This window comes from Sorex araneus, chromosome 1 (assembly GCF_027595985.1).
Source record: "Sorex araneus isolate mSorAra2 chromosome 1, mSorAra2.pri, whole genome shotgun sequence".
NCBI classification, from domain to species: domain Eukaryota; kingdom Metazoa; phylum Chordata; class Mammalia; order Eulipotyphla; family Soricidae; genus Sorex; species Sorex araneus.
The window spans coordinates 156,570,959-156,859,316 of NC_073302.1; the positions used below are offsets into that span (position 1 = coordinate 156,570,959).

Genomic DNA, 288,358 nt, shown 5'->3' on the forward strand with positions numbered 1-288,358 from the left:
AGTACTCCTACATTTTTTTAAAAAAAGAAAAGCATTTATTTTTCCTTTATTTCTCTCATTGTTATTCTGATTGTTGCATTATCTGAGGAGGGTAGTCACACACTTTGGTTGTGGTGCATGATACTGGGGATTACAAGAGCAGTGCCATCAGGATTATGCTTCATACGTACAACAGTGATAGGAATTGAACTACAACCTACCACCTACGAAACAAGCACTTTCCCACTGAGCCAAAACAGGTCTCCAACCAAGAACAAAACCATGACTGATATGCATGAAGGAAAATGTTTATTCGCTTAAGATAAAATGAAGGGAACACTTAAGATACCGTCTGATCTAAAGAAAAGGTGCTGAAGATTAGGTGGTAATTAGAGTACATGCCTAGCATGCATGTGACTTGGCTTTGAGTCCCGGTACCACAGGGTGCCTGAAGCATTGTCTGGCACAGGCCTAGACACTCCCCAGCCCTACCAGAATAACTCCAGTACTCTCAGCACCTAATGGCCCCAGCAGTATCACATCCCCAGGCCTCTGTATTGAACCAGTTGGTGGAAAATTGCAGATAGGGCCCCAGGATTCCTCAGTCCCCATTAGAAGTCCCCTATCCCTACAAAAAATATAGATCATAGATCTTTATTGTGATAAAAGTGATTTTATATGTGCATATGTGCGCCATGATCTTGTAAGATCAATGATAGAAGTTATTAAAAGGCAGGTTTCATCTCAATATGAGAAAGAGTGCAAAAGCGTTAGATCTATATCAATAGATATTGTTTGCTCTGAGAATAATTGGACTTGTTCTTTCTCACTGTCACTGGTGACATATGTGAAGTGGGAGAAGAGAGATGGCAGCCTTGACAAGGGAGTCTGCTGCTCCCCTCTGCCCACCTTGGTCACGGAGGCAAGTGTCAGGGGAAATCTAGGACCAATGAGAGTCTGTGTGAGTCCCTGCATGGTACAGGCCTCACATCACACCAGCCCTGAGAGGTTGGTCATCAAACCACACCTGCGTCCTACTTCTTTTGCCTTGCATAAGAAATGATCCCTGCCACTCGATTTCTTAGGAACCTTGAAACACAGGCTGGAGGGAGGCCTAGGTCTTTGCAAGAAAGGTAAGTCAGTCCAAAATCTCACCCAGGCTCTCCAGGGAGGCAGTGAGGGAAGCGGTGGACTTCATTCTCACTGCCACCTCTCTGGAAGACAATGCAACAGGAAGGCCACGATACTCCTGCTGCTGAATTGACTATTATCTGAAGTAAAAGTAGTCTTGTGATGGGGTCTGAGTCCTTTAGCGATGGAATTCAACCTAACTCTGGACAATCAGCCTCTTAATTTCATGGTAGTGGGGAGGCAGAAAACTTCATAGGTTTTTAAAGCTCAGGAAACCATATTATCTGTCTCCTGGTAGGTAGGAAGATAGGCAGGAAACAATAACCTTGAAGTAGTTTCTCACAGGTGTCATGTTCCCAGTGGCTCACAGGACTTTCTTCGGGTTTATGTTATCAGTTTCAGTTAAGCTTTGCACCAGAAAGGATCCAGAAATATGCTCACAAAATTGATGGTAGTTGTCATCACTGCATCATGGAATCAGAGGACTGCTAGACTTCTTCTTGATGTGTTTCTTTTTATACTTGATCGAAGCAGTGTATGGAGTAGTTGCCTGGAGACTCAAGGGGAACCTGCCTGGTTTGAATTTCAACTCTCTGATTTAGTCCTGGAATGTCCTTGGTAGTGCTCTCAGTCCAAAGGCTCAGTCAGCTTCCACACTCCTGTGAATTTATATATCCCCACTCCCCTTGTCTTCATTTCATCATCTACAAGAACATCATGTGGTACTAGGAAACAGAGAAGTCCCTTGCATGTAACTGACTCCAGTTTGATCCCCAGCACTATATATAGTCCTCTGAGCACCACCTGGAGTAACCCCTAAGCACTACCAGGTGTGACTCAACCCTACCTCAAAACCCCCTACACACACACACACACACACACACACACACACACACACACACACACAATGTGGAGCAAGAAAAAAGAGTATGTTCATGGTGGCAAGGTCCTACTTAATTGTCTTTGGTCTTCCATGTAAGAAAAAAGTTTAACAAATTAAGATCATGATATCTAGGCATGACTGTACTATTAGGTAAACTAAGATCTCTAGCTAATTATTTTTTGACCTCTTGACACCTAAATTTCCTCTTATGTAAAATGAAAAGAACAAATTAGAGTCCCTGCTTCATAGAGTTCTTGTGAGGATAAATGAAGTTTAGCACATAGAAAACACTTGACAAATATTGGCTATTTTCAATATTTTCATATATTATTTGATTTGTACATAATGTTATCATATTATTCTTGTGAACATACAAAAATAAAATGACATTAAATATTTTAATCTCATTTATATGTGTAAGTATATTTAGTTGCTTTTTTGTTTGTTTTTGTTTGGGGCCATACCCGGCGTTGCTCAGGGCTTGCTCCTGGCTCTGAACTCAGAAATACTCCTGGCAGCCTCATTGAACCATATGGGATACTGGGGATTGAACCTGGGCTGGCCATATGCAAGGCACTTACCAGTGTACTATCTCTACAGCCCCCATAAATAGTTGATGTGTTGTGTGATGCTGAGAATCTTATCCAAGTTCCCTCATGTGTGAGGCATGCACTTTATTCCTGAGCTGTAACCCCAGCCTCTCTGGTAGACCTATTTTATTTTGGAGTTGGGGAGAGTTTGGGCCAAGTGCAGCTGTGATCAAGGCTGATATCTAGTTTTGTACTCAAGAATCACTCTTGACTGGAGCTAGGAGGACCATATGCATTGCTGGGAATTGATCCTGGGTCAGCTGCATGTAAAGCAAGCTTATTATCTCTTTAGCCCTCACGTACATTTAAAGAAAGTAAGTTTAATATATTGTACTCAGCCTGTCTGGTTCGACCCCAGCACTACATATAGTCCCCTGTGTAATACCAAGAGTCACTTCCGCCTAAGCACAGAGCTAGGAATAGTCCCCGACCATTACAGGATGCAGTCAAACTCCCCCACCCCATCCAAACAAATAAAGTACATTAAAATGTTCATCATATTTTATCTTTGGATAATGAAATTTTGTACACGATTTTCCCCTTATATATATTCCCAATTCTTTCAAGTGATCATGAATTACTTTCTGTAATTACCAAAAATGTCATATTTAAAGATAAAATTATTTTTCATCAGATTCTCTTTGCACTATACAAAGTTGAAAAGAAAACATTTGAGATTCCAGTGACATGAGGGATTGCTTTTGAAACATTTTGAAATTATATTTTTATTGGTTTTAACAAGATTTACAACCTATTCAAAAATGCAATAGAGTGGGCATCAGAAAAGAATTTGAAAGTACTGGAAACAGAACAGCACATGAATAGTTATGAAATTTAGCAACATATAACTGTTGAAAACCAATTTTTAGAATCTATAACGGCAGCTGTTCTACTAATAGGTATGTGGTATATAGAATAAAATGAAAAGATTTGGTGGGGGGCACACTGGGAAGAGTTTAGGGGACCACACAGTCCCAGGCACCTCGGTCACAGTTTCCATATGCAAAGCATTTATTTAATTCCTTTGAACTGTCTCCTTAGTCTTAAAAAGAAAAAAAAAGGAAAAGAAAATAAAGAAAGTAGAGGTTAAATGTGAATAAAGATTAAATATAATATTTTGGTAAAACATGTACTGTGTGACCCAGAGAGATTGTACAGAGAAAAAAGAGCTTGTCTTGCATGCTGTCAACTCTGGTTTGAATCTCCAGCACTATATACGGTTTCCCCAAATACCACCAAGAGAGGTCCTGGAGCACAAAGTCAGGAGTAAGCCCTAAGTAACACTGGGCATAGTCCCAAACTACCCTTCCTCAAAACTTGTCTTATTAAAAGTGCAATAAGGGAGTGTATGCTTCCCTGAGCCCTGCCAGCAGTGATCCTTGAGAATAGAACCAGGAGGAAGCTGAGCACCACCAGGTGTGGCCCCCAAACAAAAAACATTAACAAAAACAAAAGAATCTCATCTGTGATGACGGAACATCCCACACTTTGGACTCAGGGAGAAAGTCGGCCTTGTCTCTTTTGCCAGAATCTGGATGAACACTGAAGCTCCAACTACATGGAGTTTTTCCTTTTTCGTGTGTTCCTAACTAATGGCTTCCCACTGTGACCCCGAATCCCACTGTGACCCTGAATTCCACAGTGACTCCAATCCCATTGTGACCCCTCATCTTAAAAAGGCGTCAACACTCCTTCACTTTAAGTGACTAAGAATAAGAGCTGCTGTTCCCTTTCCGCCTACTTATGAACCCTCCGATTTTCTTGTCATTTCCTCCACTGATGTCACTGGCATTTTCTACTTAAAAGAAGTTAGTGTCATGAAGGAACCTGATGTTTGTTCTCTTAGATTGCTTGAACAAATTTTAAATGTCTTTATCCCACCATAGAAAGATCTCTGAAATCCGGCTGCTTATGCATCTCCAAATTGAGATGTTTATTGATTGATATTCTCTATTCATTTTAAGTCAGCTCTGCAAACAGCTCTTTAAAAAAATTGGTATTGGGAGGGCCTGAATGCAGCACAGCTGTAGGGCACTTCGCTCATATGTGGCCCACCCAGATTTGATCCCCTGTTCCCCCATGTATCCCCCACTTCCAGGAGTGATTCCTGAGCACAGAGCCAGGAGTGAACCTTGAGCACTGCCAGGTGTGGCCCCAAAACCAAAACAAAACAAACTAGAAGTAGTATAAGGGACTAGATAGTTCAGGTTAGAGTATTTATGCTCCCTGCAGTGGACCTTGCACCATTTGTTCCCCGAACACCACTAGGTGGGACCCAGTGAGGTCCCATACTAAATAAATAAATCAGTTTAGTGAGGATCCAACCTTTAAAATTTATTTTTACTTTTATTTTTAAATGAATCACCTTGAGGTACAGTTACAGACTTACAAACTTTCATGCTTACGTTTAAGTCATACAATGATCGAGTACCCATCCCTCCACCAGTGCCTATTCTCCACCACCAATGATCCCAATATCCCTTCTACCACCCCCACCCCATCCCCTCCACCCCACCACATCTGTGGCAAGGCATTCCCTTTTGCTATCTTGCTCTCCTTTTGGGTGTTGTGGTTTGCATTATAGGTATTAAGTCCAACCTTTAAAATTTGTTAGTCAGAAATGTCTTTATATATAATGCTTTGGGAAACTTATGTTTATAAATTTCCTACACTAGTGTTTTCTCTGACACAATAGTCATTATTTCTGTGAAAACTTTATAAAAGTTTATGGATTTCCCTTAGAAGTCTTCAGTGAGATGAAAGGTAGCTATCTTTCTCCAGCAGATAGTTTTTAGTTTTCTGTAAAAACTGTAAAAGGTACTAATGTTTAATCACAAATTTAACTACTTGGTTCGGTTTGGTCTAAGAGCCATAGTTGTTAAGTTTCCACAGCTATGCCTGTCATTTGTTTTAGAAAAAAAAAATCTTTTCTTTTCTTTTGGATTTTGGGTCATACTCTGCTCTGCTCAGGCTCCCTCCTGACTCTGCTCAGGGATCACTCTTGGCAGAGCTCTGTGATGCTGGTGATTCAACTACAGTTGTCCATGTGCATGGCAAATGCCCTCTCTACTGTACTATTGCTCTGGCCCTACGTTAGAAAAAATTCTTAAAGAAATACATAAGCTCCTGGAAAAAACTCTCAGTCAATCCATGGCAACCCAAATGAGCTGTTAATTGTTTATTCATTTCTGGTCAGTAGGGCAAAAGCCCAGCAGGGTTTTGATTTTGCTTAGGATCCAGCTGAGTTTGAACCCAGAAGTGCTTAATTCAAAACCTTTACTGTAACTTCTATGCTCTTTTGCCCCTTTCTCAATGGTAAATAAAACATTCTTAGAACTACAGGTCAGGCTGCATATCTTAGGAGGTTGCCTATTTACATGCAAGTCTGGCATTGCAATAATCAGAGGCATCATGGAGGCCACGTGACTTAACTTGTGGATCCTGTTTCTTTATCTACTAAATGAGATGGTAGATTCCATGATCTTTAATGTCTTCTACTGCTGATTCTCTTTATGTCAATATTCATTAACCCCTATTTGGTCACAAAGAGGCACGACACCAACATAAGAAATGTGCAAATATGCCTCTCTTTTAAATGTAAGGAAACTGGTGTGAAGCATCTATCTGCTTCTCAATTGCTTGCATCGAAATCTGTGTTAAATATTTTCTCTCTCACTTACCTTACATTTTTCTAAATAAAACTATTTTACTTCACAAAAAATAGTTTAATAGTATTCATGACAATTCCTCCACATAGGAGTAAGTTGTTGTTTTATCGTTTTACTTTATAGCCAAAAAACCCATGAAAAACCCATACCAAACCAAATAAAAAAGATTCAGAGTGTACTCATTAATCAGTACAACTCACCCTTTTGAATATGATGGCAGTTATGCCAGTAAATGAATTTTATTCCTTGCCATGAGTAGTAAATATGTTATATAAAACATATTATGGTATCTATTAAGTTCTTGTCTTAAAGCTTAAATTTGAAAGTACCCAGCATTTATTCTTTTTATTCAGACTGTACTCAGGGTGAGCTAGTAAAGGGTCTAAATTTAGCTCTCAGACTGACTTTTTCAATGGTATTTTGGGGTTTTTAGGAGTCTCTTATTCTGTACCTGAAAATCAGCTTTTTTCATGTTCCCATTATAAGAGAAACCTATGCTGGTTATTTTGCTTTCCCTTTTCCTCCAACTCTCTACTTCAGTCCTGCCCAAGTTTCTTCACCCCCATCTTTTCACACCCTTCTCTGCGTGCCTTGGCCTCAGGAGAGTGAAATTTGCTGACCACAGGTCCATGACTCGCTGTGCTGGAACACACAGGCTATCTGAGGCAGTGTGTCTCTCTTCCCCTTTCTCCTGCTGTGGCACCTGAGGTCCAACAGTCACTGCTTCAGCCCTCCCCAACCACATACTCTTCTCTGGTCCTAGCACTCACATCTAGGACTCTGCTAATTCTAAGTTTTTGTTTGTTTGTCTCTTCAGCTCCTGAGAAAATGGGCTCTCCTGTAGCTGGTCACTGAATACTGCTCCATGCTTCTTTCGTTTGTTTTTTAGACAATGCAGGTGATGCTCAGGGGTTACTCCTGACTCTGCACTCAGGAATTACTCCTGGTGGTGCTTATGGGATGCTGGAGATCAAACTCAAGTCTGTTGCCGCTGAGTAAGGCAAGCACTTTGCCTGCTGTACTATCCCTCCCGCCCAACTTCAGGCAATTCTTAGTCTGTGTACCGTATTTTCCAACCTTCGTCATATGTTTGTTTCTTTCCTTAACCTCTTCCAGAAAGCATTATTGAATAGTCTTTTAAGTAGGATCTTCATTTGAAGAGAATGAATCTAGGGTAAACTTTGTTTCTTCCTCAGGGCCCTGAATAATTCACCATCTCTCATCTACAATCTTTTGTTTTTGTTTTATTGTTTGGGGGCCATAACGGTGGTAGTGCTTGGGACTTACTCCTGGCTCTATGCTCAAGGATCACTCCTACTGGGGATTAGGGTATATGTGGTGCTGGGGATTTGAACTGGGTTGGCTATGTGCAAGACAAACTCTTACCCTCCTGTACTCTTTGATTTATACTCTATTACGTTGTCATTTCAGCACCTAATTTGGATGATTTGCTTCAGTTAATAAATACATGTTGAGCATTTGGCATGCTCAAGCCTATACAAAGTGTCACAGAGTCAGTTATAATGATTATTGTCCTTGGGGAAGTTTATGGTCTGATTAGAAAGTCTTTGATCTATGTATGAAACTATTATCATGTAACACAAAACTTTCAGTCTGAAATTAGGTAGTTCATAGGACTGGTGAAATGAAATGAAATAAAATTATATAAGAAAGGCTCACCTTCCAGGTATGCTACACTTCTTGTATATATATATTTTTTATATCCTAAATTGGAAACATTTTAAAATATTAGACTTAAAAAACACATTATGCCACACTAGTAGGTATCAGTGAAATTTTAACCAGCTGTGGAATATTCATGCTTAAAATATCTTGAATCAGTAAAATGTGTCCAAAGGTATCTGCTGTATAAACAAACAGCACAGTGGCCCAGTGGCCAACAGGTCATTCTTGGATGTGAAAGGGAATTTGCTAATCAAACAAGAAGCAGGACAGAGCTTTTGCCATCAGTCGGGAACTACACACCATTCCCACACACAACTTGTATAAGAAAGGGATCAGTTGTTGCTGACTTTGGCTTTAATGGTGTCTTCTGAGAGGCCCAGAGATAAGCACTAAAATTCAGCCCTGCTCATTTGCAAATCCCTTACTTGGTTCAGAGAGTAACCCCCAGGGAAAAGAAAACAGAAAAGACAAATAGGACACAAAGGTACCAACGGTGATTATTTGAAAGCATTAAATGGGTTACTTTATCACAAAGGCAGTAGTCCAAAATAACAGTTTGATATTTCAACCCTAGGTAGGGGAGGGAAAGACCTCAGGGCCGTCAGAAAGACAGTGAGCATGCCTTTGCCTGTGTACAGACGGCAGTGGAGCTCTCGGACATAGCAGGAGTCTTCATAAAGAATGTGGAGAAATTGCTCTCAAAATTTGATTAGAATTCTGATGGGCAGGAGAACAGAAGGACCGGCAGGAAAGAGAACAATGCAAGGGAAGGCAGAGAGGTGGAAATGAGCTAGATATTAAACACAGGACAACAAAGAAACCAGCTTGCCTTTAACGCTCAAGTCCCCCGGGGAGCAGTACAAAGTAATATTGGACAGAAAGGATAGGGCAGATTAGCTGCCTGTAATTGCTGATGGAGGAGAACAACAGAGCACCAGACTTTGAGAGTAAAATCAGCAATGTGATTTCTCTTTATGAATGTAATTGCTTTATAAGTTTTGCTATAGCCATTCTGTGGAATCATGTTTGGTTAGCAATCGTTCTATTCACCAAACAGTACTTGATTTGAGAAAGACCTCAAAAGACTGCTGATCTGGAGACTGATTTTTGAAGTTGTGTGCATGTTACAACAGCTATAAGAAGAGAGGAAGTTCAGAAGTGCATTCTCAGCTAAATTGAGGGCAGGGACAGTTCTACTAACAAGGCAACATAAATTTGCCGCTATGGCAACAGTGGTGTTATTTAAGATTGCTTTCTTTCCCATAGCAGTAGGTAACAGAACAATGATAGCCTCTGCTTCACACACGTCAACTTCCTACCGTGAGTGTGGGAAATGAGAGAGGTTTCCTTATTAATTGTCAGGTCCATCACTATAGGCATTAGTTAAAGAGAGGCTCATAGGAGTACAAAAAATAACAGGTGAGGACAGAGATTTCCAAGGTTTTATCAAACACCATCCTTTTGGTGATAATCCTGTGGAATTTTCTCTTCTTTTACCTCTGCTCTCCCAGTTCTAAATGAGGAAAAGTGGCACTGAAACTCATCCACCATTAACGGCTGCATAAATGTCTTTTATACACTTGTTTCTGGAGTAGCAATTATTGGAGCACTTAGCTAATAAATGCCTGGTGAGTTTAATCTTTGTCTATCAGAGAATTAAATAAAAATGCTTGAAAACTGGATAGTAAATTAGCCACACCAGTTACTGAAGAGACACATAAGTGGTTCCCCCCCCCCACTTAGGTAAGAGTCCAGAATGATCTAAGTCTCTGATCATGACAATGACTTTGATTCCTTCTGTTAGCAGAACCAAAGACTTAAACTTTATATAACTGTTTCAGGCAGGAAACATTTCCAAGTAAGCATCATTTTTTCTTATAAACCTGTCCTGCGTATATCACAATGATGTGAAGTCAGACGAGATAATGATGTGGCAATACTTTGTAAACTGAAGAGCTGTATAATGGTCAGGGAATCACTATTGCTATCGTTCAATGACTCATAAAAGAACATGTTGGAAGGTCACTTGTAGGTTAGTATTTTTAAAGCCTAGGAAAATGTTCTTCTTTTTAAGATCTAAAAGTATTACATTTTTTTATTACATTTTAAAAATGCTGCTTATTACTAGTTTGGTATGCTGGTGACAACAATCTGGGGTGCTGACAAGAATAAAGTACATTAAAGCAGTGTTTATTCCATTAGTTTTTAATGATTTGGGGTATAGTGTTCCAAGAATATATAGAATGTTTACAAAGACATTCACTGCAGCATTGATTTGGTAAAACAACATGAAAGAAAACTAACCAACAAATAAAAAGCCAACCTGGAGCAACTCCTGTGTCCAACATTTTGGATCTGTTTAAGTAAGCACATTTAATTTTCTTTGTGTTGTTTTGGGGCCATTCCCAGCATGCTTATGCTTGGTGCTCCGGAGTGTTGGGGAACTAAGTGTGTTGCTCGGATTCAAACAGGGGTTGGGGTGGGGGCTATAAATCAAACACTTCACTCCTATATTATCCTTAGATATATTTAATTTAAGTGCATTTATATCCTGAAATGCTGTATCGCCAAATAAAATTGAAGTATAGATATTAATGCAGACAAGGAAGCGGCAGCAGCAGGCAGGTCTCTGTTCATATGTGATTCCCAGTGGGTTGGGTTCCCAGCATCCCAATAAAGACACTCAGATGCAGAGTTGGAAAGTAGAAAAGTTTATTGGAAAGTAGAAGAGAAAAGAAAAGAGGCTCCCTTAAGTGAGGAGGAACTTAGTATAAGACTGAGTTAAGGTAAGGGAGGTTGATCATGTATGGAGGAGTTCAGAGTTTACTCCTGGCTCTCTGCTCAGAGATCAGAGTCCCCTGCTGGTGGACTTGGGACCATACAGGGTGCTGGGATCAAAGCCAGGTCAGCAGCATACAAGGCAAGTATCATAACTGCTGTATTATCTCTCCAGTCCCTGACTTGATTTTGAGCCTATACTACTTTTATAAACAAGAAAAGTCAAGGCTTTAAAATAATAAAATTCATGTATTTTACACAAAATACAAGTATATTACTAAGCAAATATGATTGACTTTCAATCATTTTTGAAAGAAGTATTGAAGACAGGAGTTGCTAAAGCCAAATAATGTTTGATTCATCCTACTGCGGCTGATGGGACACTGCGCTGGAAAAAAAATCTTCAAAATATTGATCCCTCTGCTCTAAGGAACCAGGCAATAAGTTCAAAATAAAGTTCAGCATCTCTGTGGGACTAAAACAACTCTTCCTGTTAACACAAGCTGAAGCAAAGATGAGTTTTATCCTCCTCTAACATTTTTAGCTTTTGTGTGTGACCAATAAATCAAAGGTCCACATGTTTGTTGAATGTGGTCTAAGCCTTAGAGAGAAATCAACTAAAATGACAAGAGCTTAGGTTGAACGAGGTCAACTTGGACTTGCACAAAAGAGTGCATTACTTGCACTCTTGTAATGACTGAAGCTAGCTTTGCCATTTGCTGCCCAAAGCAAAGCACAGTGTGGGTCGTGAAAAGGGATAATTTGGGAAGATTCAGCCATTTTGGAGAATGACCACTTTTCCTTTACTCAATTCCCTTCATGTGTCTATTGCCATGCCTGTTTGTTTTTTTTAAAGAAAAATACACAACCTAGTTGATGAATAAATATAAAGAGAACTATGATATTAAAATTATAATGCTTCAAAGTATCTAACAATATGTAAAGAGAATTGTTATGCAAAAACCATAAAATAATATACTTTTATTTTGTGAGGATGGTAAGGTGGTAGGTGGCTTTATGTAGGGTAGGGGGACTAGGAGTATCTCTAGAGATACTCAGAGGGTCTTGGGGTCATTCCCAACAATAATTGGCCATCAAGGCACATTTCTTCAATGCTAGGGCCCAAGTCTCAGAGCTACTCTGAGCTGCTTAGACACATGTGGGCCACCAGAACCACATCAGCAGTGTAACCCTCCAGTGTAACACCATAGAGTGTTCTGGGAACCATGTGGTGCCAGGATTCTAACTCAGGTCTTATTGCATACAGAGCATGGGCCCTGACCTCTGCATTATTTCCCCAACCCCACTAAGTGATTCTTTAAATTTTCCATTAATACTATATTAAACTTTAGACAGATTACACATTAAAAGTAATAGAATTTTTTTTTAAAGGATGACCCCAGAAAACCCATAGCTCCATTTTACATCTCAAGGATGTACCTGAAGCAAAAAATAATTTGATACTATATTAACAAAAATAGTTTGGTTCTAGATTAGAAATCTTCAGGCGAGGGCTGAGGATGAAATTTAGCAGTAGTGCACTTGCCCTGCCTGGGTGAGGTCCTGGGTTAAATCCTAGCACCACAAAAAGAAAAAAAAAAGAATAAATAAAAGAAACAAAACCACTGAGGAAATCTTCAAACTAGTTGCAAATGTAGCATAAGGAAATTATTTGTTTAGTTTTCTGGAACTGTATTAATTGTTTCAACTTATTCAAAAGACTCCTGTAATAGGCAAATAATGTGGATAAAATTTTTCTATATTGGAATTTAGGAGTTGGATTCGTAAGTTCTTTCTGCCCCCTGTGGCAATGTCCTATGAGAATATAAAGTAAATAAAGATGAATCAAATAACATCCTCTTTTGGTAAAATCAAGATTAAAATAAAAATAGAACTCATATTCTCTATTAACCTTATACCACAAGTTCTGAAAAGCACCTAAAAATCTCTTGGTGACTCTGAGGTGTTAAAATATTATAAGGCTCTTAATGTTATGAGTCTTATGAATCCTTTGAAAATTCTGAGGTGTTATAATGTTATAAGATTCATAATGTTATAATAAAAATATTGTAAGCACTAATAGATTTCTAATTTAGACTTATGAAATCATATTTCATCATCTTATAATGGCATAAGTTGCCTCAATCTCAATCTAAAAACATTTTAAGTGAAAATACTCTTATGTTCCTTATATAAACAAAAAAGGTCAGAAGTTTTCTTTACATAGGGACTGGAGTGATAACACAGCGAGTAGGGCGTTTGCCTTGCACGCAGCCGACCTGGGTTTGATTCCCAGCATCCCATATAGGGGTCAAACCCCAAGCACCTCCAGGAATAAGTTCTGAATGCAGAGCCAGGAATAACCGCTGTGGATCACAGGGTGTGACCCAAAAAGCAAAAGAAAAAAAAAGTTTTCTTAGCAGAAACCACACAAAGCTGGCAGTTTAAAAAGTTAGCACTACATCTAGAGAACTGTATAGGGGTGAAGGCACTTGCTATCTAGACAGCCCACCCTGATTCAATCCCTAGCATGACATGATTCCTCCTGGCCTCCCAGGGTGCATCCTTGGAGTCCCTTGAGCACTACTGGGCTGGGTGTGACTCCAGTGGTCCCCCAGGTACAGCTAGGTGGCTTTGACAGACCTCAGCAGCACAGGGCCTGAGCAGCACCATATCCTCGGGCCCTGACGTTGAACCTTTGACCGGTTGGCCAAGAATCCACAGGGGGGTTTTGGGCCTCCTGGGGCGACACGTGGAAGTGCCTCACACCCCCAAACCCAAACCAACAAAACACAGCCTGGGAAAACTGACGGCTAGTTGAGTTATAGTATGATATATCAAACTAATTTAGTTTTCAATCAACAGTAATCAAAGATTATGCAAGGTAATTACTTTGTTTTTCCTCTCCTAAGGAATGTAGTTGCTTCTATATGTGTAATTGAACTACAGCACTGTACTCTCTGCTGAAGTATTTTAGGAGAGCGAGAGATGTCCTGGTCACAAACTTGCAATGAATAATGGCAAATGCAGAAATTAAACTTAAAGATCAGGATACATTTTATAATTATGACAATTTATTTTAAGATTTAAAAGGTTTTTTCTTTTCTTCCCTCTTTTGATGCTGTTGTGATGACTCTGGGAATCTAAACGAGGTCAGTTGCAGGCAAAGCAAACATCCTACCTGCTGTACTACCTCTGGCCCCAAACATAAATCAACTTAAAAAAAATCTTTTCATTCAAATCATAATTAAGGTAATCACAATTTAGTTTACTATACTCACCCAGAATTTTGGCACTATGGATCTATATCATTTAAAAAAAAATGTTGTGTAGTACTTTATTTATTTGTTTGTTTTGGGCCTCCCAAGAGGTACTCACGGGGCCCCAGGGCTGCTCCTGGTGATGCTCAACCAATTGGGTAGTTCAATGTAATGCCTGAGGATGTGATGCTGTCGAGGACCTGAGTTTCCAGGGATTATACAGGCCACACTGTTGGTGCTGGAGACCTCCAGGACCATGCCAAACAGTGACTGGGGGACCTCCAGGGCTGTTTCTAGCGGTGCCTGAGGGACCATGTGGTACTGGGATCTAACCAGTTTGTTTCATTAGCAGGCAAGTGCCTTAACCTGGTGCTATCTTCTGGTGACATGAGTACTATTGCTGTGCATGTTTTACAGAGAAGGAAACAAAGGCACATATAAAAAACATTTCCAATGTTCCCTAAAGAAGAAGCTTTGCCCAGACCATCTAACTTTCACACCAACATCTAACTCTAAAGTCATACTTTTTTTTAACTTTGTATTTGACTGTTGTTTCTCATGCCACACCTTCCAGTGCTCAGGGCTCACTTCTGGCTCTGTGCTCAGGGATCACTCCTAGTAGGCTGGGAGGACCATATGTGGTAGCATGGGTCAAACCCCAGTCAATGTGTGCAAAGCAACCGGCTGTACTATTGCTCTGGCCCCACCTAAAGTCAGACTTGTGCCTCAGTACTACAGGCTTTCCAGACTCTGGAAGGCAAAAATAGTTTGTTTTTGTTTTTGTTGTGAAAGAAGGGCATATTGTGAATGAATCTGAAAGTGGACACAACTGATTCTAGTTAAACATCATCAAAAATACTTCTATGGGGTTTGTTTTTTGGATTTTGGACCCGCTCCTATCACTGCTCCTATCCTGGCTCTGTGCTCAAGGATTACTCCTGGCAGCACTCGGGGGACCATATATGGTACTGGGGATTGAACTGGGGGGTTGGTTGCCTGCAAGGCAAAAGTGTAATTGTACTATCGTTCCAACCCCTGCTTCTGTCTTTAATGGCCTGCCTTCCTATGTTTCTGTACATTTCTCCAACATTATAATTATGTTCCTTCGAGAACTTGGAGTACAAATTGAATAAAGCTATTGTTTGTATTGCAACATAAAATCTGATCATCTAAGCCGAGCCATAATTTCTTGTCACCCTATAAGTATTATGCCAGCCCTATTTACTCCCACCATCATATTTTCCTATTGCTTATTACAACTCTTGGTGCATGTAGCCAAAAAAGTAACCCAGTTTTTATACTGGATGTACAAGGAGAGCCAGGCACATAAACACTAAAGCTGGCATAATACATTGTGAAGAGCACTGAAATCAAGGGGACGAAAGGAATGATAGTTGAAGTAGGTACCTAAATCACTAAGATATAAAAAATGAGTAAGGATTTTTCTTTTTAAAAATTTTTTAAATTTTATTGAATCACCATGAGATAGTTTCAAGCTTTTATGTTTGGGTTACAATCTCACAATGATCAAACACCCATCCCTCCACCAGTGCACATTCCCCACCACCAATATCCCGGGTATGATCCCCTTTCCCTTTCCCACCCTCCCCCTGCTTCTATGGCAGACCATATTGCCCATACTCTCTCTCTACTTTTGGGCATTATGGCTTGCAACACAGACACTGAGAGGTCATCATTCTTGATCCATCATCTACTTTCAGCATGCATCTCCCATCCCGACTAGTTCCTCCAGCCATCATTTTCTTAGTGATACCTTCTCTATTCCATCTGCCTTCTCCGCTTCACTCATGAAGCTGTCTTCCAGCTATGGGGCAATTCCCCTGGCCCTTGTATCTACTGTCCTTGGGTATAAACCTCATATGATGTTATTTTATACTCCACAAAATGATTGCCATCCCTCTATGTCTGTCCCTCTCTTTTTGGCTCATTTCACTCAGCATAATACTCTCCATGTGTATCCACTTATAAGCAAATTTTATGACTTCATCTTTCCTAACAGCTGCATAGTATTCCATGGTGTAGATGTACCAAAGTTTCTTTAACCAGTCATCTGTTTTAGGGCACTCGGGTTGTTTCCATATTTTGGCTATTGTGAGCAGTGCTGCAATGAATATATAGGTACAGATGTCATTTTCTGCTGTGCTCTTTTGCATCCTGGGGATATATTCCCAGAAGTGGTATGATCCTAGAGATCCTCAGTGGCAAAGAGTGAGCTCTAGAGTTCAATCCCTGTCACTAGCCAATGTGTCAAACTCAATCTTGCTGGTGCTGCTGCCATTTGTAATGTCCCCCCATCCCCTATCCCCAGGCCACAACAAACTGTGCAATCTCTGGCATATGGCAACAAAGTGTGCAAGCACCACAACCAAATACCTATGTCCTCAAATCATTGCAATAAACACACACAAACACACACACACAGAGTGGGGCAAGGGGTAGGTGAGAGAGAAGAAAAATAAATAAAATTCATTGAAAATTGTATCACTTGTATCACTTCTTATCCCGTTGCTCATTGATTTGCTTGAGCGGACACCAGTAATGCCCCCATTCATCCCTGCCATGTGCTAGTGTAGCCCAATGACGTCTTTTTGCTCCAGGAACAGGAGGAGACTCAAACCATTCGTTCAGGGTCTTGATGAAGAAGTCTGACCATCTCGCAGGTGGGCAGCCAGGTGTTCTTTTGATGTCCCATGGAATCCAGTCGTTAACAGCTCCAGTCCAGCGGTCATCTCCAAATCGCATTACTTGTCAGGCCCATCTGATTTTTGATGCCTTGGCAAACAAGACAGCATTGTGTGTGTGTGTTTTTTAAATTGTATTATACATATATTTTACTTGTTATAAAAGTAAAATATGTAACAAGTATATCTAGGGAAATATGGTAATATTAAGGGTGTGGATGTGTATGAGGGACGTGTTTATACCTGGGGAGACTGTGTAGTGGTAAGGGAAATAATATTTTAAAGAGCAAAGGCCCGGGGCCAGAAAGATAGTATATAGACTAAGGTGCTTGCATCAAATGTCGCTAATACAGCTTCAATTTCCAGTTCACATATGGTCCCCAAGCATGCCCAGAAATCACTCCTGAACACAGATCCAAGGGCAGCCCCTGTGCACCACCTAGTGTGGCCCCCAAACAAAAGCATAAACAAAGAGCTGAAGTCAGCAGATGAAATGTCTTATATGCCACATTACATGCTCACTCAAATGCCGAAAGAGAGCACATTCCTTAGCGGACTGAGGGCCCGAGCATGACAGCTTGGGGCTGGCATGAGTGTGGCACCAGCATGAAAGACAGCCAGACTGGCAGAGTGTGTGGAGGCCCCAGAGACGCGCAGAGAAGCAGCAGAAGTGATGAGTGGGCAATCTCCAGGTAACTGGAGCTGTGTGTTGTGTAGCAGAGGGTTGGAAACCTAGCCCAGCGCTGGTCCCCAATAAGATCCGACAACCTTTCCGGATATTGTTGGCAGATATCAGGCAGAAGCAGAGTAGAAGGGAAGAAAAATAATTGAAATAATGAGGGAGTGAGGTGAATGCAGAAGTCTCTGTAGAAAGAATAAATTGCTAGTGTCCTTAAAGGACCCTGCAAGTGGGGCAGGAAGTTGTTAGTTGAGAGGCGAAATCCAGAGGTTCCCGGCCCAGGTTATGCATGAAATCTCCTTTAATTGGAATTTCAGAAATATAGCTGGGTCCTAACCCCACATATTCTAATTTAATTGGAATCAGAGGATTCTAGTGCACAGCCTCGGTTTGCACAGCCAATCACCAGTTTGATTGGCTAAGCTGATGGTTTTGACCCCTGAGCACAGAGCCAGGAGTAAGCTCTGAGCTCCATCTGGTGTGCCCACGCCCCCAAACAAAACCAACTATAAATTAAGCAAAGTAATGCAGAAAATTTAAACCTAATGAAAATCACATGTTAGTTCACAAATACACAACTAGCACTGTCATTTGGTATATTTGAAATAGAGCAGCATGCATGCATGATTTTTCTGATTAGTCTGATATGACTGAAATCAGATTTGTTCCAAGAGGGCTTGGGACATTTCTAGAATATTTTCTTCTTGGGCCATCATCAACTCCTAGGGACATGTCTTCTAATGCCCAAGATTATCAGATACTTCAGAAAATTGAAATTTTAAAGGAATTAATTAAAGTCATCATAGGCAACCTGCAAACAATGAACTGACTTAAGATTTTTTTAAACTTTGCAGAATAGAACTACATAAAAATCCTAAAACCAGATGGGGGGCTTAATATATGTTCTAAAGCAATTAAATTAGTATTTTACCTCTTTACAGTGGGAGGATGACAAAGTAGTTTCTCTCTGCTTTTTAAAATCAAGAATTTAAAAAATGTGAAGCCGTTTCAAAAGACTTAACTTACCTGACCATCTTATTTAATACTGCAATTCCCATCCCCCATCTTCCTGCCTTTGATTTTTTCCCCCACAGCACTTCACTTTTTCCCATTCTGCATATTTGTCAGTTATTTGTTTGATTTTTCTATTTTTTTTTTCATTTTGGGTCACACCCAGTGATGCACAGGGATTACTCCTTGTTCTACACTCAGGAATTACTCCTGACGGTGCTCAGGGGACCATATGGGATGCTGGGATTCAAACCCGGGTCAGCTGCGTGCAAGGCAAACGCCCTACTCGCTGTGCTATAACTCCAGCCCCTGATTTTTCCATTCTTGCTGGAATATAAATTCGAAGAGGACAAGCACGCTTTCACTTAGCTATATTCCCAGTATTTAGTCCTCATTAGGGCTCAATAAGCAGAATGATTTTTTTTTAATCTCTCCTTATCTTAGCAAAGTGGGGAAGAGGGTGGCAGGGTGAGTCCTTGAATAGGAGAGGAAAATCAGGGGTGTTGGGCCATACCTGGCAGTGCTCAGGACTTATTCCTGATTCTGAGATCAGGGGTCACTCCTTAGGATACCAGATGTGGTGGCAAGGACTGAACCTGGGTCAGCTGTGTACAAGGCGAGCACCTTCCCTGCTGTACTATTTCTCTGGCGCTGAGCAAGTTTCTTGACTGTAGATGTCTTTTAGGTTTTCTTGACATGGTTATACATTGCAATCACTTTCTAATAAAAAAATACCTATCATCATTATGCATTTTGAAGAATGCCATGTGCATTTAGGTAATGTAGTTTTAAGTACAATGGCATCTCATGGTGGCAGTTATTCATTCCTGCAGGAAACCTTCCAGTCAGGGCCACATGGCAAACTCATTCATTACTTCTTCCCTGTTGACAGTTAACTGCATTTTAGGCCTGCTGCCATGTGGTCATCTGGTCCTGGGGTATTTCTCCCGATTTCAGCCAATTAAGTGGTGGAACCAGTCATAAAACGTTGACTTTAGTCCTATCCAAGTAATTCAGGGAAAACAAACTGCCTCCAAAGCTGGGAAAGGAGAAAGGAGAAATAAAGTTGAGAGGTAGAGAGGAGAGAGAAAAATGAACTATAGATAAATTAACATGAGCTATCAAGGGACAGGAAGAATAGTATATCATGCAGAATTTTTGTGCATACACAGCCATTGTGTACAGGCACACATGCTCCCAGACAGACAAGTAACCTCACCCGGAAAGATGATATTTTGTGGAGTTTATAGATCACAAATAAAGACTTCTAAAGTTATTCAGCAGTTTCATTTTTTTAAAGCTGGGTTAATATGGCTATAATTATGTAAACTTTTGAGATTTCTTTTTGTTTTCTTCTCATTATTTATTTATTTATTTATTGCTGCACCCGGCAGTGCTCAGAGATTACTACTGGATTTGCACTCTGGAATAACTCCTGATGGTGCTCAGGGTACCAAATGGGATGCTGGGGATCGAATTCTGGGTGGGTTATGTGCAAGGCAAATGTCCTGTCCGCTGTACTATCACTCAGACCCCAGTAGTGTAAATTTTTGGTATGGAAAGATACCGTACCTTACCACCTCCAGAACAGCAACATATATCCCCAGTAGAGCTGACCATTTTTCTGCTTGCTTTCTTGTCTCCTGTATTCTGTCTTATCCATAGAACTTATTTTTCCTTGTCAATGCAAATTATACATTTATAAATGAAAATGTTAATACAAGAAATGATTGCTAACCTGAAAAAATGTCGTTCCCTTCCCCCACTTCTAGGGAATAGCAACATCTAGGATTTGCAAAGTGAGCCAATACACTTAAATCACAAGGGAAAGCTTAGCCAGCTTGCCTTGGAACATTCTCCAGGCACGACAATAAAACATTACAAAGCCTAGGCTTCCTTTGAGGAAAAATCATTCCTAATTACCTTCAAGATACTGAGGCAGAGAAGTGCACTCAAATGACATAGAGCCTTGGGTAGATCAAAGAAGCTTAAAAGAATGTTTTTAAAGCCCTGTATGATATATACAGGCAGGAAAGCAGATCCAAAGATGAGTGACAAGAGGAGAACACATTGAAGAGCATTAGAGTTCTTGGCCATACCTTCGTGTCTTCCCAGGCCACCTTTCAAAGGTTTTGTCCTGTTCACCTTTGTTGTATAGGAGGCCACACAACAGTGCCTCTCTCCCCCTGACCACAGAGACTGCTGCTGAAAAGTGGCATCTGATCTGGGGATTGCAACCACTGTGTCTTGTCTGTGGCCAACAGAATGTAAGCTTCATGACAGCAGCTGATTTTCAGCTTTCTCTTCCACTGCATTTAGAATGACAGGCATATCCTAATAGTTTCATAAATATTTAATGCATGAATTAATGAATGTAGCTTGACCAGGTAGATGAGCAGTGTCCACTAGAGTCCTCTGATGTGGATTTGAAATTTGAGAAAAGAGAGAAAGCAGTGGGCACAAAAGGGGCCAGGAAGTAGGGGACTTGAATTGTAGGCAAAATTCACGGTCAAGTGATCAGGAAATTGCAAACAGATGGAGCTGAGAGGAAAAGAACAGCGCACATGTATAGAAAGATATGATGATGTGATGAGAGCTGCCCTGCACTGGCCTCATTTCCCAGGAGGCTTCCTGGGCGTGGATCCCACAATCGTCTGCAGTGTCTTAAAGACAACCCCCATTTCCATCTCTTTCCTTGAGTTAGTTTGAGTAACTCTGTGCTTCTTCTAATTACAAAGGAACCTAACTTAAGCATTACTGTTCTATGGGACACAGTAATGTGTGCCAAGCTAAGGTCATCATGACTACCTGCACCATAAAAAGAGGATGTTTAATGAACTGTGTTACAGAAATGATGAAAAGTTGTGATCACTGAAAAGCAAGATTTATAAAATAAACACAGTTCAGGGATTAAGAATACTAGAAAACATTTGTGCAACAAAAATGGTTAAGTGTTTACTAGGTACAGGCATTTGAGCTAGCCACTGGAGGTAGACACCTGAAAGGAGAGATTGACTCTCTTTAGGAACTGACACTTTGAAAGTGGCACAGCAGGTATAATGAAAATGCACAAGGAAATCTGAACCAAATAGAAAGGGAGGATGTGAAAGGGAGAGATTTTGAACTGAGCTGTAAAAAAACAAGCCGACTTTTCCCAGCAGAAGATTCTGCAGGGGTAAAAAAAAATGTACTCAGAGATGCTGAGTGGGAGGAGGATATGTTAGGCAGGAGGAATGAATGTGCAAATGCATGGTGGCAGGAAAAAAACGCAGCCATGGAATAATGAATCTGTGACATGGAAGAAAAAAAAAACAGGAAGTAAAGGCGAGAAGGTAGGCAGGGCGAGAGGGCGATGACACTGAGGTCTTATTCTATACTGATTTGAAGCCATAAAGACTAGAAAGACAGGGGCCTGAGAGTTAGGACAACAGGTAGGGCGTTTGCCTTGCACATAGCTGACCCGGGTTCCATCTCTGACATTCCATGTGCTCTCCCGAAAATCACCAGGAGTGATTCCTGAATACAGAGTCAGGAGTAAAACCCTTAAGTATCACCAGGTGTGGCCCCAACACAGAACAAAAAAGAACAAGAGACATGATTACATTTACATAGGGGAAATTTCACCTTAGCAATGGATAATCAACTCCGTTTGATGGGAGTTGGATAATAGTCAAGAGTGGGGAGTGGGGTGGGGGAAAAAGGGGTGATGGGGTGGTGAAGGAAATGGTTCTGTGTAATCTAGGAGAGATGGGAATAGAGAGGAGTCAATGTATATGAAAGTTTTGAAGTGAAGTCATCAAGATTTGGTCATTAATAAAGACAAGACTGATAGGTTTGTATAGACAGAAAATAAAGATGTATATAAAAAACACTCATTAACATTTAAGAATAGCTTTGCATTCTCCAAAGAAATTTTACATACTCTTAGTCATCAGAACATCTCTGTAGGAGAGCTGCTGCTTTTTATCAAAACCCCATTTTGTAAGAAAGAATAAGTTTCAGAGAATTCAAGTGGCTTGCTGGCAGGGTCCCTTACGCTTTCAGAGATTGAGCCAGAGGTAGGATTTAGATTTTCTGACTAAGAAGATCAGGAAAAAAGAGTATAGAAAAAAAGAATTAACAGGGTATCTTTACCCATGAAAAGGCAATGACAATATGACAATATAAAGTTGTAAATTTTTGTGAAAGGTTTTTAAAAGCATAATTACACATATTTTTTGTGAATTCATTAAAAAGCTTCAAGAGGGGAAACATTCAGGACACGAGCTGAATTCTTTCTTTTATATATTGATTTTGTGTTTAAATTCAAAGGTAGGAGTTTTCATTTTTCTTATTTTCTTTTCCTTGAAAAAAACGACATTCTGCAGTTTAGTGAGCAGGGTTATTTTTCTGAGTATGGTCTATACTGTTTTCAAAAATGGGCATGTGATGCATTTCATATTACCCTAGTATCCAGTTTCTGATACTAAACCGCGTTCATAACATGCTCTGCTAAGGGATGTGATATTCTTTATCAGCACTGAATCCATTAGTCGTTAGGGTGTCTGTGTCATTTCATGAGGCAATTGGAATTTTAATTTGCTCTTGCAAGTAGAAAAACTCAGTCTTAAAGTGTTTAAATTTACTCCTCAGACTTCACTGTCAAGTAGACCAATGCCATTCTTTTTTAGTTTTTATCCACAACACATACCAGTTGAAAAAAAAAAAACATTGTTTTTTTCCTAATGTACATGCATTGAATCTCCATAGGATGGTAATAGTATAGACAGGATACTATTCGGGTATTTTGCTTAATCCTTAGGAATTCTCCAGTCTTTTAGTTCCTTAAAAAATAATTAATGGTATTTATTTAGTATGGATATATGAATTAATTTTTTTCCACCATGAGGTAAAAAGAGGAACAATTTTTGTTTAAAATGAGTTGCAGGGGCTGGAGTGATAGTGATAGAGCTTTTGCCTTGCACTCGGCCAACCCAGGTTCGATTCCCAGCATCCCATATGGTCCCCTGAGCACTGCCAGGAGTGATTCCTGAGTGCAAAACCAGGAGTGACCCCTGAGAATCATAAGGAGTGACCAAAAAAATTTTTAAAAATGAGTTGCAGTTATAAGAAAGTTAATGCAAAACATGTAAGAGTATACCACAAAGAGAGGGTTGCTAAAACCAAATTTTGTTAGTTTAGTTCTTGTTTGTGAGAATATAACTTCATTCAAATATATTTTGAATGTCACAAAAATATTTCTCGAATGTCCATACCTTTTCATCATCATACTTAAATATATTGCACAAGGGACATTTTTGAGAGAGTAACCATTTTTAGCAGATTTTTAATTGCAAGGTCAGAGGAAACCACTAGGGGGCATACAAAGCTGTCGTTTCCAAAAGTATTTTGAAATAAAATCAAACTTTTGGAGTGGGAAATGACCCAAAGGTCATCAAATTCAAACTTCATATTTTATGAACATGGAAACTTGGGTCCAGTAAGATGACGTGATTCTCCCAAGATTATGCAGAAGTCTATAAACAGAAGCATTTTAGAAGCTAAGCTTTCCATTCCTATTCAGCTCATATTCGTCTTTATGTAATCCTTCTTTGTTTATCACTTGGTGAACCATCGCTTGGTAAACCATTTCATTGAGTTTTTCCTATGCTCTAAGCTCTTGTTTCCAATGTGGGAAGTGCTGGAATTTTCTTTAGATTTCCTGGAATTTCTTCACATGAGGCTTGAAATATGCAATATTTTGAAGCTTGAACTAGTGAGAAAAGTGTGAGTTCTCCCTAGTATATCATCATACAGCAATAAAATCATCATTGTCACTATAAAATGTATGTTCTGTGAAGACTGTGATACTAAGATTGCTTTCATATCTTAATCTACTTTGATGAACACTGAAAGTCTCCCCTCCTGTGGTTTTTACTTGAAAACCGCATACTCATGTCTCCAAGTGATGTGAATAGAAATAATTACAGAAGCATTGCTGGTAAAGAGAAAAAGAGAGAGAAATAGCTCAAGTATCCACCAATATAAAGGATAATTAAATGGTGGTTTATTCATACAATGGACTGCCAACAGAGCAGTGAAATTAAGTTTCTGTATCAGTGGTTCATGAATTTGCAAAACATGTTGAATAAAAAAAGCAGATAAGTCCAGCACAATAGTACAGTAAGTAGGGCATTTGCCTAGCATGTCGTTCAATCCCCAGCATCCTTACTACCCTGAGTACCACCAGGAGTGATCCCTAAGTGCACAGCCAGAACTAACCTCTAGGCACAACTGGGTGTGGCCCCAAAACCAAAGCAGGCAAAATTGCAGAATATATTGATTAGGAACACACATGTGACAATTCAATAAAAGCAAATAATGACCATCAAGGTGCATAGTTCCTTATGGCATGGACAGGGAGGAGGAGGATAACAGATGCAAAGAAAATGTCTAAGGCACTGGTAAAATTCTTTTTTTTTTTAGGTACTTATTGAACTATTTTCTTTTTTTGAGTTGTAACTTTTTTTTTCTTTTGGGTCACACCTGTTGATGCACAGGGGTTACTCCTGGCTCTGCACTCAGGAATCACCCATGGTGGTGCTCAGGGGACCATATGGGATGCTGGGAATCGAATCCGGGTCTGCTGCATGCAAGGCAAACGTCCTATCCGCTGTGCTATGGCTCCAGCCATTTGAGTTGTAACTCTTTAAAAAACTTATTTATTAAATCACTATAAGATAGGCTATTACAAAGCTGTTCATGATTGGATTTCAGTCATACAGTATTTCAACACCCATCCTTCCACCAGTGTACATTTCCCCACCCCCTACCCCCTGTCTGCCTCTATGGCAGGTGCTTTTCTTTTCTCTTCTCTCTTTCTCTCTCATCCTCTCTTTCTCTCTTTCTCTCTCTCTCTCCCTCTCTCTCCCCTTTTGGGCATCGTGGTTTGCAATATTGATACTGAAAGATTATCAGGAATATCCCTTACCTACTTTTAACCCTCAGATTTTGTCTAGCACGGTCATTTCCAGCCATTATTGTTATAGCTGTCTCTTCTCTATCTTACCTACCCTCAGTCCCATACAACACTTGTGGTTAAAACTCTATTTTTTTCCCTAATTGTCATGGGGATCACATGCAGCAGTAGTGGGTGGTGTGGGGGAGGGGCATGCAGTCACAGGAATTGAAGCCCCTGTCTCACAGTACAAGCTGTGTGCTCTGCCACTTGAGTCACATTCATTCTATTTCTTAAGATAGATAGTAGGATGTAGCCATTCTTTTGCTTTCATTCTGACTTAATTTGGACATTCAACATGTCAGTCACAAAGACATATCTTAAAATCTATTTTCCTTTTCATTTAGAATTAAAGCTTGTTTTGGGGTGTGTGTATGTGTGTGTGTGTGGGAGGGGCTATACCTGGAGGTTCTGGGGGTTATTCCCAACTTGTGCTCAGAGGTTATTCATGAGTTATGCCATTCTGAAGATGCATCCCGGGATTCCCACATGTAAAAAGCATGCACTCAGACATTTGAGCTACATCTCTGTCCTTTACAACTTGATTTTTAACTTATATCTTAGTACTGCTTTAACTTGTACTTATAAAGTATTTCATTCTTAGGGTGTATTGAATATACTGAAATATAAAATATTACAATAAGTATCTTGCTTTATTTTTTTTTTTTTTTTGCTTTTTGGGTCACTCCTTGCTCTACTCTCAGGAATTACCCCGGTGGAGCTCAGGTGACCATATGAAATGCTGGGAATTGAACCCAGGTCAGTAGCATGCAAGGCAAATGCCCTACCCGCTGTGCTATCGCTCCAGCCCCCAGTAAGTATCTTGCTTTAAGAAATACACAGAAATGCATTGGCTAAATATTACTAGGTCTGATGTTGCTGATATAGTATATTTATTTTGAATCAACTCACCTGAAAAAAATTTTTTTATTAATATTTAAAGAAATAGAACATCATACTTGTTGATTCTTACATTAAAAGCCATATCAACTTGGAAGCTTTTCCTACTGTTGTAAGTATACTCTTCTCTAAGCTCAAGTTGTTAAAGAATAAATAAAAAAATATACTCTAGTTTCCAATTTAACATACTCTGCCTTGTAGTCACTGAAATTTGCTATTGATGAAAATAATATGGTTTTAAAATATACTTTATTTTAAACTTTAAACTTTATTTTAAATTAACTTTATTTTTGAGTATATTTTAGAAACTTTGTAAGAGAGTGATTCCTGTTGTCATTAGTGAATACATCCTTTGTTGTATCAGTGAATATCTAGCTAGACAGTTAGACTTTGCAAAAGTAAAATCAAGACCCTTGACTAAAGAACTGAGGAATCTTGGGGTTGCAAAACTTCACCAGGACCTAAGGATGCAGGGAAGAGGAAAGGGGCTTGAAGAGAAACTACAAATCAAGTGAAAGCATGATGCATTGATCAAGGTTGTTGCTGCTATTTTAATCTACAGTCTAGATATATGTTGGCAACAGTGTTAAGTTTATGGCACTGTTGTAAAATTAGTTAATGGGATCCCCCTGTCGCCACCTCCAAACTGCCCAAGTCCCTCCAGAACTGTTCCTAGGATACTGAAATTTTTAATACCCAAATATGCCTATAAAAACTAGGACCTCTACCTAAGATTTTATGTGAGAAGGTAGAATAATAATTAGATAGGGGAGTTTAAAGGAACAGTAGAAAAATAGGGTAAAGTTGATTTCGTTTACCCTAATCGTAACTCTTTTGATTAATCAAGTAGTTGTACCCCCAAAGAAATGTTTAACATGCCAAATTGTAAAACTATCACTCGCTATTTTATTCCTTAAACTATAGTAGAAAACAAGCATTCCTTTGAGATCTAAGTCTCTTGCACACACCACCCATCCCCCCACATGTGTCTCATGTCTCTCTCTTCCAGTTTCTGTCTCTCTCCCTCCAAAGACTGTGAACTCATTTCCTGAATCAATTGAATGATTCAAACTTTCTCATCTCCAAAGTATAGCCTTCAGATCCATTATGCAGAGATTGCCTATTGTAGCTTTGTATGCATCGTTGTAATAATATAGGCATCCAAATGACACAGAGACTTAATGAGCCAGCAAGGTACGTGATTAATTCACTGTGGTAGGAACTTTTGAGGAGGAGGGGGTGGTTTCTGGCAGGAATTGAAATGCTTTGTATCTAGGTAAAGATGCCTTCTCAGGAGATGCAGATCAAGGAAGTTGGAAGGCTGGAACTTTCCAACGCTGCTGCCTGTGTTTCCAGGAAACAAAACCTTTGCACCAAAGTATCCACAACCTCTTCTTAGTGTTTAGCAACTCCCTGCTTTTGCCAGTTAGCAAAGTGCCCTGATAAAGTGTTGTCAGATGATCAACCCACAAGCTATAAACCACCTACCCACTCTCTCTCTGTTCTTCAACACTAATTTTCTTTTAATGCCTGTTAGCTTGTCCGGGAGGTGGGGGAACAGAGAGCTATTTTGATGATTTATAGCATCTGCTTGATCTCGGAGATTTGGATTGTTTAAATATTGAGTCTGATGTTAAGAAAGCACTTGAAAACTTTAGCAAATAAATGAAAAAATCCTTTCTTGAAATTAAACCCAAGAAATAATTTTTCTCCTTGATTTCTTTATTCTTTTCTCTTTAAAATTTGTTTTAATTAAGGTTCTGTGATTTACAACACTGCTAATGATGACTTCTCATGCCCACAATTCCGATACCTCTCTCCCCTTGATTTCTTCTTGTTTGTCTTAAAGTAGAGAATCAGATATTATTTAAAAAATGGACAGCACTTGTCCAAGCCTTGCTCAAGAGTCAAACTGAGAGTAAAATAATCTGCATTAGTAGTTCAGCTTTGGTTTCCCAAAGCAGCCTCTCCTTCCTAGGACCTAATGAAATGGACAGCAGTTTGGGATACTAGTTTTATATTTTTATATTAAATTTTCCACATGCTGGTACTTTCAGATGTCCATATTATAAGTCTCTTTTCTTAAAAGAAAAGATGGGACACACATCCAAAAGAATAGAAACCACCAGAATTTGGCATAGATGTGGAGGAAAGAAGCCCTTCTCCACTTTTGATGGGAAATGCCATTTGGTTTAGCCACTGTGAAATATGCTGTGGACACTTCAAATAAATTTGAAGATTGAATTTTATATAATCCAGCAATCCCATTTCTTGGCACCTATCCCAAGGGTCCCCAAATACAATTTTGAAAAGACATTTGTGCCTCTTATTCACTATAGCACTATTAACAATGGAAAAGGTCTGGAAACAACCTGAGTATTCAAGAACAGATGTGTGGATAAAGAAATGTGATACACACACACACACACACACACACACACACACATATATATATATATACACACACACATATATATGTACAATTGAATGTTACTTGGCAACAAAAAAACATGCAATTCACCACTACATAAATGGGATTAGACAGTGACATATTGAGTGAAGTCAGGGGCAGATGTAAAATGATGTCTCTCATATATGGAATATAAAGAAATAGTGAATGAAGAACAAAATGGTCTATGGTTGAGAGAGCAATATAGAACTGAGTTTAATAACAGTAAGGTAGGGGGTGGGTGGGGAGGTTGAAACATTTATGGCAGGACACTGATACTCTGGTGGTGAGGGTGGTGTTGGAATATTGTATGTCTGAACATTTATTATTGATAGAATTGTAAATCATTATGCTTACATAAAAATTAGGGGGGGAGTAAAGAAAAAGTTTTATTCTGCTGCTTCCATTCTTGCTTTCCAAGTTTCAGAAAAATATTCCTTTACAACTACAACTTTTTCCCAAGATAATAAAATGCAAATGTCTTCTGGTTGCCTTTTGTCCCCCTCCTCCCTCTCAAAATGGTAACATAATAAAATCAGTTTTATCAGTAATGACTCAGAACCTGACTTCAGTGGAACTTTCTTTTGAGTATCAGAAGCTGAAAGCCTGACTAACAGAAATAATTTTATTTTGGGGAGGTAACATTTTGCACTGTAACATCATCAAATCTTGCTACAATTGCTATATCAAAAACAGCAGTTGTAAAAGATTTTCTTCTGTTTGCTTTCACTTCAGTTTAATCAGGAGGTCACTGAACTTTTTGGTTTAAAAATCAACAGTGTAGCTGCAGATGGGCTTAAGGGAGTAGGCAGAAAGGGGGAATAAAAACACCCAATAGCCAACAAGAAAGCAAAGAACTTAAAAAAAGCAAGGGAAAGAAGGTAAGGAAAGAGGAAGGGGGAAAAATTTAAAGAGGAAGTGAGCGAGAAAGAAAAGGAGAAAAAAACAGAGTCAGAAGATGAATTTAAATGGAGATTGGCAAAATAAGAGTATCACATATGCTAGCGATCACTTGTGACCTAACTTTAACTAGTAAAAATCATGCCTATTATAAAGGTCTTTTGCATTTTTGTGTGATGTGAAAATTAGCTGAATACTTCATTTTATTGATTTGACTTTTTTGGCTATAGTTGTTTTACTTTTGAAACGTGTGTGAGTGTGTGTGTGTGTGTGTGTGTGTGTGTGTGTGTGTGTGTGTGTAAAATGACCAATACATTGTCAGATTCTCTTCTTTTAAGAGGTACAAGTTTTCTCATGAAAGAAAAAGCAAGAGGAAGCAACAAATAGCACAGAAATGAAATAGAGTCTCAGTGCCTCCAACTGAAAGCAAGTCTGGTCAGTGAGGCGACTACCAGTTCCTGAGCGATTCGGACCCAGGAGCACCCAGAGAAGACACATTCAAACTCGGAGCCTAGGGATGCTGTGCTATTACAAACATTTATTGTAAGTCGCTACATCTCAGGAGTAATTTATTAGATTTCATAGTAAGTGTATAAATCAATACAACTTTAAAATAAAGCAAATGGATAAGGACTATTAGAGAAGAGCTTCCTTTGATAGAAAATGAACAGAAAATGAGAAACCCATGTGTTTGAGAATATCAGAAAGTTGGTGAGCCAATGTAGGCACAAAGCACCATATCTGTGCCTTACTAGCCTCTCTGTTCCTAAATTTTCTCTTCTGTAAAATGGGTATGTAAACTCTCACAGATTTGCTATAAAGATTGTGAAAGAAACCAGTAAAGGATAGTTAGAATAGCATCTGACACACAAATAGCTCTTTACATCTAACTTGTAATATTTACTATTGAGTGAAAGAGATCCTAAAGGTGATCTAGTTAAGGAAAAGTTAAAAAAAAAAAAAGAGGTTCTAGGTGCAAAGATTTCGAGCCTCTTCTTTGAAATGTTATTTTTGCTAGAATTTTTTCCCTGTTATGTCAATTACATCTACCTAGTGACACTTTAATATCTTTGCTATGATTCTTCACATATAGTATTTATCTCAGATAAACTTCAAAATACTGTAGGTATTTTTGTTATATCTATGTTTCCAACAAACAACAATGGGACAATACATAAAGCATTGTGTATCAATACTGAGAGTTTATCACTTGCTCATGGACCAATTAGTTGTTAACCCAGAGTTCAAGCAAGATTAACAGCATAGGAAACATAATTAAAAATTGGTTGTTTTGACAAGCTTTTGTAGATTTTTATGCCTGTGACCTTATCAGACTATAAGAAGATGTTTTTCTTTTCATGGTTATTATGGGTCTTATCCGTGTTTTTATAAGGATAATCAAGCTTGCTTTGCATGCATCCACCCAGGGTTCAGTGTCCAGCATTGCACATGGCAGCCCACCAGGGGTGCAGCACAGAGCCAGGAGCAAGTCCTGAGCACAGTTGGGTGTGGCTCCCTCCAAAAAAGAAATGATGTTGTTGATTTAACCATTCAGGGTTCCCCAAGCACAGTCTGTGCATAGAGCCAGGAGTAGTCCCAGAATATGGCTTGGTGTGGTCCCCAAAAGGGCCACATGATGATCTTACTCAACTTTTTTTTAAGTGATATAAAATATGTGATGATTTTGTGATAAAACGATACCCCAAAATATATGAGGGTTCCTTATCTTCCACACTCACAACATTTGTTTCTGCTTTTTTTTTTTTAATATAAACTGTCCTCACTGGTGTAAGATGATATCTCATTGTAGCTGATTTTTTTGGGGGAGGCACATGGGGGCACACTCATCAGTCCTCAGGGGTTACTTCTGGCTCTGCACTCAGGAATTAATCCTTGTGGGCTCAGGGGACCATATGCCATGCCAGAATTGAAACAGATTGGCTGCCAGGTTTGGCCAAATGCATGGTAAGTCCAGAGTGATCAGTTTCTTTATCTGTTCATCTGTTTTGGGGCACTTAGGTTGTTTCCTATATGATCTTTCCAGCCCCATTTGGCAGGGGTGTGTGATACAGTTGTTAAATTGACGTATAATATTAACCAAGCACATTTTCATTTTTGTCAACTGATTATCGCTACAACTTTCTGCAACATTCTGATTATTTCCCTTTCTCTTACAGTTAAAATAGATTTTGAGAAAGCTTAGTGACATATTCAAAGTAACACAAATTATAAATGGCAGAGTCAAACCTAGCTTTCATGCCTTCCTTAACTATGTGTTCTTTTTTTAAAGAAATGAAACAAAACAAAATATTATATGGGGCCAGTGCAATAGTACAGCAGTCAGGTACTTGCCTTGCAAGAAGCTAACCTGAGCCTGATCCTTGGTGTACCATTTATTCCTCCAAACCCACTGGGAGTGATTCTTGAGCATAGAGCTAGTAGTAAGCTCTTAGCATAGCCAAGTGTCCACCCCCCAACAAACAAACAAACAAACATATCTAAAACAAAAATATCAATATCACTGTCACCAGTAATTCCACATCTGGGTTAATGTAAAAATAAAAGCAAAAAACAAACAAAAAACCCAACAACTACCAAAGTGTCTAAGAATACAGGTATGGGGTACTCATTGTAGCATAACCCAAATGCCAAAACACACAGGTTATTTTAAGAAATTGTGACATATCTATTCAAGTGAAAGAAACATTGAGCAGTCATCTAAAACATCTAACTCATACTAACAAAAAGTTTGCTCAAAATAGTTTAATTAAGGAAAGTGAATTAGGGCTGGTGAATAGTACAGTGGGTAAAGCACTTGCTTTGCACAAGGCTGACCCAGATTCTATCCCCAGAATTCTGTATGCTCCCCTGAGCACCTCTAGTAGTCATCCCTGAATGCAGAGCTAGGAATAAGCCCAAGCAGCGCTGCACGTGGCCCAAAAACAAACGAACAACAACAAAAAAAACCAAAAAAAAGAAAAAAATTTTAAAAGGATATCAAGAACAATATGTGATTCCATCTTTATATAAGGAAAAACATATAAGGAAAAACATTAAAAAAAACATATAAAAATTACTATGCGAACATGAAAAGAGCCTGGAAAAGCTATAAGTTGTTAATGACAATAACCTTTGTAGAGATCATTAAGAATAGAAAAAGAGTCTGAAGTCCAATACATATTTCTCATGTTCTATAAAGATTATATGGTAATTTATATTAAAATATTTTAGGTTACACAAGGGCACAGGTGATTTTGAGGGATTTTGAGTACTTTGGTGGTGAGTAACTATGTACTAGTTAACTTAGTGTAACTATATACACTTATTGGATATGCCAAAAACAGTAACAACAAGTCTCACAATGGAGACATTACTAGTGCCCAATCAAGCAAATCGATGAACAACAGGAGGACAGTGCTACAGGACAGGACAGACAGAACTATGTACACTAAGGCCATAAATGTCAACACCATTGTAAACACATTATCATAGCTGTAATAAGTGTAGAAAATAATAAAAATACTTTAGGTTGAATTCTTGTTTTGGGCTTTTTTTGTGGGGCAGGGATGGCATATTGGCAGTGCTCAGACCTTACTCCTGGCTCTGTACTCAGGGATCATTCTTGGAGGTGCTCAGGGGACCATATGGGGTTTCAGAGGACTAAATCCAAGTTGGCTGTATGCAAGGCAAATGTCTTACCCCTAAGTTGAATTCTTAAACATTTTAAAAGTTATTCAAGCTCACAATTATTTGCTGGATTCTTAGTACTTGTGAACTCTGCCCTGACCCAGGGGTTAAAGAATTTATTAGGAAGTTATCTTGGGGAACTTAACATCTATTTGGAGGAAAAAACAGAACTTAGAAAGTGACACAGGGCAGTTTATACATGGAGAAAATGACCAATTAGTATACCAGTAAGGAACCATAAAAATCATGTTAAGGAGCTAGGGAGACAGTACAGTGGGCAAGGTGCTTGCCTCACACACATCACCTAGGTTTGACTCCTGGCACCCCATACGGATCACTCCTGAGCACTGAACCAGGAGAAAGCCCTGAGAATCACTGGGTGCAATCCCAAAACAAACAAAAAAACCCAACTTTTAAACTTATTTTTTAAATTTCATAGTCATAAAACACTTTGCAATTCAGCTAGACTTGATGGCGGGGGAAGTCAGGATGGTGGTGGTGGGGGTCGGGGGATGCAGGAAACAGTGGAACCGAGAGCACCGAAGGGAGAGCACTGGGAACAGAGAGCATTCCAAGCACGTGGGGCACGGGGCGCTTTTCTGAGCTGCAGAAGTAAGGAATCATTTGGTGGTCGAGACATTCAGAGCTTTCAGGCTTGACCGCAGGTGAAAATAGTTATTTTCTAGCTGGTTTTGCCTTTCCCGGACCCAAAGAGCTCCATGGCATCCATGATATTCACACCGTCCTTTACCTGGCCGAATACCACATGCTTGCGGTCCAACCGCTGAACCACTCAGTCTTGGCGGTGTAGATGATAACCTGGGAACCGTTGGTGTTGGTTCCAGCAGCGCATGGGCACGACGCCAGGCCCCATGTGCTTCAGGATGAAATTCTCATCATCAAACTTCTCTCCACAGATGGACTTGCACCGGTGCAGTGGTGGCGAGTGAAGTCACAACCCTGGCACATAAATCCAGGGGTGATTCTGTGGAATCAGGAAGCTTTGTAACCAAATCCTTTCTTGCCAGTGCTCAGAGCATGAAAATTCTCTGCCCGTCTTTGGAACTTTGCAAACAGCTAGAAGGACACACACGGCCCAGAGGCTCGTAATCGCACACAAAGTTGAAGGAAATGGTGGGATTGACCATGGGGAAGGACATGAGAGCTGTGGGGAGGCGGCATCTGCAAGGCCCAACTTTTGAATCTCACATAAACGGAAAAATCTTGCTGTGTATAATTTCTGATTTAAGATTCAAATATTTTTTTATTACCCATAACATAGCTCTATAGCACTGTCATTGATTTGCTTGAGCGGGCACCAGTAACATGCCAGGGTAGCTTGGCAGGCTCTTCCATGCGGGCAGGATACTCTTGGTAGCTTGCTGGGCTCTCTGAGAAGAATGGAGGACTCGAACCCGGGTCGGCCACGTGCAAGGCAAATGCCCTACCCAGCTGTGCTATTGCCCCAGTCCACCCATAACATACATATATATATATATATATATATATATATAATATTGATAGTAGTGATAAGTAAATATCCACACAGCCACTACCCAGCTTAAGAGATAGAACATGAGCTCTAGACAGAGAGCTCAAAGGGCTGAGCACTGGGAGGCTCAATAGGGTGTAATTCCTACTAACCTGGACAGAAATGGGAATAGCCTTAAAGGACCAACAGGTGTGACCCACCCACTTCGCTCTAAAAAAAAGAAACGGCCGGGGAGGGGGGAGAAGAAGAAACAGCATTTCCCATTCTATGTCCCATTTCCAGTTTCTCCATTAGGATGTGTAGTGAATCAAAGAATGTTTCTTACTCAGTGATCCCAGGCACATTCCCAATTTCACCTAATAATGAAGATCCTGGTAACTTTAGAGATAGAGGCTGATAGGAGGGAAGGAGTCCTGGCTGTTAGTAATGGTTAAGGCTAAGCATAACAATAAGTAAAAGATGAAGTATACAGATACCTGAAGTTTAACCTAACAACATCTAATCTAATTAGCTACTAATCTAATCTCATGAAGTGGTAGAGGCTGATAAATCTCGAAAGAGATCAACAAGTTGGAGAGATGCCTTAAGCACCCACGCCATGCTGAGTCTCAAATCCGGGACACCTCAGAGAGGAGAGTGTGAGCCCACTATTCACCCAAACAGAGCCCTGGCAGCCGAAAACCTCCATAACCCAATCGCCACTATGCTCATAGCTGGACTCCACAGGCATCCAGGAATGAATCTGTTAAAAAACTCAGGTATGTGGGTTTTATGACAAAATCTCCAGGCACTCATGAAGTTAGGGATATGAGCTACCTCCCCCATGCCCTGTTCTTCCAGGAGCCCGGCAGTAACACCCATGAACTGCCTCTGGCGCCATATAAACTCATTAACCAGCCATAATCCAGAGACACATAATCCAGATCAACAAGCTACAGAGATACTTCCAGACTCCAAAGTCACCATCCAGTTAAAATTTTATTTATTTATTTAATGGATTAAAAAATTATTTATTGAATCGCTGTGAGAGCAGTTACAAAGCTTTCGGGTTTAAGACTTGGTCATACAATGATGAACACCTGTCCCTTCACCAGTGCACATTTCCCACCACCAAAATCCCCAGTATACCACCCATCCCACGCCCTCCTCCCACCTTTGTGGCAGATGATGTCCACAGTAGTTATATTCAATGTTTCGACACCGGCCCCACCATTATTATTTGAGATTTTCCCCCAACACTTAGATCTACTGAAAAGGCCACATTAGACACTTTGTCTCCTATTGCTGATTATGAATAGCATATGGTGTCACGTGGCTGCTATTGCACAATTTTGGAATTCTTGTATTTTAATAATTAAATCTGGAGGGATTTCTGCCAAAAGCCTCTGGGTTCTGAGATTTATTTCTGAGTCTCTGGGATCATGGCTGTTCAGCAACTCCATCAGCAGCCAGAGAGGGCATCCTTGGGCGGCGACTCAGGTCTCCTTCAGAGGGGGGAGGAAAGGGCCGGCTCCACCCCCATTCATAGAGGCCTTGCACGCCTCCTCACTGCAGGGTCAAACCTGTCTGTCCATTGGCCTCTGAAAGATGGCAGCCCCCAAGCCGCCAGGGGGAAAAGGCAGTGGATCGGCACCTTTTCCCACCTGGGGTGGCCTGGGGCCGAAAGCCTAATTCGGAATCTGGATGCATTTCTGCCAAAAGCCTCTGGGTTCCAAGATTTGTTTCTCAGTCTCTGGGATCATAGACATTCAGCAACTCAATCAAGAGCCAGAGAGCCAGTTAAAAATTTAGATGCAGCTGTATCACCAATTCAAAATTTTACAATTTCTGGAGCGACATTTCATACTTTACACCACTGATATACCAGGAGTAGCACACCACATTGGGTGGGTGAGATGTAAAGTACAAGGAAACCAATCTCGATTAAGAAAATAATAACACACGAGGCTTAACCTGTAACAACACGTTAGTACAGTCTTATACAAGGGCTTAATTATTCAGGGTGAGATAAAAAAAAGTCTTCACACTGTCACTGTCATCCCATTGCTCATCTGTTGATTTGCTTGAGCGGGCACCAGTAACATCTCCACCGTGAGATTTGTTGTTACTGTTTTTTGGCATATCGAATACGCCACGGGTAGCTTGCCAGGCTCTGCCGTGGGGGCGAGATACTCTCGGTAGCTTGCCAGACTCTCTGAGAAGGGTGGAGGAATCGAACCCGGGTCTGTTGCGTTCAAGGCAAATGCTCTACCTGCTGCACTATCGCTTTAACGCAATCTTCACACACTTTATTTTATTTTATTTTTTAAATTTTTTTCCAGTAAGATGTACTATAAGTCTGTTCTAGAATTGCTCATTGACTAGTAAAATAGAATGATTTTGTTGCAAAGAAAAATACATAATACATAGTACAGCAGATAGGGCGTTTGCCTTGCATGTGGCTGACCGGGGTTCGATTCCTCCATCCTTCTCTGAGAGCCTGGCAAGCTACCAAGAGTATCTTGCCCGCATGGCAGAACCTGGCAAGCTACCCATGGCCAAAAACAGTATGCCAAAAACAGTAACAAGTCTCAGAAAAGAGATGTTACTGGTGCCTGCTTGAGCAAATTGATGAACAACGGGATGACAGTGCTACAGTGCTATTTTATAAGGTAGTTCACAATATTTGATTACAAATATTTAAACACCAATTCCACCACCATTACACCTTCCCACCACTATATTTCAGATGTTTCCATCCTAAACCCCAATCCCTGTCCCAAAGCAGAACCTAAATAATATATTTTGTATTGTTTGTTTTCGGCATATTGAATATGCCACAGGTAGCTTGCCAGGCTCTGCTGTGTGGGTGGGATACTCTTGGTAGCTTGCCAGACTCTCCAAGATGGATGGAGGAATTGAACCGGGTCGGCCAAAAGCAGTAACAATAAGTCTCACAACGGGGACGTTACTGGTACCCGCTCGAGCAAGTAAAAAAAAAAAAAGGACAACAGTGCTACAGTGCAGTATTGTTTGTTATGAAAAACCGCTGAAAATGCTACAAAAAAGTATCCTTAGAGGAAAGAGTGTGAGTTCTATATCAACAGGGTCCATTAAGACCTTTTATAAGAGTTCATAACATGTTATTAAAAGTTGAGTCTTGTGTGCTTTTATATATCTATCTGTAAAACAATATATGTATATATACATATATAAACAATATATATGTGTGTATATATCTCTATATATCCCTCTAAGATTGGTTCCCTCCTACTTTGAACCCCATCAAATGTGGGGCGGTACTCCTGGAGTATGGGAAGGATTTGTCCTATGAAGTGTCTCTACTGTTCATTCTAGGAATAGATTCACTGGTAGGTGAGGCTTGGCCAGAGCATGTGGAGAGCAGCCGTGAGCATGGCGGTGGTTGAGTTCTGGAGTTTTTTGGCTGCCGGGGCTAGGTCCCTTAGGGCAGGAAGGATTCTGACCCGCCCCCTCTGGGGTGCCCCAAGTGAAACAGTCTGTGGTGGGGTCCGCCAGCATGGTTATGGTGAGCGTTATATTATGCATCCTTCTGGGAGAGAAGGACATATGTATGATCTGGATGGTGGCTGATGATGAGATTATCTGGCGCCAGCCACAGTTTCTTATGGGCGTGACTGCTGAGTCGCCGGAGACAGGGGGATACTGGCAGAGAAACTCTGTTCCTGGTTCCGTTGAACCCAGAGTTCTCAGTCACAAAGTCTTTTCTGGTTCATTCATGGGTAAGGCTCACACTTTCTTCTAAGGAAATCTTTTTTTATCATTTTTATTGAATTATTCTTAACAAGAAATACAAAATAAATTACTTAGGGCCTCTATTGGGGCAAGCTTGGTGGTTGGGAAAACTGGAAATAATGGTGGTGGGAAGGTGCAATGGTGGTGGGACTGATGTTGGAATATTGAATGTAATAAATCATTGTGAACTACTGTATAAAGATAAAATAAAATAAACAAACCCAAAGTGGTAGGTGCTATTATGATAGCCTCATGTAGCTAAGTAAACTGAGATGCAGAGATGTTAAAGTAACTTGGCCCAAGATCTCTTATGATTGGAAAGATTTAGAGTCAAATTAGGCAAAGACATAGGCAAATTCATTTTGGGCTTTTAAAATATGCCAAGACTTTGAAGTAACTTTTCTTATTTTATTTTAATCACATTCTATTTTCTGTAAACCCTAAGTCCCACTCCAAATCCTTATTCTTAGATTTCTGGCAGCTTGGACATCTACCCAGATGACTGGAATTTCTCCTTTCAAAGTACTTACTTGTAGGTGGCAGTGTTACTTTCAAATTCTACTTTGCATTTTTCTGGGGAAGATTAGAAAAAGCCATCTGGTTAACATTACCCAGAAGAATTCTTCTCTGTATGGAGCTTCCTAAGAAGAAATTGTTAGTAAAGAGATTACGGTATAAAGCTAGGCAGACCACAGATAAAAAATTTAAGAAACATGACATTACATTATACTTCTGAGAGAAGAATTATTTTTTTCCCCTACACAACCAGTTGACTTTTCTAGTAATTTCTACACTTTTTCTCTGAGGAAAGATTTTTTTCTTTTGCTTTTGGGTCACTTTTCTGCAATGCTCACTCAGGGCTTATCACTCCTTCTGGGGTCCTGATGGGGCTCAAGGGGCATTCTGGGGTGCCAGGGATTGAATTAGGATCAGCACATGGAAGACAAGTGCCTTTCCTACTGTCCTCTTTCTCGGGTGTCTGAGGAAAGATTTTGAAAAATAAAAATTAAACCTCACTTCTGTATAATGCTTTTTTTGGCTCTTATTGAGACTTAACCTTATTCACATACTGCCTATTTAGAGTTCTTTTCTAATTAGCTTCTCTGTTCTGATTTTCATTACTAACAACTTTCATCTCCCTAATTGTACTGCTTTGATTATATTTGCCTAGAAAAGAAATCTGGAAAATAATGAGTGCTCAATAAATATTTATTGATTGAAAGACTGATTCAAGGGAATAAACAAGTGAATTAGTAAATGAAAACCTCTCAGGAACAAAAGAAACAAGAGCAAAAAAGAGTAAATCTTTACTAAACTTTACTAATAAACCAATCTTTACTCAAACCCTTTCCCATTTAAAAAAATGGCAGGGGGCCATACCTGGAAACACTCAGGGGTCACGTCTGGATATGCATTTAGGAATCACTGTTGATGGTGCTCTAGGCACCGTATGGCATTCCAGAAATCAAACTCAGTTCAGTTGCATGCAAGGCTAGCGCCTTGTATCCTGTGTTTTCTCTCCAGTCACACTAATGAACTTTATAAAGAAGTGTTGTTATAATAATTTTATTCTTTTATATTTCCTTTATGGACTGGAACAATAGCACAGCAGGTAGGGTGTTTTTGCCTTGCAAGCGGCCAATCCCGGTTCGATTCCTCCATCCCTCTTGGAGAGCCTGGCAAGCTACTGAGAGTATCCTGCCTGCATGGCAGAACCTGGCAAGCTACCCGTGGCATATTCAACATGCCAAAAACAGTAGCAAGTCTCCAATGGAGACATTACTGGTGCCTGCTCAAGCAAATCGATGAGCAACGGGACGACAGTGCTACAGTACATATTTCCTTTATATGACCTTAAAAAATCTTTATAGCCATATAATTTCAGAACGCAATTAGAAAAATAAGATATATTGTTTTTTTAAAATAATTTGCTTTACAAAAAAATTGAGGTAATATAGGATCATAAGATTGTATATTTTAGGAGTACAATTTTACACCTCTTCAAATTGTATGTTGCTACACTATGACCACAATCCAAATATCAATATCCCTTTGTCAATTCCTACTAGATTTATTAGACTCCAACCGAATCTAATGAGTTCTCCTCACTCCTTTGGTAACCTCAATCCTGCCATTATAATCTAAGCTTTTGTTTTCACTTGGCTTTTTCTGTTTTCTTTTGTCTGTTCTTCTTAGCCCATATATGAGTGAGATCATCCGGTATTTGTGTTTTTCCTCTGACCTATCAAGTGTGATTCTAAAAGTGACTTTTGGGCCAATGAAAAAAAATTATCATTATTATTTTTGTCTAATTGACTCATTTAATTGCAGTTTTTCTATCCAATTATTTGGAACCTACTATTAAGAAAGATATTTTAGATCTTAAATTGCATAGCAAATTACTCGTCCATTCACGGATTTTATCTTTTACTTTGAATCTCTTATCTTAGAGTATTAGCTTATATTTCATGGTTTTTTGTTTTCAAACTAATAAAAGCTAAAGCTATGATATTAATCTGGGTCAATTGAATATTATAAAAATTGAGATATTGATTGATACTTATTTTATTCCACATGAAATCAGCCTTTTAAAAGGCAAATTCTAGGTCTTAGACTTTATCCTTATCCTGTGAATTTATATTTATATTTCTTCATAATACACTTATGCATTTTCCAAAATGTCTCCAATAGGTATTCATTACATTTATAGTCACAGAGATCAATATATTCCACTAATCTCCCCCCTTCACTCCACCAAATTGACCATTGCTCTGAGTATTGTTAGTCAAATTAATTTTGTCACAGCAATTTCTGAAGGCATAAGAACCTATGGTAGCAATTTCAATTTGAAATTTCAATGGGTGTTATCCAGGACAGAGAACTACATCCAGTGTGTATTCATGAAAAATTTTCAAATATCTTCTTTGATTTTGGGTTAATTCTCAGACTATGTGTAAGTTGAAATTACGTGGTGATATACTTAAAATGATTACTGTTTTAATTTCACTTTTTGCTTTGGTTATTTGTTTCTTTGGGCCACACCTGGGGATGTTCAGGGGCTTCTTCTGGCTTGGTGTTTGACGGTTACTCCTGGCAGTGCTTGGGGGAACATGCAGTGGGAACAGCTTGGGAATCACCTGGGCCTTTACAATGTAAAGCAATGCACACTTACCCTTTGAAGTGTCTCTTGGTCCTCTGTATTTTAATTAATTAATTTCTTTAATTTCTTTTTAAATTTCCTTTCTATTTTTTTGCATCCATTGTTTTCTTACATAAAACAAGGAGTAATTGCCAAATTTTATGTTAATTCTAATATTCTATTAGTACTCCTGAGATTGTTCTATTATAAGTTATTAGAGAGAGTTTATGGAGAAGCATATTTTGAATGCCTGAGAACAATGTTCAACTAAGTAGCCAATAAACTCAGATTACATTCAGCAAAAGGCATTTTGAATATATGTCCATGACAAATATAAGATTATAATTCAGGAAGTGGGAAGATGATTATTTTGAAGAATTTAAACACAAATTTAACCCCCGTAATATGTAACTATTCATACAGAGTCTTTACCTTGGAAATATGGTTCTGGCTTCAGTCACTGCTTCCTACTTAGATCTGTATATACCCTGTGATATTATTGAAAGAAGAGCTTCCTAAGATTTTTTCAAATTTTGGTCTCTCCAATTGTAGAACTGTTTACCACTTGGACTCAATGGAATCATATCCCATTACATCATGACTTTCATATACATCACCAACATAATTCACTTTTGCCAGATTTTTAGAGGCAGTGGCTTTTAGATGGATGATAAATTTAAAAAATATATAACTTACAGACATTTTCTTTTCAAAGCCCATTTTCTATTCCTCTAAAGGGAGGAAGCAGTTAAAAATAACAGGCTTGGAAAACAAAACAAATCTAAATTTGTATCCTTGTATTTTTTAACTGCTGCCTGACCTTGGGTAAATTACTTTACAGCTCTGATTCTGGGCTTGTCATTTGTAAAAATAGGGGTAATAATAGAACTCCTTTTGTAAAATTGTTTATGACGAATAATCACATGCCACACATAAAGTACTTTGTATTCTGTTTAGTCAAGCATTATTTGTTGAGCACCAACTATGAGCCAGGCACGGAGCCAAGCTCCAATCTAACTCGACTATTCTGTTTCTTTCCTAAAATTATTCTCTAAATTCTACTCTTTTAGATCCCAGCCTAAATGGCACTTCTTAGGGAAACTGTCTGCATTAGTTCAGATCCTCCAACAAGTGAATTCCAGGATAGAATTAGACACTCAATAGATTTATTAGTAGAGGCTCTGAGAAGATAAAGGGAAGGAAGCTAAAGAAGAAGGATAACTATACCTCCGATTCTAATGGATGTCTGACATCTGTTGCGGGGGAGAAAGAAATGGATTTTAAAAAAGAGACTACAGTATTGTTCTAAGAAGGTTTAGATTGGACCAATGGGAAGTTCCCAAGTTATAATTTTCCATTAGATTCTTTGAATGAACTGGTGCTAGTATGCCTAGTAGGCGAGTGGCTGGTCACAGCTGAAAATTAATGGCCTAAGCAACTATTTCATCCTTTCCCTGGGTAGTGCTGGGGATCCAACCAAGACCCTAACCCACACAAGGCAGGTACTCTACCTCTGAGCTACATCCCTGACCCCCATGAAAGGCTTGGCCTGTATAAAAACTGATGGTAAATTCTGAGAGGCATCACTTGGGGCTACCAATTAACTATGAACCCTAAATAGGAGATCTAAATTGTACATATACATAGTTATTATGCCCTTCTTAATAGTTCAGGTCCTCTAGCTATTGTACCATGTATTTTCATTTTCTTAGTTATTACCATTAAAATTAACATAGTAGGGATTGGAACGATATGGTATAGCCTGTAGGGAATTAACCTTGCACATGGTCAATCTGGGTTTGATCCCCAGCACTCCATATCGTCCCCTGAGCCTACCAGGACTGATGCCAGAGCACAAAGGCAGGGTATTGCTACCACCCCCCACCCTTTGCCTCCTACCAATGAACACAGTAAGAACAACAGTCAAAGGCATCAGAACTAGATAACTGGTCTAAAGTACTGAGCTTACCTGAGAGATTGGGGTGGGGCACATGGTTGTGAGGGGTCCTTGGAATGGTGGAAGGAAGTAGGTATCTTAGTGGTGGGTTTGATGTTGGAACAATGTATGCATGAAACTAGTATTAACATTATTGTATATCATTGAAGCCCTCGCCAAACAGGGCGTTTGAACTCAGTACATCAAGATCCTCCATGAGTTGTATTATGGATTCACCACCAGGATCTCACCATTCTACAAGGAAGTGATCATTGACGTAAAGAGAGGGGTTCAGCAGGGTGATACCATTTCACCGAAACTCTTCAGTGCCACTCTTGAGAACATCATGCGACGACTGGAATGGGAAGGAATGGGAGTGAAGATAGACGGTCGGCAACTACACCACCTCCGCTTTGCTGATGACATCGTTCTCATAACACCAAACATTAGCCAAGTGGCACAAATGCTGGCTGACTTCGACTGTGAGTGTGGAAAGGTTGGACTACAGCTGAACCTCAACAAGACGATGCTCATGAAAAACAAACTAGTCCCTGATGCTCCATTTGTTCTCAATGGAACGAACATCTCCAAAGGCAGCAGCTATGTGTACCTGGGTCGAGAACTCAACATGAGGAATGACTTGGTGCCAGAACTGCGCAGGAGGAAGAGAGCATCATGGAACGCCTTCAAGAGTGTCGAAGAAGTGGTTAAGAGGACAAAGAACCTCCGGCTCCGGGCACATCTTTTCGACTCCACCGTTCTTCCTGCATTAAGGTACGCCTCAGAAACCTGGGCCCTATGCAAACAGGATGAGAGTGCTATTCAGGTATCCCAAAGAGGAATTGAAAGAGCTGTGCTTGGAGTATCATGTTTCACTCAAGTGAGAGAAGGAATCCGGAGATCTGACCTCCTTCAAAGGTCAAGAATCAGGGACGCTGTCTAGTTTGCCAAGGCGTCAAAAATCAGATGGGCCAGACATGTAATGCGATTCAGAGACGACCGCTGGACTAGAGGTATTACTGACTGGATTCCACAGGGCATCAAAAGATCACATGGCTGCCCACCAACGAGATGGTCAGACTTCGTCAAAACCCTGAATCAACAAATTGAGGCTCTTCCTGTTCCTGGAGCGAGCAGATATCATTGGGCTACACTGGCATGAGACAGGGACAAATGGAGACGTTACGTTACTGGTACCCGCTTGAGCAAATAGAAGATCAACGGGATGACAAGTGATACAAGTGATACAAGTATATCACAGTACCTCAACAAAATCAAGGCGGGGGAATTAAATTTTTGGAGTCCAGGAGATAGCTCAAGTGGTAGAACATGCCTATATTATGCATGAGGCTGAATTCCTGGCAGCTGATACCTGCCCCCCTCTCGAGCACTAGCAGATGGCCCCCACAACAACTGATTTTCTTTTCTTTTAAAGGAAGAATAAAAGTTTTGCAAAAACTGCACCATTACTATGTTGTTGAAAAGCTTCCAAGGATTCTTGTGATGAGACTGAAACTGATATTAAATAATGTGAGCCAGTGTAGGCCAATGTAGGATTTAATACACTTGAATGATTTGTCTAACTCAGATTACCATTAGTTCCAATGTTAAAACAATCATGGGTATTTTGTTAAAAGATTCACTGAAAGTTTGATATGGATAAAGAGATTTTTTTCTTCCCCCAAAATTTCTCATTTTTTGAGGTATAATTTGACATGTAAGCTGCACCTGTTTTGACAAATAATACATATGAAACAAGCAACAATCAAGATCCTGAATATAAGTATCAGTTCCACGTTTCCATATTTTTCCTCTGTGGGTGGAACATACCAAGGTGCTTAGGGCTTTATTCCTGGCTCTACTCAGGGATTGCTCCTGTTGGGGCTCAGGGGACCATGCAGGATGCTGGGGACTGAACCTGGATCAGCCAAGTGCAAAGAAAGTGTACTACATATTCTAGCCCCTCCCAGTTTCCTTTTCCTTTCCTCAGTAACTTTCCTTTTGCCATTTTCAGTAGTCTAGTCTCACTTCCCTATCTTCTAGGGTACCACCAATCTCTTTCCATATTAGAGATTGGTTTACATTTTCTAGAATAATATATTATATTATATATTATATATAAGTGGGATCATATCTATTTTTTAGGGATTACTTCATTATTACTTTAACACTCATTCTGGTTGCATTTATATTGGTAATTTGTTTAGTTGTGTAATGCCATTTCATGACTATATCATGAATTGCAATACTGTTTGTATTGAAGGAAATCTGTGTTGTTTTCATAGTTTTGCTATGAGCACAGTTGCTGTGACCATTTTTGATATACATATATTTTAGATGATTACTTTATTTATTGGGTTCCCTAGCTCTGTGTTCAGGGGTCACTTCTGGCACAGCTGGGGAGGCCACATATGGTACTTAGGATAGAACTGATGTTAGCCACAAGCAAGGCAAACACCTTCCCTTCTGCATTCTCTGGTCCTGTAGTACTCTTCTTAAATCATCTTTTATTTGCACATCAGAGTAATACTGGCATGACTAAGCAGTGAAATATTTCCCTTTAGTCAACTTTTTAAAAATTTTATTGAATTACCGTGAGCTAGTTATAAGCTTTTATGTTTGGGTTACAATCACACAATGATTAAACACCCATCCCTCCACCAGTGCACATTCCCCACCACCAATATTCCCATTATACCCACCCCCCTTTCCTACCCTCCCCCTGCCTCCATGGCAGATAATATTCCCCATACTCTCTACTTTTGGGCATTATGGCTTGCAGCACAGACACTGAGAGGTCATCATGTTTGGTCCATTATCTACTTTTGGCACACATTTCCCATCCCGGCCTTTAGTCAATTTTTAAAGCTTTGTGTAGATTTGAATCTACTTTTTTTTTACCTTTAAAAAAGGCCACAGAAGGGCTGGATCGATAGCACAGTGGGTAGGGCATTTGCCTTGCATGCGGCTGACCTGGGTTCGATCCCCAGCATCCCATATGGTCCCCTGAGCATCGCCAGGGGTAATTCCTGAGTGCAGAACTAGGAGTAACCCTGTGCATTGCCAGGTGTGACCCAAAAAGGAAAAAAAAAAAAGACCACAGAAATACTATATAAAAGAAATCTAGATGGCAGTATATGAATTAATTATTCTTACTGTAGTACTGTTAAATCATAACAATGTTTCAGGTGTGCACCAGTTGAAAGCAACTCAGGTAGAATTTATCTCATGTTATTTTATTGTTGTTGGGATACATTATACAGCTCTGGGGTTATACCCTTCTCTGTACTGGGAGTGACTCACCTAGGTGTTCAAAGGACCACATGATGTTAAAGAATAAAACCAGCATTCCTGCATGTAAAGCTTATGCTCAGCTCTTGAGCTATCTCCCTGGTCCCCCAGAGGAAAAACTACTACCAAGATAAATAAATAAAAACTTATTAGAAAGTGGCTAATTTCAGGATAAAACAATTTTCACAGTCAATTTTATAAAGGAAACTCGTTTAAATAACATAACAATTATAAACATAATTAGCTTCAAAGTATATGAAGCAAAGTGACAATAGAAAAAAACTAGAAAACCTACCATTGCAAGAACTCAGCATCCTTCTTAATAATTAACAGCACAAGTAGACAGAAAATCGCTATGTTCTAAACCACCTGGGATTTAGAAGATTTGAACATTAATAATCAACCTTGATGAGATCAGCATTTATAGACTCCTCAGTAGAACCACTGCAGAATATACATGCCTTTTATGTTAACACTAAACATTTACCCAAGCAGATCATATTCTGGCCAGGGGCATGGCTAAATTAAAAGAAAAATACATTCAAGTTTATAAAGCATATTTTTTATCATAACAAAATAAAATAGAAATTAGTGATGGAAAGTTATCTGGAAAAGTCCTCAATATTTGGAGACTAAAGGACACAAGAAACAAACAACCCATGGTCAAAGAAAAAAACACACTTGGGAAACTAAAAAGTATTTTAAACAACATAATGTGACATGCCAAAATGCGTACCATTCAGCTTAAAAGTCCTTTAAGGGGCTTGTACTACAAAACAAACACCATACCCCCTCCCCCCCACCAATGTTACCCACTTAATTACAAAGTTTTAAAAAGTGAAAAATGTTTTAAGGGCCTGAGCAATAGTATAGAGGGTAGGACATTCGCCTTGCCCGCGGCCGATGCGGGCTTCACGCCTGGCATCCAATGTGGTCCCAGCAGCCCACCAGGAATGATCTCTGGGCGCAGAACCAACAGCCAACTCCCAAGCATTGCTTCTGTGGCCGAAAACAAACAACAATTGAAAACATTTTTAAAAGGCATAGCAATGGCTAAAATTCATAAAAGAATTGACTTTGAGATTTGGGAATAAAGTTAATAAACTTTTCTCAAACTGAGCACGAAAAGGAAAATTCATTTACCAATTTCAGGAGGGGGTAACAGTCCACACGCAAAGGACAATAAAGGAATTCTTTTAACAGATCTATCTCCAAGAAATTAAATGATTTATATTAAAAAAAAAACGACTAGAAGAGTTCCCTTAATGTATCTGGGAATATTAAGTGCCACGGGCGGTGCGCAGCGTCTCCAAGGTTTGCTGGTCCCTGCGCCTCCGCAGGTCAGGTTCAAACCAACCCGAAGAAAAGGGATTGGGGGTGGGACTGGGTCAGAAGCTCCGTGGGGGAGTCGCCGGGTTGAGATACAAAAGAAGAACGTTTATCAGAAAAAGGGCTGCTGCACGAGCACTCGAGCAACATGTCCGAAGCAGCCCTCGGCCACGGGTCCGTGACTGGGCGCAGGGTAAAGAGCATCTTCCCGACCCGCGCCCGAACGCTCTAAGGTTCCCCCGTTGTCCAAACCCAGGCGCCGCTACACACTTTCGCGCCTGCGCATTCGCGCTACACGCGTGGGCGACGGCGGCAGCCGCTGTGGCGGCTCAAGCCGGAAGTGCAACCCTTGCGTTCCACTCGGGCTATTCCCATCCGGGGTCACATTGGTCTTCCGGGTGTTTCTGACAGGATTTTCTACGGCGCTTTGGGGGCGACTTTTTGGTCTTCCGCCTTTTGCCACCGCCCCCCAACCTCCCACACCCCTGCAGGCCCTGCCTCTTCTTGTGTCGCTCCTCCCCGGCCGCCGAGCCCAGGGCTTAGATCGCAATCTGGATCCGGATCCGGGCCTAGCCCTTCCGCGGGCTGCTACCTCCTCGGGCTCGGGTGGGAGCTGCAGCCGAGCGCGCGGGGCCTTCGCCGCTCCGGCCCGGAGCTTCTGGGCGGGCAGTGCCGGTAGGCCCTGCTGAGCCCTTCCCCGAGGACAACCTGTGAGTTGCGGGCTGCAGGAGAGGGGCGCAGCCGCGTAGGCCCGGGCCGGGGGCGGGGCGCGGGCAACTTTTTCTGAAACTGTTGTTTCCTTTTTCGGGCGGGGGTTGGACGCGGGGGTGAGGGTGGAAGGAAGTTCCCGTACCTTTTCTTCCATCTCCAGGACTCTGGGGCTGCCCGTACCTCCCCTGCACCCCAGACCGAGGTGATTTTGGGGAGGGGGCGGATCGTAAGTCGTCGGGCAGCTTTCTTTTACCGGGTCTTGCTCTTCTTCCTCGAGACCTCTTCTTTGGTCTAAAGGGTCCCGAGAGGATCATTGTTTTGGGATCCGTGCATGGGTGTTTCAAAGGGGGGGGGTGAAGAACTCAAGTAGAACTGTGGCTTCGTGAAACTGTGAGTTTAAAAAAGAAGGAAGGAAAGATAGAAAGAAAGGAAAAGAAAGAAAGAAAGGTGAAATCGCTGAAGTTTTGCGCGTTCCGACTCAGGACGTCGCATCGCTCAGCTTTGTAGACCGTCAGCGCTTCCTTCCTAGCGCAGAGCCTGGGCGTTTGGGCTCCTGGGTGATCTTCTGCCGCCCGTCCGGCTGGATTTCCCCTCTCTCCGCTCTTTGTTTAAAATAGCCATTTGCTTTCGTCGGGTAGGACGGAGGAAGAGCGAGCGAGCCCCTGCAGAGCTCAAGCGGAGCTGGGGTGGGGGGCGCGGACTTGGGAGTACTGGTTCCGAGGAAGCGAGCCTTGAAAGGAGCCCGCAGTGCCCTGGTGACCACCTTGGCTGGAGTGTGTGGCCAGCTACCCGCTTCTGTTTTTACTTTAGTTTGGTTTGGGGGGGGGGCGGGGGGGAAGGGTCAACACTCGCGAGTATTCATGGCTTACTGCTGGCTCTAGGCTCAGGGATCATCTGGCGGGGCTCTGGGGACCGATATGTGGTGCCGATATGTGGTGCCGTGGTGCCGGGGATCGAACCGGGGTCGGCTGTGTGTGCAAGGCAAGCGCTCCACCCGCTGTACTGTCCCTGCAGCTCTCAATTATCCGCTTGAAACATACACTCACTGATCAGTTGTGGGCGTTTAGCCCTCCGTGGTGGCTCCTAGGGGCTTGATCCTTGCACTCCTGGGGTGGAATCTCGTTCCCGGTAGGAAGGTACCAGCTCCTCGAAATTTGGCCGGTGACTGATGGAGCTCCAGCAGGGTGGAGGAAGCCGGGCTCTTTGCTCTGTAGGGACAGGAAGTGATTTGAGGGCCTTAAAGGCAGGTGGACACAATCTGTTTATGAATTTCGCCACTTTCAGTTCAAGTTTTCACTTGGGTATGGGTTTTACTTTATTGGAATCGCGCAGAGGGATTGTTAACTTAGAGGTTCCGACTTTCTGGGAGCGATCAAAAATTTACGGTGGAGATTTTGTGTTTTAAATCACCGGATAATATTTTTTTCTTAATGATTGGGGGACTTTATGGGGGACCAGGGATTGAACCCGGTTGGCCGCTTGCAAAGCAAAGCACTTTAATTCCCTCTGTTATCTCTTTGGCCTCAAGGAATTAGTTTTTTTAACTACTTTATGGGAGTATTGCTCTGTGTCGGTTATTTACAAATAAATCTGTAGTTTACCATTAGGCCAACCATAGTCAAGAAGCAATTCTTAGGATATGTAAGGCAGGAATCGTCTCAGCAGTTTCAAAAACATTCCGTTTTAACCTGGATTATTGTACTGTGTAGGCAAGTGCAGACTGATAATTTGGTCTTTTCCAAGTTAAAAAGAAGAGCCCATCCAGAGCTCAGGAATTATTTCTGGTGGTGCTGAGGAGGGAGGACCTTTAATCGTATCAGAAATCGAACCTGAGTTGGCTGCATGCAAGACAAGCAAGTTACTTGCTATACTCTCTCTGGCCCTGGGTCATATGGCATTTTCTCATCTGCTGCCGCAGTTAATGTGGAGTTTACTCTACATGGTTTATTTTCTGTTTAGTGAAGAAGTCTTTCAGAACATAAAAACGTTAAACATTTTGTGAGGTTCTTAAATTCTGGTATGGTTTTTGCTGGGGTTTAGTCTCTCCAACTGTTTGAAAACTGATCCCCCATATTTATGATGAATTAATGTTATTTTTTAATTTTCATCAACAGCAAGGTTGAAATGTCTTAGAAAAACAAAAAGAATTGAATTTCATGGGTTTCTGGTTTGCCTTCTTTACTTTCTCATGCCAGGATACATGTTTTGGGAGTGTTGATAGCGTTTTCTAAGAATTTTTTTTTTTTGAAGACTAGCCTAATTAATAGCCAGATTTGAAGGCCACAATTCATATTCAGAAGAATATGACAGATACTTTGTTTTGGAGGTATTCCAAAGTTTCAGTACTTTATCTGGGAATATGAGCTTGGCTGAACAAGAAGTCTGCCCTGAAGAAAAATGTGACTACTGAAATTAGTCTAAGCTTTTAAGCTGTAGGTAATTTGTTCATTAACTTTGTAGTGTATTTCTGGGCCATTAGACATGGATCTGATCATGTAAGGGGGTTGAAATATAGTAAAGTCTGAACTGTTGTATCATGTTGCTTTTTAAGTCTGAAGTGAAGTCAGTATTAAGGAAGGACCTTAGTTGGGTCCAGAAAAGCACAATCATAGGTGTAAAAGGTGTCTAGAATCTTAATGATGAACTGGTTTAAATAAGTTTGAAAATTGAAAACTCATTTAATTTATTCTGAATACCTGTTCCTTAATCAGATCCTGATGTCTGTATTCCTGTCAAACTATCAAGCAAAATTCATTATTATGAATCATGTCTTTAAAGTCTTTTTTATTTTTTCATAAATTCTGTGAAATAGAAATCATTTTTTATGGGGGCTTGGATTAGGGAGGCAAAGTAAAAGGACCAAGAAAGAATGTGAACTTGGGCAAAGGGTAGAACAAATGTGGCACTGGTTGCCAGTCTTCAGTATGGTGTCGTAGGATTATCAAGTGAACTGTTCATAAGGGATTCTTTTGAATATTGTTTGGTTGAAGATGTTTGTCTTTGATTGTCTTTTTCCTCTGACAAACACTAGGGAATACAATTTAGCAGATGTGATGAAATTGATTAATTTAAAAAGATTTTCCTGTAATGCTAGTCTCCATCATCTCTGGAAATAACACTTTGTGTCTGGTCTAAATTATACTTTGGCATTTGGTATGAGTTTGATGGTAGCTTAATACTTTTGTCCACAATTTATTATGAATGCCAGGCTGATGAATCTCACAATCTAGCCAGCCTAGGGATACTCTTACAGAATTGAAAAAATGAGGGATAAAATTTGTATCTATGATTTGTCTCTTCCCAGACCTTTCTTTCTGTCATATTATCTCTTGCTTCTTCTTCTTTTTTATTTTAGCCTTCTGGTCTCAGTTCTCAGAGACAACTATCATTTCTCTTTTTTGTGCCATACCCACCAGTATTCAGGGATTTCTCCTGGCAATGCTCAGGGAATATGGGGTGCTTGAGATAGAACTCCAGTCAGCTGTGTGCAAGGCAGATGTCAACTCCCTGTACTATCTCTGGCCCCCCAAAACTACCATGTTCTTAAAGCTTCTTCAGTATTACTTTTCTCTGTTGTTCTAAAAAACAAAACACAAAAATCTTATTTTGGATTGATATTTACCGATGAATTAATACTTTTAATTCATCACTTTCATGTGACTTCATAAATACTACATATAAATATGTAAATATAGCAGTGTGATAGGATGTGTAAGATAGCATATGAATAGTATATGATAGTATATGAATTTATAATTTATCTTCTCTGTTAGGGCCCGAGTGATAGCACAGCGGTAGGGCATTCACCTTTCACGCAGCCAACCTGTGTTCGAGTCCTCTGCCCCTCTCGGAGAGCCCAGCAAGCTACCGAGAGTTTCGCTCCCACATGGCAGTCTGGCAAGCAACCCGTGGAGTATTGGATATGCCAAAAACAGTAACAGTAAGTCTCACAGCGAGACTTACTGGTGCCCGCTTGAACAAATCGATGAGCAACGGGATGACAGTGACAGTGACAGTGACAGCAGAAACACAGAGACACTTGTCATTGTCAGTCTCTTCTTAGATTTCCGATTATATTTTCTTTTACTATAATCTTTCATTAAAGGTTTAAAATTTGATATTACAGCTGGGTATGGAATTCTGGTTTGAAGTCTGGAAGATAATACAGCACATAAACTGTTTGCCTTGCCCATGACTGACCTGGGTTGGATCTCTGGCACTTTATTATTGTTCCCCAAAACATTGCCAGGAGTATCCTGAACACAAACAGGAGTAAGCTCTGATCACTGCCAAGTATAGCCCAAAACAAAATATCAAAATAAAGGAGAAAGGAGAGGAAACGAAGGGGAATTATAGCTTGAGAGTTTATCTTATTGCCTTGAAGTCTTCATTTTCTATGGTTTCCATGGGTGCTGTTAAGTCAGAAGTCTTTTTTTTTCTTTTTTTTGGAGTCAGGGGCCACACCTGCCAATGCTCAGGGGTTACTTCTGGCTCTGCACTCAGGAATTATTTCTGGCAGTGCCCAGTGGACCATATTGGATGCCAGGGATTGAACCCAGACTGGCCATATACAAGGCAAGCGCCCTACGCGCTGCATTTTCTCTCTAGCCCAGAAAGTCATTTTGATTTGTAACTCTTTGTGTATAACATTTACTTCCTTTAATTTACGAGTGTTGCTTTTTTTTTGATATTCTGTATTTTCAGCTTAATATTCCTTGATATGTCTCTTTTTGGGGTGCAGAAAGGAGGTCTCCCAAGTAGTATTCAGTAGATCTTGGTTCCTCTTTGCTTAGTCTGGCCAACTAGGTCAGTGATTCAGTGCTGCTTTGGTGCTTGGGTCCTACAGGGCTGTATTAAGGAGTGTTATGGGATCATGAGGTTGTGCTTCTTGGTCCTTTTGTTGCTTGGGATTAATCAGGCCACTCTGGTGGTGCTCAGGGACAGCTCTGTTTTTAAAGAAAAAAAATATATATATATATTTGTGTATTTATATATATATATTGCGGTATACAGTATATATATATATTGTCTGTTCTGCGTTTTTTTTTCTCCCTTCCATTTTCATTGTTGTAGTGTCTTGGACTTGCACACTTGGTTCCTGTATTCACTAAGGGGTCTCACATTTGGATGTAGTGTACTGGTATCACACATGGCACTAGGAATCACAGTAGTGCTGCAGGAATTGAATTGGGCATGTGGTGTAATGCCAGGAATCAGATTTAGAACTGCATGCCTATAAGACAGGCACTTTACCTACTAAGCCATATTTCCAGACACTCTGCTTGCTTTTTCATAGTTTCTTAGAGTCCTTTCTGCCTTTTAAACACTATATTCTTGTTTTATGTATGCATTTTTTCCATTTAGTTACAGAGAATTTTTTTTTGAGTTTGAATTAGTTCTTGGAATTGTTTTTTTTTCTTTTCTCAATCCACGGGTATCTATTTTTAAGTGAGGTACTATATAATTGTTTTTTACCTAGTACTGATTTCAGCTTTCTTATAGTAGGTTGTTCAACTTATATAAAAATAGGAGTTTTCCTCTTTTTTGTCCTTGAAATAAGATACTGTCATTGTTGAATAAACAGTATTTCATCAAATAATTATACTGCTCTTTTATATCGGAATTGGTAATTGAAATATAGTAATAGTTTAAAAAAAAGTCTTGCCCCAAACAATAGCACAGCATGTAGGGTGCTTGCCTTACATGCAGCTGACCTAGTTCAGTCCTGGGTGATCTTTCAGACATTGCCAGGAGTGATCCCTGAGCACCACTGAGTGTGACCCCCAAACCACCAACCAACCAAATCTTTGCCTGCACCGTCCTTCCATCTTCCCTTCACCAGCCTGTGGTCCCTGGTTTTGTTACTCATTGTCATCTCTGTGCTCTGACATATTTTAGACCATTATGAATTAGACCATTATGAATTAGACTTAGAATCTGGACTGGAGTCATAGCACAGCGGGTAGGGCATTTGCCTTGCCACAGCTGACCCGGGTTCGATTCCTCAGTCCTTCTTGGAGAGCCCTGGCAAGCTACCAAGAGTATTCCGCCCACATGGCAGAGCCTGGCAAGCTATCGTGGCGTATTTAATATGCCAAAAACAGTAACAAGTCTCACAATGGCGATGTTACTGGTGCCCGCTCTAGGAACAAAGGGACAGTGCTACAGTGCTACAGTACTAGATTGCTAATTGGAACCTTTCTGTGCATAGGTGGGCAGTTTAATAGCAAGCTTCATTGTAAGTTGCTGTTTGCCTTAATTTTTCCTTGGTTAACTTCTTTTTAAGTTCTATAGTTGTAGTTGATTTTCCAGTTATTTTATAGATCAGTTTTCTTAATGCCTGAGTTCAGAAGATGAGCTTCTGGAGGTTTACTTTGCTAACTCTAGTTAATATTTATTTTCAGTTTGTTAGCTTATCCTGTTTGTAATTTTGTATCCCTCTGGGATCATTTGCAGTAAAGAGTAAATATCCAGTCTCCTACTGTATCAGGTAATGACTGTATTTGCTTTGTATATAGGTTTTTTCCATTCTCGGGGAATATGACTTTTATTGGAAGGCCTTTGTATATGTTTAGACTTTGAGGAGGATCAGACTTTTGTAATTATTTTTTGGGTGATGGAAGTTTCTTCCCTTGTTTGTTAAGATTTTTTAGATTGTCATATAATGTGTCAAATAAAATTATCTTTATAAATAAATTATGTTGAAAATAAATACAGATTTTGTAGGATTTTATTATTTTTTCTCAGATTTTTTAAAAAAATTACCCCTGTGGCAAAAATTTGGTTTATTAAAGATTTTTCTTTCTTTCAGTGTGACTTAAGAGCTCTGTTGATAATCAAGAAGTAACTTTGTTGGGCTGGAAAGATAATACAGGGGTTAGCCCTTGCCTTGCATGTGGCTAATCGCTATTCGATCCCTGGCACTTCATGGTCGCCTGGGCACTGCCAGGAGTGATCCCTGAGACAGAATCAAGATTAAACCCCTAGCACTGTCAGGTGTGTGTCCTACGTCTCCCCAAAGAAAGTACTTTGCAAATTATATAGTTTAGCAACTGATTGTTTCAAGTAGCAATAGAGTTTAATATCATTAAGTTATATTTATAGCTATATTTATTTTGTATTTGTCTTTTAAAACTCCTCTAGGTAGAAGAATACATGTCCACTTATAGTGAACAAGAGCATGTTCCCAAACTCAATTTTGGGTCGCCCGCCTTTCACTCCAAACCATCAACAACATAACTTTTTTGCCCTGTCACCAACTCTTTATTCACACCAGCAACTTTTAGATGCACAATTCAATTTTCAGAATGCAGAGTAAGTATGGTGATATTTTGGCTTATCATATATAAACTTCCTTTTCTGCTTGATAGAAACCTTTTTTGTATGAAACATTTGAACTCCACCAATTGGAGTTGGATTTTAATATGTCCTCTTTGTAAGAAACATTTGAATCCCACCAATTGAACTCTATCAGTGACTCAGGGTTCTTTTCCTTTCCCCATCTTGGCCTCCTTAGCAAACTCAATTAAAAAACCTTTTTTTGTTCTTTCATTATTTTAGTTTGCATTACATACTTATACTAATATTGATTCTCATGGTTGTGATGTTCATAGTTATCTCAGCTCCACATCACTGAAAAGATCTATATCCTGAACCAATGCCCTTTTATCACCAGTCTGCCTCCTTATTCCTTTCTCCTACTCCTTTTTTCCTTGGCCTTTGGCATTCTCATTTCTGCAGTCCAGGGCCAGAGGTTTGACATCATTTGGTATCTTTCATTCGTTTTATATATGCCATCTATAATTGAGACTATGTCTTTTTTTAATTGTATATTTTAGCTGTTTGTTTTTGAGGAAAAAATATATTACTATTGTTCTTTCTTTGTTTTTGATAGTTTGTCTAGAGCTGTGTCATTACAGCAGTTGACATATGGAAATGTCAGTCCAATACAGACCTCAGCTTCTCCATTATTTCGAGGAAGGAAGTAAGTACTTCTATTTTAAAAGATTTTTTATTTTCTGAGAAGTGTATAAGTGTTTTTTGTATTAAAATTATGACTACTATGCCCTAAATTTTGTTTTTGGGAACCTAGGTGATCTCCCCTGCCAGAGTATTTTAGTACTTCTCCGTATTTAAAAATTGTTTAAAGGAGGGAGCATAAAGAATTTTAGGGATTCTCTTGTTAATTTTGTTTGTATTTATTTGAGGGCATCATCTGGAAGTGCTTAAGGCATACTCCAGGCTGTTTGCGCAGGGAACCCTTCTGATGGTGCTCGAGGACCATATGTAGTGCTGGGGCTTGTGCTGGGTTTTGCCTCATCCAAGGGAAGTGCCTTAACCCGCTGTTATCTCTACAGTCCTCTTTGTTTGAATTATTCCTGATATTAAAAATTTAAGATGGAATGATTTTTTCTTCAGAAAATTACTAAATTTGATTTTTACCTAAGGAGATAACTCTTAATTTGTTAGGGGGCAGTAACAAAATACAGCAAACTGGGTCACTTAAAACGTAGAAATTTAGGGACCGGGTTGGTAACCCAATTTGTAAAGCACATGCTCTGAGTTTGATCTCTCGTTCTGACACATGGTCCTCTGAGCACTGTCACTTGGTATGGTCTTGGTGGCGTCTGAGCACCTCCAGTCCACCCTGGGCCAACCTGTGGCAGTCCCTATTAAAAAAAATAATAATTTTTCATATTCCAAGGTAGAAATACTCCAAGTTGTTGGCATTTTCATTTTCCTTCTGTAGTCTTCCTCTTTCCTTTGTAAATGGCTGCTCTCTTGTATTCTTACATAGTTGTCTTTTATGTTCTCTGAATCTGAATCTCTTGACTTGAATGTATTGACATAGGGTCCACCCAGATGACTTCCTTTCAATTTTGTTAAATAGTGAAATACATTCCAAATAGAACTCTGTTTTGAGGTGCTGAAGATTAGAGTTTAAATATGAATATTTTTGCAGGGGAGGGCACATCTAGTAGTAGTTATTTGTGGTGGTTTATACAAAACTGTGTGTTTTCAGGGTTGAACCTGGGCTTTCAGAATGCAAAACATATTATCACCCATTTGAGCTTTCTCTCTGACCCTAAACTTAAATTTTTAAGGTATACAATTTAGTTTATAGCACACCTCCTTTTTAGTAGTTTATTATTTGATCTGTCTAAATCTTAAATAGGAAAAGTTCTACTATAAATAGTAGAAATTTATACATGACAAAGCTTTCCATAGAGAAGTCAGGAATTATTTAATTTTATGCAGTTCAGTGAGAAGAAACTGGTATATCACAATGTTGCAGTAATAGAATCCTCAGAGGTGATTGCTAAAAGATTTGGCAATACTTGCAAGATACTGTTGTTCAAAGCTTACATAAGCATTCCATAGTTTTTTTGTCTAATTTTTAATGATAACAGCTGAGAATTACTGACAATCTGCTATGTAGTAAGCACTGTTTTGGGGGCTTTAATGAAAGTAATGATTTAACTGGAGCAGTAGAGATAATTCAACGGTCAGGATTGCATGCTCTGCATGCATAGGGACTCTACTTGGAGCCCTGGCATTGCATGGTCCCTAGCACTGCTGGGTATGATCCTGGTGGCCCCTGTGTACATTCAGTTGCCCTGGTCACCCTCAGCAGCACTGGACATTTGATCCCTTGGCACTGCCAGGAGGATCCCTGAGCACCACAGCTCTCTTTTTTTTTTCCTTTTTCTCCTTTCTTATAGTCAGAGCCATATGAAAGAATGCCATTGACATCATTTCACTTACTCCAAAATGCATTGGTGCAGGACTTTTTAAAACTTTTCCCATTCACAACTCCTTTTATGCCCAAGACATTTTTGTTTTGATTTATTTTTCATTTTTGGGCCACACCTAGTGCTGCTCAGGGTGACCTGTGTGTCTGTTGTGCTGAAAGTGAATATTGTAAGATTCTTATAGAACTAATAATAATGAACTTGTTTTATATTGTCTTGATTTTTATACTTTATATGGATTATGTCTTCTAATTTTTATCAACCTCTTTAATTGCTAAGGTATATTGTTTGTTTTCAGGAGATTAAGCGATGAAAAAAACCTTCCTCTTGATGGTAAACGGCAACGTTTCCATTCACCCCACCAAGAGCCAACTATAGTTAACCACTTAGTGCCTTTATCAGGTGACAGAAGATATTCAATGCCGCCATTGTTTCATACACACTATGTACCAGATATAGTCAGATGTATTCCACCTTTTCGAGAAACACCATTTTTAGAACCTAGAGAACTCACACTGCCTGAGGCCAAAGATAAGGTAATATTATTATATTGATAATAATGATATATTTTAGCTTTGCCTTTTGGTATAAATTATAAAAGTATCAGGAATGTCTGGTATTTTGGATAAGTAGATCGTGACTTTTTGTAATGTTTGCAATAATAGTCAACATAATATTTAATTTTTTTTTTTTTTGGCCAAACCTGGAGGTGCTCAGGGCTTACTCCTGACTTTATGCTCAGGATCACTTCTCGTGGGGCACAGCAGAACTGGGGGATCATATAGGGTGCCAGAGATTGTGCTAGGTCCTCCATGTGCAATGCAAACACCCTATACACTTTACTATTTCTCTGGCCCCATAATTTGTTTTCTTTTTGTCTGTACTTTAACTTTTGTTGGCTACTCTTTTACACACGTCCCACTTTTATCTCAAGTAATCAGATTTTTCTCTTACTCATAAAAATAATGGGATTAGAACCCAGAACATGTGGTATCATAATTTAAGAATACTTTTTTTTTTAACAAAAATTAAGTTCTCTTGTGAATAATGTTAAAAAGTTTTTTCTTTTATATTTGTTGGGAGGTTTTGGTTCAAATATAGAGAATCCAAAGTCATTGAGGAAATGCACACATAAAGTGATGTTACCAAGGAAGAGTTATGAAAATTTGTAAAAATTATCTCAAGCAAATAAACTATATAAAAAATCTTGCATGTCTCAGTACAAGTATGGGGGAATAGAAGATAGTTTGATACAAATATCAGGAGGGGCATTTCTTTCCTCTCCCCATATATAATGAAATCTTTAAAATTTAAGAATAATGGGATAGAAGATATAATACAGAGGTTAAGGTATTTTTCTTGTTTGGCTGACCCTGGTTTGTTTCTGGGCAGGTACTGCCAGCATTTATTCCTGAGCACAGCCAGGAGTGAGTCTTAGCATGTGCTGTGTGACCCCTGAACAATACCCAATCTGATTTATTCCTGGCTCTGCACTCAGGGATCACTCCTGGTGGGACCCAGCGACCATATGGGGTAATAGGAATTGAACCAGAATTGGCCACATGCAATGCAAACCCCCTACCTGCCATACACTGTTATTCTAGTCCTTTTGTTTTATTTTATAGCTGAATTATAGTCCATTTTATAACTATACCATAGTTTTTTACGTATTCATCAGTTGGTAAAGTTTTGGATGGTTTCTGCTTTTGGCTATAGGTGAATAATGATGCTATGAATATCTTTGTACAAATGTTTTGTATCAATGCAGTTTCATTTTTCTTGAGTTTGTATCTGGGAGTGAAATGGCTGGGTAGCCTTGCTGGGTTATGTATTATTGTAATTTTGAGGAACTACCAAAGGTTTTTTTATTCTAAAGTAGTTGTACCATTTTCCCATTCCCACTTGAAATTTATATAGGTGTAAAATTTGTCTTTTACTGTCTTTTTTGGAAAATATCTGTCTTAGTGGATGTGAAATGATAACTGTTATGATTGTTTTGTTTTTATTTTTGGAGGGCCATGCCTGGTGTTGCTCAGAGGCAACTCCCTTCTCTGTGCCTCCAGGGATGCTCTCAGTTTTGCTCAGAGGATCATAGGGTGCTGGAGATTGAACCTGGGCAGCTTGCAAAGCATGCAAAGCATGCCCTTAGCCCATTGAGTTAACCTTTCCAGCCTGTCATTGTGATTTTGGTCTGCATTTTTCTAATAAATAATGATGATGAATGTCTTTTCATTTATATATTGGCCATTGATGTGTCTTCTTTGGATAAATATGTCTTCTGTATTTTTGTCCAATTTTTTTGGCGGGGAGAAATGGGTAATGGTCATACCCAGCTGTACTCAGGGCTTACTCCTGTGACAGGCATCTTAGGGATCATTCCTGGTGGGACTTGGGGGACCACATTAAGTATTGAGGACCAAACCTGGGTTCTGTGTGTATGAGACAAGTGACCTGTCTGCTGTACTATTTTTCCAGTTCCTATCATTCTTTTTTTACTATGAAGCAGAAGGATGTTGAGCAAAACCAGTGGAGGAAGAAAATGAAAGTAAAATTGGAAAAGATGTTTTGGTACCATTTCTGGCTCTCTGTCTCTTTCTTTGCTTTCTCAATTTAACTTGAAATGCTGTAATGCCAATGTCTGTGGTAGGAATTTTATCAGATCAATTTCATGAATATAGAAGAACCACTCATAACATGTGGGTTTTATTTATTTTTTGTTTTTTGGGGAACCATATTTGTACTCAGGGCTTACTTCTGGCTCTATGCTTAGGGACCACTCCTGGTAGTACTCACAGAGCCATATGTGGTGCCAGAATTGAACCTGGATAAGTCTCTTGCAATTCAGGCATCTTACCTTCTGTATTATCTGTCCTGCCCAATTTTATTTGGCTTTTGGGCCATACCCATCAGTGCTTGGGCTTTACTCCTGGCTCTGTTCTCAGGGACCATTTCTGGTAGTGCTTGGGGGACCATCTGTGGTGCCTGGATGGGACCCAGTTCAGCTATATGCAAGGTGTGCATCCTAGCTGATATTGTATCCTTAAGCCTGGGTTTTTAATGTATATATGCAGATAGGCTCATTTTTAATAGAATGTTATGAATCATTGGAAATTCTACTTTGTGTTTATGTTTATAATAGTTAACTATTAAACTAACCTTCTGCATATAAAATAGGTATATGTTGACTCTCAATCATTCTAAAGATAGTTTCTATTAGTATTATAATCTAGTAGTTTTGTATCAGTAACTTAGAAAAATTGGGCATTGGCCCATGATGCAGTTCTCTGGTTGCCACTCACAGCAGTTTCAGTTTTGTTCTGGGTTATACCCAGCATTGCTTAGGGGTTCATGTGGCAATTGAGTTCAGGGCCTTTGAGCATATTCCTGACTTCTGATTTATCGTTCCAGCCTTCATCAGTAGCTTTTGCTTAGTAGCATAGAATCTTCCACTTGGAATTGATTATGTATTTTATTGAGATAAAGATACATTTTGTTATTAAACAACTTGAGTTCTACTTTCAACTTGCCTAGCTGTTGGGAGAAAGTAAGCAAGCAGTTTTAAGAAAACTTAACATTTATTAGTGCCTCTTGTAGGCATTCTATATATGTAGTGTCATTTAGTCTTCTGACAACATCAAGACATGAGTATTATTTTTATTGAGACTAAGAAAATGAAGTTACTCAGAATCATTGCTATTAAATGATACAACCACGATCTATAATAACACATCTATAATAATACAGAGGAAAGACATGCTTAATGACAGGTATAGGGAGATGATATTCTTTAAACTGATTATAATACCAGATCACCTCTCACAGAAATGTTTAATATATATTGTTTCATGGTGATTTGGAGTATGTAAGCTGACTGAGGGATTATTGAATAGATATTTGAAACTATGGCATAATCTGTTGCCACATTTGTTGGTGGTAGGATTATAGGGAATTAAAACAGGACTGTAGCAGTCTACTCAAAACCAAATAAAATTTGTAACCAGAATACTATCAGCAATAATTATTGACATACTAGGAAATAAGTTAAACAAATCAGATATACAGGTAAGCATGGCTTTTGTCCTTTCTGTCCCTCTCACATCTCACTGTCATGGTAAGCTCACTTCTGCCTAATATGTAAAATTAGAAAGTGAGAAGCTGAACTGATAGTATATATTTATTTCATAGGTGAGACGAGTACCTGAAATATGACTTGTGAAGTAGAAATAAGAGGAATAAAAGAAATAAAAGGGATAATATAAACTCTGGGGTTTGTGAGATAGAGAGATGTTATAGCAGGTAGGTCACTTGCCTTGCATGATGCTGACCTGGGTTCAATCCCTAGTACCTCATAGAGTACCTCAGGCCTCACTTAAATTAAACCCTGAATACGGAGCTAACAGTAAGCGTTGAGTATTGCTGAGTGTGGTCTCAAAACTACTCTGGGGTAGGTTAGATTTATGTTTATTTAATTTTTACAAATATTTATATTTAACAAATATTTATATTAGCTGTGTGGTACAGTGTTATGCTTAATTATACATGATCTATTTGCCATGTGCGTAAAGTATAGTGAGAGAGGAAGAGTATTAAAAAATTATGAACATCACCATTTAAAAATTGTTTATGTGCTTTGAAAGAAAATTGGAGAGTGCTGAGTAAATGTAGTTGAAGACTTAAGGATGAGTAGGAATTAAGTAGTGGAAGAGTGGAGGGAGTGGTTTAGAAAGAGCATCATGTTTGAAGGTTCTAATGTAAAAATAGTATGTAGTATGCAAAGAATTGAAAGGAAGCCGAGGTGACTATAGTTGGTGAGAGTGGAGAGGAATATGTCAGATATCTGATATTGAGAATAATGAAGTTTGAGAGCATGTACTAAGTAGAGGAAAGTGTATGATAAGCAGTGGAGGTTTGAAACAGGCTGGTAGTGGAAAGGAGTGATTTTAAATGCACAGGGATCGCAGTTGGTCTATAGGTTTATTAAAAAAAAAAGGTGGAAACCATCCATGTAGAGGGCTTCCTTACGGTTAGTAATAATGGATTTATTATTAATACATTGATTAATACATCTTCAGGGAAAGATTTGGTAGAAGTTTTAATCCTTTGAAAATTCATATTGTCTTTTGAAATATAAAGAATTGAATTTTTGAAAATGAATATCTTCTGGATTAAAGTGCTTTTCTGGAGAGGGACAGACATAGAAAGATTGCACTCATCTGTGGAATATAAAATAACAGAGTAGGGGACTAACACCCAAGAGTAGTAGTATATAATACAAGGTGGTTGGCTCCATGGCTTGGAAGCTGGCCTCACATGCTGGGGGAAAGGCAGCCCGGATAGAGAAGGGAACACCAAGTAAAATGTGGTTGGGGATCCCGAGAGAGAAGAGAGATGCATGCTGAAAGTAGAGACTGAACACGATGGCCACTCATGATAACCCTATCATCGCAAACCACAACACCCAAAAGGAGAGAGAACAAAATGGAATACCCTGCCACAGAGGCGGGGTGGGTGGTGGGGGGACGGGATTGGAGGGTGAGAGGGATACTGGGTTCATTGGTGGTGGAGAATGGACACTGGTGGAGGGATGGGTTCTCGAACATTGTATGAGGGAAACACAAGCACGAAGATGGGTAAATTTGTAATTGTACCCTCACGGTGACTCACTTATTGAAAAATAAAGGAAAGAAAGAAAGAAAGAAAGAAAGAAAGAAAGAAAGAAAGAGAGAGAGAGAGAAAGAAAGAAAGAAAAAGGAAGAAAGAAAGAAAGAAAGAAAGAAAGAAAGAAAGAAAGAAAGAAAGAAAGAAAGAAAGAAAGAAAGAAAGAAAGAAAATGCTTTTCTCCATTTCACAGTTTTTTTTGCCACATTGAGCTGTGCTCAGGACTTAACTTCTGGCTCTGTACTAAGGGATCACTCCAGGCAGACTTGAGCTGCCATTTAGTAATGGGGTGCCGGGGATCGATCCCGAGTCAGCTGTGTACAAAGCAAGTGTACTGTCTCTCTGGCTCCTATCTACAAATCTTTCTGTGTATTTTTCTACTTGCTATATTATCAAAGAATTCTTTAAAATATTCAAGTTACTATTCTGAATTTTAGCTTTTATTTCACTCAACTTTTGGGTGAAATTTGGTTCCCTGGACAAAACAGGCTGTTGAGAAATCAATTATCTGATTTAACAAATACTTATATTAGCTATGTGGTACAGTGTTATGCTTAATTATTCATAATCTGTTTACCATATATATAAAGTATAGTGAGAGAGGGAGGGTATTAAAAAATCTTGAACATCACCATTTAAAAATTGTTTTATGTGTTTTGAAAGAAAATTGCCAAGTGCTGAGTAAATGTAGTTCAAGTCTCAACTACATTATCCGAGCCCTGAATTCCATCTGTTATAACTATTCTTTGGAAATTCTGGTTAGTTTGTAGATACTACCTAATTTGATATAATTGGTCTTGAATTTTGAGTTGAGATAAGGTTAGCTGAGGTTTTCTTGGTATTGATTTTAAAGCAGAAAGATGATTGTAAATGAATAATTTGAAATTTCATTAGTCTTGGAAAGGAACAGGTTTTATGGAGTCTCTTGGCAACCTTGGTGGAGTTTGGGGACAGTTATCATATAGATTTCTCAGTCTTTATCTTAAAATCTTTTTAAATTTTAATTTTCACTTTATATAGAAACCATAAACAAATTAGAAAATAACGTACTGTTAAGTATTAGCTCAGTGCATATCAGATAGGTACATGCTTACATTTCTTACTATTCCTCCCCAGCTTTATTGAATGACAAACATTTGTATGTATTTAAGGTATTTAACATAATATTTTGATACATATATATTTTGTATCAAAATTTTGAAATATCACCATCAGGCTAATTAATATACAAATCTCTTCATGTAATTACCTTCTTTTCCTGTGGTGAGAACACTTGAAATCTACTCTCTTAAATTTCAAATACACAGTACATTATTATTACTCATAATCACCTTGTTCATTATGAGGTCTTTGGAACTTACAAACTTTATAATTGAAAAAGTATGTGACCTCTTTACATTTCACCCACTTCCTATCCCCTGGTAATCATTATTCCACTCTCTGCTTATGTTGTTTCTCTTGAACTTATACCATAATTTCGGACGTGCTGTTCATTTCTTTTCAGACATTTATTTGTTTATTTATTTATTTTTGGCCTTTCAGGTCACACCTGGTGATGCTCAGGGGTTACACCTGGCTCTGACTCTGCACTCAGGAATACTCCTGATGATGCTTGGGAAACCATATGGGATGCCGGGAATCAAACCTGGGTCGCCTGCAAGGCAAACGCCCTGTCCATCGTAGTACTGTTGCTCAGGCCCCACTCTGTTGTTTTTGAGAGATTTCCTGCATCTCATCTTTGTGCTTACTACTCTTTTTTTCAACTGCTGTTATTCTGCTGCTCAGACTTTCTACTGAGTTTTTTATATCTTCCATATTTGTGATTTCTGTCACTTCTTGTAGTGGCTGTCATACTACACCTGCCATGACTTATTTGGACGCATTAAACATCTTCAACATGATGTCTGTAAAGTCATTCCCTGAGAGTTTACAGAGCTGGTTGGTACTAGTAGAGCCTCTCATGCACTCATTGAGCTTGGTGGACTTCTGTGAAGCTGCCCTATTGTGTTTTCTATGTTCCTGCTGCACTGAGGGTGGATTTTTGTGGCTACACACTCCCCTTCCACAGCCCCCTCTGGATTGTTTTTTTTTTTCTCTCCTGATTGTCTTCACCCAGTGATAGGAGGTATAAGTGTGTTCAGTGTGAGGTGGGGCTGTGCCGTTCAGGATATATAGAGTTGGACATGTATCTTGTCAAAGGGATTACATTGAATCTGTAATGTGCTTTGATGAGTACTGTGGATGTTTTAGTAATTTCATTTCTTCCAATCTGTAGTATCTTTTTTCTTAATTATTATTTTTTATTTTGTTTGTTTTATTTTTGGGCTATACCCGGCTATGCTCCGGGCTTACTCCTGGCTCTGTGGATGCTGAGGGGTCACTCCTGGTGGATTTGGGGGACCATATGGGGGTACTGGGGATTAAGCTCAGGTTGGCTGCGTTTAAGATTGGCTGAGTGCAAGGTTGGCCGCGTGCAAGGTTGGCCGCGTGCACGGTTGGCCGTGTACTCAAGGTTTACTCCTGGTTCTGTTGCTGCTCTCCTTAATGTTTCTGATACTGTCCTATTGCTATTGCTATTTGAATCCAGCAGTTCTTGAGTGATTACTAGTAAATTTTGTACTTGTTGGCCATTATGTGGTTTTTATTTTATCTCTTTTACTCTTCTCAGTTCTCTGACTTCAGTGGAGATGCAAGAGTGGGACAAAGCTATTTAGGAATATAGAAAAGTTTCTCATTCCACATTGCCTAGTATGCCATTGCTACCTCAAAACAAGTATTCTCAGTATTGTAAAACAAATTGTTTTAAATGGTGAGACTTGTGCATAGTCAAGAATTTGGAGAAGGCCTAGAGAGGGAGAGAGATTAAAAATTCAAGAAAGTTATTTTAAAAAATGGGATGGGGGATGTTTGTGACCTATGTGTAGCTTGAGTCTTAGATGCATAAGTATGGTTGGAGGAACTAGTTTTGTATGGAGAAGAGGGCAAATGTTTCTGACGGAAAAAGTAAGATGAGTTTTTTTGTTGTTTTTTTTAAATTTTTTTTTATGTTTTAGGCCACACTTGGTGGTGCTAAGGGCTTCTTGTTCTGTGCTCAGGGATCACTCCTAGTGGGCTTGGGGGACCATATGGGGTACTAGAGATCGAACATGGGTCAGCTGCTTGTTAGGCAAGTCCCCTACCCACTGTACTATCTCTCTGCCCCGGTTTTATTTTATTTCATTATATTTTTTGTGTGGAAGCGAGGGGGGTCGGGGATTTGTCCCACCACCAGCTCTTTTCAGGGCTTATTTCTGGCTCTGTTCAGGGATCAATCCTGGCTGTGTTCACCACCATTGGTAGTGCTAGGGATTGAACCAGGGCTGGCTGAATGCAAGGCAGAGCACCTTTACACCTATACCATCTCTCCACCCCATAGCAGGTGAGATTTTGTTCAGATATTTTAACTTTTAAGTTTGTGGTTGGGAAGTTGAGGAATGTTACACCTGACATCCCCAGTTTTCTTTGTAATCTTTGAAGTTTACCAAACTATTAAAATGCGATCAATATAGGGGCCTTGAGGAAAATAGTGAAGATTTTGAAGTGATAATGGTGCAAAATAGGAGAATGTTTAACCAGAGATGTAGAAGTTACTGCTGAATGATTTTAAGGGCTCACAATCTATTCCAGTGTTTCCCAGCATTGAAATGGGCAGTACTATTCCCTAGGGAGAGTGCTGGACCATTGGGTATGGTTGCACGGTCAGATGCAATTGGGGGCACTTGCTGTTGGTTTATTCAAAGGTAGATTTCCAGGAGGTAACTGAGTAATTTTTTTTTCCTAAAAGGGAGTGGAAGGCAAAAAAGTTTATGGATCTGTTCTAGTCCTAAAACTATAAATGTCAGACACTCATTTTTAGTTCTTCTAAAATTTTTAAAAATGTCTTAGCAGTTCCAGTGTAAGAACAGATAATGTGGTTGTTTGTATTAACCTAACATAAAGATTGTACAGGACAGATGTTAAAGCATAACAAGGAATAATGAATTAGGGCATGATAAAAGAGAGTAGTTATAGGATGCATTTTATGGCATACATGGGGTAGGGAATGAAAACATGCCCTTCAGATCTGATGGGTTGGGAGTAAAGAGAATTTGAGGGAATTTGGATCTGGTTCCAGAGCAGGTATGAGGGATTAATAAAGGTGAATTACATTGGCTCTAGACCTGCTGACTGCAAGCACTGGTGGAGTGCCTCTGACCTCTGGGCACAGCTAACCAAAAAGTTTAGATGCAGTACCCTGTCTATAGAAAGAAATGATGCATAGGACATCTTTCTTCTTCCCCTCCCCTCCCCTCCCTTCCCTCTGCCTCCCCTTCCCTCCCCCATTTCCTTCTCTTCTCCCCCCTCCCTTCTTTTCCTTCACTGTGTGATACTTAGTTACAAAGCAATTCATGATCAGGTTCCAGTAATACAATATTCAGTATTCCATCACCAGTCTCTCCACCAGTGTGCCAGTATGGACACATTTTCCACCACCAGTGTCCCAAATATCCCTCGCTCCCCCCAACCCCTGCCAGCCTGCTTCAATGGCAGGTGCTTCCTCTTTCCCTCTTTTTGGGCATTATAGCTTATCATGTTTTATCCTTTACTTACTTCCAGGATGCAGTTCTTATCCAGAGTGATCATTTCTAACTCATTGCTGTAATGGTCCTTTCTCTATTCCAACTACCTTTTCCCCAGCACTTGAGGCGGCCTTCCAGCCGTGGACCAGTCCTCCTGGCCCTTGTTTCTACTGTCCTTGGGTATTAGTTTCATACTGTCTTTTTTTTAATATATATATCCCACAATTGAGTGCACTCATTCTGTATCTGCAGATTTCGTGACCTCATTTTTTTCTATGCAACTTCCTAATATTTCATTTTGTAGATGTACCATAGTTTCTTTAACCAGTCATCTGCACTTAGGTTGTTTCCAGGTTGATGTTTTTCTTTTTTAAAAATCACTTTTTAATGGATAAAAATATTTTTAGAGATACTTGAAAATTTTCACACCTCTTTTAGGGAAAAAAATAAGGTGAATTAGGGGATTGAAGATGAGATAGTATGTATATATGTATATACACATATGTATATGTATGTATGTATATTTGTAGGTATATATGTATGTAGTGCCAGAATCAATTCATCAGAATTCCATGCAGAAAAAATTAGCTTCTGAAATCTCTTGATGTCTATTCCACACACAGCAATTGAGCTGCCCTAGGTGTTTCACTCACAACAGGAGCCCTTTGTAAAATAATTCATTGGAATGAAAATAAACTTGTTAAATTTGGGGACCATACCAGGTAGTGTTCAGGAACTTCTCAGGCCCAATTCTCATTTCTCAGTAGTGCTTGGGGGACCATGCATGCCAAGGATTAAACTTGGGCCTTCCTGCACGTGAAGCATGAGTGTTCTCAGTTCTTTGATTATTTCTTTAGCCTGAAATTTAAATTTTTAAAACTTAAGAAATAATTCATTCTGAGACCACATATGGCTATGGGAATGTAATACTGATAGAAAGGGAATGAAAGAAATCTGGAGAAGATGTGAGTTTGTTTTATATGTGATCCTGTTGTAAATATGGAAATCACTTGTGTTAATGGTAATTGGCTGGAGGACAAAGTTTAAATGAAATTCATAAATAAAGATGGAGTCCTGTTTGTAGCGGGCATCAAAAAGATAGGAGTTGAGGCACATGTAAGCAAGAGGATGATTTGCATGAAAGGAACTTAAATAATGGAGACTTTATTTCTGTAGTGTTGTATTTGGCGTTTGTGGTGAGAATACCAGGAATTGTATAAACCTTTTAAAAAAGACTTTATAGTAAATATCTTAGGCTTTTTACTCCAACATGTGGATTCTGTTGCATACTTTAGTTTTAATAGCCCTTTTAAAAATGCAGAACCTATATACCATACAAAATCAGGCTGCAATTGAAGGTTTTCTGAACCATGGATATGAATTTTTACTGACTGTACTTTTCTGTGAAATGTCATTGATGCTTTGTAGAAGTTAGTGACTTTCAATTACTTAGATACCTAAGTTAAAGTAACAATAAGTGTCTTAATACAATAAGCATTAACATACTTAATACAATAAGTATTAATACAATTAATACTTAATACAATAAGCATTTAAAAACAGTTGTCCTTAGACTTGTCTTCAGTTTCTTAGTATGGTAATTTTTATTTTTCTTTTTGTGATGAATTCAAGCTGAGTCAACAGATATTGGAGTTATTTGAAGCATGTCAGCAGCAAGTAAGTGACTTAAAGAAGAAAGAATTATGTCGAACACAACTACAGAGAGAAATTCAGATGTTATTTCCACGTATGTTTTCCTGTTTAGCATGCTCTTTATTTTTATTTTGGAATGTCTTTGTATTCCTTTTTAACAATTTAAATAATGCCTAGTAATTTTCTTTTTCTAGAAAGCAGACTCTTTTTGGTTGGGTCCTCTTTAAATGGATTTGGTACCAGGAGTAGTGATGGTGATTTATGCTTGGTTGTTAAAGAAGAACCGGTAAGTAATGAAATATTTAGTCCAAGTATATTTCTCATGTTAAGTTGTTTAAGAGATTTAATATATAAGTCATTGAGGAATAATTTATTTTGATTAATTACTTCTTCGTGCTCTCTCTATGGTACTTCAGGGAAAGCCAGGAAATACATTTAAGATATATGCATAGTAAGCATAACAAGAATTCTAGCATTAATTTATTTTAAAATTATTAAAGTGAGATGGCTTTACTTTGTGTTTTTTAAGACTCTACCTCTATTCTAAAATGTCATTGGATTGGATATGTTATTAGGATACAGCAAAGAAGAACATGTCTTAGTATTACCTTCTTGATATATTTCCTTTCTATTTGAATTCTCATTGGTTTTATTTATAATCTTTTTTTCACTATGAGGTGTTTTTTGTTTTATTTGTTTTTGGTTTTGGGGCCACTCTGGCAGTGCTCAAGTCTTACTCCTGGCTCTGTGCTCAGGGATAATTCCTGGTGGGCGAGGCTCTGAGAATCATTTGTAGTACTGGGGAATAGAATGTGAGTCTGCCACGTGCTAGGAAAGCTCCTGCCCTGAGTTTGGGGTTACTATTTTGAAATTATATAGAGAGAGATTATACTAAATTTTAAAATGAGATTAATATGATTTAATTTATTCTTTTTCTCTGATGTTTTGGCTTTATTTTTACTTAGTAGCCAATTTTTGTGTTTTTGTGTTATTTAAATCTAATGTTGACCAGTATACCTTAATACCACAGCAGTTGGTATTCCTTAATACTACAGCAATTGTTAGTCACTAGTCTCGCACAAAGCAGTTTATTTAATATGCTGGGTTTTTTATGAATTATCAAAAATACAATCTGTTTCAGTCTAGTTTCAATCTATATTTTTTTAAAGTTAAGAAAAAATTTTGGTGGTTTTACAAATACGTGTGTGTATGCTGTTTTCATTATTCCACTAAGAAAATTAAGTTATTGCAAATGAAAGTTTTATTCCAGGAATGAAACTGATACTTTTTAGGAGTTGAAATAATATAAAGAAAAATTGAAAAATAACCTTTAGAAGTAATAAATATAGTGGAGAATGCTAGTTTTAATTAAACTTTGTCTCATACGATTAGACTACATAGATCCATGAATCCTGCCAGTCTTACCCACATGTATGAATCTTGTCACAGCTTAAACAGAGATTCCATAGATTTGAACCTTAAGGAACTCAGTTTAAGGAAAAAGTACAGAAAGTTAAAATTCTGTTCATTTCCCTTAGAGAAGATTTCCTTTTGTGCATTTATATTAAATAAGAAATGACATGTGAATCTTTCAGTATTTCTTCTAGAATTCCATCTGAAATTTAAAACCAGGAATTGATTTAGTTACGGTATGAAAGACAACATAAAACTTGGCTTTTTCTATAATATGATTTACTGATATTTTTAAAAATAACTGCAAAGAAAAGTATATTTTGTTTTCATTTTGTTTAGCTGTGTAAAAAACTAAGCTAAAATAAAACTTTCTAAACGCTAAGTTTAGAAAGATAATAAAAACTTTATTTTTAACTTTTCAGTGTTTTTTTCAGGTAAATCAGAAGACTGAAGCACGGCATATACTCACCTTAGTCCATAAACACTTCTGTACTAGACTTTGTAAGTCTGACATGCTTCAAGTACCTATGTCATCTGACATAACTTTATTTAAAATGTCTCTTATTTTCTGGTAAAAAAAATTGTATAGTTTATGTTCAGGATGCGTATAGTGTGGCTCCCTTTCCCAAATAAATTTTTAAAAAACTTTTGTTTTTGTTTTTGTTTTGTTTTTTTGTTTTTGCTTTTTGGGTCACACCCAGTGATGCACAGGGGTTACTTCTGGTTCTGTGCTCAGGAACTACCCCTGGCGGTGCTCAGGGGACCATATAGGATGCTGGGAATCTAACACGGGTTGGCCTCGTGCAAGGCAAATGCCCTACCCACTGTGCTATTGCTCCAGCCCCAATTTCTTTTAAAAACTTGATGAAAAAGGGAGTACAGTACTTTTTGGAGGGGTTGGGACGGCACACACAAGTGGTGCTCAGGAGCTTGGGGCCTTCCTGGCAATTTTGAGCCAACTGGCGTGGGTATTCACTGTTAGCAAGGACTGTGGTGCTGGGGATTAACAAGGTTACCCTGGCAATCCTCAGAGACCTATAGGGCTACACATTGGACAGGGGTTGAAGCCTCTCCACTGTACCTGATCATTCTTGGGGAACCATATAATGCCAGCAATCCAAAGAGAGTGGGTTGCAATCTTTCTGCAATCGCTCTGGTTTGTTCCTAGTGACATTTATTCTTTTTTCAAATTAATTAAATTTTGGGGGAATTTTCCAAGTGGTGACCAAAAGACGTGGTCCCCATTTTGATTATACTAGGCCAGCTAGGTGGCTCTTCAGTGACCTGAGGATGTGCTGCTGCTTGGCCCCTGTGGTGCTGGGCATTACCTGGTTCACTCCAGGTACTTGCAGGTCTCCAGTGGGGCACATGGTGTGGTACTGGGCACCACCGGGGGCTGTACTTTGTGATGCTTGGGGGACCATGTGGTGTTGGAAATTGAACTGGGGCCACATGCAAGACATGATCGTTAACACTTATACTACCTCTCCAGCCCCTAGTAATAATCTTATTGAAATTACTTGTAAGATATAACACTGAATTCATAGAGGAAATCAAAGATTTTTATCTTGAGGTTCTATGGTTTTTTTTCTTTTTTGGGTCACACCTGGCTATGCACAGGGGTCACTCTTGGCTCTGCACTCAGGAACAACCCCTGGCGGGGCTCAGGAAACCATATGGGATACTACGAATTGAACCTGGGTGGGCTGTGTGTAAAGCAAATGCCCTACCCGCTGTGCTATCGCTTCAGCCCCCTTGAGATATTTTTCTTAGAAGAATTTGACATTGGAAGCTTTCAATGATTATAAATAAGTAGATACAAAATATCTGTGAAAAGCTCAAATAGTAACTCATTTAAGTTTCAGGTATTTATGTGATAAAAATTATCATGTTTTACTGTGCCATGAAATATAGTACATCAGATATTAAAAATCTGATCATTGAATATGAAGTTGAAGTATATTCACTTATTTTAAAATTCCACAAAGTGCTGTAGACAGTTAAAGTCATTTTCAAAGCATGTGTTTGTTCATCCAATTAATACATCTTCTATAACAGAATTTGCAATAGGAAAAATAAAGCTAAGGGGAAAAGTTACTGCCTGAAAACTAGTTGGAAAGAAATAAAATGTTTTATTCCAATAATTTCTTCATATGTGTAATAGTATTTCAGACCTTTTATGGGTTTTAGTTAGCGATTATTGGAATTAAAAATTATTAAAAATAGACACCATCTTGGAGATCCCCTAATTAATCTCCCCCTTCCCCCGTGTGTGTGTGTGTGTGTGTGTGTGTGTGTGTGTGTGTGTGTGTGTGTGTGTGTGGGTGTGGGTGTACTAATGGTTAAGGATGAATGACAGTCGGTTAGTAATTTGTCTAAAAAGTATACTTTGTTGGTGTTAAAATCTGTATTTGTAAGACTTTTCATTTTAAATTTATTTTTTATTAAACCTCATTTAATTTCTGTGACATAATTTTATGTGAAGATAAATACACTTACATGATTTTTTTTGGGTAAATTTAAACAAACCTTTCAGTTTCTAAGACTAGTATTGGTTTTTACTTCATTAGATTTTTAAAAGCCTTGTATTTGGCAAAAGTTTACAGGGTTTTCTTTGTTTCTTTGTTTTTTGGGCCATACCCATCAGTGCTTAGGGATAACCCCGGCAGTGCTCAGGGGACCTATGTGGTACCAGGGATCAAACCCAGGTTGGCTGCATGCAAGACAAGTGCCTTACCTGCTCTATACCTCTAACCCTACAATTTTTTTTAATGCTTTTTTGTATTTTCCTGATTTTCTGCAGTGACTGATTATTTAAGCCCAAAGAATTTAAGTTTGATAGACAGAAAATATGTTTATTTTTGTTCTTAGAGATTGTGTATTTTTGAATGTATCAGTTCCTCATGTTATGTTGCAAGCATTTCCACATATAAGACAATAAATATAGTTTCTGTGGCTGCCATAATGCATTCTTATGTGCTGTAGCTTTCTTTCACATTTAACACTGTTAAGATTTTTAATTTTATTTTATTCATTTAATTTTTGGGGGATCAGGTGCGTTCAGGGTGGTATGGGACTGGAGCAATAGCACAGCGGGTAGGGTGTTTGCCGTGCATGCGGGCGATCCTGGGTTGGATTCCTCTGTCCCTCTCAGAGAGCCCGACAAGCTACCAAGAGTATCCTGCCTGCACAGCACAGCCTGGCAAGCTACCCGTGGCGTATTTGATATGTCAGAAACAGTAACAAGGCTCACAATGGAGATGTTACTGGTGCCCATTCGAGCAAATCAATGAATTTTGGGGGGATTTGGGCAAAAGTGGTATTCAGGGCTTTCTTCGGCTTCTGACTCAGGGATTACTCCTGGAGGGGCCCTGGACCATGTTGGGTACTGGGAATCGGACGCAGACCAGCCACGAGATACAAGGCAAATGCCCTACATGCTGTACTAATGATCCAGCCCCATGTTATGACTTCTTTTAACATTGTTATGAGAGAGATAGTATAATGGGTAGGGCACTTGCCTTGCATGTGGCAGCCCAGGTTTGATCCCTGGACGTTATACGGTCCCCTTGGCACTTCTAGGAGTGATTTCTGAATGCATAGCGAGGAGTAACTCCTAAGCATTACCAATTATACCTCCTCCCCTCCAAAATAAAGGTTATTATGAAGAGATAGTACAGTGGATAAGGTGCTTGCTTTGCATGCGGCTGACCCAGGTATAATACATAAGCCCTGAGCACCACCAGGAATTCTAGGAGTAAACTTAATATATGCAAATACATATATAGTCCTTTAAATGTTTCTGAAAGTTAATCTTAGAAAAACTAAGTATTGTCAGTTTTTTCTTGTTTCCTTTTCCAAAATTATATTGTATTAAATTGTTATTATTTATAAAATAGTATTTTAAAATGTTCATTGGAACAGTATAAATTTGAGAAACAGTTATAGTTGTTCACATTATCCTTTACATTTCAGCTGGCTACATTGAGAGACCTCAGCTAATAAGAGCAAAAGTGCCAATTGTCAAGTTCAGGGATAAAGTCAGGTGAGCAGTTTTTGAAATTTCCTTTTTTAAGTTGCTTCAGATCATTTTTAGGTATTTTCATGTTACATAGCGTAATAACTTATCAACTTTTTAGAAATCACTTGATTTGACATTTGAAATATTTTTAAAATAGTCCAATGAATAGTTCTTTATATTTAATTGTACCATTATACTGTTCAGCAGTTTGACTATTTGAAGTGATCCAATTTAAAGAATATATAATTAAAAAGAAAAAGAATGTGCACATATTTATAATTTAGATTTTGAGTTAATTTTTGACTTTTGAAAATGTTATATATTCTTAATTGATGAAATTTAACATATATTCATACCAAGGAATCTGTTAGAGTTATCTCTGTGTAATCTGCCTGTGTAGGCTCTGAATTTTCTGTGTGTATTTGGAATTAGAGGCTTTCATATACTGTCTGAACATAAAATATGAGTAGTTTCTCATTTCATTTATTAATAGATTTGTTGTGATTAAAAATTATATAGGATCATGATACATTGTTTCTTAATTTTATGGTGCAATTAATCATGTGAAGTACAAGTATATGCATAATTGATTATCATTCATAGATTTTAAATTTATAAATTCATCTGCTAGACAAATTAATTTTGTAGTTTCTCAAATTCAGTCTTGCAGGATTTTCATGGTTATTTGTAGGCATGTGCTGAATGGGGAAAGTGTAAAGTTACCTAATGTTTTTGTTCCCAGCCTTCTGCTTCTTGTTTTAGTTCTCAAATGTTTGTTTTACAGTCTACTGAAACACTTTTCACAGTTTTTAGCTTTTGAACTCACATATATAGGGAGTTAAAACTTCAAATAGGGGCTGGAGGATAATATAGTAGTTTAGGTACATGCCTAGCATGTGCCTGACCTAGGTTCGATTTCCAGTACCATGTGGTCCCCTGAATATCACCAGGTACAGCCGTGGAGGCCCCTCAGCACTGCCAGGTGGCCTGTGTATCCCAGCACTGTAGAATCTGAGCAGCATCACATTCATTGTGCTGGACTGCTGTCTCAGTTAGCTAGGAATTTCTTAGTGGGACCCTGGGGAGACTCCCCCCTCCAAAATAAATACATGGTTGTAGTTACAATTTTATAAGTACTTTTACTCTTTTTTCTCTTTGAGTTTATTATGAAAGCTTTCATTATTCTTTATAAGCACTATTTTCTACTTTCAGTTTGAGTTTAGCCATTGTCATAGATCTCATAATTATCTCCCTATTTTCTGAATTTTGAAGTTTTTAGTATCTGCTTTAAAAAAATAATTTCAAGACAGAGAAATAGTACATGGGTTTAAGGCACATGTTTTTGAATGCGGCTAATCCCTGGGTTCCATCCCCAGCCACTTGGTTCTCTTAAACACCATCGATATGGCCCTGATTATGGCCCTGCAGGGACTAGGTAACAAAGATCCTTGGAACATGTCAGCCAGGAATTTGGGGGGTGGGGGATCAGCCGTGGTTTCAGGCCTTCACCACTTCACCACTTCACCTCCCCTCCCTTCTCCCCCATCCCTCCAGTCCAAGAATAATCCTTTCTATTCATTTGTAAACAGTTTTACCCTGACTGATAGCAAAAGCTAAATATAGTACATGATATTACTTACTAACCTGATTTGATTTGATTTGATTTAGTTTTGGGGGCATACCTAGTTGTGCTTGGGGCTTACTCCTGACTCTATACTCAGATCAATTCTGGTGGTACTTTAGGGACTGCATATGGTGTTAGGGATTGAACTATGTCTACTGCATGCAAAGCCAATGTCTTAACCCCTGTATTATCTCTTTGGTCCTCACTGTCTTTTTGGAGAGTATGTTGTATTATATTAAATTTTTGCTTGACTATTTATCCCTTTTGTTTTGAAAGCAAATGATGTGTTCTATATTAATTGAGAATGTAACTTAGTGGCATAACTTGCCCAGAAATACTGTTAGTCACGCAATTTTATCTATTTGGAAAAGACAGCAAAATAAAAAATTTCCTTTGTAAAATAATTGGTATCTTTACAATGATATCTTTGTAAAGGTAACTAGATAATGTTTGTAAAAGATAATCTGTTATTAAAGATAGTAATAATTCTTATTAGTACATTAAAGATCATTCAGCAGGCATTATATATATATATTTAATATTTACTCAATCATGTTAAGGATTTTTATATATATATTTAATATTTACTCAATCATATTAAAATAACATACCAAGTTTAATTTGCTTCTGATATTTTCTTCTGATTTCTTTAGTGCCTCATTTTAAGGTCTTTGACTGTTGGGCCCATGTTATTTTGCATTAATGGGTAGTTGTGTTTATTAATTACTATAAATTAATACCTATAGTAATAAATTAATAAAGTGAGATACTTTAAATTGTACTTGAGGTAAATCTTTTCTTTTTTTCTCTTTTGCTGTTCTGGGGATTAAACCCAGTGCCTTACATACTAAAATCTTTTCTTTATTTTAATAGTTGTGTGGAGTTCGACTTGAATGTAAACAATATTGTTGGAATAAGAAATACATTCCTTCTAAGAGCTTATGCATATCGTAAGTTTTCTATTTCCAAATATCAATAACTCTGGTTTATCCTTTATTCTTCGTTCTTTTTAAGTATGTTTTTGGTTGTGCCAGAGAGATGATAGTACAGTGTACACACCCGGCCTGGGTTCAGGTACCCTTATGACATATGGTCTCCTGAGCACCGTCAAGCGTGAGTTCTGAGCACAGAGCCAGGAGTAATACCTGAGTACTGCCAGGTTTGATCCAAAAACAAAAAAGTTTTTGGTAAATATCGACATCTCTTTTATATTGCTTATGTATATGTATAGTATATCTTTATTTTATGCACAGTGTTGTTCCACTAAACCATGACTACCAGAGTTACAAGTTAATGAGGTGAATTTTAATAATTAGTAATTTTTTAAATATAAGGTATAGTTTTGAGAGTCAAATATCTTTATAACGAATAAAGCATTTAATGCACAGGGAGGTAATGTTTTTTTGATATGGGAATGGGAAATGATAAAAACTTGTAATGGTCTTTCCATTTTTAAGTTTCAATTTTACTTTCAGTTGAAAATCGAGTGCGTCCATTAGTTCTGGTGATTAAGAAGTGGGCAAATCACCATGAGATAAATGATGCCAGTCGTGGTACTTTAAGCAGCTATAGTCTTGTGTTGATGGTTTTGCACTATTTACAAAGTAAGTATTATGGATTTTCCCAATTTCTAAAAACTGAAATGCAGTTAAACTTCATTATGGTGTCTTCCCTGTTGACTCTTCAAATAGCATTGCTTTAAAATATTCTTTCTAAGACCAGTGAGACTATATTTTTAATTTTTATTTTCAACTAGTGTTAGAATTGTTATTCCATGGAAAACATTATAAAGAAGTTTCACTATATTTTTAAAATTTTTATAGTTTTCTATTTTACTTTTGTGTTTTGACATCTTTAATTGTGGGCATATTTCAGAAAGTATAAAAATAAGTTAAGTATTGTTCCTCTTTATTAATTTTCATATTAGCCAGAAATTACACGATTTCATAATGGTCAGGATACTTTTATTTTCTATATATTGGCATGGGCGTTGGGTAAAAAAATTGATGTTAATGGGCAGAAAACCTTTTGCCAGTATGCCTGGTTCTGATTTGTCTGGATTTAAGATATTTCTACAATTTAAAATCAGTGTTGTAATATTCAAATTTAGTAGGAAATTTATATAGCCACTAAAAGTCAAATTTATAAGATTTAAGAAAATATTCATGATAATAGTAGTTTGTATTCAAGTTAGTTTTATTTTAAAAATTGTAATAACTTCTAAGATATATTAATTTAAAATATACATTAAAATGAAAATACAGTAATAACCATATTTGAATTTTCTTATATATTCATGTACATACAAATATTGTAAAAGGTATATGCTGACATTTATTAGGACTTATTTAGATATAGTAGAACTTATTTATTTGAACTGTGTGATCAGATGAATTTTTTTTCTGAGAATTTTAAAATAGTTTAAATGGGCCATAGTTTTATGAGTAGTCTTCTGCAAAGCTGGATAATTTTTCTCTTCGTTAAAAATGCTACTAATCATATTTTTATTGCCACTCAGTGTTGAATATACACTAGCTTGATGTTTGACTTACCTCAAAGGAGTTGAAACATGATGTTGACAGTTTTAAATAGAACTCTGTCCTCTTGTGATTTGTAATGTGTTTTTATTAACAGTTGAATGGAATTGTGCACCAGTGGAATAGGTTGAGTGGTCAGGGCTGCATGCCATGTGTGTGCAGGGATTCTGAGTTCTCTCTCTGGCACCCTTGTCCCACTCCTCCAGCACTTCAGGGTGGCCCCTGTGTATTGCTGGACCTGAGCAGCACTGCATCACTGGGCCTGAGCATTAAACTGTCATGCCCAGCTGGTTGAGTGTCACTGGGAGTGGATCCCAGACCATCTGATCATTATTTGGGGAGAGGACTCAAAAACAAACGAGCAAGCCAAAAAAAAAAAAAAAAAGAAAGAGAATGGATTAGAAATATTCTTTAAAATGAAGGGGTTGAGAGATAGTACACTGGTTAGGGTGACTGCCCAGCACATAGCCAACCAGGTTTTATTGCCAGCACCACATAAGTGATCACTAAGAAGTGATCCCTTTGCTGGGGCCAGGTGTGCCTTTCCCCCCAAAAAAAAGAAAGTAGTTTTGTGATTTATAATTTTATAAATTTGACTGAAGCTTTTAATATGCAGTTTATTATCTGTGCCTTATCCTTATTCCCTTATTACAGATTGCATTAGAAATTTTTTTTGGCATGGATGGCCGGGGGGTGGTTGGGGACACATTCTGTGGTGCTCAGGCCTTATCCCTGGATGTGTACTCAGGGATTATTCCTGGCAAGCTCGGGAACCATATGGGGTGTCAAGGATTAAACCCCAGTCAACCCGTGCAAGATTAGTGCCCTGCCTGCTGTACTGTCATTCTGGCTTCAAACATGTTTTTATTTTTAACAGAGTGATTCTGTTTGTTGAAGCAGTTTCAAATTAGTGGTACTATCAGCAACAATTTCTAGGACTTTCTTAAAGGATTTCTACCCAGAGCTAATATATAATTCTATACTTTGGCAAGTTGAAGCCTTTTCTTCCTAGAAGAAAGTGGAAATGCTGAAGAAAAAAATTGCTTTTCTGGTCAAGTAGTCTAGACTTTGGACACTACGGGAGTCTTGAGTTATTCTTTCTCTTAAAGTAAGCTAGTTTTTTATGATTTTTGGCCAAATTGTTCTCCCTCTCTGGTCTTCATATTCTTATTTGTAATGTGAACATTGAACTAGTTAATCTTTAAGTTTCATTTAACTTCTTAAATGCTTTAATATCTTTTTTGTCATGATCAGAGAAAGGTTCTCTATGCTCAAAGGTTGAAAAGATTAAAACATTTCTTAGAATGAATTATAACAGTAAATAATTGTATACAAATGCTTTAAAAGGTGACTGATAAAAATAAGAATCCTTTCTGAGAAGATTTTAGTGGCAAGCTATGATTAAGAAATAATAAATATGAAAATATCCATTGGTTAGAAATAATAATATAAATTATTTTTGTGAAATGTTTACCATATTTCCAGATATAGATATAGTTGTCTTTGGGGCATTTAAAATTATTTTTGTGTTTTCAAAATTAATGCTGTTTAGTATTGTTGAGGACTGGAGCGATAGCACAGCAGGTAGGGCATTTGCCTTGCATGTGGCTGACCCTTGTTCGATTCCTCTGTCCCTCTCGGAGAGACTGGTAAGCTACCGAGAGTATCCCGCCTGCACAGCAGAGCCTGGCAGGCTACATGTGGCGTATTCGATATGCCAAAAACAGTAACAAGAAGTCTCACAATGGAGACAATACTGGTGCCTGCTGGAGCAAATTGATGAACAACGGGACGACAGTGCTACAGTGCTAGTATTGTTGAAGGTTTATTATTGTTGAGGCCTGTTTTCTTTGTTGTTAAGTTGGATTTGAGATAGCTCAAAGGATAAGAGTTCATGCTCTTTAAGTAGAAGACCCAAATCAGTCCTCAGCACTGTAGGGTGCCCTGAGTAATGCTGGAGTAGCTCTGGTGGCTCCAGAGCATGCTTGTCACATCACCTGGCCTAGCAACTCTACGTCATCATACCTGAGCATTGAAACTTCAGCCTGCATAGCTGGGTTGAGTATCACTACAAATTGCTTGAGTTTATGTCTAGGGAATTGGAGAGTTTTGAGCATTTGCATGCCTTGGGGGGAAATGTTTGTATGTGTCCTGTACTGGGATTGATTGGTAAGTAATGAAGGAGTTTTTTCAGCCCTGATAAGAATTCTTACATTGTCAGCATTCCAGACTGTCATGAAATTTTAATTCATCTAAATTTTTAACTAGGAAATGAAACATGATACAAAATGGAAAATTAACAAGAGAATTCTTCTCCATACTATGTGTTAGAAATTTATACATTTATAACCATAGTTGGAGACAGTAGAAGCTGGTCATAATCATCAATTACATGTATATATATGTATATGTATATGTATATGTATATGTACATGTATATATATATATTTGTCATTTAAAATAAAAATAAACTAAATATACTTTTATTATGGACAGTTAATCAACATACCATTATGTTTTAGGTATACAACGTGAATTAAAGATCTTTTGTTCCTAAGTTTTGTTTCTAAGTATTTCTTGTATCATGATATTTAGTCTTTGTTTTTCATTTTATTCCAATATTTCATGTAATTAATTATTAATTCACTTAATAAGATTGAATTTGGGTAAATTTTTGAAGGATGAATAGAGATACTTTAAATGCAGCACATAAGGATAATCATTTCTTTGTAGAAAATTTTATTTTATAGCAGACTGAGTACAAATTTCCAAAAGTTCATTTCTAAACTTTACTGAGGCTTTTATAAAAACTTAATTTATGAAGTTGAAGATTTTTTTCATATTTCTACTAGAACAATTTTAAACTATCCGTTTTAGTTTTATTTTTTTGTGGAAGAGATTAAATAATAAAGTGAAATTTAGGATAGAAATGTTATTCTGTAGTATCATTAAACTGTACTTTAAAATTATTTTTGTAGCTATTTACATCTTAGCAATGTTCATTCAATATCTGTAGAGCAATCCTTGTCGTGCTTATTTTGTGTGTGTGTCTGATGTGGGATCAGATGATGTTTGTCCATTTATTGAAGGCTTATTACTCTAAAACTTTGTAAGGAATAATGGTTTATGTAGACATATACATAGTTTATTTACAAATTTTAAATTGTCAATTTAGGTAATACTTTGAATTTAAATTTTAGGAATCATAATTAATTTCATAAAATATATGAAAATGTTGTATCTTGACATTAACCCTTATAATGTCATACCTTACGGGTATAACTGAGAAATTAATTGCTTTGTAAAGTGAATTATGTGAATCACGGAAGCTTTAAACTTTTTCTTTTTATAGCCCTACCTGAACCCATCCTTCCATCCATCCAAAAAATTTACCCAGTAAGTGTTTCTTATAAATTATTTCAATACATATTATGACAAGTTAACGTGGAAGAACTCTTAAGTATAAATGTGATTATAAAATAATAATATAATAATAGTTACCTTTTAAGTATAGGGTAACTTTTTTTTTTTATAAAGGCTAAGGCATTGGCCCTAGAATAGTAAAAATGTTTCATATACTTTTTTAGATATTTGGTTATTGACAATTTGATCTTTTATATTAATGAAGTTTTTTGCATGATGCTCATGATTATCACTAATAGAAATAAATATAGGTTTATCAAAGCCCATTCCAGCTTTCTTGATGGTTTTTAAAATACAATTTTGCAGCTTTAGTTAGTAATTGAGAAATTTCATAGGCCAGTATAGGTATACTTTGAAAGTAGAAGAAAAATTAGGGAGCTGAGCGCTGTATTATTTTTAAATTTTTACTGTGTTGACAAATAAAACACCAAAGAAGTAACTTTAGTACAACATACTTTTGTGTGCAGTATTAAGGAACCTATTGAATCTAAGTATATCAGCTTGGGAAAGTTTAGTATGTAATCTATATGGGTTAGGAAATTTATATAATGTATATACTCATACTTTATAGGAATGCTTTTGTTTCTTTCCTGTTTTCTTTTGTGTGAGTGTGTATGTGTTTGTGTTTTCTTTTTTCCAGAACTTTCTGTTTGTTTGATAGTCCTACCATTTCTGTTTATGTTCATAGTCATCCTTGTTCCTGGTTTTACTTGGAAATAATATTTAAATACTTATTTAGAATATGTAGCCAACCTTCTCAAACTGCATATGTTTTACCTGGTAATTTACAATATAAGAGGAATTGTTTTGTAAACATAATAAATGGTCATACTACAGAGGAAAATAATAATTTGAGTCATGAGTATTTTAATATAAAAAATGAAATAATCAGAAAGTATAGAACAAAAATAACAAGCTTTGAGTCTTAGAAAGTTTCTATGTCTTCATAAAGTATTGATTTTTTTCCCCCTTTTATTTCTTCATGGAGAATTGTAGACAGTGGAACTTCAGGGTCACCTTCTTGTCTGCAGCAGCACTTGGGTTTGAAATGCCAACCTTTAGCTTGCTTACTAGGCAGTCACTTGAAGCCATTGAGCATTTTCTAGGTTCCAAGATTGATTCTGTAGTTCATAGTGAAAGATCAAAGATAATGACTGAGTGTTTAATTTCATTTTATTACCCCTACTTTATTTTTCTTTAAGACCTATATTTCAATGTCGAGAAAGCCTCATATTATAAGTATATTTGTCATAACAAGGATGTAGAAGCTAGGGAGATTAAAGAGTGGTTAAGGCATATACATTGAACATAGCTGACCGGAGTCATAGCTGAACCTGCAGCACCAAGTATTATCCTTTGAGCATAAGGAGTGTTGCCTCCTACCCACAAAGGATGTAATAGTTAAATTTATTCCTTAATGTATCTAGTACTGTGTATTGAAAAAGATACCTCTATAGATACCTCTCTTAAAACTCTGTGTTACAGGAACCTCTTTTTACTAATATCAAAAAATAATGAAATCTCAGTAATGCACTATATTGGGCCTAGAGTTTCCTACTCCTAGTTTGAAAAGCTTTGTTTTCTGTTTCTCATTTTTCTAATTATCTACTCTGCCTTCATGATAAATTCTGACTTTCTTAACATTTACCACCTCTGAATCTGTCCCTGTTTTACTAATGATTCTATATCTGTATCTTTAGTGGGGATATAGATTTAGTACTAACTGCCCCAAGGACTTAAAATCTAAAATCTGTTAGATTTCTCCCCTTTTCTAACCTTCAAAAAAAATTAGTGTTATAGTTGAGCAGAAGCTTCAAAAAACTTTAGACATTATTAAAATATCACCATTTCCCACTAAATTTTTTCTGTCCGAGGCAAAACTTGTAAAAGAATATTGTGGCTTTTTGAGTGTATTTTGATTAATATTTACACGACAGTATTTTTATGCATTTTTATTATTGCTTACATGGATAAGAATCTCCTCTTAAAGGGGTTTTATATTTCATATGAAAACTGTAAACTTATCTTCAGAACACTCCTTTTGGTGATTCTGTTGAAACAAGCAAATTAGATTCATTCTTATGATTAAGAAGATTCATTTGTTTAATACTGATTTTTGTCAGCACACTGTAACTTTTATATACAATAATACCTTTACTTCTAAGCAAATAAGCTGGTAAGGGTCATCTTTGTTTCATAAATAAAGAAATTATCATCTGAAGGCTTAGATGATAACATGATTGATCTATGCTATATAGCCACAAGTTTATGGATCCAGAAACTAATATTTCTTATTATACTATACTACTTGGGGAAACAAAATGAGAAAAGGGGGAAAAATGATTTGCTGACATTTCATCTAATTTGTTACATTTTATTTGTGTATATCTGATAGTTCTTTTACAGATATACCTTTTTGTAAGAGAATTAGAAATGACAAAATTTCAGTTTATATAAGTCTGAAAATTTTAAAATTTTCAAAAATTCTAAAATTTAAAAAAGTTTAAAACCTTAAAATAACAAAAGCTTTGTATTTCACACAAGAACATTTAGATTTTCACTTTTTCTAATATATATATTACATAGTATATAGTTTATAGCATATATAGTATAGATTATATATAGAATATCATAAAATTAAGTTTTTAATGGTTATGAGAGTTTGGAGTGAATAAATATTATCCAGTGTTTATTAGGGTTATTTTAGCCATGTTTATATTTTATCAAAATTTATGATAAAATATTTTTAAAAAAATTGATAGTATTTCAGGGGCCAGAGAGAGAAAGTACAGCAAATAAGACCTTGCATGCCTGTCTGTCCAGATTAAATCCCCTCACTCACTCTGTTCCTGAGTATTGAGCCAGGAGTTAGCCCTGAGCACAGATGAGTGTGGCCCCAAAACAAAACAAAATTAATAGTGTTTTAATTTATGGTGATATTTTTGAAAAAAATGATCAACTGAAAATATGCCTAGCTTCAGAAAGTATATAGTATTATTGATAATCGCTACTTACTGCCTCAAATAGTCTGTATGTTAGAAGAATATTGACTATTGAGTTTAAGAAATTGTATTCTGTCATTCCCGTTGCTCATTGATTTGTTCGAGCGGGCACCAGTAACGTCTCTCATTGAGAGACTTACTGCTACTGTTTTTGGCATATCCAATACACATGGGTAGCTTGCCAGGCTCTGCCTCTCGGGCTCGATACTCTTGGTAGCTTGCCGGGCTCTCCGAGAGGGGCAGAGGAATCGAACTTGGGTCGACCGCATGAAAGGCAAATGCCCAACCGCTGTGCTATCGCTCTAGCCCAAGAAATTGTATATAAATTCAAAATAAGCTCAAGAAGAGATTTTTTATTTTTTAAATTTTTTAGTGAAGCAAGATAGTTTGTATTGAAATTTATTTGGAAAGTGAGGGGCGAGAAAGAGGAATTCATGTTCAGGAGATATTATGGGCTTGAATGAGCAAGCTTAGATTTTAATTTTTATGCAGGTTTATCATTGGATTTAATCTAGATAAAATTATTGACGACTTGTATTTGTTTCTTTCCCTAATCATACCATTATCTAGGAAACCATTTATGCTAGCAGAATAGATCTGTAAGAAATTAGCTGTTTTAATTAGGAAATGAGTCCTGAGAATATAGTAACTTTATGCAATTTTGGAAATGCATTAGGTTTTATTACATTTACTTAGAAACATCAATTTTATTTATTTATTTTCCATGGGGTTTTGTTGGGGTCACACCCTGTGGTTCTCAGAGCTTACTTTGGCCTCTGCACACGGGGATGACTGCAAGAGGGACTTGGGGGTTCATATTGGGTGCCTGGATTGAATGTGGTCAGCTGCGCTTGCAAGACTGGATTCTCTCTGGCCTCAAACATTTCAGCTCTAACTGCATATATTATGGTAAAGAATATTTAATTTATTACATAAAACAGGCTATAAATTACTGTCTTTGAAAAGGCAAAAATTTGGGTAACTTATTTTTCAGATGACAAAAAAAATCATTTAAAGTTCACTTACATTGCAAAAGTCACAAGGAAGTGAATTTTGGAGTAACACTTAAATTTGTTATAGTAAAGTGTGTAGTTATAAAAATAATGATGCTGGTGTATACTAAGTAAATTATAGTAATACTGTTGCTACTGTGTTTTACATATATCATTGAATCTTCATAGCAACCCTGTGAGTACTATTGTTTTTCTTATAGATGAAGAAGCTGAGCCTATGGAAAAGCTAGGTAACTTTGTTTCATACAGCTAATAGAAGAGCAAGACTTCAGATCTTGATCTGACTCCAAAAATTCATGCTCCATTCTGTTAAATACTTATATTTAGTTCAATAATTTTAAGAATTGCTACCAAAATTAGGTAAAATTTAAAGGAAATGTAATGTTTGTTACAGACTAGCCAGTTTTTAATATACATCACCAGGGTTAGTGATCTCCAGACATGAAAGCATGGTGGAACTTCATTTTATTATTTAGTTCTTTGCTATTCAGGAAGAGGCCTAATAGCCTGTATGAGTTATTCTTTTCTTTGAGATCTTTCTCATTATTAGTTTCTAGATTCTGATGTTTCATATTATTAGAATATATATAACATTTCCCCAAATGTTAGAAACCAGTTTTTCATTCAGAACATGCTTTGATTTACAGAACAGTTTTACCAAGTAAAATTTAGTCAGTCTAGTTTATACCAGAAAGTACTTATTTTTCCAAATTTCCTACATTGAAGATAAAACCAGCTATGATAAAATCTGTCAAAATTTTTCCCCCCTCTACTTTGGTCAGCAAAACGGAATTTTTTCAGGGTAAAAATGTAAAAATTTGAGACACTTTTCAAGGGATTTAAATTTCTTGATAATAATGACAGAAGAATGAAAGATAATGTATCTTTAAACATACCAAGATATAAAAACATCAGAAGACCTTTGTAGAAGTTAAGTGATTATACATTTGGTTACTAGAAGTCTTCCCCTAGATACAAGTTTAAAAAGCAAATTGGAGGACTAGAGAGATAGTATAGGAAGTCAGGCCATTTGCCTTGAAAGCAGGTGACCCTGATTCAAATTCTTGTCACCACATATGGTCTCATGAGCACTTCACTACTGAAGGGTTCACTCCTAAGCACAGAGTTAGGAATTATTAGTTATGGTTTCTAATTTGATCCTAAATGTAAAAAGAAAATTTTATTGCTGATTCAGTTCTCCTCCTGTATATATGACATGTCCTCTTTTGTACATGATCATGATAGAACAGTGGAGGTAAAATTAGACAAACTATCCAGGTTCATTAAGCAATATTAGGTATTATAACTTAAACAGTTTTAATTTCACAGTTACCAATATTTTTCATTTATAGCATAAAATAAAAACATTAAAGGGTGTTCAAAGAGTTTTAAACTTCAAGTAAGAAAATTGCTGCCTAGTTTCAGTGCTAGTTCATAAATTCACTGCTTATTGTGTTGGATGCTAGAAGCAAAAAAAAAAAATCAGTGGCCAAGCTTCTAAGTAATGATCTACTTTCCTTTGTCATTTGAATGTTGGTTATACCTTTCTGTTTAATTTACCAGAAAATACTTTAAAATTTCAATTTTGAATAATGTTATCTTAATTCAAATTTTAAAGTTAACAAGGAGAGAAATGGTGATATAAGCAGTATATCTGCTCTTCTGACTTTACCCTTGATTATAAATTGAGGCTTTTTTTTTCTACTTTCTCTCTTTAGAGACAATCAAGATTCCGATTTGGGTCTTACATGTAATCCAAAAATCCATTAAAAAGTGTAAGAATTTCCAAGTGTAAGAATTTCCAAGTTTTAGGGGTCGCAGCTTTATGAATTCTGGTTGGAGCATATTTTTTTGCCTGAGAGAAAGATAATAATTTCTTAGAAGTTAAATTTTATTCTAGATTCATATAGAATATGATGAATGTTTTTCTTTTTTTTTCTCTGTTTTATTATTATTTTTGATAATGTTAGGTTTCCAACCCAAAGCTTCACATGTGTGAGTCACATGTTCTACCATTGAGCCACATCCCCATCCCTTTTGCTTTTTCGTTTTTGCTGAAGACTTTGAGGATTGCTGTTATATAGGTCTCCTATCTTGTTTCTAAACATTACCACTAAGGTTATTTGAGGTGCCTCTTTTTTTTTAAGGTTGAAGTTAGTTCTTACTAATTGAATTAATATGTGTAAACTCAGACTTGATCTGATAAGTAACTGGGGCCATAGTTTTAAATGTTATTGTTTCTCTTAACTTCTTTAATTGCTTAAAATAAAGTTTTCTGCTTTTTTGGCCAAAGAATAACAGGGGGAAAAAATGGAAAACTCCTGTAAAAGGCATTGTGAAAATTACCTTAGAAATATTATTTTCTAATGTGGATATATAATATTTGATAATTTGTAGTTCATTTGGCAAATTAATTTTAGAGTTAGAAACTGTTTCTAAGAGATAATTTATCAAAATGAATGACATACCAGAGACAAAAAAAGAAGAATAGGTTTTCATTGGTATCCCAAGTGTTTTCTTAATTCTGGGTAATCTGGATTGCATGCAACTACTGTTTTCCCCTGTAAATATCGTGGTAAAAGTTTGACAAATACTGCATGCTGGTATGTTTCCTTAGCTTTTCTCACCTCTGTCTTCTCAAGGCCAACTCACATTGAATGTCTATATACTCTTGCCTCTAAGATGGTATTAATGCAAAAACAAAATAAAACAAAAATTTAAAGATCATAAGATTAGTACAAGTACTCTTCACATATTATTGTTACTCTTATGTCCTTTGAGAATAATGTTAAGTTATAAAAAAGTTCTTAATCTTATGCTTTATTATCTCCATAAATTATAATTTCTCCTGATAGAAATAACAAAGGAGATACATTTATAAAGAAATCTTATATAATACTGGATGGAATCTTGGTTTGTTCAATAAAGTTTATTTATGAATGAAAAATAATTTACTGCTATAGAAATCTAGCTGAATGGTACCCTGTAGCTAAGGTTTAGTATATTTTAGTTTTTCAGGTACTTTCAGATCCACTCCAAACACTGTTGAAATCTTTGATGGGAGGAAATCTTTAAATTTACAAATTATCAGCGTAGAGAAAATTGCTTCTCTCTTAAGAAGATTGCCAGGTTAGGATTTATACAGATATTTCATGTTTTATGAATTGTATTATATTTCTCTATTTTTCTTTTTAACAGGAATCTTTTAGTCCTGCTATACAGCTGCACCTTGTACATCAAGCTCCATGTAATGTTCCTCCTTACCTCTCAAAAAATGAATCAAATCTTGGGGACCTCTTACTGGGCTTTCTTAAATACTATGCTACAGAATTTGAGTAAGTGAAGCTTCATAATTTTTTCATTTATATGGAAATGAATGTAACAGATTTGGTCAGAAGCTATACTTTGAATTTCAGTACTATAAACTTGTTCAAAAATGTGTAACTTTAAAAGTGTGATATCTATTGATTATTGAAAATATATTTCACATTCCTAGCTAATAAAAATTTTAGATTAATATGCCAAAATTAACTTCAGTAGTGATAGTGTTTTATGTTTACCTACCTTTTTCCATATGAGGAGCTGAATGTTTGTCCTATGTAAGGTTCTATATAGTTTGGAAATTTTCTTTTCCTTTTTTTTTTTCTTTTTGGGTCACACCCCATGGTGCACAGGGATTACTGCTGGCTTTGTACTCAGGAATTACTCCTTGCGGTGCTCTGGGGACCATGTGGGATGCTGGGAATTGAACCTGGGTTGGCTGTGTGAAAGGCAAACGTCCTACATGCTATTGCTCCAGCCCTGGAAATTTTATTTTCTAAGAAGTTGAAACCTATAGTTGAAAACGAAAGTAAAACCAGCTTGGGCTAAAAATCTACTTAATGCTTGGTATTTGGATAAATAGTTGTGTTAATATGATATATAATCCAAGGTGCCTTCCCCCTTGCCCATGAAGGGATGGCATGTAAACATGAAAAATAAAGTGTATAAATGGGACTGGAGGGATCGGTGGCATTTTTGGCTATTCTTTCACCATCTAGTGCATTTTTAAAGGTCATTGTTGTTTCCTGCCGGATATTTTCAGAAATTTGACAGTAGAGAGTACAGTCAAAAATGTAGTTAATCTTGGTAATGAAATAGATGCTGTGCAAAAAATTCTAGAAGCACTTGGAATGTTTGTATTTTATCTCAATCTTGAGATACTCAATTTTAAAATTCTATTTACTTGGAGATAAAAAAATAAATGTCTTATGGGATGAACATTGCAGAAGTTTTACTTGATCATTGAAATATTACTATTTTTTTAACCTTGCTTTTATTCACAGTTTTGTCCTAGACCTTGCTAGTCAAATTCTTAAAATGAAGCCTAAGTTCTATCTAGAACTATACTGATAACCCCTACCCACCAAAGAAAGTTTTTAAAAAGGAAAGTAAACAAAGGATCAGACGACTTGGAGTTGAGAAAAATATATAGTCATAAAGTAGTCATTTTTTATTCCATCAAAACAAAAATAAATTTTAAGTTCTAAGTAGGCTCATGGATTATTGGAAATTCTAGGAACCTTATAAGGTATTATTTTATAATCCTCTTATTCTGTGGATAATCCAATCACCTTGCCATTACTGCTCATCTATCAGTTGAATTAAGTATACAGTCTTCCATTTTAGATGTATGCAGTTTTTTAAAAAGTAAAAGAGTCCTGAGTTTTTATCTCCTTCCTTGTTCTGAGTCTCTCCTTTTATTTAATCATCGCCAAGTACCTGCTTTATACTAAGCTATTTTTCTATGTACTGGGGATATAGCACTTAACAAAACAAAATTGTTTTCCTGAAGCTAACAGTGTTGTACTTGAGGTAAATCATAAGTACTGTATGATTTGTTAGATTGTGGTTATGTAGAGAAGAAACAAAAACATAAAACAGAAGAAAACCCTGGTTCTGGTGAGAAAAGGTGAATAAAGATTGTTAGAGAGGATGGGGCAAGTTATTTCTATCTGGATGAAGATAGAAATATAGAAGGAATATAGAAGGAAAAGAGAGCTTGCTTTTCTGTTAATACTAAACTAATGATCACAACAGCACATCAATTTTGTTTTTGTCCAACAAAATATGCAGTTTTCATGCTTTGTATCTAGATGCTCTAATTCTATACATGTCAAAACTAAGGTGAGGGTTTGCCAAACAAGTTCAAGGAACATCAAAGGGACCAGAATAACTAGAAGACAGTAGGAGGAAATGCTGGAGAGTTAAGGAGAGTCACATCATGTAGGGTCTTGTAGTTCATTTTGCTGATTTAGACTTTTTCTCTGAGAGATATGGGAACCACTGGAGAGGTGATTTTTTTTTTTCTTTTTGAGACACACCTGGCGATGCACAGGGGTTACTCCTGGCATCAGGAGTTACTCCTGGTGGTGCTCAGGGGACCATATGGGATGTTGGGATTTGAACCCGGGTCGGCCGCGTGCAAGGCAAACGCCCTACCCGCTGTGCTATCGCTCCAGTCCCGTGATTTTTTTTTAAATCTTTTATTAGTGAATCACCGTGAGGTGACAGACTTCAAACTTTCATGTTTGCATTTCAGTCATACAGTGATCGAATACCCATCCTTAGACAGGTGCCCATCAGTGATCCCAGTATCCTTCCTACCCCACCTCACCTCCCCCTACCCCACTCCGCTTCTGTGGCAAGGCATTCCTTTTTGCTCTCTCTCTCGTTTTGGGTTTGCAATAGAGGTATTGAGTGGCCATCATGTTCAGTCTATAGTCTACTTTGGGTTCGCATCTCCCATCCCAGATGGGTCCTCCAAACACCCTTTACTTGGTGTTCCTTTCTCTATCTGAGCTGCCTTTTCCACTAGCATATGAGGTCAGCTTTCAAGCCGTGGAGCAACCCTCCACTGGAGAGTTTTCAGTGAGATATATAATGTGATTTAGATTATGACAAGTTCATCTTGGTGGCTGGGTAAGAAAAGAGTTAAGGGAACCAATGATAGAATCAAGGAGAGATAAAGCAGTAATCTAAGAGAAATTATATGGCTTAGGTAAAGATGGTTTCTGAGGAAGTAGAGGAGAAGTGATTAGATTTCTTTGTATTTTGATTTTCAATAGGTTAGATACTGGTACAAGAAGAGTATAGGATGCTCTTTTATGTGATGGGGAAGGCAAGGGAAGATACTGAATTGAGAGTTGGGTATGCATACAAATATAGAGTTCAGGAGAATGATTGTGATTAAAACTGTATTTGGGGGTTCTTAGTAGGTGTGGGATATTTAAAATTACAAATTTCAAATATCCCTTTTGAGTATTTGAGTAAAATAAGGGAAATTAAATAATAAAGAGAAAAGCCTGAATGATTAAAAATGCTTGTATTCTGTAGTGTTGGGATTTATAGGAAATATAGAAAATACAGAAATGTATCAAGAGATTCAATAAAAAAGACATTGAAGTGTGTGTATTTTGTGAGGCAGTAGGCCTACTTTCTTTCCTTCTTTACTAGTGTCATTATTTTTTAAGGGAAAGGACTTTTGTTTTTCTTTTACTTTTCACTTGGACATTGTGGTTTGCATTATTGCTAATAGTTTCAGGCATATAGTATTCCTCCACCCACAACCAGTGTCAATGTCTCTCCAACGGTGGGTCGAGGTCTTCTCTCATCTCATCATAACATCTTGGCAGACTCAGGGGTGATTCTCAAAGGATGTAATCATTGGCCATATTCCCTTATTATGTTTCTTTTTATCCACATTTAAGAAGAGATCATTCTGTGTTTTTCCCTCTCTGACTTTACTCTACCTAATTCCCTCTAGCTCCCTTCATATGGTTGTAAATTGCATGATCTTTTCTTATAACCTGAGTAGTATTCCATTGTGTATATGTTTCTTCAGTTTCTCTATACACTTATCTTCTCCTGGGCACTTGAGTTCTTTCTAAATCTTGGTTACTGTGAATAGTGATTTAGTAAATATAGCAATGAAAATGTCTTCTTCAAATATTTTGGAGCTTTGGGGATAGATGCCAAAAACTTGAATTGCTGGGTTATATGGAAACTCAGTCCTTAATTTTTTGGGGGGAGATGGAGAGTGGTCTTTCAGTTCTGTGCTTATTTCACATAGTATAATCATCTCCAGGTCTATCCATTTTGTTCCAGAAGCTACTATTTCATTTTTTTTTAAATGGCAGAACTGTGTTCCTTGGAATATGTGTACAGTATTTTTATCCAGCCATCAGTGAGGTGATATTTTATTGTAATTTTATTTTACATTTTCCTAAGAATAAGTGATAGCATTTTTTTTTCCATGTGTAAGTCATCTGTATGTGTTTGGAGAAGTGTCTTTTGCCCAGTTTTAATTAGGTTTCTTGCTTTTTTTGGTTGAGTTGTGTGAGTTTATATATTTTGAGTCGCAACCCTTCGTTAACATCTTTTTTGAAGTAGAAATTGGAGCCTTGCACAGTGGTATTTACCCAGTTGGGCCTGCTGTTCAGTACAAGGCTGAGTACATGGTGTAGCATGGTGCTGTAATGCCGGAGATTAGCCAGACCTGCGATGCTGGGGTCTCGAGGGCCACACCAAGTGGGGTACAAGGTGCCACATGAATTGGGTTCAAATCTTGGTTGACAGCATATTCAAGGCATGTGTGTGTGTTAGCTCTCTGACCCCATATAAAAGCTTTTAAGTTTGGTGTCATCTCATTAGTTTATTCCATTGTTTTCTTTGCCATTGGGTCAATTGTATTTGTCATGTTGAGGTTCTAGAGTATATCATGTGTGTTTTCTTCTATATATTTTAAGGTTTTGAGTGTAATATCCAAGTCTAATCTATTTTGAGTTCATTTTTTTTAATTTGATTAAGTGGTTATCTTTTTACATATGGCTGTCTTATTTTCTTAGTATGTATTTTTTTTTTCTATTCCATTGGTCTGTGTGCCTGTTTTTATTTTTTTCTAACTTTTTTTTTTTCTTTTTGGGTCACACCTGGCGATGCTCAGGGGTTACTCCTGGCTCTGCACTCAGGAATCACTCCTGGCGGTGCTCAGGGTACCATATGGGATGCTGGGAATCGAACCCGGGTCAGCCGCGTGTAAGGCAAACACCCTACCCGCTGTGCTATCGCTCCAGCCTCAAGTGTGTGCCTATTTTTATCTACTATTTTTATACAAACAAAACCCAACTTTTAACTCTTTTGCTTAAAATAAAGTTTGAAGTCAAAAGAGTGGGATGTTTCCAATTTTCTTCTTTTCTCCCAGAATTGCTTTAGCTGTTTTGGGTCTTTTTTGTTTCCCTACAAATTTCAGAGCTGTTTTGTTTCCTTGGAAAACACCACTGGCATTCTTTTACATTTTTCAAATATAAGAGCACCCCAAACATGCTTATGAGGCTCTGGGAGGGCCACTTCTGGTGATAATCTGCCTGGCCTTTTGAGGGCCTGAAAGTACAGTGCTTAGACCCAGATTAGTGCGGTGGGCATGCCTAATGCTGCTCAGGATCTGCCAGGGCACTACCTGGCATTGCTTGGGGAAGCCATCTGGTATTAGCAGTTGAACTCAGGATTTTGCACGCATTGTGTGCTCTATTACTTGGGTTATGTCCATGGCCCAACCTTTGTTGGTTTGACAGGTATTGCATTCCATCTGTATACTACTTTGGAAAAGATGGCTATCTTAAAGTTTTCCTAATCCATGAATTAATGATGTCTTTTCACTTTTTTGTATCTTCTGTTTCTTTTAGAATTTTCAGTATATCAGTTTTTTAACCTACTTTTTTAGGTTTACTACTGGGTATTTTATCTTTTTTGCTGTTAGATGGGGGGGGCCTCAGCTTATACCTGGAGGTTCTCATGCTTGCTCCTGGTGGACCATATGTGGTGCCTGAAATGCAGTCAGCAGTTTACAGACAAGTGCTTTGAACTATTTCTCTTGCCCCTCCGGAACCCAGCCACAGCCATGCTCAAGGCCCCTCTCCACACGTTCAGACGAGCCTCATGCATGAAGGAACTGGTAGAGGAATAGGGGTGTGTGGGATCCACGGCTGAGATCTCCAAGCCTGCTTGGATAGGGACTGGGCCTCTTCCGCCCAGCTCCCCCATTTTCTAGTATCTGGGCGGTCACACCCAGAAACTGCCCCTGGTGCCATGTAATCCTATCAACGGCCAGAATCCAGAGACTATAAAACCAACCTCCCTTATAGCGTAGTTCTCCCTCTCGGAGAACCTGGCAAGCTACTGAGTTTCCTGCCTGCATGGGAGAGCCTGGCAAGCTCCCCGTGGCGTATTCATATGCCAAAAGCAGTAACAATGATGGTTCTCATTCCCCTGACTCTGAAAGAGTCCCAACAGTGTGACACTGTTAGGAAGGATGAGTAAAGCAAGGCTTCTAAAATCTCAGGGCTAGGACGATTGGAGACATTACTGAGACCACTCAAGAAAATTGATGATCAATGGGATGATGATGATGATGATAATGATGTGTATGTATATACATATATATACATACACACGCATTTGGAAGTAGAATTGCTTTTTTAATCTTCCCTTTATTTAACTCATTGTTTTCATAGAGAAATGCAATAAAATTTTGTTAGTTTTACATCCTCCTACTCTACTCATTTTTCTAGTGATGTTTTTGCTGGAATCTAGACTTTTTTAAAAAATATATTATGTTATCTGCAAATAGCAACACTTGTTTTCCAGTTTGGGTTCCTTTTATATCTCTTTCTTGCCTCATTGCTTGGGCTAAACTGGCAGAATTTTTTTTTTTTTTTTTTTTTTTTGCTTTTTGTGTCACACCCTGCGATGCACAGGGGTTACTCCTGGCTCTGCATTCAGGAGTTACCCCTGGCAGTGCTCAGGGGATTATATGGGATTCTGGGAATCGAACCCGGGTCAGCCATGTGCAAAGCAAACAGCCTACCTGCTGAGCTGTTGCTCCAGTCCGCTTGTTACAATTCTTTCTTTTTTTTTTTTTTTTGCTTTTTTGTGGGGGGGTTACACCCGGCAATGCACTGGGGTTACTCCTGGCTCATACACTCAGAAATTACTCCTGACGGTGCTTGGGGGACCATGTGGAATGCTGGGAATTGAACTTGGGTCGGCTGCATGCAGGGCAAACGACCTACCCCCTGTGCTATTGCTCCAGCCCCCCTTGTTACAATTCTTAAGGGAAAAGCTATTCATTTATATCATTTAGTTTGCTATGGTTTTGTTACATATTTATGTTGAGGTATATTTCTTCTGCTCTCAATTATTATTGTTATAAATAACTGTTGAATCTTGCTAATGATATAAATTTGACTTTTTTTTATTGATGTGGTGTATTACATTAGTTGATTTATGTATGTTCAAACAACCTTGCATCACTAGGATGAATCCCACATGGTCATGATGCATGATTCTTTCATTGTAGGATTTGATTGAGAAATTTTTTTTTTTTGTCTATATTTGTCAGAGCTACTGCTCTTTAGTTTTTCGTTTTGTTTTGTTTTGTTTTTGCGTCACATCTGGTGATGCACAGGGGTTACTCCTGGCTCTGCACTCGAGAATTACCCCTGGCGGTGCCCGGGGGACCATATGGGATGCTGGGAATCGAACTCGGGTTGGCTTCATGCAAGGCAAACGCCCTATCCAATGTGCTGTTGCTCCAGCCCCTCTACAGTTAAATTTTAATGCACTATCCTTTTCTGGTTTGAAAATGTATTGTGTGTATATGTGTGTGTGTGTGTGTGTGTGTGTGTGTAATCTAGTTGATTTCTGGTTTTACTTATAGCTAACAGATCTCAGCTTGCATATCTGTTACACCATTTCTATGGATAATTCACTTAAAATTTCATGATTTGTTTTTAAAATAGATTAATAAGTAGTTCATTTTAAAACAGACACACATAAGTATAGTAAAATGTTAGCAACCGTTGAATAGTTTGTTTTATGCTTTTTACTTTTTTTCTTTGGAAAATATTTTAATACAGAGATGAAATAAAAATGGTTATGAGAAATAACTGAAATGTAGTCTAAAATGGAAGAATCATTATGATAGAAGGAAAGCCATTAAAACATGACATCTTGCAATCCAAGGGGGATAATGTTTCTAGGATGGGAAAGTGATTATGTGTCACACAGATAAGAAATAAAAGCTGACCACTAAAGCATCGGTTCATTTGTAGGCCACTGAAGTCTTGCCAAGAGCAGTTTTGATGGAATACTGGGGATAAGGAATGTCATTGGCACATTCTTTATCTTTATTCTTTTTATCTTTTTTAAATCTTATTTTTCTCTTTCTCTTTATTCATCTTCTGAGAACATCAGAACAAGAATTAGATTATGTAGCCAGTTCTCAAGAGTAGTTTGCATACTTATTAAGACAAGGAAAAAACTTAAGTAGAAATTCAAGGATTAAGTAGGGTTGAGTTTCTGTCTCTGCTTTTAGGAAGGAGAAATAATCAATGTTGATGTTTTAATTTATGATAACAAAGGAAGATACATGAAGTTGTCGGACAGTATGTTTGAGTTGGGAGCTGTTGGAATCTAACCAGAAATGAAATTATGAACAGACAATTCATTAATAATAATGAGAAAAAACTAATACATAGATATAAACCTAATTTAGGTCATTTGTGTCATAGAAGTTTTGACAATTATCTTTCTGATGAGTTCATTTTTTTAATGAAGAATGGATATCAGCAGTAAATGGTTGTGAGAGAGGAAATTTGAGAAATAATGAGTTACGAATTATGTAGAAAAGTAAATGAGTAAATTATCTAAGTATATCTAAGATAGTGGGTGGGTAGTAGCATTTACTGTTCTTTTGTGCTAACTGATGCTGACATTAAGGTTGATGTTAAGTGATCATGATTGTATAGGTCTGCATTCTTGGATTTGTGTCTCCAGCCCTGTCTGACTGCATAGGAAAGGATTGGAATGAATTTAATTGAGTTTTGAAAATGTGGGCAAAGGAATGCTTGTTGGATGTGAATGTACCAGTTTATGATAGTTGTAAATATTGGCTTTCAGTTTAAAAAGGAAGGACAAAAGTAGAGAAAAGGATTTTGGGAAAGAATTGTGAAAATACTGAATAGAGTGGGTGCTCTGGCATTTGGAGAGAAAGGATTAAGACCCTGGGGGGATATCTTTGAGCAGAAGATGATCAGATCAAAACAAAGCAGAACTCTAGGAGTACGGTAAGATTTTCTCTCTGAAAAGTTTGGAATTCCAAGCAGAGTTTTCCATTTGTTTCCCAGCCCTTAATAATCGTAAGTGAAACTGAAAGTTGTGTATTTGTTTGCTTAATTGTATTAGTTGTAATGTATGTGCGACCATATGGTATCAGACTCATACGTTGATTTACTAGATTTTAATTTTAATTTTAATTTGCTGCTGAAGACTGTTTCCATTTTAATTGATTATATCAAAATACTGCCACGAAGAGTAGTTGGTAGAGTGTTAATGTCTAGATGCCATGCAAGTCTATTACCAATATTTAAGAAATGACGTACCTTGCTAATATAGTCAGTAATTTCAGTTAAAATTGCTGTGTAATTAGCAATATTAAAAATGCCATATTATCAAGTTTAGATTAAATTAAGTCCTGTTCTTTTGTTCTTTTCTGAACATCATTCCTCTGTAGACTGTCATAGTTGATGTAATGATAACACTTCTGACAAAATTACATAAAATACATGATAAGAGTTTTAGCTTAGTGGCTTCATGGTAAATTATGAAATATTTAAGGAGATATTTATATTACTGCATGAATTCTGCATTTTAGTTAAAATGAAAGTATAGAAGAAATAATTTTAATCATTGGAATTGTTCATTTAAAAATATTTACAAGTTTTCTTAAAAATGCAGTAGATTGAATTAGATAAAATGGTCATAATTCAAAATGATCTTTCCCCCCTCTATATGAATTACTTCAAATGATGTAATTTTTACTTACTATGATATAGTTTTTACTTACTGCCTTGTTTGAGTTGATTATAGATTAGAGCTTAATACCTGATTAGGGATGATAAAGTAAATATGGTATGTTACTATGACCTACTTTAAAATCCAATACTGACATACAGTATTAATTCAAAATTGGATTTTGTAAGAATACAGCGGTAAGGGAAATTCCTTTGATTTAAGGGAGTGAAAGTTGTAATTTAACAGTAGGATTTATTGTTTTAATATTCTAAACTCAAAAGGAAGTAATTCACCTACATTTCTTTACATAATATTTAAAAAAAATTTTATTAGTGAATCACTGTGAGGTACAGTTGCAAACTTATGAACTTTCATGTTTGCATTTGGTTTACATCCTTCCTTCAGTGCACATTCTCCTCCACCAATGTTCCCAGTATCCCACCCACTATCCCCACCCCAACCCCCACCACCCTACCCTGCCTCTGCGGCAGGGCAATCCCTTTTGTTCTCTCTCCTGTTGGATGTTGTAGTTTGCAATAGAGGTATTGAGTGGCCATCATATTCAGTCTATAGTCTACTTTTGGTACGCAACTTTCAACCTGAGTGGGTCCTCCCAACATTCTCTACTAAATGTTCCCTTCTCTGTCTCTGCTGCCTTTCAGTTTTAATTCAACTTCAGATTCACCTGCCCCAGTTGAATCTGACTATATTGAAGTTGTCTATATTGAAGTTGACTTATATTAGAAATAAGTAATCTAAGGGAAAAAGTTTGACTTGTGGTCTAAAGTAAACTAGCACAAGGTATAAATCTGTGTTCCTCATTTAGGTTATATGCTTTATCTTTACATCATTATCATTAAGAAAATTTGGGAACCACATTGGAGCATAGAGCATCTTCTTTTTTTTTCTGAGTCTATACTAATGAGCTATTGTATATGAAGGATCTAAAACATCTTACTATAACTAGTACTAAGTATTTCTGAAAATACTGTTTTGAGATCTACACTCTCAATGTTCACTTATAGTTTAAAATCATACATTTAGGAATATGCATATTTTTATATTTTATTAATTTATCATGCACACCCCCCCAGCCTTTGTGGGTGTAACTGCCAAGCTACTGAGAAACTAGGGATCTGGGTGGAGGAGGCCCAGTCCTGATCTGAGCAGGCTTGGAGATCTCAGCCACGGGTCCCACATACCTGGGTTCCTCTGTCGGTTCCTTCATGCATGAGGCTTATCTGAGTGTGTGGAGAGTGGCCTTGAGCATGGCTGTGGCTGGGTTCTGGAGGTTTTTGGCTGCTGGGGCTGTGTTTGGGGTGGGGAGGAAAACTCAACTTGCCTCCCCTCCAAGGGAGCCCCTGGTGAAGACAGCCTGGTGCCAGGCCAGGAGGCCCTGCGTTGCTCTCCTCCAGGAGCTTTGTTTTATAAAAGTCTCTGGATCTTGGCCATTGATGAGATTACATGGCACCAGGGGCAGTTTGTGGGTGTGACTGCCACTCTACTGGAAAATGGGGGATCTGGGTGGAGGAGGCCCAATTCCTATCAAGCCAGCTTGGAGACCTCAGGTACAGGTCCCGCATACCTGAATGGTATATGATTTAGAAATTGGTTCCTTGAAAAAAAAATTGCAATGATTATAATTGTAAAGAAATTTTATAAAACTTATTACAAGCTAAATTTATATTTAAAAATAACTATTAGTAAATTTAGTGAATTCTTCACATTTACTACATACTAAAGACTAGAGAATTTATCTTTAGGCATCTTGTTTTACTTGACTAAACTAGTACATCAGATATACAAGAGCTTTATAGGCAGGGTGAATTTGTTTCTGTATAGTATTTCTGCCCCCAAATATTTACTTGTTACTACTGGAAAAATCAGTTTCTCAGTGCATCTCCTACCCTTTGCAAACAGACAAATCTTGGGGCTGGAGTGACAGGTTAGAGCTTCAGCATCTCATAAGGGCTGAGCATACACAGTCAGGAGTAAGCCCCTGAGCACCTCTGGTTGTGCCATTGATTAGATTACATCAATGTGCCACCCGTCACTCCCCCCAAAAAAGAAAGTAAGAAATACATATGATGTGTGCTGAAAGTAGACTATAGACCGAACATGATGGCCACTTAATACCTGTATTGCAAACCACAACACCCAAAAGGAGTGAGAGCGCAAAAGGGGATGTGCTTGCCACAGAGGCGGAGGGGGCAGGAGGGAGGAATACTGGGAACATTGATGGTGGAGATTGGGCACTGGTGAAGGGATGGGTACTCAATCATTGTATGACCGAAACATAAGCAGAAAAGTTGGTAAAGCTGTATACTTCACGGTGATACATTAAAAAGTAAAGAAATGCATCTGAAGAGAAATTAACAATAATAAAAAACAACTTAAGACAATTATTTGTCTCTTGACAAATAATTCTTACCCAAGTGTTACTGAAAATAGCTCTTACAATTTTTGTGTAGTACTTTACTATTATTTCAGTTACTCAATAAGCATGTGTTGAACACCTTGAGGGGGTCACATTACATAGTATGTAAGCAAATTTTTAGGACGTAAGTGCTATGGAGTAGGGAGGAGAAATGGGGTTTGAAGTGTTGAGAGTTGACTTACATTTCAGTGTTCTATAAGAAAATCAGAGAGACCATATTGTTTTTACAATTATAAGTAGTAAAATAAATTATGTGAATAATTAACACAATGTTTTTCTCGTAGCTGGAATAGTCAAATGATTTCAGTTCGTGAAGCCAAAGCCATTCCCAGGCCTGATGGTATTGAATGGAGAAATAAATACATCTGTGTAGAAGGTAGTTTTCTATAATTCTCTGTATCGTAGTTATTATGTAATGAGGGGGTTACTTGAATAATTTCAGCCTATATTTCAATTTAGAAGTAAAACTATTCTGAAATGATATGTAAGTTTTATAAATTTTTAATATAATATTAGCTTTACTGGGAGGGGGTGGGACGGAGATTGAGAATCTGATTTTTCCAACAGTGACAAGTTCTATAGTTGCAAGAAATCATTCATGCTGAGTGAAATGAGATAGAGGGAGAGGAAAAAAACAGAATAATTGCACTCATCTTCGGGATATTTTAAAAAAAGAAAAACCTACATAGTGTGATTAGTACCCAAAGACAGTAGAAACAAGGGCCAGGAGGACTGATCCATAGTGGGAAGAGTGCCACAAAGGGGGAGCGGGAGTGCAATTAGGACAGAGAGGGGACCACTGTGGTAATGAGAGTTGGAAATGATCACTCACTCAGACAAAAACTGAGTGCTGAAAAGAAGTAAAATGATATGCATGATATCCTTTAAGTAACAATATTGTAAGCCACAGTGCCTAAAAGAAAAATTGAGAGAGAGAGAGAGAGAGAGAGGTAGAGAGTGAGAGAGGAGAAAGAGAGAGTGCTAATGTTAATAATTTTTTTGTGTGTTATTTAACATTGTAGAACCTTTTGATGGAACAAATACAGCCAGAGCTGTGCATGAAAAGCAGAAGTTTGACATGATCAAGGATCAGTTTTTAAAGGTAAACAATGTATCAGATTAACTGTAGAAATATTAGTGAACTAATTGGTTTTAAAGATGAAAAATTGGGGGGTGGGGTACTAGTACAGTGGGTAGGGCATTTGCCTTGCATGCAGCTGACCCAGTTTTGATTCCTGGCACCCCATATGGTCCCCCAAGCCCACCAGGAGTAGTTGCTGAGTGGAGAGCCAGGAGTAACCCCAGAGCACTGCCAGGTGTGCTCCCACCACAAAATAAATAAATGTGAAATAATTTACTAGGACAGAATACCCTGGTTCCTGTGTTGTAAAGCCATTAATGTGACAGAAGAAGGAATTTATTTATGTTTTTTTTTTTTTTTTTTTTTTTTTGCTTTTTGCGTCACAGCCAGCAATGCTCAGGGGTTACTCCTGGCTCTGCACTTAGGAATTGCTCCTGGTGGTGCTGGGGGACCATATGGGATGCTGGGAATTAAATGTGGGTCTGCCGCATGCAAGGCAAATGCCCTACCCACTGTGCTATCGCTCCAGTCCTGGAATTTATTATTTGATATTAAGATAAACCTTTCCCACAGAGAGTTCTTGCTCTGTTTTCATTAATATGGCATCTTACCCTAATTAATAAATATTTTCATACTGAATATATTAAGCATAAAACAGATGAATAAAGTCTAATGGATTCTTTCACCTCCTTAAAATACCAAATTTAGGGACCAGGATGATAGGTGGGTTGGGCGTTTGCCTTACGTGCAATTGACTGGGTTGACTGGGATTTGATCCCCGTCAATGGTCCCTAAAGTAAAGCACCGCCAGGAGTAATCCCTGAGTGCAGATCCAATAAATCCAAAATTTATTGTAGCCTTAGAAAAGCTGTTGTCTGTTCCATGATTCCCCCCCGCCCTGCAGCATTTGTTGCTAAACAACTCTAGAGCACAACTTTATCTTTGTTTATATTTTTAAAGGTTGAAAATAAGTTGTTTTTTTTTTTTTTTTTTGTGTGTGTGTGTGTGTGTGTGAACTGTAACATCCCTTATATCTTCTCTGGAATAAATTCTCTAGCATACGTTTATTCACTCGTGATTTTGCTAGTGGTAGTTTAATGTAAAGAATTTCTTGCTACAATGTAGAAATATATTTCTAGAAATATGTATTATGAGGTATGTAGGAGATAGTGCTTCATAGAAGGAAAAGATGGGAAAATGGCAAAGACCATTTTGAAGACAAATGTTTCTATTATCTAGCCATACAATTATATTTCATTTTAATGATAATTAAAAATGTAAGTGTAGGGCTAGAGAGGTAGTATAGTGGGTGGACAGGGCTTGTACATGGCTGACCTGGGTTTGATCCGTGACACCTTATACGGTTCCTTGAGCACAGAGACAGTAGGAAGCCCTGAGCACTGTTGTGTGTGGACCAACATTCGTTATCCTAGAAAAAAATAAGTGCATCATATTACAAGTTGTCCTTCAAATTCTGCCCTTTCAATTTACCAGCCAAAATAGAAAATTGAAATGAAAGGAAAACATTGAATAAATGAAACTATTATTCAAAAGAAAATAATTGTTTTCTGTTCAATTGAGAACTCAAAAATAGCATTGTTGTATTGTTACGAATATGTGAGCTTTTCTGAAAATTATTTAATCATAAAACCAATACTTGTAAGTCAGTTGAACATTGAAGAGAAAACAAACTACAGAGACCTATAACCATCAAATAGTGAGACTCATTTTTTAGCATGTGGACAAGAATGTTAGTTTGTTTTCCTTAATGTTTTCTAGAGGAATACATAAAATGATTTAATATATATCTTTTTTTTTTTTTTGCTTTTTTGGGTCACACCTGGTGATGCACAGGGGTTCCTCCTGGCTCTGCACTCAGGAATCACCCCTGGCGGTGCTCAGGGGACCATATGGGATGCTGGGAATCGAACCAGGGTCGGCCGTGTGCAAGGCAAACGTCCTACCCGCTGTGCTATTGCTCCAGCCCCTTTAATATATATCTTGTTCTTCTTTGTAAATGTTATTTTTAGTTGGAAAATCCAGTAATGATGCAAAATATCAAATAAACTTACCTTTCCATACTCTCTTAAATCCAAAGGTTTTGTTTTAATTATGTCTTGTTATTCTAGATAAAATTATTTAAAACTATGCATAAGCATTAATATTTTCATTTGTAACTTTTTGTATCCCCAGTGTGCTCATTTCTTTACTAATGGTTGCAATATATGTAAAGGATTTTTAGTAGTAAGTTTCTCTGGTGACAGAAATAAATACTTAAACTTTTTTTAAGAGTTAGGAGATAACAGAATAGTATCATCTGTAAAAAATATCACTATTAATATTCTAGTAATTCTGCTTTTGTTTGCATATATTATAGATTTTAAGAATGACTTTTTTTTCTCTCCCAGTCATGGCACAGATTGAAGAACAAAAGAGATTTGAACAGTATACTACCATTAAGAACTGCTATCCTGAAAAGATAATTGACCTCTCTTTTTAATAAATTCTTCTGAGAAATAAAGAACAAAAGTAACATCATAATACATTTTATTTACCTCCATCATGATTTCTTTTTGATTGTTCTTGCTTTCATGTTTTATTTTTTAAAGGACATACTATATAAAGATTGCATATTTTATTATGACATTTCCTAATAAAACCCTTTGATTTAAAGGTGTATTTTTGAAAAATTTGCATTGATGATTAGTAATATTATGGCATGAATTTTCAGAAGATCAGATAAAATATTTTTGGGAGAATTATCTGAACAATAAAAGGTTTTGATATAACTTCAATTAATTATTCCACATGCTAATACTGAGGGTTGTAGAATTTTGGAAAGGGTCTGATTCATACATTGTTAAAAGTATAATCTCTAATAGATAATGTGTCGCCTAAGTCTATTCTAGTAAAGTGAAGATTCAAGCCAGTTATCCAGTAACTTGAAGCAAAATGAGATTTTGTTTCAGTGAATTCACCCTGCAGAGGAATGAAATACTGGACAATTGCCTTAATCTTGATTCACTAGAATACACGAAGGCTTTGGCAGTCTCTGTATTAGCATTTCACTAGTGCTTCAGCTGAAGGACTCTTGAGATTGCTTTAAAATTTGTGTTGAAACAACAGTACATTTTGCACTGTAATAGAGTACGGACCATATTGTACAGCAGTTACTGAATTAAAAAATCAGTTTGGTGTAGACAGATGAAAAAGATTATGTCTCTATGTTTTTGATATTTTAGTGCCTTGTGCACCTGTTCTCTACTTTCAGATGTCCTGATTTTATTTTCCCTGTCACATGAAGCAGCAGAAACAGAAAGATCAAAGTTAAGATTATATCCTATTGATGCATCAAATTTTTTTCAGTGTACAATTTATAGGATTTAATCTAAACTGGAAGTTTTAGGCAGTAAGCCACTATAAAATGTTTTAGATGAGGCAGAACAAAATTATTACACATAAAAGCTTTATGTTTGTAAAGGTCTTTTTTTAGTATTTCTTTTCCACTTAAAGTAGTAGTGACTGCTCACAAGCTACAGTGTTTATTAAGGTTATTTTTTGATTTATGTAAATATTTGTAAATTGGTCAATGCTTGTAAATTTAAATGTTAAAAGTAACCTTGAAGACAGTTTAATTTTTTCAAAAGGACTGTGTACAAATTCTTTTAAACCTGCTGTAGCACAGTTTGTACCTCTAATGTATATGGTTCTTTTGCAGACCAATTCAAATGGCTAAGACTTTCGCTTTTCTTTGACTTGTAAAAGGTGCATATTTTCATTTTCTTCTTTAAGTTTTAATTTTTGTATGATGTTAAATGGAATAAAGTTTATATATGGAAATTGTTGGTGTATTTTTTTTTTCTTTTTTGGTTAAAGTCTCTACCTTTGAAGTCAGATTTAGGTCATAGTAATCATCTAGAACTGAACTATCCAATTATTGTGCTTGATTTATTTTGATTATATAGAGGATCTTAGGATCAGGCTCATTAATAAAGTTGTACACAGTCAAATAGTCTGAAGTTTAAGATTATATACTTATGATATCCAAATATTTCAGATAAGTAGGCTGTTTACATATGAGAGAATTTTGTAGACAAATTTTGATTTACAATATGAATTATATGTGGTGAATTCTGACTTTTTTCTATTTGTGTTGACTAGAACATCCTATACATTTACATGTATTGTTCAAAAAAGTATCAAAGAGTTAAAAATGTGTATTATAGTTCTAAATTTTAGATTGGACTAGGATATTTTGAACCATTTTGCAAAGGCAAATAAATTTTGTTCACTTTTGTGTTCCTAAGAATTGGGACACCTCAGAGGACTGGACAGCTTACCTTGCATGCACAATCATTGAGCTGATTCCTGGTACCATATGGCCTCCAAGAGCACCGATTAGGTATAACCCTGGTTGGTAATTTCTCTGCTGGGCCTGCCTCATCACAATTCCCAAACTTCAGTTTCGGGTCTGCACAGCTGGGATGGGACCTCAGACACAGCTGGGAAGGCCCTTCCCCAACATAGAATTTTTTTAAAAGGAAAGAATATAGAATACACTTCTGTAGTTGGATTAATATTTTAGATTCTTGCAGCTATGAGTTGTTTATCCTAGGATGGCAATCATTTAGAAAGGCCTTTTGTTAAGAGCATGGTAAATTGAGGAAAGACAGACACTCTTGTCTTCCATTCTCATACCCATTTGTTGATGTTTCTGTACTGTAGCTGAACCATATTCAGTTTTATACCCAAATACATATACAGCTGGTGAATTCTACCTTAGATTGATATTTAATAACAATAGATTTTGTTATAACCACAAGTAAACATTACTTTTAGCCATAAACTTATTTTAAGATTTTTTAAAAAATGGGGGCTGAAGCAATAGCACAGCAGGTGGGGCATTTGCCTTACATGTGGCTGACCCAGGTTCAATCCCCAGCATCCCATTTGGTCCCCCGAACACTGCCAGGAGTAATTCCTGAGTGCAGAGCCAGGAGTGATCCCTGAGCACCGTCAGGTGTGATGCAAAAACAACAACAACAAAACAAAAAGATTAAAAAAAATAATAGAGATAGCTTTTGTTGGGGTAGGGAGAGCCTGGGAGTCCTTTTGAGGAATTCTTGGCCTACTGACGATTGACTCAATGCTAGGGCCCAAGGATGCAATATTGCTTCAGCCCAGTGGTGCTGGGCCATCCCCAGTGTTCAGGGGGGTCTCCAGGACCCACGCTCAGAGATGCTGAGGGATCAGATGGTGCTAGGAAATCAAAAAAAGATTGGCCACATGAAGAGCAAGCACTTTAACCCCATGCTATTTCTCTGGCCCCATGTGGTAAAGATACCTTTAACCTCTTATACATACCCAGCCAGTTATGGTCCTATTCACTTCAGGGAAAATTCATTAAACATCTACTATGTGACACTAAACTCAGTTCTGAATTTAGAAGAGATAGGGAATGGTGAGACAAATGTTAAATTTACAGTCTTCTTGAGCAAAGAGAAAACCATTGGGAACCTAGAAGAGGGATGCTGAGCTGGACATAAACTGGGAGTTTTAGATCAACTGAGCTGGGCATAAACTGGGAGTTTTAGATCAAGAGGGTGGTAAATCAGGTAAATAAATGTGTGAAGAACTTTTCAGTCAGAAGGAACTTTGAGAATAAAAGCCTGACTGTGTGACTTGCTTCTGTGTCAGGAATTCCTGTCTCCTAAGGAGACCGGAGAACAGTAAGGTGTGGCCTGTTAGGCAGTTTATCTTCAAGAGCTTGGGCTTTAGTCCTGAGCAGTGGGGAGAGCTTTGAGGGTGACAAAAGGCAGAGGCATTAGAACTGAGTGGGCAGTGTGCGGAAAGTCTAAAAGGTTTTATTAGAAGCTTTATGGCAGAAAAATGTAGGCCTACAGAGGAAGGGGAAGGAGCGATAGCACAGTGGGTAGGAAGTTTGCCTTCAACGCGGCAGACCCCGTTTTGATTCCTCCATCCCTCTAGGAGAGGCCCATAAGCTACCGAAAGTATCCGGCCCGCTTAGCAGAGCCTGGCAAGCGACTCCTGGAGTATTTGATATGCCAAAAATAGTAACAACAAGTCTCACGGTGGAGATGTTACTGGTGCCCGCTTGAGCAAATCAATGAACAATGGGATGTCAGTGCTACAGTGCTATGAGGAAGAGTGTCCTGGACTTGCAAAAGCAAAGGAAACATTTAAAGGAGCTTTTGTAGTGGCACGCTTTGTTTCTTACTGAGTCACTTTATTTTTTATTTTTAAATTTTTTATTGAGTCACCATGTGGAAAGTTACAAAGTTTTCAGGTTTAAATCTTACTGAGTCACTTTAGTAGCTCTGAGTACTTCAACTAGATCCCCAACTAGACCCCCAAGCCCTCTGAGCCCCGTTCTCCTCCTTCCTAGGTTAAACAGCAGAGTTGTGAGGGTAGTAGGAGTGAGCCCGTTGGCCTGAACTTTCCGCTCTGCTCGGAAACTAGCTCCTGAAAACCTGCGGCCCCGCTCTGGAGAGAAGCCGAGTTGGGTGCCCCGGGGTGGGGATGGAGAGCGGCGATTTGGGGGCGCCCCCCGGAGCCACGCGCTCCCCAGTTGTCCAGCCGGGCCGGTGGGGACCCGCCTCGACGGGGCGGGTGGAGGGGACTTGGCAGACGCACGGGGTAGGGGAGAGGCCGGCCCGGGCCGGGCAGCGCGGTGGCGAAACTTTTCTGACGCCTTCTATTTAAAGTCGCGGGAACCCGAGCCGCGGGCCGCCGGGCAGGGCAGGGGCGCGCGGGGGCCGGGCCCGTCAGTCGGAGGGAGACCAGCAGGCGCGGCGCGGGCGGCTCCTCCCCAGCTCCGGCCCGGGACAGGCGCGATGGCGAGCAGCGACAGCAACCACGCCGTGGAGACCTTCCTCGGCTCCGAGGAGGACGAGGAGGCGCCCCCGGGCCTGGAGACCGAGGAGGAGTCGGAGGGCGAGGAGGACGAGTCGGTCGCGGAGTCCGAGGAGGAGCCGGACGCCAGGTAGCGGGGCCTGGGCTGGCGGGGCCGGGCAGCTGCTTCGCGCGTTTCCCTCCAGCCGAGCACTTTGGAGAAGCTGCTGTCCTGCTCCAGAAGCTGAAGTCGTGTGCGGGAGTGACAGGCCCGCCTGCAGCAGCAGTGTTTGTTCTCTCTGCCCCCCATCGGCCCCCCACGTCCGTCATCCCTTCTCCCTCCCTCGCCACCAGCCTGGCTCCTTGTGACTTGCTCTTGTTTATTCCTGGGGATTTACCTAAGGGCCAGTGTAACTGCGCAAATGCGCCGAAGCTTGTGTTTGGGCCAAGTCAAAAGAACCCTCTGGAAAATCCGAGCTGAGAAGTGGGTTAAGAGTTGGGGCGGACGGGGGAGGGGGGGTGTCAAAGAGATTGTGCAGTGGTTCGGTGCTCGCCTTGCATGTGGCTGACTCGGGTTCAATCCCCAGTATCACATATGATTCCGTACCCCAGCATCGCCAGGAGTGATTCCTGACGCAGAGCCAGGGGTAAGCCCTGAGCATTGCTGTTTCTGACCCCAAACTACAAACAAAATGTTGGGATCGAAGCTGAGAAGAAAGGTCTGGAACCATCAAATGAATGGCCGTCTCCTGCCTGCCTAGCGCAGGCTCATTTGCTGAGGAGACATCATTTTGGATCAAAGGTTTGTAAATTATTCAGAAAAAAAAATGATGTAGGGACTTAACAAACTCCTATTTTTAAATCCTCTTTCTTATAAATATCAATGACTCCGTGAGTGTGAATACAGTTAGGTAATACTGGATAAAATATACGGCTTTCCATTCCCTCCCTCCCTTCATGGGGGCTTTAAGTTGAAAATAGGAAGCATCATTCCTATCTGTGTGGATTTGTTTCTGCTTCCACTTGTTCTCTTTAAATATGTGTGTGAATATGATGTCCTTTCTATTAATAAAAGTGTTGCCCAACTAAAGCCAGCAGAGCTGATGTTGAAATACTCCACAGAGTCGCATGGACCAGGGGCGATGGCAGTCCAATATGAAGTCTGAAACAAGTGTCACTTAGTTATTGAGTAGAAATAAGCTCCCTCCTCAATTTGGGGGGGAAATGTGAGCCATTTGGGAGCCACATGGAGTCTGAAACTGTGTCAAATAAATGGGAAGAGCCAAGAGAATGGACCCTGGTTACTACAGGTCAGAGGAGAGTTTGTAGAATTTGCTTTGAGATGATGTGAACATGATTCAGGCCTTAGAGAAGGAAAAAGCAGCAGCAAAGAGATCCTGGGGTAATGAAACAGTCTTGGGCAACACTGAGAAGAAAAAAACTGTCACTCCTCGACTTCTGAACCTTTTCCTCTTAATGATATCTGGAATGCTCATATTCTTGCCCAACCAAATTTCACCCTCTGATCTATGTAATTCTAAGCACTACATGGGCATTGCGCTGCCCTTTAATAAAAGTCACGATATGATAAGATTTGGGTTAATAATAATAAGTGTCTGAAATTTGGGATGTGACTAAGTGGTAGAGCATATACTTCATGGATTCACTTCCTAAAAAAAAATGGTCTGCAGAAAATTTAATCTGTCTACAGCATCATTTTTTATTTTGTATTTGATATAACAAGAAGTCAGTAAACTATTGAACAGGATGTAGAAGAACAATCTGGGGTTATTGAAAAATTAGTCTAATGGCTCAATGAGAAGGTTGAATTTGGAGGGAGGAATATGTAGCGGGGAGGAGGTGTTTCTCGGGGAACTTGGAGTCCCAAATACCCAGTTTTCAAAGTGGTATTGTCAGAAGTCAAACTTCTTGGTTGTCTGTGAGTTTATAAACATGACCTAAAGTTCTTTAGAGTTCAGAGACTGAAAGTGAGAACTTGGGATATTCTCTAGTGGGTAGGAGGGAACAATGTCCCTACATTCTTCTAGACTCCCTTTGGGACTCTTTCACTGAAATGTTATAACCAGAAGAGAGTCTGTGTCCATACCAGTGTGTTGGATGTTTTCTAATTTTAAACCCTGCCAGCACCACTGTGAAGTGACTGCCCTATTCAATGAGGAAACTTCGGCTTTAACTAATTTACTGAGGGTGGAGAGCAGGTTAATGTAAAATCCAAGATATGAGCCTGGGCACTTTTACTTCAAATCCTCATTAGATTTTTGTCACTTCTCTGTTGAAGAGAAGCCCTTCTTGACACACAGCTAGCTGAAACTGTCTCCAGTGAGCCTCTAGCTAGGGGAAAGGAAAGATGTTTCATTGAATAATAGCAGGTTTCTCCCTTCTTGAATGAAAAAACTATGCATTGTTTTCAAGGTCAACCATTCTGAGAAGCTAAATTACAAATTGATTTTTGTTTTACTTTATTCAATTTGGTTTTTGGGTCACACGCTGATGCTCAGAGCTTATTCCTGGCTCTGTACTCAAGGATCTCTCCTGGCAGTGCTCAGGGAACTATATGCAGTGTCAGGGATGTGCGTGTGGGGGGTATCTGCATGCAATGTGCTAACCCCTGTACTACCTCTCTAGCCCTACAGATGGATTTTATAAAAAAATAAGAGTCAACTTAGAGGGAAAAAAATGGAGGTAGCCAAAGTAATATAATAGGATGCTGATTACTGCTATTTAGTGAAATGTTATGAAGTCATTATTTAAATGCTAGTTATGAAGATTTCTAACTATGTAAAGTACATTGTGTTAAAATTGAGAAAAAAATTTAACTGTATAATACAGATATTCTCACCATGAAGTAAAATATGTATTGCAAAAGGATTTTTCAGGTGAATATAGGATAACAATAAACATTAAATGGTTATATTAACCTTTATTCACTTAAAAGGTAAAAAGATTAATAGTGCTTACTTATGAGTGATGGGATAATGGTTGACTAAACCTTTTCCTTTATACTATTTGGCTTTTCTGAAATTAATGTGTATTTTATTAGCAAAAAAAAAAGCCACTTTGCTTTTTTAAATTCAAAAGACAGTGTTACCTGCTTGAAAATCTTTTCTTTATCCTTTCAGGAATAATACATAGAATTATCTTCTAAGTCAAGGAGAGCCCTCTAACTCTAAAACTGTTTCTTCAGTGCAGGAAAGCTCCCCACTACCCATGCTAGTGGGATCAGAGTCCATTTCTTCAGCTGGATCTGTCATTGAGGGCTAGGGGTAGGATATAAGGCTTGAAGAGACAGAATGTCAGTCTTGTTAGCCATGGGCGCATCCCCTATATTCTCTGAGTCCCAACTATCATATCTGTATGATGATGGTATGATGGTGGTAATAATCAGGCTCGTGAGATAGTACAGAGGTTGTTAAGACCTTGCATGAGGTGAACCGTGGTTCAATCCTTGAAGCTAATATGGTACCTTAAGCACTGCCAGGAAGGCCCCAGACCACATAGTCATGAAAGCCCCTGAGCATCACTGGGTTTGACACAAACACCCACTCCCCTACTCCCCGACTTCCTCAAAAAGCCTCATTCATAAGGTTGTCCGAGGAATAAGTTAACTGGATGGATATGTATAAAGTGCTTGGCCTTTACCAGGTTCACCAAGGAAGTTCTAATTTCTTGCATTCCTTGAGATAAATCATTATGGCTCTTATTCCACTTTATTTGCTGTCTTTTAATTCTTCACTTACACATTCAGGGAATGCTTTTCAGTCACTGTCGATCATGCAAAATACTGAAGATACAAAAAGGATCAACCATTACTGCCCTCCAGATGTTCATATTCCAGGTGAAAAACTGAAAAAAACACAATTATGTCATAAACTGTTATAGGAGATTAAAGAAAGAAAAGGTCTTTAGGAAGGAAGTACCTAAAAGCAAGGAGGAGAGTCCAGGTTCTTCCTGGGAGGATTAGGGAAGGCCTTATTGAGGGGCAGTCTCCAGTAGGATAAAGGACTCGAGGGTCCTTAGATTGTGGTATCAAAAGAAGATTTTGATGTAGTTAAAGGTCATATAGAGGGTGATACACAGAGTGATATGAAGCTAACCATTATTCAATCCCCAACACCTCTGTGATGCCTGAACACCACCAGGATTGATTCCTGAGCACTGAGCTAGGAGGAAGCCCTGAGCACAGCTGGGTGTGGCCCTAAAACAACACAACCAAAATAAGAAACTAATTCAAATCAAGAAGTTATACAGAAATATATGTAAAACATCATCCTTATAGGGACCTGCAGATTGTACAGTGGGCCTCATGCCTCATGTGCACTGATCTGGGGTTTAATTCCAGGCACATGGTCCCTAAGCGTAGCGGGATATGGTCCTGGAGTCTCCCAGCACCACCAAAATGCCCCAGACATCCCTAGCACCATGGTTTGTGCGGCATTGCATCCTCAGGCTCTTGCATTGAATTGCTAGCTCAGTTAGCTGAGAATTACCAGTGGGGTCCCAGGCCTGAGCATTGCTGGGAACCCTGCTCCCCTCTGCCCCAATCCTTATAAAGCCCATAGTGTTTTAGAACTTCGAGAGATGTTAGACACTTTTTGTTTGTTTGTTTTTTGCTTTTTGGATCACACCCGGTGATGCACAGGGGTTATTCCTGGCTATGCACTCAAGAATTACCCCAGGTACTGCTCAGGGGACCATATGGAATGCTGGGAATCAAACCTGGGTTGGCCGCGTGCAAGGCAAATGCCCTACCTGCTGTGCTATTCCTCCAGCCCCTAGACATGTTTTAATCAACCAGTCCTCTTCAGGTTCAGATCCTGAGTGCTGTGGGGAGAGATTTGTTCAAAGTCACAGCTGGTTTGTGTGTGGGGAGGGGGGGCGGAGGGGAGGGAGGAGAATGTTTACACGTAGCTGTGCTCTGTGCTCAGGAACCATTCCTGGGAGAGTTAGGGAAGGGGGTCATATGTGGTGCCAGGGATTGAACTCAGGTCGGCTGTGTGCAGGCAAGGCTGGTGCCCTACCCACTGTACTATCACTTGGGCCCCTCAAAGTCACACAGCTTCTTGGTGTACATTTAGAACTCAGTGTCAGGACCCTAATCTCATGTATTGATCTCTAATGCCTGAGCATCCATAAGGACCCAAACTAATAAAGGCCCTGCCCTCCTGGAAGTGACCTTCCAATTCAGGGTAACAAATAACTAAACAAATATGTAATATGCAGGAAACAATAAGTGATATAGGGACAAATACAGTAGGATAGGATTATGCCAGTTAGGAAGAAGTAGCAACAAAGCTTCTCTGATAAAGTGACATTTGAGCAAAGTCTTTGTTCTAGGCACAGGCAAAGTAGGGTTAAGGGCACTGAGGCAAGTATGAATTGTAGCTTATTTGAGAAAAACAAGGGTCAGTTTATAAGAGCAAAGTAAAAAGAAGGGAGGGGCTGGCGTGATAGCACAACGGCAGGGCATTTGCCTTGCACACGGCTGACCCGTCCCCCAAGCACTGCCAGGAGTAATTCCTGAGTGCATGAGCAGGAGTAACCCCTGTGCATCGCTGGGTGTGACCCCCCCCCCAAATAAATTAATTTAAAAAAAATAAAAAGAAGGGACAGTGGTTAGAAAATGAGAAGTTGTTGAACACAAGTCATGTAAACCACAGGCCACAGTAATAACTTGGAATTTCATTCTAAGGAAAATAGGAATCCAGGCTCTGTGCTGTGGTGGCTTGGTAATATCACTTGGGGTTTAAATATAGACAAACACAAATACGTATGGTCAAGTAAGCAAATAGCTGCAGCAGTAACTGAAACTTAAAAATCACCCCCAGCCTTCTACACTGCTGGTGGGAATGCCGGCTAGTTCAGCCCTTTTGGAAAACAATATGGACGATTCTCAAAAAACTAGAGGTTGAGCTTCCATTTGATCCAGCAATACCACTGCTGGGAATATATCCCAGAAAAGCCAAAAAGTATAGTCGAAGTGACATCTGCACTTATATGTTCATCGCAGCACTGTTTACAATAGCCAGAATGTGGAAAAAACCTGAGTGCCCTAGAACAGATGACTGGCTGAAGAAACTCTGGCACATCTATACAATGGAATACTATGCAGCTGTTAGAAAGAATGAGGTCATGAAGTTTGCATATAAGTGGATCAGCATGGAAACTATCATGCTAAGTGAAATGAGTCAGAAAGAGAGAGACAGACATAGAAAGATTGCACTCATCTGTGGAATATAGAATAATAGACTATAAGACTAACACCCAAGAATAGTAGAAATAAGTACCAGGAGGTTGTCTCCATGGCTCGGAGGCTGGTCTCTCATTCTGAGCAACTCAGAGAAGGGAACACCAAGTAAATGTGGTTGGAGGTCATGTGGGGGAAAGATGATGCGGGCCGAATATAGACTAGAGACTGAACACAATGGCCACTCAACACCTTTATTGCAAACCACAACACCTAATCAGAGAGAGAGAACAAAAGGGAATACCCTGCCATAGTGGCAGTGTGGGGTGGGGGTAGATGGGACTGGGGAGGGGGGGAGGGATGTTGGGTTTACTGGTGGTGGAGAATGGGCACTGGTGAAGGGATGGGTTATCGAACATTGTAAGGGAGAAACATGAGCACAAAAATGTATAAATCTGTAACTGTACCCTCAAAAAAAAAATAAAGTAATACTAATAAAAAAAAATCACCCCCAGTACAGCTTGCTCTTCAAAGAACTCATGTTCTCTCTCAAACACTTAACCTGCTTGCAATATCTCTGGGCTTGTTTGTTTGTTTGTTTGTTTGTTTTGCTTGCCTCTCTCCACTCCGGAGAAGCCAGTGTTCTCTCTTGAACACACACTTCTCCCTTTTCTCTCCCCAGAGGAAAGTGCTTCCATCATGAAAATGATTCACAAAACAAACAACCCCCCCTCAAAACAATAACAACAACAACAACAACAACAACAACAACAACAACAACAGACCCACCCTCAGTGCTTGTGCCTATAAAAAATAGATGCTAGTCTGGGCTAGGCTGGGTGGCACAGCTTGGTGTGTGAGGCCTGGGGTTCCATCCCGGGAACCATGAGAAACGTTTGTCTAAGTGGAAAACATGAAAATGATTAGTAATACTGACGTTTAACTGCTGTTGTAGGAAACCAACCTTTGAAAAGGGAAAAAACAGATTGTGAATGTCTGTGTTATTAGACAAGCACTCTTTCCAGATCTATTTATAGGATGCCTCCAGGGCGCTGCTCCCCTCGGGCTGTGGGGGGAGAGCATGTCATTTGAGCCAGGTCCTCTTTAGAGGTCAGCTGGAAGAGCAGGGGACTGGAGGGGCGACTGCCAGGGATGGCATTGGCTGGATCACACAGGCACTTGGAGCCATGTTGGAAGAGCTATTTAAGTGTTTGGCTGTGCTGGCAGGACATGTCCTTGGAAGGACTTTCTCTCATGGAGGAGTACTGCAAGGGTTGATTTTTTTTTTCTCCCTCTTTAAAGCAGCCAATCAGTTAGAGTGTAGACCCTACTGATGGAATTTGGGGGGTGAGGGGAAGACACAGAACACATGTCTTCTATTCCCTGAATGTTCTAATCTGTGTCTATAGCCTCTTGAATGAAAATTTGATTCAATTGTAATAGTAGGCAAGGTCTCTTTTCTACCTACTAAGAAAACACACACACATACACAAAAATCAGGTACAAGACACTAGTTTGTACCCGGAATAATAATCTTTGGGTTAGTGTAGCTGTTTCCATAGAAATAATAAAAATTCACATGTGTCTTATTAAATTTTTTCTAATTACATTTAAAAAGTGAAAAGAAATTGGTATGATTAATGTTTATACTAGATTTTTATCAACCCAGTATTCAAGGTATTATCTCTTCAGCCTGTAATCTGTTTAAAATAATTAATGGGGGGCTGGAGCAATAGCACAGCGGGTAGGGCATTTGCCTTGCATGTGGCCTACTCGGGTTTGATTCCCAGCATCCCATATGGTCCCCTGAGCATCACCAGGAGTAATTCCTGAGTGCATGAGCCAGTAATAACTCTTGTGCATTGCCGGGTGTGACCCCAAAAGCAAAAAAAAAATAGATAAAAAATAAAATAAAATAATTAATGGAATATCTTAGTGTTTGCTGTGCTTTAAATTTACAACAAATCTTAATTTACCTAGCTTTATTCCAAGTTTTCAATAGCCACATATGGCTAGCGGCAGCCATCTAGACAGTGAAGGTCTGATAATACCTAGAAATCCATTAGTTTCTTTGGAAGTCACGAACTTGCTCCACTGATAATGAGTTCTATTTGCACCACCTTCTGATAGACACCAGCAACAGGGATGTAAAAGGATTGGATGGCTTAGTCTGGCGCGCGGAAGCAGTGAACACACTGAATGCTGTAAGACTAAACTAAGGAATGAACAGAGGAATAGAGAAAAGACATATAATTCTTCAAGCAAGATTTAGAAAGATTGCTCAGATGATACTGTAGCTGGAAAGAAATATTCCAGACACAGTATTTGGCTGATTTTTCCTTAGTTTCAGGTTTCAGGAACTGTGCTGCTCATGTTTGTTAGGTCTAAGCTTGCTTTTTCTCCTCCACTATCACCAGGATATCTAGGACTACTTATGGAATTAATAAGTGAATGAATGAATGCATGAATGAATGGACAGATAACTGTCACATAATCCAGACTCTTGTGAGAAGCAAATTTAATTGGTATGCTGAATCAGATTAGGCAGAATTTCTGTGGTGTAGATTTTTCATTTGCCGAAGACTGACAATACCCAGTGATTCTAGAATCACAGTTGCTGGCAGAGGACAGCAATAAGTACTGAGGGATTGTTCAATATCTGTGGTCATTATTCCCACCTTCCTGACTTGTTGGGAAGTCTTTCCTCAACTGACTCTCAAGCCAGATGGTAGCTGGAAGGATAAGAATAGGCTTTGCTTTTTGCCCAGAGAAAAGTCCTCTATTTAGGCAACCCTCATGGCTCATTCAGTTCAAAAATTCCACACCCTAATCTGTTTAATCCAAAATATGTGGTAAGATTAATCAATGCTACTTTTCAGTTTATCAAACTCTGAAACCCGAGAGCCCTCTCATGGAGCCATTGGAATGTTTTCTTAGTTCGGGTATGCTTCTAAGAAAAGATCCACATGCTAAATGTGCAGCACAATCTTTCTTTTTAAAATAATTTTTAGGGGCTTGTGTGGGTTTGGACCACACCTGGTGCTTGGTTGGTAATTCCCAGAATAGTGCAGTTTTGGGGGGACCATGTGGCGCCAGAGATTAAACCTAGGCTTCAAAAAAAATAAATAAATAAAACCCTAGCCTTCCAGAATGCAAAACATGAATTTCAAGCCATTGAGCTATCTCCCTGGCCCACAGCTTTATTCTTAATGTCAGGTTTTACTAGAGCACTTAAATTACACTTAAATTAAAGTATTTTTAAATTACTTTTCATTTAAAAATAAAAGTTATTTCACCCTATTGTGACTGAGTTAAACCTAACATTGAAGTGGACCATTCATGCAATGTTGGATGGTGATTTGTGACTTGATAAGAGGCCACAGCCACTGTCACTGTCACTGTCATCCCGTTGCTCATCGATTTGTTCCATCGGGCACTAGTAATGTCTCTCATTGAGAGACTCACTGAGAGACTTATTGTTACTGTTTTTATTGTTACCCATCCAATACACATGGGTAGCTTGCCAGGCTCTGCCGCTCGGGCTCAATACTCTCAGTAGCTTGCCGGGCTCTCCGAGAGGGGCGGAGGAGTCAAACTCGGGTCGGCCTCGTGAAAGGCGAACGCCCAACCGCTGTGCTATCATTCCCACAGCCAGAAGAGAAATTGAAGTAGAGAAGGTTATTTCTCAGGTTTGGGAGGAAGGACTCCACATACATGCAGGGGGCCATCCAGGGAGTACAAGGAAGAGTACAGGCACAGAGGAATGAGACCTGGGACACATGTCTTTATTAGAGTTTGTGGGTGAGTGATTTGGGTTCCAGGCTAAGTCTAGATTGATCAATTCAAACCCAAACGAGCAGAGCTGGAAAGATGGTGCAGCAGGTAAGGGATTTGCTTTGCATGTGGCTGACCCAGATTTGATCCCTGGCACCATATATGGTCCCTTGAGCCTGCTAAGAGTGATCCCTGAATGCAGAACAAGGACTAAAGGCTAACACTCTGAACATTGCTGGGTGTGGCCACTTCCCACCATGTGGCCTAGAGATACACAAGTGAAGGCTCTGGAAAGTGGAAGAAACTTGACCACATGGGCTGTTTGGGGAAGTCTTAGTAGGAACTGATAATTTCTTGGGATTCCTCAAGTTGCTGTCCACACTAGAGCTAGCATTAGGAGAAAGGAGAGTGCCAGTTTAAGGTGTCTGGAGGCCACTTGCAAACAAAATAGATGCTAAGACAGCAATACCATGGAGTACCTTTGCTTAGCTCATTACTCTCAGTCTCATCATCATCATCATCATCATCATCATCATTATCATCATAATCATCTCGTTGATCGTCGATATTCTCAAGCGGTCTTAGTACTGTCTCCATTCATCATAGCCCTGAGATTTTAGAAACCTCTCTTTACTCGTCCTTCCCAACGGTGCTGCATTGGAGGCTCTTTCAGGGTCAGAGGAATGTGATCCATCATTGTTACTGGTTTTGGCATATTAATACACCACAGGGAGCTTGCCAGGCTCTCCCATGCGGGCAAGAAACTCTCAGTATCTTGCCAGATTCTCCAAAGGGGAGAATTAGGCTATAAGATTTCGGAAGCTTCTGGGAGGTTGGTTTTGTAGTCTCTGGATGTTGGCTGTTGATGGGACTATACGGCGCCTTCATGCGTGAGGCCCATCCGAATGTGTGGAGAGTATGAGTATGGCTATGGCTGGGTTCCGGAGGTCTTAGGCTGCTGGCGCTCTGCTCAGGGCAGGGAAAGAAGCTCAACCCACCCCCTCCGAGGGGCCCTGGTGAAGACAGCCAGGTGAGGGGGCAAGAGACTCTGCGTTGCTCTCTTCCGGGAGCTTGTTCTCAGAAACCAATTTACAATGAAGTTCATTCCTTTTTTTTCACCTTAATTATAGTAACATTGATTTTTGGGACATGTTTTCAGGGTGTAATTTTACACTCCTTAAAAAGTGTTGTCATGCTATATGCACATAAAAGTACTAATATCCTTCCTCCACAGACCATTGAACCCCCTCTACCCTGCCACTCTCCCTCACTTTTTGGTAACCACTGTTCCGTGGTTAGACTGTGAAGGGTTTTCTTTCACTAGACCTCATTCCCTTGCTTCTGTGTATAGTGTTTCTTGTTTCTTTATAAAGAGTGAAATTTTGTACTTTTCTTTCTCCTTCGGACTGATTTCATTTAGCCTGACCCCTGCGCCCCAGTTCCATTCATGATTTGTCAGAAGGCAAAATTTCCTCTTTCAGTTGTATTGCACTGTAAATATACCACAACTTCTTTTTTTTTAAATTTTTTATTAGTGAATCACTGTGGGGGTACAGTTACAGATTTATACATTTTTGTGCTCATGTTTCCCCCATACAAAGTTCGAGAACCCATCCGTTCACCAGTGCCCATTCTCCACCACCAGTAAACCCAGCATCCCTCCCACCCTCCCCAGTCCCGTCTCCCCCCACCCCACACTGCCACTATGGCAGGGTATTCCCTTTTGTTCTCTCTCTCTGATTAGGTGTTGTGGTTTGCAATAAAGGTGTTGAGTGGCCATTGTGTTCAGTCTCTAATCTACATTCCGCACAGCACGGGTCACCCTTCCCCCGCATGACCTCCAACCACATTTTACTTGGTGTTCCCTTCTCTGAGTTACCCAGAATGAGAGACCAGCGTCCAAGCCATCGAGACAGCCTCCTGGTACTTATTTCTACTATTCTTGGGTGTTAGTCTTATAGTCTATTATTCTATATTCCACAGATGAGCGCAATCTTCCTATGTCTGTCTCTCTCTTTCTGACTCATTTCACTTAGCATGATACTTTCCATGCTGATCCACTTATATGCAAACTTCATGACCTCATTTTTTTTCTAACAGCTGCATAGTATTCCATTGTATAGATGTACCAAAGTTTCTTCAGCCAGTCATCTGTTCTAGGGCACTCAGGTTTTTTCCACATTCTGGCTATTGTAAACAGTGCTGCGATGAACATATAAGTGCAGATGTCATTTCGACTATACTTTTTTGCTTCTCTGGGATATATTCCCAGCAGTGGTATTGCTGGATCAAATGGAAGCTCAACCTCTAGATTTTTGAGAATTGTCCGTATTGTTTTCCAAAAGGGCTGAACTAGCCGGCATTCCCACCAGCAGTGTAGAGGGTCCCTTTTTCCCCACATCCTCTCCAACAGTGATTGCTTTTGTTCTTTTGGATGTGTGCCAGTCTCTCATACCACAACTTCTTTACCCACTCATTGAACACTTGTTTCTAGAGCTTGGCTACCTATGGTAACACTGCAGGGAAGAACTAAGGTATATGTATACATTTTAGATTAGTGTTTTTGTGTTTGTTAGATACATAGAAGTGGAACTGCACCATATCATAGCTATAGTTTTATTTTTTTGAGAAATCTTCATACTGTTTTCCATAGAAACTGATGCAGTCTACATTCTCACCAACAGTAATTAAGGGTCCCATTTTCTCTATATCCTTTCTACTGTTTGTTATTTCTGGCCTTTTTTGTTGTAGGCTATTCTCACTGGTTTTAGTTGTTATTTCATTCTAGTTTTGATTTGCAGCTCTTTGATAATCAGAGATGCTCAGCTTTTTTTGTCCCCATGTGCTTATTGTCCATCTGACTTCCTTCTGTGAAGAAGTGGCTGTTCAGGCCTATTTCCCCATTTTTGGAAAGGATTGCTATTTTTTTTTGTTGAATTTTATGAGTGCTTTATCTATATTGGATAATAATTTTTGTCAGTGTATTGTGGTTGAACTTTTTTTTCCTTTCAGTAAACTGTTTTGTTTGTTTAAGTTATCATTTCTTAGATAGTGAAGAAGATGTTTACTTTGATGAGCTACCATTTGTTTATTTTTACTTTTGTTAGTCTTGGTTTTTTGGGAGGGGGCAGGGGGGAGTTGAATCACTGAAGCTACCTCTGAAGCCAGTATTGTTTTGTCAATGTTTTCTTTGATATAATTTAGGGATTTGGGTCTTACATCTAAGTCTTTAGTCCACCACTCACAAAAGTGGCATGTTCATTTAGTAAATATTGATTGAAGGCCTACTGTGTGCAAACAATGTAAACATGGAGTAAATGAACAAAAGAGTTTTTGATCTTTAGAGTTTAGTCTCTGGAGAGGGTAGACATTAAAGAAGTAATTTCACAAGTGATTAGTTACATTGGTAAAGTGAATTTGAATTGAGGAACTGAAGTTGGTAGTAAAACTTCAGAAGCAAAGTATAAAGACCTAAAAAATCTACATAGGAGGTATCTCTGAACTGTTCCTTGGCTGTATTAAGTGTCCTGATGTGTAGTAGAGTAGATCTTGTGTCTAAAAATAGACTTTCAGCAATCCAGTGTGATTGAATTTTCATCAGGCCAAACATAGCAACACCAAAATAACTTCTCTACATGCTCTATGGGATCATGTGATAAACACTTAATAGATATTTCTTATAACATCTATAGAAGTTTGGATCCTTTATTTAAAAGATAGAATTTATATTAGATTTAGCTTTAGTAATACACCTTGAAGTTTTCATAGCTAGCTCATATATTTTTGTTTATTTATTTATCTTGTTTTGGTTTGGAGAACAGATGGCTGTGTTCACAACTTACTCCTGGTTCTGAATCAGGGATCACTCGTAGCAGGGCTTATGGGACCATTTGGGGTACTGGGATTGAACCCTGGTAGACTACATGCAAGTACCTTACCTGCTGTACTGTCAAGATTGAAACAAGAAGAAATTTTTAATAACTTGATCATATGTATGAAACAGTAAAAAAAAATTCCCCTTGGTTTCAATCCCAGCACTGCCAAAAAATATTCTCTTTCTCTCCTAGTAAAAAAAAAATTCTAAATTTATATCTGTAAAACCATCCTAGATATATTAAAGAAGAAGAACATTAACTAAAATTACAGTATAATTTGGTGTCTGAGATAGTATCCAGGAAGAAAAATGGTATTTAATGCTAAATAAACGCCATCAAGACAGAGCCCAGGGTGTAGAAGATGAACATGAGACAGAGCAGAAGGATGAGACTCCTACTGTGAGACTAAATGAAGGCTCACACCCAAGTGAGTTTCTCAAACCTCAGAACATTCCATCCTGGAGAGAATAACTGCAAGGAATGCCTCTGGCTCAAAATTCTGCCATAATTTTTTCTGGCCTACCTTTGGCCTGAGTTGAAAGCTCTTTGAATTCTCTCACCAGGTAACAGGAGGGGTTCCATCTCTCATCAAAGCAAGTCATGTCAATCGTCCAGGGTGAGGTATTGCATCTCCTATTTTGTTCTTTTTGTTCTTCAGAATCTAGAGATTAGAAAATAATGAAACTCTCTTTAAGCACCTTTACAGAAAGCCAGAAGTCTCTTCCTTTTGTTTTGGTTTGACTCATATCCTACTGGGGAATAATTGTCTTAAAGTGAAAACCTAAGAACACCAAGACAGTTCTGTAGACTCTGGATCTGAAGTTGCCCTTTGGCAGCTATGTTGAATCATGCACAAAAGAAACAGAGAGCTGTGCTAGAGAGAGAGGTAGATAGAAATAGAGATAAAGAGACATGTAGCTCCCTTGATTTCTGATTGTTTTCCTAGTTCTCCTCTCTGGAAATGACTGGATACACATCTTTCTTTCATAGTTCATGAGAAACTGCTGTTGCTTAAGATAATAATTGTATTGAGCAGTATTGAAGTTAGCTTTCAGGTGTTTGTTTCTTATTATGATGACTTAGTTCCTTAACATTTCTATCAGCCTGACCCCCTATAGACCTTAGTTAATACTTTTTCTCAGAGCTGTCCAAAAAAATCTCTTAAAGGTGGAGTTAAAAACACATTATAGAGCTGGAGAGATAGTCCAGTGGGTAGGGTGTATACATCTGACCTGGGTTTGAAATGTGGCACTACATAAAGTCCCCTGATTTCTGCAAGGTGTGATCCCTGAGCCCAGAGCCAAGAGTAAGTGTTGAACACTGCTAGGTATGGCCCCAAAACAAAACCACCAACAACAAAAGACACACATTACTAGAAATCCTCTCCCATTCCTAAGACCCCAGTCAGGAAACTCAGGGATATCAGTCTTTGTAATACTGACACCTAAAGTTGCTTTCACTCTGTCCTCACCCCAACATAACACCAACCAAAACTTTTAAAGTTTCAGCTTAGGAGAAATAAATCCTTCCCACCTGCATGCATCCCCATTGCAGTTATTTTAAACTATTGAACATAGAGTTATAGGCCTGAAGATAAGTTTGTAAGGTCCTAATACCAACTCTAGCATGTACCATAAAGCTGCTGGTAGTAGAAAGTGCTTGATCAATCTCAGTTTGACCTCACGAATTAGAGACTCAGACTTTCCTGAAATCTTGTCTGGAGTTGTTCAAGGCAGGACAACTTAGTACTTGCTTTTCTACACAATATAGTAGTGAGAGCTGCTGGACTCTGAAAGATGAAGCTGTGGTGCTGGTGGGTGTGGGGGCGGGTGAATGAGAATATGAATGTACACATACTGAATGTTCCTGAACCTGAGTAGGATGCCAATGAGTTTCCTTTCATTTTCCTTCATGCTAGAATCTAATCTGTTGCCCTCTCCCCCCCACCCCCACAAAAGCTCCCATTTTCTGAGTAGGTTCATGCTATCATATATGGCAATGCTTTCCCCAGTATCATTCCTCATCCCCACATCTTTGGTCAATATGTAGTCCCAGATGTGTAAATATTTCACCTTGATTTCCACTTTATTTCCATTGTAGGTTAAAACTGTGAATGGACTGAAGTGATAGAATCTAGTGTAAGACACTTGCCTAAGATGTGGCTCTGATTTGAATTCTGGCACCACATATAGTCTCCTGAGCTCTGCAAGGGTCACTCCACACAGCCAGGATTGGGTGTGGCCCCAAGCCCCTAAATAAATCAAGAAAATAAATGAACAAAAAAATAGGAATGAACTTTACCCGGACTGCACCTATTCCACAGGTTTCTGATTTCTTTCCTTAGGTTGCTAGAAACTGTTAAAGTTGCCCCATTACTATTTGAAAACATTTCACAGTCACAATAAAATTTGCTAATCTTTGCAATAATTGTCAGCCTTGAGCCAGATCAGAACCAAGGATGATGCACCCACAGCCATTGAGATGAACAATGGGGAAATATTTCTCAATATAGGTTTATGAGTTACTCTGAATTCAGATTTCAACATGATCAGTAGCGTTGGGAATGGAGGGATAGTACAGTGGATAGTGCTCTTGCCTTGCACACAGTCAATCCGGGTTCAAATCTCCAGCATCCCTTTTGTTTTTCTGAGTATCTCCAGGAGCAATTCCTGAGTGCAGAGCCAGGAATAACCACTGAGCATCTCCAGGTGTGGCCCCCAAACCAAACCAAACCGAACCAAACCAAACCAAACCAAACCAAATCAAACCAAACACAACAGAGAAACTGGCATTCTGGCACTAATTTTTTTTATGCTTCTGATTTGTTTAGGAACCATGTGTAACTAATATTTGGAACACTCATAGATGTTGACTCAGAGAATGAGTAACAAATGAGTGCTACATGGAGGAATAATTAGAAAATTCACATTTTGCTAAGTTCCACTTTCCAGAGCTAATCAGCGTTAAAGAGATGCCTTTTTTGGAGGTTGGAGGATACCCAGTGTTGCTCTGGAGTTACTCCTGGATCTCTGCTCAGGGATCACTCCTGACAGTGGCTGGAGGATTGTCTTCAGTGCTAGGGTGCAAATCCAGGTTAGGCACTTGTAAGGCAAGTGTTCTGCCTGCTGTACCATCACACCAGCCTCAAGAGATCCCTTCTGTCTGAATTCATTACAGCTTTATTAGTAATTCAAAGTGGAGTTGTTGATATTTGACTTTCCAAATCAACTTCTGGAAAAGAAAAAGAAGAGGACAAACATGGAACTTTTGCTAGCCACCAAGTATTGTCTTAGAGATTTCACACATGTCGTTTCTGCACAGCCTCCTAAGGAAGTAGACACCAACCTTCCTGTTAGCTGATGACAGCCCATGGGCTCAGGAAGAGGAGAGGTTTTCCCAGGCTCACACAGCAACATAGTGAAACCAGGATTTATTTTGTGGGGGAGGCTTGGGTCATGGGCTATTCCTGGCCCTGTGTCCAGGGTGTTCCCTGACAGTGCTTTTGGGACCATGTTCAGTCCAGAGGATGGCACTGGGTTTGGTTGCATGTAACTAAGACAAGCACCTTAATCCCTGTGCTATCTCTCTGTCCCCTGAAGTCAGGATTTAGTTCAATTTTATTTAAAACATATTTATGAGGCACAGGGATTGATAATACTGTTAATGATGGTTTCATGCACACATCATTCAAACTCCACAGCTGCTACCAAAGTCCCTTAGGTTCCTCCTGTTTAATTCATCTTCTGCCTAAGCTCAGGTCTAAGGATCCACTCTTTAGTCCTGTTGCCTTTTGAAAACAGCATTTAAGTCCAGAGGTAAAAATGCTACTTTCACCATTACCTCATGTCATCTCAGTCCAATGAACCAGTTCACTGTAGTGCACTTAGATACTGATAAATTATTTCTGTCTCAAGAGCTTATTCTCAAATAGAAAATATATGGTAAAATGAGCTACAGTCATTCAGCATAGCAGTAATTACTGTGATAGAGTTATCAGAATACTGTGAGCAGAGAATTCCAGTAACTCTTAAGTACTGTCTTTCATATGGGCAAATGAGCTCATTAATAGCTATCTCAGCCACACTTTGATTTTTGAAAAACAATTTTGAGGCCGCAGATCACATGGTACCCAGTGTTGATAAGCATCTGGCTAAAATCCGGAGTCTCATGTACTAGCTTCTGATAGGAATACAAAGTAATAAACCTTTCTGCAGCAAAAATGGGAATATGTAAAATTAATTAAAAAATTAATTTTACTCTACTCCAAAAATTAATTCAACTCTGCTTGCTAAGATGTTATCCTAAGAAAATGAACATCTAGAAAGAGGTGACCACTACTTTTTACACCTCCCCCACTTTTTACAATAGCAAAAGCTTGGGAAAAGTCTAAATGTTTGACAATAAAATATTGGACAAGGTATTACACCCTTTACTTCATCCTACACAAATAATTTATTTCTCAATTTGAAAATCACATCATGAGACATAATATTTATGTTAAAAGGCAAAAGCACATCTTAGGATAGACAAGAAAGAAAGAAGAATACCATTATATAATAAAAGCACTCATTTTTGAGTGTTATGATTACTGATGATTTTTCATTTATTTTTGTGCTTTTCTGTTTTTCTACATAATTTCTGCAGTGCAATTTATATTTGATAAGTTGGTAAAATCTTTTATTTTAAAGTTGACACCTAAAAATACTGGCTTTTACCTGAATTCAACTAATTCAATTATAATAGATAATTCAATTATCTCACTGGTAGTGAGAAATATTAGCAAAAGTTGCCTGTGTTATGCTTTAAAAACATTTTATAGATCAAATGTATGTCCTTCTTCCCCTTTCTTTACTGGATTGTTCTTTCTATTTTGTGAGTAATGAATAAGAAATATTATGTAAAATTCACCTGAGCTTATAGGATAAGTCTATAAAGTAAAAAAACAAATGATTGAGGAGGTTCAGTTTTACATCACTTATTCCAACATAATTCCCATAAAAATTAGTCAAATTGCAAACTCAGTTTTGCTGACTTTTAATTTTAAGATTTTACTGTGAGAAAATATAAAGCCTAGTGCGGGCTATTAGTATGTTATTTCCTAATGTATTGATTTTATTTAATATTTGTTTACTTTTCCCTTTGGAATTTTAAAGACTTCCTTTTGTAATGTTGTTTTTACTATCTATGCTGTTTTAAGTAGTTGTTGAAGAGTTTTTTAGTTTTTTTTCTAGTGGTAATGTTTGAACTTGATGACCATTAACTAAAATTCTGGAAGTCCTCACTGTAGCCAGGCTGCTGCTACTGTGTGTTCAGTTTAGTAGTATCCAGGTATCCCACCATAAACCTTAATATGATGGAATTAGATTAAAGTCTAATTACTAATGGTGGTGTAAAGAGTATAAGAAAATAAAATAGCTCATGCTTTGAAGAGACGAAGAGAAATGCAAAGCTTGGTTGTCAGTATGAATCTTTATTAATTGTGTTCTTGAGAGGAATTCCACACCTGAATGTTTTCACTCGGGGTGCCCCAGAGGGGGGCGGGTGAGAACCCCAAGGGACCCAGCTCCGGCAGCCAATCTCCACTACCCAACTACCACCACGCTCCAGGTTGCTTTCCGGACACATTATAAGATACTTCCTACCCATTTTCCATAATTACCATACCATATTTGATGGATTTCAGACAGCAGACAACAAATCATAGAGAGTAACATATATATAGATATAGAGGTGTATATATATATATACACCTCTCAGAGAGCCTGGCAAGCTACTGCAAGTATCCTGCCCAAACAGGTAGAGCGTGGCAAGCTACTACCCATGGCAGATTCGATATGCCAAAAATAGTAATGATAGGTCTCATTCCCCTGACCCTGAAAGAGCCTCCAATCATAGGGAAAGACGAGTAAGGAGAGGCTGCTAAAATCTCAGAGCAGGGAGAAATAAAGACGTTACTGGTGCCCGAGAGAGTAGCAGAGAGTCTCTTGCCTGCACGCCTGGCTGTCTTCCCTGGCGCCCTTCGGAGGGGATGGGCTCCAGCTTCCCTCCCCAGCCTGAGCAGAGCTCCCGGCGGCCGAAGACCACTGGAACCTATCTACAGCCATGCTCTAGGCCCCTCTCCACATGTTTGGACAGGCTTCATGAATGAAGGTACTGGCAGAGGAACCCAGGTGTGTGTAATCCCATCAAAGGCCAACATCCAGAGACTTAAAAGCAAGCTCCCAGAAGCTTGCGGCTTTGTGGCCGCGCGATATCTTGTAGTTTACTTCTCCCTCTGAGAGAAACTAGCAAGCTTCTGAGAGTTTCCTGCCCATATGGGACAGCCTTGCAAGCTTCCCATGGTGTATTCATATGCTAAGGCCAGTCACAAGCTGGATTTCATTCCCCTGACTCTGAAAGAGCCTCCAGTGTGACATTGTTGGGAGGGCCGAGTCAAGAGAGACTTCTAAGATCTCAGGGAAAGGACGAATGGAGAGGTTACTGAGCCTGCTCGAGAAATTGACGATTAACAGGATTTCGTGATCGTGATTGTGACTGGTGCCCGCTTGAGTAAATCGATGAACAATGGGATGACAGTGATACAATGATATAGTGTTCTTGAGAGATTAATCTTTAAGTTGTGATTCTTCAGTTTTAATTCCATGGTAAAAAGGGAAATGAAATGCTTCCAAAAAGATAAGTTTCCCACACAACCTTTTTAGGTCATTGGCTTGAGAATTTTACAAAAAGAAAGATTGGGAATTTTTATGATCATTTTCTGCATGCCCCAAAGAACATACTTTTCAATACTACAATTATAGAAACCATGGAGCTAATAGTTGTTAATAAGTTATCGTCCTGAACTGATTTAGCAGAGCATGCCTGAGGATTGTTAGTACTTTACACATAGAGATCAAATTTCCTTGATAAATAATTAGCAGCATTAGTTTGAGGAACCTAGATTGAAAGTCCATGAAGGCGCAGTATGAAATTAACAAGGTGTACTGGTGTTGCTCAGTTTCGGGATTAGAGAGATGTTCATACAGCTGCTCAGATGCTTGCCTCTCTACTTTACTGCTGAGACCCTGGTTTGAACTTGGTACCTACCACATATGGAGCCCCGGCACTGACAGACATGTCTTCTGAGCACAGAGCCAGTTGTGGCCCCTGAGCACCATGGGGTGTGGGCCCTGAACAAGTAAAACCAACCCCTTAGTTTTTTCTTTTTGCTTTAACTCCTCTGTCCTTTTGTCCTTTCCATTCCTCTGAAAACAGCTTAGAAGACCCTCGGGGCATTCACTCCAAAGTAAGGGTGCCCTTCTGATGCCTGGAGTAGAATTCTGGTGAAGGTGATCCACCAGGGATCAGGTTATGATCTCCAGCTCTCTCCTTGCACAGGCAGGCAGGTCCTCCATCTGGGAGCCCAGGAGTAGAGGTTTGCTGAGTCCATGCTCACTCGTTCATGCTCATTTGACAGCACCTGCTGGACTGAGTTCTCTATGCCTTCTTATTTCTTTCCCCAAATACGTCAGAAAAGAAGTTGCCATAAACTATACTAGGCAATCCTGATGCCCTTAAATAGAGGAAGGTTTTTGTTTTGTTTTGTTTTGTTTGCAGAGGTTGGGGGGGGTGGGGGAAGGTGACTTTCTTTTTTTTTAATTGTGTTGTTGTTATCTTCAATACCACAGTTTCAGGTTTTTTTTTTTTTAATGTTGCAAATTTAAGAGACATTGCTGGAAGGACACTAAGGAATGAGGAAATCCAGTCACGTGTCTCCAACTTTTGGGGACCAATTAGCCTTCATCCTTGTGCTATTATAGAATTATAATTTTAGTTAAAAAAAAAAAAGTCAGTGGAACAGCAGGGGGAGAAGTCTGTCCTGACTCACTGATTTATTTTAAAAAGAACCCAGCCTGACAAATTCTATTCAGATGAAGTGCTGTGTCTCTTAGTAACCGGCACTCAACCTTTAGAGGAATTTGACAGCAGTGGCTGGAGGGGTACAATTTCTGTTCTGTGCTAATACTCAGTAGCTGTTGAAAAATTCCAGTGCTGAAGAGTTAAGCCTGTATTTAACTCCTCATCTGGGAATCCCAGCATCTGAGTGGTCTGCTCTTCTGTGGTTTTTCATTTAGGTGTTTCATTTACCTCTTAAACCGAGGGTAATGCTATCTGTGGTTGATTGTTGTTGTTTTCTCATCCTTGGATCTACCTATTTCCGAGGTTCCCGATTAGTTTGTAACTGAAGATAGTCCGGGCTGTTACAACTGAAGGTGGAATAGTACTGGCAGTGAATCCACAGAGATCAGGGATATACTATCACGTGTTCTTGGCACATGAGACATCTTACCACAATAAAACGCTGATGTAGTGGGCTGAAGACACAGTGTAACAGGGAGGGCACTTGCCTTGCACTGGGCTGACCAGGGTTCAATACCCAGCACCACGTGTGATCCCCTGAGCTCCACCAGAAGCCTCTGAGCACAGAGACAAGAATAAGCTCTGAGCCCTGCTGGATGTACCCTCATTCCCCAGTGAAACAAACAAAAAGTCTGATGAAGCCCCAAATACCAATGGCGCCATGAGGATCACCAACTATTGTGGAGCTCACAATACCACGTATCATTGACAGGGCATCTTGTAGGTCCCAAGTAGTCAATAAGTAGTCCTGTTACATCATAGTTCGTTTATGTTTATTTAATTAATTTTTTAAACTGCTATTTATTCAGCCACTGATTAAGCTGACTGAAGCGGACATGAACTCCACTAATTATTATTATTATTATTATTAATAGTAGTAGTAGTAGTAGTAGTAGTAGTATTTGCTTCTTGGGTCACACCCGGTGATGCACAGGAGTTACTCCTGGCTCTGCACTCAGAAATTACTCCTGGCGGTGCTCAGGGGACCATATGGGATGCTGAGAATTGAACCCGGGTCGGCCGCGTGCAAGGCAAAACGCCCTACCCACTGTGCTATTGCTCTAGCCCCTCCACTAATTATTTTTTAACGTGGAGTTCTTTTTTTTTACTTTTCAGACTTGGAGTTGCTTTGGGATGTCATTCATAAAATTTTTCAGAAAATAATCATAAATCATGCTGTTCCAGGCAATTTTTATGACCATTTTCATATATAGGTGTTGAGACTTATTTATGATTTTGACATGTTTTAATAGGAATTAATCATAAACAAAACACAGATAATCTAAATTGTTGATTTATCTATTTAACTAGAAATATACTTAAGTATCTATACTTTCATTTTGTGAATCCTTGAACTTCATCTCTTAGCAACTGTACTGAGAAATAATACACATCCAAATAAGTACCATCCACTTAAATTGTATAATTCAATAGATTGAACAGTTATATAAGCCTAGTTAACCATTTCATTGTGTGTTTCATCATACCCAATAACATAACTTGTGCCTCATTTCTGGTCCTTATTCTTTGACTGCTGGCAGAGGAAGGAACAGATATCATAGATCATTTATTTTGATCCTCTGGACCTGGCATCTTTTTGCCCCTCACTTTTCTGTTAAAGTAAAAAGTCTAGTGAATGGATATTTATACTTCTCTCTGGTGGATTCAGACATCTGCCTGGAGTTTAAGTGAGACTGAATCCTCAGCTCATGGCCAGACCCTAATAGATATAAAAGTGAATAGATAAACTGAATTATTAACGAAAGTATTAATAATTAAATGTTCATTCTAGAACCTGAATTACTTTTTTTAATACTGGGCAGATGAAAGGTTCCTATCATCCTAGAGTACTGAGGGTCAAGAAACACCTTTATCTGATACTAAGAAAACATTTCCTATTTGATGTAAATAGAGAATTCTATGCATGTGACATAAAAGTTTCTCTTGGGGAGGTGTTGAAGAAGGTAGGAGGAAAGTGATGAATCAAGTAACCTGAGCTGTTAATAAATATATGCGTAGTCCATCAGAAAATAATTACCTGAGCTGTCTAAAATGCTAGGAAAAGAGGGTAATGGGTACTTTTCTGGTTGGAGGTTCGAGTAGCATTTAGAAGCATGTGCATGATTTTCACATACACACTTACTGGGTTTTGTGATTTTCAAGATTATAGACTTTTGTGAAGATTCCCTAAAGTATACCCACTCACCAGATGGCTTGACACATACCTTCTTTTGCATATGTTTTTCCTTTTACCTGAACTGCCTCCAGAAATGTCCAACCTGGCCCTCCTGGAAATTTATTTTTGCCTTTAAAAATATTATGTAGGGCTGGAGAGCTAGTTCAGTGGGTAGGGCACTTAACTTCAATGCAGCTGACCCGGGTTCTATCCCCATATTCTGTTCTCTGTCAGCTGAGCATAATGTTCACCTATGCAGTGTCTTGCCTTTATATAGATAACATACTTCCAACCTTAGCTACACCCCATGTAAATGAGATTTAAAATGCCAATTTGATGTGCAAATAATCTGCATGCTCCCCTCATTTTCATAATAACAGACCTATCATTTAATATCACATTTGCACTATAGGTCAATTATAATAATTATTCTCAAATATTAAAAATGTTATTTATTATTATTGATGAGGGAACTTGAGGTCACACCCCATGGTGCTCAGAGCTTACTCCTGGCTCTGTGCTCAGAAATCACTCCTGGTTGTATTAGAGGGACCATATATGTATGGTACAGGAGTTCAGTCCGGGATCAGTGCTGTATAAGGCAGGTACCTTAACTCTTGTACTTCTCTCCAGCCCCCTCCCAAAACTGGTTATACTATTGGCACTTGTTATTTTGGTTACCTAACTTAAATATTACTGAAGCTAATGAAATATGAAAGCAAAATTAAGAATGAAGCAGAACCCTTCAAAAAATAAAACAAACCAGGAAAGGAAGTGATTTCTGCTTACAGAAAGTTACAGTCTTGCAGAGTAGCTACAAAATGTGTAAGAAAGAAAAAACTATAAAAGCAGGTGGTAAATGCCACTGTAAAAGATTGCATTCATATTCCAGAAATTCAGAGGAAGAAAATTACTTTTGACTTGTAGAATAAGTGATGATAAGTTACATAAAGATGTTGTTCTATGAGCTTGATTCTGAAGAGTATAAAATTAAGATGTCTAGGAATGTGTGACCAGACCCCTCGTACAGCAGGTAAGGCATTTGCCCAGCACATGGCTGACCCAGCTATCATCCCTGGCATCTCTGTCTGAGACTCATCAGGTGTGATCCCTGAACACAATGCTAGGAGTAAATCCTGACAACTGCGTGGTATGAACTCACCACCTCCCCAAATGAGAAGAAGTAAAAGCACAAGGATTAAGGCAGAAATTTGATTCGAGCACTTATATTCATAAAGTAGAGGAGCAGAAGGTAAAGCTAGAAAGACAACTGGGTTTCAAATAGTACAGAATCCTAAATTCAAGAGTTATGAAATGTCTGGTCATTGTATACATGTTTTTTTCTTCTAATCCACAATGAACTTGAATGGTTCTTTAATATGCCTGTAAAATGGACACTTTATAAATGAGCATAAAAATACTGTGAACGTTTTGTTTCTTAAATAAGTTCCATAGATTTTTTTTCTTAACTTCCTATTGACTCATAAACATCTTTTAACCTGAGATATTTTATATTCCTTTTGTTCGGTGATGATATGACTAATATTTTACTAAAGACATGGTATTCAATTAACTCTTAGGGAAGTATTAATATATTAATGGTAGAATTGGTGATTATGCCTTAAGAACTCTTAGTTATTTGTCTTATATTATTAGGGGGGCTACATCTGGTAGTGCTGAAGGGATTCTCCTGACTCTGCTTAGGTTCATTCCTGCAGTGTGCAGGAATCAGGGATTGAATCTAGGCACCTGGCGTGCAAATCATGTGCTCATTGTGTTGAGCTATCTCTCTGCCCCCTCATTTTTCTTTTATTTTTGGGGTGAGTTGGTCTACACCTGACTGTGCTCAGGGCTTTCTCCTGACTCTGTGCTCAGGAATCACAGCTCGTAGAGCTTGGGTGACCATATGTGGTGCCAGGCATCAACCGGGTTGACCGTGTAAGACAAGTGCTTAACCTCCTGTCCCCTCTCTCTGTCCACTCATTTTTTTAAAGGCCAACCTTAAACGCTGACAATTTATGTTATATTATATAATCATAAGCTTGCTTAGAATTTTATATTTAGAAAACACGTTTTTCAAAGCTATTATATATGTGTGATTATATCTACCTCATTGAATGTGTTACAACAATTGGTACTTAACATTTTTAGAAATTTAATAGGAGAAATTCCCATCTATTTTATTCCTTTGTTTGATATGCTTCCTGTTTGTGCATGGTGATTGAGCATTGAGTAGAACATCATGCAAATTTAAGGTATTGTTCTTAACTGTATTCCTAGCAATTCAAGAATAGAAATTGTGAGCCCAACAGAATACAATAATGATATTAGCCTCAGATAAAAACATGTAATATGGGGGCTGGAGTGATAGCACAGCAGGTAGGGCATTTGCCTTGCACACAGCCAACTCGGGTTCGATTCCCAGCATCCCATGGTCCCCTGAGGACCGCCAGAGGTAATTCCTGAGTGCAGAGTCAGGAGTGACCCCTGTGCATCTCTGGGTGTGACCCAAAAAGAAAAAAAAAACACATGTAATATGACTTGTTTTACTTCTTCAGAAAGGTAGGACTTTTTGTTCTCCTATAGAGATGGGAGCACCAATTTTAAACAAAAGTGTCAACAATGAAATAATTTAAATTGTTATTTGTGTAGATTCAATTTAAGTTTTAGACATATTCCTCTTAAAATTTTAAATTTAAGGGGCTGGAAGATAATTCAGAGTGCTGGAGCACATGCCTGGTATGTACAGGCCCAGTGTACAATTATTGGCTCCATAGAGCCCTCCACCCACCACTAAGCATGATGGGGGTAGTTCTGTGAACTTTCAGCACCACTGAGGAAGCCAGGAATGATCTCTGAGCACAGAGTCAGAAGTAAGCCATGAGAACCATTGGATGTGGCTCCAAATTAGAACAAACAACAAAGAAGTCAATTTAACAGAGAGAGATAAGAGTATTACCAGCAAACATAATTATACTTATCAGAGCCTGGCTGGGTTGCTGTGGAAAGAAAAGGGCTTATTGGAGAAGGCTGATCCTCATATAATGGTAACTTATTTATAGGGAGAGAGGGACTTGTTAATAAAAGATAAATTAATACTTTATCAGAAAACTGGAAAGAGAAAAGAATGGAAATTTGGGGACTAAAAAATACAATAACAAAAAACATTTGGTGGCTTTAGAGCAGTTATACACAATTGAAAGCAGAATTAGGGTACTAGATAATAGTTTGGGAAGAAATAATCACATGAAATGTGGATGGGTCACACTGAGAAGTTGCAGTATGAAAATTAGTTTATGGAAAATTATTATCTCAAAAGAAGAAGAGAAATAGGGACAGAAAAAATCTTTGAATAGACTGAGGTTAAGAATTTCCCCCAGAGGGGCTGGCGTGATAGCACAATGGGTAAGGCGTTTGCCTTGCACGCGGCCGACCCAGGTTTGATTCCCAGTATCCCATATGGTCCCCTGAGCACTTCCAGGAGTAATTCCTGAGTGCAGAGCCAGGAGTAACCCCTGAGCGACGCTGGGTGTGACACAAGAAAGCCAAAAGAATTTTCCCCAGAATATGCCTGGGATGTGGCTCAGTGGCAATGTATGTACCTTGTATTCATGAGACCTGGGGTTCATCCCTAGCACCACCTCTTACCCTCCACAACTTTTGGCTGAAGGAATAGCTCAATGGATTGAGTTCAAACTGTGTCTGGGTTTGATCCACTTCACTATCTGATCTCCCACACACTGCTCAGAGTGACCTACTAACGAGTACAGATCTGGGAACAACCCCCAAACACTGTTGGGTGTGGTCCTCAAACCAAAAAAATAATAAATAATTTTACCTAAATAATGAAAGATACCAATCTGCAGATTTAAGAAACCATAATAACCCCAGGCAGAGTAAGCTACCTAAGCACAAAAGAATAAACCTTTTGCAAACTGAAGATACTTATAATATCTATATACATTTGGAGAGGAAAAGAGATTCAGATTACCTTGGTAAAAACAACAGTACATTGATAACTAATTTATCAAGGAAAGAGAAGAAGATAGAAGACAGTGAAATGACATATTTGAAGTGTTGAAATAAAAAGCCAGCCTGCTTAGAATTCTATAACATGAAAAAGAAAATTCTTTGATAATAGAGGTATAAAGTGTTTTTAAAGAAAAAAGTAAGGAGAATTTGTCCCCAGCAGATTCACACACTAAAGGAAATACCGAAGGGAATTCTTCTGGGAGATGGAAGATGTAGGAAGGGATATAGGAAGGGATCAACTATAGTAAAAAAGATTCTGTGTCTGAGAAATTCTACATATTTGTTAACAGTAAAAGATTTAATACAAGGTGGTTTACATGAATTCTAATATCTTAAAAAATAATAAAGTTATGCCTGGGACTTAAGAACAAAGTATTTTTGGAATTAAACTATGTAATTATAAAGAAACAAATTGAAATCAAAGTGATGGTTCTTATGTTGCCTTGGAAGAGATAAAAATACCAATTTGTGTTAGAATTAATGAGTCAAGGATGCATAGTGTACTCTCTATGGTAATCCCTAGAAGAAAGAGAAAATATAACTTCCAAGCTAATTGAAGAGGAAAGTGGAATAGTGATTTTTAAAAATCCAATTCAAGGGCAGAGAGAAATAGTACAGCAGGTAGGGCACTTGACTTGTATGTGGCTGAACCAGGCTAAATTCTTGATCCCACAAATCTTTCACCAAGTACTACCGGCAGTGATCCCTGAGCACAGAGCCAGGAAAAAGCCCTGAGTACAGTTGGTTGTGACTCCAAAACAAAATAAAACAAACAAGAAATAACAGTCCAACTCAAAAACAGGGAAGGAGAGAGATAGAGAAAGAGAGAGAGAGAGAGAGAGAGAAGAAACAGAATAGATATAGAGTCAGAAAATTAACAGTAAGATAGATTTAACCCTAAATACTAAATATGTGATAGTTATATTTTTTAGTAAGTATATTAAGCTTAAATGCACTAAGTGCTTTAATTAAATTGTCAGTAGGATTGGAGTGTTAGCTCAAAAGACTGGAGTACTTACCTAGCTCTGAGTTCAGTCCCTGACACTGTATTCCTATGCTTTCCTCAACAAAGCTTTGTGTGGCCCTGGTGGCCCTTAGCACTACATCATTGACCCAAGCTCCTAACCATCCAACCCATACAGCCAGGCTACGTATCTCAGGGAGAGGCACTGGACCCCCTGAGCACTGCTTGGGAGCCTCTTCACCCCCCTGAAAAACTACAGTAGCAAAATTGTCAGAATTGACTTATACAAATCTTTATGCTACTTATGAGATACATCTAAAAATATGACTATAGAAAGGTTTGGGGTTTAGTTTGGTTTGGTTCTTGAGCCATTCACGGCAACGCTCAAGGCTTACTCCTGGTTCTGTACTCAGGAATTACCCCTGGCAGGGCTCAGGGGACTATTTGGGTGCCAAGGATTGAACCAGGTCAGTCTTGTGCAAGGAAAATGCCCAACTGAATGAATTTGCTATCATTCTGGCCCCAGGCCACAGAAAGGTTAAAAGTAAAAAATGAAAAAAAGATATACCATGTACACAGGTCTTTTTCAGTAATTGATAGAATAAATGACAAAAACTATCACCAAGTATAAAAAAAACTTTGAGGGGCTGGAGCAATAGTACAGTGGGTAGGGCATTTGCCTTGCACGAGGCCTACCTGGGTTTGATCCCTGGCATCCAATGTGGTCCCCCAGCAATGCCAGGAGTAATTCTTGAGTACAGAACCAGGAGTAACCCTGAGCATCTCCAGGTGTAACCCAAGAGCGAAAAAAAATGATATGGAAAATCACAACTAATAAGTGAGACCTAATTGACATATGTAGAACACTATTGAAAAACTGCAGGACACATGTGCTTCTCAAGAGCAAGAAAATAATTGGAAAAAAAACTTGGCCACATAATCATAAGCAAGCCTCTACAAATTTAAAATGTAGCAATATAGAAAAACTCTCTGGCTACAATGCAATTAAACTACAAAGCACTTACAAAAGAAATAATTCTCCTGAATTTTAAAACTGAGAAATAGATTCAAAAATAATCTCTAGCGGCTGGAGAGATAATACTTAAGTACCTTGTATGCAGCAGATCCTGATTTGGTCCCCAGCACCACACGGTCCCCTTAGCATTGCCAGGTGCTTTCCTGGGAGGTCCCTGAGCACTGACTTCCAGGGTGTCCTGGGTGATCTTCAGCCCTTCAGGCATAAGCACCACCACACTCTTGGGCCCTCACAGTAATTCACTGGCTTCTTTGTGAGAATCTCCACGAGTAGCCTCCAGACTTGGGAAGTCTATTCTTCCCAACCATCCAATATCTGGATAAGATGAAAAATCACAATGGGAACTGTAAAATTTTTAAGAAGAATATGAACATGCCATATGCCAACTTTTATGTAATACATCTATATTTTTGCTTATAGAGAAATCCATATCCTTATATTAATATGTTTGAAAAGAGAATGGTGGATATTGATGATGTAGAATCTATTTTAAGAAGGTAGAAAAAGAATTGCTGATTAATTTTTAGAAAGTTGAAGAAAGGAAACAAAAGTAAACATTTATGAGTAATGAAATATCAATAAAGCCAAACTTTATTTGAAAAGATTACCAAATGATAATAACTGTTAAAACTTACAGAGGAAGAAAAGAGAAGATACAAGTAACAAATACAAGGAACGAGATTACAAGGAATGAAATATACAATATAATTTTAGGTATTACAGAAAGTGTAAAAGACACTGAAAGGACATTTTATCTATTTATTTTTAATTTAATTAATTTATTTTTTAACTGTTTTATTGAATCATTGTGAGAGAGAACATTACAAAGCTGCTCATGATTGGATTTAAGTCCAGTATTCCAATACCCATCCCTCCACCAGTGTACATTTCCCAGCACCAGTGTCCCCAGGTTCCCTCCAGTCACCCCTCAACCCCCATCCCTGCCTGCCTATATGGATGCCTATACTCTCTCTCTTTCTCTATCTCTTTCTCTCTCTCCCACCTTCTCTCTCTCTCTCTTCTTCCTACCTTCTCTCTCTCTCTTCTTCCCTCTCACCCTCCTCCTTTCTTTTGGGCATTTTGGTTTTCAATATTGACACTGAAAGGTTATCAAGAGTCTCCCTTACCTACTTGGTCTGACCCCGAGGTACCATGATCTTGATTTGAAAAGTCTGACAAGAACATTTTAAGAAGGAAGCTTACAGGCCAATTATTTATGAAGACAGTAGCAGATTATTATTATTATTAATATTATTATTTTATAGGAACAAATTTCTGACACAAACTATAAATTTTGTGAATGAATAAATTTATGAATGAATGAATAAATAAACAAATTTAATGAATGAATAAATATAACATATAAACCATAACATGGGGATATATAAGTGTATACTATATAAATAATAACATAATACATAGAAATAATATATAAATAATTATATACAAGGCACATCACAGCTGTGTTAAGGTCATTTTAGGAGTTTAACATTAGTTTCATACCTGGAAATGAGATCACTAATTTACATTAACAGCAGAAAGGATATGATTATCTTCATAATTGTATAAAATAGTTTTAAAAAGTTTACCATTCATTTGTTCATCATAGAATAAAAAAAACTCCAGGCAAATCAAAAATCAAAGAAAGCATCCTTACGTTAGATATAGATTCGTCTTAAAAGGAAAGAAGAGTCTTAGCATCTAGTTCTTTTCTTGATCCAGCTGAATTCTCTTGCCCAACTATGGAAGGAGGAAGGAAGTGATTTACTCAGGTCATCAAGATATGTCCTACCTCCCATAAATAAGTGGGCATAGGAAGCCAGAAAATATTCAGATGGTCATTCTGAGAATCAGAGAACAAAAGAAAACAAACAAATCTCCATAACTATGAAAGTTGATGTACACATCTTCATAGTGAATAGAACAAAAAACATACTTCTCAACTCTGAGGAGATCATTTTCTTCTCTCTTTCTCCCTCTCTGTCTCTTTCTCTCTCTCTCTCTTTTAGTTTTTGGGCCTTATCTGGCACTTTCTCCTGGCTCCATGCTCAGGGATCATTCCTGCTAATGCTCAGATCACGTGTGCACTGTGATTGAACGGGACAGTCTTGCACAGCACCTACCCTAGTTCAATCACTAAGGAACTCATTCTCGCTAGTAATGAAAACTCTGATTGAGTGCATTGAATTTAGAATCAATAATTAACTTTAAATTGAATTTACAATTGTTTTCATAACTACCACAATCATGGGCTTTCAAAATGCTGACTTCCTAGATACTTGTCATAATCAGAAATTTTAATTTCATCTTGCCTCTATTAAGTAAGCAGAAGAGAGAAGGGCTACTAAGAATAAAAATTTCTGAGGAATGACTCTAGTTAGGTGTGTGAAAGAGCGTGAAAAACACTTGAAAATAAGTTTTAGCTCTGAACCAAGCCAGGGTATTCATTTCTAATTAAGTTCAGCTTTCAATACCAAAGCAAATTAGTGAGTGCAGAGTTGCCAAGGAAATAGAGAAACTGGTTCTTCCCACTGCTTTTCAACTCATTTCACTCATGACATGAACAGAAAATGACATTATTTATAGCCCTCTGGGGTGAATGGATGGGGCTATTGAAGAATACGGGTTCAGGGACTCTGGCTGCCGCTCCCAGGATCAGATCAAACTGGGGTGGGAACAAAGTATATTAGCAGTGCAGAACTCTTTACAGCAGGCTGTTGGGGGAAACTCAGCGTTGAAGAATAGGGAATAGACTGTCCCTGCAAGCAAACTAGGAAAGATCAGGGTAGTCAAGCAACGTAAACTATTTAAGTATAGGAGCGAGGATTGCTGCTCTCAGTGTCAAGTCTGAATTTATATTTATGATGGAGTCACATGAAGCTTCTTATTTATTTATTTATTTCCAATGCGGGAGACCCCACGTCTCATGCACGCAGGCATGCACTTCACCACTGGATCAGAGTCCTAGTGATACTCAGCTCCTCTCCTAGAACAGTCCAATCACAGTTCGGGGAGGGAGCAGGAGTGGTATCTGTATAGTTTTGGTTTTGGTTTTGGGCTACTCCTGGCAGTATGCAGGACTTACTCCTGCCTCTGTACTCAAGAATCACTCCTGGCAGAGATCTTTGTCTTTTTATTTTAGGTAGAGGCTCCTAAATCCTGCTCAGGGGACTGAGAGCTGTACCAAGTGATCCTCCTAGTAACCTGGTTCAGTGTGTGGGTCTGAAGGATCAGCATTGGAGTGGTGGGGACCACCCAGTCACCCTGGCAGTGCTAAGTTATCTGTATTTTTGTTTTGTTTTGTTTTGTTTTGGGGTTACACTGGTAGTGCTCAGGGCTAACTCCTGGCCCTGTGCTCAGGAATCACTCCTGGCAAGGCTCAGAGGACCATATGGGATGCCAGAGATAGAACCCCAGTTGACCATGTGCAAGGCAAGTGCCTTCCTCACTGTACTGTCTCTCTGGCCCCCTAGATATCTGTATTTTAAAAAAATTTTCTACATGCCATTCTAAAATACATTCAGAGCCAAGGACCACTGCAATCAGCAGTGACTTATGTAAACCATAAGAAACCTTATTACCAACTGCATGTTTTAGAAAGTGCCTTACTTTAATATTTATACTTAGTGGTATTTTAGCAGTTTGGAGGAGTTATTTTTATGCTCTTAGTAAAACTATAAGCCAGTAAGTAATTTGTATTTTCTTAAGTTATAGAATTATTCCTGGAAGAATATAGCCCATGGAATTTTCTTTTTCTCTCCAATTTGTATTTAGGCAAATGTGATTTACAATACGTAAATAATAAAGTTTCAGGCATAAAGTGTTCCAACCCACTGCTGATCACTGTAAACTTCCCTCTATGAATGTGTCAAGGTCTTCTTAGCTCATGGAATTTTAATCCTTTTACCCAGAAGTCCTCAGGGGCTATTTCTGGTTCTGTGCTCAGGAGTAACCCCTTGCAGTTCTCAGGAGACCATTTGGGGTGCTTTATCCCCTGTAGTACTTATCTGCTCCAGAACTTTAATGAGTTTAAAGTTTATGATGTGATGGCAAATCTGACTGCTGAGTTGGTCAGGACTGGTAATAGTGGAGATTTTTCAACCGAAGCTTTGAAGAGTAGGTGTAAACTAGATATGCAGAAAAGGTGTAGACAGAGTGGAGTGGGAGTATTCTAAATGAAGGAACAGTCTGATCATGGGGAGGGGGTGGGTATAAAGTTTCAGCCAAATGTTCAGAAGAGTGTAGAGAAACCTGAGCCAGGGACCCAACAGCAGCTGAAGTCCTGGTCACCAAAGCAGCTGTCTCTTGAGGGAAAAGGAGAGCAGTGCATGAACTTTGTCTTCCCAGACATCTCCAGCAGTTGAAAACAATGGCTGGGGAGATAAGTCAACGTGCTGGGTTAGATCCCCGGCACCACTGGGTTCCCCACACAGCATGCAGGGAGTAGTGCCTGAGCATCATTATGTGTCACCCTTGGGCCCCATAAAACATGGATCACACCTAGACACACTGGGTGTCCAGTTCAAAGACTTTGATAAAAGCCTGATTATAGTTTATTGAGCATTGACTCTAAGTCTGGTACTTTCCCTAAGCTTTCATGTAGCACATTTAAGCTCCTGATAGTCTCATGAGGTAGGTTCTGCTATGATCCCTGGTTTATAGTTAAGAAAGTACCCCCTCAGTAAGCCACGTTTTTGTGATCCTTCTCTCTTTCTGTTCAGTGACCCTAGTTTCCTGCTTCAGAGTCACCGTAGTGTAGTTACCAAGTAGCAAATTTTATAGTTATAACAGAAGTGAGCCAGTTTGGTTAGGATGAAGTGGGTACTTGAAAATAAGGCCAAATAGGGATCAGAGAGCTAACAGTTTTGAACACCTTCTCCCTACACTTCTAAGGAATTTTTGAGGGATGTTTTTTTGTTGTTGTTGTTGAATAGGAAGTTGTATGCTGAACATTTTTAGTAAAACTGGTCTAAAAGATGGCCAGGAGATTGAGATTGGAGGAGCCTGGCTGAGAGATAAATGTTATGTCAGTTAAGAAGTCATTGAAACACTATTATAATGTGCTAGATTGGGGGGCGGCTAGATAGCTCAAAAGGGTGGAGTGCATGCTGGAATAGGAAGGAACAGATGCAGGGCACAGATGCAGGACACAGATGCAGGGGTTGTGCCAAAGATCCTGGCTTTAGAGGGTGCAAATGAGAAGCTGAGTGAGCCCAAGGAGGTCTGGATGGCATCCTGAAAAGGGAAGGTGATAAATTTTACTCAAGTTGGGGTTTTTATTTTTGGAGTTTGTGAAATGGGGATTCATTCAAGCCTTGAATGTGTTTTCTCTGTTTGTTCTGGGTCACACAGTGAGTACGGTTATTCCTGGCTCTATGCCCAAAGGTTACTCCTGGCACTGCTTGGGAACCATGAAGTGTGGGGGTTTAACTTAGGTTTTCTGCATGCAAGGTAAGTGCTCAACCATTGAGCTATCTCTCCGGTCCTGGATGTGCTTTATTTTGACTTTAATGTTTAGACCTAATTTTGTATACTTCCTCACTTTCTTTATATAGGTGACAATATTTATCTGTATATTTGGGTTTCACGTTAATCCTTTAGCTGAAAAAATAGGGCATTTATTTAGAACAAGTGAGTAACCTAATGTCAATTTTATATTAAGAATTATAGGTATTATTCATAGTATTCATTTCAAAAACTTTATTTACTATAGGTTATCAGATGAGGATGAAGAGGGAAAGACCAAGGAACAGTGTATCATCTCGGACCCTTCCTTTTCCATGGTAACGGTTCAACGGGAAGATAGTGGAATCACCTGGGAGACCAATTCAAGTGGGTCTTCGACTCCATGGGCCTCAGAAGAGAGTCAGACGTCTGGTGTGTGTAGTCGGGAAGGGTCAACCATGAATTCTCCTCCTGGGAATGTTTCCTTTATTGTGGATGAAGTTAAGAAGGGTCGGAAAAGAAAGCCCAAGTCAAAGCATGGTTCACCATCGTTGCGGCGGAAAAGCAACAAAAAAAGAAATTCTTTGGAATCCCAAGATGTTCCAGCAGACGAGAAAGGCACTCCTTTAACTTCAGAGAGCCAGGCACTAAACACCCAGAAAGAAAATTTTTCTACTGGAATTTATGATAGAACAAGAAAAAAGAAGACCACCTCAAATACGCCTCCTATCACTGGGGCAATTTACAAAGAACACAAACCGTTCGTGTTAAGACCAGTCTACATAGGAACAGTACAGTATAAAATTAAGATGTTTAATTCCGTTAAAGAGGAATTAATTCCTTTGCAATTTTATGGGACATTGCCAAAGGGTTATGTAATTAAAGAAATACATTATAGGAAGGGGAAAGAGGCATCCATTAGTCTAGAGTCTGATTTGGACAATCGTGATTTTAATAGAGGCTTTAAAACAAGTAGATTAGGAGCCCAAAGCACAGGAGATGATAAAATAAAAGAGCCTGCATCACCCTGGAGAGGTGCACTCTCCTCCAAAGCATCGAAGTCTCTAACCTCATTGAGTCATGAAGATCAGAAGAAAACTTATGTTGATTCTCCCCGGAAGGCCACATCTGCTGCTGAGCATACAGTTTCCTCCTTGACGGCTAATGACACAGCAGTGCAGGAAACTGAGCATCTCACTTCACAGTCAGTGCCACCACACCCAAGCACAGAAACCAAGCCCAGTGAAATGGAGCCTACCTCTCTCACCCCGGATACACCAGCAACGGTGCTCCTGGAAGCAGCCAAGGAAGACCTTGAGTCTGATTCACAAGAACTGGTAACTGCAGAGCATGACTCCTTAGTCTCTCCACCTTTGGTGGAAGAGGTGGAGAAGGAATTCGAGGATTCTTCCAATCTTTCTGTTTCCCTGGAGGGGGAGAATGACATTCTGGAAGCAGCTTCATTAGGTCAGGCAGCATCTGCCCAGGAAGGTTTGAGCCCAGAGAAAAAAGAGATAGATGTGACTTCACTAGAAAGGGAAGAATCAGAGTCTGAACAGCAGACCACTCCTCATCTTGATGTCCAAAGAGAAAAGGAGGAAAATGAGCCAGAACCAGCTGTTTCTCTTTCTGAACCTCCGATAGTAGAAGAACCACAAAAAGAAGAAAAAGAAGCTTCTCTACCAACAGCTGCTATCCCTGAACCTACAGATTCTAATTTAGTAGAAGAAGAGATAAAAGAACTTGATTATCTGGAAAGTCCATTTGTTTCTGAGGAGTCCTTCCCACCGCATATGGCCCCTGAAGTGGAGCAGAAGGAAGAGGAGCCCAGTCTAGCCACACCAGCTACATCAACACCTGAACATGTTATTTTATCTGAGGAAGAAAGAGAGGAAATTGAGTCTGTTTCTACAGACTCTGCTTTTGCATCAGAGTACTCAGTACCACAGGATTTGAACTATGAACTGGAGAAACGAGAACTTGAACCAATATCACCTGCTGATGTAAAAACTGAATCCGAACGTGAAGTCTTCTCAGATGAGAATGAGGAATTTAAATCTTATTCCCCAGCTTCAGCCTCTGTATCTGAACACTCTCTGTCACCAGTCACAACTGAGAAGCCTTCTGAATGCCAGTCACCACAGTTCTCAGTAGGGACCTCAGAACACACAGTTCTATCTGAAGAAGAGGTTTCAGAAAGTGGGAATTTCACGCCAGATTCCACATCTGCATTGGAAGAGACAGTTCCTTCACTCACAACAAAAGAACCAGTAAAGCAGATGGTTGACCAGAAGTCCCCATTAAAATCAAAAGGTGTTTCTGAGCATACCATTTTGTCAGAAGAAGAAAAGGAAGACACTGGATTATTTTCCCCAGAGGACAATGTGGCCTCTGAGTCTAAACCCTCTGTCTCACCATCCACAACTAAGAAAACTTTGGAATTCCAGCCTCCCCTTTCCCCCACAGCTATAGGAGAACACACAATTGTGTCTGAACAAGAGGCCTCAGAAAGTGGGCATTACATGCCTGATTCAGTACTGACTTCCCAAGGTGCAGTTCCACCAGATGTAACATCAGAATCCCCACAGAAAATAATTGATGTATCCCCATTAAAATCAAAGGGTGATTTTGTGCACACCATTCTGTCAGTTGAAGAGAAGGAAGAGATGGGTCTACATTCCCCAGAGTTGGGCACTGTGTCAGAACCATCTCTTCCACCACACATGGCTGAGATGACTTCTGAATGCAAGGCTCCACAATTTCCTGCCACTCCCTCTGAAACTGTGGGCCTATCAGAAGAGACAGCAGAAATGGAGCGATACACACCCTCCTCCACCTCTGCTTCTGAGTTTTCAATCCCACCACCAGAAACACAGGAGGAAATTGATCATGGATCCCCCCTAAATCTAAAAGGCATCTCTTCCCCAACAAATTTCTCAGAAGAAGAACAAGAAGACATTGGACCCTTTTCTCCAGATTCAGCATTTGCATCAGAATTCTCATTCTCACCCTATGCAATGAGGGAAACAGAGAAAAGAGAATTTGAAAATGATTCTCCAATATGTTTAACATCACCATCTGAACACACTATTTTGTCAGATGAAGACACAGAAGAAGCTGATCTTTTTTCTCCGGACTCATCATCACAAGTTTCAGTTCCACCATATAGAATCCCAGAGACAAAGGAAAGTAAAATTGAGCCTGATTCTTTGTTGTCTGATATGTCTACTTCAGCATATTCCTACTTCTCAGAAACAGAAAAGGAAGATATTATATCAACAGCTGCTACACCTGTGCCTGAACATCTCAAAATGTCTACATCTGAAGACTTTAGTCAGTTACATAAATCAGAGGAAGCAGAAACTCAGCCTAATGTGCAAGCTCCCACAGCATCTGTATCTGAGTATCTTGTCTCAGCACAGAAGCAGGGAACTCAAGCGTCTTCAGAACCCAAAACTGAGGAAATGATTCTACCATATCCAACTAGTGAATCAGAGAAGGGAGAAATTAAGGCTAGTTCGTCAGTAGCTGCAACATCTGTTTCCTTACCTGTACAAGCATCCATGGTAGACCAAGAAACCAAATCTGCATCTCAGCATTTGGTTTCACCCGATTCAGGCCAGACAAATAAAGAACAAGAACACAAAGCATCCCTTACTCCAAACACTGCAAATGAACAGATGGATTCATTCAAAGTTAAAAGTAAGGAAGCAATTGTGCCCGATTCTCAAGAAACTATTGCACATGTATCACAAGATCAAGAAATAGAGCCTAAGTCTCCAAATGTTCCGGGTTCTGAGATGAAATATTCAGTTCTTTCTGACTTGGTAGATGAGCCAAAGGAGGATGTAAAACCCAATTTAGTTCCAACTGCGACATCTGAACTAGATCATAGAATGTTATTAGAGAATGAGCCTGAAATAAAACAACCATATTCTCCTCTAAAGGAAACATCTTCATCTGGGCCTGAGGCTTTATCAGCAGAGAAAACAGAAGTAAAACCTGATTCTGAAATAACAGTTACACCTGGAGTGCTCCATTCAGCTTCACTGGGAATTGAAAAGGAAACTAAACATGGACCACCTGCACAAGAATTCTCAGCTTTGTCAGAAGAAATAAAGAAAGAAGTTGAATCCAGCTCTTCAGTAACTGCATCAGCCACTAAGCAAGATTCCAGTTCAACCGAATTAGCAAAGGAAGACATCCCAGCAGATTCCCTGCTTTCCAGTCCCCGAGAGCAACCGGTATTAACAAAAGCAGGAAAGAGTGAATTAGGAAGTGGTTTGTCACCAGTGACAACACCTATAGATGAACATTCAGTCCTGAAAGAAGAAGAGAAAGGAGCAATTAAAGATAGTTCTTCTCCCACTGAAACTACTCCCTCCAAACATTTGGCTTGGTCAGAAGTAGAGAAGGAAATTAAGTATGATTCACCTTCAAGCATATCCTCCAAATTAGAACATTCTGTCATACTAGAGGTAGAAACTGAAGAAGTAAAACCTGGGTTGCCAATAACCAAAACATTGTCTACTCAGCACTCAGATGTGCCTAAGGAAGCTAGGGTGGAAAATGAACAAAGTATTTCTTTTTCTAACATCCTTGACTCTGAACATTTGGTTGTATCCCAGAAAGAGAAATATGTGTCTTCGTCAAAGGCATCAGAACCTGAACACAAGCTTTCATTCCAACTAGAAGATGAGACAAAGGAAAAAGAAACAGAAATTACTTCCTCAGAGAATGTGTCACTTGCCCCCAAACATACAGTTCCTAAAGTTGAAACTGAAGAAATGGCAAGATCTTCTCTTGAGTTGGAAAATCTAATGTCAGAAGAGGTAGCTCCAGCATTCCCGACCTTCAGTGATCATCAGAATAAACAGGCAGTGGAGACAGCAGATGCTACAGAAACACAGATGAAGGAAGCCCTTCATTCTCCACAGGGAGTAGAGCCAGAAGGAGATGTGGCAAGTTATCCTGAAGAGAGACAACCACAATGGGGATCCATGAAGTTGGGCTTCTCCAACAGCAGTGATGCTCAGATAACAGGGCAGCTCAAGCCTGTTCAGTCCCATGAAGACCAGGCAGATAAAATCAGAAAGCAGGTTCTACCAAGTTCTGCTGAAGAATCTGATTTCTCATTACAAGAACCAAAATCTTTATTTCGTACTGAAACTATAGAGACAGATGAAGTAGAGAAAAACCAGATTCATTCTTTGGTGGGAGGTAAAACTCTATTATCAGAGAAAGAAAAATCTGAATTTTCCAGGTCTCTCAAGGAAGACAGTCAGAAAGAAGTCAAACCTCTTCCTGAGAGAATTAACCAGAAATCAGTATCTGGACCTTCAGTGGAACAAGTCAGATCAGAAATGATGCCCTCTCCTGCTAGAGTGGCCCATTTCACCATAGAAGGTGTGAGATCTACTCTGGACAATGAAAAAGAAGTAAATAGGCAGACATCCGTACCTGGAGAGAAGCCACCAGAAGACTCAAAACTAATTCTGTCCAAGGTTGTAGATGATACTAATGAGCAAGGGAAAGCAGCACCAGAAGTGAGAATACCCACTTTGGTAAAATCCCTCTCCTCAAGCCCGGATAGTGAATCCCCTGAATCACCTGAGATGACGCAAAAGCTGCCGAAACAATCAGAAGCAGCTGAGTCAGTCATCTCTGAGGAAAAGGGAAAGAAAGGAATTTCATCTTTTACATCATGGATGTCCAGTTTGTTTTTTGGATCTAGCACTCCAGATAACAAAGTTGCTAAAAAAGATGTAGACACTCAGTCGAGTCCATCTGTAGAAAAAGTGGGAACTGTGGTAGATTCTAAAGGTCCAGCTCCGGCTGATTTTACAGAAAAACCAGCTGCTGATCACCTAATGCCAGAGGCAAAACTTAATGTTGCTGAAGAACCCAGTGGTATTTCAGTCAAATCTGAAGAAGGTCAAAACTTGAAAGAAAAACCCACATTTTTGGCAAATGTAGAAGTTTCACCACAGTCAAAATCCAACTTGGAGGAATCTGGTAAAGATAATTGGCAGAAAGAAATCTTAGATTCTACAGAAGAAAGGGATCTAAACTTGACAGTTTCATCTGCCAATGGCAAGAAATATCAAGAAACTCAATCTTATACCCCCATGAATGAAAAATCCATTATGGAAGAAGCCAAAAATGAGATTCCTATTCATGTCACTGATAGTAAAAAAGTACAGGAGCGAGAAATTTCTCCATCTGAATGGAATATTTCTATTCTAAAGGAAGAGCCAAGAATTGATCAAAAAGAAACATCACCCTTTTCCTTTGATGTAGATACGGTGCAAGAGCCAAAATTAGCTTCATCTAACTTCACAAGTAAAAATATCATGAGGGAATCTGTGAAGTCAGAGTCAATAATTTCTCCAATTGAAGAATCTAAAGGCAGTTTAATTGATCTTGGTGAAGACATACTAAAGAAAGAAATGCCAAAACCAACTTCCTTGAACATTTCTGGTGAGGAACTAAAACTCAGCTCTCTTAGCCCAACAGAAGTGAAAGATCACTTAGAAACCAGATCATTTTCCTCAGAAAAGAAGGTACTGGCAGAAAAGCAAGAAACCGTGGGCCCATTCGACCTTGGACATAATAATGAAATAGAGAAGGTACAAATTATACATGGATCTGGCCCCATTAAATTGGAAGAATCAAAAGCTGCTGCTGTGCTGCCGCAATTCTGTCAAAATGAAGACCACAAGGAGAGCTACACAATTATTGAGGAGGAGAAGAGAGAAGAAAAAGAAAGGCAATCCCATGTATTCCAAGAAGAAAAGAAGCAGCAGGAGATAGAGCCTTATTCTGTGACTGGAGCCAAGTTTAAGCCTGAAGAATCAGCTATATCTTTAGATCATTCTTTGGGTGAAGCACAACCATCTTCATTAGTTAAAGCTGCATCTGTTACGGAAAAACCAGAAACCACAATTTTAGAGACTTACCCCCAAATTAGGGAAACAAAGGCAATAGAGACTCAACCACAGCTATTAAAAGAAACTGAAGTTTTGGTGGAGAAAGCCAAGACCTCCTTTCCAGGGGATCTTCCTTATCATGAAGAAATAGTTGACAGATCTTTACCTAACAAAGACAACCTGGTATCGGTAAAGCCAAGCAGAGATGTGATGAGTCATAGTGAAGAAAAGGGAGAGGTCACGGTGTCAGATTTTACAAAAAGTGGTTTGGTGGATATAACAAAAGAAAGTATGAAGCAAATGTCTCCAACTAAAGAATCTGAAAGTATTTTTGATTATTCTTTTGATAAAACGAAGAGCATAGAAACACCATCCCATTTGGTCTCACCTGTAGAACCACAAAAATTTGCTTCAGGAGCTTCACCAGAAATTAGTACAGAGAAGAAACAAGGAATGCCATGGTCAGAAATTACTGTAGATAAGCATACAGTCCACACCATTCAAACTTCTAGGGATCAAACATCTGAAGTATCTAAACAGTCTGTTCTCATGTCAAAGCACCACTTGGAAGATGTAGAAAGTGCTCCTGTAAATGAATCATACTCTTCACCAGAGAGGAATTACACTGAATTTATAACAAATGCATCAAAAACTGATGCTGATAAAATGGTTTCTACTAAACAAATATCTAAAGAGCCCACTGATATATATGTAAAAGGTGACAAATTCACAGTGACCAGTAAGCCAGCTGGACTTTCAGAAGATCAGAAGAGTGCCTTCAGAGTCATTTCTGAAGGTTGTGAGATACTGAACATTCATGCTCCTGCATTTATTTCTTCTGTTGATCAGGAAGAAAGTGAACAAATGCAAGATAAGTTAGAATATTTGGAAGAGAAATCCTCATTGAAGACAATTATGCTCCATGATACTAATGAGACTGCTGCTTGTCATAAAACATTAAAGAGTGAGTTAGATGATTCTGATAGAAAAGTTACATCATTGAAAGAAAATAAACCAAGGGAAGCTTATAACACACAAGAGGAGATGACCACAGATTCAGAAACTGGTGACTTAGCCTTTAGCCAGCCTACAATTCCCAGTGAAGAGGATTATTTTGAAAAATATACATTAATTGATTATAACATCACCCCAGTACAAGAAGAGCAGAAAGATCCATGGAAACTAAATGTTGAAGCAGAACTTTCAAAGGAGGCTACAGAAGAAGCAACGTCTTTTCCAGAAAGTTCAGAGGAAAGTGCCTTAGAACATGAATATGAGTTGGTCAAACTAGATGAAAGTTTTTATGGAATGGAAAAAGACTATAGCCAATATTCTCTTTCAGAGACCCAAAAGTCTCTGGATATCCAAACATCAGCTGACAGAGATGCTCCAAAGGGCATAAATAGAGATGTGGACTCAAAGTCACCTGGAATGCCTTTGTTTGCTGAAGAGGAAGGAGTTTTGTCACCAACACAGATATTTTCTGCCACTCCTAAACCCATTAACCCCGAACTCCTGGAAGAACCACCTGCGCTTTCGTTTTTATACAAGGATCTATATGAAGAAGCAGTTGCAGAGAAAAAGAAGGAAGAGGAGACAACTTCTGATGGTGACAGTGTGAATTCGGAGGCATCATTTCCTAGCAGAAATTCTGACACTGATGATGGAACAGGACTATATTTTGAGAAGTACATACTCAAAGATGACATTCTGCATGACACATCTGTAACTCAAAAGGACCAAGGCCAACGTCTTGAAGAAGAAACAGTTGATAAGGATGATTCCTACCAACTGATACCTGCAGAAGGGGAAGTTGGGGATAAGTTTGAAACTATTTCAGGGGAGAAGAGTTTTGGAAAGGACCAGAAAGCACTTTACAGGGAAAGAGAACCAGTGGGCCATGTGGAGATCAAGGAAACGACACATATGAAAACTCCTGTCACTGAGGAAGTCACAGTGGTTAGCCAGAAGATAAGCTATGCAGTTCCATTTGAAGATACACATAATGTCCTGGAGACAGTAGATGAAACAAGCAGTCAGGGTAATGAAGCAGGAAGTGCTAGTCCAGAGGTCAATCTGAATGTCCCAGTAGAGGTGTCCTTCTTAGAGGAAGAATTTGCAATGGGTGCGACTTGTATTCAAGAAACTTTGCAAGAAGAATCAAAACCAATGATCCCACCTGAGCCAAGTGAAGCTAGGCCCCGCAATAGCCCTGTTCAGGATGAGTATGAATTTGCTGAATCCCTGAGTTATGAAGTGGTTACTCAAGACATTTTATCAGAAGAACGACATTCAGAGCCCCTGCCTGAAGATACATCTCAAGAAAAGGAATCCTTTGAATTCATCAGTGAAAATGAATTTGTGAATCAAGTGGAACAAAGTATGTCTACTGAACCAAAAGAGTTGGACAGAGAGAAGACAGAACAAGATCAAGTCTCACCAGAGTTAGTAATGGAAGATGATCAAAAAGAATCCAAAAAGACCCAGGTTGACACATACTGCTACACCTGCAAAGGTCTAATTTCTGCTGCTGACAAGCTTCTTGGCACCCATAAAGACCACGAGGTTTCAACGCTTGACACAGCTATAAGTGCTGTAAAGGTAAATAGATCTTAAAGAATACAAATTCATAACACGTTGGATTTCATTTCACGTTCTCAATTTTAAAATGATGAATAATAGATAAATTCAACATTAGGCATAATAGTGATAACTAAAAGCTTACAAAGCCTGAAAGTATAGAAATATTATTATGTTAGGCATCTCATTAAAATCAATTTGACAAACATTTATTAGACAAACCCTATGTGCTTAGCCTTTACAAGTTCTAGAGATGCCAAAATAAATAACCCAGTGACTACTTTGAGGGGTTTTGTTATATCATAGCAGTTGTCCTTAACATTGTCAAAAAACTCTAAAGAACTTAATTTTTTCCGACATCACCCCCCCAACCAAATTTGATTATTGTTTGGGCCACACCCAATGGGGCTCAGGGCTTACTCCTGGCTCTGTACTACTCATGGTGGGTTTGGGGAACCATATTGGGTGCTGGGATTGAACCCGGGTTGGCCACATGTAGTATCTCTCCAGCCTTGAGAAACACTATACAGCTTTAAATTAAAAATATACTTAAAAAATAAAGCACTTTATTATCTATATTGTGTTACCTATAATATTATCCTTTAAGAATACACACGTACAGGGTGAAAAGACAGCTCGTGTTATGTGTATGAGACCCAGGTTCAGTCCTCCTCAAGACCCCTTAGCAATGTGCCTGGAGTAGCATCTGAGCACCCAAATCAATGGAGCTCCCAAGTCTGAAAAAGATTAAAAAAATACACATTTATGTAAATGGAGAAATTTTATGGTAAATCATATAAAATATTCTGTAAAACATTTTAAATTTAGACTTTTTACATGTTTTCTCTTATAAAATTGTTAGAAATGGAAAAATTTTGTATTCTTTCTATGTCTCTAGGTTTCCAGTGTTAAGTAGTTAATCATAATATCCTTATGTTTGTGATTACAGAAGCAAGTTTTTAATCTTTGAGGTTCTCCTTTACCTTCAATGGCCTTCTAAGTGGAATCCTTACTTTTATATCTTATCTTTAGTACATCTTCCATACAGTGGCCAAAATGATCTTAACATGCAAATAATAGTAAGAATTAGGCACTTACTACCAGACACATGGATTATTTAATTACTAGATAACCTAAAAATTACAGTATTATTATTTATGATAAATTAATATTAATGTTATAGGCTTACAATGTTATTGCACCACACTCACCACCGGAATGCCAATATCCTTCCACCATTTCTAGGTGCCTACTCTTCTTGCCTTGAACCTGCTCCCACCATCTTAACAGACTTATTTCTGTAGGCTGAATCTCATGGTTATTAACAAGACAGCTTTGAATTCTCACAAAGGATTGCCATCAGATAATGAAATAGACTCAGATCATTTAAGTGATTTTCCCAAGGTCATGGAGGACAGAATAAAGCTTGTTACCCAGATTTGTCTGAGGCCAGAACTCTGACTCATGATTGTGTATCTATTGTGATCGGCAGACTGCCTTGCTAATTAATGGTAGCCATTTTCACAATAATTATTCAATTAAGTCAGCGTTAAATAATTGTCAGACTCATTTTGATTCAAAAAGATATTAATAGAATCCTGGCAATGTTTTGTCTAACAAATTTATCTTTCTTAACTTGTCTGATATTGATTTTCTTCTGTAGGTCAAGTCTGGAGGTAGGGGATAAGGCAATTTCTTGTAAGGAATCTTGGACTTTGGAATAAGTTAGTATCCATGAAATAGACTCCCACTTATCAGTAGAAAAAAAACAGATTTTTCTAACCTTTTAAATTCTGTTTTAATCTCTATACAACTTTAGAAATTGAAAAGTAATCCCATCTAAATATTGTAAATTTAAAACAATGCAGATAGGATGTTTCCTTCTAAAACTATTTTTTATATTACCTTCCTCTTTAAATAATAAAGAAAAAGTAGAAAACTAGTTGGTTAAAGAGAAAGAGTATTGCTTCATCTTGTTAAGTAAAACAAGAAGATTGAGTTGGCTAGCAACTTTTTTTTTCTTTTTGGATCACACCCGGCATTGCACAGGGGTTACTCCTGGCTCATGCAGTCAGGAATTACTCCTGGCAGTGTTCGGGGGACCATATAGGATGCTGGGAATCGAACCCAGGTCAGCCGCATGGAAGGCAAATGCCCCATCCGCTGTGCTATCGCTCCAACCACTGGCTATCAACTTTTAAAAATTAGTTAACAGAACAGAGTCCTCCGTTTGTAGCCCAGGCAACAGATTTGACTTAAGGGGTTATTAGACTCTTCTCAGTAGGGCATTTATGATTATCCAGGAACCAACAGCCACGTTTATGATTAGTCAGGTCCTTGCCTCTTCCGACCTCACCCCTTCTATTGTGACTTGTCTTTTGTTTATATTTTATTTCTTACTTCACTTTTCTTGCTTCCTTTTTTCTCCCTTTGTTTATTAACTTCCCATTTCATTACAGAAACTTCTAATGTTGGGAATTAAAAGAATGAGGCAAAATAGACCTGTAGATTCCCCCAAATTAGTTTGGCACTGTGAAAGCTAAGTGTCCTAAGAAACCAACCTTTTGGGAGTGAGTAAAATGATCACAGGACCGGTGAGATATCTAGAAAAGATGATGCTTGAGTGAACCTTAAATTAGATGGAGTTCTCTCAGTCATCATGGACAGATGGGATGTTCTAGAAATAAGGAATACCATATGAAAGACACAGAGGTGAGAAAGAGTCCGAGGAAAGGGGTTTGTGAAGAAGTAGGGGCTATCGAGAGAAGCAAAAGATAGATCTTGAAGGAACTTCAATGTAATTTCCCAATCATTCTCTACTAGTGTATGGATAGCTGAAGTTCTGCTATTCTGCATTGTTCTCTATTGTTTACCAGGATGAGTCACAGCTTTAGGTTTCTAACTATGTCTAATGTAGTGTCTTCTTTCCTGTTATCCATGTTTAGAGCTGACTTTCCCTCTTGACTGTTTTAACTTCTTGAGGGCCATTAGCATCTCAGGTCTCTTTAGCAGACTGTTCCCTTCATGTGGTATGCTATACTTTGGCCTGGTAAATTGGGCTTGATTTATCTTTTCAGTCCATGTACTCCAGGAACACCTAAGGTCATTCTACATATGTAAGGAAACTACTCAAGTATCTTGAATCAGTTCAGCAAAAGCTCTGAAAACTTAGAAGAAAATAGATAACTGAAAAATGAGACTTCAGTAAGGAGAAAGAGCTCTATCCTATGGTTCACTACAACAAGTATGCTTTGATCTCACCAACTCACTCAGAAATCCATCTTTTTGTTTGAGAAAATGATGAATGTGTGGGTTTCATTCACATATCTCTGAATGGTTTATCCTAGGGATTTACTTGGGCAATTTAGAGGAAGCAGCAAAGAAAATTTAAAGATAGATAGAGCCCGGCAAGTTACCGAGAGTATCGAACCTGCGCAGCAGAGCCTGGCAAGCTACCTGTGCGTATTGGATATGCAAAAAAATAGTAACAATAAGTCTCTCAATGAGAGATGTTACTGGTGCCCGCTCAAACAAATCAATGAGCAACGAGATGACAGTGACAGTGACAGATATTTGTTGATGAACATGAGATAGTATATTTCTACTAAACACACTATATTTATAAGCAAAGTAGAGCTCACTGCTTGAAGTTCTTTACCTAACAGTCACATACTAAAGCTATCTTCTTTTTTTTAGGTTCAGTTAGCAGAATTTCTAGAAAATTTACAAGAAAAGTCTTTGAGGATTGAAGCCTTTGTTACTGAGATAGAATCCTTTTTTAACACCGTTGAGGTAAGTTGCCATATCTCCTTTATTTTGATTGTTTGTGATAGCACAAGTAAGTGATTCCAAACTAAAAGGATATGAGGGGCTGGAGCAATAATACAGTGGGTAGGGCTTTTGCCTTGCATGCGGCCAATCTGGGTTCGATCCCTGGCATCCCATGTTGTCCCTCAAGCAACACCAGAAACAATTCCTGACCAACACTAACTCCTGAGCATTGCTGGGTGTGACCCAAAAAGCCATGAATAAATAAATGGATAAATAAAGAATATGAATTGGGGTTTGTGCATCCAATGTTGTTCGCCACTGTTTTATTCTATTACAAGTGAAGATCCTGGAGCTGGAGACATAGATCAGTGGTAGAGCACATGACTCACATGTATGAAGTCCTGGGATGGACCCTTCTAAGCAGCCTCCCTGTTCCCTGCCACATACACATAGTAGAGGGTCCTCTGTGTCTTCTATGTGTAAATTGTGGGACTAGTTTCTAAGAACAAATTACTTTTTCTTAAAAATGCACACATGTTGTTTTTCAAAAAGCCTGGACCACAAATTGGCATACTCACCAGCAGCAAATGAGGGTTTCTCTCCCCTCATATTCTGTCAACAGTGATTGTTTTGTTCTTTGTGATTTGTGCCAGTCTCACTAGTGTGAGATATATCTGTAGAGTATCGTGTTGAGTGTAGTCAGAAGGTGACAGATATAGAATGATCTCCCTCACATGTGAGATGTAAGGAACATTGTAAGAAAATATCAAATGCCTGAAGGCAACAGAAACTGAGAATTGGTGCTTAATATGAACCTTACTGTAGCTGGGTCAGGTACCACAGGAGGGCTGGGGCAGAGAGGCTAGGATAGAGAGGGAGATGCTGCAACAGTTGTGGGGGAAACAGACACTCAGGTGGAGAATGTGGTGCTAGAATGTTTTGTGCATATAACTTTACCATTGACAGTATTGTGAATCACAGTGCTTAAAATAAAAATGCAAAAAATTGCCCACACACTTATTTGGTACTCTTGATGGTGGAGCTTTCCCTTTTTCAATTTAACTCTCACATAGTTGTGAAATAAATATCTCACAACTATGATACAGTTGTTGTTATTATTATTATTATAGTTCCTGTTTTATAGAGAATAAACTGAGACTTAGAGTTAAATATGCCCAAGGACATAATAAGTTGAAAGCTAGGACTTGAACTTGGGTCTGAGTTCGTAGCTCTGCAGAGGTGCATGAAATCATTGTCGAGGACAAATGAGTGTCTCATGGCCTCATTCTCTTGAAGAGTTCATATCCTCCAGGTGCCCTTCACAGTGAGGGGATACTCTGCACATATACAGAGATGGTCCAAACTGCCTCAATTGTCAGGCAGGCATTGTAGAGGATTCAAGGCCCCTGGAAACAGGCTGGTGCCCAGTCCCCCTATCGCTCAGGTAGTCTATGTCCTGGTTTGCTTGAGAGAGGGCTGCTTATCCTTGTTGCAGATCAGTTTATATCTGCTAATTGTCACTCCTAAAGCGTCCTCTTTATACAGTCAATTATATGATCAAACCTTATCCCTCACTGGGCTAGTGAGGACAGCTAGGCATCTGGATTTGTTCAGATGGGTAATTCAGTTTCCCCTGCCAGAGTGAAAGTGCCCCATTCCTGGAGAGCTTTGTGAGTGTAGCATCCTTCCAATATCCTGTCTGCTCCCCACCTTCCTCCACTCTTCCTCATGATCACATAAGGATTTTCAGGGAGTGTTGAAAATGGTACTACCCCATCCCCACACCCACCTCTGTTCCCAGAAGCTCATAGAGCCACATTCCTTTGAAAGGCCATATTCAAGATTCATCATGTGGAAAAACTCCCATACAAACATCTTTTGTATGTATGTTTCATGTACTGAATGTTTTTGATAATATTCTCAAAGTAAATTCTATTGCAATGCTAACTCTGACAAAGTGGTGGGGGCTGTGGAAATTTATAGTGTGTGTACATAATCTGTAACTTTCTTTTCAGGAAATCAGACTTCACTTCTGTCAAAGGCTGGTGGTTCTGTTTAAAAAAGAGAAAAAGATACACACTTTTTGTTTCATTCAGACATTTTTGTTTGCTTTTTAGGAAAACTGTAGTAAAAATGAGAAAAGGCTAGAAGAACAGAATGAAGAAATGATGAAGAGAGTTTTGGCACAGTATGATGAGAAGGCCCAGAGCTTTGAGGAAGTGAAGAAAAAGAAGATGGAATTCTTGCATGACCAAATGGTCCATTTTCTGCAGAGTATGGATACTGCCAAAGACACCCTGGAGAGCATAGTGAGAGAAGCAGAGGAGCTTGACGAGACTGTGTTCCTGACTGTAAGCACCTGTTACGACAGGCCCACACGCCTTGAACCCACCTTGGCACAGTCTATTTTAAAAAATTCATCTTTGATGTTCCCTAAGATAATTTGTAACTATCTGACATTTAAAAATTATGAAGGCAGCACAGAACAATCTCTCTTATGCATGGAATATAAGGAAACATTGCAGGGGAATAACAAATTGTCCCAAGGCACCAGAAATGGGAACTGGTCTGCAGTAAGGAGCTTACCACAGAAATGTGTGTGGAACGGAGTATGGGGGTGGGGGAGCAAAGAGGGGAAGCAGACACTCCGGTGAAGGATGTGGTACTAGGATTTTTTATGCAGGAAGCCCTGTTATTAATAGTATTATAAATCATGATTATTATTACTGTAGTCCGGTTGTTCACCAATTTTCAGCGGGCACCAGTAATGTCTCCATTGTGAGACTTGTTATTACTGTTTTTGGCATATCAAATACGCAATGGGTAGCTTGCCAGGCTCTCCGAAGGGATGAAGGAATCGAACCCAGGTCTGCCGCATGCAAGGCAAATGCCCCACCCGCTGTGCTGTCGCTCCAGCCCATCATAAATCATGGTGCCTAAAATGAAATAAATTCAAAACACTATTAGGGCACCCCTGATAGTTATGGAAAAGGCCCAGCAAATCTTTAAAGTTAGAAACACCAAGTTCGAGCTGTGGGCTGTGTGGGAGTTGGGCCACCACATTAGTTGTCAGTTCTGTCACATTGGGTGGGTCACCTTTGGAGGGGGAGAGAGAGCAGCCTGAAAACCATTTTCTTGCTTCGCTTTACCTTTGGATGCTGCCCTGATTTTCCAGGCCTGGCTGCCTGATGCTGGCTCCTGGCTCTGTTCTCTCCACTCCCTCTCGATTCTGCAGTGACCATTCTTCTGAGCCTCAGCAAGGGGGTCAAGAGGAACATTGTACTGTGCTTTCTGAATGCCACAGGATAGCCTATACCTTGTGGAGGGAACGTGTTAATGTTTTTACAAGAATTTCTTGGCAAACAGGTTCCTTAGTTCCCAAAGTACCAAGTGGATAGAGAGTTCCTTGGGTGCACTGCGAATTGGAGGCAGGGTCAGTGCTCTGCTCTGCTCATTCCTAGAAGGTTTAGCGAGCTATCCACTCTCCTCTGAGGACAGGATTATCTGGGAGGAGTGGAGAGGTTCCCCTGAGGGCAGTCCCAAACCTGTCAGAGCAAAGAAAAAAGCCCAGTTTCTGAGGGAGTGAGGGTGGAGCATCTCAGACTTCATCAATCCTCTCAGCCTTCTCATAAAGTTGGAGGTAGAGCAGGGAAAATGGGCAATATTTAGCTACGGATTTGCTTTTGGAAACACCTTCACCTGGGGGAAACGTGGATGAGGTAGATGTAGCCATTCTCAAAGGAAAATGAAAATCAGTGACTTTACTTTTAATTAAGATGAAGTTTGCATATTTATAAATTAGGAATTAGGAAGTCTAGACTGAATCAAGTGCTTTGTGTTACTTAAGAATGATATCTTTGATAAGAATATTTTCTTCTCTTTAGAAGAACAAATTGTTAAGAGGAAAGCATTTTCTCCTGCATGTAAAATGGTGTATATCCAATTTAGAAAATTGGGAAAATACAGAAAATCACAAAGAATGTGTCATCACCCAGAGTTAACTATGATTATGTCTTTGGTATATATGCCACACTGAGCAACTCCAAGTTATTTTTCTTGCTTCAGAGAATTCTCTGTTTGCTTCAGAGAATTCTATCTCTGTTCTTTTCAGAGAATTCCATCTCTGCTCTCTTCAGAGAATTCTATCTCTGAAACAGAGCAAGAGCCACTCATCACGGGCCTTGCTGATTATAGAGAGCAGAACAGAGATAAAAAACTAAAGATCCCACCCTTCATCCTTCTGCACAATCACTTTGACCCTTGGTCTAAAACCACCCAAGAATAAATAAATGGTCTCAGGAGAAGCTGAGGAGAAATGATTTTAAGAACAGGCATTATCTTAATGTTTTAAGTTGATATTTTTCTTTCTTTTTTAAATTTCTCTCTCTCTCTCTCTTTCTCTCTCTCCCATTTCCTCCTTAGTCTTTTGAGGAAATCAATGAAAGGTATATCAACATGGCACAATGTAATGGTGAATGAAAGTAGCATGACGACTAGATGCTTAGTTGTACTTTTTGATGCTTTATAGAAAATGAGCTGCTACACTTAGTGAACTACTAGAGTCTCACTTTTAGGCACAGTGCTTATAGAAGCTAAATGACAGTTTTGAAAGAAAATTGCATGTGCTTTAGTTAAATAACAATTTTCAGAATGTAGATTTTGAACTGCTTTCTTGATATATAGTCTGTATTTACAATCTAATCTAGACCACCTTTCCTGTCACTGCATATAGAAAGTTTTAGAAATCACTGTCACTGTCATCCCGTTGCTCATTGATTTGCTTGAGTGGGCACCAGTAACGTCTCCATTTTGAGACTTGTTATTACTGTTTTTGGCATATTGAATACACCATGGGGAGCTTGCCAGGCTCTGCTGGGCGGGCGTGATACTCTCAGTAGCTTGCTGGGCTCTTCGAGAGGGGCAGAGGAATCGAACTCGGGTCGGCTGTGTGCAAGGCAAACACCCTACCGCTATGCTATTGCTCCAGCCCAGAAAGTTTTAGAAATACTTAGACTTATTAAATATGAGCATTTGAAGGAATCATTCATATCTACCTTAAGTAATTTTATGACTTATATAATATTAAAGGAATGTTCTCTGATTTTTCCTCCCCTAAATAAGCATACATTTATCTTCTCCTTTTGCTCAACTACATAATATGAATCTTTTGGTTTTAGTTTGTAGTCATTCTTGATTCTCAACATAAGGGAAAACTTTATTCTCACAAAAGGGAGAAAACTCAGCAAGAAAGTAGGAAATATTGTCTATGAAAACATCTAACATCAGACCTGTGATTCTCTTTTGGAGCCTCTGACATTGAAATATCTGCTACTTACCAGCCACATTCTTTGGTTGCTCCATGACAAGACCTGAGGTCATTGCTACTTGGTTGAGTCTGAATTAAAATTAAATTATCATTATGCCTTTAATGTCAATTTCTACAACTCTAAACAAGATCCTCAGTTTATCTCCATGCCAAATGATGACATTCATAAGGCAAAATTATAAAATTATAAAATTTATATTTTTGATGTATTAAAATATAGAAAAATGGTTTTATATTAGACATCTAGATTTTTCAGATGATAAAAATTGCATGGATGAATGCTACTTACCTTTAAAAAAGTAAAGGTTTAAAAAATGCTGATGTCTGAATCTTACATCCTGAGATTCTGGTTTAATTGGACATGGGTCTGAACCTGTGCATCTGGTAGGTTTACTGGAAGATTCTAACGCACAGTCATTGAGAATCTCTGGTTAATGGTAATCTGTCCTGTCCCTAGTGGTCCCCGTATTGCCTGTGTATCTTGTTATCTCAGTGCTCCTGGAGCCCCTTCCCACATCTAGGCATAAAAATCTGGGCTGGGAAAGGAGGCACCTACTTATTTACTAATGCCAATAGCATTCCCAACTCAAAAAGCTATATAAGTCTTGCTCCCACTTTACTTCATTGAAAAAAAAGTAGAATTTTTTTCTAAAATTTATTCATACATATTTTTATCTAAAAAAAGTATATACTTTTTAGTACTATGTTGAACATACCAAATAGTGCCAATATGTGTTTGCTTATTTACATTTTAATCCCTTCATGGAAGCAAGGTTTGATGAATGGACTTTTGTGATCTTTTAGACCTTAAAAATGCTTTGGTACATTTTCCTTTTTTTAAAAATCAAACTTTTAACCTGCTAAGAGGAAGTGGCATCCGTTGAATACTAAATACTATTTCTTTGGTTTCTGTCTGAACTTGTTTGTATTTGTGCTATTAATTGAATTTTGATTTTGATTGACCCATTGACAATTAATTAATATTTGCTAAAGCTGCATGCCACCATTTTTTTTCCTGTAAAGAGAAAGACACACAAGAAAACTGGGGATTCAGTGAAAAGATAAGAGCCATTGAAGACAGCCCAGTGAAACTTGCACACATGTACACGCAATGATGCAACTTGATAGTTTCACTCACAAAAGCTATTCACTTCCTCAGCACAACTTCTGTCTCCATGTGTTAGTGTTATTGGTGTCCCTTTCTATGAAAAATGCCTATTTCTCAGTTGGTTTTTATCCTTGCTGCTTCTTCTTCTATATTCTTTGTGCTACATATCTAAAGGCAGCGCTTGTATATTAAATGATTTTTTCTCTACACCGACAATGCTTAAATTAAGAAATGCTGTCAAGCATATTTAGATCCCAAATTTGCATATTTTGAAAAACACATTTGCTTCAGAAATGCTGTTCTGTTAAGAAGATACATTTTTCCCTTCTGTGTTTTGCTCTTTTTTTGTTATATTAATGAAAAAGAGTCTCAACCATGTAAGAATTGCTCATAAAAAAAAGATGTCTGCTTATCCTTTCATATACTGATGTTAAAATTGGACAAGTTAGTGTGTGAGTGAAAGCTGAAGCATTTTTCTTGTGGCATCTGCCACCAGAGCTTTTGTGCTACATAAAAGCCCTTCATTAGTTATTAATGTGGACACAGTATATGTACTGCTTATATTTTTGGCTAATTTGGAGTCCTTGGTTCCTACCCACTGCATCCCCAAACACTTAATTTGAAGTCCTATTTTCTTCCCTCCCTGTCCCATTGTGGAAGTCAGGGTGGAGAATCCCAGCTTATCTCCCTCCCTGGTCTACTGTCCCTGATTTTTTTCTCAGCTCCTGCCAGCAGATTCTTTTATGTTTCTCTGTGTAAAGACTTCAGTGGCTCTCCTTGCCTTCTGAATAAAAATGGAAAATTTTGAATGGGTTTCAGTCAAGCCACAAACCACATTTCCATTTTATCTCAGACTCTCTCCACATCCCATTTCTCAGGGTACAGGTCTTCTCTGACCCTTGAAGTGCCAGGCACAGGGCTGAGTTGACTCCTGCTGCCCCCTTTGAATTCAGCCCAAATGTCACTGTTTGAAGCCTTTAACAGAACCATCTTCTCTAACGCATATGAGAGTGAGTTATATTATGCATAGCCTGGTTAAGTACAGTGAGCGCTCTTTAGTTATTTTATTTATATTTTATAATATTTTTGTTTCATTTAGTTTTGGGGTGCCACACCCAGTGGTGCTCAGAGCTGACTCCTGGCTCTGCTCTCACTCCTGGCAAGGGTGTCAGGGATCGAACCCGGGTGGACCTCTCACAAGACCAACACCCGTTCCCCTGTACTATCACTCCAGCCCATAGATTTTTTAAAAAAAAATAGCTATTTCTAATTTCTTAAAATTAGTCTAAGTCCTTTTTGGACAACACAATGCCATAAAAACTGACCATCACCACCATCTTCCTTTGGAACATCTGTGCCATTTGTTTCCTGTGTTAATGATTTCTTGACTCTAGAGATATTTCTCCCGTGAATAGGTTGCTTTCTGCAATGGAGCGCACGGCTTCTTTAGAGGACATGCCTGCTGCGTTTTCGCTTTTTGAACATTATGATGACAGCCCGGCAAGGAGTGGCCAGACGTTACAAGTGGCTGGTAAGACATTTAATATACTAATTACCTTGATGAAATGTGGTGGTTTTCCTCTTGTTTGTTTTATAAAGGGGTTGAAAGTAAGGAACTCCCAGAAACTCGTGAGAATTCTAAAGAGAAATCTTAGTTATGAAAACACAAGGCTAGAATCTGCATAGAGTTACACATTGGCTGACCGTTTCAGTGATAAACTGTCTTTTAGACAGTTTTTGACATTTGAACCTTCAAGTCTGTTGAAGTTATTGAAGTTATTGAAGGGGGATGGAGTAGCACTGAAAGCAAGAGTTCTCTTTTTATTTTTCTTTGTGAAACAGAATTTCTCAGCGTCTTTTCTAGGGGTAATTTGCTTCATGCCAGCAGTCAGGTATAGAAGGAAAAGTAAATCAAATATTTTCACATGTGTTGAACAGATTTTTCCCTCGTGAGTGGTTTTTCCCTCTTCAATTGAGTTCTTTCCCTTTTTCTTTCTTCAAACAAAACAGATTAGCTTAGAGAACTAACAGCTCAGCATCATGCTCTGTAGCCAGCAGCCTCCCACTCATGTGTCAGAAGCATCCTGTCGCTCTTCAAAATATTTTTTAATGTGCTATTTTAACAAATAAGACAACGAAACTCCTTTAGGTTTCTCAAAGCTGTGGTGCTTCAGTGAAGTTAACAAGTTTCATTTACTCTAACACATACTCAGATGTCCTCCTTAAAAGATGTTGTTCTCTTTCAAAACCGTTTTAACAATGGCTGATGTTTTCAAGTTGACAATCAACTTTAATCTCTGTAGGAAGAGTTTTCCTTTAGAAACTAGTGTAAGGCCGTTTTGTGTTTTTTTTACAAGACTCATAAACTCTGCCAACTTTGTTACATGAAAAAATTGAGCTATTTATCTTAATGGATTTTTCTAGAAATGTCTTGAAAGGAAAATGGTGTTTTCCTGCAATATATTTAAGAGATATTTAAATAGAGCACTAATTGCAGACTAAGAAATTCTGAACACACTAGATCGATCTGCTTTTAAGGGATTTGCTATATGCTATTGCTCATGTTGATAGTGTTTCCCAAAATGGGTGCTAGTGCCCTCTGGGAAGGCAGGGGTATGCTGAAATGGTTGGTGGTACAGTTGGTAGCCTCCAGGGCAGTTGGGAAACACTTTTTGTTCCTTTTAAAGAAGGTAGTTTTTCTAAGATGGGAGTAGGGGGGTGGAGAGAATCACACTGATACTTTTCCTCAGTTGGTAGATCAAATAAATCTGAAAATCTCTGATAAAAAATTCTTTTTTAAATGTTCTAGAGGTGACAGAATTATATTGTCACAAAGTATTCATGATTCACTCAGAAAATGGTACCTGTGGCAGGCCTGGAATTTCCAGGCTGTACTTGGGGAGCTGCATCTGAGAGAGAAAGAAATGCTCCGAATTGTGTGTTAACTTGCTGCTGAATAGTTTTTGATCATTCTGTCACCAAGGCTGCCTCTCAGATATTAAGAACTAACATTGGTTAGCTCCCTAAACTAAACGGACAGAATGAGGGAAGGGTGGAATAAGTGCCCCAAGAAATAGTAGAACCCCGTGTTTAATCCATCCTTCTTTCATCCCTGATGTGCTACTACTATGGGAGGTTGGTTTTAGGATTGTTCCCATCGGAAAGGTGAAGAAATAGAGGCAACAAAAAAGGTATTTTATTTTGTCTCTTCAGGTTAGGGGTTGGAAAAGTTTGGCTTCAGAGTCTATGCTCTTGAATCATGGCTATACCCCAAAGAGGAGAATATATTTCTGGGAGCAGATCCACAATCATAGATTAGTCAATTCTAAGGTTTCCTTGAGACTGACTCCTGGGACTTTTAGTATTTTTACTATACTGTGACATTGACCGTCTAGTCATTACAAGTATACATGTTTCAGTGGTATCAAGCATAATCACATTGTTGTACAACCATTACCAGTGTCCATCTTCAGAATTCCTTTTGACTTGGCAAACTGAAATAAATTTTGTACCTATTAAACAACTTCATATTCACTCCAACCACCCATCTGTCCACCTAAAATATTTAAAAAAATTTTGTTTGTCTCAATGGTCTGGAGCGATAGCACAGCACGTAGGGCATTTGCTTTGTACACGACCAACCTGAGTTTGATTTCTTCATCCCTCTCAGAGAGCCTGGCAAGCTGCCAAGAGTATCCTGCCCACATGTCAGAGCCTGGAAAGCTACCCATGGCGTATTTGATTTGCCAAAGACAGTAACAATGGAGACGTTACTGGTGCCCTGTAGTGAGCAGGCCTTCAGCATATAGCTTGCGGTCAAATATTCGCATAAACAAGTTGAGAAAGCCATTTTACAAGAACCGGAGGACTGGGACATTTTTACAAGAGCAGGATGATTAGCCAACAGGAACAGATAGATCAGCCTTCTGGATATCTATTGTTATCTCCCCTACTTGCCCCGGGTGCCATTAGTTACTTCTAGTTTTACCTTGAGGTCATGACGCAAGTAGATTGAAGCCTAAGCATACATAAGCACTGTGGAGTTACAATAAAGTAGCTTTTGCTCACCTCTGTGTATGTGTGTGTGTGTGTGTGTGTGTGTGTGTGTGTGTGTGTGTGTTTATCTTCCCTCTCCCTATCTCTCTTGCACCCTCTCCTCGTGAACCCTGTTATCCGGTTCTGCGGGTCGGGACAGGTGGCATCAGTTGTGAATCGTGCAGGTCTCTTGGTAATTTAAAAAAATTGGTTGAGTGGGACTCTGTATCTGGCTGCATGTTCTGAAGTTCAGATCGAGCTAATCCTGAGTTTTCTGACTATGTTTTATGGCTATGTTTGTCCAGGCAGAGGGAATCCATTAGGGTTATTCCTCTAATTCCTTAGCTATGGTAATGAAACCTTAAAATATCTCTCTCTCTCTCTCTCTCTCTCTCTCTCTCTGTGTTTAAATATTTTTTTTTATTTTTGAAATTTATTCTATTCATCTATTCAAGTTAATCCTGACAGAGTGTAAATAGAGTTACTGATGTAAAAATATGTGGGTCCATTATATACCTCTGCCAGATAGGAATTGTAAATCTAGTCATCATTCATAAAATCATCTATGGAATAGTTTTGGGAAAATAATACTTCTAGTGAAAATGTTTTGGGATGTGATGATGCACATTAGGTATATATCTGTATTTATAAAGTACTTCAATATTATATATAGATACTTTGTATATATACTGTATACTATATAGATATAGATACTATATAGATATTTTATATAGATATATGTACTTCAAGTTGAAAAACATCGTTAAGTTCCTGACACTTTAAAATCTGGTGATTTACCTCACACCACAGAGACTAGCACACATCCAAAAGAACAAAAGCAACCGCTGTTGGAGAGGATGTGGGGAGAAAGGGACCCTTCTTCACTGCTGGTGGGAATGCCGACTGGTTCAGCCCTTCTGGAAAGCAATTTGGACGACTCTCAAAAAATTAGATATTGAATTCCCATTTGACCCAGCAATACCACTGCTGGGAATATATCCCAGAGAGGCAAAAAAGTACAATCGAAACAACATCTGCACATGTATGTTCATCGCAGCACTGTTTACAATAGCCAGAATCTGGAAAAAACCCGAATGCCCCAGAACGGATGACTGGTTGAGGAAACTTTGGTACATCTATACAATGGAATACTATGCAGCTGTTAGAAAAAAGGAGGTCAAGAATTTTGTAGTCAAGTGGATGGGCATGAAAAGTTTCATGCTGAGTGAAATGAGTCAGAAAGAGAGAGACAGACATAGAAAGATTGCACTCATCTATGGTATATAGAATAACAGAGTGGGAGACTAACACCCAAGAACTGTAGAAATAAGTACCAGGAGGTTGACTCCATGGCTTCGAGGCTGGCCTCACGTTCCGGGGAAAGGTCAACTCAGAGAAGCGATCACCAACTACATTGTAGTCGAAGGCCATGTGGGGGAAGGGAGTTGCGGGCTGAATGAGGGCTAGAGACTGAGCACAGCGGCCACTCAACACCTTTATTGCAAACCACAACAGCTAATTAGAGAGAGAAAACAGAAGGGAATGCCTTGCCACAGTGGCAGGGTGGGGTGGGGGGGAGATGGGATTGGGGAGGGTGGGAGGGACACTGGGTTTACGGGTGGTGGAGAATGGGCACTGGTGAAGGGATGGGTTCCCAAAATTTGTATGAGGGAAGTATAAGCACAAAAGTGTATAAATCTGTAACTGTACCCTCACGGTGATTCTCTAATTAAAAATAAATAAATTTAAAAAAAAATTAAAAAAATAAAATGGAAATTAAAAAAAAATCTGGTGATTTAAAAGGTTTAAGTTACCGCTTTTTAAATTTGTGAGTTCATCAAGAGGGGGTATGTATTTGAAAATATGTTATCATTTTTACTTTTTATTTATTTTTGAGATTCTCCCAGTAGTTCTCAGGGTTACTCCAGGCACTGCATTCAGGAGTTATTTATGGTGGACCTGGGGAACCATGTAGGATGCTGGGGATTGAATCTGGGTCAGCAACATGAAAGGCAAATGCCCTACTTACTGTGCTATCTCTCTGACCCCCAAATATGTTTCCATTTCAAAGAGGCAATTAGAATTCAGTAATAATTCATGGTTGGTGGGACACATTCAATATTCTTGCCTCAAGTTCTCCAATGCTGCTTGGAAGATGATTGAAGAGAATTGTTTGCAATACATTCTGCTTGGCACTCCCTAAGCCTGGACCACATGAACACTTACTGAACCACATTTACCTAGACAGGATCCTTTAGATAGTGATACTAATTTCCTGCTGGGGAGATAAACAGAAAATTCAGAGATAGAATCAGGGTCTCTAGTCACCATCAGTGACAGGAGGTGCCTTGATAGGCAAACTTTGGGCATATGGTGCATCCCTTCCTTCTGTAGTTTTTCCTATGATCTATCAATGATGGACTCCTTGTTTCATGGGCAACTGGCCTTTATGCTTCTTTTTTTTGGCACTTTCCAAGGCCATGTTAGCATTGGTTACTTATCAGGCATGGTGTCAAGTATTTTGCTAAATTCAAAATCTGCTTCTTAAAATAATCTGGGAGGAAGTGATATTACTATGAATATTTTTCACATTTTTAATTGTTGTTTTTTATTTTTGGGCCACACCTGAGCATGTTCAGGTATGGGTCAGATGGGGTTCAGTGGACCATATGAGGTACCAGGGATTGAACCCAGGTCTGCCATGTGCAAATCAAATGCCCTGCCTACTGTATTATTGATCTAGTCGCTATTTCCATGTTTTAAAGAGGCTAATCTAACATGGCTAGTAAGTGGGGGACTTGGCATTGTGCCTTATACCGATCTTTCTGCTTCAATACCCTTATATTTGACTACTCTGTTATTCTGCTTCTAATTTTCCATTGCTTTGTATTTCTTCAGTTCTTTTATTCTTGAATCTTTTCATTGTGTAACTCTTTGTTCCATTCTTTAGACCCATTTATTTCTTCCCATCTTTTTTTTTAACCTTCAACTAATCTTTGTTTTCTTCTCCTCGAGTGTGACTTTCAATAAAGGAATCTTATAAAATTTTGCCCATATTATTCCAGTAAGCTTATCTCAGGAAATTGTTGACTGGAAAAATTATCCATAAAAATAAAATTTCAAGCATGACAACTTTTCAACAATGGGGATAGCCTTTTATTTAATTTGTAAAATATGTTCAATGGCTTTGTGTCTCAAGTGTTTTGGAGGAAAGTAGCATAGAAGCTTGTCATATGGTGTTGGATATATCATAAATGTTTAATATTATATACCATAAATGTTCAATGTGCATAATTATAATTTTTTTAATTTTTTAGTAAAATACTTAAGAATATTGTTTTTAAAATTCAGACAAGAATTATGTTAGATATCAAAAGTGTAGTTGAACAATTTGATAGAATTCAATTTCATATAAAGTTCAGTTTTTGTATTTTAATTTTAAAAATATTGGGAAGAAAAAGGGGATAGTAGTTTCAGAAAGTGTGTTTATCTTATTTATGCAAGCCCTTTTACCCTTGACAACATAGCAATCTTATTTAAAAGGGTTTAATTTATTCATATTGTGCATATAGATTAAATTAATATTGAAGGATATAGCATTGTGATCTAGAAATACCTATTAAAATTTTTGTTTTGAATGAAAAACAAATGATTATTTTTTTTTTAACTGACACATCTAAATTGTGTCAGTTTTTGCTCTGGACATAGAACCATAAGGCCATTATTGAGCGATCTCATTTGGAGATCCATTTTTGTGATTTCCTTTATGTATAATATGTGCACGTCCACAAATCCATATAAAACATTTTGGAAAAATACATACTTAAATATAACAATAACTGCCTCAAATGAACATCCTTGGTGACTATTTGGAAGAGTCCATGTTTTGTTTGAATTTTTGTTCAAAGAGCTTCAGAGACTTTGCAAAAAAAAAAAAAGGGGGCCCTGCCTCCTTACCCAAATGAGACCCCGAGTGGTTGCCCATGTACAGCTCCTCTGCTCCTGAACAGCCATGATCCCAGCACCACTGAAACCAATCTCGGAATGTAGCGGCTGCTGGCAGAAATACCTCTGGGCTTAATTCCAGAATTCCAAATCTGAGTGGCCACTTTCGTGACCGTGCAGCATCTTATGCTCTTTGTTACCAACAATAGAAAACATACAATCTAATGATGCCACTCCAACAGGTCTGACTGTTGGGGGGAAAACTCCAAATAATGATAGTGAGTTTCCTGTCGAAAATTGAATGTAATCAAAGTAAGGAAAGAGTAAAGTGAAAATCATCTGCCACACAGGCAGAGGAGGAGTGGGAGGGGGTTATGCTGGGGTTATTGGTGAAGGGATGGGTGTTTGAGCATAGTATGACTGAGACTTGGTCCTAAAAGCCCTGTAACTGTTCTCATAGTGACTCAATTAAAAAATAAAAAATAAAAAAATAAAATAATAAAAGGGATAATTGCTGGGGGCTTGAGATGGTCAGGTGCTTGCCTTTTAAGTGGCTGACCTGGCTTCACTCCCTGGCATTCCAGATGGTCCCTGGATAACCACCAGGAGTAAACTCTGAGTGTGCAATCACAAAATAAATAAGTGAGTGATGGCTGTATCGTCTCTCTCTCTCTCTCTCTCTCTCTCTCTCTCTCTCGCTCACCAGGTGAGCCACTTCCCCACCTCAGCCTGCAGCCACCACCAACAGATGCCTGAATGAGGGAACAGGGCCTTCAGGCTGGTTGGTGATCAGTCGCCGTTCATTCCATTCTCCCCAGTCTCACTAAGTGCCCCATTCCAGTCTCACACTGCCCCTCATTCCCATCTCCTCCTGTCCCCCATGCTAGTCTCACAGTGCTCTGTTTTGCTGCCTTAGTCTCCTGCCAACCTCCAAGCATTTGGATAGCAGCCGCATGCAGGTCTAGTAGCACAATCAACATATGAGAGTCCTTCCTCCCTATCTCCTGAAGCCAGAAGATCTGCTCAAGCACAAAATAAGATGTGTTTCTCCTTTCCTTAGTCCAGTAAAAATTCAAACATTCACCTTAATTCTACTTCTTTTTTTTTAATTTTTCTTTGTGGCTCACACTTGGCAATACACAGGGGTTACTCCTGGATTTACACTCAGGAATTACTCCTGGCGGTGCTCGGGGGACCATATGGGATTCTGGGAATTAAACCTGGGTTGGCTATGTGCAAGGCAAACACCCTCCCAACTGTATTATCACTCCAGCCCCAATTCTACTTCTTAATATTACCATTTTGTATGGACACAATAAGAGATACACTAAGCTTGTAGATGTATAGATCCCAGACTACAGTGCTTAGGCCAGATTAATTTTTCCTAACCCTAGCAGGGTCCTAATCCAGTGGTTACTCTTTGGATCATGACAGAATTTGTCCATGACTGTGCTTTTAACTTGTAAGTAAGTATTATGGCACTTTGGCCTGTCCCGTTTTGATGTCAGGGTAGCTCACAGCTTGTTCTGGGTCCATCTAGTCCCTTGTTGGTAGCCTGCTTTTGGGGTGCTAGGAATTAAGGGCAACTGAGGCTTAAGTCGAGAAAAGCAGATGCCCGGGAGTGAATATTATTGGAGTAAACTGACTCCCAAGTTACAAAAGCATAGCATTAACTGTCTTCCTATGTCTATACACAAACGACATTGCTCTGAAGTAAACTATGTAAAAGGACATAAGAGAAGGAGAAAAGCAATATTTCACTTACAAATACAAATCAACAGGGTCTGATTTGAGAATAAAAGTCACTGACTGGTTGGGAAAGCAGAGCATGGAGAAGAGGTTAAAGATAAACACACAGAAATGGGAGTACCTTGGGAGGGTGTAACCCAATAAACCTAAGTTCTCTGTGGCCAGGGGAAAAATGACAAACCAATGTTATCCTACACCTGAGCACTTTTGAGTATGACCCAAACAAAAGAAAAAATAAAAACAAGATAATCAATTAAAGGAACATTAGCAATAATAGACCTTGCTTATTCTCCAGTCCCACAGCCTCCAAGGTTAGAGCCTCAGGAGCCCAATTCTGCCACTAGCACAACGATTGCTGTTTACTGGAGCGTGAACAAGGAAGATACCATTGACTCATTCCAAGTTTACTGCATGGAGGAGCCACAAGATGACCAAGAAATAAATGGTAAGATTGCTAACACAAATACAGATGCATATGTACATTTTTGCATTTCAGTGTGAAGTATGTATTTATTTTGGTTTTGGATCACACCGGACTGGAGTGATAGCACAATGGGTAAGGCATTTGCCTTGCATGTTGCCAACCCCGGTTCAATTCCTTCATCCCTCTCAGAGAGCCTGGCAAGCTACCGAGAGTATCCCGCCTTCACAGCAGAGCCTGGCAAGCTACCCGTGGAGTTTTTGATATACCAAAAACAGTAACAACAAGCCTCACCATGGAGACATTACTGGTGCCTGCTCGAGCAAATCGATGAACAACGAGATGACAGTGACAGTGACAGGGATCCCACCAGACAGTACTCAGTAGCAACTCCTGGCTCTGTGCTTGGAGGTTGCTTCTAGGGGAGGTACTGGTGCTGGTGGATGATGTGATGCTAGGGACTGAATCCAGGCCTCCTGCATGCAAACTATGCACTTATTGAGCTGTTTTTCTGTCCCAAATAATTTAACATATATCTACTATGGCCTTTTGCATAAAACGTGTAAAGCCTCTTATAAAAACAGCAGTGAATCAACTGCCTTATGCTGAGATAGCATGCTTGCAAATTTGGAAGTCTGAATCAAGGGAAACAAAATAAACTTAAACCATCATCATGGTCAAGATGAATATTGTAGCCCAGTTTCAAACTTGGCTTTGAGCTTTCAGAATACCAGGACCCTTGAATGCATTCTCATTTTCAGAAGGGAGGTAACAAACCAGAGTTTCAGAGACAGAAAAAAGTTTCTAGAAGACAGATCTAAAGTATGTCACTTTAAGAGAAAGAGAAGAGAGGAGCCTACCATAGAGAAAGACTGGGATGACGGGGGTGGCTTGAAGGGGTGGGAGGGAAACTGGGGATACTGGTGCTGGAAAATTACATTGGTGGGGGGAGGGGTATTGGAACATTGTATGACTGCAACGCAATCATGAACAATTTTGTAATGCTCTATCTCATGATGATTCAATTAAAAAAATAGTGTGTCACTTTGTAGGGGTAAAGGAAACTGTTTCCACAAAAACTTTTAATGCAAATCAGGTATTGGATGTCATGGTTGGCAGTTTTTCAGATTTACCTTTGATTAAAGCTACATAGAAATCACAAAGGTTAATTCAGAATACACAATTTCCAGTCATAGGCACAGATAAGCAATAATCTTCTTTCTGGTGTCTCATTTGAATGAGCATAGATAGAAGTGAAAATGATCAGAAAGTTGAACCTGTCATACATCTTAAAGTTGAACCTTATGTAATTATAGTTAAGCTTACAGTAAATACTTAGGTTCAACAGGACTTCTTTCCTTTTTCTTTTTGGTTTTGGGATCATAGCCAGCAGTGTTGAGGATCCTCTCAACTGGCTCCTTGAAAGTCACTCCCAGTTGGTGCTTAGGGGACCGTGTGATGTCAAAGAGAAAACTGGGCCTTTCAGTATGCAAAGCATGGGCTTGAGCTATCTCTCTAGTCCCTTAGGATTTCTTATATACCTAGAAATATAGTAGTTTGGGTTGTACTTCTAGTGGTTAGAGTTGAAATACGGGTATTCAAACTTGCTTGTAGGGGCTGGAGTGATAGCACAGTGGGTAGGGCGTTTGCCTTGCACATGGCCAACCCGGGTTCGATTCCCAGGATCCCATATTCCCTGAGTACCGCCAGGAGTAATTCCTGAGTGCATGAGCCAGGAGTAATCTCTGTACAACGCCGGGTGTGACCCAAAAGCAAAAAAACAAAACAAAACCAAATAACAAAAACAAACAAAAATTGCTTGTTGAATGCAGACTCAGATTTTGGAAACCAAATGAATATGTGGTAGGATTTGACATGCTATTTCAAAAGTTAGAGAACCAATTTGTTATAAATAATTTATTATATTTCACTATTAACAATATTTAAACATTTTGAAATCTGTGACACATTAAAAAAATTAAAGCAAGAAAAATAAGTTGTAGGGCAAAGTTGCTTGTTTATCTCTAAATTTTTTTTTTTATTGGAGATTTCTTACTGTATACCTGTGACAAACAACAAGGCAGGTGATAATATCCCTTTCGGTAAACAAGAAAGCTGATGTGATGTGATTGAATTATTTGTCCAGGGCCACACAGATTAAATATTACAGGAGTCCGTCAACACAGATCTTGTCAGACTCCAAAGCTCCGGTTATTGTTTGCTTTTCTGGTTTGACTTCTTTGCACAGTGGGTAGGGCATTTGCCTCGCACGCGGCCAACCCAGGTTTGATTCCTCCGGCCCTCTGGAGAGCCCGGCAAGCTACCAAGAGTAGCTTGCCCTCACAGCAGAGCCTGGGAAGCTACCCATGCGTATTCGTTATGCCAAAAACAGTAACAACAAGTCTCACAATGGAGATGTTACTGGTGCCCGCTTAAGCAAATCGATGAGCAACAGGATGACAGTGATACAGTGACAATGATACTCCTATATCATGGAACTCCATAGCTCTTCAAGATTCCTCTTAACAAGTGTATTGGCATGAATACTTTTTAAAGTGCCTTGGCTTCCCTGACGTCTCCCAAACACTTGCCTATTCCATGTGTTATTTATTAAATCAACTCTATTGATCCCTTTACTAATCTGATGCTCTCTACAATGCTCTGAGAAAGACACTTTTTATTTTATCATTTGCATGGCTGAAAGGAATAATGTGAAAACAGAACTTAACCTAAAAGAATGAGTCCCTTTAGAACAGTTCATAATCTCTTGGCTAGCAGAGACTTTTTTCGGTGTGTGGCAGTTCTTATGGCATTCTTTAAACCAAATCTTCTGTCCAGAAAGCATTAGGTCATTGGGGAAGAGAGATGCAATGGAAAAAACCTGCTGAGTTGAGGAATTCCTGAATTTTCTTTTAAAGAAAACTATCTAGGGCTGGAGCGATAGCACAGCGGGTAGGGCATTTACCTTGCACCTGGCCGACCCGGGTTCAATTCCCAGCATCCCATATGGTCTCCTGAGCACTGCCAGGAGTTATTCCTGAGTGCAGAGCCAGGAGTTAACCCCTGTCCTTTGCCGGGTATGTCCCAAAAAGAAAAAAAAAAAAGAAAAAACAATCTGGTTTGTAAGTGAAGGAATGTGAAATTTAAGAAAAATGAGAGAGGATTACCATAGACTGAATTGTTGTTAGTTTGCTTCTTGATCATATCTGGTGGTGCTCAGGTCTAGTTTTGGCTTGGTGCTCAGGAATTATTCCTGACAGTGCTCTGGGGACCACATCGCGTGCTGGGGTTTGAATCTGGGTTGGCTGTGTGCAAGGAAAGAGCCCTGTCCCCTATGCTATCTCCTTGCTCCTCTAATTTTTTTTTTTTTTGCTTTTTCGGTTACACCCGGCAATGCATAGGGGTGACTCCTGGCTCTGCACTCAGGAATCACCCTGGTGGTCCTCAGGGGACCATATGGGATGCTGCTGGGAATTAAACCTGGGTTGGCTGCATGCAAGGCAAATGCCTACCCGCTGTGCTATTGTTCCAGCCCCAGCCCCCCCTATTTTTTTTAAATTGTTCTTTTTAAAGGAGAAAAATTTTGAGTAAGAATAAGCAGACTGGCCCAAAAGAGCAGGTACTGAGAATGGTATGGAATAATATTTACTTTGAAAGTACTGGAGGTAAAATAACAAAAAAAAAAAAAAAAAGAAAGAAAAGAAGGAAATGTACTCATTGAACAAAGTCATTTCTTTGAATAGTTAATAACCTATGAAACTTAAGGGGCTGGAGAGATAGTCCAGAGAGTAAAGCATTTGCTATGCATGTGACCCACTGAAGTTTCTGTCATCCAGGGCACCTCATGATGCCAGAAGAAATTCTAAAGTTCTGAGCTGGAAGTAGCCCCCTGCTCCTGCTAGGTGTGGCCTCAAACCCCACCTCCCAAACTTAACCTTAATTATTACTATAAATTGTAAAATCTCTAATTGAAATTCTGGAATTCATGGTAAAGAACAAGAATATGAAACTTGGAAAGTCATATTGAATACACAGATGGTTTTAATCTGTAAAGATGTTCTAGAACATCATTACTTTAGAAAACATGGGGTTGGTCTTCATTTATTACTCACTGTCCTAAATTGTTGTCATTGTTCCTTGAGAATTTTCTTGTGTATATTCTACTCCTATATATGTATGTAAATATACACACATACACACACATACAGATATGTGTATGTATAATATAATTTTTAATATGAGGGTAGTTTGGAGGTGCATCCCTCAGTTCTCAGGGACTATTCTTGGCTCTGTTCTCAGGAGTGACTGTGGAGGTACTCGGCGGACCATACACATACCAGGGATAGAACTAAGATCAGCCACATGCAAGGCAAATGTGCCTTAATCCATGTACTATCTCTCTAGCCCCTGAAAAAAATTAAGAATGGTACACAAAGCTCATAATCTTACTAAGATGCTATTATTTTATGACCAGTATCCATGAATAATCTTATGCTATACTGTCACTGTCATCCCATTGCTCATCGATTTGCTCGAGTGGGCACCAGTAACATCTCCATTTTGAGACTTGTTGTTACTGTTTTTGGCATATCAAATACACCACGGGTAGCTTGCCAAGCTCTGCCGTGCAGGCAAGATACTCTCGGTACCTTGCCGGGCTCTCCAAGAGGGGTGGAGGAATTGAACCCAGGTCGGCCGCGTGCAAGGCAAATGCCCTACCACTGTGCTATCGCTATATTTTTCAGAATGCTCTTGCTTCCTTATGTACTCTGAAGTACTATCACATCATGAAATAAAAAACCTATGTTTTCCACTGAAAAAAGCATAGACCATTTTTTCCCCTGGTAAGTGTGACTTTGAATTAACTTTGGAAAATGTAGAGCTGATGATTGTGTTTTATGCTAGACTTGGTAGAAGAGTACCGAGTGACAGTGAGAGAAAGCTACTGCGTGTTTGAAGACTTGGAGCCTGACCGCTGCTATCAAGTGTGGGTGATGGCTGTGAACTTTACCGGGTGTAGCCTGCCCAGTGAAAGGGCCATTTTCAGAACCGGTAAGGAGACATTAAAGGGGTGTTGGAAAGTGGAGAGCAATACTCGTCTCTTCACAGGCTGCCAAGGGCAGCTAATGAAATCTATTTAGGGAGCACCTACTGCCATCACATGCTGCATGTTGTACGAGGCTGGGTATGTAATGATAGATTAGACTGAATTCCTGTTCTTGAAAAGCTTGCAGTCAAGTGCGGGGGTGGGGGTCAGGTGGGGAGAAACAAGCTTTTACAGATCATTATCTAGTTATGCACGCTATAATTAGAATATTCCAGAAAAGCAGTCAAGAGAGCCTGGGGCAGGGGCAGGGTTAGGAAGGGCTTCTTCCTGAGGGTTCTTAAAAAGTAATGTGTTGAAGAGGCTCTCCATTTGAGAAGTGTAAGAGCAGAGACAGAAGCATCACTGGGCGTGGAACATGCAATAACACATTTGCTAGCATTTCTTTGACTTAAAGACCAAATACAGAAGGGGGCCTGGGGAGGGCTCAGTGGTAGAGCACCTGCTCACAGGCAGGAGGCCAAAGAGGTTTGGACCTACCTCACTTCCTGAGCATGATCTTGGTGGCACTGCCACTTGGATTCTCTGGTACCACAACAAACTGTGCAAACACCACACCAAGTGTACAAGCCCTGATCATTAAAACAATAATAAGAAAGGGAAGGAGGAATTTTGGAAAGGAGAGGGGAGGAGATGGAAGTGAGAGGGGGTTAATGGAGTGAAAAAGAGAAGGTAGAGGAGAGCAGGAGGGAGGAGTAGGGAGAGGGGAGAAGAGGAGAGGAAGGGGAAGGAGGGAAGACAAAAGGAAGAGAGAGGAAGATGGGAGGGGGAGAGGAAGGAGGGGAGGGTGACAGAGTAGAAGAAAGCAGGAGAAGGTGGGAGGCGAGGGGAGAGGGGTAAAAGGGAAGGAGAGGACTGGAAAGGAGAGGAAGGAGGAGAGGAGGGGAGGGAGAGGGAGGAGAGGAACCTATGGACTAGAGAAGCAGCATTTGGAGGTCAGAGGTCGTGTTTGTTAAGGTGAGTCACTCCGGGCTTCAGCATGCAATGCCAGAAGCCCCGACTTCCAGCAGTGGTGTTCATGGGGGGATGCGGAGCCCTGGTCTGACCTTTCCACAAGGTCAGCTGCAGCTGTGAAATAAGCTGAGCTTGCATTGCCTTTATAAGCTTTCAAACTACCTCCAGGGATTAATGGGGAGAAATGGTTCATTCCCATCCCTTAGGCCTTTCTTGGGGTCCTGTGAAATAACATCTATATAGAGAAAAGGGACAAAAAATATTTTAATTACTTGCATCTATATAAGGAAACTGGGGCTTAGGGCAAGCATATCAGATGAACAGTGTCTGTGGGATGAACACTGAGCTATTTGGAAGGCGGAGGGGGCTTTACTATATATAAAATACTATATATAAAATATGAAACTTTTGTTTTCAACCCAGGAGATATATATTATATTAAACATACATATTAAATGCGGCATCCCTGGTGCTGCACTTTGGAGGGGGTGGGGGCATGCGGTGCTGGGGTCATACTCAGGGCCTGGTGCATGTTCAGCATGTGCGCTACCTCTTGAGCCAGTCCCCTGGCCCTCCAAATGTATTTGGGGGCTCCTAAGCAGTGCTTAAAGGGCTGGGTGCTTCATACCAGAGGACAAGGATGCAGAGCTGTTCAGAATGTCTTGGTGGGTACAGCAAGGGGAGAGGGATGGGGCTCCCCTAAGCGTGCTCAGGAGGCCCAAGAGCCAATCAGCAATTCATGACCAGCTGCACTGATTGTTCAGTGCAAAGGCCTCAAGATTTGGTGCTGCTCAGGCCCTGGGCCACCTGGACGGTGCTGGGGGACCTCCCAGGGCTGCACCCCATTGGTGCTGGTATAGGAAATCGAACCCAAGTGGTACTGTCTCCCTTAGAACATATTATTTTTAATCAAAAAGCAAAATAAAGCCATATCTAACCATGCTTCCCAGATTCCGGGGAATTCCTGTCTTGCTTGGTTCACAGCTGACTGGGCTCTCTTCTCTCTAGCACCTTCCACCCCGGGGATCCGGGCCGAGGACTGTACTGTGTGTTGGAATACAGCCACAGTCCGCTGGCGGCCTGCTAACCCAGAGGCCACGGAAAGCTACACACTGGAGTATTGCAGACAGAACTCTCCAGAGGGGGAGGGCCTCAGGTAAGGGTCCTATGACAGGGTCAGACCACCCAGAGCTCTGCCACCCAGCCCTGAGCTGACCAGTGAGTTTGTGCTCACAGAGTTGGGGGGTGGGGGAAGCAAACTCAACTCCTACTGAAGTAATTCAATTAAGCTGTTGATTTGATTTACAACACCATCCCTATTCATCAAGGAGCTCCAAGTTTGTAATAAAACATGTGCTACACTGCCGAATAATAACTCCCTTGAAAGAAAAATGCATGTGAATTTCACTAAGAACATTCTTGGAGGTATATTTAATTGGAATCATTAGATAAGATTTATGCATATTTTATGTACTTCTTAGTAGTTCTATTAGAATAAGTAGCATCTAACAGGTGACTAATAGTGAGAGTGTATGTAAGTCTAAATCTGAATGTCTCCATTGGTAATATAGGGGAACTAATTACATATAATAAAGACATATCTGCCTCTCAAAGAACATGAAGCAAGAAAGTAAACGTGCAGTTGCCTCACCAGTTATGAAGCTAAAATTTACAAATAAAGTGTGCATTCAGTGGGCATTGATAGATGCTAATTCATTTACTGAAGTAGAGCTTTCTTAACCTCCAATCTCTGGCATTAAGGAAAAGTTCTCATCTCTGACAAATATTTAGCTTATTGTTGTTAATATTCACATTTCACAAAGGTCTTTTTAGCTTTTTTTTTTACCAAGTTTACTGAGATAAACTATTTTGGTAGGATATAAAACTTAGAAATAATGGCATGAAAGTAGACAGCTTTTTAATAAAGCATATTATTTACTTAAGCTCTTAATTATCTTCATGATCAATCAATAGCTATTTAGTTATGATGTGAGGTTTCATTTCACTGAGCAATAATTATAGTTGCTTTTTCAAGTATGTGAAGACAGGCTTCACAAAATAATGATCAAAGGATGAATTAATGCAAGCATTTCAGCAGAAGTGAGAATATAGATAGAAAAAATATTTTCTAATGTGCCAATTGTTGAAAGGTAGGATTCAGTGAAAAGCAAATTGGTGAGAGGTAAAATTCATGAGAGAGAAAGGGAGAGAGAGTGCAAATAATTTTTACTGAGCAGTTATTATGTACAGGTCACCATACTAAATGTTTTACATTCATTAACTTATTTAATCCTCGTGGAGGAAAAGAACAGATATTTGGAGAGGTGATCAGATTGTGAATGGCAAGCAAGATTCAAAAGTCATTTCCTGGGGCCGGAGTGATAGCACAGCGGGTAGGGCGTTTGCCTTGCATATGGCCGACCTGGATTCGATCCCCGGCATCCCATGTGGTCCCCCAAGCACTGCCAGGAGTAATTCCTGAGTCAGAGCCAGGAGTAACCCCTGAGCATCACTGGGTATGACCCAAAAAACAAAAAGCAAAAAAAAAAATAAGCAAAAGTCATTTCCTTCATTTTATAAAAACGTTTTGGTGCTCTGAGATCATATTATCAGCATTGCCCAAGTGCTAGAGCAATCTCTCCCTCCAGTCCCTGCCATCAATGAGGACAACCAAAATTCTCTCAAAGGCAAGATTAGACTGTTAAGGAAAGCTCTGGAGTGACTCATCCTGGTTTGGCAGAAGATCCCAGCTGGCATTCACATAAAAAATTATCAGCACTGTTGGATTTTTCTATAAACAGAAATCTGGAAATATTCATACCCAGAGTCACCTTACTTTGGGAACTGGGAGGCAGCTCGTAAGTGTGGCTACCAAGGAGAAGAGGAAGGGGTGGAAAATAAATAAATGGTGACCGTTGACAACTTTCATGAATGTGAAGGAATTTTTCTAAATTTCCTTTAACCCTCTCAGCCACACTGGAAGTGAAGTGATGAACTACATATAATGAGACTCTGAGGAGTTAAATTATTTAGCCAGAGTGCTTAATAGTGGATTGAGTTTGGAGTCAGAATTTGAAACCAGATCTGCCTTAGTCTTTCTACTCATTCTAAAACATGTCATTATATAGACATACCTCAGCAATCTGACAACTGCATTATTGTGAATTTTTAGTTTCCTAAGTCATATATTTTAAAAAATGCAAGTAGACTGCAGTACTATTCAAAATTCTCTTGAAGGAGGTTTTTTCTTTCAGATTGTTGTGTTTTTTGTTTTTTTTAAAGTCTATCTGGTATCAACAATAAACATTCCAATACCATCCAAACAAAGCCTCATATCAAAGCCAAAATAAAAAATTACCCAGACAAATAAGAAATAAAAACCAAAAACCTCAAAATGGATATCAATGTACCACTTTTCTCAAAGTAGAAACTGAGCATATTCAAACATAAAGCTTGTCAGTAGTTTATTTTATATGTCACTTGGTTGGTGAATTTATTTTGATTTTTCTTGTTAAAGGAGAGCATCTGAGAAACTGCATAAGCAGAAGTTCATTGTAGTCCTATAATAAAGATTCATTGTTATTGGATGGATATGATGTGGTGAATTTGGAAACAAAGGGAAATCCCACATGCAAACCTGTTTGATAATTGGAAAGTGTGTTTTCCAATTAGGTACTGAAAGATGCCCCCTTAGTGCCAGAGGTGGAATGGTATGTCAAATCCACAAACAGAGATAACTAAGTTCTTGCTGAGTCTAACAATAGGGAATTTTTTTGTTAGAATTTTTTTGGGGGGTTCACACCCAGCAATGCTCAGGGGTTAGTCCTGGCTTTGCACTCAGGAGTTACTCCTGGCAGTGCCAGGGGATCATATGGGATTCTGGGGATTGAACCTGGGTTGGCCGTGTGTAAGGCAAATGCCCTACCAGCTGTACTGTGGCTCCAGCCCCAACTTAGAATATTTTTTTTTACCATTCATATTAAGTATTGGGATTTACAATAATGTTAATTATACCTTTATGCATCTGTCATTTCAAATCCACACCCATCACCAGAGAGCCTGCTTCCCTCTACCACTATTCCACGGGCCCCTCCCAGTGTGACCTTTCTTTCGCCATCTCCCATTACCCCCCATGTAAGTTCAGTAGACAGAATCTTAGGCTTTAATGATTTGGATCAGTTATTGTTTCCATACTATGTTTCCACATAGAAAATATATCTTTTAAAAGTTTATTGTGGAGGTAGTGACACCTACACACATATAGATGGTTAAAGCTAAACTCTTGAAATTCCACAAAATTGTAAATCAATGATAGATCAATGATAATCGAGGAAAGGAGAATTAAGAAAAGTTAAAGGGAAAATCTGGATAGATAATTATTTAAAACAAGTAAAATTTTGTTGGCAGAAAATCACTATTCTACTCATTTTCTATTACTGACATGCCACATCAGAGCTATTACTCATCAATATAAAAAGCCTCTATCTCTTAAACCCAGGCTTGGCACCAACAGACTAAGAAAACCTTAATCTCAGAGATCCAGGTCTACAAAAATCATCTGTGTCACTTTTGCTTTTCCAATTTAAGAGCTCGTTGGGGAGGGGATGGCCATGTACAAACCTTTTGGCCACCTGGTTCTTGCAATAAATCTAAAAACATTCCTTATAGGTCTGGTTGTTCAAAGCTCTATAAAACATGAACTATTTCATGTTGATCTACATTGCTTAGTATTTTAAATGCATGTCTTAAATATCTTAAATGTCTTAAAAGTCAGACAGTGAAATTAATGAGCAAATAGCAAGAAAACTTGGTCTCTACATTTAGTAAATGGAAACAGTCTCTACCTTTCCATTCTATTAGACCTACATTCTTCATTTTGTTTTTCTATCCAGCAGTATATAATTTAAGTTACTTATTTTGCATTTTTGAAAAAACAGCAAATCAAGGGTTGTCTGATCCCCCACTCACTCAATGGCATCATGAAGAGATCATTATGTGAAATTGTAGTTCCAGTAGCTGGGAGAGTGTTTTGTAGCAACTCAATAAATATATGTTACCTGAATCAGTAAATATCAGTTGGCATAGAGCACATAAGACTGGTATCAGTAGGAAAAGCTGGAACAGTTTTAAAGATAATATCTACTCAAAATGGGGGGTGAGGGGCACGGTGAGAAATGATATCAATAAGGTGAAGAACAGAAAATGAGTAAATAAGTGCTTAGACAATAACTAGGAGACAGGTCTGTTCTAATCTGTGATCTGGAAACCTATTCAGGGATTTCTCATAGGGAAGGTGACACTTTTACTCTTGCTTATTCATTTTTTTTGCACAATCTTTACATAGATCCTATGCTAACCCAAAAATTGTCCCAGAGGTCACTGAAGGAGAATGAGAAAGATCAAAGATTGTTTCTTTTGATATGGTTTAGTTTGGATGAGGATGGAGACTTTGTCCACATAGTCAATAAATGTTTGTTTAGTCAATAGATACATGGAGGAGTGGTGTGATTAGTCAATCTCTCATTTTTAAAAAAAAATTTATTTTATTATATTGAATCACTGTGAAAAAAATAAACAAAGCTTTCAGGTATAAGTCTCAGTCATATAATGATTGAAACCCCATCTCTTCACCAGTGCACATGTTCCACCACCAAGAACCCCAATATACCCCCCTTCCACCCAGCCCCCACCTAAGTAGCGAATGATAGCGAATGATCTTCATTTTATTCTCTATACTTTGAATACATTCAATATTTCAATAGAAAACTCACTATTGTTTGGAATTTCCCCCCAACAATCAGGCCTGCTGAAAAGGCATCATTTAATAATTTCTTTCCATAGCTGAGAATGAAGATTCTATGAGCTCGCTGTTGCGGCCGCGCGGTTTTGGATTTCTGATGTTTTAGTTCAGTTCACAGTCTAGATGCATTTCTGTAAGAAGCCGCTCTGGGTGCCAAAATGGGTTAGAAGACCTCTTGGATCATAGTCTTTAGGAGCAGAGGGTCTGTTTTGCGAGCAGCAGCTCCAGATCTTTAGTCAATCTCTTTTATGCTTATGCTAACTCCAGCTCTTCTAATTGATTCAAGCAAAGGAGAGAGGGAGGACTAGAGAACTAAGAGCTAAATGAGTTCATATCTCTTTTTTTAATTCCTAACTGGAAAAAAAAAAGAACAGTGCTAAAAACTCTGGTTTGGAGTAGGGAGAGAAGTTAAAGGTAATTAAAAGGAAAGACAAAAAGGGGAATAACATAAACTTATATTTGTGGTCCCCAACACACACACAAACACACAGGTAGACAGACAGACAGACAGACACACACACACACAAACACACATACTGAGAGCATTGATTAACTTTTAGAATAGGAAGTCTGATTTTGGTTACTAGATCAGAAACAGTTCCATCTTTAGATCTGCATTTATTCCCTCAGTAGGGTGGCCTTTAGTATTTCCAATTTAAGACCAAAGGCACTGAACTCTTGTAGTGGGTGTTTGAATGGAATGAGCCTACTGGGCCCCCAAATTCTATGACACAGTGTCTGCAATAGTCGAGCAATTGCCTCCATTCCATAATCCTCACAGAAAACATATTTGCATATTTTGTGTGTGGGCACCAGGCTCAGTCCCAGCAGTCAGTCCCGGTTGGGATTGATGGTGGGCGGGAGTGACAATCCCTGGCTTGTGTGGGGGGGGGGGCAAGGGAGCTCCTACTCACCCTTTCCTGTTTTTCTTTGAATGCTCTCCTCAGGTTGGGTGGACTTAGAACACTTTCGAAAATTTTCCACCGCTCTGCTGTTTCCTCAGCTGTTCTGTGTCTCCTGTGTGGAGAGAAGTCAGCAGAGATGTGGGTGGAGGAGGGAAAACTGAGAGAAATATAGTACAGGGATTATCTGTGTGGGCTATAGAGAGAGAAGCTGTGTACTGAATGACAAATCTGTGAGACTCAATACGCCACCGAAGTAGTTGGTAGTGAACTTCCTGCTCACTTGCCTAGCTGAAGGTTGCGGGTGAGAAAGACCCTACCTGAGCCCCCCTTTCCAGAACTTATAAGTATGGGTTGGCTCTGAAGGACTGTGCCTGTCCTACACCTGGTGAACAATCAAAATTGTTATGGCTCGATGTTGTAGCTGGGAACATTTGCTACTCTGGGTAATAAGGACAAAGAAGGAGGCATTTCTTGATGAACTTAGTGCCTGAGTAGTTGATAAAGACTCCCAGCATTTCTTTCTTTTCTATAGCACTGTAGCACTGTCGTCCCGTTGTTCATTGATTTGCTTGAGCGGGCACCAGTAATGTCTCCACTGTTGAGACTTGTTAAATTTAGAATGTTTCTCTCTCTCTTGAAAAAAAGGAAAAGAGCTTTTAATTAAGATTTTTGTTGTTCAAGTGGTAGCTGACCAGAAGTCAATGTCAAGAGATTTGACTTTCACCAAAAGCTGTGGGCAAAGGAAAGCAGTTATTTCTGCCCCATGCTTGCATCACAGGATGAATGGAAGGGTCATTGACATAATCGGGCCCAGAATCATTGAGTAATGAAAATTCAATAACCAGCCTCTTTGTGGTATTATTTTCCTAACACAACTTATAATGTCCCTCTTCAGAGAGCCTTTGGGAGGAGAATGGGTTTGGAAAGATGACTCTCTTATCCTGCCTTAAGTACCCAGGCTTTTCTCTAAACCATATTTTTATTTTTCATGAAACAAATCTGATTTAACTTCGATCACTTGAAATATCATGCAGTTCCTGGTTCTATAGTAAAATCCCAGTCAATGAAACTGAAGTTTCCTTCACTTCTAACTTATGTTCTGTCAATTTTCAAACATAAAATAAAAAACCTGAAGCATAATAAAACCTCTGAAAACAGGACTGTAGGAATAAGAGCCAGATAATGCATGGGTGAAGAAATTGTATCAGAAAGCACAGGTTAAAATAGTTCCTCAATGGAACAAAAAATTTAAATCTGAACTTCCTGTCAGCTAAGGTGAAAACAGGAGAGAGGGGGAGAGAGAGCTGGAGATTAAGAGATTACATAACCCTTTCTATTCTTTTTTTTTTTAAGGGAAGCACAACATTTCACTGAGACAATTATATTTCTTGACATTCACGTCTAAGATGAATTTTTCATGTAGATCTTTATATAAGGGCTATTGAACAAGATAATAGTGATTGCCCTTAGGAGCAGGTTTACAAAAGATGCAAAACCATTCCTGATGTAACTATTTCAGAAACTGGACCTAAAAGTATTAAGTCAGATCACAGCTGTGCAGGCAGTTCTGTGGGGCATCAATAGATATGGCCTCTCTGTGCTAAAAGCAAGCTGGTGGGCCTGGAGCAGCAAACCTACCAAGGCTCCTGGGATGTCTGTCTCAGGATAAATGGCATCATTTAGGTTGGGGAAAACCCAAGGCCAGGATGCTTCTGTGGGAGTTGTTTGGCTCACTTTGCTTTTAGAAGAGATTCCAATTACAGTGAAGCCTAAGTCCTAGGGTTGGCAGCGTTTAGCAATCATGTTCCACTTCTACATGATTATGAACACTTAGAGATGTGTAGTTAACATCAAGCTCCACAGTACCCTTATTTGTCAAAAAAAAAGAGTCATGACCAAAATATCTATTTATTAAGTTTAAAAGAACTGGAGCGATAGCACAGCAGGTAGGGCGTTTGCCTTGCACACGACCGACCTGGGCTGGATTTCTTTGTCTCTCACAGAGAGCCTGGCAAGCTATTGAAAGTATCCCTCCTGCATGGCAGAGCCTGGCAAGCTACCCATGGCATATTCGATATGCCCCCCAAAAAAAACAGTAACAACAAGTCTCACAATGGAGACGTTACTGGTGCCTGCTCAAGCAAATCGGTGAACAACGAGATGACAGTGCTACACAGTGCTAAAATAATAGAATAGAAAACTTGAAAGAGGGGTCTGAAGAAAATCTTGATTTTAGTAAATATTTCTTTAAATCTTGATTTTGGTAAAATTCTTCTAAATCTTGATTTTAGTAAAATCTTTCACCTATTTTTAAATTTTCAAAAAAAATTTTTTTTGCTTTTTGGGTCACACCTGGCGATGCACAGGGGTTACTCCTGGCTCATGCATTCAGGAATTACTCCTGGCGGTGCTCAAGGGACCATATGGGATGCTGGGAATTGAACCCGGGTCGGCCGTTTGCAAGGCAAACACCCTCCCTGCTCTGCTATCGCTCCAGCCCCTCAAAATTATTTTTTATTTAAAGGTTTTGGAGCCACACTCGGTGGTTTTCAGGACTTAGTTCTGGCTCAGCACTTAAGGATCACTCTTGGCAGTGCTTGGGGGACCGTATGTGGTGCCAGGGATCTAACCTCCATGTACAAGGCAAGAGTTCTACATGGTGAACTATTGCTCTGGCCCCAAGTCTTTCATCATCAACCAAAAAAATTGTGTATGTCCTATGAAAGCTTTTATCAATGACTTCCCACAACTAGGACTTTTTAGTGTTTTAGTGACTAGTGGAAGCTGGGTCTTCCTGTATGTAGCACTGTAGCACTGTCGTCCCATTGTTCATCGATTTGCTTGAGCAGGCACCAGTAACGTCTCCATTATGAGACTTGTTACCGTTTTTGGCATATCAAATATGCCACAGTTAGCTTGCCAGGCTCTGCCGTGCAGGTGGGATACTCTCGGTAGCTTGCTGGGCTCTCCAAGAGGGATGGAGGAATCAAACCCAGGTCAGCCGCGTGCAAGGCAAACACCCTATGTGCTGTTTTATTGCTCCAGTCCATAATGTTGTATATATATTTTAATGTATTTTTCTTCTATTTTTTTCACCATTTCTCCCTCCCATCCCTCATCACCCTACGCTATCATGTGATTATATTACCCAAACCTAACTGAGAGTGGAGAGCAACTGGGATATTTGTTCAAGGTTAGGTTCACAGACCCCTCTTTCAAGTTTTCTATTCAGAAGGTCCAGAGTGCCAGGTGGATGTGAGAAATATTCCTAACTGGCACACTAGCAGTGTGCTTTGTTCACAGTTCACATTAAAAGGAGGGTGACTGATAGGCTGCACGTTGATGCTGCCACAGAAATGCCAGGAAGATCTTACTGTGTTTTAAAAAAACAATTCACACTTAGCCATCTGTTGGGCACTCTGTGACAGCACTCTCAGTAGGCTGCTTCCAGAAGTCATGGCACCGAGTCCCTCCATATTGTTTATACACGCCGTCCCATAAAGCATGCTCAGACCCCGTGTTCTGACATGGCAGACAGAGGACAGTCACTCTTCATGCTTACCAGACCCTGCAGTTACCTTAACTTTTCTTTAGTTTCTTTAGTGTTTTAAGGCTAAAAAACACTGCTTTCTTCTATTCCAAACTAATGGTTGAATTACTGAATTCCTAGAGAAGCTATTTTAGAAAGATCAAGCTAATATACATTCTGCAAACACATTAAGTCAACTCTGAACACCAAATCCTGTAATACAGTTCTAAAAGAAAATTAATTTTAGATAGATAATATGAACATATGGTACAAATCCAAATGATTAAGAAAGGAATGCAGCAAAAATGATCTCCTTCTACCTATATTTCACATACACATATTTTCCTCCACAAATACAATTATTGTTACCTGACTCATGCTTATCCTTTAGATAGTTTATGCATATACAAGCACCTATATATTTTCAATGAATGGTAGTATATTATACATCACTGTAATACTGTAGCGCTGTCATCCTGTTGTTCACTGATTTGCTCGAGAAGGCACCAGTAATGTCTACATTAGTCCATGTCGTGTGCTAGTGTAGCCCAATGGCATATTGGGGCCTCTTTCAGGGTCAGGGGAATGAGGACCATCATTGTTACTGTTTTTGGCATATCAAATACTCCATGGGTAGCTTGCCAGGCTCTGCCTTGAGGGATATTATACATGCTCTTACTATCTAGATTTTCTTCTAAAATATATTTTCTGGGTGTAACTACCTAGCTACTGGAAAATGGGGGATCTGGATGGAAGAGACCCAGTCCTGATCCGAGCAGGCTTGGAGATCTCAGCCCTGGGTACCACATACCTGGGATCCTCTGCTGGTTCCTTTGTGCGTGAGGCTCATCCGAACGTGTGGAGAGGGGCCTTAAGCGTGGCTGTGGCTGGGCTCCGGAGGTCTTCAGCTGCAGGGGCTCTTCTCAGGGTGGGAAGGGAAACTGAAACCCACCCTCTCCTAGGGGCCTCAGTGAATACAGCCAAGCTCAGGGGCAAGAGACTCTCTGTCACACCCAAGGACTGCCCCCGGCGCCGTGTAATCCCACCAATGGCCAACATCCAGAGACTATAAAACCAAGCTTCCAGTTTTATAGCCTAGTTCTCCCTCTGGGAGAACCTGGCAAGCTACCGAGAGTTTCCTGCCCACATGGGGGAACCTCGCAAACTCCCCATGGTATATTCATATGCCAAAACCAGTAACAATGATGGGTCTCATTCCCCTGACCCTGAAAGAGCCTCCAAGGCAGCACTATTGGAAAGGAAGAGTAAAGAGAGGCTTCTAAACTCTCAGGGCTAGGACAAATGGAGATGTTACTGAGACCGCTCGAGAAAATTGACTGTCAACAGGATGATGATGATGATGATGATGAAGAAGAAGAAGAAGAAGGAGGAGGAGGAGGAGGAGGAGGAGGAGGAGGAGGAGGAGGAGGAGGAGGAGGAGGAGGAGGAGGAGGAGGAGGAGGAGGAGGAAGAAGAAGAAGAAGAAGAAGAAGAAGAAGAAGAAGAAGAAGAAGAAGAAGAAGAAGAAGAAGAAGAAGAAGAAGAAGAAGAAGAAGAAGAAGAAGAAGAAGAAGAAGAAGAAGAAGAAGAAGAAGAAGAAGAAGAAGAAGAAGAAGAAGAAGAAGAAGAAGAAGAAGAAGAAGAAGAAGAAGAAGAAGAAGAAGAAGAAGAAGAAGAAGAAGAAGAAGAAGAAGAAGAAGAATATTTTCTGGGGCTGGAGAGATAGTAGAGGGGCTAAGACACTTGCCTTGCATGTGGCTGACTCTGGTTTGAATCTCTAGTACCACATACGGTTCTCTAAGCACCACCAGGGGTCATTTCTGAGCACAGAGCCAGGGTTAGAATAACCCCTGAGAAGTGCTGGGTATGGCCCATCCCTTCCACCCCTCACCTAAATTCTTTTTTGTTTTGTTTCTCAAATTGCTATCTTTATTTTTATTTATTTATTATTGAATTACCAAGAGATAGTTGCAAAGCTGTTCATGATTGACTTTCAGTCATACAATGTTCCAACACCCATCTCTCCATCAGTGTACATTTCCCACCACCAATACATTTTCCACCACTAACGTCCCTAGTTTCCCTTCTGTCACTCCCCACCACCCCTGCCTGCCTCCATAGCTGACACTTTTCTTCTCTCTCTCTCTCTCTCTCTCTCTCTCTCTCTCTCTCTCTCTCTCTCTTTCTCTCTCTCTCTCTCTCCCTCCCCTCCTCTCTCTCTCTCTCCCCTCACCCCCCACTTTGGACATTATGGTTGCAATACAGATACTGAGAGGTTGTCATGTTTGTTCCTTTATCTACTTTCAGCACGCAGTTCTTATCCAGAGTGATCATTTCCAACTGTCTTTGGCAGAGTGGTCCCTTGTCTATCCCAACTGCCCTCTCCCACGGCACTTTATGCAGGCTTCCAACTGTGGACCAATCCTCTTGGCCCTTGTTTCTACTGTCCTTGAATATTAGTCTCATATTATGTTTTTTTTAATATTCCACAAATGAATGCATTCATTATATGTCTGTTCCTCTTCTGACTCATTTTGCTCAGCAGGATACTCTCCATGTTCATCCATTTATAAGCGAATTTTATAACTTCATTTTTCCTAACGGCTGTGTCATCTTGGTGGGTCTTGTATATCAGTACGTATGGAAGTCTCTCAATTTTATTTGTTTAAAATTTGAAAAAAAATTTTTTGGTTTTGGCACAACCCATAGATTTGGATTCTCAGGGCTATCCCTGGCTCTGTGCTCCTGAGCCCTGGTTGAGGTTGGAAGACAAGGTGTGATGCTGGAGACTCAAGGGTGGCAATCGCTGGGATGCAAAAAACGTTTCTTTACCCCTGTACTCCCCTCCACCCCACACCCCATCCGAACAATCCTATTATGTTCTACTTTAAGTATATAATTGAATTTACTTGGCCAATTAAAAGGCATTTACATAACTTTAATTCACTTGCTACCATGATCAATCCTGCAGGGAAAAAGCATTGTGCACAAATCATCTCACATATGTAAATAAATCTGTTCTCAGGATAACTTCTTATCAGTAGGATTACTGGTGAAAGGTTATGTACATTTTGAATTTTGTAGATGTTACCAGATTGTTCCCATAGGGACTGATGTAGATGTTTACTCTCTGTCTAGAAGCATTCAAGAGTATAAAGAGTGTTTTGTGCCATTGCCAGTATAGGATGTGATAAAATTCTTGATCTTTGACAATCTGATATATAGAAAATGGAATCTTATTAAAGGTTAATTGTGTATTTCTATGATCAGATTGAAGATCTTTTCATGTTGAGAGTTATCTATTTGCTTTTCAATGGACTATTTATTCCTTTTACCCATTTTCGCTCTTGGATCGTAGTATTTTTATTACTAATTTATTGACACTTTTTTGTTGTTAAAATGCTAACTCTGCAAAACGTTATGTATGTTTTCCCCATAGATATTCTTTGTGTCGATTTTGTTGAGTCTGTCAATCTCTTTTAAAAATAGCTTTCAGAGACAGGGAGAACGTACAGGGGTTAATTAAGATGCTCAGTACCCAGCATCACATGTTCCCCCTGCTCCTTCCCACCTCTCTCAGCTCTGCTGGTACAGCCCTGGAGTCCTGGAGCAGCACTCGGTGAGGTCCTGGTGAATGCTGGTATCACAGTGCTTGGGTCGCCCAAGCACTGAACAGCTAGTCTGATTGGCTCTGGGGTCCCTGAGCACCGTTTGGGAGTTCCCCAAAATAAAATGAAATAGTTTTTGAATCACACTTTAAACTTCCTTTTCTCTCTCCCCACCCCTTCTTCTCTCTGTATTCTTCCATTGTTCTTTACTATTCAATGATTTCATTTTTAAAAGCTACATCTTTTATTTTCTGGAATTTATTTTAATTTTGGGGGGTTTGGGGCTACACCCACTGGTGCGTGCTCAGGGCTTACTCCTGGCTCTGTGATCATGGGCACTCCTGACAGGCTCAGTGGACCATATGGTTTGCTGGGGATCGAATTCAGGTCAACCACATGCAAGGCAAGAACCTTACCCACTGTCCAATCCCTCTGGTCCCTGAAATTTATTTCAATAAAAAGTGTGACATAGGTAATCCAACTTAAAAAAATTATGACCATCTAGCAATCAAAAGAAAACACTTTTTTCTTTTCTGGTTTAAAGTGTTTCTGTTACTGAATACTCAAAACCCTGTGTGTCAGACTGATCATTATGATCTGTTAATCCATCTACTTGAGCTATAGTACTGTTATTTTTATTATTATAGCTTTGTAATTTAGAATTGTTAGTAGGGTAGGTTTTTCCATTCCTGACACATTTAAATAAAATAAATTGCCTTTTTTTGCTATTTTCTATCTTATTTTTATATGATTTTTTGCATCAGAATGTGTTTTCCTCTGTCCTTTATATTTGGTAACTTTTGATGTCATGTTAGTTGGTAAATTAGGTTAAGAAAAGTAAAAATTTTTATTATCTTGTATTTTTTAACCCAAGAAATGATATACATCTCCCAATTATACAAGTCTGTCATGTGTTTTTTCATCAGTATGATCTTTAAGAATGTTCCTCATTGTAAGATTTATAGTTTTGTTATGTTTGGTTCCATTTCAAAGAGGGTTTTTAATTTTGCCTTCTATCTAGTTTGTATACCAAACTTTCTAATTTCTTTAAAAAAATTTTGGATTAATTTACCATGAGTTTATAATACCACAGCTTTCAGGAGCAGTTTTACAGCTCCTAAGGGTATCAGCCTTACTGACCCACCGTCACAATGCTAGTGCCATAATCCTGTGACAATGATTCCCTGGACTCATTCCTCTCTCTTTCCTATTCTTTTTCCTGTGGCAACCACCTGAGGGAATTTTTCTTTTTTTCACTATCTAAGAGTTACTTTTTTGTGTTTTGCCAACTGTTTGCTCTAGTTGTTTATATTCCACATGCAATTGTTGTATTATTCCTAACTATTTAACTTAACATAGTCACAAGTTCTGTTTATCACTTGTTGCAAAGGAGATGATTTTATAGATGAGTTGTATTCTATCCAATGCCAGAACTCCTATATCCTGTATCCATTGATGCACATTTGTGTTGGTCCCACGTTTTGGCTATTGTGAATATATTGTTTATATTGTTTTGAACATAGATATGCAGATACCCTCTTGAATTAGTATTTTTTTTTTGGCTTTCTGGGTCACACCTGGTGATGCACAGGGGTTACTCCTGGCTTTGCACTCAGTAATTACTCTTGGCGGTACTCAGGGGACCATATGGGATCCTGGGAATCGAACCTGGGTGGGCCACGTGCAAGGCAGACGCCCTATCTGCTGTACTATTGCTCCAGTCCCTGAATTAGTATTTTTATATCTGTTGGATAACTGTCTTTGTGTTGGTGGTTCAGATAGAACTTTCACTTCTAGTTTATATAAGGAATCTCTATACCATATTTCATAGAAGTTGCATCAATTTACATTCTTACCAACAGTGTACAAGTGCTTCTTTACATTCTTGTCAGTGTTTGTTGTTTTCAGTCTTTTTGCCATAAGCTATTTTTTCCTTTTTTAAAATGTTTTTAATTTTATAAAGTAGTTTACAATACTTGATTGCATTTAATATTCGAGCATCAATCCCACCACCATTACACCTTTCCATTACCATATTTTGGATGTCTCCATCCTGGACCCCAATCCCTGCCCCTAAGCAGAATCGAAATAATATATTTTGTATTGTTTGTTATAAAAAACTGCTGAAAATGCTGCAAAAAAATATCCTTAGAGGAAAGAGTGTGGATATTGTTGTATTTCACCCAAGGGTGGATAAATGTTAAATGATAAAGTGTTAAACCCTTCTATAAGAGATCACTTACATTTGTTAAAGGTTGAATCTTGTGTGCGCTTTATATATATATGTATACACATATACATATATACACACATGTGTGTATGTAAAAAGAATGTGTATTTCCCTCCAAGATTGGTTGTCTCCTACTTTGAACCCTATCAAATGTGGGGTAGTAATCTTGGGATATGGGTATGGTGTATGGTTTGAAGTGGCTGCGCAGTCCAGGAATAGATTCACTCGTGGGTGATGCTCTGCCCGAGCGTGTGGAGAGCGGGACATAGCCATTTTCACAAGTGTGAGGTGCTATCCTACTGTGGTCTTGATTTGCATTTCCCTAGTGATGAAAGTTTGGTGCTTTGTTTTTTTTCCCCCATGAGCCTTTTATTTTATTTCTGTATAAAAGTCTATTTCGGTCTTTTCCCCATTTTCAGATTGAGTTGTTTTTGTTGTTGTGTTAATTCTTTTATTTCTGTATAAAAGTCTATTTCGCTCTTTTCCCCATTTTCAGATTGAGTTGTTTTTGTTGTTGTGTTAATTCTTTATGTATTTTGAATATTACATTTATTGAGGGCTGGATCGATAGCACAGCGGTTGGGCATTCGCCTTTCACGCGGCTGACCTGAGTTCGACTCCTCCGCCCCTCTCGGAGAGCCTGGCAAGCTACTGAGAGTATGGAGCCTGCACAGCAGAGCCTGGCAAACTACCCGTGCATATTGGATATGCCCAAAACAGTAACAATAAGTCTTTCAATGAGAGACGTTACTGGTACCTGCTCGAACAAATCGATGAGCAATGGGATGACAGATCGCACAGATCGCACATTTATTGATAGGCATTTGGGAGGATCTCCAACCAGTACTTAGGGAACCTGGGGGGCACTCCTGGCAAAATTTGGGTTCTATGCTCTGCCTTGTGATGCAGTGCTGCTTGGATTGCACATACTGGGAGTCACCAGGACTGCACATGGTGCTTAACAAGATAAGCACTCTCTCCAGTTCCCCCATCTGTTTTTTTTTTTTTTGAGGAGTTTGAGAATGATGGATATTATATAGTCTTTGAAAGTTTTGTGGAATTACTGTAAAGTCTTCTGGTCCTGTGCTTTGCTTTAAAGTTGGCTTTTGTTTTCTCATTCAATTTCTGTTCTTATGACTGATCTGTTCAAGCTTCCTATGTCTTTCTTGTTTAGTGTTCGAGGGCTTTATGATTCTAAACATTAGTCCATTTCTTTTAAGTTGTCCATTTTGCACATAATGATCATAGTAGTGTCTCATGACCTTTTGTATTTTTAAAGTATTTATTGTAATCTCACCTCTCTCATTTCTGAATCTTTTAAGTTAGGCTTCTCTCTTTGTTTCTCGGTCAATTTTGTTTATTTTTTTTGGCTTTATTTTTTAAAAATTTTATTATATTGAATCACCGTGAGAAAAAAAATTTTAAAAAATACAAAGCTTTCAGCTCATACAGACTATGATCCAAGAATCTTCTAACCCATTTTGGCATTCAGAGCGGCTTCTTACAGACATGCATCTAGACTGTGAGCTGTACTACGACTATGTGCCGCCCAGGGAGGGATTTTCCCTTTCCACCCTGTTTTTCTGCTTGGAAAATGGCGGCAGCGGCATCATCTACGTGGCGAGAGCCACCCCCTAAGACTTCCGCCCAGAGGTAGGAACTTTGCAATGCTGTGGCTCATAGGCGATCACGGGATGGGGGCAGTACCGGCACACCCTCGGCCCAGATAAGATCCAGAGCTGCTGCTCTCAAAATTTTGTTTATTCTTTCAAAGAAACTGTTCTTAGTTTCCCTGAACTTTTGAATAATCTTTTTGGCTTCTACTATGTTTATTTCCACTCAAATTTTTATTATTTCCTTCCTTCTACTCCTTGTTTATGCTTCTTTTTTCTTGTTCCTTTAGGTGGAATATTAGATATGTTTTTGAGACTTCTCTTTTTAAATTATGGGGCATTTATTGCTATGTATTTCCCTTTTACTGGTGTTTTTGCTATATCCTATAAGGTGTGATAACTTGTTTCTTTATTTTTGTTGGTATTCAGATAATTTTTATTTCTCTTTGATTTCTTCATTTACTGAAAAATTGCTAGGGAGAATGTTGCTTAGTCTCCAGAAGTTTGGGATTTTCCCATTTTCCTTAACAGTTTATTTTTAGCTTCATACTATTGTGATCAAAACAGAGGCTTGGTAAGGTTTTTTAGAATCTGTTTTTTTTAATTAAGAGTTATTTTATACCCTAAAAAATGATTTATAGGGGATGGAGCAATAGCACAGCGGATAGGGTATGTGCTTTGCACGCAGCTGACCCGGGTTCTATTCCAACCATCCCATATGGTCCCCTGAGCACCGCTAGGGGTAATTCCTGAGTGCAGAGCCAGGAGTATCCCCTGTGCGTCGCTGGGTGTGACCCATAAAGCAAAAAAAGATTTGTATTTGAGAATGTCTCATGTGCACATGAGAAGACTGTATATTTATTTTCTTGAGGATGAAAATTTCTATGTATGACACACCTGATTAATTATTTTATTTAAGGCCATTGTTTTCTTGTTAATTTCCTGTACGAATGATCTATTGACATAAATGGTATGTTGAGATCCTCTACAGTTAGTGAGTTACTGTCTATATTTGGCTTAAGAATTGTTATTAAATATTTTATATCTTTAGGGGCAGATGTGTTTGGGACATAAATTAATGACAGTTGTTTCTTCTTAATAGAATCTCCACATGATCATTACATAGCATCTGTCTTTGTCTCTTATTGCAGTTTTTTTTTGGCTAGTTTATAAGACATGAGTATAGAGACTAGTTTATAAGACAGGAATATAGAAGTTCTGCATCCCTTCATTGTTGTTTTGTTTTCTGGTTTGGGGCCACATGTAGCTATGTTTGGAGCTTACTCCTGGCTCTGTGTTCAGAGAACACTCCTGGCAGTGCAGGAAACATATGTGATAGTGGGGCTTGATACTCTGTTGGTTGCATGCAAGGCAAGTGCCTTATCCAGCTATATTTTCTCTCCGGCCGTTCCCTTCATTGTTATGATAACTGGTAAGTCACACATTACCTAGGTATGGTTCTCTCACATTTTTTGATTGCAGTACTGGGGGTTGCACATCTGGTTGCAGCATTTGAAACTCTGCCACAGAATCTCTTGTAGTCCGTGCTCCTCTGGCTGGCTTTCTCATTAACACGTTAGAGGATTCACATCCAATGAAAAGCATTTTCTGCTCACAGACATTACATTATGTATTGTAACAACAACAACAAAATCCCAAAACTCCTTTTAATAGTACACTAGATTGTAGTACAAATCTGGTGGCCTTAAATTCTAATAGATTTTGTTTATCTGGGAAAACTTATTTATTCATGATAGTTGAAATAATTTTGTAGATTAGCGTACACTTAGCTGAAATATGAAAAAGTTTAGAATTATGATTGTTATTCAACTCTTCCCTAGCCTTAAGATTTCCGGTTGATGGTCCAGCCTTTCTGGAAAATAATATGAACAGTCCTTCAAAAACTAGAAATTGAACTTCCGTATGACCCCGCAATACCACTCCTGGGAATATATCCCCAGGATGCAAAAAAGCACAGTAGAAATGACATCCGTACCTATATGTTCATTGCAGCACTATTCACAATAGCCAGAATCTGGAAACAACCTGAGTGCCCTAAAACAGATGACTGGTTAAAGAAACTCTGGTACATCTACACAATGGAATACTATGCAGCTGTTAGGAGAGATGAAGTCGTGAAAATTGCTTATAAATGGATAAACATGGAGAGTATCATGCTAAGTGAAATGAGTCAGAAAAAGAGGGACAGACATAGAAGGACTGCACTCATTTATGGAGTAGAGAAGACCATCACATGAGGCTGACACCCAAGGACAGTAGATACATGAGTCAGGAGGATTGCCCCATAGCTGGAAGCCTGTTTCATGAGCGGAGGGAGAAGGCAGATGGAATAGAGAAGGGATCACTAAGAAAATGATGACTGGAGGAATCAGTTGGGATGGGAGATGTGTGCAGAAAGTAGATAATGAACCAAACATGATGACCTCTCAGTTTCTGTGTTGCAAGCCATAATGCCCAAAAGTAGAGAGAGAATATGGGGAATATTGTCTGCCATGGAGGCAGGGGGAGGGTGGGAAAGGGGGGGTATACTGGAGATACTGGTGGTGGGGAATGTGCACTGATGGAGGGATGGGTGTTTGATCATTGTGTTATTGTAATCCAAACATGAAAGCTTGTAACTATCTCATAGTGATTCAATAAAATTTAAAAAAAAGTTTCCAGTTGAAATATTATGATAGACTGATTGGGATACCTTTGTATTTTTCTTGGAGGACTTACTTTAACATTTCTTCTTTACCATTTACTTTTACTAATTTAACAGTGATGTGTCTTGGTACTATTATTATTATTATTATTTGTAATTTGAAATGTGGGTATTCTGTCAACCTCTTGGACTTTTATGGTTATTTATTTTCTAGTTTTAAGCTATAATTCCTTTAAATGGGCACTTTTCTCCCTTCTCTCTCCCTTTACCTCCTAGTATACCCCTTATACTTATGTAATTTCTTCTAATGAAGTCTGATAATTTTCTAATAATTTTCTTATTTTTCTTAGATATTTAGTGTCTCTTATCTTTTCCACTACTGAAATTCTGTCTTCTATTTCACTTATCCTTTTGTCTGCAAGAAGAACCTTTTTCAAATTCTTTACATAGAAGTTTTTATTTTATTCACAAAAACTGTATTTCATATCTTGTATCTTTCTGTTTATAATGTTTTTTATTATTTTGAGTAGGTTTGGGCCACACCTTATGGTAGAGATCTTTGTTCTGTGATGAGCGCCCACTCATGGAAGAGTTGGGGGGCCATATGTGGCAGTAGGACTGATCCAGGGTTGGCCACATGCACGTCAAGCACCATACCACCTGAACAGTTCCTTCGAATTGTTTTTATAACTTCAATATTTTTTGGTGAAGAATTACTTATGTTCCTTCTTTTCTTTTCTTATTTCAGTGATGTTTCATACTTTGTTGGTATGCAATTGATATGTATCATCAATTTTATTCATAATAATTATTCTTATTAATCATAATCATCATTTTTATAATAATGACATTTAGTGTCATTAAGGTTGATTTCTAACCAATTTTCTTTATTATTTATTCTGCCACTGGATTTAGTAATTTTGGTCTTTTGTTTTTCCAGTGGGAAGCACTGTGATTCTAGTTTGGCAGAACTTTTTCTCAGAACGTTTATTGCAGATCTTTTATTGGATCTTGAATGTGTTTGGGTAGAGGAATCCATCTGTAGGGAGTTCTTTAGTTGCCACTCTGGGTGCAGAGGACCAGTCTGGATATAAAATTCTTAACTGCCCTCTCTTTTCATGTTACTGGAACCATGCTTTGTCTGAGTCCAAAGTTTGTGGTCCCAAGTTCCTCCTCTAATGCCCACGTCTGGATATCTGCTGGCTTACTCTGGAGACAGAATTCCCTGGATTTCCTAGAGTGGGGAACATAAGCGGGAAAGGATCCTTCTTCTTCTTTGAAGGAGCCTACTAAATCCTGGGATATGTGTGTCTCCAAAATCTTGGCCCTTTCCTTTACCAGGTAGCTCTCAGAAGCCAACATGGAAGTCTATCAGGTCAAAGCTATAGGGCTGGTGTAGATCTCCCTGGAACCACAAAGGACAGAGGGTGAGAAAATGGATTCAGTCTGCTATAGTATGACTGCTAAATTGGAGTTCAGATTCTTATTAGAGTTCAACTGCAGCACCCTGTTTTAGGGAGCCCCAAATGGTTCTTTTTTCTGGTTGGTGAAGGAGCTTACTGGATTCCTGAATTGAATACCCCCAAAGTCATGTCCTTTCTCTGGCTTGGTCTACAGGCTGCACAACAGTAGCTCCATAGCTCTTTGTTTTGCTGAGGTGATGGCTAGAGCTCTGAACTTCCTTTCAGTACCGTGGCATTTTGGCCAACCGTCTTTAAAATGCCAGTGCTCGGACTGATCGAACATCCACTGGTGATAAGCTGAAATATATATATACACACACATACACACACACATATATATACTCATACATATGTATATATATATACTCATACATATGTATATATGTATGTGTATATATGTATATATACTATATACATATATGTATATATAAGTATATATGTATATATATGTTATTTCTTCTGGTTGTGTTTTAAAGATATAATTCCTTGAAATAGTCTATTCCACCATGTTTTATGGGTATGTCCTTGAAGACTCATGATTTCTTCTATTAATTTCACACCTAGTCATCTTACTGAATTCTCTTATTATGTAAGTATTTCTCATCTATTTTTTCTTGAGATTTTTATATAAGTGGACAGATGATCTGTAAGTTGTAATCATTTTGCCTTTTATGTTCCAGTATTTTTTTAAACTTTGTATCTGTCTCTCTTACTCAATGGGAGTGCTTTTAGCAATTCCTCATAAAGCATCAGTCCCTACTTATTGTTCACATTATATTCTTTTCACTTCTTATAAAATTATTTTTGCCTAATTCTTCTTGATTAATCCTAGCGAACTTTTCAATCCTTCCTTGAAAAAAACTAAGGACCCAAAGTGCTAAGGCAAGAAAGGCCTTCTTTCTATCAAGCATGTGATGACTTTCACTCGTTTGCCCTCTGAGTCAAGAGCAGAGGAAACCAGTTCCATTCCTATGGCAGCCCTTCAGACTTCTGAGAAGATAGAAGCTCTCCTCTCAATTGTTTCTTTCAGACCTGGAGAGATAGAACATCAGACAGGGCACTTGCCGTACATGCACCAAGTTCAATCCCTGGCACCCTATGTAGTCCCTGAGCCCTACCAGGAGAGGTCCCTGAGCACAGACTAAGTGATGAATCTTGAGCACTGCTGGATGTACCCACTTCCCACCCCCCCACCTCCCAAAAAAAGGATCTGAAGTGTTAAAGAGTTTCTCTCTGCCTTACAGCACATTTAGCCAATATCCCTTGTCCCATGGAGAAATGAGGATGGTCAGATTCCTTTGAAAACCTCCTGGGCATAGAGCTCTGTGACTGTGCTCATGTTTCATCAGCACTCTGTGGGTGTGTCAGCATTTCTAGATGCTTCCCCTCACCTCAGTTCCCCGAAACCTCTGTATACAAAGTAATCCCTCCACACTGCACCAAGGCACATACTTAAGAACCCCACACTTCAGACCTAAAGTGAGACCATTTCAATTATATTTTGTGTTGTCTTTTGAATTTAATTCGTGGCTCCAATCTTCTAATATAGTCAGATGAGTCATATTATTGATAAAGCTAAAGTCACTTCTTATCTAAGTGACTTCTTATCTAACAGCTTTCTGTGGTTTCAGTTGCTGTTTGGACCTCTTACCCGATTTGGATAGTCTGTGAGTTTGAATCCTACTGAATATTATGCAAAGTTCATTATTAATCATGTAGTTCTGTTTCAGTTTCACACCATTTTATAAAAATTATGAAATCACAGTCTGTGGAAGGAAACCACTCCAGATTTCAAATTCCCAAATTTCCTTATTTTTCATTTGGTTACAAAACTGGGACAACTGACATGAGGATTTTTGTGACATTAAAGTGAGTTCACCTAGAATAGGAAGAGCCTGGCAAGCTCCCTGTGGCATATTCGATATGCCAAATACAGTAACAATAATAGGTCTCATTCCTCTGACCCTGAGAGAGCTTCCAATCATTGGGAAATATGAGTAAGGCGAGACTGCTATAATCTCAGGGCTGGGACGAATGGAGACATTATTGGCGCCCGCTTGAATAAATCGATGAACAATGGGATGACAGTGATACAGTGATATACCTAGAATAAATAGACATGGAAATAAACCATTGTGTTGTTTTGTTTTTTTAGAGGGGTTTGGAGCCAAACCTCATGGTTCTCAGAAGCTATTTCCAACTGCCAGGGTCACTCCGGCAGTGCTCAGGGCCTTTGCAACTGGGGAATCAAACTCAGCATGTACTCAGCCCTTTGAGCTCTCTAGGCTGGAAACAAAGCATTTGTATCTGATTTTATCTTCCTTTGTGGTTCCTGAGCATAGGATGGCAACTCATAAACAATAAAACACCACTGTATTTCCTATTATGTTTGTTTTCATGCCTGGTGCTTTTTGTTTTGCAGATTTAGGAGGGCACTTTGCATATTCGTCAAGTCTGTGTTCCCTCTTCTCACACTGAAAGCAGGATCTGAGCCCATATTTTGACATTCATTCTATGTAAACTATATTCTTCAAATAGGTGCTGTGACATGCATGCAATTGAGAACACATATACAATTTATTCTATGACAGACATCATAAATCTTCAGAATAAACACACAATAATGCAGCATCCTTGGTACTTCACAACCCCAGTCTTACCAAGTGTCTAGTCTTTAGAGATGAAGTTTCCTATCTGTGTTTACCACTTCTTGCCCAGAATTCAGGGCAGAGAAAGGACACATGATAAGTGATCGATAAATATTTATTTAATGAATGAATGATGTCTGAAATTATGTTCTGACCAAAGTGTATTTATTGAGACAACAACTTTCATAATTAATATTCATTTTGAACATATCCTAAATCATCAATTCAAATAAGATAAGCAGTACAGCTGTCCCGGCATAATAATTCTAGATATTAGTGGGGAATTACATTCTCAATCATAGGACATGTTTTTCTCATTAATTAACTGATGCATAATTAGTTGTCAGTGGACATGTGGCTCAGTTTCATCAATCCCTTCTCAGTGCATCTAAAGATAGTACCCTCCGAGGACCAGGTCAGGTGGTAGATTCAGAAATAACAGCCAGTAACATTTGAGGACTTTCACTCTGACTTTTTTGGGACACAGACACTAAATGGCATGTATTACAAACATACCCCACCCTGCCTTCTTTCTGAAGAACACGTTGTGACTTTCTGTTCTTTAAGACATAGGGGATTGCAGAGACTTCCAGTTTTTCTGCTTTCTAAAATAATTTGCTCTTTAAGCCCACCACAGTTTCATCTTCTGATTCTCCATGTTATTCTTTAAGGCAGATATAAATCTACAAAATCTGTCAACAGAAGTAGAAATAACATGAAAAACAAAAACCCAAACTGCAAAACAGTAACAAAACAGATCCAATTAAAAATTAAAACTATACAGATAATCAAAAAACAACCAAACCTATACCTCTGAACATGAATATAAAGTCTGTTGTTCTATTCTCATCTTCCCTGGGCACTGTTCATTTCGCCTCTGTCAGGAACAGGACCCGGACTCCTTGGTACTCTGGTTAGGAATTCTTTCACTTATAAGCAGTTTAGCTGGCAACACTCTGAAACTTTTCCCCATTGAAAGTAAAAGAAGGAACAATTGTGTCCTTTACTTGCATAAATAATCTATCCCTGGTCTCAGATGAAAGAGAATGAAAAGGAGGCACAAAATTATCCTGGCTCTTTGGCATGTTCATAGGACTCCATCTTCAAACCTAGCGAGTCCATCTTTGCTTACGTGGTTCGGGTCTCAGTGTATTTGCCAAGTCCACTGCCCATTGGATACCACTGCCAGAACTTTCATTTAATGTTAATGGATGATTTAGGAATAGAAACTTTGGAGGTTTTATTTGTCAATTATAATTTTTTCTTCCCAGAATTATATTTGCTTTCAAAGATAGTGTCTTATTTGGAAATTATCATTTTTCTATGACTTTCATTATGGAAAAGTTTTTCAGGACAGTTATGTATAAAATAATCTCTCACCTTAAGTCTTCCACAACTCATATATGTTAATGAGACAGTTAGGGTCTTTTATACTTATATGTATATTGGTCTAACATAATCTTTTTCCAAAAGTGTCTTCCCAGCCAAAAATTGATGAAAGGTTGAAGTATGATGAGTAATTGGGCATATGAAATTATATTTAAATTGATGTATTTCCTTTTGTATTTAGATCATTTTCTGGAATTAAAGGACTGCAGCTGAAAGTTAACCTTCAACCTAATGATAATTACTTTTTCTATGTGAGAGCCATAAATGCATTTGGGACAAGTGAACAGAGTGAAGCTGTCCTCGTTTCCACCAGAGGTAATTTCTTCTTTGTACACAGCATTATTTTCAAGCATTTTCATTCCACCATCAGAGAGGATATGGGCAACTTAGGAAAGCTCCAAGCCAACCAAAAATTGAGGGTAGTATGGAGACCAAAGAAGCATGAGAACTCTAGAATGGTCAAAATCAAGACATTTCTTTTATTTTTTTTGAGCTGGTAGTTATCTCCACCAGCTCAGAAATACTGTCATATGTAGTATGTATAAAATACTGATGCCCAGGCCCATTACTGGAAATCCTTATGTAATTTATCTGGAGAGGTTTTCCAAAGTATTTTTAATCTTCACAGAAGATTCTTGTTTGGCTTACAACATGTGTGAGTACATGCGTACACATGTGTGTATTTATGTTATGAGTGAGCAACAGTGGGGATATTTTTGTTTTATTACACTATAATCTCTATGAAAAAACATCAACTCTTGTTTTTTTCTGCATTTTTTCTGTGCCAATTAGTGTTTGTTGAATTAATAACTTCAGGAACTAGTAAAGCTGTTCAATGTCATTTTTGGGAAAATACCCTAATAGCACCAACAAAAAATATTTGGTTGGTCTCAATTATTGTGCAAAGAATTGAAAAATGGAAAATGATCATTTTATTATCCTATCAAAAGATGATCCAGTGGTTGAGGAATCTGAATTAAGCAATTTTTTAAATCAGAAAAAAATTGTCAGTGTTTATATGAAAAAATCGCTTCTGAAATTTACAGAGAGAAGACATGAGGACTGCCTGCCAGAAATGTTTTTGCTACAGCCCCATATGGTGCTTGCCCTTCCACTGCTAGATCCACTCCTTTAGCATAAGCCAGGGCATTTTCAGACTTCATTGTGCATGTGGGCCTCTTAATGAGCTTGTTAAAACATGCATTCTGATTCCATAGGTCTAGGTTGAGAAGTAAGATTCTGCATCTATCTTGTTTTCCTATGCTATGCAAGCAGTGAGCTTTATATAGTGGAATGATCTCTAGTATAGAAGGTGCCGGTGACCAGCAGCCACCAAGCATGCACAGTATCTTTTATTTTAAATTTTATTTTATTGAATCACCGTGAGCTACAGTTACAAAGTTTTCATGTTTGAGTTTCAGTTACACAGTAATCAAACACCCATCCTCCATCAGTGTACATTTTCCAACACCAATGTTCCCAGTATCCCTCCCCGCCACTCCACGTCCCACCCTTCCCCCTGCGTCTATGGCAATTTCCCTCTTACTCTCTCTCTGCTTTTGGGCCTTATGGTTTGCAATGCATATAATCTTTGGTCCTTTAGCTACTTTCAGCACATATCTCCCATCCTGACTGATCCCTCCAACCATCACTGACTTAGTGACCCCTTCTCTATCCCAGCTGCCTTCTCCCCCAGCTCATGAGGCAGGCTGCCAACCAGCTCACAGTATCTGGATCACAGTTAAGATTTCCCTCTGTGGATCAGAAAACTCTAAGCAGGATATTTGGGAGTCAGGGGAAAGAGAGTCAGTGATCTGAAATGTGGCTTGGCCTAGGGTTGCCCCTGACATTGGGGAAAAGTTGTAATCCTGTTTTCTCAACCAATAGGCACACGATTTCTCTTATTGAGAGAAACAGCTCATCCTGCTCTGCAGATTTCTTCAAATGGGACCGTGATCAGCTTCGCTGAGAGGAGACGGTTGACGGAGTAAGTAGAAGAGGGTTTTGGCTTTGGTACATCTATACAATGGAATACTATGCAGCTGTCAGAAAAAAGGAGGTCACGAATTTTGTAGTTAAGTGGATGGGCATGAAAAGTTTCATGCTGAGTGAAATGAGTCAGAAAGAGAGAGACAGACATAGAAAGATTGCACTCATCTAGGGTATATAGAATAACAGAGTGGGAGACTAACACCCAAGAACTGTAGAAATAAGTACTAGGAGGTTAACTCCATGGCTTGGAGGCTGGCCTCACATTCTGGGGAAAGGGCAACTCAGAGAAGGGATCACCAACTATAATGTAGTCGAAGGCCATATGGGGGAAGGGAGTTGCGGGCTGAATGAGGGCTAGAGACTGAGCACAGTGGCCACTCAACACCTTTATTGCAAACCACAACAGCTAATTAGAGAGAGAGAACAGAAGGGAATGCCCTGCCACAGTGGCAGGGTGGGGTGGGGGGAGATGGGATCGGGGAGGGTGGGAGGGATGCTGGGTTTACTGGTGGTGGAGAATGGGCACTGGTGAAGGGATGGGTTCCCAAACTTTGTATGAGGGAAGCATAAGCACAAAAGTGTATAAATCTGTAAATGTGCCCTCAGGGTGATTCACGAATTAAAAATAAATAAATTAATTTAAAAAAAAAAGAAGAGGGTTTTGGGGGGGATGTGTCACCCTCATGTAGCTTCACCTGAGCATAGTGTCAGTTTGCTGAGAGTGTCTGGTGCCCAACATAAATGAGTTCACACTCTTATAGTTTGGTTGCACTTCATTATTGGGGAGGGATGACAGTTCATAACTTAGAGAAATTGTCAATATTTTTATTGGAAATATAAGCACAGATGGTTTTATTTAATATGTAGGCTGATTTAAGGCATTATCTCTGGCTCAATAATAATTTTAAAAAACGAGTCCAGGTTAATTCTACTATTATTTCCTTTTTTATATATATTTTATTTTTATAAAGTTATTCACAATAGTTCATTACAGATAATATTCAAACATCAATCCCACCACCAGGCACCCTCTGACCACCATAAGAGGAAAGTGTGTGAAGATTGTTGTAGTTCATCCTGGAGCATTTAAGCTCTTATATAAGAGAATACAAGCATGTTTGTTAAAACCGAACAAATGTGTGCTACTTTTGGTTCAGTGGGCTAGAGCATAAGAGGTCAAGTGGCTTCCTTCACGGATGCCTGCTCCAGAATGTTTTGTGTTGCTTTCTTCCTGGAGCGTTATTTCATAGTCTCTGGATCTTGGCTATTGATGAGATTATATGGTGCCAGGGGCAGTTTGTGGGTGTGACTGCTAAGCCACTGGAAAACTGGGGAACTGGAAGGACGAAGCCCAGTCCTGTTCTGAGCGGGCTTGGAGATCTCAGTCATGGGTCCTACATACCTGAAAAACCCATTCTGCAGAATTCCTCAAGGGTAAGGATCGTTCGACTGTGGAGAGCAGCCTTGAGCATGGCTGCGGGTTGGTTCTGGAGGTTTTCGGCTCTCTACTATTATTTTCAGTAGAAAAATGTATTTGTTTCCATGCTTCTGAAAAGGAACAGGGAATGGCAGTTTGTTGTATTTCTAGCCACATGTAGAACTTCAGAGTCTTGCCCCTATCCCCAGGACTTCCCACAGAAAAGAAGCATCAAAGTAAAGACGATTCAAATGTTAGGGTATGTAGGGGATCCTGCTCTGTAGTTTTCCTGAAACTGCTCATGGGGTTTTTTTTGGGGGGGGGTAAGGGGAGGGGGTAAAATGGTGAAATAGAAAAAGCACTTGGTAGGCTTTCTGTTAGTCTTAAAAAACTATTTATTCTTTGTAGTGCTGGGATTAAAGCCAGGGTCTCAGATATTCAAGGCAACTGCTCTAACCACTGAGTTACAGTCCTGGCCCTTTAAAGCCTTTTGAAAAATGTAACTCATGTGAAATAAATATAGTTGTTAGTGGCTACCTTGCTGGGGTTGCCACCAAACACTCATGCTGAGCCGATCAGCTGTCACTTACAACTTGCTCTGTTTTTCTATTAGATTGTTCCTCTGTCTATGTCTCTGTCCCTAGAAATAGCGAGATCTTCTCTGGGCCTCGCACACTTGGATTATGTCTATAACAAGGTCTGAGCTTGTGTGGGTCCTTTGTCAATCACTGTCCTGAACCATCCCAAGTGGCAGCTCTGTATCGGCAGCTTTGCACTTGCAGAATCTGGCATGAGGCCTGAAGATGTTAAACATATACAAATGGTGCATGGGGATGTTTATAAATAGATTGGATTTTTCTGTCTTGTTTTTATTTTATTTCTCAAAAAAATCGGAAAGAGAGGCCAAAGGGATATGTACAAGGTTTTAGATGCATGCCTGGCATATGTCCTGATCCAGGTTCGATGCATGGCACTATAATGGCTTTCTGAGCACTCTGTATGTATCCCTACAAGCTCTTAAGCACTGTCAGGGGTGCCTGTGGTTCCCAGCATTGCAGGGCCTGCACAGCACTGAGCCCTTGTGCCTTAGCACTGAACTATATGGCTTAGTTGGTTGAGTATCACTGGATAGGGTCCAGGGACCCCTGAGAATAATTGGATGGCCCCCTTGCCAAAAAAAAAATCAGAAGAAATCAGACTCGAAGGTGGTTAAAAGCTCTCACATGATAATGTGGTTACTGTGATGCATTTTCTGGAATTTTATGATGAGTCTAAAAATTAGCTTATCAATATGAGGCAGTGTGAGTCTGGAGAGCAAGGGTCTGACAGGAGGCACACTCAGAAATAAGGGTGTAGGGTAAAAGCATGAGACAGTGAAGTACATTTCCTTGCATTAATCATGTTTTCATCTGCTAAAGGGGAGAGGGAGAGGGTGCTGACTGAATATTAATGCTGCTTAAATTAAAAATGCCTCTTTGCTGTCTCAGCCTTTTCAAAGCAAAATCGAGCAATTCGTGGAAACAAGGTCAGTTGAAAGTGTTCTGGTGGATTTCATGGTGCCTGTTACAAAAATAACTAAGGTCAGAATAAAAGGGAACTTTCAACATCCCCTCAGCACACCTTCTACAATCTGAAGAGGACAGAGTGCAAAAAGACTGTTGACCATAGATTCTGCAAGGCACCCTCATTAGACCTGGTTAACTCCACACAGTGCTCTGCTTTGGCCTCTTTAACCATCTTATCATTCCAGAACGACACCTCCTTGAGCCCAGAAAGGTCACACACTACAAGTCATTGTTAAAGGAAAGTTTTGGAGACTTCTTTTTCTTTTCTGCAATTTATGGAAGAAAACTGAAAACCATGCTCTCACTTTACCGACTACTCTTGTATTTCCTCACTCTCTAAAAGCAGAGATTGTGCCTTTCATTATTTTATTTCCTTTGGATCCTGATATTTTTCTGGTTATTTACTGTGCCCTAGCTCCTTCAAGTGATGTCATGGGCAGTGTGTACATGTTGTTGTGGCAGTACACTTATGTCAAATGCACAGTGAGCGTTTGGGAAATTCTGTAATGATGTGAACAGTAGGGGGCCTGATGGACAAACTCCAGCATTTTCCAAGAATATAGAATCTGGGGTCGGAGCAATAGTACAGTGGCTAGGGCACTTGTCTGGCATTCGGCCAACCCAGGTTTGATCCCCAGCATCTCATATGTTTCCTCAGTCTCACCACAAATAATTCCTGAGTGCAGAGCCAGGAATAACCCCTGAACACTGCCAGGTGTGCTCCCCCCATAAGAAAGGATAGATTTGGGTCTAAGAATCTTTGTATGACTTGGGGAATATTGTTGTTGATGAGATAAAGGCTGTTGATTCATTTGTGAAGCTTAACCTGTGATCAATTCTGCTGGCAGAATCCCATCTGTGCTGGGTGAGGAGCTGCCTGCTTGTGGCCAGCATTACTGGGAAACCACAGTCACAGACTGTCCAGCGTATCGACTTGGCATCTGCTCCAGCTCGGCTGTGCAGGCCGGTGCCCTGGGACAAGGGGAGACTTCATGGTACATGCACTGCTCTCAGCCACAGAGGTAAGGTATTCCCACTTCCCCACTTCTTCATCCCAACTCCTTCCCCCCAATCAAAAAGTGGTGAGCTGATGTGTAGGCAGAGGGCTCTGTGGAGCCTAATCAAGTGCCTTCTACTTCTCTGCCCAACTTCTGTATCAACTAAAAAATAAACAAAAACAAAAGGGCAAGTATATGAAGATTAAACCATTATTCTGATTGCTGAGGAAGTCAGCTTTAGAGAATGTGTTTATACCTGAAGTCCAGAATATTTTCTATATTAAATCCTACTAATGGATAGACTTGTACCCACTCAGTTTTGGCTCAACCGGCTTTTCCTCCCAGTGAAAAATATATGTGCTCCAGAAAGCTCATAACCAAGGGAAAGGGAAGAAGTGACCTCCAAGCTATGCGTCACCCATTTTTCCTTCTACAATCTTTCCCATGAAAGTAATGGTAAAAAGGGTTTTCACTGGTGTTTATCGGGGTTGGTCATCTATAGCCCAAATCCACACGAGCCTGTCTTTATAAGTAAAGTTTTATTGAAATGCAATTATGCTCATTTGTTTACATGTTGTATATATCTCCTTTTGTACTACTCAATTGTAGAGTTGACTAGTTGCAACTAAACTCAAATCATCCCAGAGCCTAAGATATTTAATCTGGCTATTTTTAGAAAAAGTTTGCTAAATGCTGGTCAACATTATTTGTATTATAGTTAGTTAGTGTGCAAAACCCATTAGCCTGTCTTAATCTCAGACAGTTAAGGCAAGTATATTGTGATCTGAATTTATTTATATTATGTTTTAATATAAAGAGCATAGGACTTGGAGTCAGAGACTTGATTTTATTTATTTATTTTTTTATTTTTTTTTATAATTTATTTATTTTTAATTAGAGAATCACCGTGAGGGTACAGTTACAGATTTATACACTTTTGTGCTTATACTTCCCTCATACAAAGTTCGGGAACCCATCCCTTCACCAGTGCCCATTCTCCACCATCCGTAAACCTGGCGTCCCTCCCACCCTCCCCAATCCCATCTCCCCCCCACCCCACCCTGCCACTGTGGCAGGGCATTCCCTTCTGTTCTCTCTCTCTAATTAGCTGTTGTGGTTTGCAATAAAGGTGTTGAGTGGCCTCTGTGCTCAGTCTCTAGCCCTCATTCAGCCCGCAACTCCCTTCCCCCACATGGCCTTCAACTACAATGTAGTTGGTGATCGCTTCTCTGAGTTGCCCTTTCCCCGGAACGTGAGGCCAGCCGCGAAGCCATGGGGTCAATCTCCTGGTACTTATTTCTACAGTTCTTGGGTATTAGTCTCCCACTCTGATATTCTATATACCATAGATGAGTGCAATCTTTCTATGTCTGTCTCTCTCTTTCTGACTCATTTCACTCAGCATGAAACTTTTCATGCCCATCCACTTAACTACAAAATTCTTGACTTCCTTTTTTCTAACAGCTGCATAGTATTCCATTGTATAGATGTACCAAAGTTTCCTCAACCAGTCATCCGTTTTGGGGCATTCGGGTTTTTTCCAGATTCTGGCTATTGTAAACAGTGCTGTGATGAACATACATGTGCAGATGTTGTTTCGATTGTACTTTTTTGCCTCTCTGGGATATATTCCCAGCAGTGGTATTGCTGGGTCAAATGGGAGCTCAACCTCTAGTTTTCTGAGAATCGTCCATACTGTTTTCCAAAAGGGCTGAACTACCCGGCATTCCCACCAGCAGTGTAGAAGGGTCCCTTTCTCCCCACATCCTCTCCAACAGCGGTTGCTTTTGTTCTTTTGGATGTGTGCCAGTCTCTGTGGTGTGAGGTGGTATCTCATGGTTGTTTTGATCTGCATCTCTATGATGATTAGTGATGCAGAGCACTTTTTCATGTGCCTTTTGGCCATTCGTATTTCTTCCTTGGTAAAGTTTCTGTTCAGTTCTTCGCCCCATTTTTTGATGGGGTTGGATGTTTTCTTTTTGTAGAGTTCAACCAGTGCTTTATATACCATTGATATCAACCCCTTATCTGATGGGTATTGTGTAAATATCCTTTCCCATTCTGTGGATAGTCTTTGTATTCTGGTCACTGTATATCTTGCGGTGCAGAAGCTTTTTAGTTTAATGTAGTCCCATTTGTTGATCTCTGTTTTTACTAGATTGCTTAGTTCCGTGTCACGTTTGAAGATACCTTTATCTTCAATATCGTGGATGGTTTTGCCGACCTTGTCTTCAATGTACCTTATGGTTTGTGGTCTAATGTTGAGGTCTTTAATCCATTTTGATCTGACTTTTGTGCATGGTGTCAGATCAAGGTCTAAACCCATTTTTTTGCATGTGGTTGTCCAGTTGTGCCAGCACCATTTGTTAAAGAGGCTTTCCTTGCTCCACTTCACATCTCTTGCTCCCTTATCAAAGATTAGATGATCATACATTTGGGGTTGTGTGTAGGGATATTCCACCCTGTTCCATTGGTCTACGGCTCTGCCTTTGTTCCAGTACCATGCTGTTTTTATTGTTACTGCTTTGTAGTAAAGATTGAGGTTGGGGAGGGTGATGCCTCCCATCATCTTTTTCCCAAGAATTATTTTAGCTATCCTTGGACGTTTGTTATTCCATATGAATTTTAGGATTGCTTGATCCATTTCTTTGAAGAATGTCATGGGTATACTTATAGGGATCGCATTGAATCTGTATAATGCTTTAGGGAGTATTGCCATTTTGACAACATTGATTCTCCCTATCCACGAGCAGGGTATATGTTTCCATTTCCTCATGTCCTCTTTGATTTCATGGAGTAGCGTTTTGTAGTTTTCTTTGTAAAGGTCTTTTACTTCCTTGGTTAAGCTGATTCTGAGGTACTTGATTTTCTGGGGCACGATTGTGAATGGGATTGCTTTTTTCATGTCCCTTTCCTCTGCCTCATTGTTTGCATATATGAAGGCCATGGATTTTGGGGTATTGATTTTGTAGCCTGCAACTTTACTGTATAAGTCTATTGTTTCTAAGAGTTTCTTAGTAGAGGTTTTAGGCTTCTCTAGATATAGTATCATGTCGTCTGCAAATAGTGAGAGTTTGATTTCTTCCTTTCCTATCTGGATGCCCTTAATCTCTTTTTCTTGTCTAATAGCTATCGCAAGTACTTCCAGTACTATATTGAAGAGGAGTGGTGAGAGTGGGCATCCTTGTCTTGTGCCCGATCTCAGAGGAAAGGCCCTTAGTTTTTCCCCGTTGAGGATAATGCTTGCCGTAGGCTTGTGATAGATGGCTTCGACTATCTTGAGGAAAGTTCCTCCAAACCCCATTTTGGCGAGGGTTTTCATCATGAAAGGATGTTGGATCTTGAGAGACTTGATTTTAATCCTGGCTTCATTCTGAACATTTTTTTCCTCTGGGCTATGCAACACAAGTTGGTTAACCCTTTGAACATATCATATTTGCCTCCTCAATACTTGATCTGCCACCACTGGGGCATAATGTTGGTTTAGGAAGAGATTTGAAATTGTAACAGTATCATACTAATTTTAAGCATTATTCAAATGTAGTGCTTTAAAATGAAGCTCTCAGAGCTTTCAGGTTCCCAGAAAAAGGCCCACAGATTGGGATTTTACATATCTGTAGTTGCACATTTCTCCCTGCAACTCATATGACAGAGTTTGAATCTCTGAGTTGGCTTATAAGGATTTCATCTCCAAGAGCTATTTATAGTCACATTTCAACAAATCAGAACAATTATGATGACTTGATAGTGTTGTGCAATATTTAAGGACCTAGCCCCAGTCCCAGAGTCTATAAAATTACTCAGGCCTGGAACTTATAATTGGATTTAAAGCTGGAATGATGTCTTGATTTAATGAAAACTTCCTTAGACTCTTGAGCCCTTAAGAACCTAAACCCAAGACTAACTCCAGTAACACATTTATTTAGACTGTAAAGAGTAGAATTAAATATTTTCTTCAATAGATTCACAATTTTCTTCTTTGACTCTTTCATGCTTGGGTAGGTTCTGTAGACTCTAGCCCTGAAAATATGAAGAGAACTGCTATGGCAGACAGTTGTACATCATAATTTTTATTCTACTTGCATAAAATTCAAGTTTTATAATTGTAATAAAATAGAAATAAAGAGGGGCTAGAGCAATAGCACAGCGGGTAGGGCATTTGCCTTGCATGTGGCCAACCTGGGTTCGATTCCCAGCACCCCATATGGTCCCCCGAGCACTGCCAGGAGTAATTTCTGAGTGCATGAGCCAGGAGTAACCCTTGTGCATCTCCAGGTGTGACCCAAAAAGCAGAAAAAAAAGAGAGAAATAAAGAGTCTAAGGAAAAAAAGAGTCAACTGGATTCTTACTTGTCTATTTCTTATTCTATTATTTCTATTACCTTATCCCTCTATTTATTTATTTTTTTTCTGCTGAGCAAATACTCACATTTTATTAAGTAGACTTTTAAAATCAGTTTTTTTTTAAATTTTATTTATTTTTAATTAGAGAATCACCGTGAGGGTACAGTTACAGATTTATACACTTTTGTGCTTATACTTCCCTCATACAAAGTTCGGGAACCCATCCCTTCACCAGTGCCCATTCTCCACCACCCGTAAACCCAGCGTCCTTCCCACCCTCCCCAATCCCATCTCCCCCCCACCCCACCCTGCCACTGTGGCAAGGCATTCCCTTCTGTTCTCTCTCTCTAATTAGCTGTTGTGGTTTGCAATAAAGGTGTTGAGTGGCCTCTGTGCTCAGTCTCTAGCCCTCATTCAGCCCGCAACTCCCTTCCCCCACATGGCCTTCGACTACAATGTAGTTGGTGATCGCTTCTCTGAGTTGACCTTTCCCCGGAACGTGAGGCCAGCCTCGAAGCCATGGAGTCAACCTCCTGGTACTTATTTCTACAGTTCTTGGGTGATAGTCTCCCACTCTGTTATTCTATATACCATAGATGAGTGCAATCTTTCTATGTCTGTCTCTCTCTTTCTGACTCATTTCACTCAGCATGAAACTTTTCATGCCCATCCACTTAACTACAAAATTCTTGACCTCCTTTTTTCTAACAGCTGCATAGTATTCCATTGTATAGATGTACCAAAGTTTCCTCAACCAGTCATCCGTTCTGGGGCATTCGGGTTTTTTCCAGATTCTGGCTATTGTAAACAGTGCTGCGATGAACATACATGTGCAGATGTTGTTTCGATTGTACTTTTTTGCCTCTCTGGCTTATCCCTCTATTTAAACACATTTTTTTAATTAAAGAATCATGATTTACTCCAAGCACCACATTTGATGGGATTCAAAGTAGGGGGCAATTAATCTTAGGGAAATATATTTTTACAGATATATATATATACATATATATGTGTGTGTACATATATATATATAAATAAATAAAAGCACACAAGGCTCAATCTTTAACAACATGTTAGTTATCTCTTATAGAAGGGCTTAATGGCCCCTGGGTGAAATACAACAATCTACATACTCTTTCCTCTAAAGATACTTTTTAGTTGCATTTTCAGCGGTTTTTCATAATAAACAATACAAATATATTATTTCAGTTCTGTTTGGAGCATGGATTGGAGGTTGGCATGGAAACACCCAAAATATGGCAGTGGGAAAGTGTAATGGTGGTGGGATTGGTGTCTGAATATTAAATTTAATCTACTTTATAAAATAAAAAATTAAAAAAAAAGAATCTTGATTTTACAAAGTTACTGATAATTAAGTTATAGGCATAAAGTAATTCAACACCAATTCCTCCACATGTGTCAACTTTCCTCCACCAGTGTTCTCAGATATCCACGCCACCCCCACTACACCCCCTCCTGTCATCACATTACAAAGTTCCAATGGCTGATCTCACATTTTCATTTTTGTTGAATCTCTGCTGTGGATATATAGGGGGTAGCTATATATCACTGGTATAACTGAAGCCAGATGCCTGTTCACCCATGACTTCTCAAGACTTCTTTACCTCCGTTTTTTTTAAAATTTATTTATTGAATCACAGTGAGAGCAGTTACAAAGCTTTCAAGTTTAAGTCTCAATCATACAATGATGAAACACCCATCCCTTCACCAGTGCACATTTTCTACCACCAAAACCCCTAGTATACTCCCCATCCCACATCTTCCCCACACCTGTGTGGCAGATGATATCCACATTACTCTCTCTCTATTTTGATTACATTTAATATTTCGACACCAGAACCGCCATTATTTTTGGGATTTCCCCCCAACACTCAGACCTGCTGAAAAGGCAATATTAGACAGTTTGTTTTCTATTGAATGAATAGTATATGATGTCATGTGGCCGCTATTGTGGCTATGTGATTTTAGAATTCTGAAATTTTAATAATTAAATCTGGAGGGATTTCTACCAAAAGCTGCTGGGTTCTGAGATTCGAGGTGTCTCTGGGATCATGGCCAATAACAGCTTGATCAGTAGGCGGAGGGACCATTCTTGGACAGCGACTCGGGGTCTCATTAGGGCAGGGACAAGGGCTGGATCCACCCTATCCCATGGGGCCCCTCATGTCTCTTCACTGCTGGCCCATACCTGACTGTCCAGTGGCCTCTGGAAGATGGAGGCCACCGAGCCACCAGGGGGAATAGGCAGAGGGATGGCACCTTTTCCCACCTAGAGTGGCCCAGCACCGGTAGCCTAATGCAAAGTCTAGATGCACTTCTGCCAAAAGCCCTTGGGTTTCAAGTTTTGCTTGTGTGTCTCTGGGATCATGGCCGTTAAGCAGCTTTATCAGTAGCTGGACGGACTGTTCAGTCTTCTTTACCTCCTTTACCAGTTGCAGCAGCATCATGTCTGTTGCCAGCCTACTCCAAGATAGTCTATATGTCATAATTAGCAAATATTTATAAAGCATCATTTTCATTATTTCCCTTCTTTTTTCTCTGCTCAAAAACCTGCAGATGTCTAAAGTGATGTCAGCACTCCTATGGGACCATAAAAATGGTATTCCAGAAAGAATGTGAATAACCTAGGGGATCATAGCCAGCAGGGTCAGAAAAGGGCCTGTGTCTAGATTGGGTGTTAACTTTGGGGTGCAGGAGTCAGATACAGAGAGTTCCAGGGTTATTTATGGAGGTATCAATCATCTGTATGTTTCCTATCTGAACAGGAACTGACAATCTAAAGGAGGGGCAGGCTAGAGCTGAGCAGAGAATCAGGATCCATGACAGATGGATTTTTTTTAGGGCCTAAATATGGCAAGAAAAAACGGAAGTGCTCAGTAGTAAATGGAAGAAAGCAGAGCAGTGCAGATCCCAGCTCTGTAGAATGGCTGGAAAGTCTTCAAAACTAATAAAATCTTTCTTTGGCCTCCATAATGGAGTTTGGCTTCAGGAGAAAATGGGACTGGGCCTGTAGACCCAGGGGCCTTCCAAGCAAGGATAGGAAAATCATTCCTTTGGGCATTTAGAACCCTCTAGGCCAGTGCTGTTAAATAGATTATTTTGTGAAAATGGGCAGTGTTTTGTCACACCTGGCTGTTGAGAATTTGAAATGTGGTTCCTAGGACTGAAGAATTGGATTTTGAAATTTTTTTAAGTTGTAATTAAACTTGTGGTTGCTCATGGCTAGTGGCTATTCAACTGGTCTGTGACATCTACGTGGTGCCCACAGTCATTCTCATATCCACCCCAAACATGTCAGACAGGTGGTTTGTTCTCCCCAGTGCCCAGGCTTCCCCCTCCGCCTTTCCATTGCGTCCCCAGACACACCGCTTGGATTGCTTTCTCTCCATGTCCTCCTACCTAGCCCTGTCTCTTCTTTGAGACTGAGTATGAGCCTTTCTACTCCCAAACCTTCTGTAAGAGTCCTGTCCTGTGCTGCTGCTCTCCATTATTGCCATCTGCAAACTCTGTTCTTGAAGTCCTCAGAACATTACAGTGTTTCTCTGCCCTTTCACTCGAGCTTCTAGCTGCTGATGAAGTCGCCAACTTGCCCTTCTCTAATTCTGGTACTTTTAATACAGACTTCTCAGGTCTTAAAGTTTCTTGGTCTTTTTGTCATGGCAAAGTCACTTACCTCAGTTTATGACCCCAGTCTGTCATGGTATCACTGTGTTCCTGCCCATCTGACCTGCCATATCCACAAACCTTTCCCTCACTTCTCTCACCTTTTATTTTATCCCTCCCTCTTCTTTCAGTATCCTGCCTTTCATTTATAAGTATCCCAGGAGAAAACTCCAAACTTGAGTTCTTTTTTACATAGAGTAACCTATTTGCTTCTGTCAGCCATTTCTTCTTTTCAGCCTGACCTTGAACCTTTTCTCTCCCAACCAAATAGGTCCCTAAAATGTAATTAGCAAGCACTTGGAACATCTGTGCCTTGATCTGGAGTTTCAGCCACAGTGCATCTTTAAGTAACACTCTTTCCTTTCCTGCTTAGTAGAGTATGTAGGGGTTCCTGGAGGGGAGCAAAGAAAGACTATATGACCCTTCACTTCCCAGAGTGATTAGTAAATGATTAACATGCAGTTTTGCCCATGACTATTTGTTGAATTTATCCGAGTAGAAGAGAAAAATCTAAGGTAACCACTATAGCTACAAGACTTCTGTTGACATCAAAATAAAAAAGGTGAAAAGGAAAGTTGGTTTGGGGGATCAAGGCTCTTGATACCAAAGATGGAGTCAGGCAAATAAAAGTATCTCCTAAGTGTCATAAATACCCTTATGTAAGCTAACACTAAATTTTTTAAGCTGTATTTTTTAACACAAATGCATTTTTTATGAAGGCAGTCCTGTGGTACTTTTAAAAATACATGGCAGCCTCAAAGAAATTTTATTAAAAAGAATGACATGCTATGAATGCGGTAGTTAAAACATGTGGGCAGCTGGGAAAGAATTAAAATGTTGAGAGAAATCACAAGGCAAGCATATGTTGGTTATTCTGGGACTGCCTCTAATGTGGAAAGGAGCAAAAGTCTTCAAAATGCTCATCTGTTGAGATGAACTATGCATTTTTTTTAAATCTGAGAGGATCTGGTTAAAGTATTTGAGACAAGGTTATCATACTCATTTTTTTGGTATGAGAATTGAAGTTAATAGCTGAAAAATCATCTCTAGGTGATTTTCTTTCTTGTGTCCCCTCAGATCTCTAAGGTTTTGAAGTTCTTGTCTGTTTCCTTTCAGATACACATTTTTCTACAGTGGCATAGTGAGCAACGTTCATGTGACAGAGCATCCCAACAGAGTGGGTATTCTGCTGGACTACATCAACCAGAGGCTGGTTTTCATAAATGCTGAAAGTGGACAGTTACTCTTTATCATTAGGCACAGGTTTAATGAGGGGGTGCACCCTGCCTTTGCCCTGGAGAAACCTGGAAAATGTACTTTACACCTTGGGATAGAGCCCCCAGATTCTGCAAGGCACAAGTGAACATTGACCTCCTGTTTGCCAGAATAATAATTCAAATATTGAAGGGTTTGTGTTTCTTTACCTGGGATGATGTACATCATTCAAAATGTCTCCCACACCTTTGCACTAATGATAGCTACACTCAGAGTGGTCAGAACATGAGCAAAACCACCAAGAAGACCAACTCTCAAGAGCAGTATGAGTAAAGAAGGTGGAGAAAAGAGTCTTCGACTTATGTTTGTGCTCTTCGTGGAATTAAAAAAAAATTATGCCTGGCTTGGCAATCAAACAGAGAAATGGTTTTCCACCTGTTTTATTAGTAAAGGAAATCCTCAGTGGACAGGTATAGAGCAAAGAAAAGATTATGCTGTCAACCATCTCCTCTGACAAGAGAAAGACTTTTTCCACAAGAAAAATGTCACTTCACTTCACTAATGGATGATGAATCCTAATCATCAGAGAGAGAGAGAGAGAGAGAGAGAGAGTTTAAAACTATTCTAAACTGATAATGAACTCTTTTGTAATAATGCATACTGTAGAACTGGAGTCTCTTTCCCTTGACATTTCAAATGTAGAAAAGTGCTAGATACTAGAAATTTCCATTTTGTTAAATAAATGGTAGAGTCTATAAAACAGAGCGTATTATGTGACTTTATTATTAGTAATTTACCAGCCAGTTTGGCATCTCTGGACTGAGATAAGCTGCAGAGTAGATAACCATCACATTTCAGTGGGTTGTGCTATGATAAATTTTCATGCGAGAGTTTTACATGCATTTGTTTTGAAGTTCAGATACTTTCATCCTGTAGTTATAGTCATCTGCAAGAAGCCCAGATTTTTTGTAAAATAAAATGATCTGTGAATTTTAGATATCAAATTTAACTCTCTCAAAATTTTCCTAAACTATACAGCAAGTTGTCAAATATGAAGTTCATACTGAGATGATTACTTTTGTTTTCTATAATATAAATAATAACTGAATTTGCATTTAAAAATCTATATTACTGGTTTTCTAATATCATGATTATGGATATGTTCTTGATTTTATAGTCTCTGGATGTTGCCCAGTGGTGGGATTACACGGGACCGGGGTCAATTTGTGGGTGTGGCTGCCAAGCTACTGGAAAATGGGGGGTCTGGGAAGGCCCAGTCCCAATCTGAGCAGGTTTGGAGATCTCAGCTCTGGGTCCCACACACCTGGGTTCCTCTGATGGTCCTTTCATGTGTGAGGCTTGTCTGAACATGTGGAGAGTGGCCTTGAGCATGGCTGTGGCTGGTTCCAGAGGTCTTCAATTGTCAAGGCTCTGCTTGGGGTGGAGAGGGAAAGGCAACCCGTCCCCTCCTTGGGGCCCTGGTGAAGACAGACAGGCATGAGGGGCAAGAGACTCTGGGTCACTCTCTTCTGGGAGCTTGGTCTTACAGTCTCTGGATGTTGGCCATTGGTGGGATTACATGGCACGGGGGTGGGGGAGGGAGGGAGGGGGCGGGGGAGGGCAATTTGTGGTGTGGCTGCCAAGCTACTGGGAAATGGGGGGTCTGGGTGGAGAAGGCCCAGTCCCAATCTGAGCAGGCTTGGAGATCTCAGCCCCGGGTCCCGCACACCTGGGTTCCTGTGCTGGTCCCCCAAAGCGACTGCATGACATCTAATAGCCTTGTTCTCCCTCTTGGAGAACCTGACAAGCTACCAAAAGTCTATTGCCCACATAGGAGAGCCTTACAAGCTCCCCATGGCATATTCATATCCCAAATACAGCAAAAGATATATACATACCTCTCAGAGAGCCCGGCAAGCTACCAAGAGTATCCCGCCTGGACGGCAGAGCCTGGCAAGCTATCCATGGCGTATTCAATATGCCAAAAACAGTAACGATAGCTTTCATTCCCCTGCCCCTTGAAGAGCCTTGAATCGTTGGGAAAGATGAGGAAAGAGAGGCTGCTAAAATCTCAGTGCTGAGTGTAATAGAGATGTTACTGGTGCCCTCTCTAGTAAATCGATGAACAACGGGATGACAGTGATACAGTGATGGATATGTTCTAAGATCTATTGTTTAATAGCTATAAGAGCTACTTTGGATCTGTAACTACATTAACTAAAGTCCCTTCAAAGCCATCACCACTCTGCTTTGAAATTAGAGCAGCTGTAAGCAAGATGGGTTCTTAGTGAAAGGTGGGTGTGGGGAGGGGATAACTTGCTGTTTTGTTGAGGATGTTAACATGGCTTCCAAACTTTTGAGCTGTTATCATTAGACTCTGATCAGCAGTCCATGGTTATAATTACGTTTTTCTGTTGGAAATTCAGTATACTTTTAAAAATGACAATAGCAACCATAGATATTTTAGAATTAGTCTCATTTGGGATTTCTCCAAAAGTAAACCTGGGGAGGTGGGGGGGAGGGGGGAGGTATATCGTGATTCTTGGTGGTGGAATATGTGCGCTGGTGAAGGGATGGGTGTTTGAGCATTGTATAACTGAGACTTAAACCTGAAAGCTTTGTAACTTTCCACATGGTGAATCAATAAAAGAATTAAAAAAAAAGATAAAGATTAAAAACTGGTTGTAGGGCTGGAGCAATAGCTCAGCAGATAAGGCGTTTGCCTTGCAGGAGGCCGACCCGGGTTCAAATCCCAGCATCCCATATGGTCCCCTGAGCACTGCCAGGAGTAATTCCCGAGTGCAGAGCCAGGAGTAACCCCTGTGCATGGCCGGGTGTGACCCAAAAAAGCAAAATAAATAAATAAAAATAAAAAATAAAATAAAAATTGGTTGTATATGCAGAAGGAGAATTCCTTCTATGAGGAAGTAGGGGGAATTAGGCGGGAAGGAGGAAATAAAAAAAAAAAAGAAAGAAAAAAAAGAAAAGGTATGTTTTCTGAGTGGCATAATAAACAAGCGTGAGCAACTGGGGTTTCCTGTGCTGATGCGCCACTAGAAACCCCAAGGAATATGCCACAGGCTGATGTTTAACCACTAATGTCCACCCCCTGTTGGTTGAAATTTGTTCCAGGAGCATTAAATTTCCATCCTCTAGTTTTTTCACGTTGCATTCCTTGTAAGCAAGCTTTTTCCATCGTCCCAAGAAAAACCTCAACACGGAAATGAGAAACACTGGAGCTTGTCTGTGGATTGAAAATTGTATAATGTAGGTGCATTGAAGTGAGCTGGGGGTATACGGCACAGAACACAAGCATCTACCACTCAGCTGGAAGCAGTTCTGCTATCACGGAGAAAGTCACTATAGTGGGAAGAACTGGTTCAACACCTGATTCAGTTCTTTCTAGGAGATGACTTTATCTATTCCTGTCCCCATCAACCCTCCAGCCCTCCTCCCATCTCTCTCTCTATCTCTCTCTCTCTCCCTCACATACACACATACACACACATCAGGTCATTGCAGAGTCAGATTAAATAAGCACTGAAATGGCACCAACTTTTGAGGTTTATAAGACATACTGAAGAGATCTTCAGAGATCCTGCCTTCCACCACATTCCCTCTTATTTCTGACTCGTAGGCAAGTGAATGGGAAGGCAGGACTCTGGGACCAGGAAACTCATATTTTAGCTGCTTCTATTTCCATTGACTTATACTAGATTTCCTGGTTGATTCCTGAAGAGTTACTTTAGTGAAGATAAGTCGAGTGAAGTTTGTTAATGTTACTTCCTCACATTATTAAGCAATTTTTCCTCCTTGATCCTCCTCTGGTTTCATTTTTTTCCTTCTTGTTTTTCCCCTTCATCCAACAAAAATGATCAGAGAAAGAAAAGGAAGCCAGCAAATTTTGAGTGTAATCACTACTCTGGAGTATTTAAATACTAGATACTAATTTAATAGCATGTAGAGCTTATGCACAATCTCTTTAAATCCTTACCAGAGCCTTTCACGCTAAAAATAGTTGCCATATTATAGATGAGGAGACCAGTCTTAATGCAATTTAAATAAATTTTTCAGTTACAGCCAGTAGGTGGCAGAGTGTGGATTTAGATGTAATTCAAATCCTGAACTAAGAATAAGATGGTAGTTTATTTTGTTTTAAAATTACAGATCATTTACCACATATCTGTAGCATGTGAAAGTTACGCGTGCGTACATACCATGCACATATATGGCCTATATAGCCACATAATCCTGCATAGTTCATATACACAACATTCTGCCCTTCTGAATACTTTCCAGACACTGTTGTGGTTGTGATGCTGTGTAACTCCTGGTAGACTCCTGGCAAGCTGCCTTTAACTCTTTCTTCAATGACAACGACTTTAGTAAGGATTTAGAAGTGTCTAAAGTGAACAGGTATAGTTTTTGTCAAAATGAGGAATATTTTTTTTTCTACTGCACCAAGCCAGGACTTAGTTCTTTTGTTTTTCTGGACATGCTTACCTAACATCCAAGAGAACTGAAATATTATTTCATGACACTTATAAGATTGTGTATTTTAACTACAAGGTCTCCCATCTGAAGCAGCCTAAAATCCTTGTTACTGAGGAAATAAGGAGGGGGAGCCATGTAATATGCATCCTGGTGGGATATAGTATATATGATTCAGTTGGTCATTGTAGATGCAATCTTCTGGTTGTTTTGCAAGCAATCATATTGATCATTTTACAAAGCCTCCTTCACATAAGGTATGATAGATCAGATAACAAACACCTAAGGATATGGATATGTAACACTTATAAGCATAGGACATGGCTTGAGTTGTTTGATTTACTGTTGAGCTATGAATAAAAAAGCTATTAAGTCTAGTATCTACATCCTCCATAAGCACACAGAAGCTATCTTATACCTTCTATAACCCCTTCTCATCATGTTGGTGTTAATTACCCATTAATCATCTTGAGAGTTCCATTGTAGGATTCAACTATTTAGTTGATACTCTTGGAAGTGCTTCATCACAGGCTAAGAATACAATAAACACACACGGGAAATTTGCAAAGAAATGGGCCAGTTTGGAGGCTTGTTTGTCCTTGACTGTCAACTTTCACAGCATACCCTTTCTCTCTAGACCATAGCTGTGTGCATGAAGCATGTGGGTACTGGGAAGCTCCAAATTTTGTTGAGGGTGGGTGATAGGGAAAGCTTTCACATTGGGATAGTCATGTAGGTGTTTATCTTTTCTCTAGCTATACAAATAACCCTATTCACTGAAACTTGCCTCCACTTTCTCTACAGACTCCAGTAAAAACAAGTTATTGCTAAACAATGCTGACAGACTGATACTGAAGCTTAATGAGGCCCACAGCCATTGCATTTGAAAATCAACCTATCATACTACCTTTTGCAACAAGGAAAAGACTTTATTGCAGTTAGAATACAATGAAGGCAGGAGCAATTCTCAAATCTACAATTCTTGTCCCTTTATTCAGGGAATATTTACACAGGCAGAAGAAGGAGCTTGTAATTTGCATTTTATTTTTCAAAAAAAGAGTGGATTTAGGACAAACAGAATAGGAGATTTGAGAGGGGTAAGGAAACCTCATATTAATAGAAGGGTGCTATGTGTTTTTGTATATTGCTCAAAAAATGTAACTGCTAATAAAGTCTTCTGGCTTTTTTTTAAGGTTAAAGGTAAGCAGCAACAAAAGTGTGGGAGGTGTTTGAGTTTTGTTTGTTGTTCCTTCCTGAGAAACAGTTGTTAACATCTTTACATGTTTTACAAAGTAGTTCTTACAAAAACAGTGCGAACTTTCATGGCTTTCTGTCCTACCTATCTTATGAACACCAAGGACTCTGTCTCTTTAGGGCCATGGTTTCAAACCAGGATGGTTTCAATTCATCCTGGTCCAAACGAGCTGATGGATTAATGGTTTCAGAATGCCACTAATTTTTCAGTCAATAGATTCTCTGGAAGTGGGAAATGGTCAATAGTTCTATAGGTATGAACTTTACTAGGCATTTTTTTTTTTTTGTATAAGACTTAACTTTTATTTTATTTTTATTTTTTTTTAAATTTATTTATTTTTAATTAGAGAATCACCGTGAGGGTACAGTTACAGATTTATACACTTTTGTGCTTATACTTCCCTCATACAAAGTTTGGAACCCATCCCTTCACCAGTGCCCATTCTCCACCACCCGTAAACCCAGTGTCCCTCCCACCCTCCCCAATCCCATCTCCCCCCCACCCCACCCTGCCACTGTGGCAAGGCATTCCCTTCTGTTTTCTCTCTCTAATTAGCTGTTGTGCTTTGCAATAAAGGTGTTGAGTGGCCGCTGTGCTCAGTCTCTAGCCCTCATTCAGCCCGCAACTCCCTTCCCCCACATGGCCTTCGACTACAATGTAGTTGGTGATCGCTTCTCTGAGTTGACCTTTCCCCGGAACGTGAGGCCAGCCTCGAAGCCATGGAGTCAACCTCCTGGTACTTATTTCTACAGTTCTTGGGTGTTAGTCTCCCACTCTGTTACTCTATATACCATAGATGAGTGCAATCTTTCTATGTCTGTCTCTCTCTTTCTGACTCATTTCACTCAGCATGAAACTTTTCATGCCCATCCACTTGACTACAAAATTCTTGACCTCCTTTTTTCTAACAGCTGCATAGTATTCCATTGTATAGATGTACCAAAGTTTCCTCAACCAGTCATCCGTTCTGGGGCATTCGGGTTTTTTCCAGATTCTGGCTATTGTAAACAGTGCTGCGATGAACATACATGTGCAGATGTTGTTTCGATTGTACTTTTTTGTACTAGGCATTTTCTATACTGTATTACTGAGCTCAGGGGCTGGGTGTGTTTAAATATTAGTAATAGCTGAGTGTAACAACCTCCAATTACCATGGCTTCCTATTCTTGCTGGTTTGAGATATTATTCCAAATTACAACTGATATTTTAACTTCCCTAAACATTGATTCTCATCAACTTTAAACATCGTGGAAGATTCACAGTTAGCATTTGTGGATACCACCAAGCTACTGCCAGAGAAGGGTTGCACTCCCACAAAAAGGAAATGTAGAACTAGGTGATCACGAAGGGTAAGGAGAGAAGACAGAGAATAAACTTCACGTTGGCTCTGCCAGACATGGTCTGCAACAGCTGGGTCTGAATAAGGCAGGGGATAAGGCACTTGACTTTTACGCAGCTGATACCAGTTTGGTCCCCTACACCCGTCAGCACTGCATAGAGTACCTCAAGCACTTACAGGAGTGACCACTGAGCATAGAGCTAGGATTATGTCCTGGGCACAGCCACATGTGACCACAAACCCACCCCCTCCACAAAATAAAAGAAAAAAGAGAAGCACCAGTAGGAACCAGAGATATTCCAAGAGAGTTTCTAGGACAATGATAAGCCTCAATTCTGCCACTGCAGGTCAGGCCACAGTGCCTGCGAATTCAATGTCTATCAGCTGTGAACCAGAAGTGAGTCCTCCAGCCCTGGTGGCCTACACAACTGCTGCTATAGTACCTCTGGGCATGGCACTGAGGGGTACCAACTGGAATAGAGGAACCTGTTGCAGACCTTCAACGGAGTGGACCCAGCTCTACCCACACAGCTTCTCCTGCAGGGTGGACACACCAACCTACATGAGGCGGGAAAATGGCTCTGGGCTAGAGGTTCCCGCTTCTCTGCAGGCCAGAAATGGTAGATGGTACACTAACTTGGAAATTTTATTTTTACACCCTTCACCTGATATAGTTATCTCCCCACTTCTCCTCAAGTGTCCTAAGTCGTATTACCAATGTTTATGAGCCTTTAGAAAATACTTGTTTTTTCTCTCCTCTCTGAATCAATACCTGATTGTGCTCAGAGTCGGCTCCTGTCTCTCTGCTCAGGGGTCAGGCTTGGAGGTGCTGGGATAAGGGGTGCGGACCATATGAAGTGCCGGAGTTCAAACCAGGGCGGGCAAGGCCTTAACCTTGGTACTATGCCTCCTGTCCTCAATGACATATTCTCATCTTGTACAAAAGGTGATATTGTCCAATGCTTGCCCTTTTCTTTTTTTTTAAGATCTATTTTTATTTTTTAGATTTGATGAAATAAGATACTATTATTCTCTCTAACAGACTGTTTAAGTTCTTATTTTAAAAAAAAAGTTGTATTTTACAGACTGAACACAATGGCCACTCAACACCTTTATTGCAAACCACAACACCTAATCAGAGAGAGAGAACAAAAGGGAATTCCCTGCCATAGTGGCAGGGTGGGGTGGGGGGAGACGGGACTGGGGAGGGGGGGAGGGATTTGGGTTTACTGGTGTGGAGAATGGGCACTGGTGAAGGGATGGGTTATCGAACTTTGTATGGGGGAAACATGAGCACAAAGATGTATGGATCTGTAACTGTACCCTCACGATGACTCTCTAATTAAAAATAAACTAATAAAAAAATAAATAAATAAAATAAATAAATAAATAGCAATTCATGAGAAAAAAAATGTTGTATTTTGATTCACCGTGAGATATAGTTATAAGCTTTCATGTTTGAGTTGCAATCACACAATGATCAATGTGCACCTCCAGCAGTGCACATTTCCCACCACCAATATCCCCAGTATACCCTCCTTTCCCACCCTCCCACTGCCTCCATGGCAGACAATATTCCCCATATTCTCTCTCTACTTTTGGCTTGCCCTTTTCTTCCTGACTTATTCTCTTCACATAATTTCCTCCAGTTTCTTTTATTCCTTTGTGAATGACAAAGTTTCATCTCTTTAAATATCTGTAAAATAATTGTATAAATGTGCCATGTCTTTCTTATTTTAAAAAATTATTGAGAGTTGTTGGGCTATGCCCAATAATGCTCAGGGCTTACTCCTGGCTCTCAGGGATCATTCCTGGTGAGTTTGGAGAATCATATGGGATGCCCAGGAGTAAACTTGAATAGGCTACATGCAAGGCAAGCACCCTGACCACTGTACTATCTTTCCAGCCCTTAATCTTTCTTATTCAATTATTTACTTATGGGCCTTTGATGATATTTTTTCGTGGATGCTTTCTGAACTCAGGAAAAGTTAGTTTAGGTCAAAGTTTTCAGATTGCCCCATAGATATATTGGATTCTTTAAAGTTGGTTTTAAGTCATAGAAATGCTTTGTGAATGCATTTTGCTTAGTTCTTTGAAAAATAAAACTTTGCCATGGGCCATTCTTAAGGTTTTCACTTTACTTAGTTTGAACTATTTAAGGCAAATTTCAACTTATGAATAGTAGCTCCCATAGTAATTTGCCACCACCTCCCAAATTGTGGTTCAAAATTAATTTTAGTTACCTAACTGGTTAAATTCTGAACAATATTTTGTTGAACTTAAGAGGTTAACACATTAAACATAGAAAGTAAACTGACATAAACTGATAAATGATATTTACTCTAAGACGTGAAAGAGCTAAATTTCTTTTATAAAAAAATAGGAAGAGAAAGCTAGTACAATGGGTAAGGTGCTTGCCTTGCATGTGACCCACCTAGGTCTGATTCCTGACACCACATACCCTCAGGCCCCACTGAAAACTATTTCTTAGCTCAGAGCCAGTAGTAAGCCCTGAGCACAGATGGTACTCAAAACCAAGAAATAAAAAGGTATACGGCAGTTATTCAAAATCTATTTAATCTATTTTATTTAATATATCAATTATATATAAGTATATAGATATAGATATAGATATTACAGGTAGAAAGCCAAAAGACAAATTTATAGTCTTTACCTTACTGTAAGGTGTGAGGATCTGAATTCCCATACCTTATAGTAAGGTTTACTATAAGTAAGTAAAGGTACTTTTCTTAGAATAAATTCTCCCTTATTCTAAGAGAAGTAAAACAATATGACTTTATTCAAGTAGTTGATGCATTTTGTTACATATACAACTAATATGCAGTTTAAAGTAACTTTTCTTAATTTTCCTTATTTCTGAGAGATAGTTGAGTGTTTTTTTTTCTTTTTTGGGTCACACCCGGCAATGCACAGGGCTTACTCCTGGCTCTGCACTCAGGAATTACCCCTGGCGGTGCTCAGTGGACCATATGGGATGCTGAGAATCAACCCGGGTTGGCTGCATGCAAGACAAATACCCTACCTGCTGTGCTATTGCTCCAGCTCCCTAGTTAAGTATTTTTAAAGAAATTTAAAAATATTAGAATAGTTGATCCATTTTATTTTGTATCTATAACTGACATGAGGTGAAAAAGAAATGAGCAATATACTTTTGCTGATATATGAAATTTGTTAAAATATTGAATTTTCCAAAAGAAAGGTAAAAGTGAAAATATTGTCCAAAAATAATTGAAAACATTTTAAGTCTTCAGATTCAGTGAGTTTTCTTATTTCATTAAAAATTTTTTGAGGACCTGACTTGGCAGTAGAGCACAGACCTTGTTTGGGTGAAATCTGGGTTTAGTCTGTGACACCTCAAAAATTCTTTTACACGTAAAATGTTCTAAAATAAAATTTATAAGTAGAAAAGTAAAAGAAGGAGGAGATGATAAAGGGGGAGAAGGAGAGGGAGGAGAATGAAGGAAGAAGAGAGAAGGAAGAAAGAAGGCAAGAAGATGAAGAAAAGAAGACGAGGAGGGAAAAAATGCACAAAACTATCATTACTAGTATTGTAAATTGCAGCACCTCAATAAAATGTAGTATGAGAAGATGAAAAAGAACTGTATTATAACAACTGATATTATCAGTGAATAATACAATACAGCTTTGATGAAAGAGTTGGGGTTAATGAGAAAAATGTCTTCGCTAGAACATTCAACAAAATAAAGCTGACTATGAAACATTCAACGTTGCTAGAAACCTCTTCTGAGCTCTTCTTTAGCTGTCTGTGCCATGTTGAACAAACTAGCCTCTCCATCCTACTTTCCTCATTCAACTTAATTTGCAGTTTCTCATTTCTGGTCTCTTTTTAATTATCCAGAAGAACTAGAAAACGTCAGCACACAAAACCTTTTTTTAGCAGTGTGGATCTATCTTAAAATAGTAAGGAAGAACAATTGGGCTGCCCTTCTTAATCTCAGCTACTTTATTCTACTCATACTCTAAGACTCTCCTTGAAGAATGAAAGGTCTGGTTAAATTTCCCTAAATAAAAGAATACTTTTCTTCCAAGAATAAATTTGGCCATTTCCCCCTAGAATGGTGTTAGAATCCCTTCATATATTTATTGACTGGTTTTATGTGGAACTAGCTAATGATTGAAAATTCTTTCTCAACTGGAGCATCTAGACTTCATGTTAGACTACTTCTCCAAAATTGCAGTACGTCCAGCACAGAGTATGACATGCCTAAGTGTCAACATGTTCTTTGAGAACTATATAACTCAGGATAAAATGGCTAAAATAGAAAAAAAATGGATAGAGAGGAGCACAACTCATTCATTCAATGATTATTTATTGGGCTCTTCATAGTCTGGGCACTATTTTGGGTACCAGGAAAATGGCAGCCATCAAATTACACAAAATCCCTCTTTCAAGAAGCTTATGTTTTAGTGGAGGAAGGCAGTGATAATAACACACATATGCATATAGCATGGCAGTGGGAAGTAAGAACTAAGGGAAAAGTAAATTGGTAAAAGAATAATAAATAATATATGATACGGCTGCTATTTCAGATACGATGAGGAGGGCCTGGAGTGATATTACAGCAGGTAGGACACTTGTCTGGCACATGGCTGATGTGGGTTTGATTCCCAGCACCTTGTATGTTTCCCTGAGTACCTCTAGGAGTGATACTTGAGCACAGAGGAGTGAGAACTGAGCACTGAGGCGCACTCCTCCTCGATACCCCCCACTCCGCCACCAAGGTAAATGAATGGATATAATGTGTAAATATCTCTGGTAAGGTGATATTTCAATAAAGATGTAAGTGAAGGGATGTGGATATGTCATGTGGATATCGGTAGGGGCCAAACTTTTTAAAGTACACAGAAGATAAACAAATAATGTTATCTAAAGGGACTGCAGAAGGAACAAGTGTGAGTGCCCCAATACAGCAACAAGCATGTATTACAAGATCAGCGAGGAGGCCACGAGGGCTGCAGTGAAATAAGGAAGGGGAATAATGTTACGGGCACAGAACATAGCTGGGAGTCAGTTTACAATGGCCTTAATGGCCACGTAAAGTCTCTGAATTATATTCTGAGTGAATTAATAAGAAGTAAATGGTCGTGGGGCGTAGATGAAGAGAAGTCTTAAGGAACTGACTTTTCAGGTGTTTGGATATTGCGTTTTTCACCATTAAATGGGATATTTCATAAAAGCCCCCTGGCATTTGCTAGCTCTCAATTCCTGCAGAGAAAAGGCCTCGTGTGGGTGGGAGACAACAAAGGTTCTTTTCGGTCTTCTTTTCAACCATGTCCAGACACCCTGTGGCCCTGCTCACTTCCTGCCCAGGGGTGGCAGCCCTTGCTGATGGGTTGCCCATTAGGACCAGCCTAGTGCAGAAGTGCGGAGGCAGCTGCTATTGTACCTGGGTTGACTTTGTGCTGAACTGCATCTGCTTGTCCTTGGTGAAAGGTTGGCAAGCACCAAAGATGGAGAAAGAAAATTACATTTGAAGGAAATGTGTATATCTGTTTAATAGCACAATCTTGCTTTTTAAAGTACACGGAAGATAAACAAATAATGTTATCTAAGAGGACTGCCTGGCCAAACAGGACCTCCTACATGAATGTGTGTGTGTGTGTGTGTGTGTGTGTGTGTGTCTGTTGTGCATGTTTTATATGTGCATATGTATATGGGGATTGTGTAGGGAATAGAATTTTAATTGTAATTCAGAACTGGTTTTCCCATTAAAGGTCCAGAAACTAAATTCATCATAGCTCTCTCAGAGGCTATTAGGTCCACAGGGATGCACCCACATTAATCAAGCTTGGGGAAAAAATCTCATTAATAATTTATAATGCCAATTGTTTAATTTATAATGGAAAATCAAATAGTTAGAGTAGCTGGAGAACTTATCTGCTGCTTAGAGTATTGCTTTGTAAGGTCCCTGAGCACCAAACCAGCAGACATCCACGTGGTCAGGGTTGTATTTATTTCTTGAGGCTGTTTACCTCTCAAATCTCACATGCCATAAGAATGGACATATTTTCATGTGAAAAGAACTATGACAGTCAAAAGATTGATGGTCAGAACAAGTTTTTAAATTTGGATAAATTTTTAAATGGAGGCACACCCACAGTGCTCAGGAACGACTTCTGGCTCTGATTTTTGACAGTGCTTGGGACCTTATTTTTACAGTTCAGGGATTGAACTGGTGTTGACCACACACAAGATGAGGGTCTTCACCTCTAGACTAGATCACCCTCTGGATGATCATAATGGTCAGCATTGTAAAACTGCCACAGCCAGTAATGATCTAAATAACTGGGTTTACTGGGTTGAATACTCCTTTATCACAAGCTCTGGGAGATCCTTCCTTAAGAAATTCTTGTCCTGTTGAGATTTGTGTGTATTTAGTCTCAAATTATAATCTTATATTATTTTTTAAAAGATGCCATGAGACCACTTTCCAGTCTATAGTTTTTCTCTCCTTTTAATGAAGATTTTATTCAATTTCTAGATTCTCTTCTTTCTGCTTTTGATCTGAAAACTATAATGCCTGATAAATGTATAGTCCCATCTATGATATGAAGATATTGCAAATGTAGTAGGAGGAAACCATACTTGCAAGTTCTTATGTGGTATTTCATGTTCTCTCCCATGGGCTAAATGTGAAAGGAAGACATTTTCACTCATATTTGCTGTAACTGATGATCAATAGTGATTCAGAACACTCTAATTATAGATGTGGAAAAATTATTTAAGGTAAAAGTCACTGTGATTCATACTAAGGATACAGCAGTGAATAAAATAAATATCACAATCCTCTGATTTATATCCTAGTAAACAGTATGATAAAAATAAAGGAGATAACTAGCTGTGTCCAAGTGGTAAGTGCTACAAAGAAAAATCAAGTAGGCAAATTGTTGTGACATAAATAAAAGAAAATATGTAAAGTTCTTAGAATGCCTGGTTTATAACAATAGAAAATAGTATTTTTATTTCAGTAAGAACAGAGGGACCAGATCAGTTAAAGACTTAGTGTAGCCTTTAGAGTATCGCAATTTCCTCACATACCTTGGCACACATTTATTCTCTCCACAATCAATGACTGTATCTCAAAATTTTAAAATACTTTCCTGTTTTGATTCATTGCAGAATTTCAGGAAAATCACTGTAAAACAATTCCATTTGCCGCTTTGTCGTGACTAACTCCTCACATCAACTAAAGATTCATATCATTACCTTAATGCCCAATTATAGTCCACAGAAAAGATGGATATTGGAGTACTCAGCCAGTATCTTCTTTATACATACATATCCATATATAAAGAAGATACTGGCTGAGTAGCACTGTAGCACTGTAGCACTGTCATCCCGTTGTTCATCAATTTGCTTGAGCGGCACCAGTAACGTCTCCATTGTGAAACTTATTGTTACTGTTTTTGGCATATTGAATACGCTACAGGTAGCTTGCCAGGCTCTGCCATATGGGCGGGATACTCTCGGTAGCTTGTCAGGCTCTCTGAGAGGAATAGAGGAATCAAACCCTGGTCAGCTGCGTGCAAGGCAAATGCCCTACCTGCTGTGCTATTGCTCCAGCCACTGGCTGAGTATCTCATATATATATGTATACGTGTATCTATACATATATATATATAGAGAGAGAGAGACAGAGAGAGTCTACTGACTTTCAAATTTTCTTACCTATAGAAGTGCTTTGCTTTAAAGGCCAGTTGTTTAGTATGTGCCTGATCCAGGTTTGGCCCTGGGAAGTACATGGTTCCCAAAACAAAAATTGCCAGCTACAGTCCTGGAAGTTCCCAACACCACTGAGGTGGCTGCGTATCCAAGGCAGAGTGGGGTCCAGGTATCATCACACTTCCAGGCCTTGGATGTTAAACGCCAGCCAGCATGGTTGGCTGAGAATGACTGGTGGGCCTCGAGGGCCCTTCAGAGCAGTTCTTCAGAGCCCCCTGCCCACCAATGCTTTGCTTTTAAATGCGCTCTCCATATCACTGTGTATGTCTGGGATGGCGGTAGGAAGCTTTTGGGGGCAACTGCAGGATGTGGTTCTGGAGGGTTTCTATGTTGAAAGAGATTTATTTTTTTGGATTTGCTAGGTTTTAATCTGGACCTGATACAAAGTAGGCGGTGAATAGGTTCTCAAAGTGCAGTGTGTGAAATCATCTAGATCTGGGTTTTTTGAGTGTTCCTTTTCACCATTTAGAATCTACTTCCCACATCTCTTCCCAGGAAAACTCACAACTACCTCCCAGCAGGTCTTGGATTGTGAGTCGAATGAAGAAAAAGTTAGGGTCCTTCAAGTAGAAACTCCCACTGAGTTTTCTGGCTGATAACTAAGTTTTCTTAGTAGTGATAAAAGAAGGTGAGCAAAGGATTAAAAGCTCAGGGTTGAAAACTATCTTTCAGACAGAGCGAGTAAATGTGACTCATTCTAAACACAAGTTACAGGTTATTTTAAAGGTGATTTTCTTAAGAAAAAAAATGTTGATCAGTGGCACTTCTTAGGAAATCAACTCTATTGAAATATAATTTATACTGCTTTTTACTTTTTTAATTCAGTCAATTAAACTATAATTGAGCTCACTCCCAGATTCGCATTTTTTCCTTAATTATTCTGAGCTAAGCTCCATTTTGCAGAGCTCCAGAAAATGAATTTGAGTGTTGAACAGCAGCGCAGACACCTACATACCATACCCTGGCTGTGTGGGACGCTGCCACTCTCCCCAAGTCATTTCAGGTCAGAAACACCTCTGCTCCGAAAGAACAGCAAGTAGGGCCCCTCCACACAGGTCTTTGTATGCACCAAACAACATGAGAATCAGAAAACATACTTTGCTTTATTTTGTACCCTCCCAAAAATAAGTTTAGGCCTAAATTCCTGCCCCTATAAGCAGGAAGAGATTTTACAAATTATCCAATCTAATAGGAAACCCTTTAAAATTGCTTCTATAGGGCTTAATGTTGAAAACAGAAAACATGGTTTTCCTTTTTTCCTATCCAATAAGCATAGCTTTCTTTTCAAAGTAACATGCCATTATGGAACTTTAGGAAACTATAGAAAATTTTGATGATGGAAATTCTGAACACTTCCTTGGTATGTTTTGACTTCTGCTTATTCCTAATGTAGATGCAATGCTCAAAGGTATCATAAGCATTTTGTAACTCTGAGGACAAAATTCTCAACTAAGCATGAAAGAACACAAAGATAGGAGTTCTGAGTTTTCAGTGACATTATTGAGACACCATTATCGCGCGCCGCTTCGACCAGCGAAGAAACACACAACCCGGAGATTCTTCTTGCAGCGATTTATTCAGGGACCTTCCCATGCATTGGTGAAGATGAACTACTCAGGGACCTTCCCATGCATTGGGGAAGATGAAGAGGAACGGGAAAGAGAAGGAACGAGGAGAAGGAACGAGGAGGAATGAGGGAGGAACGAGGGGGAACCTACTAGCTAGGCAGCTTCCCCCCTTATATACCTCTCGCTGCTTGTTTACACCCCAGTGTCTGCAGCTGATAGACTAGTTACAACTCGTGGGCGTGACAAGACATCCTGTTTCCTTATCAGGTGTTGTCTACGAATCACGGTGCAATTAACAAGAAATAGGTGTCCACGAAGCACGGTCCCATGGAGGCTCTCCACACACCATTCTGGTTCTCTGTGTCTGTCTGAGTTAAACAAACCTCTGTCTTAGTGAACCGTTAAAATAGCTTTCTTTTGAAGGATAGCACATATATTAAAAAATGAGCATAATGAGTTTATACCATGATGAATTTCTCAAAGCTAATGTGTGTAGACATCTATATACATATATTTGGTATAAATACACATGTAGGTATTTATACACATGTATATATATGTGTGTATATGTATACATATAAATAAACAAATATTATAAATGACTCCTAATAACTTCCATTTACTTAATATCCAGTATTAGAAAGTAACAATTGAGAAGTTTTGTTGATTTTTAAATTTAAAAATATGGAATGACACCGTATGTCCACCGTATGGATCTATTTTCTTTGTGTCTTATTCTTCAGTTCAAAGCTTTTGTGTGGTTTATCCATGTTATGTGTAGTATTCAACATACATTGTAATTTCATTCCCTGCTGTATAGTAGGACTAAATTTCTATTTATGTATTCTGTTGGTTATAAACATTGAAGTTGTGTTTTTGTTTGTTGAGTTTTTAGTTTTGGCTGTACTCGATACTACTCAGGGCTTACTCCTGGCTCTGTGCTCAAGAATCACTCTAAATGAAGTTTGAGGGACCATATGTGGTACCAGGTATTGAACCAAGTTTGGCTATATGTAAGACAAGTGCCCTACCTGTTGTACTATCTCTTTGACCCTAACATTTTAGTTGCTACCAGTTTGAGGTTCTTAGAAATACTATTACTATGAGCATCCTTGTACATATCCTTTAGGTAATATTGATACAATGGTTCTTTGACTAGATAACTAGAGATACAATTGCTGGGTCATGACATGCATATATATGCATTCAGGTTCAGCTTAACTAGATTTTGCCAGTTTCCTATTTCCTATTTGCTCCAACCTGCGCTTAAGGAATTTCAGTGGTTTTGAAAGCGACATGACAAAAGCAATCCCGTTCACAATTGTGCCTCAAAAAATCAAGTACCTCGGAATCAGCTTAACTAAGGAGGCAAAGGACTTGTATAATGAAAACTACAAAATGCTACTTCAGGAAATTAAAGAGGACACGATGAAATGGAAAGACATCCCCTACTCATGGATTGGAAGAATTAATGTTGTCAAAATGGCAATACTCCCCAAAGCATTGTAAAAATTCAATGAAATCCCTATAGGGATACCCTTGACATTCTTCAAAGAAATGGAGCAAGTGCTCCTGAAATTCATATGGAACAATAAGCCCCCACAAATACCTAAAGTAATTCTTGGGAAAAAGAAAATGGGAGGAATCAATCTCCCCAACTTCCAACTACAAAGCATTAGTAATTAAAACAGCATGGTACTGGAACAAAGGCAGAGCTACAGACCAATGGAACAGAGTTGAATACTCTGACACACACACCCAAATATACGATCATCTAATCTTTGATAAGGGAGCAAGAAATGTGAAGTGGTGCAAGGAAAGCATGTTTAACAAACTGCTGGCAAAACTGAACAGCTCCTATCACCATGTACAAAAGTCAGATCAAAATGGATTAAAGACCTCAACATCAGACCAGAATCCCTAAGGTACATTGAAGATAAGGTTGGCAAAACCCTCTACGACATTGAAGACAACGGTATCTTCAAAGCTGACACGCCACTGGCCAAGCAAGTGAAAACAGAGATAAATAAATGGGACTATCTCAAACTAAGAAGCTTCTGCACCTCAAAAGAAACAATGACCAAAATACAAAGACAATCTACAGAATGGGAAAGGATATTTACGCAGTACCCATCTGATAAAGGGCTGATATCAAGGATATACAATGCACTGTATATTGAACTCCACAAGAAGAAAACTGCCAACCCGATCAAAAAATGGGGTGGTGAAATGAAAAGAAACTTTCCCAAAGAAGAAATCTGAATGGCTGAGAGGCACATGAGAAAATGTTCAACATCACTAATCATCAGAGAAATGCAAATCAAAACAACAATGAGATATCATCTCACTCCACAGAGACTGGCCCATAATCAAAAGAACAAAAGCAACCGGTGTTGGCGTGGATGTGGGGAGAAAGGGACTCTCCTTCACTGCTGGTGGGAATGCCGACTGGTTCAGCCCTTTTGGAAAACAATATGGACGATTCTCAAAAAATTGGAAATTGAGCTTCCATTTGACCCAGTAATACCACTGCTGGGAAAATATTCCAGAGAGGCAAAAAAGTATAGTAGAAATGACATCTGCATTTCTATATTCATTGCAGCATTGTTTACAATAGCCACAATCTGGAAAAAACCAGAGTGCCCCAAAACAGAGGACTGGTTAAAGAAATTCTGGTACATCTACACAATGGAATACTATGTAGCTGTCAGAAAACATGAAGTCATGAAATTTGCATATAAGTGGATCAACATGGAGAGTGTCATGTTGAGTGAAATGAGTTAGAAAGAAAGAGACAGACATAGAAAGATTACACTCATATGTGGAATATAAAGTAGCTGAGAGGTACAAGCTTGCAATGATGCAATTTCTGGCAGATATCTCCCTGGACTTAGTTACTAAAATACTAAAATACAAAAATCCAAAACCATGCGGCTGCTAGTGTGGCTGCTTGACCTCATATCTCCTCATTCTCAGCAATGGAAAATAAATTATCAAACACTTCCTTTTTAGCAGGTCCGACTTTAGGGGGGAGAAACTCCAAATAATAATAGTGAGATTTTTTTAAAATATTGAATGTAATCAAAGTAAAGTGAAAGAAAAGTGAAATTTATCAGTTACACAGGCGGGGTGGGGAGCTGGGGAGGTGGGGGTGTGGGGGGTAGGTATACTGTGATTCTTGGTGGTGGAATATGTGCACTGGTGAAGGGATGGGTGTTCAAGCATTGTATAACTGGGACTTAAACCTGAAAGCTTTGTAACTTTCCACATGGTGATTCAATAAAAGAATAAATTTAAACATTTTTTAAAAAAATAATAAAAAATAAAAAGTTAAAAAAAGGAGTTTCAGTGGCTTTATACCCTTTGTTCCCACTTAGTATTATTCATGTTTATTTTAACCATTTTGATGAGTATCACATTATGGTTTAAATGTGCATTTCTCTGATGGTTACATAGTTGAATACCTTTGTATTTGTTTAGTTGCCATTTGAATAAATGTAAGTTCCCATGAGACTCCATTGCCCATTTTTCTTTTCTGTTGTCTGTCTCTTTGTGTGTATGTATGTGTGTATATGTGTAGGATCTCTCTTTATATTCTAAATGTGAATCCTGCATTGTCTGTGCATACACATATCTTACTTCTCCCCTTATTTAGTTTAATTTTTACTCTTTTATAAATTTATAATAATTTTTTCAATTTAGCAAAATTATATTTATCTTCTTTGTTAGACACTGGAGATGTTAACCAGGAATTAGTCTCACCTGGGAAGTGGGGGGCTGGGGGCGGGGGGTAGCATGGAGCAAGCAAAGGTTCAAGGTATTCGGAGCTGGGCCTGTTGATATGGCATAGAATGAGTTTTTAATGTACCATATATAATTATTCAGTGAGTCAATAATACCTCTTTTAAAATGCCAACATGTTTATTTTTCTTTTTAAAAAATAATCCTTACTGAATTTATCTCCTATTTACCTTCCTAATGACATTAACACTACGCAGATTGGAAATTTCTTGATCTAAACGTGATATTGACTATCTGGGGATACAATAAAAATGTTCAACATAAAAGCCTACTTACTTTTTTTTTATATTTGAATCTAGGAACACAACTAATAGAGATGAAGAATTTTTATATTCAACACATTATTTCTGCCTTTTACTTTATAGGTTCTTTTATTCCTTTGTTTTTCTATTTCCATTTTCTTTTCTTTATAGGCTATAGAGGATCCAGGAATTAAACTGAAAAATACGGTATTTTGGAGGAATATACTAAGCCATATGGGTATTTGGTTAAGGGATAATCAGAAGAGGACTGCGCCAAATAATCTACCCACAACTTTTCATTTCTTGCATTCATAGTTAATAAAGGAAAGACGAGATGGAGAAAAAGAGCAGAAGGGCTGGGGCTTGGTGTAACCCCAGTTGTACAGGGAGTACAGGAAAGACCTAAATCAGAACATCTGCAGAGTAACCCTACTCACCTCTCCTAAACCAGAGTAGAGAGTCAAAAGTGCCTCTGGCGCTTGTCTACCTCTGGAATTGTCTGCAGAGAACAGACCCCACTGAGTGGGAGAATGGAACCCTCTTCGTTGCTATAGCAGTGTGGGGCTTAGTGGGGCAGTTCTGACTTAACCTTTAAATAAGTAGGGATTTATTCTTCAGAGCAAAGTCAAAAGTGTATCCCTTAAGTTCTGAGAAAGGGCTTTGGGGAGTGGATATGAAGTGCTGAAAAGAATGAGCTGAACGTAAGCCACAGGAATAGCAGGACTAGCACCGCAGCTCCTGAACACTGCCTTGTGGGCCGCGCCACAGAAACCCGCCGGGCTTTCGGGAAGGCTGCTGTTGGAGCCACACCGGAAACAGTGGTGTCTGGGCAAGGATGATTACACTCTGAGGCAGACACTAAGGCAACCTGAGAGATTTTGTTGTTTGTTTTTCAGACCCATCCCTGTCCCCCCACACACACACAACTTTAATGTACGTGCTATGATTTACTGTTGATAATAGAGTTTCAGGCATAAAATATTTCAACTCCACACACATCGCCAGTGTCAGTATTCCTCCACCAGTGTTCCAAGCTCCCTTCGCCACTCCAACAACCCATCCCACTTAGTTAACCCCTTTAGGTTTTATTTGGTGGGGGCGGGGGGCAGGCCATACCCAGGGGGCTCAGGCATACTCTTGACATTGCACTTATGGATTATTCCTAGTGGTTCTCAGGAGACTTAAGTGTGGTGGTGAGCATCAAACTGAGGCTGCTGCGTGTAAAGTAAGTGCCTTACCTATTATACTACTTCTCTGACCCTTAAATTTTTTAACTTAAATTTGTCATTGTCATGGTCACTGTCATCCCGTTGCTCATCGATTTGCTCGACCGGGCACCAGTAACGTCTGCATTGTAAGACTTATTGTTACTGTTTTTGGCATATCGAATACAACACGGGAAGCTTGCCAGGCTCTGCTGTGTGGGCAAGATACTCTCAGTAACTTGCTGGGCTCTCCGAGAGGGGCGGAGGAATCGAACCTTGGTCAGCTGCATGCAAGGCAAATGCCCTACCCACTGTGCTATGGCTCCAGCACAACCTAAATTTGACCTAAAATTTTTTTTTAATATTATAGTGTGGGTCACACGCTTTTGTGACTATTGTGAATATTGACTATTACAGTTTGATGTTCACACCAAGGTGTCTAAGAACCGTACCAGTATCCATTGTAACTCCCACTCCCACCTGCCTTTCTTGACATCCTCAATTCTGTAATCCAGGCTCAAGGATTTGTTATCACTTAATACCTGCCATTCCCTTGTCTTATTTCTTTATACACCACAGATGAGTGAAATCATCCCCTGTTTGTCTTTCTTCCTCTGACTTCATGTAACATGACACTCTATGGTTCCATCCAAGTTGCAGCAAATTTCGGGATTTCATCCATTCTTACAGCTGCATTATTTTACAGCTTACAGTATTTTGTTGTTGTTTTTTGAAATATTTATATATTTCAGTCTTTTAATTTTTTAAATGGAATCACTGTGAGATTTGCAGTTACAAAGCTGTTCATTATCAACTCCATGTTCCAACACTTATTCCTCCACCAGTGTCCATTTCCCACCACCAATGCATTTCCCACAACCAATGTCCCAGTTTCCCCCATCACTCCCCACCTCCAGCCTGCCTCTGTGGCTGCTGACACTTTTCTTCTCTCTCTCTCTCTCTCTCTCTCTCTCTCTCTCTCTCTCTCTCTCTCTCTCTCCTTTCCTCGCAGTGATTCAATTAAAAAAATTATGGTTTGCAATAAAGATACTGAGATCACAATTTCTTTACTCATTCATGTGTCATTGGACATTTGCATTTGTTTTACATATCCTGACTATTGCATTCGGCACTGCAGTGAGCATGGCTGTATTCATTAATGAATAAATTAATTTTTTAATTAATGCTTTTGTGTTTGGACCAATAAGTGGACTCTCTAGGTCATATGGAAGCTCTAGTCTAACTTTTAAGGGGAAATCTTCTTCCTGTTTTCCATAGATAACCTGAGAGGTTTATATTCCTCCCAAGAGGAATGGTGGCTCACTCACCATGACTGATTATAGAGGAATGTGCCTGAGATGGTCGGTTGGGGTTGGAGCCCTAAGAGAAAGAGACTCTATATGCATATGAATGCTTTGGGGAAGAGTCCTCAAGGGGACCTTCAAGGGTTTTAGCAGCCAAGCTAAAATTGTATTAAACTATGGCCAGATTCCAACAATCTTTAATTAAATATTTTCATTTTCATGTTTTTATCTTTTCTATTGTTTTGTTCTTATTGAACAAAACATTTTGAAAAATTTTCTTAGTCATGTTTGTTTTGAAAATCTCTGATTTTTGTCTTGGCCAAATAAATTTTAGGTAAATTTATTCCATGGTTGTATGTCAAATTGTACTCACAAAAAGATATATTGCAGTCTTAACTCCCAGAACCCATCAATGGGAATTTATTTGGGCATAGAGTATTTGCAACTGTTATCAAATTTAGATGAGGTCATAATAGAATTGTAAGCTCTAAATTCAATGAAGAATATCCTTTGTAAGGAAAGAGATTTGGTCACAAAAATATTTATAATGAAGAATAAAGACATTAAAGTTAGTCTGGAAAATATCTCAAAGGGTTGGAAGTATGTCTGATATACTCAGGGTCCCAAGTTTGGTTCCCAGCACCACATGACCTCCTGAATACTGCTAGGTTTAGCTCTGGTTGCCCCAAGCGTTAGGAGGGTAGCACTGTAGCACTGTTGATTGCTTGAGTGGGCACCAGTAATGTCTCCATTGTGAGACTTGTTGCTGTTTTGGGCATATCAAATATGCCACGGGTAGCTTGCCAAGCTCTGCCGTGTGCTCAGGATACTCTCAATAGCTTGCCAGGCTCTCTGAGAGGGCTGGAGGAATCAAACCTGGGTCGGCCGCATGCAAGGCAAACACCCTACCCACTGTGCTATTGCTCCAGTCCAAACTGTAGTCTATTGGAATTACAATTTTAGGGGCGATCAATGATCAATAATACAGCAGGTAGGGACATTTTCCTTACTCACAGTCAACACAGATTTGATCCCTGGCAGCTCATATAGACCGCTGAACACTGCCAGAAGTGCCAGGAGTGTCCCCACCTCCCCCAAATGAAACAAATAAAAGCAATTACAATTTTAACCAGAATGTAGTTCGAATACAGCAAATAGCATAAATAATTTTGTACATTCTGATTTTAATAAGGGAAAAACATTACAATGTTGAATCCCTCATACAATTCTTTAAGTCTCAAGAAAAAAGAAACTCTTTAGCTGTTCAGAACTTAATCGCTAGGAGGGTATCCAAACAAAAACACAAACAAAAAAGAGGTAGAGATTGAAGTGGCATATCTCGAAGAAAGGGATTGTATTCCAGCAACCCACAGAAATTTAGAAAAGGCAAGAAGGAAGTGAATATGACCCTATGACAGCTAGATGTCAGATGTCTAATCCCCAGCACAGTGAGAGAATAAATTTCTCTTGGTTTATGTCAACGCATGTGAGGGATTTTGTTATTGCAGCCCCAGAAAAGTAACAAATAGTATGTGAAGCTTAGAGTACCCCTGATGTGGTGAGTGTCCCATCTGGAGTTCTGAGCAAAAACCTGGGTGGAGCAAAAATAGAACTACACTTGGCTACAGCATGGATCCTATAGCTTTCCCTTATGGTATAACTTACCCAAGGCACATGGGGATTTGCAAGCATTGACACTTTCAAGATGCATTACTCTAAATCTAACTGTGCCTACATAATTTTAATGATGAAAAATAACCCCCACATAATATAAATTTACCAAATTAACCATTTTAAGCATACTGAGTTTTGTTAGGAATACAAATTGTTGTTGAAACTGAACTTTAGCTATAGCTAGATAATAATAACTTCAAAAGCTTTTGTCACGCCTTTATTCTTTCTCTCCACTCTCGAAGTACTGAATATTGACTTAAATCTTCATTATGATTCTCTTTCTTAAGGGTATGTAGCTTATACTGAGTCAAGCAAGTAAATATGAAGCTTTGGACTATAATGAGGTAATTTCTTAGGAGCCAAGCTTAAAGCTAACGTTAGAGTTCATTTGAAATTGCATGTAAGATGACTTTGGTCAATCAATGTTTGATTTAAAAATAAAACAGAATAAATGAGATATACTTGCTCCACGATGATAAATATTGTGACTACTCAGAGAAACTACTAAGGACAACAGTATATGAAATTCAGTCTGCCGCACTGTCCACTGCTTTCCAGAATAAGGAGAAAGTGGAGCACTGGGTTAAGCAAACTGTGGAAAATGTCTTAGGGTTGTCCTTTAGGAAATAACCCAATGTTGTCACAGACAACCCTGGGTTAATTATTACAGAGAATTTGGAGACGATCACTAGATGGAGAGAAAAGAGCCTGTGGGCACTCCTGAGGAAGCAGGCAGGTAAGAGGCCTCAAAGCCATGAGTTGTCTGATCTGCTTTAAACTAAATCCCAGTCAGTGTTAGAATCTCATAAGCCCAGATATATGTGGGATGAGGATGAGGAAGGTTCTACTCTACTCCCTAGCTTTAATCTTATTCAGTCTAAACCTGACATTTGTGGGGTATATTGGCTTAGGTAGAAGAATTAACATTTTTTTGGTTGATTCTTCAACCCAAGAAGTACCAACTGCTTCCTAACTGCCTCACCTGAGAAGATTGAATTGAACTTATCTCTAAAATAATTTTTTAAAATATTGTTAATAAAGCTACATGGTTACAGTAGTATTCACTTTAATGTTGTGGGTGTATGATGTCATGTGTCCTCCACCAGCACCCACACATCAAAGACCTCCACAACTGTCCGTATGTTACTTTGAGTGTGCCACTTGACACTGATGAGTCTTAAGCAGGGGCTGGTTGTAAGTAAGGAGCACAGACACAATGTCCCCCTCTTCTGTCCTCCACACATTTAGGATATTTTCCTCTGGTTCGCACCTTCTAGACATGGCACTGTTGGGTGACTGAGTGATTCACTCTCCAGATTAGTCTCGAGGGACTCAGGTTTTATCTAGTCCCTTGACTTGGTAGAAGCCAAGATTCTGGCCAAGCATCTTCACATTACATAGAACACACTGCTCTAATTGGTACCATTTGAAGTAGTATGATTTTGTTTTAAACACTGTTGCTTTTTTTACTTCGATTTTGTGGACTATACTTCAACAAGGAGGCAAGATGGCGCCAACACTGCCCTAACCCCTTGCGCTCTCCTGAACCTGGCTCACCATCTCGCCTTAGACAACGTGGGGCTCAGCATGCCAGGCATGGAACTTTATGCATGATCCCTGCTGGAACTCTACACATGATTCCTGATGGATATTGCTGGCTGTTTTGCAAGATTTGGACAGAATGGCATAGTTGGGGCATGGAGAAACCATGGTGGTGGCCATAGCAATGCTGAGTGCCTCAGCCAGGCCGAGTGGCAGTGCTGTAGGATATAGAGCCGTGGTGGCAGTACGCACAGTGGCTCATCCACTGTACAGTGCTGTCAGCCAATTACCAGGTGACCTGGGTCTTGGCACAGGTGTTCAACCTGGCACAGACCCTCCGTGATAGGGTCCTGCTCTGCCAGTTGCTCAACAACCTCCGGGCACACTCTATCAACCTAAAGGAGATCAACCTGAGTCCGCAGATGTCCCAGGTGCTGCCCAGAGATGCAGGCAGGTGCATGTTTGTCAGTGTGAAGATTGTTACAACATGCCAGTCGACCAAACGCTTACATTCGGTAGACTGGGAACACCTGTAAAGGTGATTAGAGGCCGCCCCAAAAGCCTCCGTCCCTCTTGGAGAGTCCAGCGAGCTACCAATAGTATCCTGCCCGCACAGTAGAGCCTGGCATGCTACCTGTGGCATACTTGATATGCCAAAAACAGTAACGATGACAGTCCTCATTCCCCTGATCCTGAAAGAGCTCCCAATATGTCATTAGGCTATACTAGTATGCAACAGGTATGGATGGAGACGTTACTGGTGCCCACTCGAGCAAATCGATGAACAATGGGATGACAGTGATACAGTGATACTTCAACAAAACTCTAGAGTATTTTGGGAACCAGAAATTATTCTTTAAGCAGTCAGATATCCTGAAAGATTTTTGACTGTTAAGATATAAACTTTTCCTAAGAATCCCAAAGGCATTTCAATGGATGAATTGAAAGCCATATATTGGTTTGAAACCATCACTAGGTATGTTATAATAACGACCAAATTCTATAGATCCTTTGGGGGAAAAAGATAAGGGTAGTTAATCTAGAATTTGACTTTAATCTCACACAGATTTAAGCTTAGTATCTGCCGTTTTTTTTTTTCTTTTTTGTGTGGGGGCGGGGTCACACCCAATGATGCACAGGGGTTACTCCTGGCTCTGCACTCAGGAATTACCCCTGGCAGTGCTCAGTGGATCATATGGGATGCTGGGAATCGAATCTGGGTCGACCGCATGCAAGGCAAACGCCCTACCCGCTGTGCTACCACTCCAGCTCCAGTATCTGCCTTTTCATGTTATATAGTTAGAGGAGCCTGGAGAAGTTCCTATGGCTAAGTGTGTTTCCTCTGAGTAAAATGGTAATAATAATGGTATCACACCCCTAGTTTGTTGAGAGGAAAATTAAATAACATAAGTAAAGCATAAAATGACACGAAAGCAGTAAACCTAGAAAATCTTTGCATATGACAAAGCAGACACTGGAGATTTAGAATCAGTAGGATTTGGTTGGTTGCAACTGATGAATGAGGATGAGTGAGGATTTGAGAAAACTGCCAAGACTTCTAGCCTCAAGAGTGTTATTTCACTCATCTACATAGAAGCTGGGGCTAGCTGGGGAGAAGGAATGCTGTTTGAGCTCTCAGGAAGACAACCATAGAAAAGGTTCCCAGCAAGTGCTTAGAAAACTGAGCTAGACTTGGAAGTTAGAAATACTCTAAGGAGTCACTTGCTGATTGTATGGACAAATGGTGCTTAGGGACATTGCTGCAGAAAATTCTCAATTTTTATATTTAAGAATACCTATGTATTCCTATGAGCTAAGGGATGAAAGATTATTTACCAGGCCTAAATCCTTTAGATTAACGGCTTTCAGATTTGATTGCATTAGAATTACCCAGAGAGCTTCTTGAAGCAAAAGGTTGGGGGTGTGTCAGAGAAGGTAGATGGTTAACAAGTTTCCAGGTGGCACAGCTGGAGAACTGCTGCCTTAGGTGATTAGAGGGCTCTGAAAGGAAGCACGGCAGTTGTGCATTGTGGGGCAGGGTAGGGGGTTGTGCTTGGCATAAGTCCTTGTAGAAGGCCTTAATGATCTGTTGTCTTGTACACACCTTCTTCCTTTGTCAGTGAGCACAGTTTTCAATAAGGAATAGTTCTTTCCAAAGGGTGGTTTCATTCAAAGATGCTGAAAAAAGAAAATGTTGGTATTGTGTTGCCTAGGGCAGAATGTCCTGGAGAGTCTGAAACTGAGCGAAGAATGTTTCACAGTCAAGAAAACTACAGACAGGAGCCAAGGCTCCTACTGATGGCACATGTGGAGCAGACAAAGGCACAGAGCTAGGGCTGCTACTCAGGAAGTGGCTGGCAGGTCTAAAGGTTTCGTGTGGGAGAGTAACAAAAGCATGGTCTCTTGGTGGCCAGCAGGTGAGACTCAAGGAAGAGGAAGGGCTGGGAAAATCAATGAAGACCAGGTGCGTGATCCCATTATGCTACAAATTGATTGTAAATCACTTTTTTTAATTGAATCACCATGAGATACAGTTACAAAGCTTTCATGTTTGAGCTTCAGCCATACAGTGATTGAACACCCATGCCTCCACAGTGCACATTTTCTACCACCAATGTCCCCAGTATCTCCCTCTACCCCCATTCCAGTCCTCACCCTGCCGTTATAGCAAACAATTTCCCCACTACACTCTCTCTGCTCTTGGGCATTATAGTTTGCTCCAATTTTCCCACCACCATTCAAGCCTATCTGTCAGGATCAGACTCTAGATAATATATTTTCTATTGCTCACTTTGAATATGATCAGCGGTCACTTCTGGAATTCTAAAATTGTAAATGGTTGGGGTCCAGAGACATCTCTGTAGGGCGCTAAGCCATTTTGGGATTCAATTGGGAGTCCCTGGACCAGGGCGCTGAAATGGCATCCAGAGGCAGATTATGGGCAGTGACAGCCAGGATGTCGAGTGGGCAAGGAGCCGAGGAAGGACAGCCCGACTCCTCTGCCACCACCACCATATGGCCTGGAGTCTTAGTCCTGGAACCTGCAGGACTTGCTTCTGGCAGCCCGTGGTCAATGGGACTTCATTTGGAGCAAGTGGGAGAGCACACCTGCTCCATCTGAGGTGCCTTGGTGAGATTGGCTTGGTATAGGGCCTGGAGAGATCTTCTGCAATGTGGTGTCTTCCAGGACTCTATAAGTGACTTTTAATTTTCCTTATGTCAAAGGGTGTTTTAGGAAAAATAAATATTATTCTAGAGCTCAGGGACAGATTTAAAAGCCAGCACAATTGAATCATGTACCCAGAAGTTGAGCTTAAATATAGAAACTTGATATACCATAGACATATCAATGAATTAGTGTTGAAAGAATGACTCAATCAATAAGTGGTACTGAAAGACTTATCTATCAACTGAGAAAGAATAGAATCTACAATGTTCTTATCTATACTTTCTATAATCAAGGGCATTCTCTCAGATAACTAAGATCTTAAAATATATGTTAATTTATTGTTGTCATCTAATCCTCAGAACCTTATCTAAGTTCCATTAATTCTCTTGATGATAGTATTTATAGTAAAAGTGTATAATTATGAACTACATGCTATATTTAGTTATGTCTCTTTAGTCTTCATCAAACAGAAGTAAGTTTTCAGCATTTTCCTGATATTCATTATCCTTACCTTGTGGAAAATGATCGCCATATTGTTCTGTAGATGATCTTTTAGTGAGGCTTTCCTCGATGTCTCCTAGTTATTATAGTCAGATTATTCTTTTGTTTTTGGTGGGAATATTGCTGAAGTGATGTTCTACTCCTCCCAATGCATAATATATTAGGCAAAAACAACATCATATGTGAATAAACAATGAATAATTATTCTATTTACATGATACTATGAAGCACATAAAACTAAGTGTATCTACAGTGATTCATACATACCCAGTAATACTATACCATCAGGTACTTTATTTCTGCCAAGGGCTATTTGGGCATTGATAACATAATTTGCAGGCCATACCATAAAACAGAAGAGAAGGGCAGCAGGCAGTCAATGAGAAGCATGTGTGTGTGTCCTGTTATGCAGTAGAGTCATAACACAGGATTTTCAGGTCTTATATGGACAGTGGGCCAGATGTTCCCCACTCATGCAAAAGTAAGGGAGTGGTAAACACAAGTTCATGATTCTGATCAAATCTAGGGAAAAGGGAAGAGGATTTTATTGGAGAGATAGCACAGCGGGTAGTGCGTTTGCCTTGCACACGGCAGACCCGGGTTCAAATCCCAGCATCCCATATGGTCCCCTGAGCACGGCCAGGGATAATTCCTGAGTGCAGAGCCAGGAGTAACCCCTGTGTATCGCCAAGTGTGACCCAAAAAGAAAAAGAAAAAGAAAAAAAGAAAATAACTTGAAGGGTCTTCAACCGTTATTTCAGTCTTTAGAGCTAATGTATATCTTCTTTTGTTTGGATAAACCATTTCATAATATTTCTAAGTTTAATTTTGAACCTTGCTTTTCTGATTTTTTTCCATGAGATAATGGAGTTTATTTTGGCCTGTGAGCTACCATCTGGAAACCATGCCCTAGCTCTGGAAACCATGGTAGTGCTGAATGATAGTCTTTGTATATATCTGTTGCCCCAGCTTAATTATTATAAAAATATAACTCATTAGAGAATAGTATGTAAAATAAAATGAATACACAATGTGGTATGCTTTTTACATTCCTAAAGAAGTAGCTAGAGGAACCAGAGAGATAACTCTGGTCAGGAACATATGTCTTACATGTGTAATGATCCAATTTTGTTTTCATACTTTTAAATTCTTCTGTTGTTTTCTGAGATTTCCTGCATATCATCTTGAAGCTCCTTGGTCCTTTTGTCATATGCTGATTTTCTACTTAGTTTTTTTGACCACTTACCATCCTCTTTCTGTAATTTCTGATTGCAGTTTTCCTCATTTTGGCTTTCATACTTTCTTATGCTTACTGACTATCTGTGCTATTGTTTCTTTGAGCTCATCCTCAATATAGTGTCACAAAAATATAGTGTTACATCCTCAGTTAGTCACAAAAATCATCCTCAGAGAATTTACAGAGCTGATTGGTGCTGATTGAACCTTCTATGTTACTGTTTTCATTTGGTGAACTTGTGTGCCTTTCCGTGTCGTTTCCATTGGGGGTGCTGTGCTCTTGCTGTGTTGAGTGTGAATCTTTGGAGTTAGCCCCCCACCTCTGGGAATCTCAGAGAGATTAGCCCCAGAGTAATTCTAAAGAGTAATTTTTTTTTTTTACTTTTTGGGTCGTATCCGGCGATGCTCAGGGTTTACTCCTGGATCTGCTCTCAGGAATTACTTCTGGTGGTGCTCAGGGACCATATAGGATGATTGGAATCAAACCCAGGACAGCTGCATGCAAGGCAAATGCCCTACTGCCTGTACTATTATTGCTCTAGCCCCTAAAGAGTATTTTAAAATAATTCAGTTTAGAGGATAAATATATCTAGTTCTGCCTAAGTATATAGGAAGCTTTATTCCCAGTGTTTTATAGATAAAGACATTAAGAGTAGTCAAATAACTGTTTTCTCCACTGAGACCTTATCCATTTTATTGATACTGAAAAAATACCCCTGAAAACTATTGGTGATTGACTTGGTCTTGCTGATGACCATTCCAGTGCTGATACTTGAATTTGGTTCCTTCACTTATTACATGTTCTCTTTTCCCTGAACTACTACAACCATAATTTACTCTTTGAGTCAAGCTGCAGAATGCTTACTCCACAAGCTGGAATAATTTCATTAACATCATTGATCCTCAGGTCTAAACAAGATTTAGGGAAATGGCTTTTGGAAAGTACACAGCAAATTTCTATGAGATTGGCAGCAATTCAATATGACAAGTGTAGTGTATTTTTTATTTGTAATATCTTTGGGTATTAATTCAGAAAATGACAAGTCTTTGGCCAAAAGATCTTATATGGGAGATGCTAATGAGCCCCCAAATCCAGAGAGCACCATAAATGCCTCTTGTGTATGGAGCTATGCCTATCTCATTCACTATTCTGTCTTTGGCAGGAGCCACCGTCACAGAGGGTATCTTTTTCTCCAGTGGGTGTGTGGGTATGTGGGTTTGGAATAGAAGTACTCCTACATCTTCTTAATAACAAAGAGTGTATTGATTTAAATCCCTGGAATACTTTTAGTTTTAGCCTAAGTGTAAATAATGTTTTTACTTAATTATAAACTGTATAAAAAATATACTAATTCTTTCACTTGCCCAAAGGACCATTTACAAAAGCTTCTGAGGTCCCTACCTCTCCTACTTTTAAATTTAGACACCATGATTTACAAAGTTGTTGACAACAGAGTTTAAGGCACACTGTGTTCCAACTCTAGTCCCATCTTCAGTGTCCACATACTTCCAACAACGTCCTCAGGTTACCTCCCAGCCCCCAATTTCTGTCCTTGACAAATGCATTTTAACGTTTAATTATTACAGCCTGAGTTTCATGTTTACAATGGTGTTGGCACTAGTGGTTAAGATAGATATAGATGGCTCATCTTTACTGCCCACTCAAGCGCAAGGACCCTGGCTCTTGCTTCCACATTAACTTCAAACCACTTCTTCTTGTCTCTCCCTCCATTTATATCCTTTTCTCACATTTCCATTTATATAATTTAGACCCAAGAGTATGCCCAATTTGATATATTTCATTCCTTTTTCATATTACTTTTTATGTCACAACCCAGTGAGAGCAAATCAATGTTTGTCCTTGTCCTTCTGAGTTACTTCACATAAGATACTCAGTTCCATTCAAGTTACAGTGGGTTGCATGATTGTATCCTTCCTTGTGACCATAAAACACTCCATTGTGTATATATAAACTATTTTATTATCCACTCATCCTCCACTGGGCACCTGGGTTACTTCCACATATTGGCTATTGTACTTCAATAAACATAGGTGTGCAATTACCTTTTTGTGTGAATGTTTTTATGTCTTGGGGGCAGTTACCAAGAAGTGGAATCTTTAGGTCATATGGGAGATCCATTATAAATTTGTTTGTTTTTTGACACATCTGGTTGCTTACTTTTGGCTCTGCCCTCTAGGATCTCTCCTGAAAGAGCTTAGAGAACCACGCGGTGCCAGGAATCAAACTGGGTCAGCTGCATAAAAAGCAAGTGCCTGACCCACTGTATTATCTCTGGGCTGCTCTTCTATTTCTTTCAGAAGTGACTTATAGCTCTCAAGTTCTTGATTTCTTTTACTAAGCTGATTTTTCACTTCATTTTTTTGAATGGAGTAGTCTTTTTTACCTTTCTCTTCTCATTATTTGCTTATAAGAATACAACAAATTTTTGTGGTATTGGTTTTGCAGCCTGCTATTTTTTGTAGCCTGCTACAAAACAAATATTTACTTATTTCTAAAAGTTTTTTTAGTGGGGTCCTTAGGATCTTCTATGTATATTTATTATTACATAGAAAGTAGTAACAATTTGACTTCTTTTTTTCCAAATTGAGTCCTTTTGGTCTTTTTTTTTTCCGCCTAATTGCTGCAGCTAGGACTTTCCGTACTATACTAAACAATAGCAGGCAAAGTGGATATCCTAGCCTCTTGCCTGATCTCAGAGGAAAGACTTAATGTTTTTCACTTTTGAGTATAAGACTGAGTGTGAGTTTGTTGTAAATGACTATTACTGCCTTGAGGAAGTTTCCTTCCATCCCTATTTTATTATTATTTTTAAATAATGAATGGATACTGGGTTTTGTCAAAATCTTTCTTTGCACATATTGAAATAATTGTATGATTTTTATCTCTCCTTTTGTTGATATGGTGCATTCATTGATTTGCATATGTTGAACCATCTTTGAAAATTGTATTAAATCCCACTTCATCATGGTGTATAATCTTTTTGACATACTCTTGGATTCAGTTTGCTGAGATTTTATTGGTTTTGCCTTGATATTCATTGGTGAAATTGATCTGAAGTTTTCTTTTTTAGTAATATCTGTAACTATTGTTGCTCTGTAGCACTGTTTTCCCATTGTTCATCGATTTGCTTGAGCGGGCACCAGTAACTTCTCCATTGTGAAACTTGTTGGTACTCTTTTTGGCATATCGAATATGCCATGGGTAGCTTGCCAGGCTCTGCCATACAGACAGGATACTCTTGGTATCTTGCAGGCCTCTCTGAGAGGGACAAAGGAATTGAATCCGGGTCGGCTGCTATCAAAATGGTAGTGCCAATGACCCCAAAGCGGGATCAGGTAAAGTGTACCCACATTGATCCCTGCCTCATTCTGGGGAGGCACCTGCTGTGCTATCACTCCAGTCCATCTCTATCTATTAGGAGTTTTAATGTAATGTTGGTTTCACAGAAGCTGTTAGGAAGTATTTCTGTTTCCTCAATATTTTAGAAGATCTTAAGGAATATAGTAGTATGTCTTTCCTTGAAGATTGATAGAAGTCACCGATAAGGGGCTGGAGAGATAATACAGCATGTAGGATGTTTTCTTGCACGTGGCCAACCCAAGTTTTACCCCTGGCATCCCATATTATACTTTCAGAAGTAATTACTGAGTGCAGACACAGGAGTAACCCCTGAGCATTGCTGGGTGTGGTCCAAAAACAAAAACAAAAAAATCAAACAAAGAACTCATCAGTGAATCTGTCCGCACCAGGACTTTTGTTCTTGAGATTTTTTTAAAAAATTATTTTAATTTACAAAGTTATTTACAAAGGTATCATAGTTGAGTTTTAGATATACAATGTTACAGTACCAATCCCACCACCAGTGTCAACTTCCCCCCTTCACCAATGTTCCTAGGTTCCCTCCCATGCCTTCCTAACCCTTCCAACCCCCTCCTCCCAACACACCCACAGCCTCCCCTCTTGACAGACACCTTTAAAAGTTCAGTTGTTAAAGTTTGGGTCTTATGATTTCAGTGTTGCTGAATGTGGTTTGTATATTTAGCTCTATCATTCCTTAACACCACTGATGTACCTGAATCTCCTGACCTGCCTGCCCCCTTTCTCCCACCAACTTGTTTCTCATCTGTACTGACTGCCCCCTTCTCCCCACCCCCTTGTTTCTTATCTGTCTCTTATCTGTCCCTTCCACTCTATCACTTTCCTTCTGCTCCCTATACTCTGGGGCCCAGGGTGATCTGGACATCCCCCCTTTAAACCCTCGCCTTCCCTCATTCAGTTATTCTAAATGCGACATACAGAGAGTCTCTTGCTCAAGCGCCTGGCTGTCTTCCCTGGGGCCCCTCAGAGGGAGTAGGCTCCAGCTTCCCTCCCTGCCTGGAGCAGAGCTCCCTCAGCCGAAGACCTCCAGAGCTTAGCCACAGCCATGCTCAAGGCAACAGCCATGCTCAAGGCCCCTCTCCACAAGTTCAGACGAGCCTCACGCATGAAGGTGCCGGCAGAGGAACCCAGGTGTGTGGGACCCAGGGCTGAGACCTCCAAGCCTGCTCGGATCGGGACTGGACCGCCCAGAATCCCCATTTTCCAGTTGCTAGGCGGTCACACCCAGGGATTGCCCCCCTGGCACTGTGTAATCCCACCAAAGGCCAACATCCCGAGACTTAAAAACAAGCTCCTGGAAGCGGCCTCACAACATCTTATAGCTTACTTCTCCCTCTGGGAGAACCTGGCAAGCTACTGAGAGTTTCCTGACCACATGGGAGAGCCTCACAAACTCCCTGTGGTGCATTCATATGGCAAAACCAGTAACAATGTGATGGGTCTCATTCCCCTGACCCTGATAGAGCTTCCAATGCTGCATTGTTGGGAAGGACAAGTAAGGATAGGCTCCTAAAATCTCAGGGCTAGGGTGAATGGAGATGTTACTGAGACCACTCGAGAAACGATCAATGGGATGATGATGATGATGATGATGATGATGATGATGATGATGATGATGACATACAAATCATAATAGCATCCTGTGTTTATCCATCTTCTTCTGGTTTTCTTCATTTAACATGATATTTTCCAATTCTATCCATGTTGTCATGAATTTCATGATTTCATCATTCCTTACAGCTGTGAAGTATTTCATTTGTATATATCCCACATCTTCACAATCCACTTTTCTGTCAGTGGACATCTAGATTGATTTCAAATCTTAGCTATTGTACCAAGTGTTAGAATGAATTATGGTGTGCACACGTTCTTTTGAATGAATATATTTTTATTCTGGGGATAGACACCCAAAAGTGGAACTGATGGGTCATGTGGGAGCTTTGTTTTGAGTTTACAAAATTCCTCCTTACTGTTTTCCATAGGGGTTGTTCCAGACAGTATTCCCTCCAGCAATGGCTTAGAGTTCCTTTTTCACCACATCCCTGCCAACAGATTGTTCCCAGTATTTTTGGTATGTGCCATTCTCACTGGTGTGTGTTATCTTATTGTTGTCTTGATTTGTATTTTCATAATAATAAGTGATGATAAGAATTTTTTCATGTGCTTCTTGGCCATCTGTTGATCTTCCTCAGAGAAATGTCTGTTCCTCTCCCCATTTTTGATGGGGCTTTAAGATTTTGACGGGGGGGGGGTGGTGATCTCTGTGAATACTTAATATATTCTGGATATCATCCCTATTTCTGATGTGTTGAGTGCAAATATTTTCACCGATTCAGTTAGCTTTCTTTTAGTTGTATCTCATGTTTCCTTTGTCATACAAGAACTTTTTAGTTTGTTGTAGTTCTAATTATTTAGTTTTGATTATGTAACCTTTTGCCAATGGTATCGTATCATTGAAAACTCCTTTGAGGTCTAAGTCTCCGAGCCCTGTGCCTATATTTTCCTCAATGTATTTTATAGATTGAGGCCTGATCTCAAGGTCTTTGGTCCACTTTGAGTTGATTTTTATGTAAGGCTTCAGCTCTGAATCCATCTTTAATTTCTTGCACATGGTTATCCAATTCCTCAACACCATTTGTTGAAGAGGCTGTCTTTATTCCATTTCATGCTCTCAGTCTTTTGTCAAAAATTAGTTGAACATATATATGGGGGTTTGTCTTTAGATATTCTATTCTGACTTGTTGGTCAGAGACTCTTTATTTGTTCCAGTACCATGTTGTTTTGATCACTATGGCTTTATAGCATAGCTTCAAATTTGTTAATGAGATACCTCCCAGTTTCATATATTTTTCAGTATAATTTGGGTATTAAGGGTCTTTTATGACTCCATACAAACTCTGTATTGAATGTTCTAAGTTCTTGAATAATTGTTGTTTTAACTTGGATAGGAATTGCATTGAATCTATGTAGTAGTTTAGGTAGGATAGTAATTTTGACAATATGGATTCTTCCCCTGGAGAAATTTTCCATCACTGTTTCAGTTTTTTAGCTTGTAATTGATCTATTTAGGTTTTCTACTTCTTCATAATTCCATTTTGAGAGATTTTATGATTCAAAGAATTTATGCATTTATTCTATATTGCCCAGCTTGACAGCATAGAGTAATTCATAACAACGTATGATATTTTATATTTCTCAGAAGTCCATTGTAACTTCTCCCCTTTCATCTTGATTCTATTTATATGTAATTTTTTTTCTAGCTGAGGGTTTATCTATCTTTTTTTACTTTTTCCCAAAGATCCAAATCTTGGTTTCCTGATCTTTTTTATTTTCTTGATTTCCATATCATTGATTTCAGTCCCCAGCTGTGGAGATTATGAACTCATTTATCATTATCAAGCTTGTATCTCTTCCTCCTGATGAAGCCAGTCAAATTTTTGTTCAAGTTTCAGCAGAATTCCACTCTAAGTGATATTATGACTTTAAGTGGGGGGAAGCTCCTTTTAGCTTTTACAGCATTTTGGAGGAAAAGGAAGGGAGTGAGGCTGACAGGCAAAGTTGTTAAATGTTAACTCAAAAGCTGAAAAGTCATTCAATGCAAAGTAATTCAAATTCCAAATAAGTGAGTTCAGGAGGGACTGCTCAGAATGAAAGGATAAAATGTCAAAGCAGCAGTAATTGAGGGAAAGGTTGGAAGTTTCCCTTCTCAGAAGAAAGGGCTACTGTTTCTTTATGGCCTCCCCTACTCTGCACTTTTAAAATTAGGGCCAAGGAAGGTGACAAATTTTTGAGAAGACAGACGAAGAGCAAGGAAAACTGCTAGCTGAGCAGTAACTGCAGGGCAGAGGGTGAGAGGCCCCACCTTATACTTAAAAGGATCTATGAACTGGGTGAAAAGCTGCCAACATCAGGGATATGAATTAAGGAGGATGACCTTACAGAAATAGAAGAAATGACCTCCCTAACAAATCTAGAGGGAAAAGATGAGGATGTTAACTAGTTTTGGGGAAAATTTCTTGCATATGTGAGTATGGGAAGACCTCAGAGAAGTCATGGAAACCAATCTGAGGCTGATGTACCAGAAACTGAGATGAACAAGTCATTAAAATCACCCTTTTACCATTGGTTTGCCATGATAGAACAGTTGCCTTGGAATAAATACAAATAATGCTCACAATTATCAAAAAAAGTATACTCCTAAGAATACGCCCTTTATCTCATGGCTTTTGGCATCAATTGGCACCATCAACCCCCTGCTTGGGAAGTGCCAGATGACCATTAACCCCCTGCTTGGGATGTGTCAGATGAATTGACTTGCCTAAGAATCCACAACTTACTTCATGAGTTCGAAATACTTTCAACTACTTGAAGGAACTCTCATAATTTTACCTAATATTTACTAGTTCTGTATATTTTTATTATTTTTAATAATTAGTTTTGGTATTGGATATTGTTGTGGTACCAAGTCCGATATGCAGGATCAGGGTTATGGAAAATGAGGATCTTCATTTCCTCATGCTTTTCTTAAGGCTGGGTTTGTCTCAGGTTGTCAAAGCAATCTCCAGCCAGTCCTCCTGCTCCTGTTTTACCCTCTTGCATGTTATTTTCTGGAGCAGCCATCAGAGTGACATTTCTAAAACACAAGTATGAGCATATTAGTCTTCTGCCAAATGCTCTTGGAGAACTCACTGACCTCAGGTTATACTCTAAACCTGCAGCCCTCCCATCACCCATCCCTCCTAAAACCAGCCACTCAAGTGCTAATACTCTTAGCTTAACTGGCTGGCTGCAGATACCTAGATCTTTACTCCAATTGTCTTCCACCACAGACATCCTTTTCTCCTTCCTCCTCCACTAAGAGAACTTTCACCCAAGGCTCAGAACAAGCCTTACAGTCCCAGTCACAATATTCTTCTCTGTGCTAGTGTCTCACTCCTTCCTGCACATACATCAATCATAACATCTAAAATATGTTATTGCATTTATCTGTGTACATATGTGTTCTGGAGAAATCTGGTCATTTTCAAAACTGTAAAGCACATAATGCTCATAAGATATATAATGTGGGTCATAATGTGGGTCATACCCAGGGATGCTCAGGGGTTACTCCTGACTCTGCACTCAGGAATTAGTCCTGACGGTGCTTGGAATGCTGGGGATTGAACCCAGATCGGCCGCATGCAAGGCAAACGCCCTACCTGCTGTACTATTGCTCCAGCCCCAAAAGGTAGAAATTTCTTGACCCCCAAAGGTTTTGACTCTGACTCTCTAGGGCTGACATCTCTGAGTCTCAGAAGAGTCTCCTTGAAAGCAGACAGGTCTTCACTTCCCCCAAGACCCCTTTCCAGGGGCAGAGGGGCATCATTGGCTTGTTCCATCTGCTTTTCCCCAGTCTTTGACTTACAGAGTATCAGCTTCAGAGATCCCAACACCTTCTTTCCCCCCCACCCACTCTCTTGGGGGTAAAATATGCAAAACTCATTTATATTCCTGCAAGTAGGTGAGAATAACATTCTGGGCCATCACCATTCAATAATGGAAGCTTTGTGCAAAGTAGTGACAGGTGAGAGGAATGATTTCATTTTTCACTTTGACGATTGGGTGAAGCAGATTCCTGGCAGATCTGCAAAGGTTTTATGCCCACATAGTTACCCAAGGGATCTGCATAGCAACCAAGAGAGGCTGCAAGAAGAGGTAAAGCAGGTTCTTCTCCGGAAGGCGTCATCTCATAACTGAGGTGCCAAAGCACACAGAGGAGAGAGGACAGCTCCGACCTAGAGTTTCTACTTGTTGTCTGGATCCAAGAAGCCCGTTGGAAATGCTGAGCTCCCTCTCCCCTCCCTAGAGGCCAGCATGTCTCACTTCCCCCAGGAGGCTTGCCTATTGTCCACAAATGTTTTGTTTTGTGCAACAATTTTTTTTCTGACTATAAAGTCCAACATATTTGTTGGAGGTTGGGAGAGGAGTTAATAAATACCACCTGTCTCCCATGCCTGGATTTTGAACTGTAAAATTGAGAATGTGGTATTTGGCAAACCCAAAATGACCAGTTTATTGATGAGTGGATAGTGAAGAATGGGGGTTATACCTGCAGGAAAATGGGCTTCATAACATGAATGGAACAGAACCCTCCAAGCCATACATGCACCAGTGCAAGCGCGTGCCCGCGCGCGCGCGCGCGCGCGCGCACACACACACACACACACACACACACACACACACACACTCCTCTCTCTGAGCTGAGGAATCGAGGGGACATGTTCTTGGTGGGTAGGAGGGGCTCTGAGGTCGCGGCTAGTGACAAGGCATTTCTGGTGTCTCTTTTAAACCTACCCAACTTGGTGACTACTTCCACTTCCCTAGGTTGGAGGTACCTGACTTCATCTGGTGGGAAGCCCCACTGGGCACAGTGGCCCCCCCACTCCCAAGCCAGTTTTGTTTATTATTCTGAAAATTAAAGTGTGTTCATTTAACACTTAGAAAATATTAATTTTAAGTATCTGGAAAAAATTTTTTTTAAAGTTTGATGAATATAATAAGAGTCAGTAGTAGTCACAGAGATATGTCCTATTCTTCTATTCTAAGGTGCAGATTTCTTACCTCCTAGTGCTTCTCAAATTGGGGAGTATTTTATAATTGGTATATGTGTAATGTTTTTCCCTAAAAGACCTATGTCAGTCTCTTGTACTACTTTTAGTTGGTATCTTAGATATGAGAAAATACAATGCATTTTTCGATTATACAAAAATTTCTTTTCAAAGAGGGGTTTATGATGAATCATCTTCCCATGTCAGCAAGTCATGTAAAGCTGATATAAATGACTGCTAAATCTTCCATCATCTGAATGTACTACAATGTATTGATCTAATTTCTGCCCCTCGGCACTTGAGTTGTGTGGATTTTTGTTGGGGTTTCGTTTGTTTTGTTTTTGTTTGAGTATAATAGTAATTCTGCATCTAACTTCCTTTTCTCCAAATAAAAAATTTTTCCCTTACTTTGGCATGAGAGAGATAGTACAGGAGTTAAGGTACTTGTCTTGTGTATGACTAACCCTGGTTCAAATCCCTCCCACACTATTTCTTTGGTCCCTCATAATTTCTTTAATACCTATTCTACCACTCCTTGCTAGCCCTACCTCTTTCTCTCCTAGTCCAGTCTAGTCTTTGGGTGAAAAAATACAAATACAGTGGACAAGTTCAAGCATTTGCAGGTGCCGGAGGGGTAGTTCCATGGACCAAGCACATGCTTTGCATGCGGGGGACCAGGATTCAATCCCTGGCACTGCTGGAAGCAGCTTCCAAACACAGAACCTGGAGTATCCCCTGAACACTGGGACATGGGGCCCCAAGTCCAAACCAAACTGAGAATGAACATATGCAGCTTCATGGTGTCAACAGATTTTTACTGCTGCATCCAGCACAGTACTCTGATGGGACAGGCTGGTTTGTGGAGAAGAGGCCCCCTGAGCGGCCAAGAACCTGAGCAGGCAAAGGCGCAGCCTCCTCCCCTGCTCACAGACACAGCTCTCGGCCAGGCAGAAAAACGCTGTCCAGGACACTGTCGACAGTGCATATGTTCTGAGCCTGAGGGTGCTGTGGCTGCTCCCATATGCCCTTCTTTCCTCCTGCCCTCGTGCTCAGTACCAGGAATGCTGAACTTCCTTCCTAGGCCAGGAAGCATCTCTGATGGGGGATCTTGGCAGTGCCTTAGACTCAGGTGAACAGTGTCCGAAGCATAGAGGGGTGTCTGAGATAATGTCATACAGCATGTTTTAATGAGCATTAGTGTGTTTACTGGAAAAATAAGAACTCCTGCCCCCGCGCCAGGCTGTCTTCACAGGGGTCCTCTCAGAGGGGAGCCGGTTGAGTTTCCCTTCCTGCCCCAAGCAGAGCCCTGGCAGCCAAAAACCTCCAGAACCCAGCCTCAGCCATGCTCAAAGCCACCCTCTACATACATGGACAAGCCTTACCCATGAAGGAACCGACAAAGGAACCCAGGTATGTGGGACCGTGGCTGAGACCTCCAAGCCAGCTCAAATTGGGACTGGGCCTCCTCCACCCAGATCCCCAGTTTTCCAGTAGCTTGGCAGTCACACCCACAAACTCCCCCCGGCACCATGTAATCTCATAAATGGCCAAGATTCAGAGATTATAAAACAAAGCTCCCTAAAGAAAGCCATGCAAAGAAAGGCAAAGAAAGGCCACATTTGCAGCTGCATGACCTCTTTATTTATATTTATTTTTTTTTATTATTTTCTTTTCCCCTCATGACAGAGCCTGGCAAGCTACCTGTGATGTATTTGATATGCCAAAAACAGTAACAACAACATGCTCTTCGTGTTCCTGGAGCGAGTAGATGCCATCAGGCAACACTAACACACAGCAGGGACAAAAGAAGATGTTACTGGTGCCCACTCAAGCAAATCAATGAACAACAAGATGACAGTGATGCAGAGATGCTGAAAAAACAACTTTCCAGCTCTCAGTTCCCCAGAGAATAGTGGCAAAACAGAGTGGTTCCTAATGGACCTTCCTCGGCAAGACAATTTGTACTCCGATTTAATAGAGAATTCCCAGGGGATTAATATGCACAAACTATATGATGTTCTTTACCTGCTTCTCCACTAGAGTGCAGATTCTCTGATTTGATACTTCAAAATGACTGGGAACTTATTTTAGGTCGTGTGTGAGTGTGTGTGTGTGTGTGTGTGTGTGTGTTTTCTTTATGAGTAGGTGCTGGGGGGGTGGGCTGGGGTCCCTGTTTGTGAAGCTCATTATGGGATTCCAGGCCAATGGTTTAGAACTTGGGCCTCAGGTGGCTCAGAGAAATGGGATAGCATCAATGCTGGGAATCGAACTCAGTCTCACAAATACAAGGTATGTGCTCTACCACTTGAACTATCTCCCCAGCTCCCAGACCATTTTATAAAACTGCTGTCTTCTTCTCTCATTTGGTCTCTGAGCCTTGAGAGCTTTTGTGTAAACAGTTTATAGAACTAAGAAGGCTCACCAAATTTCTGAGCCTACAAACATGCTCTCCAGCAGACCGCTCTAAAGATGGTGCAGAAGGCACACTTCCAGGCACAGTGGATCTGGATTAGAGCAAGATGGGGCAGCTTGGTGGTCAGTTTCATGGTCAACAGAGGTATATGGGGGCAAGTGGATGATGGCTCTATGGTTAAAGTGTGTGCCTTGCAAGCATGAGGCCAAGAGTTCGATCACTGGTGCCACTCACATGTGCCAAGTGCAATCTTGGCAGATCTATACCTGTGTCACAAACAACTCTAGGCCAGATCACAACCAGGTGTGTACAAGCACGACAGCTAAAGGGTGTGGCCCCTCCAGTGAGCACTACAGCTAACAAAATGTGTTAGCACCAGAGTATAGCCCTACTCCCTGCCCACAAGCACATTTACAAAACCTGGAACTATATGAGCAAGGCCCAGGAAGCACCTGGATGAGTGGGCAAACACTGCCAGGTAAGGGGAGACCCCAATCAGCATCATAGTCACACTTGGGTGAGACCCCATCCACTGTAACAGCATTAACCCAGGAAAGAGAAGTGGCGGTATGGGTGGGGGGCAATCTGGTGAAGTAGATACCCTTTTTCCAAACCAGGAGGGATCATGGGGTGATTTAATTGAGGGCAGACCCCTTTATATGAGAAGACAGCCAGCTTTTGAGAGTTCTTTCTAAAGAAGTGAGGGGATAATCTAGAGAGATAGTACAGTGTGTGGGGGGGGGGTGCTTTCCTTGTATGCAGTCGACCAGGTTTGGTCCCCCAGTATCATATATGGGCTCCCGGCACTACCAGAAGTGATCCCTGAGCATAGAGCCAAGAGTAAGTTCTGAGCACAGCTGGGTGTGATCCCCAAACAAAAACAAAAGTCATGCAGAGGTACCCTGACCTCTTGGTGAGATCTGGTCAACACCCTAGGGGGCTCTGAATGCTGGTCCAGGTATTCTCAGCAGCCTCCCTTTCTAGAAACACTTCCTGCTCTCCCTGGGAAGAAGAGAGTGGGGGAGAGCCAGGCACACAGATCCTAGCCTGGCTGGGTTACCCTCAGGGCAGAGGAGAGGCACTGCAGAATCTTTTATGGCTGCATCTGAGGAGTCCTGCTTAGGGACAGGAACTAACCCCCAGTTATTTTAAACCTGTTGAGAGGAACTTTCTCAAACAACACTTAGTGGTGAGACTAGTAAGGGTCTTGCAGTGGCATCTGAGGGGGTAAGGAAGGGGGTCGTCTATGGGGCTGTGTGCTTTACTATTAAAATTCCTAGGGATGGGCCTTCTGCTGAACATCTGAAAAAACAATCATGGAGGAAATATCGAACAGAAACGAACATAAAGAAGATTTGATTTTATAAGAAAAGAAGACTAAAAGATTATAAAGGCTCAAAGCTAAACTTTTGAAACATGAAAGGGCATTTCAGAATAAGCTTAAAAATAAGCAATTTTGTTTGAAATCTCCATATAAATCAAGGAAGAACACATCACAGCTAAAATAACTTATGTTTAAAACCAGAACAATAAAAGGCCTCAAGTTCAAGAAACACAAATCTAAGAAACATGATATCTTAGAAATTGGTAGGAAAGTTATTGGACACATAAAAGATCATTGAGAGTTTTATTTTTTTAATGAGATTTAAGATGAGATAAATGACTGAGCTCCAGTAAGAAGTGGAAAATATGAAAATTGAAGCTATATATGATTAGAATAAAGCCCTGAAACCACGAGGTGAGACGTTAAAAACACAGCAGGAAGTGAAGCGAACAATAACAGAAGATTTGTAAACATTCTCGAATAAAAGAGATAAGCGTGGAGGATAAAGAGCAAATGGGGAGTTTCTCAATTTAGGGTTGGGAAGGACAGAGGGATGAGAGCTTAGAAAACAAGCTTCCCTTCTCCTTCCCCTGGACCCGAGGACTAGCCGGTCCATGTCTGCCCACAGCCTTCCCAGCCACTATCCTTTGGGGTGATAAACCATGAGGAGGGCTGAGGTACCTGCACATGTAGTATCCCCTCCCCAGTTTCCCCTAATCCCCATTCCCAATTCTTGTGTCTCAATTTCACATATATATAAATTATAAAATTATAAATAAATATATAAACATATATATTTCATGGAGCACCTTCACCTGTCACTGTCACTGTCATCCTGTTGCTCATCGATTTGTTTGAGCGGGCACCAGTAACGTCTCCATTGTGAGACTTGTTGTTACTGTTTTGGGCATATCAAATACGCCATGGGTAGCTTGCCAGGCTCTGCTGTGCAGGCAGGATACTCTCAGTAGCTTGCCCGGCTCTCTGAGAGGGGCAGAGGAATCGAACCTGGGTCGGCCACGTACAAGGCAAGTGCCCTACCTGCTGTGCTATTGCTTCAGCCATCATGGAGCATACAACATATTTAAAGCAGGCACTTATTTCCAAATGTAGAGGGGGCAAGTGAAGGAATGTAACACCCCGCTGGAATAAAGTCAAGATTTTATTTAAGGAATGAAGTAGCAAAGATATTTCTGCAAGCCCAGGGAATGGGGGTTTGAAGGGAGCACTTTACCCTGTATTTATTTCATCCCTTTGCATGGTTTCAGACTTCTCACCTCTCCTGTTCCCTCTGTTCTGCTCCCAGATACCTGAGTCCTGAAATCCTGATCATATTTGGTTGTTTTCACAGGTTGCCATGGGAACCGTACATGATAAAGACACTAGTGGCAGTGATTTTGATATGCTAAAGCATCATAGTGATTGTCTAATTAGTGAGACCTCTCTCAGAGGTCACCTGCGAATGACCTGAGCATGCTCAGGAAGACACCTTGCAGAGGGACACAAAACTAGAGGTGGCAGTGGTGGGGGGCGGAGAGTAGATTTTCTTCTCACAGTGAATTTGGTCTTGATGTCTCTCTGCCGGACATTGGACTTCAACACCAGAAACCTGCTTTGTTTCTCACAATTCTTTTCCCACACTCCTATGACTACCCGTTCCATGAGGTCTCTGCCTCCTTGAGAAGTTAAGGGGTCAAGAGACAGAGCACCAAGAGCCTTTCTCTCCCTCTGTGTCCTTGACTTACTTCCTGGCATTTCTGCATTTGGTTGGAGCGGACCATGTAACTCTTTGCTCTATCATCTCTCATACATATAGGAGGGGCTTTGACAGAAAGGAAATTTCCAGAAATACTGCGGTCATCAGGAGGAATCATCTGAGATTCTTTGTGTCACATCCCAAGCCTACCCCTCATCATATAAAAGGAGAAAATGTGAAAATGGATAAAAAAAAATCCAAAAGGAAATAAGGGTGCCACACCTGGAGCTGCGTGACCCATCCCTGACACTCGCTCTCAGGTCTCCGGCATCAGACCAGAAATACCTGTGGCAGGAGGTTCATCTTCTGGAGAGCTGCTAAAACAACTCCTATATAATTATATGTTCTTACTGTATTGGCTCAAAATTGTGCAGAATCAAGTATAACCTAAAGAGAAACCAAAAATAGTTTCTTGGTTTCCTTTGCCAAATTTCCTTGAAAAATGTAAATGCATGAGAAAGTAAAATTAGATAATCAGCTAGCAAGGATTTGTTGAGGATCCTGCATTTGGAACCCTGAATGGCTCTTTGAAAAGTGACAAGGACGTTCTTCTTGGCCTCACTGTGACCTGGTTGGGCACAGGGCCCAGGCCAGGTTAGTTCTCATCACCGTGACCTTTTTGCCACCAGTGCAGCAGCCAGGAAATGGACTGGACTTGGGGGCTGTCTGTTTTTACAGTCTCTCTGGATCCACCACAAAGACTCCCAGGCACTTTTTTTTGTTTTTCCTTCTCTTTATGAAAATACTATTTTTATATGCAAGTGGACATTTTTCAAAAGTGCTCTACATTGTTTTCACTTCCTAAACTCATATTCTGCTGCCCCAGATGGTGCTGTGGCCCTGACCCCACAGCAGCCAGAAGGGTCCTCTGGAAAGAGCTGGAATCTCACTTGGAGATGGATCCATGTTCTGGTTTACGGTGGGGTAAGGTGGTTCCTCCAATTCTTGTCAGTCTGCTGGTAACAGAGAAGTCCCACAAATAAAAATAATCCAGGGGCCAGAGTAATAGTACAGTGGGTAGGGTATTTGCCTGCATGAGGCTTATCTGGGTTTGATCCTCAGCACCTGTATGGCCCCCAAGCCCTCCAGGAGTGATTCCTGAGTGGAGAGCCAGGAGTAAGCCCTGAGCTCTGCTGGTGTGGCCCTAAAACAAAAACAAAAACAAAACCCACCAAAAAACAAAACCCAGTCATAGTCAGTAAACACAACTGCAGGTCATCCTTTTTTTAGTCATTGCTGGCATTATCTCCCACCAACTAAATCCTTTTGTTCTCAGCCGGTCACTGCTTTGCTATCTTACCTTAAATTCTCTCAGACTTTTGTATCACCTCCACAACTGCGCCCATGCCAATGGCAGACAGAAATTGGGGAAAAGCTTCTTCCCCCTCCAGTCCCACCAATAGACTTCTGGAGAAGGTGAACAAAGAAACAGCATCTTTTGCATGGTAAAATGCTGGTGGTAGACCTTATGCTTCTCACCTCACCTCCTTCTCACAGGCAATTGATGGTGCTAAGAACCACAGCCTGGAACTACCAAGCAACACTTTGTCCCCAGATGATTTTACCTAGTCTTACCATATATAGTGTTTTCCATACACAACTATAAGGAGACCCTTCTGCCTGCACTTGGCACCACTGTTCATTTCCAGCATGTCAGGCCCTTTTTGGAATTCCTTCCTGCAACCCCTTTTTCATAAGACTGGATCTCAGAATTGTAGGATTGGCTCCACAGCTAAAGTGGGAGGCAGGCACTGGGTTTCTCTCCAGAAGGATATGAGTCCTCTCCTCTTGCTTTTCAAGCAAGCCCTTCAACATGCAACCCAGCATGCTCTGAGATAATGGATTCCACCTTAGCCTCAATCCAAGCATTAAACTAATCCTTTGGTTATTGGTATGGCATTTTTCCACCCCAGGCCTCTAATACTTCATCTGTAAGATGTTTCCTGCCCCTTTCCTGTCAGCTCTAAGCATCAAACAAAAACAATGGTTATCAGCACTTCAAAAGAGTAGCACCTTATACTTACTGAATTTGAGAGAATCCAGATAATTGCTTTGTTTTTGTGCAGCCCAGAATGGCCGGCTTGAGAGCAAGATGGGTTTCCTTTCCCTATTCAATCAGGTTGGTTAGGTGAATATTTATTTATTTATATATTTAGGGTTTTGGCCCACACCTAGTGGCATTCAGAGGTTACTCCTGGCTCTGCACTCAGGACTCATTCCTACGGGCTTTAGGGGACCATATGGGATGCCAGGAATTGAACCTGGGTCGACTGCATGCAAGGCAAGCACCCTGAGCAATTCAACTATTGCTCAGCCCCCATAGTTGAATCTTTTAAAGCAATGGATTAACTTTATGTGAATTATGTATCTACTTTGTGTGGTCAGGGGCTTTCCTTTTCCAACGTCTGGATATTGGAACTAAGCATATGATGGTGGACTGAAGAGGTAGGAAAATATTATGGAGGAAAGAAGAAGAAAACAAATCTGTCTGGTATAACATAGATCAAACTAGATCCAACCTATAACATATAGGTCCAAAAGTACCTATATGAAATATTTGGGTTAAATGCAAGGGAATTAGTTCTCTAAATTTGTGTCACAAACCGACAGTATTGACTATGATACTGAAAAATACATGAGCCAGTGCCACTGTTTCCATGGGACCTGTGGCAATAGCCCTTGTGTCTACTGGCTTGTGGCGCTCTCTTTACCTGGGCTGAAATGTGGCTTCTTCAGAAAATGCTCAATGAGTTGAGTGGGAGTTAGCATCCTAGATGAATCTTATTATTTTTTATGCTAGAAAGGAAGAGTATATAGTTAGATCAGGCTAACCCACATAACAATAGAAACTGAAAGCTACAATGATTTAGAAAGCAAGGTAGGTGCATATGCTAGAGGAAGCTGGTTCGTGAGATATTCAGGCAATATCTGCTGCATTCCATTGGGAGGATCATACACCAAGAGAAGACCAAGAGCGATAGCACAGAGAGGGTAGGGCATTTGTCTTGCATGCAGCCGACCCGGGTCCAATTTCTTTGCCCCTCTCATAGAGCCCAACAAGCTACTGAGAGTGTCTCGCCCACATGGCAGAACCTGGCAAGCTCCCTGTGGCATATTTGATATGCAAAAAAACAGTAACAAGTCTCAAAATGGAGACATTACTGGTGCCCACTCGAGCAAATAGATGAACAATGAGATGACAGTGATACAGAAATTTAGGTAAATTAAGAGGACACAAAAATTGAAAATTCTGCTTTTGCGTAGTGCTAGCCACTAAGCTCTTATTTAAAAGTTCAGTAGCCATATGTGGGTAGCACAGCTCAAGAACATTTCTATTATCACAGAAAAATATGTGAGTAACCTAAAACAAATCCCAGTTCTCTTGCCCATACTACCACATCCTCATGTTATTCATAAGCAGAATGGCCTCCCAGGGCTCATCCTTTCCCAGTAGGGTTTAGTCACACAATACTAACAGATAACTCACTTCTGACTTCCCCGCCTTTAGCGTCACTGAACAGAGAGAAGCAGGCTAGGGGGGAAAAAAGAGAGAAAATACACAGTTTTGAGAATTTAAATTTTTTTCAACATGTATGTTACAGAAAGAACAGATGGCATTTTTGAAAAAATGAAATTCTGGATCAAAGAGAGGGAGAGAGCCAAACATGAGTCTCCAGTCTGCTGTGGATTTTTCCTGACCCAACCCTGCCAACTCAACATGATCACTGTGGTTTCTGTTAAATACACAGATTTTCTTAGCACCAAGACTGGAGTTGCAGAGAGAATTCTTACATTTCCATTTAATGGAAGCAAAAACACTTGCCTTTACCCTGACTTCTTATGATTTCCCATTCTGCCTGCCTCCTGGCTGTTGTGTGTATGAGGCAGAACAGATAGTTTTGACCTTGGAGCTGCTCTGTGGGATTTTCTGCAGATGGTTCTGAAAAACAAGGTGTTTGCTCATTTGTTTCTAGGTTCTTTATTTCAAAATAAAAGTGAAGCCAAATTGACCCATAGGGAGAAAACAGATTAGGCAGAAAATAGCATCTCTTCAGATTTCTTACTCTAACGCACTCTGATTCCACCCGTGAAATTGTCCCACCAGGATGCTGGCAATAACAGAACAGGGCAAGCCAGGGGGAGGTCAGGCAGAGCCCTGAGTACTGAGTAGACACATGAGAAGGCTGGAAGTCAGCTGAGGCCAAGAGGACAGTAAGGGGCAAAGGGTTGAGAGAGGCCAGGATCCAAGACCAGGTGGTCAGCACCAGGGAAAGTTTGGCTCTCCCAGACCTTCCTTGCTACTATGATGTACAGGGCTTAACCAAACTCCAATGGTGTTTTATTTTTGCGTAATTTGTAAATTTTTCAGTTTTTCAAGTTTACCTTAATTTTTACTAAAGAGCCATGATTTATAAAGTTACTGAGAGTTGAGATTTAGGCATGCAATAATTCAATACCCAGCAGATCTACTTTCGGGTATCTATACCTAGGACATAACTGGTTAACTTTTCATACTTAGTATGTTGAGTGCTTCCTGCTGCCAACAAAATTATGGAAACTGTATTTATTTTGTCCTGACTGCTCGTGCAAGAACCACTGACCCAGAGTAACCTCATGGTTACAAGGCCACAACGTGGGGACACAGAGTTGAATCAGTCTAACAAGATGAGTGGCTTCCTTAAGAGGCTCACTCTGAACCAGCTGTGCTCAGAATCAGTAGCGTGCCCTGGGCCAAAAGAGTTCTCAACCTTTCCACCTGCACATGGAAGGGCCCAGGCTCGATTTCCTAACACTGGCAGACATCATAAGCTGAGAAAAAACTATGGCCCCTGCCGAGGGCTGGATTGAATTCTGGGGACATGCAGCCAGAGAAGAAAGCAAAGGTCATGGTTGACACAGAATCAATTTCTCTTCTTGTTACACGGGACCACCACTTCTTTGTTGGCCTGCTTGAAGTCTACCAGTGCCACTGAATCTTATCCTTTCAGTCCTCTTCTAATTAATGTCCAAGTAGCTTTGAGCTTCCTAAATAAGTGAAATATTTTCTCTCAGAGGTGGCAGTGTTTCAGGGGCTAGTGAATTATTTCTTCTTCCCTGGGACTGGTTCATCAATCACTGGAAGATGTTTTGAAACCGAAGGGTAAATGCATTTCTCAGAGCAGCGGCCCCGCCCTAGTCCCCAAGCCAAAGCCAGCAATCAGGAAAGGGCTTGAGGAGCAGCCAGCCCCTGCCTTCCAACACCCATCTGGGGAGGGAATGTGCCTCCCTCTTTCACTGGGGGATGGCTGCCTGCAAGTCCCAGTATGGGGATGTCTGTCCACCTACTCTCCCTTTGCAGGGAAGAAGGAAGGTTTTAGAAGTTGTGTTCTCTCTACCAGGGAAATCCGCTAAGGTTCCAACCAAGTTAATTCATCTGTGTGAGAGTCCAAGCCCCAGCATTCTTTTCCAGGACTGTGTCAAAGTTATCTTTCCCGATTGAGAAATCCATTTCCTCCCTTGGCTAAAATGGCTTCTTCACACAGCCTGTGTTTGAGGGAGGCCTTCATTTAGGCAATGTTTCTTAACCAGGCCCAATGATGCTCTCTTTGTGGACCCCAGGATAGTCCAAAGGGATCACAGATGAGACAGGGATGCACAGAGCAAGGCTGGAGGCCAGCCAGTAGGACAGGGTTGGGGGACTACAGGAAGAAAGCAAGATTAAAGGGGGTTTGGGTAAAGCTGGAGAAGCACCACTGCAGGCTACTGCTTGAACAATGTGCCTCTGCACAGATGTTTTCCCTTGACAGGGCTCGGAGCAGATGAGCTCTTAACTCCTTCCATGGCCTCCTTGCCCTCCCAGTTTCTTGAGAAGATGGTTCTAGCCTTTAAGCCTCTCTTCTGATGACCTGTCAGATGGATTCCAGACAACTGCTGTTTGCAGTATTCAAAGTAGTAATATCCCCAATCTATCTCAGCCACAAGCCTTCATGAGCTCAACTCTGACCAAGGACATCTGACATTTGCAGCAAGAGGCAGTGTTGCAGGGACAAACACTGGCAGGGAGTCAGGAAGACAGATGAATGGCAAAGATGAGTGTGGGACGTCGGGTCGAAAAGAGATGAATGAGAACAGGTAGGGTCAACTTTTACCTTTAGCTTGTTAGTGTGTGTGTATTTTTTTAAATGAGATCCAAGAATTAAATCGACACAGACATATCAACAGGAGATAAACATACACATTTATTAAATAGAAGTTCTTGTTTGGACAGTGCCCGATCAGACCCAGGACCTCTTATATGCAAGGCAAATGCTCCATTGTTGAATATGTCCCTGTCCTTAATACAAGTTTTGTCTGACATGGGAGTTTTGATAAAGAAATAGTGAAACTGACCCACTTTCCCACAAGGTTGGACACAGAGAGGCATTTTTTAGAAAAGAGAGTAAACTGTGAGGAGGTGAAAGGAAAGTAAGAGTTGTTTTTAAAAGTTGGGTTGGAGAGAATTATCTTCACCTCGCTTCCCTTCCTTGTGAAGAAAGTTGCTTTCCTTCTAGTAGGGTAAAGGCACCTTTCATTTCCTACTTTTAAGAAAAAAGAGGGTTTGAGTGTTCTTCCTGTTTTCAAATCCCTTTAACTCAAAAAGGCCTATGTGCTAGAATAGAAGATTGGGGGGTGCACATATTCCCAACTCCTGCCCAAAGCAGTACAAGGGAGGCAGCACAGGGTGAAAGTTAAGAACACTCAGCTTCTGAGGCTGGAGTGATGCACAGCGGTAGGGCATTTGCCTTGCACACAGCAGACCCGGGTTCGATTCCCAACATCCCATATGGTCCCCTGAGCACCGCCAGGGGGTGGTTCCTGAATGCAGAGCCAGGAGTAACCCCTGTACATCACCGGGTATGACCCAAAAAGAAAAAAAAAAGGAACATCCAGCTTCTAAACACTCAGCTTCTAACCAATCTGTATTTGAATCCTGACTCTGCCCCTGCCAAGCCATGTCTGTGGGCAAGCTCTTGACTCTTAGGGACTTGATCTGAAAATAGAACCTACTATATGAAGTTGAAAGAATTGAGCTAGTGGATCCAAAAGATTCGATACTGTACCGGGCACACAATATGGGCTCAGCAAATGTTAGCTGTTATTCATTACCTACTTTGCAGGAAAAGAGTGGATCCCCTGGCACCTGGTCTGTGAGACATGTTTTCCAGCAAAGTTAGAGCAAAGTAAACTACTTTAACCCAGAGATGCTCCACTGTAAGTCACGAGGCCCTTAGTGGGTCCCTGGACATTCCAAGAGGGTCTTAGGTGAAGAATTATTATGTCAATATGTGTGTGTGTGTGTGTGTGTCTGTGTGTGTGTGTGGTGGTGGTGGTGGTGGTTACAGCATAAGACTAGGGGCCAACTTGTTGGGCAGGGGGTCCACAGGAAGGAAACAGGTCCAGCAGGTCTGACAAGGGCACGGTGGGAAGACAGTTGAGACATCTTCCACAAGATGCTGGGTTCAGCTCCGGAAAGAAGTGACTAAAACTCCTGAAGGAAGAGACTAAAAACTTCCTTCAGGGTTCAGCTCCTGAAGAAAGAGACTAAAAGTCAGACTAAAACTCAGGGGCAAAATGGTCCTCAGTTTCCTGCTCGCTGTGCGGCCCTCCCAGCGGCGAGTTTTCAGCAAGTTCTGAGAGAGAGGATCACTGCCTCCTCCGCCTGAGAGAGGGAACTTGCCTGCGCGCGCCTGCCTCATCCCAGCACCCTCCGCAGCCGCGCCTCCCCCGACCTCCCTCACAGAACATGTGTGTCTCCTAAATCTCCCCAGAGGGAGGATGAATGACTCCCAAATATGTGCACGAATGACTGGAATAATGAAATCCAGGCTGCTTGCAGTAGAGCCGCGGCCTGACGCTGTCTTGCTAGCCCTGTGGGGCTCTCCTTCCTGGCCCAGGCCCTCCAGAGAGCAGGAAGATGGAGCCACCCCCGGGTGTGCAGGGCGAGGTGCAGTCAGCCCTGTGTGTGACCTGCAGGGAAGGTGCCCGCCAGGGCTCCCTAGGGCTGGCCTGAGGGCCGGGGCAGCTGTCTAATAAAAGACCGTTTTCGTAATCAGCGTTCAGGGAAAACGTACCATTTTCATTTATAGAAACAGTGCATCCACGTGCTATTTAAAGGCCCCCTCCTCCTCCTCTTCCTCACCCCAGGGCTGAATCTTCCAGCTCACTCCCTCAGCCAGCTGTAACTTGTCAAAGTTCCAATCTCCTCCCTCAGAAACATAAATTGCTCAGACCAGCCCCTCTCCCCCTTTGGACGCATTACTTCTATGCTCCCTCTGGAGTCTGGGGTGACAGCCTCACCCACAAAAAAAACAGCTTCCAGGAGCGTGGTCAGCTGAGAAGGAGCTAGGTGTCCCCCCCTGTCAAACCCGCCATGCAGCGGTGAATAATCCCCTCAGAGCCTCAGCTCCGAGTCACTCCCCCACCCAATCCCACACAGCTCTGCTGACTCCAGCACTGACAACTGAGAGGGCGGAGAGGAGAGAGGGAGAGAAGCGAACGTTGCTGAGGAGACAGAGACAGGAGCCCGGCTCCCAGAGAGGAAGGAAAGGCCGCAGCAGCGCCAACAGAAGCAAGCAGGCAAAACAAAAGGACAGATGCAGCAAAACCTCCATTAGCCCGTCGGCTGGAGACTGGGGTGTTTGGGTTAGGGGAAGTTGCTAGTGAGAACAGGACCAACATCTTCTGATCTTAGCCCTTAGTATAGGAAGGCTTTCCACAGAACGTTAGCCCACTCCATTGCAGAGGGGACCAACTGGTAGCGCAAGGGGAGCAGAGGAAGGAAATAAAGTCCCGGAGAGGCCACAATTAAAAAAGTTGAGGGACACCAGCCTCCAGTAAATTTAGGAATAAGTTGATTTGTGAGAGAGAAATAGGTGGATTGTTCCAGAATTCAGAAACATTGAAACAGACACCATATTTTACAGGTCAGAGGAAAACAGACATGAAATGAGCCCCAGAGTTAGGATTAAATCCCCACATCAATAAATAGTCTCTTCCCTCTGCTCTTCACTAAGTATAGAATTTTTCCTGCTTTCCCCTCCCCCCTCTTTCCCTGCTCTGTTTCAGGTCAGAAACTGGGGCTATGACAGTGAAAAAAAATTGTTTTCTGCTTTCTGAGAGTTTGGAATTTTCTGACCAGACGACAATGTCTATAGCATCTCAAGGGGCAGACACCTGGAAGACAACACAAGGTGGAGAGAGGCAGGGGATGGAAAAGCCCCAGCTTGAAGGGCCCCAACTTGAGTGAAATATATGTTCTTCCTCCCTCTGCGTATCCTGGAAGCCAGATTTCTCTTCTAAGTTTGCTTCTTTGTGCTTTAAAAAAAAAAACAACTTAATCATGCATTTGGAGGCTTTGATTTGATTGCAGACTCCTCATCCCTTCTTCAAACCTCAACTCGAGTCACCTCCTCTATGAAGTCTTCCTGATTGCTGTTTCCTTCTTTTCTGCTCTCAATGTGTCTCAGTTGCAGATATCACCTCCTGCCTCATCCAAAATAGGGAAGTTCCTACTTGGTATGATTTAGGAAGTTCTTTGGGCACAAGGGGATGGAAGAAGGTCTGTTGCTTGGGAATGCCCAACATTTTTATTTTTCATAGAAATAAATGGTAATAGGACCAGATTATATAGAGTACCTAACAAAAATCATATTAAATAAAAATCATTTATTTTCTGGGCCAGAGACATACTACAGGGGTTAAGTCAACAGATACATTTCTGGTACTACATATGGTCTCCCACACAATGCCAGGGGTCACTTCCTGAGCACTGAACCAGGAATAGTTCCTTAGCACAGTAGGATGTGGACCAAACCATTCCTATTCCTCCTAAACACACACACACACACACACACACACACACACACACACACACCTTCCTGGAAATGAAGAAAACCTATCTTTCATCTGCATAGCATACTATATTTTAAAATATTTTAAGTATTTTAAGAGAGTCTCTTGCCCGCATGCCTGGCTGTCTTCCCGGGGGCCCTTCGGAGGGGATGGGCTCCAGCTTCCCTCCCCCGTCCCGAGCAAAGCTCCCGGCAGCCAAAGACCACTGGAACCTAGCCACAGCCATGCTCAAGGCCCCTCTCCACACGTTCGGACAGGTCTCACATATGAAGGTACCGGCAGAGGAACCCAGGTGGGTGTAATCCCATTAGCAGCCAACATCCAGAGACTTAAAAGCAAGCTCCCAGAAGCGATATTTTATAACCTACTTCTCCCTCTGGGAGAAACTAGCAAGCTATGAGAGTTTCCTGCCCACATGGGACAGCCTTGCAAGCTTCCCACGGTGTATTCATATGCTAAAGCCAGTAATAAGCTGGATCTCATTCCCCTGATCCTGAAAGAGCCTCCAGTGCGATATCCTTGGGAGGGCCGAGTCAAGAGAGACTTCTAAGATCTCAGGGAAAGGACGAAATGAAAGGTTACTGAGCCTGCTCGAGAAATCGACGATTAACGGGATTTTATGATTCATGATTCGTGATTTTAAGCATGGAGTACAATGAGCAGGTGATTGAGAAAGGGCTTTACCTAGACTCTTGCTTTTAAAAGGCTGAACTTCGAGAAATTAGCCTGTGGTTGGAATAAATTCCAATTCTGAACTCTCAGAAGGCAGAAAACAAGTTACTTTTTACAGTCATACCTCTAGATCCTGACCTGAAACAGACAGGGAAAGATGAGAAGAAAGCAGGAAAAATTCTATGCATACGAAGAGTAGAGGGGAAGAAATTGTTTACTGATTTGATGATTTAATCCTAACTATTCAATTCATTTCAGGTCTATTTTCCTCTGATCTATGAAACAAAATATCTCCTACAATGTTTCTGGAACAATTCACCTATTTCCCTTCCACAAACCAACTCATTCTATAAATGTACCCAAGACTAGTGTTTCTCAATCTTTTTCTGATTGTAGCCTCTTTCTGAACGTATTTCCACCCCTGGTCCCTTGTGCTACCAGTTGGTCTCTAGTCTCATGGCATGGTCTTCCATCAACACAATTTTCACCTGTAACCCCTTTGGAATAACCTGTGAGGACATTAGGGACCAAATGGCTCCCCGTTGAGAAACATTGCTCAAGAAGGTAGAGTCAAAGTTGCAGTTTAAGGAAGGAAATAGGTCAGCAGCTATTAAGAACCAGATAAACACAGTATCATATGGGTGTTGACAGTAAGGGCAACTTGGAGGCAAACCAAGAGATAGATGCCCATTTCTACTCAGCATTTACATAATTTAATCTGTGGGTCAGTAGAAAATCACTAGAACAGTCCTTGTTGGACACAACCTCCTGCTGAGAGTGAGAAAATCAGGAGTAAAGCAGGTCAAGGAGACAGTACAGGAAGTAAGGCACTTGCTTTGCATGATTTCAAGAGCACTTCAAATCCCTGGCACCACATCATCGTCATCATCATCATCATCCCGTTGATCGTCGATTTTCTTAAGCAGTCTCAGTAACATCTCCATTCATCGTAGCTGTGAGATTTTAGCAGCCTCTCTTTACTCATCCTTCCCAACGGTGCTGCAATGGAGGCTCTTTCAGGGTGAGGGGAATGAGACCCATCATTGTTACTGGTTTTGGCATATGAATACGCCATGGGGAGTTTGCGAGGCTCTTCCATGTGGGCAGGAAACTCTCGGTAGCTTACTAGGTTCTCCGAGACGGAGAACTAGGCTATAAGATGTCTCTTGCCCCCATTGGCACCACATATAGTGACCTCCAACACAGAGCTGGGTGTCATTCCTGAGCACAGAGCCACAAATAGCCCCTGACTGTGGCCAAAAAAAAAGAAAACAAAATCAGGAGTAAAGCAGAAAGATTGGAGGCATTAGTATTGTATCCACAATACCAGCCTGGTTGAGCTCATACTGGGCTTAGAGACAGCTGCATTGGGCTCTTGGGCTGATCCCAACAGAGGGCCACAAGAAGGAGCAGAGCAGGCAGGACTGAAATCTGAGGGATTGGCCCCATCTGCTTAGAGCTCAGTGGAAACCCCATACCTTTACCCCTGAGCTTCCTCCAGAGACCTGACCACCAGCAGGCGCTGGCAGCCTCACGCCCACCTGGTCATGACTTCAAGTTTAATTTTAGCCAGGGCTGAGTGATCTTTTCAACAGCCCCCTGAGAATCCCTACATATTGCTTAATTACTAACCAATCCACAGTGTTCTTGTCCTCTGGCCTTTACAGACAAGTGCTGTTGTAGAGGTTGTGACACTATGTCCTTTGTGCTCCTGGGGTGGAGGAGTATGATGCCTCAGTGTTTCTCTGTGCATCTGGAATGTGTGGTGAGTTTTGCCACAATGAGTAAACAGAAACACTCGGAACTTCTCTCAGCTTATTCCACTTCCTTGGGACTCTAGGATGGTAGGGTCTGTCCTTTGTTCTCTTGTGCTCCTGGATTCCAGCACAGAACCTGACAAAAGGTAGGTGTTCAACAGATGCTCCCTGAATGAACACAGTCATCCTATGTTTAGAATTCAGTTACAGGGGCCGGAGCGATAGCACAGCGGGTAGGGCATTTGCCTTGCACGCGGCTGACCCGGGTTCGATCCCCGGCATCCCATGTGGTCCCCCAAGCACCGCCAGGAGTAATTCCTGAGTGCAAAGCCAGGAGTAACTCCTGAGCATTGCTGGGTGTGACCCAAAAAGCAAAAAAAAAAAAAATAGAATTCAATTACAACTGGATAAAGTCTGGCCTATTCTCATTTTGCTTTGGTATAGGGTTGAACTCATGGAATATCCCCACAGTCCTTAGTAGCTCTCCTGTTACTCAGCCACCTCTACTTCAGTGGACAGCAAGCTGAAGCACAGCAGATTCTGCCGTAGGTTCCCCTGAATTTTTCTATTTCTTTTGTCTTCCTGCCTTCCAAAGGAGTTCTCTCCCTTCTAAACGGTGACCCGTAGTCTCTGCTCAAGTCTGAGGGATTTCTCAGCATAGGGCTTTCATGCTAAAAGTGACAAATGCCAGTAAATTTAGGAAAGTTGGTTATTCAGGTCCTCCTTCACTTCTGGAACATTTAAGAAACCATTGTGTGGGCCCAACTCAGACATAGACCCAAGGTGTAGCTTTTGCCCCCTAGCATTCTAACAGGAGAGACACACAGTCAAGATATTTTAAGACAGTGGTTTCCAATCTTTTTATGCCAGAGGACCAGCCTGTCATGCATGCTCAGTGGACTGGTCAATAGACCAACAGTTCATGATTTTATGCCTGTGGACTAGCACCAGTCTGTGAATCCACATTCCAGAAGTTGGAAACCATGATAAAGACTAAGGACAAGCATCGTTCAGCCAGAGAATGAGAGGGGGCATGAAGAAAATTTACAAAAGACTTTCTTCAAGATGTAATTTTAGAGAGCCTCTGACTCAGAAAGTCTAATCAGTCAAATGTACCCAGTCCTGCAAAGCAAGAGGTGACTGTACAACTGTACCCAAGTATCCAGGCATTATTCTGAGGAATCAGGAGCGTGACAAGTGCTGACGATGTGCAGCATTATTATCTAGGGAAAGTACAGGTTGAGACGCTTGACTAGCTTTCCTTGGGGCTGCAGGGTTAATTACAAAGCCAAACTCCATTCAATTATTTATCCTAAGAAGCCCCACAGGTTGGGGAGAAGATTATTTGTGGTGATTTTAGAAGGAAGAAAGGAAGTTACAGAGGGAGGAAGCAAAGAAAGAGGGATGGGTGAATTAAATCAGGTGCAAGTGTGTGCTCTGACTTGCTGGCAGTGAGTAGTCTTGAGGAAATCTTTATTGAACCTCTACCCTCTTCTTATCTTCTTCATTCCTCATTTCTGTACCCCACAATTTTTCCCCTAACTAGAACATGACTATAGAAATTATTAGGCACAAGATCAGTGTTCATTTCTGTTCCTTCTTTATGGTAACTCAAGTGTTTATCTACCTCATATAGACTACAGAGCCTGAAGAAGCTGGAATTAGAGGTCACTAGTGCCCTTTGGCAATACCTCACAAAGGGGTCACAGAGAATTAAAAAAACATAGTAAACCTCCCTTCTGCATTGACTATGTTCCTTCTTAGTTAAGATGTTACCTTCTCAACAGCAGCCTCCTTTAACTGTTGAGTGAGTTCCTTTGCAATTTATTATAGAATTTCTTCCTATGTCGATGTTTTCTCCTAAAGTTAACTTCTATGCCAGTAATCTGCTTCATGGACTGAACCATTCATTGGTTATTGATGATTATGGATAGAACAATTGTTTGTTGATAATTCATTGGTCCAAAGGTGAATTGCATCATCATCCTATTATTAGAAAGATGAGGACAACCATGTACCACAGGGGCAACACACATGGAGACAGAGCCTCTCAATCTCTTTGACATATTTAGTTATGATTGGGAGTAAAGTAACCAAATGAAAGAAAATAATATGCTCAAACCATTAGGAAACAGTCTTAGACAAAGAAACAAAAGGATTAAAGCATAAAACAAAGTTGCCCCTTAACACTCAGAGAAGGCTATCTCAAGACTTAAGTGTCTTTCCATGAAAATAGCCCAAATTAGCTTTACACTGATAAGTTCAAGGATGACCTTGATGGTTAAGGTGAGGAGATTAATATACAAATGAATATTCTAATCATGTGAGATAAGTGTTTGACCAAGTGCCAAGCACGGACAGATTTGATTACTGAAATCTCTAGGCTTGGGAACATCCAATAGTTTGATCACAATTGGCATCTTGGATTGATTGGTAGCAGCTGTTTAGGCTTAGCAGAAAGATTCTGGGGCTGCCTCCAAGGTCAGTGCAGACAATGCCATGATCAATTAGTGATGTCAGATGGAGCCAAGGGAAGAGGTGGGGAGGGAGTATTTTACTCACTCTTCATGCAGCTTATGGTTTGTTTGTGTCTCTCCTCATTCCACAGGAGTTGAGTCACCCTAACTGTTTTATTTTGTGTAGGGTTATTTATGAGAATGCTGTCACTTATTGCTCACCCTTTATTGTTCTCTTGTTGCATGCCAAGAGCTCTGTGGCTTTCATTGACCATCTTACCTCTATACTTCAAGTATGTAGAAAAGTGGCCTTTTAAAAGTACCCTTAGGTCTCAGCACCCACCTTTCCCCCTACTTCCTGTGGGGGCAAAGTCAGTTTTCAGTAACAGGGTTGATGTCATGATGATTTCAAGTGATCTGGTCCCAAGACAACACCTACTCTCTGAACAATATCCATGAAAACCTAACACAGTAACTCAAGTGAGTCACATTTTCCCTGTGGATGTGATTTGCAGATGTCGAGATGGAACCTCACCAGGGCTGCCTTTTGAGATGGAACTTCCAGAAGGCAGTAGACAAACTGCAGAACTGCCTTTCCAGAAAAAGCCTCCTATAGTTCACAAGAATGCAAGAGTGATCACATAAATGTAAGCAAGAGTTCCAAAGAGAAGTGATTATTGAGATAATGAGCCCCCCTCCCACTCCAATTTTATTCTACAGGAAGATTCAAACTCAGATGAAAGAAAAAAAATTCCTCTCCTCAAACTGTCATCACAAATACTGGCTCATTTGATTGGCATAACACTTGGATGCTGGGGTCTGGTTATGGTTGTAAGGACTTTATACTACATTTTCTAGTTGAGGAAGGAAGTTACAGTGTCAAAGATTCATCTTTCTCTCATGCAACAAATGAATGAGGCAGAACATGAGTCTTTGGGTCATCCCTCGGTGGTATTCTGGGCTCTTCACCTCATCCTGCTTTCACACATTGGAAGTAGGTCAACCAAAGTTAAGTAGCAATTCATTTCTTCCCTCCAGATAAAACTATATTTTAAAAATATGAACCAAGTTGTTGTTCATTCATAAGTTTTATTTTCCCTTAAGGTGGAAAAACTGAGTGGCAGAGGGAAATGAAAATAAAAATAAATAAAAAGAAAAATAAAATTAAATGTGCTGTACATGCTCACGATTTATAGAGCTCGTAATCCTGGAGTGTGCCTTCCTAGGCTGGGGAAATGTGGTTGGGTCTTCCCAACATGTAGGTCAAATATAGGTGGGACCCCCCCCCACCCCGGATCTGGTGCTACTGTGGATAAAGTCTGGATTAGAAAAAAGAGGTCTCAACCCTGGCTTAAAGCTTGGGAGATACATTTCTTTGATATTATAACATTTAACAACCAGAACTGAGCAACTGCTCTGGTTTCAACTCTTTCTTTCTAATAGTGAGCGGTAATGAGGGAAGAGAACATAGATATAATAGATATACAGAGTAAGAGTAAGCAAGGTGAGAGAAGGCCAGGGTCACAGGGGAAAAGTTATAAGCCTTTAACAATGCATATTAAGGTCCCCTGAGTACTTTAAACACACACTCTGGGTTTCACCTCAGACTAACAGAGTGGCACCACTGCGGGGTGGCACCCAGGTATCAGTAATGAAAACCCAAAAGTTATTTTTAGTATATTGCCAAGGTTAAGAACTCCAGTTTGGCACCTGAGTGATAGCACAGTGAGTAGGGCATTTGCCTTGCACTTAACTGACCCACTTGGATCCCTGGCATTCCATATGGTCCCCCGAGCACTGCCAGGAGTAGTTCCTGAGTGCAGAGCCAGGAGTAAACCCAGAGCATCACTGGGTATGACCCAAAATTGAAAAAAAAATAAAAAAAGAAGAAAAGAAAAGGAAAACAGAAAAAAACTCTGGTTTAAGAGATTTGTCCAAAAGGCTGACCTCAGGAAAGGAATATGTTCAGACATAACTAAAATGGGATAGGGAGATGATCACACTAACTTCTGGAAAAGAAACCAAATTTTCTTTCTTCCAGCTCCATTCTCCTCCCAAGGTTGTTCAAACTGGGGCAGAGAAGAAGAAGCGATTCGGGACATTCTGGGAGTGACATCTTAACAGTTGAGGCTTCGAAGCAGGATGGCCTAGAACACAAGTGGGGATCAGATCCATTGAGGCTCTGATCTCACCCCTCAGGGCAGGACCAACATTTGGGGGAGGCAATTGAAGGGTTCCAACACCACTGCTTCCAAAAAACAAAGCTTGTGATCAAGCAAATGGCATGCTGAAATTGGATGTCTGAGTGTGCCTGAGGGTGGGACCTTTCTCTTGGTGTGAAAACACATATTCCTTTGGAAGTAGCAGGTTCTGAATTTACTTTTGTAGCTTCTGTGGAGTCCTGGAAAACTTGTCAGCTCCTGAACCAAGAATGCTGCATGAACCCCTTAGGAAACAATTATTTACAAGTGTATGTCTCCATTTCTCAGTTTCTTTCTTTCTCTCCATTTTCTTCTTGCCTGTAGCATATAAAAAAAAAATTCCAGTCAGCCTCTCCTGTGCTCTGATGTTCTAGATTAATGACATTCTGAGGTAGAGCCTGGATCCTGGCCCAGCTTGAGCTGTCAGAAAGAGGACCCAGATATATTGGTCAGGGCAATTACAGGGATAGGTCAGGGCATTAGAGGCTTTGGCTGTGAGTACTGGCAATTAGGTTACAATCAGTTGGACAAATGGATTAGTGTTGGCTCAATGGGCTTCCATGGACAAAAGGAAATAAAAGGCAACTTTAATCAAGACTAAGCCTCATCTCCCAGCCAGAAGCCGTCGTCAGCACTTGAGAATGTCTGTTCTGGGATTCTGGGGCCCAGCTCGTCTTTGTTACACAGCACTGCACCTGCACCACCAAACAGGAAGGCAGTCAGAAGGTAGAGGACTCGGAGGGGAAAACCTAGGTCACCTTACAAAAATTGGTTGTTGTTGTTGGCTCAACTTGACAAGCAAAGCTCAAGTTTAGGAATGGAGGCACTTCCAAGCAATCCCACCGGGTGCCAAGAAACATATGTGTTTGTCCAAGAGTTGGATTGTCTTTAGATTGAGCATTGTACCAAAACTTCTCTCTCATCCTCTAGGCCTGGCTGCTTGGTCTTGGCCTTGTCAATACTGAACAAGAAAAGTTTCCAGATAAGGTTACGGGATGTTGAATCTCCCGAAATGTTCTCCTCCTCCCTCTGCCTTCTGGACTTGATCAGAGATTACATGGGTGTTTCTTTGATGGAAACACTAGGACCTCTGAGAATAATATTTATTCTTTCTGACTGGGGAAATCAAGGAGTGCAAACTGATCGCTATAGTTAAGAATTAGACCAAAGTTCCTCAAATCTGATTGTATCTAGACTTATATGGGGGGTGGAGGGAAGTGGCAGACAGAACTTAAAAATATTCATATATAAGTTCCAGCCAGGAACTCATTTAATTGTTTGAAACCAGGCTTAGGCACTAATATTTCAAGCTCCTTGGGTGATACTCATTTGTGGCCAGATACTCATGTGGTTTGCGTTCATGCCCTCAGCTGAGAAGGAAGTTCATCAGTGTGTGTATGTATCCTATAGGTATAATAGAATTATAAAATCCTCAAGAGTGACCATGGGACCTCGTGATTTTGCACTGCTTCCTTCAGAGTTTAATAAAGTCAGTAGGTTCTTAAGTATTGAGGTATAAATTTTTATATGGT

At 39.7% G+C, this 288,358-nt stretch overlaps 2 protein-coding genes and 2 pseudogenes across 10 annotated transcripts; 2 read left to right on the forward strand and 2 right to left on the reverse strand.

The window, feature by feature from the left end:
- Positions 1-33,949: 33,949 nt before the first annotated feature.
- LOC101541980 (peptidyl-prolyl cis-trans isomerase A-like) lies at positions 33,950-34,448 on the reverse strand (annotated as a pseudogene).
- A 14,187-nt stretch (positions 34,449-48,635) lies between these two features.
- On the forward strand, positions 48,636-106,731 carry TENT2 (terminal nucleotidyltransferase 2). Of its 8 annotated transcripts, none has more exons than XM_055142246.1 (16): positions 48,636-48,950; positions 55,763-55,947; positions 56,095-56,265; positions 56,846-56,935; positions 59,002-59,239; positions 70,592-70,706; positions 70,807-70,898; positions 72,448-72,526; positions 76,001-76,070; positions 78,544-78,620; positions 79,146-79,274; positions 83,560-83,603; positions 90,844-90,980; positions 103,258-103,349; positions 103,996-104,075; positions 106,463-106,731. In XM_055142246.1, the coding sequence occupies exons 3-16, from the start codon at positions 56,132-56,134 to the stop codon at positions 106,535-106,537; spliced, it is 1,452 nt and encodes a 483-aa protein (XP_054998221.1). In that variant the 5' UTR covers positions 48,636-48,950; positions 55,763-55,947; positions 56,095-56,131; the 3' UTR covers positions 106,538-106,731. The 8 variants fall into 8 exon arrangements, with proteins under 8 accessions (XP_054998221.1, XP_054998210.1, XP_054998246.1 ...); XM_055142257.1 differs by lacking the exon at positions 48,636-48,950 and adding an exon at positions 49,065-49,153; XM_055142235.1 differs by lacking the exon at positions 55,763-55,947.
- Positions 69,509-69,628, reverse strand: LOC129400986 (U11 spliceosomal RNA; annotated as a pseudogene).
- A 4,137-nt stretch (positions 106,732-110,868) lies between the features above and the next one.
- On the forward strand, positions 110,869-224,251 carry CMYA5 (cardiomyopathy associated 5). 2 transcript variants are annotated; one of them, XM_055123773.1, is made up of 13 exons: positions 110,869-111,057; positions 146,581-155,842; positions 159,518-159,613; positions 161,710-161,943; positions 164,015-164,037; positions 167,442-167,557; positions 176,051-176,200; positions 181,082-181,228; positions 183,243-183,390; positions 208,266-208,399; positions 209,972-210,071; positions 213,907-214,080; positions 223,200-224,251. In XM_055123773.1, exons 1-13 carry the CDS (start codon positions 110,909-110,911, stop codon positions 223,444-223,446), a joined length of 10,980 nt encoding a protein of 3,659 aa, XP_054979748.1. In that variant the 5' UTR covers positions 110,869-110,908; the 3' UTR covers positions 223,447-224,251. The 2 variants fall into 2 exon arrangements, 1 of the variants encoding a protein (XP_054979748.1); XR_008627920.1 differs by lacking the exons at positions 164,015-164,037; positions 181,082-181,228; positions 183,243-183,390; ... (2 more) ...; positions 213,907-214,080; positions 223,200-224,251 and having other exon boundaries at positions 176,051-176,187.
- Positions 224,252-288,358: the final 64,107 nt, after the last annotated feature.

Excerpts from the sequence above, each read along its gene's own strand:
- TENT2 (XM_055142246.1), top strand. The coding sequence starts at position 56,132 with ATGTTCCCAAACTCAATTTTGGGTCGCCCGCCTTTCACTCCAAACCAT. Across the intron at positions 78,621-79,145 it reads TCTAAGAGCTTATGCATATC|TTGAAAATCGAGTGCGTCCA; the intron begins GTAAGTTTTCTA and ends TTTTACTTTCAG. Across the intron at positions 104,076-106,462 it reads TCAAGGATCAGTTTTTAAAG|TCATGGCACAGATTGAAGAA; the intron begins GTAAACAATGTA and ends TTTCTCTCCCAG.
- CMYA5 (XM_055123773.1), top strand. The coding sequence starts at position 110,909 with ATGGCGAGCAGCGACAGCAACCACGCCGTGGAGACCTTCCTCGGCTCC. Across the intron at positions 164,038-167,441 it reads TTTGAGGAAATCAATGAAAG|GTTGCTTTCTGCAATGGAGC; the intron begins GTATATCAACAT and ends TCCCGTGAATAG. Across the intron at positions 210,072-213,906 it reads GAGAGGAGACGGTTGACGGA|AATCCCATCTGTGCTGGGTG; the intron begins GTAAGTAGAAGA and ends TTCTGCTGGCAG.